We start from the raw sequence: 288,358 nt of genomic DNA, 5'->3' as shown, positions 1-288,358 counted from the left end.
TATTAAATCTTCCTCTCTACTCCCATATACATATTTGAGAAAACTTCATGCATAGTTATGATGTTATGATGCCCTTTTTCCCAAATTAAAAAATTCATGTCTCCCAGGGTCAGGGGTTCAGGCTCCAGTGTGGGGCCAATATGACCATATAGTGAAAATGTATTAAATCTTTAAAAATCTTCCTCCCTGCTCCCATATAATTATATTTGAGAAAAATAAATATATGATTATAATGTCAATGAAGCCCTCTTCTTAAATTGTGAAATTTATGGCTCATTTGTTAAGGGTTCAGGCCCCTGAAAAGGCCAATATGGCCATATATATGTATATTGAAAATACTTAACATTTTATGATACCTTTACAGTAATGGGAGATAAACTAAATGCGTTGTTATAATGCCCATAATGCCCTCTTTTTAAGTTGTGAAACTCACTGCCCATGGGGTAGGGATTGAGGCTTTTTATTTGGGATGAGTAGGTGTGACAAATATAACCATTTAGTGAACATGTACTTGTATTGGTTTAGGTCACTTGAGTTTTTCGATAACCTATTGCTGTTAGTCGTGTGTCATCCGTTAACAGTTTTACTTTAAGTTCATCCTATAAACACCCTGTGCTTTGCATGTTCGTAGCTACAGACTGTATGCATGTTGTGGGGATTATAAATGAAACTGTGAGTATTATAGGAGATTGACCATTAAAGGCCTACAGGTCGCTTTTTACCAAAGGTTTACAATTTTTGCCCTCTGGAGCTAGGGTATGGATAATTCGAGATTCCTCTGAATCTTGTCCCTTTTTTTTATTGAATTGATGTTGGCAAACAGTCAGGGGTAACAGTCAGAGGAGTCTCGAATTAAGAATTAAGACTCCAAAATGAAACTTAAAATACAAACACGGGACTCGACAGGTCCGTCGAAGGGGTATGTTTTCAGGTGACCGTCAAGGCCCATGGGCCTCTTGGGAAACAATTCTGGAGTTGCACAATTACACATTTAAAAGAACAGCATTTGTATGCTTTGTTGCGTGAAATGATCCACAATAAGCTTCAAAGCAACGTCAAAATATTTCTTGACCTGATAATTTTACACAAATCATCTTAAGACCTTCACGGCACTGAACTCATCCATTATTTATTAAAGTGATATACTAGTATATATATATATATATATATATATATATATATATATATATATATATATATATATATATATATATATATATATATATATATATATGAACCTAAACTTTTAAAAGATATTTTCATTTAATATTCATGCTATTGAGACATATACTAGCCCTGAAATTAAACCGTTTCAAAATCTTACTCTAACTACCAGCTTACTTCATTTTTTTTAATCTCGAACAAAGTGTCATCATTAGGTAGATATAAAACGACTAAAATAATGTCAACTGTTCGGTGCATTAAGAATTCCTTTATTTCAGCCAGATTCAAATGAAACTTTGCCAAGATACACAATAACTAGTCTTAATTTATCTCGCCCATCTATGTAGTTGAATCGAGATTTTTTTTTGTAGAAGTATAGCCTTCAAATCTACAGGCGAAACATACTTCAAAACTACAAAGTTATAGGGTCCACTATTCATCCTCTTACTTAAAGCTCATTCCTTTTTGATTTTAACCTTTTTACTCTAATATGAAATTTGATCAAAATGGAATAATCACACTAAATTATTATATTGTTCTGAATAATGCACAGTGATCAAAGAGACGTCTCACTTTTTTGGTTACCTGATTTCACCTAAAAATAACTAACATTTTGAAATGAATAAAAGTTATAGAACATACAGAATACTTAAACGGTCGCTTGCACTAAAAAAAAACCTTACCTATAAAAATAAACCACCGCTAGAATTGATGACACATGGCTAAACTTAGCTATAAAGATATACCACCGCTAGTATTAATGACACATGGCCAGACATACATGTACCTATAAAGTTATACCACCGCTAGTATTGATGACACATTGCCAGACTTAGCTATATAGATATACCACCGCTAGTATTGATGACACATTGCCAGACTTAGCTATATAGATATACCACCGCTAGTATTGATGACACATAGCCAGACTTAGCTATATAGATATACCACTGCTACTATGGATGACATATATTAAGACTTACTTAAGAAGTTAGTACGCCGCTAGTATTGATGACACATAGCCAGATTTACCTTTTAAGATATACCACCGCTAGTATTGATGACACATGGCCAAACTTATCTATAAAGATATACCACCGCTAGTATTAATGACACATGGCCAGACATACATGTACCTATAAAGATATGCCACTGCTAGTATTGATGACACACGGCTTGACTTACCTATAAAGATATACCTCCGCTAGTATTGATGACACATAGCCAGACTTACTTATAAAGATATACCACCGCTAGTATTGATGACACATAGCCAGACATACATGTACCTATAAAGATATACCACCGCTAGTATTGATGACACATAGCCAGACTTACCAGTATAGATAATCCATTGCTAGTGTTGATGACACATAGCCAGACTTACCAGTATCGATAATCCGTTGCTAGTATTGATGACACATAGCCAGACTTACCAGTAAAGATATTCCGCCGCTAGTATTGATGACACATAGCCAGACTTACCAGTATCGATAATCCATTGCTAGTATTGATGACACATAGCCAGACTTACCAGTATAGATAATCAATTGCTAGTATTGATGACTCATAGCCAGACTTACCAGTATAGATAATCCATTGCTAGTATTGATGACACATAGCCAGACTTACCAGTAAAGATAATCCGTTGCTAGTATTGATGACACATAGCCAGACTTACCAGTATAGATAATCCGCTGCTAGTATTGATGACACATAGCCAGACTTACCAGTATAGATTATCCATTGCTAGTACTGATGATACATAGCCAGACTTACCAGTATAGATAATTCATTGCTAGTATTGATGACACATAGCCAGACCTACCGGTATAGATAATCCATTGCTAGTATTGATGACACATTGCCAGACTTACCATTAAAGATAATCCATTGCTAGTATTGATGACACATAGCCAGACTTACCAGTATAGATAATCCATTGCTAGTATTGATGACACATAGCCAGACTTATCAGTAAAGATAATCCGTTGCTAGTATTGATGACACATAGCCAGACTTACCAGTATAGATAATCCGCTGCTAGTATTGATGACACATAGCCAGACTTACCAGTATAGATTATCCATTGCTAGTACTGATGATACATAGCCAGACTTACCAGTATAGATAATTCATTGCTAGTATTGATGACACATAGCCAGACCTACCGGTATAGATAATCCATTGCTAGTATTGATGACACATTGCCAGACTTACCATTAAAGATAATCCATTGCTAGTATTGATGACACATAGCCAGACTTACCAGTAAAGATAATCCATTGCTGGTATTGATGACACATAGCCAGACTTACCAGTATAGATAATCCGCCGCTATTATTGATGACACATAGCCAGACTTACCAGTAAAGATAATCCGCCGCTATTATTGATGACACATAGCCAGACTTACCAGTATAGATAATCCATTGCTAGTATTGATGACACATAAGCCAGACTTACCAGTAAAGATAATCCGCCGCTAGTATTGATGACACATAGCCAGACTTACCAGTATAGATAATCCATTGCTGGTATTGATGACACATAGCCAGACTTACCAGTATAGATAATCCATTGCTGGTATTGATGACACATAGTCAGACTTACCAGTATAGATAATCCATTGCTAGTATTGATGACACATAGTCAGACTTACCAGTAAAGATAATCCATTGCTAGTATTGATGACACATAGCCAGACTTACCGGTATAGATAATCCGCCGCTATTATTGATGACACATAGCCAGACTTACCAGTATAGATAATCCATTGCTGGTATTGATGACACATAGTCAGACTTACCAGTATAGATAATCCATTGCTAGTATTGATGACACATAGCCAGACTTACCAGTAAAGATAATCCATTGCTAGTATTGATGACACATAGCCAGACTTACCAGTATAGATAATCCGCCGCTATTATTGATGACACATAGCCAGACTTACCAGTAAAGATAATCCATTGCTGGTATTGATGACACATAGTCAGACTTACCAGTATAGATAATCCATTGCTAGTATTGATGACACATAGCCAGACTTACCAGTAAAGATAATCCATTGCTAGTATTGATGACACATAGCCAGACTTACCAGTATAGATAATCCATTGCTGGTATTGATGACACATAGCCAGACTTACCAGTATAGATAATCCATTGCTGGTATTGATGACACATAGTCAGACTTACCAGTATAGATAATCCATTGCTAGTATTGATGACACATAGCCAGACTTACCAGTAAAGATAATCCATTGCTAGTATTGATGACACATAGCCAGACTTACCAGTATAGATAATCCATTGCTGGTATTGATGACACATAGCCAGACTTACCAGTATAGATAATCCATTGCTGGTATTGATGACACATAGTCAGACTTACCAGTATAGATAATCCATTGCTAGTATTGATGACACATAGCCAGACTTACCAGTATAGATAATCCATTGCTGGTATTGATGACACATAGTCAGACTTACCAGTATAGATAATCCATTGCTAGTATTGATGACACATAGTCAGACTTACCAGTAAAGATAATCCATTGCTAGTATTGATGACACATAGCCAGACTTACCGGTATAGATAATCCGCCGCTATTATTGATGACACATAGCCAGACTTACCAGTATAGATAATCCATTGCTGGTATTGATGACACATAGTCAGACTTACCAGTATAGATAATCCATTGCTAGTATTGATGACACATAGCCAGACTTACCAGTAAAGATAATCCATTGCTAGTATTGATGACACATAGCCAGACTTACCAGTATAGATAATCCGCCGCTATTATTGATGACACATAGCCAGACTTACCAGTAAAGATAATCCATTGCTGGTATTGATGACACATAGTCAGACTTACCAGTATAGATAATCCATTGCTAGTATTGATGACACATAGCCAGACTTACCAGTAAAGATAATCCATTGCTAGTATTGATGACACATAGCCAGACTTACCAGTATAGATAATCCATTGCTGGTATTGATGACACATAGCCAGACTTACCAGTATAGATAATCCATTGCTGGTATTGATGACACATAGTCAGACTTACCAGTATAGATAATCCATTGCTAGTATTGATGACACATAGCCAGACTTACCAGTAAAGATAATCCATTGCTAGTATTGATGACACATAGCCAGACTTACCAGTATAGATAATCCATTGCTGGTATTGATGACACATAGCCAGACTTACCAGTATAGATAATCCATTGCTGGTATTGATGACACATAGTCAGACTTACCAGTATAGATAATCCATTGCTAGTATTGATGACACATAGCCAGACTTACCAGTAAAGATAATCCATTGCTAGTATTGATGACACATAGCCAGACTTACCAGTAAAGATAATCCGCCGCTATTATTGATGACATATAGCCAGACTTACCAGTATAGATAATCCATTGCTAGTATTGATGACACATAGCCAGACTTACCAGTATAGATAATCGATTGCTAGTATTGATGACACATAGCCAGACTTACCATTAAAGATAATCCATTGCTAGTATTGATGACACATAGCCAGACTTACCAGTATAGATAATCCATTGCTAGTATTGATGACACATAGGCAGACTTACCAGTATAGATAATCCGCCGCTAGTATTGATGACACATTACTAGACTTACCTATAAAGATGTACCACCGCTAGTGCCAGTTTAACTATACAAAAGTAATTTCGGCACGTTTTATCCTTAAGTACAGTCAACAGTTGAGATGTTGGTCACTCTTCTTACTGGCAACCCAATGCGACAGTGTTTAGGGCCTCTGTCACACAATTATCACCCCTCTCTACAGCATCTCACAGCAATGGAGATATTGGACTCGGATGGTGTGTTTTTCGCAGGTGTTACCAATTAACGTGGATAAGGAACAGGTGAAAAATGTCGATATATTTTTATGTGCGTAAACAATGAAACACTTTCTCAGGTGGTTCATATACGGGACGTGAAGAGAGCAGACATTGTTAGAAACAGTGGTTTTATTCACAGCTTGTTTTGTAGACAGCCTGTTTTATATACAGTCCTTTCTTTGCAACAAACCTTTAATGCTAGAATATTGAGCAGAGTGTCAGGTTTGACAGCGTTTTGAATAACGCACTTAAAATATAGTCCTGTCTCACGGGCACCTGAAGGTAAAAACTATCCTTTTTGTAGTTAGATACTGTCATCTAGAGAAAATTATCTGATTATAAAGAGAAATACTTTAACATCAGGTGCTTGTGTCCTGTCTGTATAGTTTTTATGCACTTAAACACTCTGAAACACTGAAAACCATGCTGTCGGGGGGGGGGGGGGGGGGAGGAAGGGGGGGGGGAGTCATATCTCTGCGTCGATCTCTCTGTGACAGTCTGTTTGTAAATTGTCACGCTGACGGTTTGTAGCCGACCTTATATCTGATAATATGAAAGATATAGAATAAAAAATGACAATAACAAACCGTGAACCATTTCAAAAATCCAGAAAACGAAATACAAATTCAAAGCTGAGCAACGCGGACCTCCAATTAGATAGAAGTAGGATCAGGTGCCTAGGAGGAGTGAGCATCCTCTGCTGAAAGGTTCTTTCAGCAGAGGATGCTCACTCCTCTGCTGAAAGGTTCTTTGACAGATGACATAATTATGACTAAGATTACACCGCGGAGAGACAAAAAACAAACAAGCAAAGGAAATATACCGGTATAAAATTTATTTGTTTTAAATTACAATGATAAAAACTGTATCTTTCAGTTATACATAAATGCACAAATCATATATTGAAGTATTTCTTTACTAGCAACAAGCGACACGCAAGCCAACGACGTGATTTTTACTAAATCGCCTATGTATTTCAAGTGTGCAGTTGACCTAGTTTATTTTCTTGCATGCAGATTTTAAAGCTATACACGCTATAATTTGCGTCAATTTTGAATAAAGGGGAAAATGTTTGTGTTTGATTACTAATAAAAGTTACCTTTATTCTGTTAATTATAATGCTCAATTCGATCACGTAACAAATATATCAAATATTAAACAATAAAAAATATTTATTTTCCTGCCGGGAAAGTAATGCCTCCTCGTGAATATCAATCTATCACGTGATATCGACAGCTAAATTTAGCCTATCATACCAAAACTGCGGTGAAGGGTCAACATCTTCATAATTGTGATAGTTTCACAAAGGAAAGGATATTTTCAGTAAAGCATAAATTTGTCCGATATACGAGTACAAACAAAAGAAAAAAATACAAGCCTGTGAGTAGATATGAATACTTCCTTTAAAAAAATGACGTAGACCTAAGTTTTTCCCCTATGTGCTATTTATAGATCCTATAAGTGTTAATGCAGAAGTAAGGGTATCGTGAATGACAAGCGTATTTTACTCATTATACATATATGTATTTCAATTTAACAACTGTTAAGCATATTAAAAATCAAGTTGGATATTTAATTAGGCAAACAATAACGACCACCTAGTTCTCCGCGGACATGCGCAATCAGGTCGGTTTGCTCTTCCTTCATCAATATTCATGAAAAGGTATATTTTCCTGGCAGGAAAATAAACAATTAAAAATCTATATCTTTGTAACGAGATGGAATTCACCCTTGTAATTTACAGATTAAGGATAACTTTTATAAGTAGACAAACACATGCGTTTTCACTGTCATTCAAAATTGACGCAAATTATAGCGTGTATAGCTTTAAAAGAGACTTAGGCTAGTACAACCATATAACTTTGATCCTGATTTTTGCGTTAATTATTGGTTCTGGGTTGGTAGGGGAGGATCGAAGAGATAATTTCAAAGTTGTTTGGTGAGAGGAGGGGGTCCAAGGCCTATCTTTTGAAAACATTACCACGTGAATTTAATAAATTTGTTTCTTCCAATGGGGCCTAATTTACAAATATCGTAAAACGTGTTATGTTAATTTATGGACATGCCAGTATATGTCCCTGGTTAATCTACTAATTATATAAGCTGTCTGTTCTTCTGACGGTAAGTTTTGACACGAAGACGTACAGTGTAACATGTTAAATGTATTTATACAGTTGTAAATTTATAACACATGGATATCATATTTCGAAGAAAATTATCTCGCGTACTAGAATTGACAAGCTGTAAATAGAAAGTAAATCAGAAGTTCTACAACCGGTTTTAACACGTGTTGCAGCAGACAGCTGATTAGGTCATGTAAGAAAATATTTATGGTAAACTTTAACTGCAGATGCAAAACCTGATCATACACCTTTGTTTAATTGTTTAAAATAGCATTAATTAAAACATTAATCCTGTTTATTTTAGATGAAGCCATTGTACATTAAATTCGCGTGTAACAGCTTATGTACCCTAATGGATCATCAGTATGAAGAGTTCACATGGACGCGACGTAGAAAACGTTGAAAAAGTTTAATGGTTTCATTAGACATTGAAAAAAAAATGCAGTAAGTCTTAATATAATCATATAATGTATAATTATACAATTAATTCTACAGTTAACGCTTACCGTTACGATTTTCTCTCATCCTGACTTAATCAACGGTCTGCGGCAATACCGATTTATACCGGTATCTTGCTGTTGTTATTATTATGACCATTTAAATAACTAATTATTCATTTATTCCAAAGATGTAAAATAATTACAAACACCAAATAATTTATGTTTATGCTTAAAACTAAATATTAAAAAAAAAGCTCTCTTAAGGCACTATTAACAAATTGTTAATTATGAGAATACTTTTTCTTGCCATGCCTTTTCTGATTAATTTCGAGTTTTTGTTGCAGTTGCAATGACTAGTATAGAGAATAAACATTAGTGACGAAATGCAAAAAACTAGTAGTGTCCTTTTAGAAATATTTGAGATTATATAAATTATGCCGGAAAGAAATCTTGTCTATGGCTGCTCAGTTTATCAATGCACGATTAGTTATGAAAAACATTCCGCATGTCAGCGAGCATGTTATGAATACAGTCATTTGCTGTGACACTAAAGAGTCGCTAGATATTTAAAATATACAGATCTGACATCATTCAAATAACTTCTAGAGTCACGCGGTTTTTATTTCACAAAACTTTCAAGGTTTTGTAAAGTTGGATGTTTAGCTCAGCATTTTTTTTGAGAAAATATGCTGACTTTTCAAATATCTGTAGGAACGGATTACTGATGCGAAACAAAAAATGATGAAAAAATAATAAAGGCGCTTTTGTAGGAATATTTAGTCATGTACAAGAGACTTCTCATCGCAACATATTGTCTTGTACGCGTAAAGTTTAATTTGATGTTTAAGAATGATATTGTTTTTCACTTATTTTACATGCTTTATTAGTAAAATGTTGATATTTACGAATCGATTTATCAAGTATTTCTTTCACAAATTCACGTATGTTAATTATATCTTAAAATAATGGCCCCTAAAACAAGATGTTTAGTAACCCAATAAAAGAACTGGATGAATTCAATACTCTTGTTTTCTTAAATGATATGTATGTATACTGCAATAAATGAATTAAAATGAATAAATTCAATACCCATTATTCCTAGAACTCTCGCTTGTGTATTTGAATGAAGAGTTTTGAAGTGTTCTTTCCTCTAATAATTCATAGAATCTATTTAACTTCCTTAATCGATATCATTTGTCTTCATTAGATTTTACTACATTTTTGTAAACAGAAATATGTAAATATGTGTAAATTACAAAAATATACATATATCTAAATTGCTTTTTTCGTTGCCCATACTACGTTTATTTTTTCCCTGACGCTTTAAACGCACTCTCCGTTGGATCCACCTCTTACAAGGCTTGATCTTGGTTCGTAGAGAAAAATTTCCATCACGCACATTGGTTACTATTTTCCAATCAAATGTATGTGCGCTCATGGACACTGACGCAACCGAAGGAAAATTATTTTACTGATTCCTAATAATCAGCTGTATTTTATTTTTCCATTAGCGAGGTACAAATAACACACTAGGCCCCCAGTGTTAGCATTAGGTGGCATTTTCCGCTCTGTGGACTCGTCCTTGATAGAATCATAATCCCAAGACTAGCCTGATCCCCTCCGTGAACCCCTGAAGAGTATCCAGACAACGGTTAATATAAAGAACTCCTAACCTCCGTGCATTGCCTAAGTTAAAGTGACCCTCGTCGACAAAGTTCTGTCGGAGAATAATTGTACGCTCATCAGGTATTGCTGTATATATATACATGTATACTGTTGTAGCATTATTTGAAGTTTATCTGTGATTTTATCTATCGGAGAAGATGAATTTTTTTAATGCATGCATTTTAAAATTTAGGTTTTTTTTTGGTAAATTAAAATGTTTAATGATGTATATGTCATCGGGTATAAATATACCGGGATATGTCTCGCGACCTACTTTGTAATGACCTTACATGTAATGAACACTGTTTGCTCTCGCCTTGGCCATGCGGCGTATTTCAAAACATTTTCTGTGGAATGCCATATATAGTTATAAAATGAAATCTTTTCAAAATAATAATTAACTGATTTGATAATCCTTATAGACTTTAAAAAGCATTACGATAAATCGTACTTATTTTCATATTAGATAAAAATTTTATTCAAAAAGATAAAGTTACAAATTTAGAAAAAAAAAAGAAATTATGAATAAATGAATTGTGAAATTAAATTATTTCTTTTTAGATGGGTATTTGATAAGAATTTTTTTAAATTTTTATTTAAATTTTTAAAATCATGACTGGTTATATATATATATAAGAAAAGTGTTTGTATAAAGCAAAATTATTTCACCTGCTTAAAAAGGGGGAAGGGGAAGAAGGAAGAAAACAAAAATTTGTTAGCTAGGTGGAAGTAATTTACTATTGCGAAACAAAAAATATAGAACTAAATTAAACAGACTTGGCAAAATTTCCTAACAATATTATGGATGATTTTCTTTCTTTGAACTCAGAAGGGTCGTTAAAGGGCATTTCTATGCATGTGAACAAGATCTTTCAAAAGAACCGATTTATAAATCAATGAATAAGATTTTCTAGCAACTATATAGAAACACGTCGCTTGGAACTTATTTTTGTCAGACCTTCTCAAAATGCCATTTATCACGTGTTGTGTGCTTAGACCAATTAAAAGCTTGACCCTCGTACTCTCATTGAAATTACAACGACAATAAAAAATCAAGGTATAATGTTTTTGCTTGAGCAAATTCATATACCGCAAACCATGCCAAAATAACAGCTTATTTGTTGTAAACTAATGTGCTAAAATTAAATGATTGTCTGCATGCTCTGAGTACTTTATTTTAATATGACAATATTTGACCATTTGATATTCCCAATTTTTTAGATCACACTTTAGAGAAAACATGGCTTCAGAGAAGAAGAGAATAGCAGTGATCGGGGCGGGGCCAGCCGGCCTATGTACGCTCAAGCACCTGTCACAAAGCTCAGAGGACTATGAAATCGTTGCATTCGAGCGAAACTTTTGGCCTGGAGGATTATGGGTCTACACTGATATGACCGGAAGTGACGAATACGGAGTACCTATCCACTCCGCAATGTACAAGAAACTCAAGTTAGTTTGCAACCATGAATATTTTATATAATTATTAAGACTCGCGTTACACATCATCATGGTATATATTGAGCTGTAAATTTATTGTCAATGAAATATCATTGTAGTTGCTTGTAGCGCATGTGTGTATTTTAATTGGATAAGACCTTTTGATGCGTTTGATTAATGAATTAGCGACGTAAAATTCTTTGAAGAAGTATGATGACGCTAACGTTTTTTTATTGCTTACATAATTTTACCGTGATTTTTTCTCAACTCTTTGTCGTGTAATATCTTTTTATGAATGTTAGTAACGCCAGTATTCGTAATTAGATAAAAAGGGACAAGTTTTCAACTGTCTTTGAATCAACAACGTAATTAGATAATAAAGGACATGTTTTCAACTGTCTTTGAATCAACAATTCTTGGATACGCAGGATAAACCTATGCCAATTAGTCCACTTAATGTTTTGGTAATGTAAGCCATTCAGGCACCTTTCAGTTGACTGGATGGCAGAGCTTCACGGGATGTAATTGTCATGCAATAAGAAATTATTTAAATAGTTTCATTAGAAGATTTTTAAGAGTAATAATTGACTGTATGATTAATTATTTTGTCTAGTCTGATTGCAGTTTGGTCACTAATAATACTTTTTCTTCCTGTTTTGATACCAAAATTCTTTTTCTTTTTTTAAACAAGGACCAATTTGCCAAAAGAACTACAAGAATTTCCGGGGTTTCAGTACCCGAAGGAATGGAAATCTTATATTTCCAGAAAACAATGCCTCCAGTACCTGAACGAATTCACCGACCATTATGACCTTCGTAAATATATCAAGGTATGATCATTTTGTCAGATTAACTCAATTCTGTTAAGAGTTGGGGGATATAAGTTGGCACTATGTTGGGAATCCTAGAGAGATTTACACGGAACACCATTGGGAGTCTCTTTGTGTTTGCTGACTGGTGTGTTTGCTGACCGGTGTGGTATAGTTGCACGGTCCAATTAACGACAGGGTATGACGGAGGTGGTCAGTGCTTGGAGATCATGTGACGAAAGAGACAGAACTCATTAATCGCTTGCTCTACTATTTTTAAGCTGCATCATAATAGTTGTGTCTATAACGGCCAGCGGACGGTAATTGTAGTCAAGTGGGTTTTATTTGTTCCCTGACACTTTGGTGGTTTTTATCGGATGCACGTTTGTATACTGTAGTTGCCTTCACTAAACAGGGGTGTTTATTGTTTCTTTGCCTGTTGAATACAACAGAGGTAGACGGAGTTGTGTTGTGTTTGCCCAGGTTGTACATTTAAATAGTTGTACATACGGATTTTGGTGTCCAAACATGTGTAATTAAGCATGTAAAGGTGAAAAAATGATTGAGCAAAAAAAAACTAACACTTTTATATCTGTTGCTTGTTTATTGGAAAATTTTAAATTCAATTCCAATGTCTTGATGTTGTTAAACAGATAAATTATTTTTATTTATAAATGCTTTTCTCTTTATTTTTTTTCTGATGTGCAAATTACTTACAGATGTATATGTAGACCTTTTTCAATCTCCTTTCTGAAAATATTTGAAAAATATAAATATTTAAATGAAATATATCGTTTTGTAAATGTTCGATATTGATTAAAAGATTTTTGTTAAGGAATTAATAACCAAATATGCTTTTAAAATGCATGAGAATAATGGCGATTTTGTGCAATATAAACTTTTTGGATCTGATGCCAGGATTTGGTATTTTCCCATTTCGCCATGCTTTGTAAGCCCAAATCCCCAATTTCGCCAAAATTTCGCCAATATACTTGGTTGTCAGTCCCATTTCGCCACACTTACTTATTTTTTGAGCAAATAATGCCAAGGCTTAAACTTATGTATAGTCATGAAATCTCCCCGCAAAATGATGAGACTTTGGATAATCTCCGGCGTTTCTCAGTCAGATACACGCAAATACATTATTCGAGGGAATATTTTTGCACATATCTACTGTGAGGCGTTTCAATATGACTATACTCTAGGTTCGAGCTTTCAGCATTTGTTCAGATTTTGCAGTGTGAACACTGCCCACCGATCCCCTAGTCCCCTCCGACCCCGGAAAAGGTCTAGATGTCGCCCACCCAGTGGGCTGATAATGATGTATAGAGATTTGTTATTCAGACCAATATGCTTGTACGAGAGGTCAGTCCCGTCAACACGACTGACCAAGTCCGCTGGAACATCATATACTCTGATATACGTAAACTGGGGGAGACCACCCAGGAGGTGTTCGATGCTGTGTTTGTCTGTAATGGGTATGTATAACCGCCCATTCAACCCGATTGCAAACAGGAAAATTCCCGGCATGCATTGATATTTGTGTCTAATTTACATGAAAGTTATCAACCACCAAGAGAATTCGACGCGAATTCGAAAAGTATTCGCACATTTCGACATTGCCCTTAACATCATTTTGGGATTTCATGAGAAAACAAAGCCATTGTAATAGATCACTTGACATGACACTTGATTTTAAAAAGAAATGTAAATAACATTGCCTACATCCATACCATTGCACAACCAAGTAAACTACCAAATTCAAACATTTTTAATACCATTTTGGTTTCTTTTATTTCAAACAACTTTATTATTTAGATTTTAAGTCTTTAGCATTCAAGAAGATAGCTTACAACATTTAGTACATTTTGCAATCAGCACTTCGAGTGGGCGGTTTGTGAATACGTCACTTTTGTGTTTTTAGCAATTACTATAGAGGTGATTTGTTTGATTTTACTTTAGTATATGTACCCCCTAATTGTTTCCAATCAATAGTTTTTCAATCTTTGACTTGTTATATTGATGGTAATAAATAACATTGGTTAAAAGATAAAATACCTACACTTGAAAAAAAAGCAAAAAATATACAGACCACTTGATCATATTCATGGTTGTGAGTCATGTGACTTTGAAAATGGCGACTTGATTTTATGAAACTTGTTCCTACAAAAGTATGATTCAAGCTACTTTTAATATATTAACCAAGCCGTGACTCACTTCCATTATCACTTCATTACATCCTATCAGCAAAGTCTGTACTTTTGTAGGCACGATTCCAAACCGAACATTCCCGACATTGCTGATATGGACAAATTCTGCGGGAAAATTCTACACAGCAGAGACTATCGTCACGTGGAGTCTTTCGCCAATCAAAGAGTAGCCGTGCTCGGGATGCATTACTCGGGAGAAGACATCGCAATTCAAGTTTCGACCCAAGCAAAAAGAGTAAGACTTTTTAATCTAGTATTATTATTAAGTCCAATAATAAGCAGTTATAGAGAAGCAAGTTCTGTGGATTTTCTTGTATGCTGTTATCATCTACAATATTTTAGATTCTTGATAATAAATGTTATTTACAAATCAAAATTACCAAGAATTTAAAATTTTAAAAAGGATCATTTCATCTCCATTCTATTGTAAAGGTTTACGCATGTCACAGAAGGAAGACCATGTCACCCTCATTCCCAGATGACATCATACAGAAACCGTCAATTGTGCGCATGACCGAAACAACAGCCGTTTTTACCGATGGAACGGAAGCGGAAGTGGATTCTGTCATATTCTGCACCGGATACAAGTACAGCTTCCCGTTCCTTCAGGAAGGCCTGATCAGTACGGAGAACGAGAGGGTGACACCGCTCTACAAGCACATGGTCCACATAGATTACCCCAACCTAATCTTTGTCGGGATCCCGAAGCAGTGGAATCACTTTCCGCAAATACACAATCAGTCCAAAGTCGCGGTCGCTGCTCTAGAGGGAAGGGCGCCACTTCCGTCGAAGGAGGAAATGAAACGCGAGAGTGATCAAGAATATCAGGATCTGTTAGATGCAGGGAAGCCCAAAACTTACTACCACTTCTTTGGGGACGAGGATCGTCAGTGGTGCTTCAACAAGGAGCTGGCTGAGTGGGCGGGCATTGAGCCCCTGCCCCCAGTGATGGAGAAGCTAAATGACTATGTGATGCTGGAAAGATTCAACAATCTCCTGGGCTTCAACTCCATAGACTACCAAGTCACTGGGCCCGATTCATTCAAAGTTTTAAACAAGTGATGCCTAGCACCCATTTTAAAGAACATTCTCCCGTTTCATTGTTTTGTTGTTGATACCTTGTGGATATGAATCTCGTTCAATAAATATCAGTTGTAGTTGCTAACAAATTTTTGTCCAAGGTCTTTTCGAATCGTAAATCATAATTTTACAATTTGATGACCTCTAATTTCCTCAATTCACCTTTCATTTGCATCAACTTTAACTTTTATATTACATTCCACCATCAAAGACTAATAACTGCAAACGATACTTTAATATTGTATTAAATATAGATGAACTATATGGTGGGTCATTGATAGATATTGTTTCCAGAAATCAAAGAACAGATGCCACTTTATGAAAATAATCAATTTTATATTCGCAAAATTTTCGGATGAAGATAATGAACTGTATACATGTAAACATACAAACCACATCAGCTTCATCCAACGTCATATGTAGAATTACCCTTAAGTTTTACTAGAGATTTTTTAAAAATCGAGTAAACCTCACAATCACAGCTTTAAAAATTTTCAGATTGTACTTAATTTGATAATGAATTACAGTTATAAAATTCAATTATTCCCCAGCGGAATTCAACTCGGGACTTATAATAGTATAATTAGCTATTGCATTATCCTATCAATTGCACCATTTATTTTGTTTGTCACCAGATCTGAAAAAAAGTGTACAAAATTACTGTTCATTTATCGTTTACTTCGAAAGAAAGTTTGTCACAATTATGGAGGTGTCCCATTCCATTTTAATTCACATTCACAAGAACATAATGATGGACATTGTAAAATTTAAGCAGTGAATAGTAGAAGGACATCTGTCGGTTTTTTCAATTTGATTAAAACTATATCCCAAATGCTCCTCGCTGTTTAACGACGAATCGTTAATCAGGAGCATCAAGGATTCTTTGTTAATCAGATTGTCGGGGGTTTTTAAAAGTTGATTTCCCCAGGCAGAGTATTTCCGTACTAGTTAAATAAATTTTTTAACTCATGTGAAGTGGCTTAAAGTTGTAAAAATTATCCAAAAAAAATTGTTAAACCTCTGGCATCTAGATATTTTGTCAGAAAATAAATAGAAAATACACAAACATATATGCACCTGCACCATAAAGATTAATTGCAAAATACAAAAGGATAGTTTATTTTAAAGACTTATTAAAAGATAAACAACCGCACTCACTGTTTATGCAACAATAAGGTGCATTTTATAAACTCAAGGCACGGCTTCATGTATTTTATAAATAAAGCCCAAATTTCCCTATTTTCCTTAGGGATATGGAATTCTAGCATAATACACAAAGGACCCTGCTGTGTTTGAACTCGTGACCCGCATTATCACAAACTGTATCCATTGTGCTACTTTATTAATTCATCTTTTAATTTTCTCTGTATAGAGATTAATGTTACAGTAAATAAATTACATAATCAAATAAATATAAACGTATTTACAATGGACATGATATCAAGACCGTTACATTAAAGTATAGAATGTCATGAGAGAGAGAGAGAGAGAGAGAGAGAGAGAGAGAGAGAGAGAGAGAGAGAGAGAGAGAGAGAGAGAGAGAGAGAGAGAGAGAGAGAGAGAGAGATACACATACATAATGGACATGATATCAAGACCGTTACATTAAAGTCTAGAATGTCATATGAGAGAGAGAGAGAGAGAGAGAGAGAGAGAGAGAGAGAGAGAGAGAGAGAGAGAGAGAGAGAGAGAGAGAGAGAATAGAAATACACATAAATAAACAGTATAAATTAGTACATGTCACTTGTCACAGAGACACTTTTATTTGCCACAACATTACACAAGAAGACTGCTGTTGCGTTTCCTTTTCTTCGGAAACGGACAGAACAGTTTGAGTATGGCGGCCTAAGAGGACAATAAAGAGTTCGTTTTCTGTAAGGCTGCATAGTTCTGCCCCGAGGTTTATATCAAATCTGTTTGATATGCTATTCCACCAGTCATTGTGCAAGTCGGAGAGACTGTAGCAGGAACATGCTGCGTGTGAAAACAGATTTGTGAAATATGAACCGCAGAGCGAACACGTTTGAAGAACACAAGAATCGGCTATGGAAACAAGAAGTTTACATCTAAACTTAAGACGTAGAATTCCGTTGGTATTCACAGTACGTTGAAATCGCCATGCCGTGACGCACGGTCATAGAAAGTAAAAGTCACGGGGTGTCGAGAACCTTAAATTATTATACTCAGGGGTTTGATTTTCACTTATTTATATGTAAAAGTCAATTGGGGTAATTGTCCCTTTGTTAAGTTGAGACAAAGTTAAGTGGCATTGATAAAAAAAAAATTACTAGTCTATTAACAAACTTATTATAACAACAAAGTCAGTATTTTATTTTCCACCAAAGTAGGTGATACGAGTATAAAAGACACAATAAAACTATCTATTTCCGACTCAATATAAATGCCATTTTGTTTACAATTTTTTCCGGACAGGCTCTTCAGCAGTCTTCTGCCTCGATCTTCTATTCATAACTTTTGCAAATAAATAGTTAAAAATTCATCCGTTCATAACGTCCTTCTTTTATGCGTATATTGTTACATTGTAGATGATTTAATGGGACTTAAACACGATTTGAGCTCAAAATTTTCAAAATTCATTTTTTTAAATTTTTATGTCTGGAATTGTTAATATAGATGTTTTCAATGCTTTAACAAAATTTGAAAGTCAAATATCGAGTTACAAGCGAGTTACAGAGGTTAGATTTCTTTGTTTTGTAAACAAAGCTCGAGTCCTATTAATGTTTACATGTCTGTTGTATTGGTATGTTTCTATTTAATATTGCTGTTTGTTGTGAAGAAATTATCTATAAACCATTGAATCAGTCTATCTTGTTTCCACAAGTTATTTTGATAAAGAAATGACAATTTCTTTACTTTACAGTATTTGTAAACAAATATAAGACTCGAGCTTTATTTACATAACAATGACTTAATTCCTCTATATCTCGCTTGTAACATGACTTTTAACATATAGAGTTTGACAAATCATTCAAAATACAAAAGTAAACTATTTTATACATGGAAATCAAAAAATATAATTTTCGTCTAAAACCGTGTCCAGGTTCCTTTAATCATCCATTTTGAATTGATGATATTAAAACCATGCTTTGAATTAGTCTTCTTTTCAAATACTTTTTGAAAAAATATAATAGAAATCTGTGAACATATGTAAATAAGAGCAATTTCCTTTTTTCTATTTGATTTGATGATTACTAATATATTACCGTAAAAAGAGAAAATGACATTCTTGCGCAAGTTTTAGTACTGTAGAAAGCCGATTAGACTCTTAGTAGAAAACCATCCTAAGTGCTCCAAAAAATTTTATTTCTCTTCTATAATAGATTCAGTTATGACTCTGTATCAAATACAGATAGTAAAGAAAGTCTACCCGAAGTATGACGTGAATTTTAAATTATTTTTATCACTTAATTTTATACTGCAGATTTTGTGGCCTGAATATTGTGAGTACTTTACAAAATGCACAATGTGCAAGGTCTTGACTTTATTTAATATAAATATTTACTGAAAGCAATGTCTGGTTTCATACACCGTAATAGTACAATAATTGCTTGGTAAAAGCCCAGAATGAAATTAGACCCTCCGAACAAAGGAGCTGCACCGACATTCAACGATTTTTAAATACCCGTAACATAATTGGAACTGCTACTAGAGAATCGGGTATCTTTGTGAACTGGCGTTCGAGTATAAACAGGACTTTAGTTAATGCAATGTTGATGTACTATGTCATAGGGTGTGTGCTTTCGGTTTGTGTTCAACAAGGGTACCTTCTAAAGCTTCCCGGGGGCCTTAAGCAAGGTAAGTAGATATAAATAATTCATTTAGTCAATGTAACGCTTATTGATTTGTTTGCAATCGAAGAAGTGTTTGTTGATGATCATAAAACAGGTGCGTGTTCTAATCTCATATGATGTCCGAAGCCGAAATCCAAAAGGGAGGTATATATTAGTAATTATCAAGTAATTATCAAATATCTAAATCGAATATTGAATACAGATACATGTACCACTTACCAGAGGCCGCAGCTTTACTTGTGTTTTATTTTAAAAACAATGGATCTTTGTGCCTTTCTCGGGAGTCATTAAGTATATATACAGAAATTAATCATTCTTTATAAATTAAATGGGATTGTTTTCGATTTACAAGATTATATTTTCTAAGGATACATGATTCATATTCATGAATGAATGAACTAGATTTTTTTTATAACGTGCGTGGGTATTTTTAAAATGGCCAAGCCCTCAAGAATGAACTGACATTTCGAAATAAGTGAAACAAATGATATTAAGATGGTTTCAAAAGCATGGTACATTTTTACAAAACCCTACAATTTTCACTTGAGATTGGTGATCTGTGTTTGGGTGTATGAGATGGGGCGACTGTGTTTGGGTGTAATCCACGGGACATACAACGTCACGGTGATAGGACCAGTAAGGGGACTGGATGGTCATGGCCATTTTAAGGCTATATTTACCTCCTTTGGACGGAAAACCTTGAATAAAGATATAAGTAAATTAAAATTAAAATAAGTAAATTTTTTCTTTACTAAATAATTTTTATATGCATGGCCCAAAAGGTCATATTCACAAGTTAAAGGCAGATCTGATGGTGACTTTGTAGACCACCCAGCCTCCTCAAACACCACAGAGTCTCAGAAAAAATCAGTTTTGGCATCACGTTATTTTCAAACATGACGAACCACATGAGATCATCAGTACGAGACCATACATGGTCTGATCCTATATCATTACGCAATCGGTACCAGACAGAACAGCCGAGTTCTAGATAATGACATTTACATCCAAAGAACTGTAAAACATATAGGTTTCTAGTGAAAGAAAAGGGTATTTGGAAACCATTTAAACGGTTATCCTGTTATTAATGTCAGTTTAAATCGGAAATTGGATCCTTTGAGACTGTGGGACCAGACAAAATGTGTTGAAAATTATGTGATACGTTAACACCTATACTGGAATGCGTTTTGGCAGCAAAAAAAAATTCCACCAAATAAACAACAATACCGTAAAATGAGGAAATATCCCGGCAGGCTTAGCAATGTCAACGTTATGATTTTAATAATGTAAATGCTTTATACTAATATATGGACGATGTTTACCGTAAATGTACAAATTTTTGCAGATTTAGTTCAAGGCAAGGTGTACCAACATTTTTCACCATCTCCAAGATGGCGACGTGACACGAGCCGTTTGTCCTCCAAGTTTCGTCTATTTATAGTAATTGGTGGGCGTCCGATAACACTGTCCTTAACCTTTAACCCACGATTGTCTGGGTGTGTCAAGGTCTATTCCCAGCAAAAGGAAACTTGCCACAGTCAACAATGGGTCAGTGATTTATGAAGATTTACACTAGTTTTTGTACTATGTTGATTCTCCTTCACTCATCTAAACCACTGTTTACAGAATGGCGACAGGTTTTACCAGGACCCACGGCACAGTGCATCGATTCAAGTCAAAGGTTCCAAAGACGGACATCATGATATGGTATGTAATATGGTATGAAAAAATGGCAGGCTAATTCAATTATATAAACAGTTTGCTCTAATGTTTTTAACCACATATGATAATAACAACTTACATCGTGCATTTTTTCAGTCCGGTTTTTTCACCTACGGTCATCATAACCACTATATTCAGTCAGTATCCAGAATAAAGTCCTCAGCCAGGGAATCACGTGTGTCCTTCATTGTCTCAAAGAAAGGACAGATTGCAGATCTCAGATCAGATTATATTGAATCAGGTAAGTAAACGTTCTCTGTCTGAAACAATACTAGTATTGAAGCCTATTTACATAAGCATATATCAAGGTGTCTTCTTTTAGATACATCTACCTTGCAATATAAACCTTTAAGGAAGAATTACCCACTCCGCCATAAGAGATCGAGTTCGGTAAACAAAGTGGAACTGTTCCTTGCTGTAGACAACAGTATTTACCAATTGTAGGTATTCCTATTATGAAGAGAACAATTTGTTTTATATTAAAGTATATCTTAAAATGTTTGATATTTTTAAAATAATCTAGATATGTTTGCAATATACATGTGCTAGCTTTGTACATAGTGTTATATAGTAAACTAAACGCATTTGCAAAACAGGATTGATAATGTGGAACAAAGGAAAACATTCAAATGCCAATTAGTATACTAGTAGATAGATTAATATTTTTCAAAAGAGTCGCGGAATTTGAACGATTTATAATTGTTCTTGTCCGTTATAGTTGGAACCAACAGAATGCTAACATCTCAGAGGAGCAAGAGAGGCGGAACGCCACCATCGCTGATATCAAACAATACTACGCCCTCCTCATTAACTCAGTAAGTCAGCCATGTTGTTTTACGATATAATCCCTGTAAAGATATAATGGAAGCCAGAATAGTTGCAGTGTTCTTTTACTTTCAAGGTTGATGGGCGGTACAAAAACTTTCAAGGTGGGTCGTTTACGATGGACGTTATATTTGCTGGGATATACATAGCAGAGGTGAAAAGAAGTCCAATGAACTGCACTTTCCATGCTTAAATGACCATCCTTGCATACACATGCACATGCGCGCTCATTTGCATGTACGCATTTAAAATCTATGAAAGTATATGATAATTTGATGATTTTTAAGACAGAAAACTTATGGACAGGAAGTGCGAGTGAAGAAAATACAATAGACTCATTCGAAGCTCTTGATTCCTTTGAGGCATGGCGGACTTCAATGTTAGGCTCGGGATCTATTCCAGATCATGATCACGCTATGCTGTTTACACGGTCTGTATGCTTTTAAGAATAAAAATATAATGTTTTTTCTGCAATGAATTCTAAATAATTAAAACAAAACCTTACTTTTCAGGTATGACATTGCACTTAACAATCAGACGGACACTACAGGTATGTTGTTATATAATTGAAATCATTGTTGTCATCAATTAGAAAAAAAACCCAATTTATTTTAAAATAAGATAATTAAGTGTTAAAATCATTGGTATACTATTTTGCAGGACTAGCATACATAGGCTCTATCTGTTCATCCAAATCCTTTTCTCTTGTCGAAGAAAATTTTGACTTCATTAGTTCCGCTATTGCAGCTCACGAATTGGGCCATAGGTAAGAGAAACTCGTCTGTTATTTAAAATACGTTCTACGCTAAAACCTTTTCAATTTTTTTCTAATATATAATTCTATGTTTAAGAGGGCCGGATGGTCGTGGCCATTTCTAGACTGTTTTTTATCTCCTTTTGAAGAAGAGTTCTGTATAAAGATACTCAGAAACTCAAATAAAAAAGCTAATATTTATGGAATGTTTCTTTACTGAATAATAGTTTATAGCCTAACAAATCATATGTTTAAAAAATCAAGGTACATCTATTATAAATGGCTAATTTGTTGACCTCCTTAAAATATTATGTCTGTGTTGAAAATATCTAAAGGTCGTTATGTATTTACTAACAAGTATAATTATATTTTTATAATATGATGTCTTGTTTGAAAATATCTGGAGTTAAAAAAAACCCAGCTAGTTATGTATTTACAAACTAGTATTGTTATAATTTTTGTCTGTGTATCTGTATACATATACCTTTCTAACTCAACAGCTTAAATATGGTGATTAAATTTAATCATGTTTGATTAATAAAAGTACATACTATATTTCATTTTCTTTTAAAACGTTTGGTTGAAAAATACCATTTAATTAAACAATATATGATTAAGTTTAGGGGCCACGCACGAGGCTGTCGGGAATAACACATGCCCGGATGATGGTTACGTCATGTCCGCTGTCGTCATCCCGCGGGCCGGTTCTACCAATCCCTGGAGGTTCTCTTCCTGCTCCATGACCCAGATAACAAACCATATCAACTCTCTATCGTAAGTCAAATTCCTTCAAAGCTCTCTTTTATCAGTTAAATTCCTTCAAAGTCTCAATCGCAAGTCAAATCTCTTCTAAATTCTCTATCGTAAGTTAAATTTCTTCAAAATTTCTCTCTTAACTCAAATTTCTGCGAAGTTCTCTTTCTTAAGTCAAATATTTTCGAAGCTTTTATTGTTATTATCTTTTAAGATTTCTTTCGTAAGTCAATTTCTTCGAAGCACACTTTCGTTCGTCAAAATCTTCTGTAACCTTTCTTTTTTGCAAATCAAATTCCTTTGAAGCTCTTAATCGTTACCAAGGTCCTTCAAAGATGATGTTTCATCAATACCGGTAATTAGTTGATCACTCTTTAGATGCACAAAACTTTTGGTTATGGTTTTTCATTGGTACTGCTAGGTCGCTCTTAGATGTCACTGCTTTATAAGTTTGTTTGTTTTTTATTGCAATAAGATTTGTTTTCCGTTGCACGCAGATCTAACTGTCTATTACAAGAGACATCAACCGCTGAAGCACTACAGGGTTTTACATACAGCTCCATTGGTCAGATGTACACGGCAGACAAACAGTGCGAGCTCAGTATCGGCGACGGGTCCGTCATTTGTAGGGTAAGCTAGTGAAATACCAATGCTTCAATGTTTGGTGTAATGCTTGGCTTTCCTTATCCGTTGCAAGTCCAAGTTTAGATGCCATATAAAGTCCGGCAGCTAAAGAACGCTAAAAGTGGAAAAATTAAGATGTATTTGATGTGCATCATCATGTCTCTCAGTCCCCAGCACTATGGCCGCTATTTCATTCATGTTCCCTCTGTATCGTGTTTCAAAATCGAGCATGTTTCACCTCACGAGAATTCTTCCAACTTGCATTCATGTTATAGCTGAGTACGACCAAGAAAGGAAAATATACCTAATCAAAATACATTTTAATTTTTTACGCGACACTTTGAATTCATTCGCATCAACTGACGGTCTTTTATTTTGATTCTCCTATCAAACACAAAAATAGTTTTCAATATTCATATATATTTGCCGTTCAACTTTATAACACTAAAACACGATAGTCTTTCACTTTATTTTATAATAAATCGCATCCAAGCTAAATATTTGCGTAGTCATTTTTAATAGCCATCACTTCTTAAATTTATTTTCAGTAGATTATTTGTAGGATATGTATAGCTCATCCAATGTCCATGAAATATGCACGAGTCTGAAATGCAGATCCCCGGATGGTAGGAGTTGTAGCGCCATTCTGCCGGCCGACGGAACTACTTGTGGAAATCATAAGGCAAGTTAATCCTAATACATCATGATAGGACGTGTATGGTTTTTTTTAGGACCAACATAAAATGAGTATAAATCTATAATGTCATTTCTTTGTATTCTACAGTGGTGCCAAGATGGAACTTGTTCCTACAATAGCTCTAGTCCAAGTGCTGATGGTTGGTTTTGTGCTTGTATTATTAGTTTATCTTCAATTTTTTCTGGACGTAGAAATTACATGTTGCAGATCATCTTTAAATAAACAGTAAACTTTTTTTTTTTAGAAAACTGTTTATTTGGTGACGAACCAGGCACTTTTTGTTCAGATATGATATCGAAAAAACCTTGGGGTTGTTATGGTAACGACTACTGGAAGTGTTGTCATTCTTGTGAGTCGATCCGGTCCAATGACAAGAGTGAGTTCATTGTGTGTTAAAAAACACAGCAGTATATTAAACACGACTATACGGAATATGCTTACAATCTTATTGTTTATGAAGTCTGATAATATTTTTGACACAAAGAAAAAACATTATTATAATGTGTAATAGATCATATTAAATATTTAAGTTTATCGTTTGATAGAAGCAATTTTTAAACAATGTGTAAGTGGATTTATTTAATTAATAGAAGCCAAGTGATGTAAAATATACATTAATTTATCAAATAGAACTTCGATATAATTATATGTATTATTATGATGTTTATTTACCAACGGATGATGATTTGATTTCTATAAAGTAGTCCTTTTTACTGCTACCTATCGACGTTATTTTTAATTAAAAGGTAATCGTAAAGTTTTCGACAAATACTTGGTGCGCGGGTCGTCAAGCTCATAAGGAATCTCCATCATTTCAATGACTGAGTCCATCTGTTTTATTACCCCTAAGGTTTAAATATAACCAATTTTTAAAAAAAACGAATTTTTAGTTTTATTTTTTTAATGATTTGCAGGTTGTCCATTCGGAGATCGGAGTGACTGTTCCTTTATGACCCCCATCCGCCGTACATACTGCTATGACCAAAAAATAAATAACGAATGCTGTGGTTCGTGCAAAAAATTCTCCACAAATATATCAGGTAATTTTTAAATTCAATCATTTTCATTACAACGGAACGCCTTCGTGTGTATTTAATTATCAAATGATACGGTATGGTAATTCTTTAAAACGCATTTTACATACAAGCGTTCTGATATTTATCTATAGATTTTGATTCCTCTCTATTCATTGGTTTTGTATTTAATTAGTATATAATTCTGGACGTTTATTCCTATGATTTGAGACAAACTCACTTGAAAAAAAAACCCCAACATGTGCAATCAATCCCAATCTCACTCGTTTTGTTAAAGAGTATAAATCATATCAGTGACAACTATTCCATTAAAATAAAAAATACCCAATATTTAATGAATTCATTTAAAGGCTGTGAATATGGAGATAGAGTGGCCACGTGTCTTACTGTAGACTGTTCCGGACAACAAGCAGCAGTGAACTGTTGTTTAACATGTCGAAACGAAACAACAACACTCGCGTCAACTTCAACGACATCGACAACCAAACCAAGCACAACAACATATACATCACTGAGCAAGTCAGAAACATCAACAACAACTAGGATAATCACAACTATGACAACAAAACCAAGTACAGCAGCAGTGACAACAACCACTGGAATCCAAAGCTCAGTAACAACACCAAGCACAACAACAATTTCAACACCAAGTACTTCAAAAACATCAACAACAACCAGTAGAAGACCAAGCTTAACAACAAAACCAAGTACAGCAGCAGTGACAACAACCACTGGAAGCCAAGGCTCAGAAACAACACCAAGCACAACAACAATTTCAACTCCAAGCACTTCAAAAACATCAACAACTAGGATAATCACAACTTTAACAACAACACCAACTACAGCAGCAGTGACAACAACTACTGGAAGCCAAGGCTCAGAAACAACACCAAGCACAACAACAATTTCAACTCCAAGCAATTCAAAAACATCAACAACTAGGATAATTACAACTTTGACAACAACACCAAGTACAGCAGCAGTGACAACAACCACTGGAAGCCAAAGATCAGTAACAACACCAAGCACAACAACAATTTCAACTCCAAGCACTTCAAAAACATCAATAACAAGGATAATAACAACTTTGACAACAACACCAAGTACAGCAGCAGTGACAACAACCACTGGAAGCCAAAGCTCAGTAACAACACCAAGCACGACAACAATTTCAACTCCGAGCACTTCAAAAACATCAACAACAAGGATAATTACAACTTTGACAACAACACCAAGTACAGCAGCATTGACAACAACCACTGGAAGCCAAAGCTCAGTAACAACACCAAGCACGACAACAATTTCAACTCCGAGCACTTCAAAAACATCAACAAAAAGGATAATTACAACTTTGACAACAACACCAAGTACAGCAGCAATGACAACAACCACTGGAAGCCAAAGATCAGTAACAACACCAAGCACAACAACAATTTCAACACCAAGTACTTCAGAAACATCAACAACAACCAGAAGAAGAACAAGGCTAACAACAAAACCAAGTACAGCAGCACTTACATCACCAAGCACATCAACAACCAGCATAACAAGTTTAACAACAAATGCAACACAAAGTATTTCTACAACATTTAAAACCAATACTAATTCAAGCACAACAACAACACCAAGCAATACAACAACAAAAATGTTCACAACAACCCCAGTGCCAACTACTGCCACATCAAGCACATATGATATCTCAACACCAACAACTTTATTAACAGCATCAACCACTGCTCTATCAACACGTGCTCCAACGACATCAACTCCAAAAAATTCAACATTGCCAGCAATTCTCACAACAACTACAAATTTTGCTCCAATAACAACAAAAACACCGATTACATCCACTGTTTTGACAGCCACCAATGTTGAGTTCGCTTCATCAACGAGTGTTTCAATAACATCAACAAATCTTCCGTTCACATTCAAAACAACAACTCCTGAGCCGGAAACAACACAAACTTTATTCTCAAAGATGCCAACAACAAATTCTATAAATAACTCTACTCCAGTATCAACAGCATCGGTATCTGAAACATCAACAATAACAATGCCCTCCACAACAACAACAGAGACATCAGTTGAAACAGTTTTACCAGACACATCTACGTCGTCAACAAAAACAACCGCAATAGAGTTCATTTCAACAACTGCAGTGACAACAAAGGAAACAGTTAAAGAGACAACAACAGAAACAACTAGAGAGACAACAAAGGAAAGTACAACAAATGAAACAACTAAGGAGACAACACTGTCCCCGGTCAGTACGAGCGCTGGTTTTGAAGCACGGACCACACAACTGTCTCTACTGTCGGGTGACACAGAACGCCCGTCTGTAACTCAAGAATGTAAGTCAGGCGCATTTTAATCAAATCATTGTTTTAAATTATAGCTGTTGTTGTAAACTCTCGATTTTTTTATTTTAGCATGGTTTCCTTTAGTTATGGCTGCCATCGGCATAGCAGTTGTTCTGCTGATTTTATTCATAATTTTGAAAGTAAGGAATCAAAGGAAAGCTCAGTGTTACGATCTATAAAGCTGCCTCTTTAGGTAAATATACCTGTATACTTGTGTAGGTAACTATACCTGTATGTTTGTGTAGGTAAATATACCGGTATGTTTGATATAAATAGACTAACTCTACCTAACAAATTGTCATCAATTAATTCAGCATTTGAGGTTTTTTCCTATCGATTTTGATTACAAAATTCATATTTTAAAACAGTTAGAACAGAGCTATAACAATGCATCTTGTGATATTTACAGGAATACCAAGGAAACGGAGTATGTCGATTTAGAGATAACAGTTGACAACCATATTTATAATTAGCATTCCCACCGGTAACGGTCGGGTACCACCGTGGCGTACTCCATACAAACCCAACATCGTATAAACGATGGCCAACTTGTACGTGTGACAATACTAGTCAACTAGCCACCAACCTCTCTTGGTTCCGTCTCCTTTGGTGACTTTTCTTGTGGTCAACAAAATGTTGTCACTGTGAACCAAGACAGCTGGCTTCCATATCAACACAACAGCCTCCTCCCATGGAAATGTGTGGGAACTATGGAACGCAAACTAACTACAATGCTTCCGCTTATTGGTATTGTATCATAATTCTTGACAAGAGAAGCAGTAAAAAGAGTAACGGATTAATGCGCTAGAAATTGACAGATAACATAATTTTTACAGGATTCCAGCATATCTTAATGAATTGTGGAAAATTATGAACTTTTGGAAAATCAAGATGGTCCAAATTAGGTATTTGGACTTTAAAAAAATCCTAAATACATGTAATTGAATTTTGTCCAAGTCAGCAAAAATGTTTGGAAATTTTAAAATCAAGTAACACTTCTAAAAAAGCGCATGCAAAGAAGCAAGAGCAAGCGTGATGTCGAAAGAACCTGACTTCATCTTGAACCAAAATTTTCGGATACATTTTTTGCTCTGCGCGGGGGTGTTAAGGAAGCATATGGAATATGAGTTACATGTAATTCCGTGAAATCACAAATCTTAATTATTATGTAAATACTCAAATATCTAAGCAACTAAACGTAGATCGAAAACAAATAAAAAATACTGAAGACAATTTTTTTCCAGATATTAGTTTGTATTACGTAGATTTACACATTGATGACGTCATGACTAAAAGTTGAATGTCGTGTGATTTTGATCGGAAAGCATTGTAAACATATTTAAAATATAACTAATCTAAGAACTCTAATAAAGTATTGTGGTGTGATTTATTGAGAATTGAACATAAGAATACTGGGGGAGATGTTCGTTTTATCAATCATTCGCTAAAAGGTATGTAAATTTGCTTTTATTTCTCGGCCAGGCTTTCCTCTGTCGTTGTTTTCGATATAAAAATCCGACTAGAACAACACTACCCCGTGTATATTGAACTTGAAATTTTATACGTATCGTTAGTTTGATCAATGCTTAAATTGAAAAGTGCTGCTAGAATCCCATGTTGTGTGTTGTTTTAATGCAATATGCCGTTTTCCGTGCAATCTATATAAAAGTTGGGAAGGTTTTAGGAGAACCGGATAAATAACTTTTTAATAAGGAAAAACATAGGATTCTAGCAGCGGTTTTGATTAAACTGAGATTTTTTGCTTTCACTTGGTATGTTTATTTTATTTTTGAAACCGCGGGGTAGTGTTGTTCTATCTCATTTTATGTTAAGGAATATACGTAAGCTATTTATAGTTGTCACGTGATAATGCACCAATGTGACAGTTATGTACTACCCGATTTTATTGAACTGACATCTATTTTAAAGGATAATACTAAGTTTTTGATCTTATTCAAAATAATATTTTAATTTCACGATTTTGAATATAACAGTCAAAATAAGACGCTAAATAGCCCATATGCTTCCTTAACACCCCCGCGTGGTAAATTCCTGACAGAAACTATCATTACATCAACCAATTTATTTATATCAAGGCCGTATCTTTCTGAATATCAATCGCAATTACTTGATACAAATGTGTCCGACACAACCCAACTTGTTCTGATGGAACAGTTTACGACCGGAATCTGTGAAGTGATGTCAAATGTATCAAAATTCCCATAACCTTGATATTTTCCTTCTGTCTAACTGTTTTATTGTCGACTCATATGTTTAAGTCACGAAATGACATGGACACTCAACTGTAAATAATTATAAATGTACAACTAAAGTCAGACATTTTGTGATGGACGAATTGTTGCCGGAAAATGGAATTCTAATTTATTACATATCAAATGTTTATATGTACTATATAGAAAATAAAATAATAATTTATTTGAATGTAGCACGTGATTTAATGTTCATATAAGCAAATGCCATAAAGTATAGATAATCACATATCTTCGGATAACCAAATCAAGTATTCGTTTTGATTGAAAAGTTTCTTTGATTTCTAGGGTCAGTGAGTTAATGTGTAAAAGATACATCTTGTTTTTGTCTCGGTAACCACAGTGAAGTGTTCAACGAACGAAACAGACATAAAACGTTCCCTTATGAAGCAGGAAGATGCAGGTTTATCCTTTACTTTTCTCCGTCTGTTTTATTTACTGTACAATCATAAATTGCTATCATACACATGTCTTTTGGAAACAAACACGGCTCAGTTAATTTCAATATATACATGTACATGTAAAGTGACGATCAAAAATGGAAGAACATTAGAGTGCACCATTCTCTGTAAAGTTTATACAAATCAATAACAGTTAAACCAAATACTCAGTTTTAATTACAAGTCAAACATCATTGCATTTGTTAATAAACTTAAAATAAATTTCCTACAAATCCTTTACTTATGAATGTGCATGTAAATAAACAACCACTACGTTTTCTTTTGATTTCGCCGCCCTGACAGCTTTTTCAAAGAGAAATGATAAAAAAAACCTCACTGATCCCGATGTATTTGGCACTGAGAACATTATATGAATAAAGTATCAAATGGAGTGAGGGAAAAAGAACTTTCAATCTTGATAAAGATAATCTTTTCTCTGCCAGTATGAAATAGATCTATATGTACTAGAGGTCAACGTACATGTAATTTACCTATTCAGCATTAAAACCTGTTATCAAACACTGCTATTTCATGAACTTGATAAACTTATAAAAACTAGAATCTATTTTCTCGTTTTATCATACATATACACAAAACACAAGGTGACATTTGCATTATTATATCACAGGTAAAGGAAGTCAGTATTCTTACAAGTAACTGAAGTAAGATTAATTTCACGTGTTCAAGGTGAATGGAACATGCAGAAGCTCCCCTGCACATTTAACGAGTGTCAGAGTTTGATTATCACAAATCGATCAATGCCGGTTTATAATCCTTTGTTCACAATATCACGTGTTGCTGGTCTCCCCTTCAACAGGCACACCCCCCTTTCTCTGTCCTCTCCACGTTCGTGGGTCGGACGGTGGTAGAATTCGATTCGGGGGAAGACTGAGCAGCTATTTTGGCGGCTGTAATGGGAACAACATAACCTTCATATACATTCCTTTGAAAAAAAAATCTAGTTATTTAATAAACTGTAATTTTATAGTGTATCAGTTAACCCCCCCCCCCCCCGATCCCCCAGCCAATGTCAAATATGATAACTTCTAGCATGGTAACTGTGGACCAACGCGTGGATCTTTTCTTGGTGTCATTAAGTTTATATTTATTCGTTATTTTCATCATGCGCGGATCTAGAGGGACCCCCTCCCCATATTTTTTTCTTGAGAAGCATAAAGAGCGGCCACCCAGAACGTCTGTTCAGCAGAGGCCGCTCGCGAGCGCTCGCTAAAATTCGTTAGAGAGATGTGGCACTCAACTGCACTGCCTGAAGTGTATAAAAAGGTGTTCGAATACAGGTGATTTGTTTCGGTTTTTATAAGCTGACTGAAGAATCCAGTCGAAATAGGAAATGAATTATAAATGCGAATAAGGAAAATGGGCTACTTGGCCCACGGTCAGTAAGCGTGTGCGGTTTCTGATGATGTAAGGATCACTGCGACTGCTCCATAGAGAGTACCAAGACTAGAAGAAACACGCCATCTTATGACAATGCCATATAACGATACATAACCCTTTCTACTGTATTGTATTGATTTAATTATGGGTAGTATATCTGGGTCTGATAGCATCCTGTACATCACTCAATAAAGAAAACGAGAAAAGCTGTCAATGTGACAGAAAACCGGGTTTCCTCTAGTGTGAACAGTATCCATAATCCATTTGTCAACCCTGATTTGATAAACACTACCTACAGAGATAAAAAGGCGTAATATACATGTGTCAATGTCATGTTGTAAGTTTTGTATTTACACCATCCAGTAAATTCAAAATTTACAACATGACACATGTATTATTTTGCCAAAAAATTAAAAAAATAGTTCAACTGATAGTATTTTTTTTTTAATTTTTAATAAAATTATCAAAAAAAATAAAAATCCAAGTAATATGCACATCTCTGATATATGTACAATCGATCTGCAAAAAAACAACTTCCTATTATGATAACTGCAGGAAGATTTATCCGTACAATAGGGGTACCCTTTTTGTAGCCGCCCGCCCGCCCGCCATTTTCACCATATCAATAATATTATTATCTTAATTGAATTGTATTTACATATAGTGAGGTCAGTTGAAACAATTCAAATGAGAACTATTTAGTTTGGTATTATGTGTAAGTAAATAGGGAACTTTGGGACAGTTCGATCTGAAGCTAATTAATTCGTTATTTTTAACTTTTCGGTACAGGTTCATGTACCATTTGCATTAACTGGTTAAAGTGTGTATGTATGTATTTGTAAATAAGTATTGTTTGTGTGTATATTGAGCTGTACAGTACAGTGTATATACTGACCTAAATTAGTGAAGACATCGTCTACATTCATTCCTGTTTTAGCGGAAACCTCCGTAAACATTAGTCCATTATTACTGGCAAACTCCTTGCCGTCCTGAAAAATAAGGATAGTATATAGATAGACGATACCTGATAACGTTTGAATAAATTTATGAGCGAGTTTTCTTTTTCATTATCGAAACTTTTTAACAACCAATGCATTGCCTTATATGTAAAAATATTTCACGTTGAATCTAAGGCCAATTATGACGCTTCACCACTCGAACATGCTTGACTGTAAAGTGGCATCATGCATCATACCCGGGTCTCGGCAAAGGATCGCGACACTAGCTTCCGAGGGGAAGTATAGAGTCATACCTCGTAGGGCACCGCTCTCAAGTCATTAGATAGGTCTGACTTATTCCCCAGCAGAATAATGTAACTACACGAGCCTCCAAAGTCGATTATCTCCCTTGTCCACCGTTGTGCCTCCTTAAAGGACACCTGTAAGACGTAAACAATGGAGTCTTACCTCTGTAGGTATAACCCTGCCCTCGCTGGCCATGTCGGCCTTATTGCCGACTAAAGCAATGACGATCTGAGAGTTAGCTTGCTGAGTAAGTTCCTTAACCCAAGCTTGAGCACGCGAGAAGGAAGTCTAGAAAGAACAAGAGTGAAATGTGAGCAGCATGCTAGATGAGGTCAACCGCCTTAAGAGATTAAAGAAGCCAGTGGCTTTTTGAGAGAGCAAACAAAAGCATGTGTCGTTAAACAAAAAAGAAAAACGTCCAATCGCGTTATTCCAAAAGCAGTATCATAGATAACGATATAATGTAGAGCACAAAACAAGCATGCCTTATATACATGTTCCTTGATCAAACTAAAGATTTGATAAAAGATACGAAAAGAAAATACCATAGCTAATCAATCAAAAATGAACTAGGAGGAAGGAATGAAAAAAAAATTGTGCAATAATACTTTCAGGAAAGGTATTTGTGAACTGATTTAGAATATATATCATTCATTAAAATGTGACACACTTAGAGTTAAAAACTTAGTAAAAAAATGCATATCGAATGTTGAATTTGTTAAAATTTTCACTCCACTCTCTCTCTCTCTCTCTCTCTCTCTCTCTCTCTCTCTCTCTCTCTCTCTCTCTCTCTCTCTCTCTCACCTGACTGGTGATGTCATAGACGACCACGGCGGCCGGGGCCCCCCGGTAATACATCGGTGCCAGACTGTGGTACCTCTCCTGTCCCGCCGTGTCCCAGATATCAAATTTAATGGCGGTAGAGTTCTGTACGTTTATCGTTTTTGTCAAATATGCAGCTGAAATAAAAAAGAATAACTGTACACGATCATACGTATATTCTCCAAGCACTATATTGTCTTATAGATAGATGTGAATAACTCTGTTAAACATCGATCTTAATGTCTTACAACAAAAGGTATATGTTATCGAGAATTCTCTTTACAGCGTCCCCCTTTCACTAAATGTGCTCCAGACTTATCAAAATACCTCCAATTGTAGCTTCTCCATTCTCGTTGAACTCCCCTCGCACAAATCTTAAGGCTATACTACTTTTTCCTACTCCGGATTCCCCCAGAAGAACTAGTTTGATCTGCTTGGACTTTCCTTCCGGACCATTCCGCGCGCCACCTACTGGAGGACCGGAAGCGCGACCGTTTGGTCGTTTGGCTGAGCTCATAGCAAATAAACTCGAGTTGAATCTGTAAGAAAACAAATGGTGGTATCCTTAGTACGAGAGAATGGTAATCATATTTCCTACCAAGTAACTATTGTAAGTTCAATGTGTGTGAAGTTTAAGGGGTTAACGTTTGTAAATTAACAGGAGAATTTCTATTCCTATGTACAAAGAAAACAGCCAAAAAATGGGAAAATAAAACAAACAAGAAGGAAGGTAAAAAATGTAAATGCAGGAAATTTTTCGCGACTTTTATGAGGTGTGAGAACCAATACTGAATGAATTATATCAGTTGTGAGTATCTTCAGATATCAAGGGGGAACTAAATCGGAGGAAATAGTTTGTGCTACTATGCCATGATATAAGCTGAAAAGGATGGCAAAGTCACATTACTGTTTTGCATAAACATATTGTTCCAAGGGCCACATAAACATCAGAATAAGAGGCTACTTCCTGCATAAGTGCGCCGAAAAATTAATAAAGATTAAACAGGCACGTAGCATCAGGGGGGGCCAGGGGGGGCCTGGCCCCCCCACTTTTTCTCGCAGCAACAAATTTTTTAAAATTTACATATTAAAAAATGAATTATAATGGAGTTGGCCCCCCCACTTTTTTGGAAGTTACTAAAAAATTGATATGAAAATTAGGAAATGAGTAGTCAAATGGAAGGTACCCCCCCCCCCCCCCCCCCCCCACGGATTAGGATTTTGAAGATTTTTGGAAACTTTAAATTAATTTTTTTCTTTTTCTTTTTTTTTTTGCTTGTCAAGATTTTTTGGATGGGTCTGGCCCCCCCACTTTCAAAAACGATGCTACGTGCCTGTTAAAATTAGACATGTTTCTGACAGTGCAGGCATTTTGTGATGCACCTTATCAGCCGACCAATAAATCCATATTTATAATAATGTCCTTCACCTGACAGAACAGGAAGAAACTCTTTGGCGACCCTCTTTTCTGAGATCCCTGGGGGTATGGTGACGAACAGAGAGTGACCATATAAATAACATAGACTCACGCCTTGTACATAGTGGTTTATCAATATTAAAACGTGTACATACACATTTGTCCAAGTCGTATAACAGCTGATCATTAACTCAAACAAAAGTACAGTTAAGATAATTGTTATTTTAATTACCTGATATACTAGTTTATCCTTGATTAAGACAGGTAAACAATTAGATGATTATTGAGACGGTGAAGAACCGAGCTGTTTTCCTCCCCATAACAGTGATCTGATGAACCAGTCTGGGGAACGCCCCCTTCTCACAAAACGGTTCCTCCAAAGATCGGATTCTGTCTTTGTAACAAGTTCCGGTATCCTTGATTCCCTGTCGGTGGAAGTGTCCGATGCTGTACAAGTTGTGGTAGATCACGCTAAATGTTCAAAGTATCCCACAGCAATAAGACACGAGACACTGATATAAGCACACAGAAATAGGGATGATATCCAAAGTGGATATTTAAATGTGCGTGTTTACATATCAATGACTCAGTCTGTTATTGTACATATAGTCAGTGCTATCCCGACCAAACCAATTTCCCGTAATATCTTAATTTAGAATTCCATGTCATCGGATCAATATATTAACTTTTTATGCATATTTGTATATATTTCTTATATTATTAATACACGTAAATACTGTGGCGACACGCCCCCTCATACATGTCATCGCACTAGTTGTCACCGCGAATGTCAACTCGAGCAGGAGGAAGTCCAGGTCTGATTAATCGTTCCATGTGTAATTTTTCTTTAACCTTTACTGTGGTGGATCAAAATATCAATTTGAGCACTGCATAGGAAAAACTATACAGAGAGTCAAAGTGTGGACTGTGTGCGAGGTTTTTTTTTTTTGGGGGGGGGGGGGGGGTGAAAGTTTCACATACACAAAATACAGACAAAAATATGTATATTCGAGATTTTAATTTTATGTAAAAATCACTACACATCTTTAAAAACAACTTTGTGTAATCAGGGTGCCTATATAAAATATATGAACTACACGAAAACGTCCGGAGACGCGCGCTATAGGCTCAGTCAAAACAAAGCCAATGTTCTAAATCTAAAATGAACAAATCATTCATGTAATGCACATCTATTTTTAAATGGGGGATGAACAGAGAAGGAACATGGTGACGATTTAGTGTTAACTACTTTTTGGTCTATTCAAATCTGAATTTTGGTGAACAGGGAAGCGATTAACTCGTATCCAAATACATAAGTAGAAACTTGAGGGTTTTTTCTTTATAAGTATTTCTCCATTAACTGTTTGAACTATTTGTTGAACTTAACAATATAATTAATTTAAAAATCAAAGTCTACGAATTCCTTTTTGGCATTCTGATTTGATACAATTATGAAAAAGTTTTATAAAGTTTTAAAGGTCACGTGAGATGATAATTAATATTTTCAAATTAGAGAAATATTCTGTTTACAAAGGAAAATTAATATTACATGCATCATACTCACCAAAACAACAACTTTCTTCAGTAGGATGTGTTGAAGTGTTTTGTATAGTCTGTGTTAAAAATATCGTCGTGCGCGTAATTATCATTTTTCTTCTTCTTACTCCGAAAATCTATATGAATCTATCTGAGCACTCTTGCAAGTCAAAGTGTTCGGGAAATATTTTGCCTTCTCTCTACAATCTACTTCAATATTTAGTTTCTTTTTGTCCTGTTTTTTCTTATCTGCCTTCTTTTTTTTATTCGGTCAAAAAGAACATATTTGGTTTTTTTTTTAGTTTTAGAAGAGGGTTACTAGAATCTTTGATTTTATTTTGATGAATGGTAAAACTGTCGATTCTCTTGTCCTTAGGTGGATTTTTTTTTTCATAATCATTATTTTAATATAAAAAATCTTGTTCATGGCCGATTCGCACGCACCACGATCAATTCGTGTACGCATGGCGTAAGTGTGACGTACGTTTCCTGTGCGTTCAATTTATATGTTGTTAGTGTGCACAAGCGACTTGCAGTCAACGTACGTGTAACGCATGGGACAAGTGAGATCGCCGTATGTCATCCGAGCAATTCAAATCGAACGGTCATCTTACGGGTTCCCTGAGTGAAGCCAAGTACAGCGTACGTTTTCAGATCTTGCAAGGAAACCGTGGTGATTATTGTACTGTACATACCTGCGTGCTTACGTAAAGCGTACGTCCTTCCAATATCGTAAGATGCACTTGCGCGTCTCTCAAGATTTTCATTAAAATCTGCCCGTAGACTACCCGTAAAAGCACGTACGACGTATTGTGTCTAAGGCTTAACTTTGGGTACTACATGTACCAATGAATGGATGGCTCTATCCTTTAAAAAATTTAGATTATTGAGAATCAAAATTAGTTCTCATGTACAAATTTTGATTATCAATAATCTAAATTTTGTAAAGGACGTCTCTCCAACCTTCGAGGTATTTTTTTTTTGCCCACAATTAACGGGTTTTACAACTCTACTTCAAACCCTAAGGGAATCAAGTTCAATGGAAAAACATTTTAAAATTACTTAACCAGTGTTGAATGTCGTATTTACGGGGGAAAATACTGGTACTGAGAAAAAAACTTAAAATTTTTAAAATATATATCATAAATCATAAATCAAAAATGATTTAAACACCAAGGAACGTTACGTGTTTAGATTTAATGGTTAAATGTGAAATCGACTTCCGCAAGCCCCATACACGGCTCCTCTCTATAGAAGAGTTACAGTACAGGCAATACGGAGCATTAAACCCGGCCATTCCTGGGGTTGGTTAATCCTTCCCGCGATTGGTACATCGCGGTATTCACTTCAGTCCGGTATACGCCACAGGGTTGTGATGAAATACTCTTATTCACCACATAAAAACATCTTCAACAGTACAATTTCATGTTGGTAAATCTAATTAAAAATTGTAATATTATTGTCGACTGATTTAGCACTTGAATGTTTTGTATAAAATAAAATAATTAAAAAACACTAGAATGTTTTGTATAAAATAAAATAATTAAAACAATCTAATCTATTGATAGATGACAATTTTCCGGAATAAATTAGTTTTTAACACATTTCACTGGAGTGGTGAACAAATGATATTACATCCTGGAATATTCAAAACAAAACTAGATTAAAACTTCAACTATACATGTATTCATTCATACAAAACTCTAATCATCAAACAACATTTAATAAGTGACAAAATTTCACACAACAATTAAACATCGGAGCAAACAATTCTCAATTAAGCATTTTGGTACAAATTTAACACAGAGTTAATATTGATATGAATCAAAACAATCACTGATCATCATTATATCACAGATCTGATTTTGGCACTAGAATATTGAACATGTTGCCCTATCTACTGCTTCTGTCCTCTCTTCTTCTTGCCTCTGGCCTTGACCTTTGACCTTCTCCTCTCCCTGAAACTAACACTCTTAGTCCTGATTTCCTCCCTGCTGTCCTTATACAGGGTCCTGAGTTGCGTGCTAGGTGTCACCGGGGGTAATTTTCCTCGCCTCCTCATCCATCGGATGATGTAGCCGGTCCCGCCTAACGTCACGGCGTAGCGGATCGGGGAGATCAATTTGTAGAGGAGGAAGGCGATGACAAAGTCCCCGAGGCTGGAGGAACGGAATGGTTGGATTATTTTTTCACTGAGTTCCATCTTCTCTAGCAGAGCTATAACATCAACACCACTGAAATCAGATTGAAAATATCTAATCAGTCATCTTTTTAAAATTTTGAATTACATGTATATACTTTTAAAGTCTATTTTAAAAATCATTTTTAACAAATTTGAAGAAACCAAAAAAATAAGGATTTTTTTTCACGAGTTTTTTTTTTTGAAACCCTGGCATAATTAAGTTCTCGTGGAAAACTGGTACCCATGTAGTGGAGTGAAAACTGGTACCCATGTAGTGGAGTACATATTCTCCAGAATAGTTCTCCTTTGTATGACTTTTACAATTATGAGATTCAGATAACCAATTATAGATGACATTCTCATTAAGAACTGAAGCAAAGTTTTTTTCTTGACGATAAAACTTACCAGGTGACGATGAAGTAGAAGAGTCCATACCAGAATATGGAAGTCACAACCTCGACGATGATCAGCACTTTACCATGTTCTTTGTAGGTTTGTTTGAACCGCTGAAATACTGATAACTTTTTCTCAGGATCACCACCAGAGCCAGATGTGTTTCCATTTGCTTCCTGGGTCACCTTTGGATCTATCTGCTGATTTATATTCATCTCCTTGCCATTTTTACCATTCTGGGGGTCCTTAGATCCATCAGAAGAAGATGAGGTGAATGATCTTTGGACTCCATGACAGTGAAAAGATGCATTGGAAAACAGGCTAAGGTGTCGATGGGGTGTAAAGCAATTTATATTATGACCTGAAAAAAAAATGGTTTCAAAATTTATTAAATTCTCCTTTTCTGTGCGTCATATTTACTTCCCAGAGCTTTAATTTCAAGGAAGTGATAATTCTAATGTCATTCACAACACAATGTTTTTGGATTGCCACTTTTGGTTCGAATTCTCTTTTTGGATTTAGAGGAAATTATTTCAACCATAGACTAAAGAATGAAGATCAAATATTAAAACATCTCATTGACAAATTTGTTGTTGAAAGGAAATCCCAAAATCTATTAAAATAGAGCCACCACACTGACAAATATTTAATATTCTACAATATGTATAATGTATTTCTTTTGCCACTAAAACCAGACATATACTATCACAAGATTTTGTCTGTCTTCTTAATGTTGAAACATAAGCAATGCTGTCAGAGCAGTTTAGTGGTTCAATAACTATCTGCAACTCTTTGGTTGTCTTGCAGATGAAGCAATAAGTATATCTCTGTGAGGTGACAGCATATGTTTATTGTCTGACCACACTGACATTGTACAGTGATGTAATTTTGATACTTCTTTAATTTTTGAAGCACTTTAAAAAATGGGAATTTCAAACATTAATTCTGTCGGGGAATTATGAATTCTTTGGTCTTTTTCATCTTTTGTTATAATTCAAGCAACCAAACAGATTATCATTATTATGTTTTAACTCTTTTTGCTCTGGGTTGCTTTAATAAAACTAAACAATGCAAATACAGGTTGACAGTTCTTTGCGACTTTTTGTCTGTTTTACATAAAATGCAAAATTGCATAAAGGTAGCTAAATAAACCTACTTCAGTTTGAGTTAGGTAAATAAAGCTATGCATGTATATCGAGCTACGTAGCTAAATCTAGTGATTGTACTGAACCTGTTTAAAATTGATACATAATTAAAATAACTTTTAGCCCAAAATATGATAGCCCCTGTTATTTGATGAGCGAAAACATATATAATAAAATAAAAATGAACACAAAATTCTATATAAAGGGTAAGAAATCTCCGGGGTATGAGGAGTGCGTCCATTTACCCAAATGGAGCATAAAATGACCCAAATGAACCCAAATGGAAACAAATAGAAATTGAATGGCATAATTGAAGATTTTATTCAATAATTTCAATTATACGATAAAGAATCAATAAATATGAATTCTAAAACGACAATTTTCTTGTGTTGTTAATGAATTTTTATTCATATATGAATTTAAATATAACTGTTAATATAACTGTTGATATATAATCATTTCAAGATACCTTTTTAATTATAACAATATAATTCAAATATTTTGTTTTCGATATTGGAAAATGAAGTACCATACAGTTGTCTTCTAATTATAGATGTATATATAAGTTAGTAAGATTGCAAATACCGGTACTTGTAATGCATGTTGAATAATTTAGGTGCTGTAAATACAGTGCTGTACGGTTGTTTCTTCTTAAAGTGCATTTACTGAAATAGTAGCTCAAACCAATCATGTAGTGCATGTTTTGATATGATGGTTTTTGTTTGCTTATACATGTACAATATGTGGTTCATTTTCCATGCATCAAATTTTGATTTACTTTTTGATTTCTAAATCAATTTTTGGGCTGAAATTTTCTTTAAGGTGATATGAAATTCTAAGTAACCATTAATCATTTGAAAATACATATTTTATTTCTAAACATAAAAATCTTTTTTTTGCTTATTCTGCTCGGAAATTATAATTTTTACGTTTATTTTTTTCAATTTGTTCTTTTGGCTTTAAATATTTTTATTTCAAAATTATGGCGCTTATTGGGATGGCCTCAATGTGGCAAGAGCTGGGCAACGTTACACTACTTATAACGGCTAACAATCCCATAAATAGATTCGAAAAAAAAATTTAAATCATGAAACTAATTGATAAGGCTACATTATCACATTCTTTTTCCATTTGGTCAGAAATTGTTTTTTTATGTTTTCTTTGAAATTTTTCAATTAAAAAAACTCATTATATTTAAAATAATGATTGAAATTAATAATCAAAATCTTCAATTATGCCATTCAATTTCTATTTGTTTCCATTTGGGTCCATTAGTTTCCATTTGGGTTCATTTGAGTCATTTTCCATTTGGGTAAATCGACGCACCGGGGTACGAGTTCTGCAGCCTGCTTCAAACACACGTGGGCCCATCAATGTCTGTCTGATATCATCATCATCATGCAAAAACAAAGAGCAAACGAAAACATGCCAAATAACTCAAAAAGTCTTTAGTATGAAACTAATAAAGGACACAGGGCATTGCTACCTTTGTGCTTACTATTACCAAGAGGTCCTTATTCAACCCCTGACAAGGGCAACATTCGTGAATCTGATAAAGTTTAGCAAAGACACGTGTAAACTCGAATTTAAAAATTTGCAAATAAAAGTCAAATATTGTCAAGATATTTACCATAAGCACTACGGATATTAGAATGAGAAAATCCCTTCACTGCCTTTATTGAAAACCTTAACAAACATCGAGATCGGTGCAAGAAGCGACAACCTTCCATTTCTGTGACGTCATTACTTTCACTTTGTAAAGAAGGATTGGGTAAATTGAGTGCAAATGAGCCGATTTCAAAACCATCATTGAAAGCTAAAAGTATTTTATTTGACATTATCTCTTTTCAAATTTTTACATAGATGTTTAAAACTAATATAAAACTCTGATGGTTTTAGTATTGGTTTAATGTCCTCTGTTAAATTCGATTCTTGCTTTTCTTCAGTCAATTGAGACAAACACAGGTCATGACAGTAACAATCCGATGAATTTTTGTCAATTGTTGCTTTTCTTTTCACATTATCTAGTCTACTTATGCTGTCCGATTTCTTAAACATTACAGTTTTGTCGGAATCTTCATAAGATTCACTGGGCAAGAGTAATGGTTGAGTTAGTCTACACTCAATATCATCACAACCAGTTTGAAACTTTTCACTAATCTGAATATCCACATTTCCACAAGGATTTGATGTATCCATGTCCAGCCTCCTCTGACTCTCCCCTAAGTTCTGTATAGTTTGAGTGTCTGCAGCTCTTTTTGAATTCATCAAAGGTTTGACAGTTTTTGTTAAGGAATACCCCTGACCCGTTCTGGACCCTAATACCTCGGACTGGTCTCCAGACCAATGCTTGTCTTCCATCTCCCGCTGACCGATGAAAGAATCCCTTTCCTGGTTATGAATGCCAGGAGAATGATTTTCAAGTCTTGCTTTCTTAGCTTTAGGTTCCTTTGTAGGACTGCATGTGCACATACTCTGTGATATCAGAAATGAACATTTAATATTAAAACACAAAATAATATTAGAACCACAGTGTAAAAATGAGGAACCCTTTCAATAAACATGCTAATTTCTTTTGCACACATTCATGTTCATTCAATAAGTTAAAGTAAAATCTTTAAATAATGTTTACAGAAAAAATCTTGGTAGCTACAAATTTACCTGACTTTTCAATGGTTTTATAGCTTTTCTCTTTAAATATAAAGAGCAAGCACAAGAGAACTGGTTCTCAGCCCTTAGTGCCAGGATGTCTGTTGTGTCCATGATATCCTCACTCTGTAGGAGCTGTCCCAGTGCTGCGTCATCAAAATGCTTGAAAGGACAGCCTCCGTTGCTTCCACATGGTGGAATAAACTCCTGCAGCGTGACAAAAGACAGCAATAAACACAACTTCTTTACAATAAACAGCACTTTATTAACATGTATATTAACCCTTATCAATAATATAGTTCTCTATCATTTTGGACAAGTATTACTTAAAGTCCAACTTTCCAAACAAATTGCTCCATTTGAAACCGATCTAGACAAACCTGAAGTGAAGCACAGCAATGAGCCCTGTAGTTGACCTGGGAGCCCTCTAGGCCATACAGGTGGCGAATGCTGTAGGTGTACCGCCTCTCCTTCCCCACCCACTTGGGACCACACCCACTCCGAGGGTCACCATGGGGTGCCATGCTGTATTGGTGCTTCCAGAACTGAAGGGCTTCTTGTACAGGCATCCCGATCTCTTTTAAAAACAATGTCAGCTGAACCTTAAAATATTAAATAGCAATTTATGTATTGGTTACAAAGATGTATCATTTGATTAAGGAACTACTGGTAAACATCACTCTGTGGTTGTGATAGTCTCAAAATTCAAAGGACCTCATATCTGGAAAAATTTGTTTGGATGAAATCATGAGAGTGACTTGTAAGTAAATGACAGTGCTTCATTGTAATCTTTGACTTGAAAACTAATTCAAGGTCACTGCATACACTTTTTCAATACACTTTGCTTAAAAGTATGAACCAAATAGGACATTACGAGAGAAAGCATGCGAGAATTTTACACACAGATAGGCTTTGACCTTGACATTTGCCATAAACCTTCACCAACAGAAACTCTTTGGTAATTGGTATAAGCCAGATGGAGACAGGGGGCGGAAACTGCCCAGGATTCAATCTAATTTAAATTCGACTTGTAAAATCACTTCTCTCTTATGTTATACAAGATCTAACAACTTTTTCAGTCCAAGGTCACCTCAGAGTGACCTTGTCACAGTGATTTAACAAGTCTAATTTTAATTAGATTGCCACGGATTATACAGACTTGACTTCCGAGCTACAAAATATGCTCTAAAGAATCAAAGTTTTTACACAGAGATTAAAGTTTTCACCTTGACACTTAAACTAGAAACTTCATTCAAGGTCACTGTACATCCTTTACCCTCCTTTAAGTTTATCGGTGAATTTTGAGCTGGATTGGGCCAAGGAGAAAGAAAATATATTCAAAACAAGTTACTGTAATATTCAATGGACAGATAGACTGATCACTACAGGGCTTCCACAGAGCAAGGTCAGAATGAATTGTAGAGATATTGTGATGATTACAGACAGACAGACAGACAGACAGTTAAAGAGGAGATATTCTTAACATACCCTGGAGTGGTGGTGGAGCTGGTGGTTGGTTTGTAAACTGTGAAGTAACACAGACATACAAGGAGGGAAGGAGCCACTTTCCAACAAAATGTCTTGCTGGCTCAATGGGGAGACTGCTGTAGTGGAGGGAAAATCAGGCAGCCTGAATTTGCTCTGCAGCATGATCTAAAAGTAACATTATATAGTATACAGTTATTATTATCACACTTAATTACAAATGTTTTCCAAAATAAAATTTATAATTGTTTTATGAAGAATCTTTTTGCTACAAAGAATTGCAGTGAGTCGTTTTAGCACCATATGTAACAGATAGCAGTAGCTTTATTTTAGAGACTGACAATGAAAAGTCTGGTGCATAATTAGTAGTCCTGGTTTGATTTGAATATCTTGAAAAATGAAAGCTGCAGAAAAGTAGCTCTCTGAGAAATATAGGTTGAAAGACTGGAGATTGGTCAATCCACCCAAATGTTCCCCACACAGATTCAATTCTATCACACAGATGTTTTATTCATTGACACTAATTAAATTAAAAATCCACTATAAGCATTAGTATGCATGATTTTTTTTATAATTCTATAAAATATATGAGCTTTGCAGCTTGAGTAAAAATTTTAAAATATATCCAAATAAAAACAACCTGACATAAAGAAATCAATTTTTACCATTAGTCTATGCTTGAGCACTCTGCAGCGTTTATCCAGGTTTCCTTGCAATGATTTACAATACTGTACACCATGAATCAGGTTCAGCTCAAAGCAGTGTCTCAGCACATCATGTAGATACTGATAGGGCACAGATGCCAGGCCATTGTGGAGAGTTACAATTCTCTTGGCCACTAAATGAGGAACCACAGTGAAAGGGACAGTGAAGAAGGAATGGTTGTGGTTCTCTCGACATTGTGCTACCACTGTCTTCCAGCTTAAGTCGGAGGATTTCACTCGGTATAAAATGTCCTGTGTGTAACTCACTAAGCTGTGTTCTGCATATAATGTTTTACCTGACTTCTTTATTTTATTGAGTCTTTTTTCAGTGAAGGAGAGGAATCTACCAAATGAAAAATAACAATACGAGACATTATCTTACGATACATGTGTATAAAAATGTGAAAATTCACATCCAGAAATGTCTGGTAAGTAAATGTAAATACCAAAGGTATCATAAAAGTAATCAACAATGTTTATAAGATAATATAGATAATGACCAATCACTAACAAATAGAAATAAATGTCTACAAAAGTGTTGCTCTCTTAAGAATTTCTTGGTTATGTGGTTAGCTGTGACAACTTTATCATAAATAAGAAGTGAGAGAAACTGAGAGAGGAAACAACATGTTGATTTTGTATTTCAAACAGCCCAGAAAACCATAGTTGGAAGCTTGAATCCACTTTTTCAAAAGTTATCTCCCCCTTGGGTACATGTAGCATGGCCAATATTGATATTAATAATCAATTTCATCTTGTTTTTTTATTACACCACGATGGTGTTAACCATAAATTGAAGAAAATTTCAAACCAATGACTGAGAGAATTCATCACAGGATGTCAAAATATTTGGAAGCATAGCATAAAGATGAGGATCAAATGTTGTCTTTTTACCTTTGGGTTGATCCCACGAGGGAAACAATTCAATTCACTTTTTGCAAAGTGTGGACAGGCATATTGCTCACAGCACAACTACGTAATATGTATTGTACGTGATTCAATACTGTATGTGCATCAGATTTGCAGTTTTTGTAAGTTATTCGTTTACTATAGATGTCAAAGTAGAGTATGGCTTTAAGGATTTTAAAAAAAAATTTGGTTAAACTTGTTCAATTTTGGTTTAAATAGTCATAAAATTAATGATAACTAATTAAATAAAAATATGTACACAACTACATAATTCAAATGAACCATATAACTGACAGAGGAAATCATCTTGACCTGAAAGAAATTGTTCTCATTCTTAATAACTCTTCACCTGGATAGCTCTGTGTCACTCAAGCACTGAAGTCTAAACTGGAACAGTGTGGTTTCAGCTTGGACAAGAAAACTGCAGGCACCTGATTCACTGGCAAGCAGAAGTCTAGAACATTAAATTCGACACAATATTAAAATTAACACCCTTTTACTTTTAACTGTTTACACAATAACGTTATCAGGTTATCATATTTTCGTAAAAGGCTTCAATATTATGCTCATGATTAAAGATACAAAGAGGAAAAAGGAGTGAAAGGACTATACAAGACTTGCGATATTTACCTTAATGTAAAATGTGAAATAAGGTCCTTGCACGATCCCTCTAAAAATATATCTGATGCAGCAACAATTTCTGGGTCAGTGGTAATGGCCAAGAACTCATTTATGTCGTTCCTACATTTTAGAACTCTTGATAAAAAATTTAGTCTCAGAGTCGCATAAGTCTCAAAGTTCTTCAAGGATAAAATCCCTCTTGGAGCTTCAAAGTAATACATTTCAATGTTGCACTTGCAGTCGCTTTCTTTAGTTTCATTTTCCCTTACGAATCGAATCTTCACGCTTTGAAGAGTTACTGAACTGGGTAAAACTAGTTAAAAGAAATCTCTCTCTCTCTCTCTCTCTCTCTCTCTCTCTCTCTCTCTCTCTCTCTCTCTCTCTCTCTCTCTCTCTCTCTCTCGTTTAATACACTTTTTTAAATTTTCGATTTAATCAAATTTTCTAAATACCCAAGTGTTTTCAAGGCGAAAACTTTAGTGGCGGGGGGTTAAAAGCCGCGTAGAGACCCCCAGCACACTATTTTCAGGGCGAAGACTTTAGAAGCTCCTTTTAGATTTTATAAGGAGTAAAACAACATCGTGATAGTATATGCTATGACGCCTCAATATCCATGATATCGATCCGTTAATTTATATTCTATAAATTTGCAATATTTTAAAGATAATTTTGAAAAATTTGCAACCTAAATTACATGTAAGGATTTTTCGCCAAAAACTTGTTTTCTATCGATGTTTCAAAACTTGTTACTTTGTTAACTTCATCTATTTTTTTACTGTTTTTATTCTTAATTCGAAATACTAAAAAAATGTACAATAATGACATCGCGACAATAATATGATGTTTCCTAATCAACAATGAAATCGAGAAGTGCCCGATACCTCCTAAACTAAAGTCGATTCTTTTATATTCGATCGCGGTTTTTTTTTTAATTATGCAAACCATGCATGCACGTTATTCTAGACTGCACATAATTTTAAAGGAATTCAAAATCCATTTTAAGGGTTTTTTTAACTGAGGAATTCGAGTCCGAGATGATTCTTTATCATTCAGGTTTTTGAAGAATAAAGCTGAAGTTTTTTTAAAAGTCGAAAGATAAGATACTAGTTTAAACATTGAATCACCAAGTTTTTAAACCACAAATGACACAGTCTGACTAAAGCAAGCCCATACTTTTCACAATGAAGTAAAAACAAAAACAAAAATAGGTGCTGACTTTAGTCATGACTGCAAATGACATTTCTTCTATAAAATACCCGGCTTCTTGAATACTGACATTACACGACTGACGCAAAGAAAATATCCACACCAAACACCTATTTAAAACTAAACTAAAGTGCAGCGATTGTGCATGCTTTCAGTCTTCTGGATTGTTAATGATAAATAAAGAATGAATGAATTAATGCCGTGAAAATCAGTTTTAATGATACATAATATATCCATGGCGAATGATCATATGAAACAGAGACATAAATAACATGTTATTTATATTTTTGATTGTTATACTTTCATGTTAAATACTGAAATCTGATTGGTTAAGACGCAGTTAATAATATTTACTATTACCCTCGGCGTTAGCAACGCACTTGGCAACGGGTAACATTAAAAAATGTTACATGCGCGAAAATTATGCGCGTACGGTTCGCTGTAGAATTCACGTTATTCCTATATAAAAGCAGTAAAATTTTCTTAAAAATTTAAAAAAAGACATTCAGTATAACAAAATAAATAGTGCCTGTTTGGGAGGATAACAGTTGAAATTGACACCCCTCGAAAACCATTGTCAACCTCCGCTTCGCGTCGGTTGACAATGGTTTTCTCGGGGTGTCAATTTCAACTGTTACCCTCCCAAACAGGCACTATTTATGGGTCATTCTACGAATAGAGGCCCAAATGGTGTCCCGCCATTTTAGTATGTGTTGAGCAATAACTGGTTAATGAAATTGAAAAAATAAATACGGAATATTTTAGAAGGAGATAATAAATATGCATACACACCATAAGGACACCCCTGAAAGCATTATTACTTGTAAACTATTTTCTTAACATCATGGACTTGCTTTGAAACGCCATGTCTTAAACTACAAAATCGAATTAGTAATTTTGAATATGCATGTGTGAAAACTTAATTTTCTGTCAAAATTTAACCTGTCGTGATTACTAAGGTGTAATAAAATATTTATTGCTGATTTTAAAAAGATACGGGTTACTAAATTCTTTTTTCTAATAAATCATTGTTTGTAAAACGGTGTCCCTGATATTCTTGTCATTACCGAAACGGGGAGATAAAACTGCAAAATATAGGAGACAAGAAAGATAATCCAAAAGAAGAAGACACGTGATTAAAAGTTTCAGAAACCGCTATCTTCGATGCAAGGCGTAACGCTCTCCTGTGGGCAAGTGAGCAGATATTCCATTGTAAATGGCCTTACTTTCAAGCGTATGTTTATTCAGTGTCATTACCGAATGCTTGTTACAATAAATGTACGATCACCTAGGAAAAATGCAATTGTTTAGAAATTTTGAATTGTGTTGTACATTATTTAACCCCTTTTAGCAAGTAGCGCCCTATATATTCTGTTTAATATTTCAAAATGTCATTACCGAAAAGGTCATTACCGAAACAAATCCCTTGAATCGAATCGTTTCGGTAATGAAATCAGTGTTACTGTAATGACAAAAATCATCTTTAGGGTGTCTTGTGCATGGATTTTGCAACACTATTACAGTGCTTTATGCGTAAGTGGTTGTTACAAATAGCTCCTATCTTTGGGTCCTGTCCTGGGGGTAGGCGAGAGTAACCTACATGTAATACACAGTTTTTTTAACAGTTGTTTTCAAATGTTGATGATTTACCTGTTTAAAAATTAATTTTGTTCAAGCCATGACTGTTTCCAAATGTTTTTTGGAAAACATAAGGCATGAAAAGTTATGAAAATATTCGATCGAAACAACTCGAAACTATTTACCGGAACACACTGTCACTCCCGCAACGCATTGTCATTACCATAACAAGGACAAAATAGGTCAATTAATTATCAATTAATCTAATTATAAATGTAATAAAGAGTTTAATCAACATGCATGCGTCTTTGAAATCGCACACCTTAGAAAAATGGAAGTAAAATAATCATATGCACTCCTAAAATGGTTTATTGACCAATGGTTTTTTGCATTTTCTAAAAACGTAAATTTAACACCACTGTACAAAAAAAATTGTGCGAATATTTCACTCAAATAATCATGAAGCTAAGATATTATTAGGATTTATAAGTTCAAAACTATGAAAAAAATGGTTTTGTACTGTAACAATATTTTATGACGATTTGTCGTCTGTTGCGGTAATGACAATTTTTTTTTCATGTATGTACGTAAGTCTAAAAATAAGCAATAAAATATTTTAAACATTGCTGCTGAATGTTGAAATGGTTTCCTCTAAGTTAGATTTAGTATATAACGCTGAAAAAATGAATAAAATAGGGCATATGAAATCTGACTTTTGGAAAGTTCCTTTGGGCCTCAATTTGTAGAATGACCCTTATATAATATACAGTTTGTTTGTAAAATATTACACTTCAATGAACATTAAAATTTTGTGGATCAACTTAACAACAAAATCCACGAAAATCGGTACATGTATTTAGCATTTCAAATAATTTTACTCCTAAAAACAAAAATTGCCGAAACATTCTCAGACTCTATAAAAAAACCCATAAAGATTTTGATCGATGGCATAAATGTGGATGTAGTTAATTTGTAGTTGACAGGGTGCTTTTTGCCATGATACTACTTGTATCTAAAAAAACAAAACAACACAACATATACCACCCCCTCTCTCTCTCTCTCTCTCTCTCTCTCTCTCTCTCTCTCTCTCTCTCTCAACAGTTAAAGTATATATTAGAACATGAATAGGTCAATTCCGTTGAATACACGCACGTCCCCCCCCCCTACTGTTTTTGTCACCCGACCTTTTTTCCCTTATGGCTATCGATGGAAAATAAAATTTTATAGAGATTGACCACAACACTTTTTTAATCGATGTAAATAATAATATAGAAGGTGGAAACATGGATGAAACAACTGTTTTCAAAATAAAATAGACCGCTGCCCCCACCCTCCGCTATTAGAATTTTGAAGTTTAGTTGACTTGAGAAAAGTGTTTTAGTGCTTGTCATGTCAATTTGATGGGGCCCGGCCGGGGATTGGTCTGCTTCAGTCCCCTCCCAAACATAGGGACCAAGCCAGTTTTGTCACAAATTTCAAAACTTACCCTCCATTAAATATTGCCTATATAGTGACTAAAAAATATTGACGCCATTATATATACTTTAAAGACAGATTTTAAAAAATTTACATATTTTGCCAAGAAATTAGGGGCCGGATGTTTAATACATTAAATTAATGTCACAAATTTCTATTGCCAAAATATATATTTAAACTTTTGTGATATGGTGAGTGAAGAGATTACTTACAATTGTTTCTTGTCTGAATTGTTGATGATTAATTATAAAATGCATTGTATATTAAATATGATTTTACAATTGATGTTTCATTAAAATGTTCATTTCCCTGCTGATTAAATAAAGGGGGATATAATGACAACTAAATAAAATGGTATTGTCCAATAGTGGTAATTTCATTAACGTGTAATTGAGGCAATTTTAATTGAGTAGTTATTGCTTCTTGACAACATAAACAAGATTTAATCTCTCAATGATTGCTGTGGCATGTCCTGAATTATCGCGCTTTGACTTGCAAGTATACAGAAGAGGGTGTGAAAAGTAACAGCATTTTTAGCCAATGAGATCGCTTGTAACTTCAGCTATCCATAAGTTTCTAGATCCCAATTCACACAGTTTTGAGTGTAGTATTCCAGGTCAACGATCTAGAAACTTTCAAAATGTAATTCAATTCAGCGCACAAAGACAGAAGATGTTCGGCGAGGTCTATTTCTAATGTAAGTTGAATTCATAAATGTTAATCGTTTGATCTGTTGAATAACTTTATTATAAATGCACAGTTGGTTAATATTTGTCTTGTTTATTGTAGGATCATGACATATTGTGTTCTATACCTGGACATTGCCTTCACGAAGTGAATATTTACAAATATTTTAGACATGGCAGCTTTAAAAACAGCCCTGGTATTCGTTTTGTGCCAGGTGTTGGTGATTGTTATTGGAAATGGACAAAGAATGTCACCATCTCACGAAAAATGTGAACTGATTTCGATTCCATTATGCAAAGACTTGCCTTATAACTGGACTATTATGCCAAATCTTTTAAACCATCAAAAACAAGAAGACGCCGGACTAGAGGTTCATCAGTTTTTCCCCCTTGTGAAAGTCCAGTGTAGCCCTAAACTGAAGTTTTTCCTGTGTACTATGTATGCTCCCGTGTGCACCGTTTTGGAGGAGGCAATTCCTCCGTGTCGGTCTATGTGTAATGAAGCTAGAAATGGATGTGAATCGTTAATGAATAAATTTGGATTTGAGTGGCCAGATAGTTTGAAATGCGAGAAGTTTCCTGAGTCTGGAATGTGTGTGGGAGAAAACAGGACTGACCCTGTGGACTCTACCCCCCACCCCAATGATGATAATAAGTTTCCTGGCTACATTCCTGAAACAGAGGATAATAAATACAGACCTGGATATAATGCTGAGAACCATCATGATGATAACAAGCCACAGGTCACAAACTCGTACAAAACATGTCCAAAAAAGTACTCAATTCTTCCGGGATTTGACTACAGATTAAAAGTTGGATCAGCAGTGTACTCGGATTGTGGGGCACCTTGTGAGAACATGTATTTCAATGAGCAAGAGCGACATTTTGCAAAGCTTTGGATTGGTGTGTGGTCTAGTATTTGTTTAGCTTCCACGCTTTTCACCGTTTTGACTTTTTTCGTCGACATGACCAGATTTCGCTACCCGGAGCGTCCAATCATATTCTTGTCTGGATGTTACTTCATGGTTGCTCTTGCTTATGTCATTGGATTTTCTCTGGACAAAGAGGCTGCAGCGTGCAACAGATTCGTAAACACACCAGAAGTGGTGCCAATAACTACGCAAGGAACTAAGAAAGAATGGTGTACAATTCTCTTCATGATGATGTACTTCTTCAGCATGGCCTCCTCCATTTGGTGGGTCATTTTGACCTTGACCTGGTTCCTGGCAGCCGGAATGAAGTGGGGCCATGAGGCCATCGAGGCAAACTCTCAGTACTTCCATCTTGCAGCATGGGCTGTACCGGCCATCAAAACCATTGCCATTCTAGCCATGGGACAAGTGGACGGAGATACACTAAGTGGAATATGTTTCACTGGAATATTTGATGTGGATGCTCTGAGAGGATTTGTGTTGGCTCCGTTAGTTGTGTATTTATTATTAGGAACCTCCTTTTTACTAGCTGGGTTTGTTTCACTCTTTAAAATCCGTACCATCATGAAAAGTGATGGAACAAAAACTGACAAGCTGGAGAAATTAATGGTCCGTATTGGAATTTTCTCAGTATTATACACTGTGCCAGCTACCATTGTAATTGCATGTTACTTTTATGAACAAGCATCTAGAGACACTTGGATGTTACACTGGTTTACCAAAGAGTGTTTAGCATCCTCTACAGCCCCTCCAGAGGAGGGAATTAAACTGCTGCAGTCGGGGGACAAACCTTGGCCCGACTTCAATGTGTTTATGATCAAGTACTTAATGACTGTCATAGTGGGCATTACCTCAGGGGTGTGGATTTGGACTGGCAAAACACTCAGTTCATGGAAAAGATTCTATGCCAAAATTTGTGGATCGAACAAACGGGAAAGTAATGTGTAAAAATTTTTATTAGGTGGCAAGCACGTCAAACTCAATTCAACCAACCGTTTCAAACAAAAGACATTAATTGAAATTACATGAAACTTTTGTGTAGTGTTGCGTACACCTTCCAAAGATGCCAGTATGTCAGCTCTTGTAAATTGTCAGGTGTAAAATTGAAGTATGTGAAGTTTTTTACATGAGTGATTGTGCTAAACCATTAACTGCCATAAGGGTACATACACATCCAATTTAGTATGAGAGGTTGTTCATGTGTAATTTGTCTCATGTGTATTTTATCAAACGAAAAAACTACATTTGAGAACTGCTTCACCTTTTCTATATTTTTTTTATGTGCCAAAGAGTGGAAATTTTGTGTAAAACCAACAGTTTGTTAGAAATGGAAAAAAAAGTTCTTGTGTATAAATTAAGCTAGAGATTCGGTCTTTGGTTGTGAATTGAACCATCAAAAGTTTTGGGTATAACTAATTTAAATTGATATTCTCTTCTTTTATTTTTAAACATATATTTATTATCAATATTTCTTTTTACTGATTTATATACCGTTTATGAATCTTTTTACTTGTGTATAAATGTCAGTGTGTCAATATATTTTACAACTTGTAAATAAACCATGTGTTAAGCTTTAAATCACTTTTTTTTTTACATGTGTGTGTATGTTTGAGGCTTGGTTGTATAGCAGTCGCCTCTTGGTCATACAAGTTGTACATGTGATGTCAGGAATGTCACGTTTCATGTGTGAAAGGCTCCCAGAAATTAATGAGTCTTGCATTACTGGCAGAACAAGTTGCCTGTCTGAATATTATAATTTACAGTAAATTTAGCAAACACATTTGATAAGTGTTTAAGTGAATGTATAGTAGCATATTTTATGGTTTTCCTATTTTAGAAAACTTCTTGTCATGATGTAAAAGTTCAAATCATGTGAATTTTTTTTAATTTTAAAATTGATTTGCCAAAATCAATCAAAAATCATCCCATTGATGTAATGTTTTGCATGTTTAGAAATTGCAGCCAGTTTGTTTTGATACAGATATATTTTTATTATTATTAAATAAAACAAAGAAATGTGCAAAATCCTTCCTATATATGTCTCCAGTAGTATTTATCAGAGGATCTGTCTTGATGTAGAGTAACTTTATAATTTAAATTTGTGAGTATAAATATGGTGTAAAAGTACTGCCGCCTGTATAGAAGTGAGTCCACTCAACCATTGGATAACTCCATGGATCCTCCGTTTTAGTTGGTTGCTTTTGATGTGACAAACAGATTTAGGCTACCGATATCTTAAATTCTGGACCACAAACTGAATGTTTGATTTTAAGTCTGTAGACCTCAGGAAAGTGTCCAGCTAACTACGTTTTATTTCTCGTGCAAAAATTAATGCGGTATTTGAAATGTTCAGGTTGTATTTTTTTTTTTTTTTAAATGAATCAAAATGTTCTGTCCTTTGTTCTTCATTCTGTGAAGGAACATTTTTTCAGTACATTTGTATTTTGCTTGTTAGATCAAAGTTACCTGTAAGAAACTTTAATTCAGAGCAAACTCTTGTGTTTCACTTTAGGGATTGATAAAGTTCATTGATAAATAGATGTATCATATTTTGAGGGTAAAGGAATTTTGGCCCAGCGCCAGACAACTTTTATTTTTGTGAATCTTTTTAAAACACCTGGAAATGTGTGTTTTAAAGCTTTTTGTTTGTGAGAGACTGCGATCTCGGCATGCCTAATTGTCATTTTTATCAGCCAGTGCTGTATGTGTAATAAAAACTAGTTAAAAGACTTTAGTGTACCGATTCTTTATCAAGGTGGTAAAAAAACAAAAATTCAAGAAAAAAAGAGGAGTATATATATATATATATATATATATAGGTTGCACGTGGAAGGGAAGTTCACACTTTTGTGCAACGGCACACACTAGGATGTCCTTAGGATTTGTACTATAGTAGAGTGAGCATTTTAAGTACAGTCCTCGAAATTGAAGTAGCCAATGGAATTTTGTTTTGTAAATACTATATGCATAATAATAATTTTACTATTATGGGTAATTTCAGCCAAAAATTTTGCTTCATTTATAATGCATTTCATTATTAACAATAAGAGCACCGGTATTACGTTTGACAATTCATTTTCCAAGATAAAGAGGATGGAACGAGGGTCTCTCCCATGGGTTTTTTTTTTTTTAATGATTTTTTTCTATACATATCAGTGATGCATTCAGAGCAAACCACCAACTGGTAACTATTAGTTCCAGACTGCCTTGAATTATGTTCCAGTATTGATAATTTTCAGTGCATGATGAAATTTCTACAATCAGACAAGGCTGTCGCAATTTAATAACATTGCTCTATTGTATTAATCTTCCAGACTATTTACTGGCACTATTGATTTCTTATAGAAATGTGTCTTAAGGTTGTTTATAAATCATGAACAATGTTTGAGTACATAGGATCGGTTAAAATACAGATAGTTGAATTGTTATAGTTTTTGCAACTCCTTGTTTGCTTGTAATGAATGTCCATCTTCCATGTGTATTGCAGAAATATCAAGAAATAAAGATTACAGAGGAGCATCAACCAATATATCTTTGGTACAAAGTATTTGGAATGCACACTAGACCATTTGGTAGAGCATTCACATGAGGTGGGTTGTGGGTTCAAATCCTAGTAACTGCATTCTTTATAATTAGAGTGATCTGTGTTGTTTGCTTAGTTTATGCACAAGCATATTGTGAATTTCTGATGATGCAATTTGAAAGACTGGTCTATGACTTTCATGATAATGACAATATAGAATCTTTATTCATCAAAGACCCTGATTTCTTTTGACTTGGTAGTTGGATATTAACATTATTTACTAATTAACATTTTATTGTTCTGTATTAATCACCTATTACTGGTGAGAGATATTAATCTAATACTGAATCCTTTTCCTATCACCGGGGTACATTGAATTCTGCAACTGTATTTTTTTTCAATGGTTTTATACTAGTACTCTTACAGTACTTAGCATCATCTGATTCAGCATCATATCTGCTAGTGTTCTGGTGGCCATTACTCTGAAGTCTGGAGTTTATGAACCCAGTAGAAATGCTTAGACTCCACTTGACTGGTTCACCGTTCCTTTCCTGACATTCCTCTCCGCCTCGTTAAAAGTCTGGGATATCTATAGCAGCTGTGAACCAATGTACACAGTTGTTGCAATCCTATGTTAGAGCGCAGACTGCATGCCAGGGTTGTGATGATTTATAGGAAATCAGGGGCTTCTGCAATAACAGACCTGCACACTTCAGGTGCCACAAGTCAAATGTTTATTTGTATCCTTAGTTGTAAAAATGGCAAGATGTAGGGAAAAACAAGATGTAGGAGCCTCGTAATGGCCACTAGGTGGAGCTATCTGTAATCAATAGGTATTGATTAATGCTTAAGTTGTTGATCCTCGGATTGATTTAAATACGTTCTCAAAGGAAGTAAAGTTGGTCATGATACCATGAAAATACACCATCAGGAATTTAAAACTCCAGGTTTTGTACTCTGACGCAGTTCCTGATTTGTATAGGTTTAGGATATACACTTGGAGTGTGTTGTTTTTGAGTTCTTTGGCCCTGGAATGTATAGGACGACCGTTCTTGTCTCCTAGGATGATAACAGTGTATTACCCCTGAGTAATTTCTATAGGTTGATCTTGTACAAATAGACCCGATGTTTCCAGCGAGGGCTAGGCGATCTGCTGTGACAATATTTACACGTCACATACACACTTTCACCTACGAGAGGGATATTATTGCTGATCAAAGAATCTGAAGGGGCAGCCGAGATTATAACCCATTTCTTTGATCATAAATATTGATCTATGAGGACTCCACTGTTTGTTTAAAAAGTTTATTGAAACATATACAGAACTTCAAAAAATGATTTACAGTTTTTAAATGAAGTAAGTCTATGAAGATACATTTAAAGTACAATTTATTAAATTACTAGAACAAGAAAAATCAAACTGAAAAAAACTGACACTTGCCTATTTTTATATTTAAGGTTGTTTTTTTTTTAATTTAGCACAATAAGGATGTTATTTTCTGCAAAAATAAAACATATACATATAATTAAACACCAGCTCTGCCCTTAAGTTTCAATTACTGGTATCTCAAAATTTCAAAATGAAAATAAATACATTCAATTGTTTTAAAATTCAAATGAATAATCTCTTTAGAAAAAAAGGAATACAGAACAAGACAAAAGATTCAGTTCATAGCATGTTGACAGGTTCTGTTAAATGCTTCCTAATCCCTGCTGTAATTAGCAGGTGAGCTGAATCATTAAGACAATAAATATTATGCACTTTTCTGCAAATAGAAATTAATCTCAGGTGTCAGAAAGATTTATTGTTCTCAAATGACATCATGTCAGACTATAATGGTCTTGCCTCCTGTCCCAGCATTAATACACTTTAATGACACTGTTGACAAGCTTATGTAGCTACTGGGAAGAAAAAAAAACTGTTTGCCAAATTAACATGTTTCAGTTAGATGCATGTTTTTGTTAATTGTCCAAAAACAAATTAACACTTTTCTTGTCAATGAAATTTTTAATGATTGGACAGATATTTTTGAGGACATTGTCCTCTTTAAGGCTCAATACCTCTAACAGTGCAGCTTATGCATGTACAGCTGTATTAAGTTTAGCAAAGTTAAGAATGAACTGCCTGTTTCTATAAAAGTAATATTTTGAAAAGAGGACGAGTTCTCATGTGGTATTTAGCTGTCGCTTTAAGTATCTTCTACAAGCATGCTTTGCTTACTATCTTCACTCTTAGTAATGCGAAGTGCGTTCCATTTCCTCTCACAGTCTGTAAAATACAGTCAGACCTATACCCAACACTACCCTAAAGCTCTAGTCCTGTTCTCCCCTAATCACAAATATCATCTACTTTACCTTTGATTCACAAGGAGGCCTAAAATAGACTGTATATTTACCTTATGCATGTAGATGTTATCTTTAAGAAACAGACATTGACACTTTGCATTTTTAAATATTTAAACAGTAAAACAGAGCCATAATAAAGTGTGAAGTTTGTTTGAAGTTTTAATTAAGCAGGTGCCCTATGTGTGAATGTGGAGACTTTTAGGTACTATATGTATGTTAATGGCTTTAGTATTTTGATTGTCAGTGTTTTGTAAAGTACATCAGAGCAGAAGCCAAATGATAAACACCCAAGGGCTTAACCTGTAAAGGTAGCAAAACAACTCATAAACTAGGCAATGTCGTCTCGTTATTATTAAAACACATTTCTGTCAATTTTGTCCCAGCAGAAAACTACCAGAAGCCATTATGAGAAAATTGACTTTGCGTGGAGTTGATTTTGTGCGAGGGAAATCACATTTAAACACAACCTCACTGAATGAGTTCAGTTAATTATTCCCATACAGCTTTGTTTGTCATCCCTTGCTATATTTATCTATATTTATCGTGGGGATTTGAGTTACCTGCTATAAAGGTACAATTTAAGCTGGCGATTTCTCCCCGTTTATTACAGCACAGCACTTGCCAAGACACAAGACGTCTCTTAGTTGCACAGGGCAATATAAAGGCCATTTACTGCCTTTGTCTCTTTTATAAAAGATCATGGGCCATTATTGCACTGAAAAATATTCATTTTCATATACCTGTACCCAATAGGTATGCTTTATGTGTGTACTTCTCTTACCATGGAGAAGGGGAGGGTCTGTTGTTTTAAAAGATCTAGGATTCAAAGAACATAGAAAAGGCTAATATTAAGAGATTGGAATCTCTGCAATCAAGCACCCCTACACACCCCTTCAGCTGGGTAATAGAATGGATTATGGATCAATGCTTTTCCCTTCTTCTTCGTTTATATTATTATTCACTATCAGATATGTGTTCTTATGAAAACATGGCACATCATCTGACCCATTGCTTTGAGAAATATACAATCTCCAATATCTGTAACCGCAGCCAAAAATGTGGCTTCTAATCAAATTCTTTTTCTTATCTTCAATGCTCAATTTTCAAATCCTCCTCCAGAAAATTAGAGGAAACTGCTCTGTGAAGATTATTTTGAGACCAGGTTCTTTTTTAATACAAAATCTTACATCAATATTCTGTGGTTAGGGGGCTCCTGCAGTGAATTGCAGGAAAACATCTTTAAATAAACCGACTGGAAACAAAGCAATCCAGGCGTTTGTACACTTCCCCATTTCTGGCTATCTTCTATATGTCTCTCTCCCACTGAGATGTAATGCTGCAGAAATTGACAAGGCATGCAAGCCTCATTTACATCACCATTGCTTGTTTCACTTTAATTCTGTCAAAATGAATTATGAAATGTTCAGGGAATCTTTCCTTATGCCCAAGGGAGTTTTTCATAAATGTTTGATATCTTTTATCCATTCAGATAAAAAAACTCAATTCAGAAAACAATAGAAATACATGTCGAAGGGTTTTATCTCCCTTTCGTTGACTAATACCTCCTATTCTGACTGTCCTAGCTATGTGTCACCTACAGAAAAGATCAGATCACATTATAAAGCAATTCCATATTGATTACCATTTTACTATCTGTCAGGAAAAATGTTCCAACGACTCAACCAAACAGAGACGAAAATCAAACAAACACCCGTAAAATCTAACATCTCGCTGCCAATGTAACCAAATTACAAAAATTATGCGAAAAATGGATTTGCTGCAGATGATTGCATCTTCATCTGATTCTTACTGAGCATGACTCACTGTGGCTGCTGATGAATCGGTGATGTAACTGCAGGGTAAGACAAAATTACACTGGTATTAAATGTTGATGGAGTTCTCTCCTGGATCAGACCCCCCAATATCCAAGTGAAGTGGAAACTTTGATGAATTTCAAGGATGCTCTGCTACAGGGAATGAACTACTGCTGGTATGAGATGGAACAGCCGAACACCATTAGGAATTTTCTTCTCTGCAATTACATCAAAAATTTTATCTGAAAATATTAATGATTTCTTAATTTATTATATTCCTAGGCATGCAATTTAATGAATCAAATTTGAGACATAGATTGAAGGTGTGAACCTTTTATAACCAAAATTTTGTCAAAATAAAATGGCCTTAAAAATGGGAGGCTTATCAATTCTTTTAATACTGAAGCTGATTTTCCACTCAAGGGTTTAAAAAATGAATATTTATTCAGCATGAAAATACATTTAGACATTTTAGAAACCACATAAAGGAGAGAGATTGGAGTAGCCATCATTTGTAACTACTCGTTCACTAGTTTTATAATGCAGCAATATGTCAGAGCAGGGTACATAAATATGTATTTATTCATCGTCACATTACAACACCCTTTGATGTTCCCTGTTTAAAAGATGTAATAGGAATTTTAATCAAAAACTGAAAACAAATATTAGACAGCTCTACGCTTTTATTAGGTTTAATGATATTCATGGAGTCAACAGTTCTGACATATATTTTGATATCAGTGACTATCATAAATTTTCTCATTTTTAAAACTTCTCAAGAATAAATAGGCATTATTAATCTAGACCCTGTTCAACGGTAGCCTAGAACGTATTTCACAGTAACAGACCTACAGCCAAGCACGGGGACTTTACCTATCATAAAGGCTTTAGGCACTCTGATTAATGACCAAGTTTTTTTAGACATCAAAGCAGAGTAAGGGGTTACCCTGCCGATTTTCGGTGGCGTCGATACAAGCCATTATTTTTTGCCGTCTCCAACAATGCTGTGCAGCTCTTCTTACCTGGAACTGCAGCAGCGGGAGACTTCTCATCCGAAGTAGAGGTTGGAAGGTCCCATCAAATCCGTCTAATGATCCGGACGGATCTGTTCATGATCACTGGCACAGCACAATCAGATGATGGGAGTAATTATGGGAGATAAATGTAGGCCAATTGTTGATGGAACACAATTTAATCAAATCACTGTCTAAAATTGAATTCAGGGTGTTGGTGATTGTTGGGTTCATTGCCCTTGGAGCAGCATAGTTCTCATTTCACATGCCTTTGAAGCAGTTACTAGTAACATGTACATTGTATAAAAACCAATTCATGGATATTCCAAAATACAGTTAAACACAGTTATAGTGAAGACTTAGGCACTAGTGGATTTACTTCACTGTACCTGTAATTATATCTGTATAAGGAATTTGTAATGATAAATGATAATAAATTAACAATACACATGTTTTTTTCCCTCATGACTACCATATGTGCTCATAAGGCATAAACTAAAAACATTCAAATTATTGGTTTCCATATTGAAAGATTTATTTGAAAATCAATTGGTATTGTGATCTTCCAATGCATGTAAATTTCGTTATTTTTCATCTCTGTAAAGGAATCACTATATTCATTAATTGGTTCATTTTGTTGTATCTGAGTTCTTAATAACCATAACATTTACAAGGAACTCCACAGAACTTCACTTTTCCCAAGTTTTTACAAATTAAGTTAAACTGTTTCACTTTGAAATTCTTATGCCCCTCCAGGGTTGTTCCAGTAGAATGATTTGATAGTAAATTGACATTTACTTTCAATGTATATAATATTAAATGTAGGTACATGTATCATTTGCATTGCCCTTGTAAATGGAATATACAACAAAAAAATGTTAAAAGCATGAATTTGCAGCCATCAAGTTTCCCTTTCTTTGTGAGTCAAACCCATTTTTTGTGGGGCTCCTTGTTTGAACTGGAGTCTATGACACAGTTAATGTGTTAAAGAGTGTTTGTCTGCCTCCAAGAGAGCTGTGTTTACACAGATATGAAGAAAGTCAAGGGTTCAAAACTCTGCAATGTGACATGAGATGTTCGAGCCATGGTTAAAAGCAACAAACTGATGCAAGCATGTGTTTTCATGGTTTTGGCATCTCTGAGGTATTGGCAATTTTTTGGTACATTTGGGATGTCTGCTCATATATACAAACAAATGCATTTCTAAAGCATCTTGTCAAAACAAGGAAATTAAGATATATTTTGATATCCCACAGTTCCTTTGAAGTTACATTTTTCATTAGTTTCCAAAGCTTTGATGTTCAATCTGATGTTGTCGACTCTATTGAAGTGAAAGAGATACAAGATTCTCTATCTCTATAAATGTATGGTGTAATCCAAATCAAAATTGGCTCTTCAGTCAAAGTTAAATTTCCCTTCCATCCAATCTCTAAGCAAGTGATGGCAGAACGGAGGAGCTGAAAAGGCTATCTGTAACGGCATTGAAATCGTAATTATATTTAAACAAAATAGAACTGGAGTTCAGAATAATAAAGTTGAAGTGTTTCGTGTAATCTGTGCGATTTTGAAATCTTTATCACGTGAGAATATTTGTGTTGTTGGATTGGAGAGGCCAGAAGAAATCTTTTCCCTAGTTCAATGTTAAAATTAAAAGAATCTGATTTTTCATTTCCCTGCAGAGATTGATTTTTTTTCAGAGAGGGGTACTCTTTGAGATCCCATGTACTATTAACTCAGATGAGGTTTAAATCGATGCAAAGAGCCCCACTCTGAATATTTTACGTAAGAATTTACACAACAATGTTTGCCTTGCCTTGAAAAGAGATTACTAAAAGCCAGGAGTTATCACCCCTTGCTGAGGCTGTCAAAGAAATTATATAGAGTTGATTTTGTTCATCAGTGGGATTATTTTAGATTATCAAAGATTAGTACTATCTACTTAGTTCACTGGAATGTTTTCTCTATTGTTACATGGCTTGGCTTTGATAGCTGTGATTGTTGATGTTCCCTACTGTTCACTTTTCTATTGTCCATGTTTTTATCTTTTTGTCAATCACCAGGGAAAAATGTGTCCAGTAGATTTGACACACAGTGCCCTAAACTGACATTTCAACATTCAATTTTACTTATACATTGACTACTTTTTGTTTGATAACCAGCCGTTGTTTGTATGTAATTCTTTTACCCAGTTCTTTGATTGTTTTTATCACTTTTCAATCTAACTGAAAAGTTTGACCTTCAAGGTAATAACATGTGGGTCGGGGTGTCAGGGTGTCATGGTGAACTGTCCCAGCTGTAGAGTCCGGCAGGTGACATGTGCTAATTATTAATTACCATGTCTGACAGAACTGTGCACATGTACACTGTAAAACTGAATATTCAATAATTATGGAATTAATTGATTTCTTCCACATTCTGTGTGTCCATCTATGAGTCAGGGTCAGGATTTAGATTTTTCTTTGATACACCATGAAGATAAATTACTGGTGACATGTTGTACATAGTGAGGGAGGGAAGGGTGACGGCGGGAGGAGTCGGAGACAATGAGGATTATGTCCCCATCCACTCGGTCTGGGAATGAAGAAATGAGTGTGAAGTCTGAGAGCTTAAAATCTCTTAATAGGGAGACCAACATTAGCACTAATGAATGCAAGAGCTTTTCAAGAGTCTTCACCAGATGTTTTACACAAACAAGCAAAATTCATGCATAGCTCACAATTTGATGTGTGTGTTGAGGTTTTCAATGCACAAATGAACAGTTTTGATGGAATGGTGCCTTGACTTGTGCTGATATTGCAGGTAATGTTTATGTAGAAAGAATTAGTGGGGGCTGTTTGGGATTGTCGATTACAAACATAAGGTGCAAGTTTATGAATACAAGAAAACAGAAACAGTAGGCAAACACTACAAATATGAATTACGACGAGAGAGAGAGAGAGAGAGAGAGAGAGAGAGAGAGAGAGAGAGAGCTCTAAGGGGTGACGAAGTATTTTCTTAATAGCCATAGTACTTATATTAAATCATATTTACTCATCTCACAAACAACAAAACTCAATAATTAATTTCCAGAACACTTCCAGTACACGTTTGCAATAAGTTTAATTCTGCTGAGCAGGATTGACAGAAAACCCCAATTACGTATCATTTTCAACATTTAATTGGATCATTGAGATTTGATATAAATTTTCAGTCACTTTATATCAGGTATGGGGCGTTATAAGGACAAACCATTCAAGGAGATGAGTATTCTCTTATTACATTGCATACGGACCTCCTAGGGGACACTGCATCAATATTCTTATTCATTGCCGAGGGCTCAATTTCTCTTGAGTGAAGTATAGAATGGAAATGTCAGCCTTTGTTAATGCCACACCAGAAGGACTACTTCAATCTGTCTATCCTAAAGCACCTTACACTCCTCCCCGCTGTGAATCGATCATCTTTTCCCATTGTAAGATGTAAAATAATACAGGGGTCTTTAGGCCACATTGTCTAAAATTAATGATATTTGAAATTTAATCACGTGCTTTTTTAACCCAGGTATCCCACCGCTATACAAGTGTTTTGTTATCTGTATATTCTGCCCAGTATATAGCGAGGCTAGCTTTGTTGTTTCTCGACTAGAGATGTGAAATCCAGAGGTAGATTTGAAAAAAAAATCAGATTTCCAAATAATAGGCACCAAAGACTGCCTGTGACCCATCTAAGATTGTATCTCAGACGTCGATTTAGCAAGCATTACTTTCAGGTGTAATTTGGTAATTCTATCCGTCTGTGTTACATGGAGGGGTCCCCTGACGAAATTCTCGGTCAACGCTATCTACTACAGAGGGTGTCTCGGTCTCTCTGTAGCACGAAAACTCTGCACCCAATCACCCTCTAAAAAATTCAAGATCGATTTGAAAAGATTTAAATCCCACCACAATATGATCTTGTCCCTCTGTGTGTATTATAATAACTGACTGGGACATCCACCATATCGGTTACGCAAGCGTGCTGAATTGTCCATTTGTAAAGAATTTAATGCTTTGTGTATGTGGTGGCAGAACACATTTAGATACTCAATTAAACCCGGCCCATTTTAATTAATTTAAATAATCTATTTTTGTTAGTACTTAACGTAATACGAGTGTAAATTCTTCTAATTTCCTGCTTATACTTGTAGATTGAATGTTTGAGGCATCTTGCTTATTTTACAGAGCAAATACAAGAAGGGAACGATCCCAAGTTTTTTGGGGTGAGATGAATTTAGGCTGACAGGTATATTTGATCCAGTCAAAGTTTATTTATATTCATAATAACTTCAAACGGTACGAAGTAAACCATGGTATTTCCCGGGGAATAGCAATATTCTCATGTACACAGAGCGCATAAGTTGTTAAAGGTTTGCAGTACCACCACCCCCCCCCCCAAAAAAAGGAGGGGGGGGGGGGTCACATGTCGACTGTAAGTAACGTAACTTGCATTTATACCAAATTGAGGATTTAATTTCTGTAAAATCTTTAAAATTCTTTTGTGACATTAGCGATTATTTATTTTGTTTCAAGAAATACGATAGAATGCTATTTGATACTTTTCTACAGGGCTTGGGGTAAAATGCTGACGATGGACCCTCCACTTTGGAGGGTCCATAGTGGAGGGGGTGGAGCTTGGTGTGTCAGTCTTAATTCAGAGTCCGTTTGATCTGTCATTCCAATTATGTTATCAGAAACAGAATGTGGCACATTGTTTTATTTATATGACTTTTAAACACAAGCACATAAAACTTTTCTCCCCTAATTGACGATGACGAATGGTGGCACTTTCATTTATAGGTGCTGGGTTTTTTAAAAGTACATATTGTTCATTAGTTCTACACAAGATGTATATAGTAAAAATATTACATTATTGCTGAAATGGACAAAATTTTTAAAAATTTATAACAGCTTATGAATTTTATTCTACAAAAGTGTAAGTCTTGTAAAAATAATTAATTTATTTTATATTACATTTCATTTAAATGTCCCTACGTCCTGAAGATAATTGTGCTGAAATTTCTAAATGCACTATGACATGGCGAGACATTTCAAACAACAGACATTGTCTCCGCATTGTTAATACATATTTTGCAACGAAGCTGACACTCTTAGTGACTTGGAATTCGGACTCAGATATTTCCGATAATCATACTGTTTGAGAATTTAACAAGATCATTGGGTGGTTTTCTTAGTTTTCAGTAAATAGTTGTCCACATCCATAGCATTTTTTTTACTATTAATATATTAACATTTGTTACTCGGGTAAAAAAGATAAATCTCACCCAACGTTGAGGTGAGTTAACTGCCTGTTCACAGTCTCACTGGACTCTGAATAATTGTTACACAAACATAGAGTAATTTATGTATCCTGATAAAGTTCATTTGAAGTTGCTAAATTCATTAAATGTTAGGACCTCCCTCTCCTTTTTTTTTAAATTTCTAAATAAATAAACAACCCATATGTTTTAGCTATTAGGTGCATGATGAAATTGGAATGACAGATCAAACAGACTCTGAATTAAGATTGACACACCAAGCTCCACCCCCTCCACTATGGACCCTCCAAAGTGGAGGGTCCATCGTCAGCATTTTACCCCAAGCCTTTTCTACAGTAAAGTGCTGAATATGGTGCATCTACCAAATATTACCGGGGTCCATGTTTAATAACCTTATTTCTTTTTTAGCATCTGCATTTCTCTCAAGGAAGTTTTTGATTTTTCCATGGAGGGTGGATGAGGTCCTTGTATGTATAATCCAAGCATACTCCCTCTATATACCAGCACTTGACTAGGAGACGTAGGAAATATGACTATTGTAATACAACTCACACCCTCCTACTTAGAAGAAGGGCATAATAGGTACTTTGGATCCGGATTTTGACCCTTGGATATGTCCTTCCCAGCAATTCAGTCCCTCAAGATAATTAGACAAGTCTCATGTCATTGCGAAACAACATTTAGTTGAAGGTGAATGGCAACGTTTCACAGTCGAACGACTGTCCAACACGTGGAGGAAAAAAAAAGGAGGGGGGGGGTCACCCACCGACCACCCCCCCCCCCTCCAGCTGCGGGTCTGTAGCTCCCGGCCTGAAAAAATTCGGATGGGGGTCGTCCATCCGAATTTATTCAGACCAGGAGCTACAGACCTGCAGCTTGCCCCCCTCCGCCGAAAAATCATTCTCTGTACTCTGTAATTTTTTTCTTCATAGATTTCGATCAACCCCGCCTCTGACGTACATCCGACACCAAGAGCACCACAATCGGTGGAAATTATACTAACATGAAATCGGAATCCAGATATTGTTATGTTATATTATATTATTAGCTTGACGTTTATAGACTTGCGATTTATGAACAGTCGATGCTATCAGAGTTTACCTAATGCACACAAAAACCTCATTAAAAATCTTTGAGCGACTGCGTCACAGCGTAGATATGGCAGATCAGTTTCCCCCCGCTAATAAAAAATACATATCCTGTCTGGCAAATGTTATTTTTGGCATCATTCTTTTTCAGTGAAGCAAGAAAGTACCCCCATTTTGTGAACAGAGACGGAACAGAGCTATCAGATTCCCGCGAAAGACCGCGAGGTTCCGGTAGCGATCCAACCAGATCGGGTTGCTCAGCAAACTTAGGTCTTTTTTACTGAACCGATTTCAGCACCAACAAGACACATAGCAACAAGGAGAAGAACTGGGGGGGGGGGGGGGGGGGGGGCCTGACCCTTTCGTATTAAAAAATGTACCTTTTTCTTTTATTTGTATTAATACAAAAAAAATTAGTTTCTCCACTTTCTGTCGGGCTCTTTACTCTTAAAACGTATTCTCTTTTGAGCGATGTTATGTGCCTGCAAGAACAACATGTGTATAGAAAACACGTACATTTTGGGCGGCCGGGGGGGGGGGGGGGGTTCAAAGCAGATTTATCAGCCTCTAGTCGATGTTGTTTATTGTATTCCAATATTATGTAATGATGTTGGGGGAAATTGCTTTCACATTTGATTTTGATATTTTACGTCCCTGATTAAAATGATTGCTTGGAAAATGACTGAATTATTGATTTTTTATTTTGTTTATGTTTTATTTATGTCCTTCATTAAAATTATAGTTTCACCAAGTGCAGGTAGAAAGTTCTTTAAGAACAATTCTTCCCCTTTAAAGCAATGAATACAGTAGCACAACAAAACCCAAGGTGCTTGAGGACAGGACCGACTTTCCCCTCCACCCCCCCCTCCCGAAGTATCTAAACCCCCGAGACTTTACTCATTTTTTATGACACATTTATAATCTAAAGTATACAATCATTGCACAAAATTATATATATTTGAAAAAAAAATAACATTTTGGGAAAAAAAATCTTATCCCATTCCCAATATATATAGATTTTTAACAATGAAAGCGCTTATGTTTTGCAGTTAGTGTTGCTTTTTTTCTTTTATTATATTTTTACCGGACACTGAGAAAATACTTTTGTGATTTGGATATATATATATATATATATATATATATATATATATATATATATATATATATATATATATATATATATATATATATATATATATATATATATATATATATATATATATATATATTAAAAGGTTGTATACATTTTAAATTATTTTAAATAATTTAAAGAAAATGATGAGTAAAGTCCCGGGGTCTAGATACTTCGGGAGGGGGGGGGGGTGGAGGAGAAAGTCGGTCCTGTACTCAAGCACATGTGAACAAAACGTCATCAGAAATGCATGTTTATTGTGTTCAAATTTCAAAAACACTCTCTGACATTCAAGATTTCAATCCCCGCCACTCGATATCACCAAGATACTTCCAAAGTATCGATGCTTTACTGCTTCATCTACTTCACGTCTATTGGTCATATTACATAATATGATACTAATAATGCATGAGTCAAAGTTATCTCAGAAATCATTCCCGAAATGATTTGAGAGATGAGCTATGGTAACTACTCCTAGAGGCAAAGTATAAAAAGTATATTGTGTGGTGTTTCTGATATCAAAACGACGTATAAATAGATCTATTGATTAGATTGTCAATAAAGAGATCATATTGACTCCATAATTGCACGGTTGGGCCAGAGGCATCAATCGGCAGAAAACCAGTAGCGTTTTCAATCCTCAAAGACAACAAATCACCAAGAGACAGTGAACATGCCAGAATTATTTGTACTAGGATTTAAATTCAGATCCTTTGACGCATTGTGACAGGGCAGAAGGTATAACTTGCCACCTGTGTTTACAGACTCTCAAAGCAAACACCAATATCCCCGGATAACGCCTGTCCTGGATTCACCTGGCGACACAGCCCCTCAGGTGTTCCAGAGGGAGCTGAATGGTCCACCCCCACCCTCTCCAAATAATTCAGAAAAATTGTCCCCGAGAAGTAGAACCGATGCACGCTGTTAATTGAATACATGGGAGGTGCAGGTTCAAATGTAAACATTGTGAAGAGTTCCTAGGTTCGTCGTACTCTACAGAGAAAGAAAAAATTCGAACGCGGTATTCAGCCAACACCCCCCCCCCCAACAACAAAACAATCTACCGCGAAAATTAAAGGGTAGAGAGATGCCGCCCGATCGAGGTGTAGTTGGATCCAATGATTATCGATTATGAACTTCTTTTGAAGAGAATATATTTATTTAGTTTGCAGTGCGTTTATTGTGTGGCAGTGAGTCATGAGTTTTATGGGAACAGATAAGATGGTCGTGTATCGATCCCCGCGTGGCCACCCTGATTCTGAGTTTGTTGAGGGTCCTGATAATTAGACACTTTATCGTATTGAAACTGACACATCTCGTTCATTACAGCCAGAGAGATTCCAGCAACAAACGAGCACTCCAGATGCAGCCCTATTCCAGAAGTTCCAGACCTATTGCAAGTGTTCCAGATCTATACTAATTCCAGCTTTTCCAGGCCTATTTCAAGTTTTCCAGACTTATATTCCATTTTATTCAGACATATTCCAGGTGTTCCAAACTTACTCCAGATTTTCAGATTTTCGAGACATTGTTATGTGTTCTAGACTCCCTGGATGTTACAAACTAATTACAGATATTACAAACCTAACCCAGTCACAAATCACTGTATTCTTGAACACAAACGCATTTTTACGCATTATCATTGAAATGACGCCAGAATATGCATGTGCTAAAATTACAGAGATTTATAGATACAAAAGGGGTTCAACCATGTGATGAAAAGAATCCCTGAAATAACGATATTGTAATCATGGTAGTGTATCGTTTATTTCAACAATTAAGGCTCTTTGTAGAAAACTCACATCTTGTTGGATAAAAATCATACCATCACAACTTATGAGATACTATATTACATAGTATTTTCTTTTCAAAAATTGTTTGACAACATGGGAGGGTAAGATGGCGCCTTTATATCATTTTACAATGTAAAACGTGTAACTGCTTCGTAGTCAAAGACAATGCTCCGTTGCTAGACTGAACAGTTAATTAGCTTTTAAAGACGGTCATACCCATATTTTCATTCTTCAGACTTAATGAACAGGATGCGCTGAACTAAAAAATTTAAACGATTGAAGGTAAAGCAGTTGAACAAAAATTGTATCATGAGAAAATTATGGGATCGCCTCACGTGCGTGGTTAACGAGTATTCAGTGAAGAACAGCATTATCTGAATTTACTCTTCACTAAATCGAAGTATCCCTTTGATGAAGAGGCAGTCTGACTGCCAGATGCCAGGAGCCTGTGTTTTATGAGATTTTATGTATATCTCCCGTGTATTCCCCCTCTTCAAAAATATGAACATTCTGAAGCATCAACGAGAATACACTATATCTTGCAAGTGCGCGATCTCAATTGTGTTATGACGCAAGCCGCTATCACTGAATGGTGGGAACTCGTATACAAGTCACAGAATTAGTACATATTTAACACGACCTTTAAATTTACACAGATAATTAACCGCTACATGAATAAGACTCCGACATTTCATCTCTTCCGAATTAATAAAGACTGATCCAAATCAAGCACTATCAAAAGATAAGCGCTGCGCTTCTTGGGCGGATGTGCCGTGGCCAAAAAACGGTTAAAGTTGACATGTACTTCTTGCAGAACCTTGGTCTGGGCCTGGACGCCCAACAACAAATCATTGTTATAATTGGCATCACTCTTCTGGAAATAAACGATTGTAATTTAAGCCTTCATTGACTTGCCGTTTGAAGTTCAGCTTTCTTCTGTTTCCCGGGGATAATTAGTCATTATTGAGTTAGTTTAGGTATAGTTTCCCCCCTCTGCAACTATATATCAATGATTCACCATTTCATGTCGATCAGCATCAAAGGGTTTAGAACCAGGCTAAAATATTTAAGACATTTATTCAAGTATTAGAAAAAAGGAAACTCGACTCCAAATTGGTCTGTTGCAATGGTGTGCCTCTTGACATGGTTTTCCAGTACTGCAGCAGAGAGTTTGATAATTATTAAAGCATGTCTATCCAATCTGGGCTAATGAAGTAAGCAGTTTTCTTCATAACAAACTGAATGCTAAAAAGAATCATACTCATGCTGACAATTCATAACCAGATTTCTGAGAGTTATGCATAATAGATTAATGAATGCTATTCTGGACGAGCTATGAACAAATAAATGTCAAAGCCTTCAAAGCAATCCCAAAACTTCAAATGTCAACAAAGGAATAAAGGAATGTAAAGCCATGCCAACATGAAAATAATTTATTTCACAGAAAAACCTGACATAAATAAATATAAAAGGCTATCACAGTACGTCACATGCTGTCACAACTGGCAACAATTGGCAGGACTCATTAAGGTGGCTGCAAAATCAGGTGGTGGTCAAAGTGGTCCCAAATCCGGTGGTGGTCAACAATGGTAAAACAATCATTATGGTAAAAGTGGTGGTGCTCCAACAATGCAATACTGGTTATTGAGATACTGATAATACATGTCATACATAGTCATAATACTGAGAAATGTAACAATGGGTTGTAGAGGGAATAAGTAGTACATGTATATAAAAATATTAAAACTTGTATCTAAATTTATTCTAGTCCACTAAATTAGGGAAATAACTGATTAGATTTTAAATATTTTGCTATCTGTTAAATAAGAGACATTTCTGGATTCATTATAAGACTGAGTTCAATCAGACAGATCTAATTCCAATTGACAAACTGGGATAACAAGGAACTGTGCAAAGTATTAAGAAAGATAAATGTCAAAATTCATGTAATTAAAACTGAAAAGTATTTGTATGCTAATGGTCTAAGCTAAAAAAAAATTGACAACAAATTTTAGAACAAATCTCATAAGAATATCACAGATTCACACACGTTTCATCCACTGAATCATCAAAATAAAAATGAATTATCCAAAAAAAAAAAAAAAAAAAATTCATTTGGTAACCTTTCACATAAAAAATTACAATCATAAATAACATTATACATGTAATAAAAAATATATAAAAATCTGTACATTCATAAAAAAAATAGGACGGAAATGGTTAAAAGATCCAAAGTATAAGAATAAAAGCTCCTTTACATAATTTTTGGACTAGCCAATGATTAAAATTGTATCAAAAATTCATAAAGAGTCCCATCAGTGACCATGTAATACTTCCATTACTACACTAATATTAATGCCACAATGGATGCCTTTGATAACTATCAATACTGGTTCAACTTCAACACCTCAAATTCAGGAATATCCAGGCCTAACCACTGCAGCAACTCAAAGTACGAGAAAACAAACGCTCGAGTGATGTCCTGAGAATGTTCCAGGCCTCGAGCCTCAACCTGAAGTGTACGATTAAATTTAAGTCGGGCCTCCATCTCGGCCTGTTTGCGAGCCATTTCCTCAGCGAGGCGGCGTGCCTCTTCCATGGCTTTCTTGGCTTCTTCTTCACGACGAATTCTGAAAAAGGAATTAAAATAAGTCGTGGGATACTGTTCAAAGAAGATATACAACTTTTAGAATAAAATAAAATCTTTGTCGTTGGCTCATTTTGTATCTGTATTACCTCTCCTCCTCCTCTCTCTTCAGCCTCTCCTCTTCCTCGAGTTTCTTCTGCAGCTCATACTGCCTCCTCTCTTCTTCTTCCATGGCAGCCATCTTTTCAGCCTCTTCACGCCGGGCCTCTTCTTCTTCTGCTTGCTTCTTTAACATTTCCTCTGGAAACATAATAAGATCAATGGTATTCTAGTTATCATAAGAATGAATTTCATAGAATCTGAATTAAATGTTGATTTGAATAATGTTAAATGCTAGCACTTGTAAAATTTCATTTCAATTACAACTGAAGACTAGTTGTTAAGTTTAGAGAACTGGTCAGTATGACAAACTTACCATGTCTTCGTTTCTCCTCCTCAGCTTGTCTCCTCTTCATTTCCTCCAATTTCCTCTGGTATTCCTCCTTTCTTCGTCTTTCTTTCTCCTCCTCTAATTTTTGTCTCCTCAGTCTCTCCTCTTCTCTTCGCTCTTCATCATCTCTTTCTGCATCTTGCTGTGCTCGACGAATTCTAAAATAATGGCAAACAAAGAGAGATAACTCTTTAGTATAAAGCGATTACTGACATAAAACTAGATGTGAGTTTTAAATCAACATTCGTGGAATGTCAATATTTCGATAATTTTGTGGGTACACCTTATCTATTAATTTACATCCCCGACAAATCATAAAGACAGTCCTTATTCAATACACATTTAAATAAATCCTGAAAATTACATCACCACAAATCTTTAAAAAATAGACAATCCCCCCAAATATTGGATCTTATAATTCTGAATAATTCTACAATACACATACAATATGAGAACTGAAAGATTCCAGGAATAAAGAGTTTATAAATAAGTATATAACCAATGGGGTAAGAAGTTTCTGAGCACAAAATTAGCACCAACCTTCTCTGTTCTTCCTGTCGCTTTCTCTCCTCCTCGAGCTCCGCCTTCAATTGTTGCTGTCGTTCAAACTCTTCTTTCTCTCGCTTCAGCTGATCCTCTCTCTCACGTCGTCGTTTCTCCACTTCCTGTCTCCGTTTTTCGGCCTGTGCGGCTCGTTTTGCTGCCCGGGCCTCTCTGTTGGAAATCATTCTAAGTCTGGCTGCCTCATCCTTCAGAAAATAGCAGAGTAATATATCAATACAAATTACACAACAAATTGATAAAAAATCTTTTTAAAATATGCAAAAAATTGGTTCTAAATGTTGATGTGGGTTTTGTTTTCAATTACAATTAAAACTGTTCTGCAACAAATAAACGATTAGTCTCATACTGGTAAATTGCACAAGATAAAAATCAAATGCATGCATGTACCGACGTAAGTTTTGTTTTGAATTGTGAGGGCTGATCACACTGTGTGTAGTAAACTAAAAAATCTGTGCTTTTTCCATTTTCATTTGTTTTAATTATCCTCTAATAGTCACAAATACATGTTGAAACTTATAACATATAGGTAAATTTAACTCAACTATTAAGACCCTAGCTTTTTATAGCTGAGTGAGTATATGACACATTTGATAAAAAACAGTATTGTGGAAGGGATTTCTGCAAAGAGAGGATGTATTAAATTATTGAATTAACCAGTGAAATTTGCTATGGAGAACAATTTGGTTGGGTCCCCCAAGTCAGGTAATTTCCTACCAAAAATGAAGTTTACCTTAATAAAAATCACTCTATAAAAGGCAAATACTTGGACGATGATCTTAAAACAGGATTTCATTCCCTTTTTTCTTTGTACAGAATACTACTGGTAAGTCCTATGGGGTCTGAATACTACTTTACAGTATATTTTCCTATTTTCAGAGAGCACATTATACAATTATAGGAATAATGCAATGTGACTGAATTGTGATACGGTTTTAGTTTTCAAAATCAGTTCTCATCACAACATATTACCTTAGGTCCGCCCTGATAGTAATGAAAATTGTAATATTTATAAGAAAAATATCAGTAACAACATTAACATTGAGTTGTACATAGTAAAAAGCAATATCTTTGTAACAGCTAGAATGTCTGTAGAGTTTATCAAGGGAAAGCACACAAATCTATAGAACAATATAATATCGCAAAAAGATAAAAATATTTGAATCACTCACTGCTCACAATGAAAAGAGAAGGAGTGAGAAAGCAGTCAGATACAAGTGCAGGTATTTAACAGAGAAAAGAGTCAACAGGACTCAGAAATAAACTGTGACTTCATTGCTTCATATAGGTAAATGACTAGACATCCGCTGTGACTTTGTGACACAAAGCTTACAGGAATTCATAAGTAAGAATGTCTATTGTGTTGCAATATTTACTTTATCAGAAATGTGCAAATATATATAAACTTTTAAAATTCAGTGACTTAATTAGATTCGATAGATTGAAGAGAAGAGTCTTTCACTACAATGTATTACATATGAGATTTGAAATATCTTCTTGCCAGTTTCACAACAATTATCATATTTTGCATGCATTTGGTCAGTCTTGGTAAAATGTAGTACATGCTTCAAATAGAGACACAATGCATAAGATGGGTTTGTTTATATATATATCTGTGGTAACATAGCATGCTCTCCATTAGGCTTCTTACATGATATGCTTTTAGTTTCTTTTCAACACATACATGTATACTGCATACTGGCATGCTTTATTAGACTAGTCACATGACATACATATTAGATGGTCAAATGACATACATTTACACTTATCACATGACTGATCACATGACATGCTCTTAATGTTTCCTAAAATAGACACTTTAGTCACACAGTGGTAAATGTTGGTGGTAGTTGGGCAGATTGGGAGAAAAAAAAAACATGCTAAATTTTTGTTTCATTTTTCCATTTCAGAGAGTATATATATAATTACAGAATAAACAAAAAAGATGATATTAAGTAGATGATACAAGCAAATTTTAGAGATAAAACTATACCTTTGTCTTCTTCACAATTTGCTTTAAGCACAACATACATACATCATTGAATATATGTGTATAGTTTTTATTTGGCAGTGATTTATACTTTATTTTACACATTAATATAACTTTATTCATTTTTATGAATAATATGCTTATTGACGGCAGATAATCAATATAATTGCATGAATTACAAATACTTTCTGATAGTTTACATTTTTTGACTGTGAGATAGATTTTGTCTGAGATAAATTTTGACTGTGAGATAAATTTTGACCAAGATAATTTTGTCTGAGATAGATTTTGACTGCGTGATAGATTTAGTACAAGATAAATTTTGGCTGAGATAGATTTTGACTGTGAAATAAATTTTGTACAAGATAAATTTTGTCTGAGATAGATTTTGACTGCGTGATAGATTTTGTACAGGATAAATTTTGTCTGACTCAGAGGTAGATTTTGACTGCAAGATAGATTTTGACTTAGATATATTTTGACTGCGAAATAGATTTTTCCCAAGATAAATTTTGTCTGAGATGGATTTTGATTGCGAGATATATTTTTACGTCTGCTCGGTCACTACCACCAATGTTAAGAGTTGTGAAGTAACAACACTATGGTTTACCTTCTTCACCGTTTTCTTTAAGGTGGGAATTAGAAAAGAAAGAGAATATTAAACAAGCAATGGATTCAGACAACCCAACATCAGATGGATATAACATATACACAACAAATCAATGTAAATATCAAGCAAACAACAGAAACAGAATAAAGAGTACCTGTCTCGACATAATATGTATACTAATCTACATACATGTAGTAAATAATAGTCTAACATATAGATCTATAAATTTATACTTCTGACCTAAAAACTATATATAAAAGGGTTTCAAATTTAAAGGTTTAAACATCTCTGAGGTTGTACATCTATAAAGCTTGATTTTTTCCAAACTGAACTGTTTGTTGATTATCTATTAATTGTACAATTAGTAAGAGTCTTTGTATAATTAAAATCCAGTGCAGAATCAGATATCTGCTCAAGCTATTGAAGCAAGAGGTATTCAGGTATGTATCTTCAACTCATACAGAATATTTGTCAAAAGCATAATCATTATTTAGCAATGCTTGTTAATTTATATCTTCATGTAATACAAGAAAGGCAAATTCAAATTAATCAAAGAGAAAAATGTGTTTAATTTAGAGTTTGAATCATATAATTCAGTTATTTTAATTAATAAAGAATGAAAATATTATCCTTATTATTGATATTGTTAAATTACAGGTTTGATAACTTTGTTGCAGTTTTAATTGCTTAAGTTGAAGAATGTTAGGGATATACAGAGGGTGCAATACCGACACTGCTGTGACAGAGTTATCAAACTTTCCTACCTGTTTAGCTGCCTTTAAACAAAGTTCAACAAAATTGTAAGGATAATTCTTAAACCTTGGATGTATAGCTGTAAAACTCTAACAGTTCAGCTTGACAACATTTCAGACTTGCAAAAAAAGAATAAGATACTCTCGTTCTGTATCAAGTTTTAATTTTCTTCAAATAAACTGATTTAAGAATGAAAATGCATGTACACCCATTCCCATTACCGTTCCCTACACCAACACATGCATAAAACTGACAGAAGGGACCACACAGAAGGGGGAAAAAACTTACATCCTCATCTTCTGGAGGTTCCTCTTCTTCAGTCTCTGGCTCTTCCTCCACAGAGGGGATGGATGGGGCCTTAGGCGGGGGTGGGCTGGGGGAGGGTGTGTCCCGTACAATGTGGAACTCAAAACTCTCCTCACTCTTCATGGTAGAGACCGACTCCTAAAATAAATTAGCCATAATGTTGTATATCAAGTGTAGGTTTAAAATCATAATTAAAATTTCCACTGAGTCAGATAATTTCAAATAACATATGGCCTTGCTTAACAGATCAACTGTATGGTTCTCTTAATCCATCGACCACTCTCTCACCTGCATTGTTAAAAAAATTCAAAATTTATGTTTTGCTATATATTTATATTATATAATCATGCCGGTACATTGACCTCACTTCTGGATCATGTTACTGTAGAACATAACTAATATATTAGTTATTATTGAAATAATTGTTTTCATGGGCACTGTAAGTGGCAAAAAGACTTATAGATTACTGTACATAAAAGTGTTGGCAGAGGCATAAATTTCCCAAGAATAGCAGCTTTATTTTCAACAAATACATGTACCAAGTTTGTATCATATCTGTGGCTGCCACACAGCCATTGTATTCAGTATCACAAACACGGTTTGTTATTGCAGTAAACTTTTCTTAAGAGTATTTTATTTATGGTCGCATTAGAGATACAGTCTTTAGATAAAATGGTATTCAACAATAGGCGTATGATTTTCTTATTACAATTTTCAGTGAAATCTTTGAATACATGCATTCATGGTTTTTGGTTTTCCCTGTTTTTGCCATACAACAAAAAGTATAAGTATCCCTTTGGATTTTGCAAACCAGTGCAAAAACTTTTACTATTTTTTCATTACAGAACCATTCAACACATTTACACATACATGTATTAGAAGGTGGACAATTGAACATTTTACATTTACTGTGAAGTTTATAACATGTATCATGATACTGATTGAGAAAATGACTTTAGTATATTAGACCATGGAAAACATGGACACTTTTTATTTTACAAAAGTACATAGATAAATCTACCCAGTGAAAACATTGTGAGAGACTGTCAATAAAGAGATCTGACGGCGAGACATTATGATGACCATCTGTAACATAAGACAAGTCATTGCAAGAGAAGATGATTAGAGAGCCAGTGCCCCGTGGGGTGAGAATTATGATCCACTCTGGTACCTTTGACATCACTTTCTTAAGGTTAACATTTATACTGGAGGCAATAGATTTTCTCTGAAAAACAATGGTAATGGATATATTTTCCTTACTTTTACACATGCTGAGAAGCAAGTATGATGCCTACAAAGGATTTCATACATTCTGTTTTTACACAATTTGTATTTTGACTAGATACTGGTATTCACTGTAGCTGTGATTTCAGTACCTTGGTTGTACTGTGCACAATTTATTTTTGACTCAGTACTGCCTTGTATCATACAAGTTTCTATTTTCATTGCAATCAACAACAGTAAAGCACCTGTTCTGTACATAATCAATCTTTTGACTACTTATTACTGCTTTATTAAAAGTCATGATGGGGTACCCACTATAATTGATTTACCAAAACTACATCGTTCCTCTTTTGACTTTTTAATACCTATTGCTTTCTAACATACCTGTACCATATTAATACTAACTTGGTTATCAGTAAACTGACTACTGGTATAGTTAACTGACTACCGGTATACTGTACTTTGTTCTCATTCTTATATATCAATTAACTGACTACACTGTGACGTGTTCTCACCCTGTCACTCTCCAAATCAGAGGCGGGTGGCTCTTCCTGTGGTGGGGGTGTGGGGGGTGGTGGGGTCGGCTCCTTTACTGGTTCCTGGGGTACTGGTTCCGGTTCAGCGGGTTTAGGTTCGGGCGACTCTTCCTTCTTCTTGCCCTTACCCTTAGCCTTACCTTTGGCCTTACCCTCCTTGGCAGGCTTCTTCGTTGGGGAGGGTATCTTTTTGGTTTTCCCTTTACCTGTTTTGTAAATTGATATTTTATTATCTGAATTACTGGTATCGTAATACATGTAATAAAAAAGTTGCATTTTTTACAAGCATAGTGCATTAACATAACATTTACTTACATTTACATGTATATTTAATAAAAATAACCAAATTAACATATTTTACTTATACATGAAAATCATGAAAATTCAACTGGCAATGAGTATTTACATTTGTTTTATGAATTATTTATATGTTTCAGTGAAAACAAAGGTACAGACATTGAAAAGAAAATTCTGAAAGACAAAAGAGAAAAATCAAGGATTGAAGCATTGAAAAAAAAAGGACAGAGGTATATAGTTTAAATATACTGTCAATCATGCACACAAAAAAAGTGAACTCAAAGTAATATTTACACACTTTGAAGTGATATAAACTCTTATAAGTTTACATTCTTTTTATCATAAAAGAGGAGCAAAGGAAAGAATTGTTATAGAAAAGGAGAGAATAAATTGGTTGTGCTGTAACTCAGGATAAAATTTTGCAGCTATATCTCTGTTTATACTGATGCAAATGTTTCAACAAATAATGTGATAAAGACTAATATTTAAGGAACTCTATATACTTGAACTCTGAATAATGCTGAGGCAAAACTTAATATGAAAAAAAACTCGTACATAAACAAACTTGTATAGTAAAAAAAAGCTAAAGTATCTAGGGCTACACTGATAAACTGATATTGACTGTCTGAATTTACTCTCACCCTTGGGTTTTTCAGGCTTTTTTGCCTGATTATTGTACAGATGTTTTAATTCATCTTTGTAATCAACTCTTCCTGTAATAAAACAGATCTGGCCAATCAGCAAACTGGTCTATAAATCTCTAGCATATTTTCAAACAAAACAGCTTAGCCAAATTTACACACGCACAAAAAAAAGGGATTTTGTTTTACTGTCATAACTGTCGGAAGAGTTTAGTCAGGAAATGGTGAGGAGTGAAACCTGGAATAAATCAGAAAGTGAAACCAGTATTAGCAAAAGAATGGGAAAGTTAATTGTTAAACAACAGGCTAATGGTGTTATTCCCTGGGCTAAAAAGGAATGGTCAGAAATATTCCCAGAGCAGCGATTATTACCCTTTACGTCCTGTTTTGTTGGCACTTTACCAAACAAATTTTTTATTTCATTCTGGAAATCCTGCTGAATTTGAGCTGAAATGTAACATCAAAGTTAAATAGACATAGTCTTATGTGTCATGAGTTTTGTCCAACCTGAAAAGAAAGCACAAAATAATGTGGAAATATGTAAACCGTGTTTGATGGGAAAATTCAACTGCAAACGTGAACTGTCTGACAAGTGATGGGTGATGCATACCAGTATATAAAAAAATCTCTTCACTAGATTTCTTTGACTTAAATGTAAAGTTTATTTTTTAGACTTAAATGTTAAGTTTATTTTGTAATAATTTGATGATAATCTTGAGTGAATTCCATATATATAGCAAGTGAAAACTGTCCCAGCCTGTGAAAATTGTTCACACAAAACTGTGTATCTGCCTCGTGATTCTGCTAAATTCCTCACCCATTTCCTCAGATTTAGCGGATGTCACAGTTTTAGACCCAGTACCCGAGGTACTAGTTTTGGCTGTACTGGCAGATTTTGAACTTTTGTCATCTGCCACCTCAAGTTTTTTAGGTTCGCCATCTTTTGATTTTTTCCCTTAAAAGTACCAGAAATATCAAACTGAAACTAATGTTTTCATTAGTCATGTGTATTAATCTGAGTCTGATGCTTCTGGATGCATTGAATAGCTTCAAGTAGCAAGGACGCGCTGCAAGCTAACTTGTACCGATTATACTTCTACCCACAAAACGCACTGCTGCAGAGAAATCCTTGTCAGGCTGTTCATTAAAATAATTACGGTACTGGTAAATGGGCAACTAAAACTAAATCCAGTGTCTATAAAAATACCCCAAGTTTATTAATGCTAGAAACTCAAAGACTTGTATTTTCCAGATATAGTTCCTTAGTTCTTGCTGGACATTGTTATTACTACAAGTATAATAAGGCCAGTGGTTTGGATAGATTGAGTGACTGGGAGTTAAAACTCAAATTAGCTAATAGTCTGACTTTAAAATGATCGCCATGAAATCTTGCTAGGAAATGATATTCTGATAAAAAAATTCAAATACAAAATTAGTGTACTAATTTGAAAGAATTTTAAATACATAATTTTTTCTGTTAGTGGTTAAGGTCAGCTTAAAATTTTTTTATCACAGTTAAAAAAGAAAAAAACTTTCTATTCAATGAATTGTATTTGATCTAAGTGCAGAATGAATGATGCCGTTGAATACGGTGCACTTCACACGCTCTCACCGGCACTCTTCGGGGGAGAAGGTACGGGCTCTGCAACTGGGCTGGGCTTCTTAACTGTCAGCAAAATACAGGTTGTGTTAACCAGCATCTAGCTTATACATTGCTTAATATTCATTGAAATGAACGAAGTAAAATAGGCTTGTTCATAGCACTCATCATCTGTAATCCTTTATTACCTCAAATATTTATGTTTCTATTAATTTTCAAAATTTGATGGGAACCATCTTTAAGCTTGATCATGCAATAATCTGTATCATAAAGAATACCTCTTGTGACAGAGGATAAAAAAAGTTAAAAAAGGTGAATTAATCAGTCCATCAAAACACAGTTTTTAAATGAAATTTGAGTTAATGGTGATTTTGAAAAAAAAGGGAAAAAGTGCTTAATTTATATCCATGCAACTTTCAACACAAACTGTAGGGACTGTTACAAATACAATATCATTACTCAAGATGTTAAAATACTGAAAAATGGTAAAGATTTGTCATGGCAAGGGATGTCTGTAACATCATCTCAAACTTAAATTAACTCCTCTAACAACAAATGACATCTTGGCTTATTATTGCATTCTGATTACTTATTGATCTAATTCTGCATCTTATTTAACTCTCCTTTGTCTAGAGGTAGAAAAATACCATAAAATGGCCTTTACCATCTTGCTCTATTAATAATCTGTATTGGTTAAAAGCTGTTAATATTGAATTACCAGGTAATTAATATGTCTTTACACACCAATGTATACATTAATAAATCAATTCTCCTTAATCCTAGAACATCCTTTAAATGATGTAAATTGTTATTAAAAGTTAAAAGAGGTACATATGCACACAAATTAAGTTGGTTTGCATGATAGGTTATTGCCTCATGCATGACTTTTTTTTTACAGTGTTAAGGTTAAATCAGCTAAAAAATAAAGATGATGGTGAGAAAATATAAAAAAATGAGCACACTTTATTTCAAGGCAGTGGGTTAGAATTCCTGAAACTGAAAAGTTAAAGTTAGCACACACGTGACAATGACAGGTAACCAATGAATGAAGCAGAAATGGCCTGGTCCTAGACAGGGTGTGTTAGGTGAGTTACGTGATGGGGAGGCATTACATTGGTGGGGGTGGGGGTTAGTCCTTGAGTCTCACCCATTGTGGGAGGTGATGGTTCCTTGGGTGGGGGGTCAGGCTGTCCATACAGGGCCTTTATGTCATCCTTTGTATCAACTTTGCCTAAGAAACATTATCAAGTTAACAATAAAGAAAATTAAAACTCTGGAATAGAAGTTAAACATTGGAATAAATCTACATCATCGAAATAAACTTTGTAAGAGTACAATGGTATTGATCAATCATTATTAATAGTGTCAGAATAATACATTTTTTACAAACCTTGTTAACAAGAGAAATACTGATCATCTTTTGAGAGATTAAAATCTAATTAACTCAGTCTAACAAGCTTGTACATTAAATTGTGTATAAATCCCCTCACAAATACAGAGCAGCAAACGAACCCATCTTATAATATATTCTTTATCATTTTCCCCTTGTATCCATTTCAAATAAGTTGGAGTTCTAAATAATTGATAAATTTTCACAATGTGGAAATAATTTCTTAGCATGGAGCAATTCATTTAAAAAAAAAATTTTTTTAGATAACAAATTTGTAATCTTGTTTGTATGTGTATTTATCCTCCAGCACTTACCGACAATAAACTCCTCCTTCTTTTTGACGGGTGAGGCGGCCTTCTCCTGGGACACCTTGCTCTTCTTGCCGTCCGAATCCGTCACTCCACTCTTTAGACTCTGCTTCTCTGATTTCTGATTCAATGAATACACACATTAGTTTCTATAACTCCTGCTAGTTTTTTTATTATAAAGATAATTTAAGTAATATGGAATGTGTTTTGTGGGAAAAGGGAAAACATAAAAAAAATATTTTAAAGGCAAGAGTGACAATTCATTATTCTCTTAAAAAGAGGAGTCCAGACTGCCTACCTAGATATGCAGAGTGCATACATATAGATCCTCTGAATTTTTGTTTAATAGTTGTTACTTTAGGTACAAATCCATCTTTAAGGGGTACAAATGCCAATCAATCTAATATGTCTGCTCAAACACAACTTGGATACTATTTATAACAAATTTTTTGGGATACTAGGCCAATATAAGTAACGTTGCATGCTACATTTTCATCTTTTGTGACATTTTGAAATTCACTTTAAAATGTCAGTACCTTCTGTGATTTTGACTTCCTAAGAATAAAGAAAGTCATTTCTTTTGAAACTAAAATAAAAATGTACTGCAAATATTTGTAGGCTTGAAAATAAAATGATAAGTGCTGCCGATATAATGCCCCCCATTCTACAAACCTGCTCCAGCCCCTCTACAGCTTTCTGGAACTCGTCCTCGATCTCGGCCTCGTCCTTGAAGGACACGTGAGATTTATGCTCCGAGGCATCATCAACCATTGTCTCCTCCTCTGCAATAGATTCCCCGAGAGTTGAGGGGGGCTGAGACTTGGTTTTACTACCCCTATCTGAGGGGGTCTTCTCAGACCCCTCCTTCACCAAGTCCTTGTCCCCAACATAGTGAATGACAGCAAGCTGCCCTATATCAGCGTTAGATTGTCGATCCACAGGAATGCTAGTAGCAGGACCCTTCTGCCCGTCTGGAAAGCAACAGGGTTAAGCAGTGTTACCAAGCAACAGCCACAACCAATAGCAGTACCTCCACCTATTATATGCTAACTACACATACAGCAAAGACACTGTAAATATTCACTAGCTGACAGATGATGTTCTGAGCATTACAACATATACCCATATACCAAATGAAATAAATGAAGCAGATTGCCATGTGAATCTCTGATTAAGTTAGGATAAGTATCAAATATCAGATTCATTTGTAGTGAATGTGTTGTTTTATAGTTATTTCTACCTAAAAGCAAAAAAATTATGTCTTTAGCCTTGATGAAGTATTAAAGGTTTGATAGTTATTGAGAGGAGAAGCCAGAATTTACTGCTGACAAACTATAATACATGTACCTAGAAAACTGAAAAGTTATCATATTAAATGGTAAACATATATTAATGTTGAAATTCATAACTCATCAATATTATTGTTAAATGTAAATGGTTTTTGTTTTGTCCTGTAAGATAATAGCTAAATACAATTTCCCCAAAATATATAGGCAAACCTGGCACTAGCTTACTTTTAGCCACTGGTACGTAAATATGACCTTCTTTGACTCCGCCCATTGCCATGGAGACCTGACTCTTGCTGCGGATGAGACTCTTTCCGTCGTCATCTTGCACAATCTCCAGATCTTCTGCAGCAACTTCTTCCTTTGCCAGGGCCTCTATGAGTTCTGGACTAACCTCTGTGTCAGCAGGAACATTCTCACCACTCGAGCTGGACACTGAAAAAGAACAATTTTCAATGTACTGCACAATGCAAAAAGCAAAATAACTACAACAACTCTCTGAGCAGTCATAAAATGTATGATTAGAATGACCAGACATTCATTATTTTAAATGTATTAATTATCCTTGCCTGCAATTCAAAGGAAAGTTACGGTAAAGCAATATGAGCTGCAATTTTCACATTGAATTTGTTTTTTACAAAAATGTGATTTTCTACTAAATTGACAAAAAATATCATGGTTTTTAAATTTCTATAAGCCATATTTTTGTGGAAAAAGCCGTCAAGAAGCATTAATTGGAGCAAAATTGAATTACTAGTATTGTCGTCCTGTACAAAAATTGATCTGCTATATATTCCTTAGAAGAGAAATCTTTAATGTGGCTGCTTATACCAGTTGTATACCCTAAGCTGTCTTGAGATTAGCCCAAATGAGGCTGAGATTAATGAAATACTCTCTTGCTTGTTTGAGATTTGCTTTAATGAAGCTGATAGTAATAAGATACTTATTTGAGATTTGCCTTGAAGAGGCTAATAGTAATGAGATACTAACTAGATTGCTTGAGATTTGCCTTCATGAGGCTAACAGTAATGAGATACTCACTAGCTGTTTTGAGGTTAGCCTTGATGAGTTCTCGATACTCTCCTGCGGTGGGTCCTGCACTTTTCCTCTTTTCTTGACCAGATACAATTTCTTGAACAATGGACTGCAATAAAAAATGTAAGCATATTATTTCCAAGAATACATAGTGCCATAACCCTGCATTTTTAAATCAAAGCATTAATCAACAGACTTTCAAGAATATTGCGCTTTGGTATTAAAATAAAATCACTGAAGCATTTTGCGTTAAAGAATTAAGAGGCTGATTCATGTTTTACTGTTTAATATACTTACATGAACTTTATAAAAGTTGATTAATGTAAGTGTTATTGAAGACATTTGAGTTTTTTCACACGGTTAATACTCAGCATCAATTTAAGAAACAAGAAAAAATATTTTCTGCCTCAGAAAACAGAAACTTCTCAAGGAAAATACCAAAAAACAGATATTAAAGTCAGGAACTCAACCTTTACTGGTCCTCACATTTGAAAAACTGTCGACTTGTAAACAAAAACCAATTAATAATACATAAAGGTAAAAAAAAAAAGGTTTTTTTATTTTAGATATCAAACATACAACAGACAGTCAGATGGTGATTATTTTCAATTCAAATACATGTACATGAATACCCTGGTAGGTAAAATGAAAGTGAAAATAGTGAAAAAAAAATTGACATTTCCTACACCCAATTCTGCCTTATCTATGGTCACACTAGTAAATACCTTGTCCTGAACCGACTGACTCCGTGAGATATCTCGAGGGGGGTGGGTCTCCATCCAGAGTTTAGCCGCTCGCTAGAAGATTCAACAGTTAGTTTGCATAGCATGCCAAATCAGAGAAAATTCTGGTAGTGTCAGAGGCATATAGCGAGCCACCATTCATTGCTCAACAAATGTTAAAAGCGAGAGCCATCACCCAGTCAATCAGCTAGTAGTTAAATATATATTGTATTTATCCTTATATTCTGCATTAATAGACTGAATATATAGAGCTTAAATCAATAATTTAAATCATAGACTAGTATTTTGATATCTCTGCTGACAATTGCAAATGTTAGAACTATTAAATCCCAATGAATAGATATCAGTATTTCTGTATTAACCCTGACAAGATGTCAGTATCCTGAGTTATCCCCCTTACCCTGACATCCTCCTCCAGATCCTTTCCCGAGGCGCTGCGACTGAGTACATTCTGTGCAATCTGCTGGGCGTGGTCAGCTAATGCATCCACGATCTCCTTCTCTGACACCTTAGACTTCGCAGAATCTATTGACACAGATATATTTTATTGAAAATTTCATACCAGAATACAGAACATTTTTACTAGTTGAGCTTTCATTTACTTTACATGTATTTTCTTCATCATATAATTAACCCACTGTTAAAATGTTATGTTTTCTAAAATCCTACACCAATAAACACAATTGATAACAAATAACAAATAAAATTCTAAAAATAAGTATCATTTGTGTAAAAATAAACTAATATTTCATAAAGCAAATATAAAATTAAGAAACCTTAAATGTGCATAATCACATTAACAAAACAGCAAACACATGCAGTGACAAACAACTTCATTATCATTACCTGTTTTAAATACATGAAGTAAAATTTTAATTAGTAAATATGATTGCTGAAATATCTATCAGAATTATGAACTTATGGTATAAATTTAAATATAAATAAAAAAAGGAAAAAATTACTCATCTCTATTATTAAGTATTGGTGTAAACTCTGAAAAAAACCTGTTTTTCATTAATGTTAAGATTCTTGAAGTGAACAAAGATAAAAACTGTAAATGAAATAGAGAGTAATGGTTGAGTGATAGATGTGAGAAAATAACTCATTAAACAAAGTGAAGAAGGAAAAAAAAAACTTGTGAGATGGAGTTCAACAAAACTAGGAAGTAAAAAAACAAATCCTGTTGTGTCCGTTACTCTAACATGTGATGGTAGTCATGGATTTAGTGGAAGTAAAATGTTAGGGGATCTCAGTGACCTCTAGAATACCTGAGCGAGCAACGTCTTCAGAGGGTTTGGGAGATTCAGTTTTGGAGGAAGGATGTTCAAGAGAGGGACCAGGGACCTCTTGTCCCTCCACAGCTAAAACAGAGGATTCATCACCTGACACTGTTGACTTCCTGTCCGAGGCAACCTCGAGAATCTCGCTCTCGGCCGGCCCCTCAAACAGCACCTCGTCCTGGTTAATAGACTGCTTGGACAGACTTCTGAAGATGGACTCTCTGGAGGCGCGGCGAGACCCTACAGACAAACGCTTCTCCCCACTGGGGCTGGCTTCTGTAGACTTGCCTTCCTTCTTTCTGAGGTCATCCAATGATATTTCTACATTCTTGTTAAGGTCTTCACTTTTTGCTCGGACCTTGTTGTTTGAATCAATCTTCACTTTTCCCCCCAGATCCAAACTATAGCGCCTGCGGTTTCTGCTGTGAACCAGTGTTCGGTTGTACAAGTCTGCCATACTACCGCTTCGAGACATAGCTTGACCTCCACTCCCGGAGGCAGACTTTGACATCTCAGGATCAACAACAGAGATTTTTGACAATACAGATCCTTTTCTTCCAGGCGACTTTTGGGACAGGTGACTGGCTGTTCCATTTTCTTCTTCATCCTTCTCTGAGATTTGCTCTGGACCATCTTTTTCTGATTCCTCCAATAGAGTATCCTCCAGGGGACCCATTGGGGTGTCCAGGATACTGGTGATCCTGCCCCCTGGGGTAACGGACTGAGTAAAGGGGGTCTGGAGGGAGCTGATAGTGTCTGCATTAGGCGCATTGGAGCTGGGGTCAGCCGCCTTGTTGGAATCATCAGTAGTGTCCACATCCTCAGAGATCTGTCTGTCTGCTGGTTCTGTTTTCTCAGTAGCTCTGCTTAAAATGCTTAAATCCTTCAAAAATTCAACTGAAATAAAGCACAGTATGAGAGAGCTGATTATATAGCAAAGGGAGCATGAGACATGAAGAATATATAATATAACTCTTCCTATTTCATTCATGCATAAGAGATTATCATACAAAATATACACAGTAAAGAGAGAGCCATTAAAGTTTATAAAAAAAAAAAAGGACAGCTTTTCATCTTATATACATGCATATTGAGTGTTTTTAAGCGGGAAACCACCCATCAATTCCAAAAAGTATTGAATGTGATAAAACAGTCAAAGACCAGAAAGAAAAAAAAGTAGAGATGTGCAAAAAAAGTTTGGTACAGATCAAGTTGACCATAAAGATGTTTAGCTGAAGAGAAATCGGTTAGTTGTAGAAAATCAAAACTTCCAGAGTTGCGAGACATGCTGGAATCAAAGAGCAAAAGAGTGTGATAGAGAGAAAGAGCGGTGCATGGCGTTATACTGACAAATTACCCTCTATGTTTGGTAGACTCTGTAAACTACTGGTTTTTTTAAGCACGTCTATTTCTGGATCTTGGTCCCGCGGTGCGTAGCTCCAGGAGCTGATAGACAGCGTGGCGTCTATGTCACCACTGGTGTAGTCAATCTCTACAGTGTCACAAGGTCAACAAGGTCAAACAAACCGCAAACAAAACCACAAATAAAATTAACATCATAAACAAAATAATGAACTGAAAAAACATAATGCACACTTGACTTGTTGTCATGATTTGTTGTCATTTTTACTTTGCGCTTTGTCATCAAAGCTGAATTAAACACTTTAAAACAAATGGACATAAAATCAATCTGTAAAACTTATTTGACTACTGGTATATGTGGCTATATTGTATGTAAAGAAAGCAAAGAAAAAAAAGAAGAAATGATTATGAGCTAAAAAGGAAAAAAGGAAATTATGATACAAAAAGGAAATTCAAACTACATAGTACCTGTATACAGATTATCAGTATCTACCGGTATTCATTAGAATAGATCTGACACATGCGTCCATCAGGAGAAAATATATATACGATATATGATGGAATTTAAACTTTATATATCATAAAAAAATTAATACCACTAAGAGTACAATATACATGTATGTATGAAATCATTTTCTGCATTCTTTCTACATCTGTAATGGAATTGCACACTTCTAAGCACAAAAAATACAAGTGTAAGTTTATTCAATCACTAATATATAACTTCTAAAGCTACTTGCTGATTATTAAACAGTCACTTCTTCCTAGAGTAAAGTTGTCAGAAAAAATAATATCCGACTAAAACTTTTATAACATTCAAGCAAAAGCTTTCAATGACGGCCAAATTGAAATATCTAAGCAAATGACTGCATTCTAACTTTCAGAAAATTAGAACTAACAAATTGTACGTTTACTTAAAAAAATTTATGCATAAATCTACTATTTCAACAATTTTCTAAGCATTAAAACCTAAAGTTAATTCACAACAATCAAATCTGGCTGTCAATTTAATTAAAATTAGAACTTCCATTATCTCCCCTGGTTTTTGATACACAACATATTGAAAAATAGAAAGCAGATAGAAGTTCTTATTTTCATTAAATTGATCTGACCTTTTTTCTTAACAGTTAATTCATCTTTAAATTGGATAGTACATTACACTATTTTCATTAACTTTATTCACTACTCTAAAATACTTAGTTAAATTAAACTTTACAACTAGACTCTTTCTACTTCTGAATCAATTTCTTTCTCTGTACCTGATACCCTGTTTCCAGATTTTTGTTTTCAGCCTAAAAGACAATCTACAAGACAAGAACTCGCAGAAGATGCTCAGTATACACTATAGACCAAACAGAGCTTAATGGAAGCAAAGTCAATATCACATCACAGACATTACAGAAATATTCATGCAGCTTTCATGCAAGAGAGAGGATTATACAAAAAATCAAAGAGGATTATATATAACTGTAGATGTACTAAGAGAACTGCAAAGCTTGAGCCATGCATGCTACAAGTCTATCACTCACTCGGGTCGCCGTGGCGAGGCAGGCGGAGGGGGTCCAGCACTGACAAATTTGTGGGGGTAACTATTTACAAGGATAAATCAAAGCCTTTATGTCACACTGATTTTAAGAAATGAAGCTAAGAAAAATTGGCACATTCCATTGTAATAAAAATGATAAACATATCCACTAAAATACTATACTTTGTATATACATGTATATATGTTGTTGCATGCTTGATAATGCAAATTTAATTACATTTTCCTGAAAACAAAACTTTACATACTCATTTACAAGACTTTTCAAATATTACATGAATTTGATATTTGTACCTCTTTTGTTGGCATAGTTTCTCATCTGATCCCGCGCCCCTGGTGGAAGAGTGCGGTTTTTCTTCCACTCGTCTGGCTGATCCTCCGTATCAGATTCATCACTCACCAGGTCTAATTTAAAAAAAAAACTCCCATTGTTACAATCACAGGACTGGAGAGCAGTAAATCAGTGCGTAAGTTCTCAAATATTGCTAATATTTTCTGTTTATAAACAAACTTTATCAAGACCTTTGACACAGCATCAACATGAATTAGAGATGACAATAATAAAGACTAACAGTTCGAAATATCACAAATTGAATTCAAAATTTCCTAATTGGTAAAAAGTCAACCTTGCAGGGACGTGACGTTCTTGATAAAAACTTTTTTTTCTCACCTTTTCCAAACACTTTATTGGCATCATGCACCAAGTCGATGTCTCTGAGATGTGGTTTGATGGTTCCCCCTACATTGATTAGCTCCCCTTCTGGCCCCATAATTACACTGCCCTTGACTGACCCATCATCCACACTGCCGGCTACAGCACACACAATGTTTATATCAAACTAATTGTATATAAAAAATCTAATAAAAACTCAAAATTTATATACATCATCAACAGCATATAAATGACATCATTTTAATTAAAATGTAACAGCTAATGTATATAGAGTACCGGTTTGTACACAGTTAAATTTTCTAAAATTCTTGTACTCTTAAAGCAAGAGAAAAATATCTTCTCAACTTAAATTTCTTTTAAATTATAATTTACTGTATAAATTACATGCATGTTTGTAGTGATACCAGTAATTTAAAATTGGAGATACTCAGCAAAAGTATTTCAGAATGCATCATTAACATTGAGCTTTAATAAAGATGAAGCAAGGAACCCTATGGACTGCATGTGCACTCCACAACCATAAATCATATTCATGCAGTACCAGAGGATAAAAATAGCAATTAAACATAAATATTTTATTAATATCACTGCAAATCAAACAAAAAGTCTCACACAATATCAAAAAACTTTCTCAATGGAGCAAAAAAATAATGAATACCCCACTCCTACAACAATCCCGTGAACTTGTGATTATATGTTTCCCTCCCCTTTGTATTAATTGAGCTTGATTATACCAGACACACATACTATTGTACTCGGTGTTAAATATCAGGTGTTGGTACCTGGAGACTCACAGCTGCTACTTTCAAGATCGCCAGTTTGAAATGCTATATCATTTCAATAATAAAGTTGTTTTAAAAGTGTACCCACTTTAAAAATATTTGTTTCTTTTTAGACTGCATAAAGGCATACATATTTAATTTACTGCATATTAATTTCATATCTAATTCATTTTCAACTTAGTACTTATAGCTGTCCAGTAACTTTACTTTCAATAATGCAAAATAGTCTTATTTTGGTTTTACACAATTACATGTATATAATCATCAATGTTTAGAATAATATTAGAATCCATTACAGATTTATCATCCATGTTTATTCTGATTTACACAAACCATGGAGTTGGAACTCTGAAGTGAGTAGAGAAAATACTATCATCACAAAAACAAAAACAATAAACAAAGGAAAAGAAAATATTTTCACACACTAAAAAATGTTTTAAATGCAGTCCTACTTAAAAATTTAATTGTAGACATGATGCTTAAAAAAAAGAATAAATTTTCTTTTGTGATCTACTATCTAGATAAACTCCTTGGTGATTTCTACAGAGATTTTTACATTCTGTTTCCCACAAGTCGTTCTGAATGCTACTCCTCCTAGACACTTGTAAACCACCATAGTGAGACTGAGAACCCGAGGGGCCCTCATCGTAATTCTGGAGCATGCTTAACCTTTGTATTGTTTTACAAGCTATTTCCAGAGACTGAAAGCTTGTGTTTGACGGATTATTAGGTACATGCAGGTTTTGGGTTGAAATATCATTTACAACATGCAATACAATCACTTAAAACATTGTGCACTCCATCAAAAACATTATGCCAAACGTTCTGGAGACTAAGCCAAGATTTACCTCCTTTCTTTGAGCTCTTGACGCTGGTCTGACTGCCTTTCCATGGAGCTCGTCCGAGTTTGACGTCCTTCTGAGAGTGAACACTGGTGACCACACTCTCCGTGGAACCCAGGACATGAGAGGACACTTCAACTAGGGAACAGAGAAGCCATCTTTGTCAACAGATTATTCTGTACCAACATATTACATAGAACATATTACAAAGAAACTGATGACACTTAATTCCACTAAAGTCAACTGTGTGCATGGAAGAGCTTATAGTTATTGATTTTACATCATTGCACAAATAGTATCAAACTGATGCAAAAACAAATCATTTCATAACGAAGGCAACCTCATCACAAAAGAAATTCAGAAGATAAATCAAAATTAATGAAACTTTTTTTTTCAGATAAACCAAAAAAATTGAAAATATGGCTGAACTGTTGACAAAAAAGTTAATTCTAAACTACTATAGTTTGATTTTTCCAAGAAAGTAGATGAATGCACTAAAAAGAAATAGACATATTTATCAAAGATTAAAAACAAAACAGTATTTTAATTTCTATAATATATATTGGACAATTGCTACAAGCCAATAAATAGATGGTACCATGATGTTTTTTGCAACAATGCAGAAACAAAGTGGTCAGATAAACATGTAACACCAAACTTTAAAACACAGTGAACAAAATCATAATGAAGTGTCCAAAGACAAAAGAATATATACTGTAATAGACAATACACGTGTACATGAATGCAGTGGGCAGTGTAGTTTACAGTTGGTGTTTGGCCACTTTATAGCCAACTCGATAAGCACATAACATTTAAAAACATACAAAATGCCACATCTTTAAGTTAAAACACAAAAGAAGGAACAGTTGCCAGCAAAACTGCTTAAAGCTAGCAGGAATACAACAAAAAGGTGGAAAGAAGTAGACAATACAACACTCGGACAGAAACAAAGGTGTTAGTCAATAGACAAACACAATAAATAGACATAGCCAATAATAGACACATTTAATGTGTAATGTACATGTCTTTTCCTGCTAGAAAGTCAAAGACAGTTATAAAACAAGACATTTATATGGCTTCTATAGACAACATTAGGAACACAATGTTAGACATTATGACTAAGGAAAGTAGACAATCATGAGACTGTGTGGACAGATAAACAGACATGTCCATTGTTGCTAGACACTCACAGTAAATAGACATTGCTCAAACTAGTAGACAGACACAGTACATTAACAGACATGTCTGTGGCCTGTAGAGAACCATGGACACACCCCTTACCCTTTTCTTTCTTCGACTCGGTTTCCACGTCCCCTTTCGTGGACGCATTCTCCGCTTGCTGGGACTGGGGGACCTGAGCTCCCCACTCATCCTCTGTGTCCACTAAAACAATCAAACCATCCTCAATCCCCCGCAACTTATAACCCATGCCATCTCCTAACAGCTTCAGAAGGTACAGATTACAAACTAATTTATTTATCATGCGGATTATTAATCTGCTAATTAATTTTCATTCATTACAAGAAATATAAAACTACAGACTTGCATGGTTCCATAAATATCATAAAGATCTATGCATTCTGTATGAAAATTTTTATCTATCTTAGCTTCAAAGTTTTGGAACAACTCTTTATTCTATGAATATTAATCAAAATCACAGCAATTTTTAACTGATGAAGTGCTTCTAGTCATTCTACTACCGGTAATTTGCAACATCTAACTTACCATGCATAATAATATTTTAAGCCATATTGCAACTTTTAGCTCAATGTATTCAAATTATTTGTTGTAAACCATAATACTACACACACAGAGAAAGAAGAAAGTTTACAAAATAATAAGTAATATCACAAAAACAGGACAGCACAGAACAAAATTAAGGTTCTTTTATCACAAGGAATGTAAGAAAGCTAGCACAAAGACACTCAAAGACACTCAAAGACAATCATAAAACAAAAGCAAGCAGAAACTGAAAAACAGCCAAAGTGTGCAGTTAAATCCAAACGTGAACCAGATCACACTTTTATATCTGAGTACCGGGAATATATTTATATCAATATCTCGCTTATACATCCAATCCCCAATGTATATATCATTATAATGAATAACCCACGTATACTGAACAAATTTAATGCTCCAATATTAATGATATAAGAATTCACTCACATCATCTCATTACCAAATATTGTACCTTCAATTGTTTCATTAATAATTCCTTTGATATCTCAGTTACAAGTTAAAATATTAATTTTTTTTTCCAAATTTAGATTATGGTTTTTGTACCTACTTTACTTCTATAAGACTAGATTACAAATAAAAATAATTTCTAATAATACTTTCTACCTATATAAAAAAAGAAGAAAATAACCTGAAATCTAAATCTAGTACCCACAATGACGCTTGGCTGGTACCCAGCCTACATGAGATGATCTGAGCTAGCATTACCTTCGCTAACAGTCTTGAGATTTTCCTTGTTTTTCCCCGCACCATCATACGACTCAAGAGTTGTATGCTGTGGGGTGGGGGGATGAACATTCAATACTGGAATTCCTGGCGTATACACAGAGAGAATGTGGTCAACCAATAGATTATATAGTTTGATTTAGCTGACCCACTGAAGTGATACAAGACTCAGATATACCCTTTTAATACAAGCATCAAAGACATTCATTGCTCCATCTTTACATCATGAAATTAGTAAAAATCTTATTGAATACATCCAGAAAAAATTTCATGTATTATGTATATTCAAATCATAAAATAAAATAAAAATATGTTCTCTATATTGGCTAGTTGTAAAACTACATCAGATTTTAAGATTTGAACTCTTGGAAGCAACATTTTAGGGTATATATAAAAATAAAGCAAATTGTTGGGACAATATAAAGGCAAGCTTTGTTTGGACCACTGAGATATCTGAGCTTGTATCGCTCCCGAGTCTGTAGTTATGCCCCATTCACGGGAGCTGACCAACCCGTGATTCTCGGGTTACTGAACCTGTGATTAAACACCTTAATGAAATCATAGCACGCATATTTAATTAAACGTAACACACCTACATTGAATCAGAGGATTGTACTTGGGTAATTCAATAACTGTGTAATTTGACAACAGTTAGATTAACGTAGGGGGACTGTTAAATCTCACAGAGGGATTATAAGGGTTGTTACAGAACAGGGAGGGATCATACTTCCTAATGGGATGTGTATCTTATGGTCTGTTTCTTCTGAAAGTCACAACCAGTAAATTACTTCAACTGCTTTTAAATAACAATTGACCCCTTAAAAGTTCAATTTTAATTAATTATTTATAAAATCTTAAAACGTCACCGAAATAAATGTCCATTATCACAATTTTCATATTGCAGCAAATCAAAATTACTTTCCTACTGAAGCTTCTGTTTTACTTTTTAATAAAAAGATCAAAATTATAATGTGACAGAATTCCAATTCTTGTCAAATAATTAATCTAATAATTATCCAAAACTAATTTCTGTAAGAATTAATCAATGATATTGTATCAGTCCGCTGAGAAAAAAACTTGGGTAAAATATTAAGAGGATCTTAAAAGTCTTCTCACAAAACTCCACTACTTGAACTTCTATTACATGAAATATGGTATGCCCGGTGAACAAATCTAATTAAGATCTTTTGTCAATACTTTTAAAGTTTCTTTCCTGCTCAATGGTAGAGTGCTTTTATAATTAGATGTCTGGGCTCAGATTACCTGGCACAAAAATCAAATTATTCTCCAGAAAACGTCAAACACCTACGTCCAAAACAATCAAGTGTCCCTAAGTAAACACACTTAAATTATTCTAATTTTCCCGTCAGTCACATACTAGTATATATCACTTCAAGTCAAACCTGGACTTTAAAAGATCAAGAATTTTCTCAGTACAGTTGAACTAACAAAAGGGAGATGGTTAAATTTAGAAAAAAATCAATGTAAATATATTAAATTGGAAAAAATAACAGTAACCTCCACCAAATTAGTAATTTCCCATCACCTAGGTCAATAGTCGAGGCATGCATGTACATTATAAGATATTTGAAGAGATAGTATTCAAAATACAGTACTAGTAATATAGAGCATCTGTATAGTGCTAAAAGCAGTATATGTATACATTTTCTGAAAAATTTAGAGAGGTCCTATTATAAGACTTCATGCATGCCAGGAGAGTAATACAAGGGGAGAGCACTGAAATTATGAACACAGAAATGTCACCTTTTCCTCCGATGGGTGGGAGAGGAACCACAGTGGTCTGTTCCCGGCTGACCTCTCCTATTGTGGTCAGAGGAATTGCCCCAGGGATGTGGGGGAGCTGAGGAACAGAGCTTGGTGACCCTGACCCATCTCTGAAGGACACAACAGGAACTCCCCCTATATATTCTTTGTCCTCAAGGGCGGGCGAACTTGAACTTGACCGAACTGGTAAAAAAGAAGTTTGATTGGTAATGTTTGATAACAAAAAAATAACAAATAATCTTGAAAAGAAATGCAATATCAATTGGTGTAATTAATTATATTTACCTCCTCCTTTGCCATGCTTTTTGATTGAATGTTTGGGCTTTATTGACCCTGACCTTACTGAAGACCTATCCTCGGGAAGGTCGGCCTCTATCACAGCACCTTTAGATTTTTGTGTGTCCAGCAAAGACTAAAAAAAGAAAATCAAATGCAAAATTAAGAAGATAATCCACAAGATTGGTCTCCAGTTGTCTGAGGGGTTTTCAAAAAGATACCCTAAGCTTGGCAGGACGATGAATAGCCACAAAAATTTTCAACTTGTCATGTAACTCCGAAGGCTCCACAAATTCCAGTTTCAAGCGATGACTTTTCCTCAAAATGAGTTCAAATGATGACTTTTTTCTTAAAATGAGGTCAAAATAAGACCTTCTACCAACAGAAAAGTCAATCTTTGCAAAGTTATCCATTTTACTCCAGTACAATGTGCAGTTTAATGTCAGGAAAATTACTCAGAATATTAAGAACATATTCCTAGTTTTTCCATGAAAAACTTGTATAATTGTACAAGACACAGGAACAGAGCAGCTGTATTCTTTAAGAGGTTTAATTATTTTAACTTCTGTCTGGACAGGTGGAAGGATGGGAGAAGTCTTATCGATAATTTATTTATTTATTTACATTCCCTTTTAAATCTCTCTCATCAAAGGTTTCCCACGGGATCTGCATGGATTGTTACATATAGATCCATTTAATTTAATGGCCAGCCAATTAATGTGGTTTTACCACAGATACATCCTGTGTTCTCCTTGTTCAGTTCACCCACACTCATGCAATCGACAATTATTGCCATCAGATTGCAAAATCTGATTTATCAAAGGAGATTTTCTTATTTGTCTGACTATACAAAAAAGATAAAAATTAGTGCTTAAGCATTTTAGTTTATGTACACCAATAAGCATTTTAATTTTATATTCTTCTTTTTTTTAATTTGAAAACTTTGATCAATTGCGAAAAAATTGCAGCCATCTCATCAGTCTTTGGAATTCCCAAAACTGAAGTCAAAGAAAACTTCACATTCATTTTCATACATAACATTTTCAGATTAATAATTTTCTCCAATTTAAAAAAAAAGAAAAGAATGTCTCTTTGTCATAAAGATTTTGTTTTTCAAAGATTAACAATATCAAACATAATATGCATATTAAATTTTGATATGGGTCAGTTAAATTTCTGAACAAGTAAACTTAATTTATTCTGTTATAATTTTGTTCTGTTATACATTGTAATCCATGGAACTATTCTCAGGGTGCATTCGATTCCAATTCTGGTTTTATAGCCTCTCTGAGTGTATTGATTATAGGATGAGGCAGTGAAAAAATAATGACCAACAGAATCTGAAGTTTATGTGTACACATTAATCATTTTAATGAACTTAATCATTGGATCGAGAGCGGGAGATGCACTCCCCTGTATCGATTTAGCCCTCAATGCCACTGTATTTTCTTTATTTGATTTTTCAGCTCTTTCCGACTGTCAGATCCAATTGAAAATGAATCTATTGCTCACAGATACAATATGAAAATGGTATAAAAATATCAGTCCATAAAAAAATTGCAGTGAAACTTAATTAAAGTTGCTCTCTTATTCATATCAATATTTCAATTGTTGCATGACACCAGTGATCAATTACTTTGCAACATAAAAGAACCTCATAATCATCAACATTTAATAACATTGTTTCACTAAAAACTTGTCATTTATTTTATTATATGTTCTAAATGTGTGTGTAACACATTAACTAAGGTTCTCTATAATTAACATTTCGAACAATTTGACAAGATAATAATTCAAAAATCAAATTATGGCTACAGATACAATAAAAATATCCATGAGACTTTATTCAACTCAAAGAATTAAAAAAAAAAAAAGGACTACATAAGTTACATCTCTACACACTAAGACCGATTTTTGCAGTTGGAAATATATTTGTGCAATGAATGATTCATAGATCCCTACCATCATATCTGTTAAGATCTGGCTATCCACAATATTAGGGGCAAGAAGCCCTGAACCTAGGCGGTGGTATTTGGGCCTAGCAGGTGCCCCCACACCTAGGCGGCGTAATCGTGAGTGGCGGGGTCGCTTTGTCAAACGTTTGGGAACAGAAACTGGTGGTAATGAACACATGACAATCTTTTGCGGCACATCGCTAAGCGCGATTGGCTTTGCGAACATTTTCGTGAGACTTGTATTTCCATCACTTTTCTTCCCTGATGGAAAGATGCGACTGTTTTTAAGTTTTATGGGTGGAAATAGACTATCGACTAGAGCCATTTTCTGTTCGTTCGAATTTTACTTCAGCGGTTAATCCGACTCAAGGTCTTAAGTTTACAGTCCTCCACACGACTGACAGAAACAGGAATCTTTTTGTGATGAATAAAAAAATCTATTCCTTTATCCATATCTTAATGAACTATTCTTTCCCTTTCTACCAACAACGTTCACATTACGGAACTGTCAATCCACACAACTGTATTGTTTAAACTTATGCTAACTTTTGAGTTTCAAACTGTCTTCTAAATGTACTGGCAATTGAACTTTAAATCCAAAGTCTGAAATCCATCGAAAATTTCAAATTTCTCCTGCATATAAAGTTCCTTCCATAATATTTTGATTCAAACTAGTAACACGAAAATATAGAGGTAAATTAAAGTGAAAATCTTGCCTGACTTAATATTGATAAATTAGACAAAGCAGCATATGGTGATTGAGATGCAGAGCACAATAGTATATGATTTGTAAATATGAAATTTAAATCTCCAAGCTTTTGATTTCAAAGTAAATTGGACACAAGAATGGGGAAATTGTTTGATTTAATAACAAAAGAGCTGTAGCGTATTTTTTCAAGTTATCTGAGCCTATTTTATCATTAGACACTTGTGTCAGAAAGTTCCGTGGTCATAATTTACTTGCGCATTTAAAGTATCAGTTGAAGTTTGTTACTAATGTAAAAGAGTTAATCCAAATGCTATTCATTACTCACAAGTTAATTTTCGAATGTTTAGAATTGTTCGATAATTGCATTTGGATCACATGATCAATCACCAACTGTTTAAGAGCTTTCAAGATAATTTCACATTTGTGTCCATTATTTCCCAATTAAGAACTACATTTATCCATCACAGTCTTCACGAAGTCCACTTGAAATAGATAAATATATAAATAAATAATCTGTTGTGTTCCCATTAACAACATTGCCTCAAAAATCCTTCAAATAATGACAAAATATTTTTTCAAACATTCTATTGTTGCTTCAAGGATGTGTATTACAGAGTGTCACAGAAAAGGTTGGTCTTATTTAATCAATTTAAAGTGTACGTCGTCATTTGAGGCCCTGTGACAGAGATAACGATTGGCCTACTGGAGTTGTCAATGGTCGTGGTGAGCTCACAAATTAACAATACACATTTAATCAATTGACTTCATAATCTACTGATATTGAAGACAATTTATCAAATTCTTGTACGGGTCCTTTCAAATACAGGCTTATGTCCTGATGGCAGACATCAGATACTCCGAATCAAGATGGCCAGGAAAGTGTCAAACACTCATCAAATTATTACAAAACTATGCCACAAAAACAGTCAAAAATTCCAACTTGAGCGCTCATGCATTTATCTGAAGATATTAGACTTTTGACTCTTCTTTAACACAAGTGCTTATTTTCCCAATATTAGACATTGATTTCCAAATCCCCTGTCATTTATCACCCAGTAGATCCGAGCTTGTCTACAGATTAGGAACATCACTGCTGGCCACAATGATCAATGACATTGGGACTCCGCCTGAACTTCGCAACCTTGATTCAATTTATGAAACTTTCATTTTAATGTTTATTCATTAAACTTGTCATTTGTTAGGTTTCTTAATACTTCATCGATTGTTTATTTATAAAGAAATGAACAGATATGATAAAAAGCTTGTTTTAATAGTACACTTGTAGATTCTTTTCCTTTTCCTTTTTTCATTACGGGCCGCCAGAAGGCGGTCCGTTATTTGATATACATTTAGATATTGTAACTGCGTTTCTGCGTGATAGTTTTTTTAAAAATAGAATTTATATAATGCATATTTTTATGACTTAAAAGTAAATTAACATGTAGAAATGTGTTTTATGCCTTTAAAAAATATTACATATTTTTGTTTTACTTGTAAATGTTAAGTAGGTCATAGACTGTCGTGTTAGACGCGTTTTTATCGAAACTATAATCTATTCGGAAAATTTCAGAGTTTTTCTTTCTTTTCAAAAAATGTATCGGGATCGGTATACAGGACATACTGAAGACCTGAAACAGTAGAGACCTGAATGACATGAACTATTATATAAATGATTTATTTGAATTTCTATGTTCTGCGTCAAGTAAAATGACTTTTGTGTGTATTTATTATATTTCCATGTGAAATGTGGTAGAAAGATATCATGAAATGACATCCATATCAATTATTTACTCAAAAATATGAAAGATCTGAAAATTAGTAAATGACCTGAAATTTATGCTGATCCGATTTATTTTTAATTCTTTTGAGAACCTCATGCAATTAAATAACCATGATTACCTTCATAAACTGAAATGTAGAGAAGATTTGTAATTCCATCTGGGAAAAAAATTACCGGCTTATTTTGTACTTTAAATTCTGCAGTTTCTAACGGATGAGCACGATCGTACATGTACCTTTAAAATAATCCATTTCTATTTTATTATGTGGTCCCTTGAAATCATATTAACTGATACATTAAGTTTTAATTCAATACAGTGCAACAAAAAATAAAAATGGTTTGAAAAACATAATCTCCATGAAAATAATGATGAGTTGAACTTTGTATTTGAATAATGTACAAATCTATTAAAATTTACCATCAAAATTAGTACTGTATAACAACCTACTCGTTATTTTCTTCTTTGTGGTGTGTTTAAATGTAAACAACCAATGATGATTCATACAACAATCATATTTTTTGCAGCCCATTTGACGCTTGCGTCAATTATGTGTTCTTGTTATTTGTCTTTAATACATGCAAACAGAGGGTTTTGATTTAATTTTAAGTTTAGATGCCCAATAAAACTTCATAAAAAATAAAAGGTTTTATTTAGTCTGGAAGTGGTTATTTCATATTTCTAACAGATTACTTCATTCATACTCAAAGAAAACCCAAATTTTAGTTGGTAAATGTTTCATTAAAATTTAGTTTCCAATAGATATAATGAATTGACATTTGCAGATGACTGACTAAAAATTTATTAAGATCAAACAGATTCATTGGAATTTACACCTGTCCAATCTCTAAGCCAACAGCAAAGTCACATTAGACATAATCCCTCCAAGTCTCCGCAGAGGAGAGCCTTGCTCAGCAGATTAAGATAAAATAATGTCAATACTGACATCAAAACCCTCAGTCACAAGATATAACTTCCAGCCCTCAACAAATCCATAATTTTTCATTAAAAATTTGAAGAGGACATGCAGACTTTTTAGCAAGATGGTATTGGCCTTAACTTGAAATCAATTCAGGGGGAACAACATGTACACGGCCATGCTTTTTCTTACATATATCATTACTTTTAGCATCTCTTTTGAAAAAATTCCTTTGCAGATATTATTTATATGGGCTATGCTACCAAAATAAATTTTCCTTTTTCCCAATATTAAAAAAAGATGGATAATTAGTGGGGTTATACTTATTTTCATGTACGAAAATAATCAGCAAGCAACATATTTTTCAGAAACTTATTCCCATGAAGGTCGATTACTACACCTTGAGTATCCTCCCATGGTGCAATTCTTTAAATTGATTTTTGACAGCTTTGATATGCAATTGACCCACCTTGTCTATGAATTAACATCTTTTTATGAATCCTAATGCAGTTTTACAATGTGGTCGGTAACAAATCTGATAAGGAATGCGGAATGACAATCAATTGTTCCTCAGTAATTAAATTCCATGTAAACCTGCACCGATGTTTACTTATTACTGAACCGAATTTAAAACTACAATACAAAACATTGCTTTGGAACAAACTAGAGGTCAAACAGTCCACAATATCTCTGAACTCGTCTAGTGTTCAAGGATACAGGTGTGTCTTAATCAGATCTGAGACAACAGATAATTAACAAGATAAGTCTGATACGCATCTCCACTTAAGGATAATAATCACAATTGTACAAGTTATGAATGTTTTCCATCAACTCTACAGTGATTTAAATGTCAGACTTGGAATTGTGGGAGTCGAATCCCTCAAACTCAAGGTTGATGTTAAAAATGTCAATAAAAGACAACCAGCACACCAAAGTAACCTGCCTTTACTCTAGTAATCAAAGACGGCAATAAAATATACTTTGGATTTAATAGCTTGCATCTTTTTTAAATAATTTAACAATGCATCCTTGATGTTATACACCAAGTTAACTCTTATACAGGTATAATGACTTATGTTTACGACATTAGATTCTTGTTTACCTCTACTTAAAAGCCTCAAACATTGTTATAAACTCTGCATTATAAGACAAATTTACAGCAAAATATGTAAACATCTATTGAATTAGTATTTTTTCTCAGGTATTTTTTTAGACTTCTTAAAACTTATTATTTATTTTGTAATTAGGCATGCAACATGCAGAAAGATGATAAACATGGGCAACATCTGATTACTTAATTACAAGTTTTTCAACATGGTACAATGCAAAAACTGTTTCAAATCATTGATTTATGTTGTTTCCTGACAATTACATTAACTTCTCTGGTGATCTAAATGCAATGATATTATTCATTTTAACAAAATTAAGCTCAGTTTGTAACTATTAAATGATAGTGTGGCTTCATTAGAATTTGTTGGCATCAATTCTATAAGATTTATCAAACTTCACATTTTTGAGGAAATGTAAATTTGTAGAGAATGGTACTATCAAAAAAAATTTCATGTAACATATCTTTTGTGGACGAATGTATGATTTCAATGATCTACTCAACAACAAAATATATGAAAAATTGGATTCCAAAAATATTGATGAAAATACAGCATAATTTTGAAATGAGATCAAAAGCAGCATGATGCTCATGCTGTCTTAAAATGAGACCATTGATTATCATTCTGATAGATATGAATTTGATTGATAATGTCAGTTCTGTGGAATAAACTCACCTCTACAGCTTCCTTCATGTCAAACTGTGGCATGGATGCCGGCGTCTCATGACCCTCGGACACCTCCCGAATCTTATTGGACTCCATAGCTCTCATTAGGTTGTCCTCAAAGTATTCCTGTGAAACAAAATAAATTTCAAGGGTCTGTTTGTAAATTCAGAGAGAGAGAGAGAGAGAGAGAGAGAGAGAGAGAGAGAGAGAGAGAGAGAGAGAGAGAGAGAAATGTGTCTAAGACTAAAATACCTGAATGTCTCCAATATTTAATTATGAATATTGATAATACTTGTATTCTGTATAGTTAATTTCCCTTAAATAAAATATATAAATGAATTTTTGTTTTGGGTGTAACACATCAGATAACTGTGAATTTTCATAAACTTCTGCATAAAACAAGAGGTATACTGACTTGCTGTTTCTTCATGGCGTAGTGAACCGCACTCTTCACCAGTAGGTCCGTCAACACTTCCTCCTGGGCTTTCTTGTCCAGGCTGCCGTATGTGACCTCCCTCTGAACACCATCTTTTGTACTAATGACCTTTATGGAGGCCCCCTGGCTGGGTGGAACTCCATGGAGGTCAACATCTTGTGTCACTGTCAAAGGTCAAGGTCATTGGAATTACGGTTAATGAACAACAATATACCCTTGTACATGAATCTACATAACTAAACAAATGACATTTTCTATGATTATATAAACACATGTATATAAATATCTTTTTGTAAAATACACCACATAATGAAATTACAGAATTCTTGCATCTTGCTTTCCAGTATCCTAATACATGTACTAGTTCTAATTCCTATTATGGTTTTATATTCACTTACTAATGGTTTCAGCTGACTCTGGTCTGATTCTGTAGAAGGTGTAGCCAGACAGGCTCCCAGGGGACATTAACATGCTCCTCATCAGTTTGTAGGGGGTGGGGTAGTGTGACATGTCGTCATTGAGGCGCCGCTGGAGGTGGGGCATCAGAGGGTTGTAGTAGAACAGAGACTTCTCCGTCAAGTATCCTGCAAACAATACATGTATTGTAACTAAGTCTTAAGGGACTCTTTTAAAATCATTGAAAATGTCAGATAGTAATAAACACATCATTTTTTTTTCAATGGCACTCAAAAAAACATTTATACCCCTTTTTTAAATCATTCTCTCTATTTTACATTTTGAATGTCAAATTTTTTTTTTAACAGTTTGAAATTACTTAATGCAAATTTATATGTATTACTGGTTAATACAACACTGTCAACACAAATATTGCAAATTTTACAGCTGTAAGATACAGTAACTTGTTTCCTCCCTTAGTAAAACCCCTTGATATTTCTTAGAATAAAATATTATTTTTCCAGTAACATATCACAGGAAACACCTTTATTACTTAATACAAGTCTGTGAGTTTTCATATTAATGGTTTGAAATCTGTCGTACCTTTGCTGATGACTTTCTCCAGAACATTGTCATCCCAACATTTGGTCCACGATGACAGATACCTTTTGGCTGAAAAACCAGGACGGATTTGTCTGTCAAAATAATCTCTTTTCCTTCGCCCATGAACAAATTTAAGGTACATTCCATCTTCTCTCTCAGGACCCTGTTCAAAGAATATAATTGTTAGTCCAAGAAATTTATCAAATAGCATTTGCTCTTAAAAAGGAAAGGAGAAGAAACCTGCATCTGCATCTACAAATTATGCAATTTCCATACATAGTGTACGATGAAAATCAGACAATGGATATAAGAGGGAGTTGAAGAAAGAGCATTTTACCTGAGCTCCAAAGGAGAGAATAGATTTAGCTAAATCATCTACAGTTCTCAGATCTATTTCATCTGCACTTTTCGACAGCTGTGACTCCCTATCATCAAAATCCATGTGACTTTTGTGAATGTGGTGGTGATGGGAGTGTCGTTTGCGATGGGCCATATCCTCCGAGAACAGGAGCAGGGCCCCCTTCCTGGTGGTGAATGTCTTGGGCATATTGATCTCCTGTACAGACTTTTTGGATGTCCGTGATATTGAGAATTCTGGTTCATCGTATGTATAGGAGTGTTGTATTGGGGGCAGGTAGATTCTTCTGGAGTCAGTGACAAAGTTGTAGTAGTCCTACAAAGAAACAAGAACTTGAAACATGCATATTTTTTTTTCATTACAACAAAGATATAATGAACAAAAGGGAAATTGACAAATGATTTTTTTTCTATTAAATCAATTATATCTTTAAACCAACACAGCATGATTCAGTAAATGAACGTGGAAAACTCACTCCCTTCAAAGCATTTGATAACAATTATGAAACATGTAATATATTAATTTGTTTTTATCCTAAAATATGTACATGTACTAAGCTGAAATTGTGTTTACTGGGTGTTTTAAACGTTTTTCTAAATGGTGTACAGTAACACATGGTTTTGAAATGAGCAAGGTTATATCAGGTTGCATGGTTATATCAGGATAAAATAACTACAACCAATACAACTACGGTACATATACATATCACAAATATCTTAGGAATATGTATCATAGATCATTTCTATTTGTTTTTAAATTATAATTTCACTTAAATATCATTTCAAAATCAAAAGAATTTATTTAGATATTCCTGCAAACAATCAATCTAAAGAAAATAAAACTATTTTATTCACATAAAAAAGTCTTGCTCAGATGCAATTTCCTGAAGAGAAAGGAACACAGTTTACACAAACACTTTGATGCAAGAAGGTAAACAAGCATTACCTAGGTCTCAAAGATCTCTATACACTTTAGTCTAGCTCTTAGATCATGCAATGCATGAGTGTCTCAAATGAAGGCTTACTGAACACATACACAGCTATAGTACTTTCTTTTTCTCTTGCTCAAAATCCATGCCTTGCGCTATCAATCACTTCAAGTTTTAAAAAGATTCTGTATCATCAGGGAAAAGTTTTCAGGTTTCATGCTCAGTCACCATTAATGAGCCGGCATACATAATTGAAAGGTTCTTCATTGAAGCTTTGCACAACACGGCATTTAAATTGAGTTCTCTCTCCAGGGTTTAATTTTCATATATCTTATTCATGACCCAACATTTCTTACTAAACCTACAGAACTAATCATATGTTCGGTAGTTAATCTTGTTTTTAATCATATTTAGATTGATTACTTTAAATTCGCTTTCACCTAGCTCTAAGTACTATAGTTTAAAACACAGTGTAACAAATAGAAATACATCAAGGTTTCTAAGAATAGGTCTAAGTCTATAAGAAATTGAGAATTTGACACTTAAAAAAAGTTTCATATGACAAAAACTATGCTTATGAACCATTAACACAATTAAAAATTATACGTACCCCTCATGAATACTTTAATTTCATTCATTTATTTTTGTTATGGGCATAAATAGATATACTGACTCGTTGAAACAACACACATCTTAGGGGTGTGAAAGTTACAACATTCAGTTCATGAATGCAATCATTGCTCCACCTATACATATTCAATTACAAATTAACCTGTTGGAATTAAATTTTCAATGATACACAAGAGAACTTGAGATTAATATAAAATCATTCTTTATACCTGAGGTTCAAACACCACATCAATCTTCTCGTGTCCATTTTTTGATATTTCACCGACTCCTCGGCTTAGCAGCGAGAGATTTAGAGCACTGCTACCTCCAACCATCGTTGATTATCTTTACGGCAAACAAACAGGTGCCCGTTTTTGACTCGAAGTCGGCTAATTATCCGCCTAATTATCACTTACACTTTACATTAGGTATTCTCTTCTAGATCACAAAATCGTACTTTATAACTTCAAATGATGTTATTTAACTTCTTTTGTAAATTCATAGCGATAAGAAAAGTTTCACAACTAAACATTTCATCCATTTCCCACTAATCCGACGTCCATATTGTTTATCGTTGCTGTGTGCCTCTGATGTCATATCCTGTCGTGTGCCGCGGGATTTAATATTTTAAGGTGACCGATTCGGGGTTTTTAGGCATAAAAACTACAATCACAAAACTAATATTTTTTAACCGTATTTAATATACACTAACGAAGTTTCTTTGCGAGGTTTATCGACTGTTAACTATAGATTACGAACCGCAAACTGAAGTTACATGTATAACGATTAATTCGTTAACTATAGTTTTTATCTGTAAAACTATGTTTAACGGTTGTAAACTGTTAACAATAGATTTTGCTGATAGATATAGATTCTCACCTGTAAAGTATAATTAACATTCGTTAACTATAGTTAATAGTTTTTAATCTTGGTTTCACAATCGTGAAACTATATATTTATCAGATAAATTGTGTTTTGCAATTGCAAATGGTTATTTTCAGTGTAAATTATAGTTTTACACTTCCTGAAACATAGATGATCGCGTTAACTATGGTTTACGGATGTGAAATATAGATTAACGGCGTTAAATAAAGTTTCACAGATGATAACTAGGTTTACCAACTGTTAACTACAGTTTATGGAACTTCATTAAACTATAGTTACATTGTAATGTTCAATTATAGTTTATTGTTAACTATAGTTTACGAACCGTAAACTATAGATAACGATTCGTAAACTATAATTAGTGATCCTTTATTAACTATAATTTTCATCTGTTAAACCATATTTAACGGTTGTAAATTATAGTTTACGAATGATAATCTAAGTTTATCTGTCTGCAAATAACGTTAACTAAATATAGATTCACATCTGTGAACTATAATTTGCATTCGTTAACTATATGGTTAAGAGTTGTTAATCAGTTTCACGCTCGTGAAACTATATTTATCAGTTAAACTACTAACTTTGCTTTGCAATTGCAAATGGTTGTTTTCAGTGTTAATTATAGTTTTACACTTCTGAAACTTAGATGATCGCGTTAAATATGGTTTACAGGTGTAAAACATAGATTATCGTCGTTGCCTATAGTTTTCTGTCCGTAAACTATAGTTTACAACCGTTAAACTTAGTTTATCGACTGTGAAACTATGGTTACCACATTTTTAGTGAATTTGGCGCGTGCCATACAGTATAGTTTACAGTTTATAAACTATAGTAAGGCTATGTGAAACTCTAAAGATTAGCTTTATTTGTGATTTTGGCGTGCCATAATACTGAATTAACGATTCGTTATCTGTTGTTTTCATCAGTTAAACTTATAAACTATTGTTTACGAATGTTACTCTAGGTTTTTCTGTCAACAATAGATTTTGCTGATGAATATAGATTCAAATCTGTAAACTCGTTAGGTATAATTAAGAGATGTTAATAATAGTTTCACAAATCGTGAAACTATATATTTATACTGATAAACTATTTTTGCAATCACAAATGATTGTATCCAGTGTTAGTTATAGTTTTCCATATAACCTCTCTACCTCTCCCACTTTTTTCGCAGCAGACACTTTTCTTAACTTGACTGACTTATTAAAAAATGGAAGTGTAGTGGGTGCCCCCTACCCTCCACTTTTGTCGGAGCATGTAATGTATGACACCGAAAATAAGGGATTTTAATTGAATTGAATTGAAGTTACAACTTTCCTTCATGATTTTGAGACCCCCCCCCGTTCCTTAATTGCTTGTCAAGATTTTTTTTAATGAAGATAATACGTGCTTGAAACCCTATCCTTTCCTATAGTTCCTTGATATTTTTTAATGTAACAAAAAAACAATGTAAAATTTGATTGTTTTATCTTCCTCCTTCAAGCTTACATGCAATTACTTAAATGATACACGCATGTGCACGAATATGCATTCCTAAAATAAAATGAAATTATTAAATTTCAAGTGATGAACATGCACTAAATCAAAGAAAAGAAAACGACTGAAATTTCTTCTTAAATAATAAACGTTCCGTTTATGAATTTATGATCAGCAGTGAACATTAATTTTTTAAAACATAGCCTCATCGATTCATGCATGCTTTCATTTAATAATTTTGTTATGTTTAGTCAGGCAAGCTTCTTGGAAAACTATAGTCTTACGCTTCCTGAAACATAGATGATCGCCTTTAATATGGTTGACAGATGTGAAATATAAGATGAACGTCGTTAATTTCTGACCACAAACTATAGTTTACAACTGTTAGACCTTTTTCATATACTCATTACTGTGAACCTGTATGTTTATTACAGCTCATTTTGGAGATTTGGCGTGCCACATATACTGGGTTCTTTCAGAGTATTTCCAGTGGTACCAATACAAGTTTGCCAATGGTAACAATTTGTGCCATTTGTGCCATATGACCCATATATACTCTGAACGAGTTTTGGGGTACAAATAGTGGAAGATTTACCAATGTTAACATGGTACCTTTGGTGTACCGTTGGTAACACTGGCTGATTATTTAGCGGAAAATGTCAAACCAAGATGCAATATTTTTACTTCGTTGATCATTTTGCACCAAAAGGATACATTCAAAATTATGATTTGTTTACAATAAAGAATTTTTTTCTTACAGTTTTTCTTCTCCCGCAAAACGTGTGTATATCTTTGGAAAAACATGGCTAGAGCGAGTCTTAACTATGCGATTACTTTAATACCATAATATAGACACCCGATGATTTTGATACCGTTTGTCCAGGGACACATTTGAAAGTCAATGCTATGGTTAATACCGACAACAATCTAAATGGCCCCACCCCTAATGTTGAAAAGGAACTATTGGTGTTTTGTGGAAACTACGTTTGAGAACTTTCGATGTATGGCTGAACGGTTTTAGAACATCTTCAAAAGGAAGTTTTTTATAGAGTATTTTATCCTCCTTAAAAAATATTAAGGCCAAATAGATAGCCTTCATCACAATTAAGCAAATAATTGGAGAAAACTTTCAATTTCAACATGTTTTATTGCTTTAGATGGCAATCATATTCCAACCAATGTCCCCCAAACACCTGCAACATGCCTACATATGCGGAAAGATTTTTTTTCAGTTGTATTTTTGGAATGTTACAATGGTTAAAGGAATTGTTCAGCTACAACAAGGTTTAAGGTGGAAAAGCTGTGAAATTACTCTGTTGCCTTCAGTGCTACAAAATATCCGCCATTTTTGTGACGTCATAAAAAAGTTACCATCGCTGACAGAGCTCTAGATCGTCTGCAGAAATGTCTACCTATGGTAAATTTTATCGGCAAACATTGGTACCGTTGGTATACCAATGGTAAAAAAAATTGCCAGTGGTAACTTTTGTCTGCCAACGGCAGTACTCTGAACGCACCCACTATAGCTGTATAGATCCGCGCGGCGTACACACAACTCTCTCGATAACAAATCTGAGATAGAAATGAGATCCGCACCTCCAGCAATGAAATTTCCAGAACTTTCTAGATAAATTTCGAAGTGTGCCATTTATATTATATATTTTACGTCTGGCGAATTTGTGATTAATTCTTTGCATTAATACGGGAACTGTTCTTTTTCCGACTTTCAACCTATAATAAATTTTATCGGAAGTTTACGTGTAGCAACACGTGCGCAGAACCGGAACCGTATGTCTTCCAATCAAGAATTGCCACATTTTGCCGGTTTACCGAAATAACTCGCACATTGCACCAGCTAAATCAGATAACTTCAACTGAACAACTTTAAGATTATAGTTAGGAGGCATTTCCTGTAAGGTTAGTTGCGTTAAAACACTGAATATGCTTAAATGTATTCATTAATTCAATGAAAAATATGTAAATACAATAGAGTGTAAGAAATCCACGTGTTGTTTACATTTAGCGCAGTTGTCAATTGGCGATTTTTTATTTCGCTAAAAGTTGAATGGTATGTAACACATAAATTAATTTTATCGCATACTGTCTTTAGATGTGATCAAATGGATGTGCATTTATGTTGAATCAGTACAGTAGTAAAAATATTACAGCAGCTGTGAATACTGAAACGTCATTCATTCATTTGGTCATTAGCGAATGTAGCCATGTGTGGAACTATGATAGAAAAGCATGATATTTGTAAAAGGATGTTTTGTTTTTATCAGTGTAACAATATGTAACGCGTGTGACCTGTGGGTATACTTTTGATGTGCGAAGACATGTAATGGGGACTTCCTGAAAATAAGTAAGACTTAAATTATCGTCATATGTTTAATAATTTCTTTGGTTTTGATTTTTCAGTAATGCGCTCCACACACATAAAAGAGCTGGCTCTGCTGGCATGTATAAGCCTGCTATTCCCCACGGCCTGTGAGTATATATTCAGATCAAGTATATGCACATTAAAAAAATAAACAGCAAGTCAAAAAGTTCACCAGGATATGAACTTGGTGGGTCGACAGGTGACCAAATCCTGTGAAACCCTGCGGGCTACTCAGAGGGGCTTATTAGAAGATTTGATCATGTACCCATCTAGTCTTACCTAGTTCATTTCCTGGTGAACTTTTTAACTTGCTGTTTATTACTTATATTTACATTTGAGAAAGGCAAATCGTTTTGAACTCTTAAAATAACCATGTTTTTATGTTTACAATAATGCAAGCCTCAAATGATAAGTGCATGCAGATATCATTGTGATGTCATAAAATGTTCACACAAAATTGAACAAGCTATTCACTAGGTTCATATAACATGCAAATGTAAATATAATGTATTATCCTATATCAGGATATATGAAAAAATTGTTTATCATTTATAATTGCACCAAAAATTCATTTCACTGCATGTATAAATAATGTATCAGTAAAACAAAAGATCTAGATACCTCATATAACATGTATAACAGCATTATTAAACCACTCAATATGTTGTAGATGGGGCAAGTCTGGCCGTAATGTCCATTGATCTCGGGAGTGAATTCATAAAAATAGGACTTGTCAAGGTATTTCAAAGAATTACTGATGTTCTATAAATTCTAAAACTGCTATTCTTACTGTATTTTAAATGGTATTATCTTGTTTTAACTGACTATTTGTTACTTTTTTGTGTTCAAGCCTGGTGTACCAATGGAAATTGTCTTAAATGAGTAAGTTTAACTTTTCCTTTACAAATTTTCTTAATATTTTTTTGGTTGATCTTCTTTAAAGCAAAGAATTGCATTTGGATGCTTGAATACATGTACTTACCTAGTCGTAAAACGAATACTAGAATTTAGTACGTAAATTATCCACAGAAATAATTTAGCTGATGTATAGGCTATTTATCGTAGCAGTTTTTCAAGAAGTGAATTTGATAGCTTGACCTTAATTAATTTAGAATTCAAGATTTAGAATGAAGAGTTGCTGTTTTTCAGTGAATCCTCCAGAAAATCATCAACTATTGTTGCTCTTAGAGATGGGGATCGACTGTTTGGTACAGCAGCTGAAGCCACTGTATGTAGATTCCTATTTTACTTACTGTATCAGTATCAAAGTCTACAGAAATGTTGGAAAGATGCAATAAAACTTAAGGTAGAAAAACAATGAGTTGGACTGCAGTTATATTTCTTCTCTCACAAACCTATTTTAGGCTGTGAAAGTGCCAAAGAAGGCCTACTGGTACTTGACTCAAATCATTGGTAAAAGGTTTGAAGACCCACAAGTTGATTTGTACAGGAAAAGATTCCCTTATTATGACATAGTTAAAGATGAAGAAAGGGGAACACCTCTTTTTAAAGTAGATGAGTAAGTACAGTTACACGTGTATGTTTGTTAAAGTAGAGTCTTTCTGGAATATCAGTTCAATAATTGATGCAGATTCTGTAATCTCCATTGATGAACGTTTAACGGTCTTTGTTAGTGAGACTACCTACAGTCCTGAAGAGTTATTGGCCATGGTCCTCGAAAAAGCAAAGTCCTCGGCGGAAGCATTTGCTGGTAATTATTTCTTCTCTATAATGAACTGTAACTAAGTGCCACATTTATGGTTGCTTCAAGGTTGAAAAATAGTTAATTGTTATTAAAAGTAGTGTAAATACACTTCCATTAAAGAGTCTGGACGGTCAACAAATTATCCATTAGATCTACCTAACATTCCAAGATATATGTATCATTTGTTTAGCTATAAACTATTATTTAGTAATATAAAGAAAAAACATTTTGCCTTTTGAATTTGGGTATTTTTCTATATGATTGTATAGAGCTCTTCTTTTAAAGGAAATCAATGCAGTCTTAAAATGGCCACGACCATCAAGCCCTATTATTCTTTGATGTAGTGCTGTTTTCAGTTGCCCATTTATTTGACATCCCTGTTGATCAGTGATGCTTTATGATTTTTAGACACCCCTTTCTTTGGTGCCCTTTTATATCTTAATTGTTTTCAGATACCCCAATCTCTGATGCTGTTATCACTGTCCCTTCCTACTTCACCCAGTCTGAGAGACGAGCGGTCAAAGAGGCCGCAGAATTGGTTGGAATTAACGTCTTGCAGCTCATCAGTGATAACGTTGCAGGTAACAGAAATAACGATAAAGTTACCTAATACACATTAGAATCGAATCCATAATCTGTGGTTTAAGAAATTTTTACAACAATCATATGTACACACATATACAAGCATTATGTAAAAAATTTGCTTTGTTATTTAAAGAACAAGCTTTGAAATCCTTGATCTTGAAAATCTTGTGTTTGCATGATTTGACAGTGGCCTTGAACTACGGTGTATTCAGAAGGAAGATGTTCAACAGCACCACCCAGTATTACATGTTTTATGATGCTGGAGCCACCAGTACATCAGCCACACTAGTAGGTCAGTACCTGATGAAACAAAGATATATAGTTAAATATAGTAGAGAGATTGTACTGTGCATTTCTTACACAAGGCAGAATCCACATGTAAAAAATGTGCCCTAGTAGAATGTGAAATATGTTTTTGTATTGTTTTCATAACTTAATAACTGACAGTTGAAATATGGATTGTATGGTGAATATTGTGTGCCTGATTTTGTAATTACCTGGATTATGCTATTTATTTTGTAAATTGATGGCTTTCTCTCTCAGGTTACCAGATGGTGAAGTCGAAGGAAGGAGACAGAGTTGAGACCAACCCTCAACTGGTCGTCAAGGGAGTAGGGTAAGTCATATCGGAACAGCTGAAGGCATTATTTAATGTTAGAGAGTAAATATTCTATGAATCCAGGTTTTTTGTTAGGTTGAAAAAAATGATTTTTTGTGTGTAGTTTTGACAAGTCACTCGGAGGACTGGAGATGACCCTTCGACTCAGGAACCACCTGGCCAAATTATTCAATGCCCAAAAGAAAACAAAGACTGACGTCTTCACCAATGACCGATCAATGGGAAAACTATTCAAGGAGGCCAACAGATTAAAGAAGGTCCTCAGTGCTAATGTAGAACATATGGCACAGGTAATATTTCATCTCCTCAAACAGTTCTCCTCAACTTGGTGAATAGCATGTTTTCTGAATCCCAGATTTTAACACTGTTGAATTTAATTAATTATATGACTTTCAGTTCATGAATGTGTTTTTTCCCCAAATGACAATGTTCTTTGGATGACTTTGTTAGGTTGAGGGTCTGCTTGAGGACATTGACTTCAAAGCCAAGGTCACTCGCGAGGACTTTGAGGAGATGAACAAGGATCTGTTTGACCGAGTCACTAAACCAATCGAAGACGCACTCCAAACATCACAAGTGACACTGGTATAGAATTGCATGTAGTTCAAAGAAAAATATTTTGGTTCATTTTTTCGATTTTAAAGCTTAAACATCTTGATTGAACTACGGTATTTTTTTTTCTTCTTTACAGCCTGAAATCACTGACGTTATTTTGATGGGTGGAGGAACCAGAGTGCCCAAAGTTCAAGAGAAGTTGCTCGAGTTCCTCAAGAGGTGTGTGTACCTCCCTTTATCCACATACTTGTACACTAGTATGTTAGAAATTGTTTTTAAGCTTGGAAACAAAGTTTCCACATGCAGAGAGAAGGTTTAGAATGTATTGGTTTGACCTTGTTTTTGTTTAGAGATGTTCTGGGTAAGAGTATAAACACTGATGAGGCTGCTGCCCTTGGAGCTGTATACCACGCAGCAGACCTTGGGAAAGGTTTCAAGGTCAAGAAGTTCTTGATCAAGGATGCCTGCCACTATCCTATTGTTGTAAGCATGGATTCTATTACAATGTTTAAATATTTGTATTGATTAAAAATTGAAACCGAACTGTTAAAAAAATTAATGGGCATAATTTTCGTTCACAATATTCCAATGTTGATTCATAAATCATAGGTGGAGTTTGAAAAGCAGACTGCTGAAAGTGCTGAAGACAAGCCAAAAATAGTAAAAAGGACATTATTTGGGAGAATGAACCCCTACCCTCAAAAGAAGGTGATGACGTTCAACAAACATGTTAAAGACTTCTCCTTCAATGTATCATATGGGGACCTGAGTTTTCTTAGTGAAGACGATTTGAGGTAAGTAAAACAAGAGAGATTATGACTATTTAGCTTCAGACTTTGAGAACTTGGGAGGAATGAATCCATAGTGCAAAAGTATTCATAGTGCATAGTGCGAATTAAAAGCAAGGTTTTAAAAAAGATTTCACCGTAGATGCATAGTGCGAATAAAAAGCAAGGTTTGAAAAAAGATTTCACCGTAGAGTTTTCTCATCAATTTAAATGAAAAAAAATCTGTATGACTTTGGAATTTTGATCATGTAAATTCATTGTCCACAATGATCTATGTATTATTGTAGTCTACAATGCCCAGTGTTTGTCCATTTTCACTATTGTATACAAGGCAATACTGTATATAGATTTATTTTTCGTCCCGTGTAATTTTTGCCCTTTTAGACTTGCAAACAGTTTCACCCGTCTTGAATTCACCCAGAAGCAGTTGTGTGAACAAAGACAAGGAGGGCGAAAGGGGTGAAAATAAAATGGGGCAAGTGTTTCCCTGTATACAGTATTTGCTCTGTTTTTTTTTCCACCCCTTTAACCATCATTGTCAATGGGTGAATTTAAGACCGGGAGAATTAGTCTCAAATCACATCCCTTTAAATACAAATTTGAGCGAATTCAAGACGAGGCGAAACCTTCTACAAGTGAAAAATAGCCCTTATATACAGAATGTCCAATGTTTATTCACGTCTACATCATCTACTGTATGGTCATTGTCCACAGTGTATTATGTACTATCTTCTTTCTTATTTTTCAGGTCTTTCCCTGATCACCTGATTCACACCTATCACCTGAAAGGTGTAGAAACTGCATTCAAGAAGCATGTTGAGAAAGCCGACAGTAAAGGGGTGAAGGCTCACTTCAGGATGGACGAGGATGGAATCTTACACCTAGATAGAGTGAGACAACAATATGAAATCTGTTTTTAAAACAATCAATATAATTTAGATCTTAATAGAGAATGTAGAATTCTTTATCACCAAGTTAAAGAAATAGTAAAAAATATGGAAGTACAGAACTATTTGTTTACATTTTGTTGGTATCTGTCATTTCATACAGAGTTTCTTATTTCTTGTTTTGCCTTATTTGCACAGGTTGAATTTGTATTTGAGAAGGAAGGTCCACCAGAGGAATCAACTTGGTCAAGTGAGTGAATGATACAAACAGGAACATGAGGCCAGCAAAAATTAATTCCTTGGTTCTCAGGCCAGCGTGTATCTGATTTAACATTGCATATTGCCCATTTTTATCACTTAATGAATAAAATAAAATTTCTCAAGTGTGCTGGTGAAATTCAGGATTAGAATATTATTCCGAACATTGCAATGATCCAGATTAAATTATAACAAAATGCAAATCTAGTTACGAGACACTGTGTTCAAGTTAGGATCGCGACAGCAATGATTTTAGTTTTGATATGAAGAAGGACATTGTTTAAGTGCAAATGCATGAGGTTCATTTTTGTTTCATTAAATTGTGGCAAAAAGAGAACAATATTATAGAAGAGAAGAGCAATTATAAAAATGATGTGCATAGATATTTTTATATTCTTCTTAGAATTAGGGGATACTATAAGTGGATTTTTTGGAGGCAAAGAAGATAAGGAGGATAAGAAACCAACAACAGATGAAACGGCACAAGAGGTAATCACAAGCTGCCTGCAATGTGCTTCCTCATTTGGCTTCCTACTAACTCTTTTCCCATACTTAACAATTTTCAATGTGGGTTTCATTTTCATTTAGTTTTAAGTTCATTTTATTTTGTTTAAATTCATCATATAGTTTGCTTAGAAAGTCAATGCAAAGTCCTCTTCAATATTTTTTTTCCATGGATAATTTAGTTTATATATTTTTTTGTTGATTTGCATGATTTTTTTGTATAAAGGGAGACAAACCTGACGATAAATCAGGTGAAGGAAAAACGGAATCCGAGGCTCAACAACCAAAGCCAGACAATGGGGACAAAAAGGTTCCTTTACAGAACTTTTCTGTTTTTCGCTTTATGTGCAAATGTGCTGTTTGTCTTTCGGGCTAGAAATAATACTTGTTCTTCCACTGGTCAAACAGGCTTTCAGCCAAAAAAAATTGACCCATTGGATCAATAATAATGGAAAAGTGTTAAATAGCTGGCCCAAATGGCAAGTGCTTTTCAGAGAGCACTATATCAACTGTAATGTATATTGGCTCCAGACAAGTGGCCATACAGTATATATTTCAAGCCCTGATCTTTATTTCACCTTTCTGACACTGTACGTGTGATGTGCTGCATGATGGGATTTGAGGATGAATACACTCACAAATTTAATCAGCTTTACCCTCTGGAGTTTCCTACCTTTCATTGAATATTACTTTTAAGCATACATACATGTTTTAAAAAGTAATATAAAAGATGTTTTTCAGTTTATTTGTTTGTTTTTACTAATTCTTCTCAAATATTCAGTTAAATCTTTCTTCTTTTTAATGTATGAGTATTGTCTAACAAATTTAACATACAGATACATATATAGTAGTAGTAGAATATAGGAGGATTACCGGTATATGATGGTAACAATATTTTTTCTAATTAATGTCAAATTCAATTTGATACTGTAATTTTCTTGTTTTACTCAAGTACTTTATTCTGTCATTCCACTGTTTTGTATTAAATCGGATAAATATAAAATCACCTTTCATATAAAAATTTTATATATGTTCAAAACTGTCTGAAAATAAAAGCGAGGTTTTAATATCTGCAAGATGTGCTTCTTGCGATTTTAATTCCACACGTTTAGTACTGAATCTACAATATGCTTTAATATTTTTGTACAATTACCGGTACATGTAACAGATATTTTAAAAAGATACCATTATAAAGTGAATTTGCATAAAGTTTTCAATTCTTGCTTGGTACAGATTCCAGCTGATGAAGAGAAGAAGAATGAAGAGACCACAGAAAAACCCACCAAGGAAAAGAGTGAAGATAAAAAAGAGGATAAGAAAGAGGGGAAAAAGCAAACTGTCAAAAAAGAAACAGAGAAAGCTGATAATACCACTAAAACTGAAAACAAGACAGAGGAAGTCAAGGTAGGCAACCCAGGTTGATACTTTACCCAACCACCATTGATAAAGTTTCTTTGATTAAAAGTAAAAATCTAATGTCTTCACTGTTTCTGGAGAATTCATTTTCAATTTTCAGGCCCCCAAAGTGACCTTCATTAAAGAGGATATTTTAGCAGAGAATGAATCATTTGATATCCTACCAATTACTACAGAAAAGTTCAAGGCTGCCAAGAAGAGGTTAGTGATATGTTATTGTGTGTTTTATGTGCATGATACCTAATATATTTTTGAAATGCCCATACCTGTAACGGTACTTTTGACCCAAGGGTAGAGAATATTTAATTGAAATTATGGTATAACATGTCTTAAATAATAGGAAGTTTAGCATTACCCATTTAGTTGAAACATCTTTTATATAAATGTACTGTATACAGGGTTATTTTTGCCCCATGTTTTTTCCACCCTTCTACAGACTTGTTTCATTCTGTCTTCAATTTGCCCACAAACAGAAATACATACATTTTCTAATTAACACAGTTATTTTGAAATAGTTTTTAATTAGTCCTGTCTTAAATTTTCCCACTGATAACCAGGATGATCAGAATGAAAGGGACAAAAATACAATAGTGGCAAATATGTAAACCGTAGAGCCATTCTTGAAGAATATGAATCATAAATTTGATGTTTATCCATACAAATGTATGTGTTTATGGATATTGCTAAATATGAGATCAAAGCTTCGGTAGCATATCATGCGTCCACTTTTATGGAATGGTAATGATATTTGGATTTCAGACTAGCTGAATTAACAGCAAAAGACAAAGAAAAGAAGTTGTTAGAGATGGCTAAGAACGATCTGGAGGCGTACATCTATGACATGAATGACAAACTGACGGACGAGGACCACGAGAAGTGTTCGACCTCCGCCCAGAGGGAGGAGTACAGCAAGCTGTTCGCGGAGGCCGGCGAGTGGATGTACGAACAGGAAGAGGATGCCAAGAAGGAGGTATTCTAAAGGCAGTGACTTGTTTTTGGATGGGGGGAGGGATTATTTTTGCAGTAGAGAAAATTAGATTTGATTCATGGGAATTTAATTTTCATTTGTTTATATAAGTGTATAATATATACATGTAGTTTTACCAAGTGGGCTACCACATGTACATATTTTTTACTTGGTAAGCTACTTAGGATTTTATCTTGAAGAAAATAAAGTTTTTGGAACAAACACACCTTAATTAATAGAAATTAGTGAAGAACCAATACAATTCCCTTCAACAGTTATTGAAAACCACAAATTGAGAAAGATGACTTAAAAATACAAATCAATAATTTTTAAAAATATGGATTCACAATAACATAGATGATGTACTGTTGATAGGTGTACTTGAACAAGTTGAAGGAACTGAAGAAGTTAGTGAAGGACTTGGTGTACAGGGTGAAGGAACTGAAGGAGCGTCCCAAGGCCCTGGATGCCCTCAACTCCATGCTTAACCACTCTGAGTTCTTCCTGGTCAGCGTCAGGAACCTATCCCTAGGGGAGGATCCCATGTTTACTGAGGTGGAGGCCACCACGCTGGAGAAACTCATCAATGAGACTTATGTAAGTTAGTAAAGAAACTCATCAATAAGACCTGTGTAAGTGAGTTAGTTGAGAAGCTCATTAATGAGACCTATATAAGTCAGTCAATTTAGAAACTCTTCAATGAATCCATTTTATGTCAAATGTTTGAGAAACTCAATAATGTTACCTACTAGTAGATAAGTCAGTTAGTAGAGAAACTCATCAGTGAGATCTATGGAAGTCAGTTAGCAAAGAAATTTATCAAATAGACCAATACAATTTTGTCAATGTCATTCTTCAATACCAAATGCATTAAAATAGGTTTGTGAGAATGTAATTTCTTGGATTTGCTTGTTTGTATAGTAAATAAAGAGTTTGTATCTTAATTTGCTGGGAAGGATAAATCATGGGTGATGTTAACCTCAAAATTCATGTAAAGATTGAGCAACCACAAATTTTAATGTTTCAAAACTAAGAATTTAATTCACTGCAGTAAGCAAATGAGATGAATTTAGAATGTGAAGAATGCTGCTGAAATTTCTGACATTACTGTTTTCAATTATTGGCATATAATATTGGTTATAGCAATGGTTGGAGACCATGACAAAGGACCAGAATATAACACCTCTGACAGAGAAACCCAAACTATTAGTGGATGACATTGCTATGAAATATCAAGCACTGGACAGGGAGGTCAAATACCTGATAAACAAGGCGAAGATGTATCGACCTAAAACCAAGCCAAAAGCCAGCAAAAACACCACAGCCACAAACGATACAAAGACAGATACCAACTCGTCCAATTCAACCTCAGGTAACTAGATCAATAATCAAGGGTTACTGATACAATAGAACATATTCAATGTATTCTAATAAGCAACAATAAATTTTTTGACCGATAAAACAATTCAGCTCTTTCCAGCGACAGTGATTGAATTTTTATGTTGATGTAATAAATGTTTATAGGTGAGAGTACAAAATCTGGTACTGATGAAGGTCCCCAGCTAGATGTACCAGAGACAGAGACCAAAGCACCTAAACGAAGACCCAAATCCAAACGAGGAGAGGAGAAATCTGAAGGAGAGGAAGAGATTTTACAATTAGGTAAGATTGCAGGATCTCCCCCGAACTCAATTTTCAAATATTTTGCAACATTTTCAATTTCGTGTTTTGGGAAGATGTTTTTTTTTTTTTCAGCAAGTCTTTTTGGATCAGATTTTTTTAATACATGTATTGTTGATTTGATTTATTGTAACACCTTCTTATTTTATTTATCGTAGATGAAGGTGAAGGCAGTGAGGGATCAGAGGGCACAACAACAAAGAAAACGGAAGATCCCGATGATGCGGTTACTCATGACGCCAGTGACTTATAACCCCAGTCGGGATTAGGATTAATATATTGAACAATTTACTCAGTGTTGGTGTTGAGACCATGTGCCTGACATGCAGAAAAACAGGCAGTTAAAATAATATATAAAAAATTTGACTTCGGAAAATCTGTGAATTTGGGCTTTACAAGAGCAAAATGTTAGCATAGAACATTAGGACATTTTTGGTATTAAAAAGCAAAGTATTAGATAAAAGCATTAGGACTTTTGCAGATGCAAGTTTTCTTTAAACAGTTTGATATCAAATCTGTAATAATTTTGAAAGAAATTTACAAGAATTGTACTTGACCAACAACTAATTATGATGACATATTTCTTGTCACTGAACATTCTACATATCCATCTAGGATAAAATTGAATGCCGGACATTTATTTCTTCATCATAGCCTAATTTATTATCATGAAATGTCCATAACTGTGGATTGGCATTATTAACACTCTACATCAAATTTATTTCAAAACTTTATGAAAGTTTGTGTATGTCAACATGTTCAAACTCAAGTTAGAGTTCAATCTCATTGATTCCCACAGAACCACCATAGAGATGCACATCTGTGTGGTCTGTCATTTTTATTGTGCAATTGTTATATTTTTGTAGTGCAAAGTCTGGATGGTCGGTGATGATTAGTGAGTGCTGTCTGAATGTGCTAAATGGTTGCTTAATTGTGTGAGTGAAAGATGAGGACTTATTTATGAATATTTTCAAGTTATTTCAAGAGACTGTCATTGAGCTTGTTCAATAGTGATGAATGTGTGGTAGATCAGTGTTTGATCAGAATTTGTTGGTTGGGTCTTAACAGCAACAGTTTGGTGCTGTCAGTATTGATGATTTATTCCTCTGGCATTGTGTGCAAAATTTTAGTGTATTGCGTCATTTGGTGCACCAGGTCCATATGTATATCATACAACATTCCTGTAAATTTCATTAATTATGTCAATGATCATTGATGCAAGAGGATAAGAGCATTGCCTCTGTGTGCATACATGTATTAATGTTTGAATAAGCAGTTTGATAGAAATATTTAAGAGATCTTCATGCTTCAATGAAAGATGGTGCACTGATTTTTCCTTAAATGTAAGAACATAAATTATTGTTGGTATAAAAAAAATGAATAAAATATTTTTTAAAACATTAATTCAGAATTATTTATTCCTTTTAATATAATCGTAATTAATCGGACTAAGTTTTACTAAGCTTCTTAAGTTATGGTCAGATGACAAGTTCCTCAAATTTATACAAATGTATAACTTTTTCCAGGAATTTGTTATTGATTTACAACATGAGCTACTTAGACCAGCTTTCTTTAAAAAAATTAGGGTACCTTACCAGGCATTTGTGCGAGATACTGGAGTATGCAATTTCCTATATTATCTTATTGGAATTACAAATTTATGATTTTTGAAACCAATTTCAGTTAAAATCAGGATTACCGTATTTTTATTGGAACTCTTTATTACGAGGAGACACAAAAAAGATGCTAGACGAATGCGTCGTCTGACCTTAAGTTTCTTATGAAAATAAGTACAGATATTGTTTGAACTAGTCAGGAGCTGCTTGTTGGCAAAGCCCCTTATAATTGAAAAAAACGTCTTGGTTTCATTGCCTTGTGTAGTCATCTATTCCATAGAAAACAAGAGCTGTTTATTTTGTATAAAAGATTTAATTTTGCATTTTATATAAACACAATAACATCTAGACCAGTTTCATCTCTATTACTAGTATATCTTTCCACAACATCAAGAGCTCTCATTTTGTAATCAAAGTTTCAGTACATTTTGTAATACATTTGGCTTTACCATATTAAGAAAAATAAAATTTTTACATGTATTCAGGTTTAGGTTTTTTTTTCTTCAAGATAAAATATTAAAATGCAAATTCATTTCTAAATTATTAACAAAAAGTTCTAATTAATAATTTTTCAACTACAATAACCACCCTTTTATATAGTATATCCATCAATATCTTAAAATCATGTCATATAATAATCAAGATAATGTGCTTTCAAATTTTTCTGACAAACAATTGTGTCAGGAGTGATTATCATTATTTCTCTGATCATTTGATAGCTTATCATTTTCAGTTTGAAAATACTGGGTTTTTGTGTAATTTACATACATGTACATACATACAGTCATGTGCATTTGTTTAAATGTAGAGATAGATATGAATTTGTCAATTGCTTGGTGGCACACTTCATTTTTGCAGGAGCAATGATTTTATATTCTTAACCTCATTTATTCATTTTATTATTCAAATCTTTTGCAGCTCAGAATACTAAGAAAATCTTTGATTGTCGTGGCTAATGTACATAAAATGCCAATAAAATTGGCATAAAAGTGTGATTTTTGTTTTAAAAGGTGGATAAATAATAAACCTTGTCCAGAAGAACAAGTTAACTTGCCATTGTCTCTTATTATGCCATTATTTCTTTCAAATATAAGTAGTTGTCATCTCCTATGCTTTCCATAGCCCTACAAGTTTGATTACGGTACATCACTTATTATGGTAACCAACTAAAGCTCAAGTTAAGGAATTTACAATTTACATATAGGTGTGAAATTTCATTCAAAATTTATTATTTGTCTTATATTTATTATCTTAAGGATGAAGGATTTCTTCATCTTCTGATATCATAAATGTGACTTTTGGTGTAAGCTATCTTTCAAAATAATCTTAACATAACTGGTATAGAATTTAAACTAAAAACATTACATCTATTATTATTTTTTATAAAATAAAGTTTGAGGAAATATGATTTAGAATTTTAAAAAGCATGTTTTGGCAAATATATACATACACAGGACTTTAATATATTAAAATAAACTTAACAATATGTTGTACCGGTAGACATTGATCTGTTAAATGTTGCCCATAATTTTAACTCGGAAATACATGTTTATAATAGCTTAAACAAAATTAGAAACCTTCAACTGATAATAAATTTCAATTATTCTGTATAACTTAATGGCTGAATTGAAAAATTTCACAGTTCATCTATGAGGGTGAGACAAATGACCTGGTACTTCCATCTTCATTATAAAATGGATAATCTTGAATGATGCAATAGTTTCAAAAAGTAGTGATTTCTTAGAAATCAAAACTTTAAAAAATGGTCCATCTTAAGACATAATACATGTGACAACAGCTTGTGATTTATGCGTAAAATTATTTGTAATATAAACATGCAAGACCATTCACAAAGACTGACTGTAATATACTTGAACAATATTGGGCTGAGAGGCAGAGATACCATGATTCTCCTTATGTGTAGTGACTTATACAAACAAAGACACAGTAGATCATATTCCATATAAAATAAAAGAGAAGCACTAGTTAGGAGTTGGAGCCTGGAATGTCGGGGATCAGACCGTGAGACTGTAACTGAGCTCGTAGAATTGAGTTCTCACTCTTGAGTTCTTCACACTGTTGTCGTAATAATTCCAAGTCCACAGACAATCTCTCTGTCTCTTTCAGAGATTCACTCATTCTCAAATTTGCAGTCTTTAATTCTGTTATGTAATCACAGGCTTTTGATAAAATTCCACCCTTGCTCTGAAAGAAAAGAAAATAAATTCTGATAAAGGCATTCACAATGTGTATATACATAGCAGTACTAGTATGCATGCACAAATGCATGTAAGTGAGTATGTGACAAGCTTAACTAAATAAAATGGAGAATTGTCCATATTGAATAAACCTGACAGTACAGTAATGAAAGAGTTACCTGTCCTTGTTTGGTATGTTCCTGGGAACAGTCAGGGATGACCTTAGACAGTTGAACTATCCAGTTATTTATCTTATCCCTTCTTCTTCTCTCCACTGTACAAAATATTAATACTCATTGAGTTAACAGGGAACAAAATTACCAAGTGTTCATTCAACAGAAATAATTTGACCCATACGATTTTTTTGCACCAATTAGAAATCACTTAGTATCAGTCTCTCAGGGCTCATAAAAGTCATTACCTTCATTATGTGTGGCCCTTCGCCTGTCGTCTCTCCCAGTCCTGACCCCCTCCACTTTGGGGGTAAATCCTGTTCGTGGAGCAATATTTCTCTGACCCTGAAGAACCTCTTGGGGGGACATCATGACATAAAACTGGCCTGCTTAATCAAACAAACATCTTGTTGTTAAAAATAATTAAAATGCTCATTTTTACATGTTGGACATCAACTGTCCACATGAATCAGATTATTCTACATGAAATGTGAGTGACATAACCTTTAACCTCACATGGATATTAATAGATTATCCATTCAACAAAATTCAACACAATAGGACACATCACTTATGAATATCATTTAAGTCTTTACAGAGTGCATTTCAAGGATTTCCTATCACATAAGTGAAGTTGTTCTTCAATAAATATTCCATGTTGTATGAAAAAAGTAAATAATAGAAATACTTCTAGTGTACATGATTTTATATTATATAAAACTGTATTATCATACATAATATATGGGTAAAACTCAGAAAAGCAACTACCTTGTTGTAATGCTGTGTCACCAGTTGCCCATGCACCTGCAAAAAGGTATTGAAATACATGTTTAGTATAAAATTAGAATGTTGAGTCCTTGTGTTCACTCAGAAATCTATATTATTTTTTTTGAACCAATGAAATACAGTTGTAGGAAATCAACAGTTATATTCTTCAACTTTCCTCTTATTCCCACCAGTAGCGCGGATCCAGAAAATTTTCCCGGGGGAGGGGGGTTGGGGGTCTGATGGTTATTTGAGTTTGCTGAGGCACATTTTTGGCAATTTTATAATGTAATTGAATTTTGCAGATCAAATGACCTCTCCCCTCTAGATCTGGGCATGCGTTTTAATATAGCTTGGATGATAGAACACACAATGCACACCATGGGAGGTAACTCTCACCTCCAGCAGCTGTGACCTGACCCAGCGCAGCACTGGTACCTGATACATCTCCTTGTGATGTCACTTGGTCCGCGTTTGTAACCACAGTGGTGGGGAAGTAGGTGAACCTCGTTTCTGTGGCCTGGTTGTCAGGGGTGGGGCTGCCACCATTGCTGAATGGACTCTGTATCACTGCCTGGAAAATGGAGATAAATTATCAATGAGACATTGCTTTCTTTTCATGGATTATTTTCACTAGGAATTCAATTTTGGCATTGTCAGTTCAGTATTTCCTGTTAAACATTATAAACATTTTCTTTCTACTTACCTGAGCTCCTGGCTGGAAGGCATTTGTGGCCACCACCTGAGCTGATTCTGTTCCATCACCTGTGACCTGGACAACTCTGTATGTCACTTGACCTGATGGTACATAAAAAACATAATATATAAAATATTAAAGGTAAAAAAAAATTTGTGATGTGTTATTTGATATACATAAAACAAATTAGTTTCACAAGGCAAATTTAGGGTTGTGCATGCCCAGGAGCACTCCCTCCAAATAATAAAAAAATAAAAACAACAACTAAAATCCTACAAAATAGATTTGGTCAATTTGTTATTTCATCTTTTAATGAATGATGACCTAGTAAGATCATAGCATCAACAAGTATAAAAGCACTTGTTTTATATGCATCATTTACAATAAAGGATTTTGTGAAACCACTTAAAATACTCACATGCTTATATTCTATATTTAACAATGACAAGATAATTATTCTTGTCTTGATTATTTCTAAAAATATTTCCATAATTTTCCCTAGGTTATAGATAGAAATTCTTGCCTTGACATAAGGCAACACACAAGAGAAAACACAACAGTTCAGTATATCTCTGACCTGTATCGGTTCTAAGCTGGTACTGTAGATTGGGATCTAAGGTAATCTGGGATGATCCTACATTCTGCACTGTTCCAATTCCTTCTTCTCCATCTCCTAATAGAAGAAAATAATAAATGACAGCTTTACCCTTTAATATGCAAGCTAATAGTCTTCTATTTAAATGCCATTTAATATTCTGTTTTATTTTAGTAGTTGCTATGGTAATGATAAAGTAAGAAAATCCTCTTTGTTCACACTTTGATTTTGTTTTTTACTCCATCTTTATAAAATATTATCATTTAGACCATTATTTGTAAATTTCTCTTTCTTCAATGTGTGTTCATTTGTTCCTTGTATCTCTGTATGCCCATCAGGCCTGAAATTTGGAATTAATTACCAGTAAATCCACATACCTGTTAACTGAACATCATCAGAACCAGTTGAATCTTTGGTGTCTTCATGGCTGTAGATATTAGAAGTCTTTTTTTAAATCCTAAATTAGCACAATTACAATAACGAAAATTGAAAGGGGGGCACTGAGTTGTAAAAATTAACATTACACTCAAAGACTTTTGTAGAGTTATGTATTTATAAATAGCTTTTCATCTACTATACATTAAATCTGTGAACAAGATGATTATGAAGTGCAAAAGAAGTCAGTTTTTAAAATAATTTTTTAATTAGTGTGTTATTTAAATACATCAATTACTATTTTTTAAAAAATTATTTCATCTTCTCCCTAGATTTTTTTTTATGTTTCTACAACAATCTGAAAACATTTTATTAATAAACTAATTTAAAATTTAGAATCCTCTAGTCTTAATATTTTAAATAACTTATGGGAAGTAAATAATTTTGTTATGTCATACTACAAAAATAAATACAAACATGACAAATAAGAAGAGATGGCAAGCATAAAAATCTAAGTACATGTAATTGTCATATCACAATAAATCCCCAGATTTATGTGGTATCAAAGTTGTTTGGGATGATTTGTCTGCATTTTAAATCTATCATTCATATTAGTTTTAGTCAATAAAACCGGGTAAGTCATAATTTTTTCTGATAAAATTCTAAAGTTACACACTTTCTTGAACTCTTGAAACAGAAATGAAAGTTGCTGCACCTGCATTATTAATATTTAAAGATCAATATTTGTTACCCCCCCCCCCACCCAAAAAAAATAATCTACATGATTATCCATTAAATATAAATTCATTTCAGATACTAATATCAGAGACATGCCATTATTTTGTTATGTTATGTTATTTATGTCTGCTAATATTCATAACCTTGAACCTTAAACGTGTAAAAAATATTTATTAAAGATGAAAAACCGCCTATTTTTAAAAACATGGTTATTGTAATTCCTACGAAAACGTCAAATTAAAAGATTTTACACGAAAAAGAAAAAATATTAAAAACACGTGTTCCATAACAACATTCAACTTTTCCCGCAATGACACACTTAATAGCATGCTAATCGTATAGTTGCAATCAGGAACTATCTGACGCCTTCTCTGAGAATGTCACTTCAACTAAACTTCATAATTTATCCAAAAGAAACTAATTTTATACCAACCTGGCCTCTAAGGCCTGATCTAGCATATCCATGTGGACGATTTGGCAAAGGTTTGAATTTGCCTGGAAATAAAGCAAGCTTGATCACGGGGCCAAACAACAGGTCACATGAGATGGAAAATTGAACATGTGACAAAGATGGCCGTTCTTGCACAGTACGTGGCGTAAGAACATATCAACGATCTATGTCCTTATTACATACCTTTAAATATAACGTTGTTTTGGGTGCGGAAGATAGAGAAAAAATATAAATAATTTTTAAACAAATTGACTTCTGTTGAACATTACTCTGAAATATTGATAATCTACAGGTAGTCCTTTGAACTACTTTTTAAAGGAATGAATATATTTATTTATACTCGTAAATCGGTCTTCTCTTAAGCAGCCAATCAACGCAGTTGTCTCATTTGGCATTCCGCTTGTGCAACTTCCGCTTTACGCTAACACGCAACTAACAGCAAGATGTTGGACTTTTTCTCAATTTTCAGCAAAGGTGGTATTGTTTTATGGTATTTTCAAGGAACATCTCAACTGTTTACACAACCAATTAACGCCTTGATCAAAAGCGTTATTCTACAGGTAAGACATTTGTGTGATGGGAAGGGAATTGCTAATCATGTCACATATGGTACATGACTGTCAAGATATCACGTTGTAGCATATCAGGTCCTGGTGTGATTAAACTACATGTAGCCAGGAAATCATGAGATTTGTTTAAGGGGTTCTTTTTTAAAAGCTTATGAAATATGTAAATTTTTTTTACATCACTGACCTTTCTATGATCTTTTGTTTTGTTTTGTGTTTTGCTACCCCCCCCCCCCCTTACTTTTCATACCAGCTGGTCAATTCTGATCTGGGGTTTAGTATGACATTAACTAAGTAATGTTTGAATTATGAAAAACTGGTAATATCATTTTGATAATACATTTTTTTGCTGTCAAAATGAATAATTTATATTTCAATTGTGAAACCTTTCACAAGTCTAATTCCTTGAGATATTGCAATAAAGTTTTCAATAATTCCCTTCTTTTTTTGTTGTAAATGTGTTTCAGATATTGTCAAATGTATGTATCAATAATTTTAAGAATAATGATTTTGAATTTTGGATGTCGGGGATTTATTAAGGCTGTTTTTACTACCGATAAATGGTAACCCTCTAAAAATAGGTGCAAAAATTCACCTTTTTTCAGAGAGAAAATTCCCAGATTGAACAGAGAATATAAAACTAATAGATGTGTTTTTTCTTGCCTTTTTAAAAACATAGAGAAATGAACTTTAGAAGCTCCCAGAATGCAGGATTTTGCTCCATTTGTTTAAAAAAAAATTATTTTGGTGGGGGGGGGGGGACTAGCATTTTTATGCCTTCTGCGCTCAGATCGTACCTACTACATGAATTTTCCCCTTTAAATATAAAAAGGGCAGTAAAACAAAATAGCTAGATAAATCCCAGGATGTGTTTATTAAGAGAGGCTGACCATTCAACAACTCATCACATATGTTTTTGATCAGATTTTTTGTCAACTTAACCTAAAATTTATCAGAAACTGGGTATTATCTACTTTAAGCAAGATATATAAGAAATTCAAGAGCTAAAAGTATTTTTTCAGAATTAAAGAATTGTTAAAACTCTATTGTGTTAATAGCAAAATCTGTATCAGATGCAGATACATATGATTCAGAAGTTACTGCAGTTCTTACAGTTACTAAAATAACAGTATTGGAATATTTAACATTGATACTATTGTAGGAAAGAAGTGGTAACAGCTCCTTTACTCATGATGCACTTACTCTCAAGTACAAGCTGGATAATGAATTTGAACTGGTCTTTGTGGTAAGAGAATTTTAGATTTTAGCAACTGGTCATAATTATTTTTGATTTTGATACATAATATTTGTAACATCCAAATGATAAAATTTAAGATAGAGTTTAGGGATGCATAGATATTTTTAATTATGTCATATGCAAAACAGAAAGTGTCAGATCTTTTCAATTTCCTTTTATAATGTAATTGGTATTGCAATTTAATTCATTAAGAAAATAACATTTATCATGTTTATCAAGAGTAATTAATTCAAGAATTCTAAATGAAAATAGTCCTTGATCTCTAACCTGGCATGATTATCTTTCGAGTTTTGAGATTACTTTTGCAGAACTAATGAAAAAAATACAATGAAATTTAAGTATAATACATAATTCATTGTTTTATCTCCAGGTTGGTTACCAGAAAATACTCCAGTTATCATACATTGATAAATTCTTGACTGACATTCAGATGGAATTTAGAAATAAGTACAAAGATGTTCTACAGAACAAAGCAAATGCTATGGTTTGTGGTTTTGATTTCGATGAGACCTTCAACAAAATGTTAAAGGCTCGGGAAGAGGAAAGTCGTAAAGAGGCCCAGGCGGGAAGGTAACTAAACATAGTGATATTTGATAGGAGGTCATGTCTTGTGTGTCAGGGAGCCTGCATAAATAACCAATGAAAGAAGCTTTCAGAGTCTGAGTGGAAACCAATTAATACTAGTCTTCCTCCATAGTAACCAACAAATTCAAATCATAGTGAGGAAACTCACAGTAAACAACCAGTCTGCTTCCAAAACTTATAAATAATAAAGATCTTGGAGACGAAAGCCACTTACAGTAAATCGCCAATCTTCTTCCACAGAATATCAAAAGCCGTCCTCGGCTTCGCTGCAACACTTGACATTGTTGGTGTAAACGGTCACTTGTCTGACTCCTTTATAAACCATCAATTGAGACAGATGTCTGCTGGGGTTGTCTTCCTTAGATCTGTGCTTGTTTCCTGTGATCCTTCCTGTCTTTGTTAAAAAAAGGAAGGCCTAATTCATGTCTAGTCATTTACAGTGGTAGTTGACTAATAAATACAACTGTCAGCATGTTTAAAAAGTGTAATTTATCCAAATGTATTTTTGAACTCTTAAGTTTATGAATATGTAATCAGGGTCAGACATATAATCTTTGTTATTAGTTGTTAAAAAAAATTGAAAAGGAGAGTGGACATAATTTGACAATGATAAATCATTATAAATTTAGCATATAAAGCATGAAGTTATTTCTCTGAATAGGAAGATGAGAACATTTGACCAGTCTGACAAATCCAAGAAAACTGTAGATTCCATGATTGTGAACAAAAAGGAAGAGAAAAAAGCCAAAGGGAAGGAAAACAAACCTGTCAAAAGTAAGTCAAACAGTCATCTTATGGTGGGTAAGCTTTATAGATATCAACGAAACAATTTAAAATTGTATTTTGGAAGGAAATTTTTACATATAGCTTTGAGCTTGTATGATACAATTATTTTTAAATGAATCAGATGTAGGACCCAAGGAGCCAGAAAAGCCAGTGGAATCTCCTGTCAAACCTGAATCAAATGTGACTGTTAATGGAGATGGGCTGGATGAGGAGACGATTCGTAAGAACAGGGAGAAGATGTTCTCTATGATGAATAGCAAAAAGAAACCCAGTAGGTCAGTGATCATCAGAAAATCATTCTATCAGGTCTAATTATTGTTTTTGATTTTTTGGTTTTTATTTGGACAAATATTTTAATCTTCACGGAAAGATCATTTTGATTTTGACTTATAATGAATAAGATTGTTGCACAAAGTCCATACTCGTATGATTTATGTCTGCTTTTTTTTTTGTAAAAAGCCCAGTTGCCAAAAAAGCAGAGCCGCCCAAAAAGAAAGGAAAACAGGCCACCAAGTGGGAATTAAACGGGACTAACAGGGACATGGTTAATCTGGACTTCTCCGATGCTAACGGGGCAGCAGAGGCGGCTGTAAATGCTCAGAATGAAATGCCTTCACAAGAGGAGGTTGGTTCTAAATATGTCAACCATGTTGCTTATACAAATATGAACATATTGACATCATTTGATTTTCAAGTGATTAAAAAATTCCATAAAAAAATCACTTAAAAAACATTCCCAGTTGCATTCATGTACTGTGGAGTCATCATTGTTCGTGGGGGACCAATGTTCGTGGCTTTCGTGGGTAACCATTGCCCACAAATTTACATCCCCGAGAAGAACCACACAATCATTTGTTTAATATTAATCAAAATTATCCCGATTACACTACCAACAAAATTACGTCCCCACGAACCAAAATAAATTTGGCTACCAACGAACATTGACCCCACAAATAAAAATGATTCCACAGTTTTGCAAACTATTGTTTGCGTAGACGTTAAGATTAATGGTGATGTGTTTTGTTTTAAGATGGCTTGTGTAGGGAAAATGTCTGGAGGGCTGATGGACATACAGCCGGAATCGGAAGAGGAAGAGGAAGAAGAATTTGAGGAGGAATCAGCTTCAACCAGTAACAGCAGTCCCTCAGGGTCAGTGCCTTGAAAGTAATAGTCTGCTGAACAAGATATGGGTTGTAATAATTGGGTATTGAATATTTAGTTGTGACACTTCTGAACTGTCTGTTGTAGAAAATCTGGTGGAGGAATGTTCAGCATGTTCAAGAACCTAGTCGGATCCAAAACTCTGACCAGAGAGGACCTGCAGCCAGCTCTGGAGAAAATGAGAGACCACCTCATCGGTAGGCATCCACTAACAAGTCCAAACATTTTCAAAAGATTTTATACAAATGAATGTACCTGAAAATTTGTATTAAAGTATTTTTAAAAGAATTTTAATAAAATGACACTAGAAAGATTAATACATCATAGTTTATAATGGTGAAGAAATATATGAGATTTCTTATAGACTGTAGTCATATTGTAGCTGACTTACTGCACACTATTAAAAGATATCAGTAAATAAATGTATGAAACTTGTGTTACAGCTAAGAATGTTGCTGGCGACATAGCTATGAAACTGTGTGATTCTGTTGGTGCCAAACTGGAGGGGAAAGTTCTTGGAACTTTTAGCAGTAAGTCGCACTATGCTGTGTCATAAGTGATAAAAATGTTAAATAACATAATTCTTGTCCCTTGAACAGATTTTTTCTGAAATGAAAAGCTCAAATACTGTATTAATGTAGTTACCAGAGTAGTTCTGGTCTGGCAATTAAAATTTTGGAAACCTTTTTTTACATTGATTTTATTTGCAAAGTCATAAAAAGTATCTTTATATTGTATTACATTATTACATGATTTGATGTTGCAGCTATATCTAATACGGTAAAGAAAACCCTAGAGGAGGCTTGTGTTCAGCTTTTGGTGCCGAAACGTAGAATTGATATCTTGAGAGACGCAATGGAGGCCAAGCAGAAGAACCGGCCTTTTGTTATCACGTTCTGTGGGGTCAATGGTGTGGGGAAGTCGACCAATCTGGCCAAGGTAACGCTAAACTCCATGTGAAGTCTACAGTGTTAGAATGTGCTTTATTCAATCCAAACTAAAAACAAACTTTTCATAGCAAAATTAGTCACTTGGAAGATACTTAACATAAGTACTGTTAGAGTTATGCTTCTTGTCAGAAGATGCCAAAATTACATGTCCAGTGAAGTCTGCTGAGTTAAAACATGTGCTTTACATGACCCATTTAGAAATTTTATAACCAAAAATGCTCTTTTTAAAGGGAGAATTAAGATTTTTCTAAATATGCCTTAATTAACAAAAGAATGTATATGTTTAGGTTGTGCAAAATTATTTTGTTATACCTTTCTCTAGATCTGTTTCTGGTTGGTGGAGAATAATTTCCGTGTTCTGATTGCGGCTTGCGACACCTTTAGAGCAGGAGCTGTGGAGCAGTTGAGGACCCACACTCGTAAACTTAACGCACTCCACCCCCCAGAGGCTCACAGTGGACAAACCATGGTGAAGCTGTATGAAAAGGGATATGGAAAAGACGCTGCTGGCATTGCCCTGGAAGCCATCAACTCAGGTAACCCTCTAATTACTTTTTATGTATGCTTGATACTTTTAATGATCAATTTAATAAAAATAATAAAAATCCACTTGTGTTTGGTTCTGATTTGGCTATAAATTTACTTTCTTGCAGCAAGGGACCTTCGCTTTGATGTAGTATTGGTGGATACAGCTGGCAGAATGCAGGACAATGAACCTCTGATGAAGGCTCTCTCTAAGGCATGTACATAAAAAACTCTTCTTGAAACTCAAAATACATTTCGTGCAATTTGTATACATTAATGTCCTAAACACATGTGCATTTAGTTACTTCTATCATCATTCATGTTCATTTCACTGCTATACAATATAAGTCTAAAAAAAAAGTAAGTAGACATATGGTACATGCTTCATGGTAAAAAAAAGAACCACGAGTGATAGATTGTGTTACTCGGGGAATATTTAAATTTCCTAACATGAAACATATGGGACAGAAGAAATACAACATTTATATCATTTTACAGCTGATAAAGGTGAACCAGCCAGACCTGGTTTTGTTTGTGGGGGAGGCGCTGGTTGGAAACGAGGCTGTTGATCAGCTGACTAAGTTCAACCAGGCCCTGGCTGACCACTCCAACATGACAAACCCCCGCCTCATCGATGGCATCATCCTGACCAAGTTTGACACGATTGATGACAAGGTACATGTATTTTAAAGCTCCTGTTAGCTATCTTTATTTAGAAATATATATATATATTAATTAAAAAAGTGGAGGATTCGTGTGTGTAAATCTGAAAGACCAACTAAGATAAGTTTTTAGGAAATAAATAATGAGAGGAAAAAATAAGAATGATTCAAACTTTAAGGTTGTTTTTAACCTAAATTTCCAAGAGAAAATTTTAAAGTGATAAATCATATGATGAGCACAAAAGTTAAATTTTGTTTTGAAATAAAACAGACCAAATTATCAATCTATAATGACCAATGAAGCAAAACCAAATACATGAAGTAATTATTTGATTGTATCTGTGGATGTGTTCTGTTTTTATTAATGGACGATGTTATTTGTATTTTTAGGTGGGAGCTGCCATCTCTATGACGTACATTACGGGTCAGCCCATTGTGTTTGTAGGCACGGGACAGACGTACACAGACCTGCGCAACCTTAATGCCAAAGCTGTGGTCAACGCTCTTCTGAAGGCCTAGAACTGTGTTTATTTCATCGCGATTTTACCAAGTGCATTATTTGAGTTTACCAGTTTTAATTGTCATCTTTATGTATACACCCACATTCCTTCCTTTGCTTTATTGTTTGGTGAGGAAGTGTCTCTCAATATTGTCAGAGATCTGTATTGTGTCTTCTACAATTATGTAACGTTTGGTGACATTCAGGAATATGTATACCCAACCGATCAGAAAATCAATATTCATTGCAACATTTCAATCATGTGATTTCCATTTGATATTTTTATCATCTATCATCTCTAGTCAACATTAGTTGCATGTTTCATACCTCTCTCTTGTTTTATCTCTAAACCATGCCATACACTCCTCCTGTGATGGAATTATTGATTGCATTATTCATTATTATCTCCCTTTTTTCACCTTGAGAATGCATTTTTTCCCATTGTTTACATTGTAATATAGTATTTATGAGATTGTTGTATGTTTTGTTCAAGAATACTGTGGTTGTGGAGAGCAAGATTTATAATAAAATAATTTATACATTTTGTGTTATTTATGTGCACCAGCTGTATATTTTACGTAGTTCCATGAATGAACTAAATATATTTATCAATTGTACGCTTTAGCAGTCTTAACAGTCATAACACTAAGTAGCAGACACACAGCAATCAGAAAGCTGGAACTCAATTTAGTAGAAATGAATCCATTGTAGATAAAATAACACAGAACATAAGCGTTTATCTTTATAAAAACTAGTGTAAATTTATTCAGCAGTGAGGAACAAAATACTTCCTCCATATGTGTGCAACTACCTCCGAACACCAAATGATTCAACAAAGTAATCAATAATTAAAGGTTCCTAATTTCAGACGGATCATATATTATGGGGAATTGTGATCCTTGAAATCACTATCAAGCTGGACAAACCGTGGTTGTTGCAGAATCGTGTATATGAAGTTATAAAAATAAATATATATTGCACTAAAGTCACCATTCCTCGATCACTATTGTTGGAATAGGTCTATCCAGAAGTGGTCTGCTTTCCTCATCTCTCCTGTTGAAAAGATGAGAAGAAAAATGATAAAAAAAAAATCAAACTCACTATAAGACTTCTTAAATCCCCCCAACCATTCCAAACGCAACATTTTTAGGATCTTATTCTTGCAAAAAAAGTTCAGATAGGGGGAATGATGGGGGGTAGCATAACTTTTTTAAGTGACCATGGCTCAGTATGGACATGGTTTAGTGTGGACATGGTTTAGTGTATGGGTTGGTTCAGTATGGACATGATTTAGTGTGGACATGATTTAGGGTGGACATGATTTAGTGTGGCCATGATTTAGGGTGGACATGATTTAGTGTATGGGTTGTCCCTTACCGAGTGTGCTCCTTCTCCTCTGATGTCTCCTCATCACCCTCACTGAACACACCCTCCTCTGGAACTTCCACTATAACATCTGGAGTCGGAGGCGTATCATCTTCCGGTAAAATCTGCGTGATGCTGGTAATAGTTCCACCCTCCTCAATAGCGGATAAGTTAGGTGCGCGGGAAATATTCTTTCCGCTCATCGATTCCTTGATTTTTTGGGCATTCCTATGATGGATCAGGGTTAACTCCTCGTCTAAGGGGATGTCGTCTGGAACTTGTTCAATCGTAAACCTGTTACAATGGATAGTGGATTTAGTACAGTTGATCGCAATTTATCAAATAATCTATTGTTAAAAGCATTATAAAAAAGTGTATCAAGACCTACAATCTGTCACCAACATTTATTGAAAAACCACCACCAAATGAACTGTCCTGAAGCAGATCCTCTGAAAAAGAAAATGATCATCCATTTCTACTCACAATTTGCTGTCCAAAGACATTCTCCTACGTAATCTGGTAAAAGCGTGTTAGTAAATGCAGTGTTAGGTTGTGAAAGCTAAGAAAATATAGTAATTACCCTTTAACAGGGCGCCAATGGTGGCTAAAGAAGAGTATATTATGAACAATGATTTTCCCCGATTGCCACATTTAAACAATTTTACAGTTACAAATTTATTTTTCGCTAATCACCCAATTGTAGCCATTAATAGATACATGGAATGACGGATGAATAATTCAAACATAAGACTTATTGTTGATGCGAGCAAAAACTAGAAAAAAGGTGTTTCACCCATTGTACCTCGTGGCTTTGTGTCTGGTAGCTGGACTGTCTAGTTTGGAAGGAAGTGAATCCGTGGAATTGTTTTCCACAATATCGTTGTCATATTGACTCCTAAATAACGACAATGGCGCACTCTTCTTTCTCCTCTTGTCCAGCCTGTCTCCAGCCGTCCTTATCATTGGACCTGTGGTTGTTGCCCTTCGTAGAGGGACATACTCAGGCGTCGCATCGTGTTCGCCTTCGTTACCGTCACGTGATTTAACCGTTTTTGCAGAACCAAGGGATCCAGAGGAATTTTTTCTGGAATCCGCTAACCTAAACAGGAAGCTCAGTGGGAAGCTTCTCTTCCGTTTCCTGGCGTTCTTCTCTACAGGAATGTCTGGCGGTTCGTTTCCGGTCGTGTTGGCACGTGATCTTGCCTCCCAATCCTGGTTAACAGTGTCAAGACGGGTGTCCGACGCCCACGCTGAACCCAGCCGCGCGTCAGCTGTCACCTCGAACGAAATCTTCCTCTTTGGTTTAACCGTTCCTATCACTGAATGGTTGCGTGTCTTGGTCTGACCGGCCGTCTGACCGGGGTAATGGAGGTGGTCCATGTGTTGGTTGAGCTGGGTAGTGTACCGCTCAGAGGGCACGCTCAGCTGATCACCGTGATTATATTGACTGAAACAGTACAGATGAGATGCTACGTTCTGGGTTTTATGTAAATCTAAGACTAGTAAAAGCAATGCTAAGAATTGAAAACACCTACGAGTAGGACGCTCTTCCTGTTATCAGACTGAGCATGGACCCCGCGAAGCTGTTGCCCGTATGATTGAATACAGACCGGTTTTCGTTGTAGTCCACCATTTCGTCGGGATGGACGATTCGCTGGTCCTGGAGAGTAGGGGACCTATACAATACACACAAACAAGGACTAAAGCTTAGGAAATCTTATGCAACCATTAAACACAGTGATAACGCTGGCCAATGAAGGACTTACGTTAAATTGTATGTTGAGCCCAAGAACATTGGCTTTTTGGATCCCAAAGAAGCATTTGTATAGGGCAAGTCTGTGACTCCTTCATCGAACGTAGGGTCTTTGATTAATGGCGGGAAATCGCCACACATCTCATCGATGAGCGTGACGGCCACCTTATATCAAAGGAAGAGTGGTTCATCAACGGTTAATGTGCATGTTATACTTTATGTAAGAAATAAAACACCAATCAATAAACAGGAGATGGCAACTTACTGCCCAATGCCTATCCAAGAGCCAGTTGATATCATAGTCATCGTCATCTTCCCCAAAAGGGTTGATTAACTGTTCTGCAACCTTCAGAAAAAAAGTAAAATTGTCAGGAATTGAACAAATATGGGCCAAGAATGTGATGGATTCATTCTGCTTACAAAACGAGTTTACCTTCAACCAACCCATGTAGAAAAAGAACTCCAGCAGTGTGAAGATTGGTACATACATATCGTACTCATAGTTGGCATAACCTTTGGCGGGATCCAGAAATTGGCGCGCTATCAAACAGGTCAGGAAGAAGCTATGGACTGCAAGAGTCACAACCTAAACATGTACAATACTTTGTAAAACAACGAACGATCGAGGACTCGCCATCAATACAAGAGAGCACGCGACTTTATTTACCTGGGTATAAACCAGTGGTATGGTTATCCAGTCGTATACAAAACACAGCGAGCATCGATCCCGGAAATCAGCTATCGCCTGCATATAATACATCAGACCAGGCATGAGTTTTACTAAGCTTCTTATCTTACGCAAAAATATTACTACTTAAGAACTTCGTAAGTTTTAACTTAAGATAAGAATGTTCTGTTTTACTAACGTGTTCGTAAGTTTTATTCGTAACCTTAACTTACGAAACGTTCGCAAGTTTCCGTAATGGAACTCTCTAATAACGGAGGTGTGAATATTCGTAGTTATGAACGCTGCGCAAGCGCAGAGGGCACTTTCGTTTTCGCGGCTATTTACATTTTATCGTCTGCGAAACTGTTTTGAACAATGGAGAAAGAATAGTTTTACAATATAAAGAATTAATAAATATGTTTAACCCGTATGAGTGTGGAGAGTGAATGTTTTTAATAAAGTATATGTGTGTAACTTTGTAATGAATTATCATGAAAAGCTACATGCATGTAAATGTTTTATTCATTAAATTGCCCAGACTGTTCATTCATTAATTCTAATTATCTTTATTTCCTCCCATAGGAGATTGCATGAAGAATAACATTTTAACACAAATAATAAATACAGCACATGAGTTACAAAGTTGATAGAAGTTATAGTGAAAAAAGGAATATAATTAAATGGAGTAAAGTAAATTTACGATATTCATTGTATACTGAATATGGTGATCGATTCATGATATGAAATCCAGTAAATAGGACCTGCACTCAGTTCCATAAATTGGTAACTATATGTTTCTGTCCTTGCTGTACTAGGTTTATTGATATTTATTACCGTAAATATTTCTGATCATTTGGAATTTATAGTTTAAATATAAATTATTAAATTATCGCTCTTTGCTGATAATATTAATAGGTTAAATATATGTTTTATGTCAATGTCTGTGCGATGTTTGTGTTTGTATTGTCTTTGTCGTGTGCTTATATGTTTTATGTATGTGTTGTTCTATTGTGATTTCCTGCAATTACCATATTCCTACAATTTATTGAAAAAGGAATCGAACCCTATAAAATTGACTTGGTGTTATTATGTCATCTGCATCAAGACCCGGTTACAATACATGTACTAATAATTAAATGAAATAAAGACTTTTCAAAGAAAGAAAAAAAAAAGATTATTTGATGCGGGGGAGGGTGGGGGGGGGGGCGAAAAGGTTCAGAATTTTTTAACCAGACATTAACACAAGTAGCGGATAAAAGTGTCATATACATTTATATCGGCTACCCCATTAGGCTTAACACAATTTTATAGGTCTATTCATTTAGTTTAAAAAAAGTCCATGACAAAAAAGCCTATCTTCTTTTATTTCTTTAATTCTTTAATAATGTATTCATTTATTTCCTTGATCACCATTTTACTATACTATGATTAATACTTGAACTATAATATTGCTTAGTATGGGTATGGAAATATATTCTAACTATTCTTGACTGTCAACAAGAAATGATATTAATTTTACACAATAAATCAAAAAAATATTTATATATCTTTTAGGCAATATTTATTTTAAATTTTATTTTAAATTGGTATGGTTCATCACACACAATCTTGTTAAAGGGGAACAACTCGATGAAGTAATAATACAGTTGTGGCCCTTTTGTTTACTCTTCATCCTTCTTTCAAAATAGTGGACAAATAGAAATGTTTGTAAGGATATCATTCGGAATCATTCTTTGAACATAACCAACATAGTAAGTGTATTTTTTTATCAATATCATGAGTGTGATGTTTTATGATATTAATATTTTGTAAGAATTTGATTGATAGGATGCTTTATAAGTCCAGCTTCATTTAGAATTTCCTCTGTTATTTTTTTTAAAGGTCATATCCATAGAATTATCTGGATGTGAGCTGTAATGGCATGCGACCTCAAAGGTTGTGGTTGTATGTGGTCTTTGACATCGTCTGTCAGCTGCAGAATAACTCGCCTTGGAAACCTATATCGCCCAATTAGCTCGCTGTCGGTCAACATATTTTAAAAGAACTTGACTCCTGTCTCTGAAAACGCGTTCACGACGCAAAGCCTTGTCTTCATTTTCTCTCAAAACTTCAATAAACAATATGCAGGCGGCCATTTTTATTCATTTATTTAGAAAAATACGAAAAATTCTTAACTTAGAGTAGCCCATAGGCTGTCGTAAGTTACGACGATATTTTTGACGTAACTTAAAGTTAAGAAGTTTGGTAAAACAGATATTCATCGTAACTTACGGTTACGATGAAATCTTAAACTTAAGAAGCTTAGTAAAACTCATGCCTGAAGATTATCAACATAAACTCTAAAACTGCTTTTAAAAGACTAATCGGGACAACTTGTTCGTTACCTCGATGACCATTCGTAGTCCCCAGTCAGTTTTGATGTGGCCTTCCTTCCTGGCATGGGCCAGCACTGCGTTTGCCCACATGAGCGGTACCCAGAACTTGTTATATTTACAGTCCACCTTTTCATACAACAGGGCCTCCTCACTTGTGATGAACCCTATATATGTAAAATGAGAAGTTCATTTTATAACAAAACAATTTAATAATGTAATAAATTTTAAGAAAGGAACATTACAAGGTCTAAATAACAGTGAAATGAAGAGCTGCGCATGCGTGAAGCATGTAATTTTCTTGAAAGGGATTACCTGCCTCGACTATGTGGTCCAGGGTGGGAAACCTCTTCACAACAGCCACGCTGATGGAACGACATATCAGAATGAGGCCAAACATCATGTAGCGGGCCACTGTCCTACGGATTATCCGGGGCTTCTCCTCCTTCCCTTGGAGGTAGCAGCACATCAGGTACAGGGTCCTGTTGACCAAAAAATCAAGAAAAGGAATACATAAATAGTTGTTAATTGGCAAACGGTATTTCATCGATGTATTAGGAGTTTTGCTCTGAAACAAACACCTAAATAACATTGATATGTCTGGTCATTTTGAGTACGGTTAAACATTTTTTGTTATCAATAACTGGAAAGCATACGAATTTTTTTTCTTTTCGTTGAAATTTTGGCAAGGTTTATGATGATTGCAATCCTGTTATTAGCGCTATGTTTTATATTTGCAATATTAGGATCATGAATAAATCAATAAGTCGTATGACCAGTCTTCTTTCTCTACAGAAATCTGAATACATATAGTTGATAAGAAGTTCATGGTCAGTATGAAAGTACATGTATACACAGGTAGTATAAGTACAGGTAAACTTCTACATGTATATCAGAGGGCTGAGTTGAATGACTTGAAATGTAGTTCATACCAAGATGAAATACATTTTAATACATTCTTTTGTAAAATCTTTCAAATTTTTTCTTCTTTTGTTAATGAGGTGAAACTGTCTTGGACTTCTCAAACCAATTTCTTGTTAAAAATACCAAGTGTCACCTCGGGGCAAATATTCTGGTATGTCGCCCTCGAAGTCATGTAATATATATAGGATCTCTCATGATTTGCGATGGTATATGATTTTTATCCAACGAGTTGTGTGTTTTCTATCCCCGAGCCTTGACGAGGGGATAGAAAACACACAGCGAGTTGGATAAAAATCATATACCATCGCAAATCATGAGAGATTCTTTTTATCACATGTTTTAGCAAGTATTTTGTTAATCCCAACTTTTTCTGTAAAAATTGTGATTGTGAGCCGCACAACACATTATTTACAACACGTCAACAACGTTACGCATGGAAAAAAAGTTCCTTGAAGTTTAACAATCAGACATTCATTTTCTAACATTTTTTTATGAATTCATGACAAATTACTGAAACAACATTAAATGTTTCAAATTTATATCTCAACACCCCTCAACTGAATTAATTATTTACTTTTTCATTCTACGTCAATCAACCGTCTAAACCTACGTAATGATTAACTATGACGTCACGTGGCGTAAGAACACACAGTGGAATATCAAAAATTTATCCCATGAGTGATATCCACCGTATATTGGGATAAACATGTGATAAATGTTATATATAACATTTTTTAATAAGTTTTCTCGTTATGTCACAAATGAGATAATTTTATTACTTTGCCCTGTAAATTGCTGAATCACACCGGAAATAGTTATATTGCCCTACCGGAAAAAGTTATATTTAACAGGAAATGGTTATATCGCCCTCCCGAAACTGTTATATCACCCTCGCGTGCAATAATTCTGCGTATTAATTACGTCGGGTTCAAAATTTAGCTAAGCAAACGTAAACAGTCCCCCAACGATAAAAAAGGCATGACAGTGTCTGCTATTCAGAAAAACTTCCTTTAATTGTTAAACTTGAAAAATAATCTTCTTTTTGAAAGCATCGATCGGTATTTTACTAGAAAATTGATTCGTAAGATATGAAGATAATATAACTATTTCCGGTGTGATTCAGCATTTTACAGGGCAAAGTAATAAAATTATCTCATTTGTGACTTAACGAAAAAACTTATTCAAAAATGTTATATAATGAAATGACTTGAAATGTACCTTAAAACAATGTAAATTATATTGACTTTCTTTTGTTAAATCTTTCCAATATTCCTTCTAGAATAGTTAATGGGTAGAAACTGTCTTGGATTTCTAAAAACCTTTTTTTTTTTTTAGAAATAGATAAGGTACCAAATGTATCAATAACATACTAGTATATCATCTATTAAAGTTGCACTGACCGCTAACTATCTAAGGAGGTCATTACTCTAAACGGAATCTGACAAAAACATGGTGTTGATAGCCTTGGTGCATGGTGGCAAACACAGATTCACAACTCAAAATCCAAATGTGACAAGAACATAGTGTAAACGAAGTATCACAGCATAGACTATAAGTTATCTTACAATAAATAGAGTATCATAGCACAGACTGTAAGTTATCTTACAATAAATAGAGTATCATAGTACAGATTGTAAGTTATCTTACAATAAATAGAGTATCATAGTACAGATTGTAAGTTATCTCACTATATGTAGAATATCACAGCACAGACTGTAAGTTACCTTACAATATATAGAGTATCATAGCACAGACTGTAAGTTATCTTACAATCTATAGCGTATCATAGCACAGATTGTAAGTTATCTTACTATATGTAGAATATCATAGCACATTACAGCAGGTTACCTTTACAAGGTCATGAATTACTGTTAAAAAATGTAACGACACAATATTTTATGTGTTATGTCTTCTCGAGAACCTTTCAATAGTCCCGACGTAAATTTTCAGTTTATGGAATTCATTTTTTTTTTTGCTTTAATATCGATTGCATAGCAACAAGCAAGAAGCAAATGATAACTGCAAACAGTTTTTATCCTTCTCTACATGAAGTAAACATAGCTACACATTTAACGATTCTAAAGCAAACGTCAAATCATTGTTGTTGTGGTGTGTACATTTCTTAGTAGTCCCATTTTTTATTTTTATACATTCGCTCCCCATATTTCATATAACGGCCATAAAACTGCATCCAGGGCCAATTAATCTCCTTTTGCTGGCTGCTGATTTGTTTACAAGATTGAGGTCACCTGGTTTCTGTTTATTGCGTGATTGTACGGGGGGGGGGGAGGGGGGGGAGGTACTGGGACTTACCTGTCGGGCCATGGTACGTTGATGAACTGTTGCCACCACCTGCCGACCACCATTGTGACGTAGAATCCCAGCACAAAGCTCACAGGTATCAAGCTGGTGAAGTTGTTGCAATGGAGGACTATGCTCTCAAATATTCTGCAAGCAACAAAAACCACCAACATTCACCTATTTGGACTAAAACTTTTCTTTAAAATACTTCGCATTAAATTACAATGTTATTTTCAAAAGTGGGGTTTTTTTTGTTTGCAAAAGTATTACTTAGAGACACGTATTTATCTTCAATTTTTACAAGTTTGCAATATGTTTGGTTCTTAATAAATGATTTTGGATGCAAGAAAAGCAAGGTCATACAATCGTTGTTGTTCGTTAAGCCCTAGCCGGTAGACCAGACTTATGGCAGCATACAGCAGAGCGAAGATAATCATCTCCTTGTATACCAGCTTGTACACACTCCCCTTCCACATCCCCAGCAGCTTTACAAAGCCACCCAGGGTAGTGTTCGCCACCCGGAATTGGTACGTGATCGTCATACTGCCTCCGTACCAGGTCACGTGGTTGAAGGTGAATGTACTCGTTTGCGACTTATTGCCCAGATCCTGAAACAAATGTAATGTGTTATACCATGTTTTGAAAAAGAGAGATTAATTTAACGAGTTGCGTGAATTTGTTGGGTAAGAGTGTGTTTTGTGAGACGTTCAAAATCTACGTGTTTACATGCAAAGTATAAAGAGATCCGTTGTACGTTGGTGTTTATGATTTAGAAACCTGAATTGTTTTAAGTTAATCATTTTATTCATACATATTCGTTTCGTTATACCATGATGATAATGCTTGCAATCTTATTTATATATTCGTTTTATCACAGATTCGAAATTTCTGTTAAAAGACACATCTAAAAGATATAATAAGCTTTTGTGAATTATGGAACCCTTTAATGTTAAGAAACGAGTTCTTAATATAGTGTTCATCAGTACACATGTTTGTGCAAACATTCTCTAGAAATGTAAAGTGTTTTTTAGGAAACAGTCTGATTATCTATAAAATTCTTTCACATCGAAACATTTTTACAATCACAGTTGCGTATGATGCAATGCCAAACGCTCAACGTAATATTTTTTCTTCTTTTAAAATTAGACATTGCAAGATGGTACTGACTTCATATATCAGTGGCAATATAAACAATATGCAAATAGCCTTATGCGATAACCTCTTAAACTAATCATTCATTTGATCGGTAATTAAAGATACATTACGGTCTTTCTAACAGTAGATTTATTGGAAATTAAGTCTATCATATGAGACAGTTTTCTGGAACTGACAGTCCCCGATGTATCCTTCGTCATATAGATGTAAGTCTTTATGTAAGTAAGTAAGCCAAGGGGCATCTAGTGTTTAGCTATAATAATTAATGAAAGTCTGAAGGAATGTGAATATGTTAAAATCCAGGTAAATGCGTATTTTTGTTGTTTCCCCCATGCTATTTATAGAATTCTCATCCTCTAACAGTTTTTAAGTTGAATATCCATTCTCTCAAGGCGTGAGAGCAGTTGTTATATTATAACCACCATGTTTGCAATTTGTCTGCACAAGTTTTTTAAGTATTCTAAACAAAACATGTGTAGAAAATTCTACACCCGCCTCCCCTATCATTCTTTGAGCTTTTTAATTTTTGAAAAGGTAAATTGTAAAATAAAAAGCTGAACATGTGCTCACAAACACAAATTTAGTCCACAGGTTACTGTTTTGCTGTATACCTTACCCACACCACCAATTTCAGAGACAGCATGCAAGAGCAAATTGATTCTTACCTTTGGTACTAGTATTGGATAAGAGGTTTGAAGCTCCACTATCAGCCTGTTCTACAAGTGTTAACTGGCGAGTTACAACGAAACGCGATATACATGAATAGTTAACAATTAAACAGATTCCTCTAAATAAACCCACCGTCGTCATATTTCCTTAGCAATTAAACTGTGACACTAGGAACTAATCGAGGTCAAGAATTTACTAATTTAAGAACTCCTCGTTTACAACTCCTGTTTACAACAAGAGAAAAAACATGGTGAAATTTTCGAACCAAATATTTTAATCCATAGGATGTATCACCTGTACGTTAAAAAAGCCCCTAATGCACAAAATAGTATAATTTACTTTTATCCTAAAGAGAGAAAGGACGAATTACAGTATATGTGTACTTACAAAGTCAGGACACCATCCCACGTGGTTTTGATAACACAAAGATGCAACGGCTTGACATAACACGATTTAGAATGTCATTATGAATAGAAAATTTCAATTAAAAAAACTATACATATATCTTACCTAGATACGTTGTTCATCCTCCGCTACAATACACGTGAGAGGATTATTGATGCACGGAAGCGACATTGTCAGCAATGAGAAGGACGAAACATTTACCTATATGCTAATTATTGAATTGTGAATTTTGCATAATTTCTCAGTACTCCTTCACCTTATGAACGTCATATGGCATTTGTTCATTTCTGTTGACCTCCTGTGTGTTAGAGATAGCGACAGGACTAGCGTACATTTGGTGATTTATTCCAAGTATGTTCTTAGAAACTTTATGTTAGCAAAGCATTTAATCACTTCATTTCTAGTTTTACCTGATTGCATGCGGACATGCAAAACAAGTTTTTTTTCTATTTATTTACTTGAATTATATATATCGCTGTACAATACAACGTCTGCCTGTTGCCTGAGGGCCTAGATGGCTGCATTGTTTCACACCTTTTTAATATGTGTAAATCCGGATGACGTCAATTGATGCTCCATTCGGTTGACCCCGTCAAGTTGTCAGGGTCCTCGCTACATCAGAACCTTTTTTTTACACCTGTTATTATTATTACGACATTAGGGATCATAAACCCTCTGCTACAAAATACGTAAACAATTTTCATAATCTTCTAATGTACATTCTCTTAAATTACTACGCCTTGTGATATAAAAATAATTTATTTAAATATATCGAGCGGTTCTCATATTCTCAAAAATTGATGACGGAATTAATCATGGCATGTAGGAGTGATCAGACACTGTTCGGAAAAAATACTTTATTTCATTATCAGAAGAATAAAATTAAAAATATATACCATATAAAACACCAGCTTTTGAAGCATCGTATCAAGGAAATATAAAAGAAGAAGTAAAATGTTAATAATCTAGCTTCTTTTGTCACAACTAATTTATCTAAAATACTTCCTAAGAAATTTATAATGTACATCCATTTTGCAAGAGTAACCTTTCCTGAAAAAAAGACCAAAACACAGATGCAACAAATAAGTTTTCCATTATATGACCATTTGGTTTCTCATAAATGACTAAAATATATACTTTGCCTTTTCTTCTAAATGCTATTTCTATAATTAATAAAAAGAAGACCTGACGACGAGGTTTTATATGCGGTATTTTCGAAAATGACATTGTTTGAAGCAAGGGTTATTATAGAATCCAAATTCAATTTCCGGTCACACTGAAGTCTAAGCATATTGAAAGAACTTTTTAGTAGTATTTGTTATAAAATGAATCTGAAATTTACGAACTGGCGGGTTTGTAAACTGCTAACACACTTCCACAGTCCATAAGCGAATTATATGCACTATTTGTGATGCTCAAAATGCTAAAAAACCGAACTTTCTATAGAGAACTTTTTAACTTCTGAAAATAATTGGGTTTTTAAAACTATCAAGTGACACACAATTCACAATAGATAAGGAAGTAATTTTCACTTATCAGAGTATCAATGAAACTTAAACAGAACATGGATGTTTCAAATTCTTCGTGTTGGTTGCAAAGGACATTTTAGTAAAATAATAAGGGAGAGGGGAGAAATCAGTCTAGAATTCACGCCACTAAATTCATGATTTCCAGCGAAGTCTAATGTCATATTAACTTATCAACAAGAACGTAAGTTTCATTTTCTTAAGTAATATTCATTTAAAATATATGTGAAATAAATTCGTACAACCTGTTGCTGTAACAAAATGTTGTTCTTTAACTTAGAGTTATGTTTGCCTATCTTTACATCAGACTTCCCGGTTCGGTAAAGACAACGTTAACAGTATTTGCCAAAAAGTTCCATTTTCTTATGGTGTATATCTGTCCTAATGAAAATGACATATGCACTCACACATGCTTGCTATTTGGGGGGTAAATAAAGCAATCCTACCCATCACCAGCGCCGACATCGTAATAGTTCACCCCTACAATATTGCCCTTTATTTCTAACGGTTATCAATCGTTACCAGAAAACAATGACGGTAGTCATTAAAAGGTAACTTTTTGTTCAATTTTAACAGTTATCCTCCCAAACAGGCACTATTTATTTTTTTATACTGAATGTCTTAATTTTAAAGAAAATTTTACTGCTTTTATACAGAAAAGAAGTGAATTCTACGGCGAACCGTACGTGCACAATTTATGCGCATGTAACAATTCGTTGTGTTACCCGTTACCAAGTGTGTTGCTAACGCTGAGGGTAATAGAACGGATTACCAACAGCGTCTAAACCAATCGGATTTCAGTATTTAACATGAAAGTATAATGATATAAAATAATAATCTCTGTTTTCTTCAAAAGGCTTCATTTCTGTGTAAAAATTGCTCCCCTTCTCAGTCCGACGAATTGCAATGACTACTAAGGATTCCCCTGAAACATCATCTTGCTATCATTTTACATTCATTTCACAAATCGTACGCTTATATTTGCTTCGTAAAAGTATTTCGTCTGATATTCAAATTTTTCAATGTAAAATGAAATTTAAAATAACCCGTCCACACCCCACTCCCACCCCCATCAATGAAAATTAATTATATTGCTTACATTTTACTTTAACAGATCTTTCAATATCCAAAATTTCTTTAAAAGGACTTTAGTTATTATTTGTTAGAAACATTGACCCCTTTCAAATCTGGTCATACTCTGATGCAATGTAGGATAGCATGAATACATTTGAAGCAACATCATCAATCACTTCTGTTTATAGAGGTAATATTAGGAACCTGCAATTTGGTTCAACTATTTTTTCTACATTTTGAATTTGACCCCGGCTCTACTCTAAATCATTTATGGAAGTAACGCCATCAATAAGTTTAGACATTTTGTATACTAGCTTGATTCCGTATCAATTTCACAATTTACAGCCTTAACGTTTATCAGAAAAATAGTTCAGATTGCTTTTTAATATCCACGAAAAATCCCATTATGATACAATCATTGTCCCTGGGAGCTTATATGCAAAGGGTTAAATATTACTGGAAATTTGGTTTTTGAAAAAAGAGATTTTTATTTTTTGTGATTATCCTGGATTAGACATATCAAGGATGACAGCCAGATGGAAATTCGTAGAAATTAGTCGATTTTGATTGCGTAAGTCTGAATCGTGTGTGTGTATAACAGGTCGAGTTGTCATCAGGAGACACAGTGAAACCAACACAGTCCAGTTTCTCCCGGCATGCCTTCTTGCATTGAGGTTTGTTTTTGTCCCCCTCATTGTACCCGTCATATCCCATCCGTTTCACATGTTGGGGAAGAGCTACAATCAACAGATCACGAAGAGCTACAATCAACAGATCACGAAGAGCTACAATCAACAGATCACGAAGAGCTACAATCAACAGATCACCAATTCTGATTTGATTTATAAAAGCATTATATTTAATTTTTCGGAAAATTAAATTTTAAAACATCTGATGATCTGCCAAAATTTATATCAAACGACGATACTTTTGAATTTCAAATAATTGAAATATACACCGTTATCTGAATACGAACTGTGGCACTCTGTTCTCTCATCGTTGACACATTGAGAGAGATTGGAGCATAATTTGCAGGATGCCTGGCCTTTTTGATCTTGATATGAATTTTGACAATTCAAACATTTCCTTTGACCTGAACCGGAATGGAAAAGGCAGATTATTTAATCAATTTTGTTTAAAATTTCAAAATACATGTATATTCAAACAATAACCAGTACTGTGGTGTCAAAGTTATGAAAATTCAGATGATTCTAAAGATATGTAAATAAAGGATAAAATGTTTAATTTATTTCCCCATGATCTAATGATTTAGAAAGTAGTGCTATCCATGCAAATGTCGCCCATAAAATAAAATGAATCAATGGTAACTTTAATTCTAGTCTTTGATGAACCAAAAATTTAATCAAATTATATCCAACAGAGTGTAAAGCCATTGATAACTGAATCTATATATTCACTTAATGCTTAGATAATAGTGACAAAAAATTGATTTCGCAAAATCACATTTACTTTCATGTAATATAACATGAATATATTGCAAAGGTTTCGTAATATTTTTATTAGCTTGGTCTTGAGAAGATTTCAACACACCTAAAACAGCTGTAAAACCTTTAAACATTTAAAACACCCAAATCTCCTCATAAAAATGATGACTCTTTTAATTCAGAAAATTTGAATATTCCATTACATAGAATGAAATGTATTATTTTTTGGTTGAAATTGGAGATGGTTCCAAATTAAGAAAAAATAGGCATATGTGGAGAAAAAGTAGGCGAACAAAGCCCATATAAAATTATTTTCAGTTCATAAACACGGATATAAAGCTATCTGGATAAAATCTAATGATAACAAGAATGTTATATCTTATGTAACGTGATTTGGTAAAGATTAATTCCATGGAGTGTAAATTTCATCGTTAGGTTAAAAACAGATGTGGTAACACTGAAACATAATTGAGTGGCCTGTAAGGATATTGCATCAATTATTATACCTAACCTGATTTAGACTGATAAGTTCCAGGTGAACACGGTACACAAGAATCTGAAAATAAAAGATAGATTATTATATACCATATAAATCACCATTAGTACTCTTGGCTCAACACAATAACGGTACTGGCATCAATAGCAGAGGAATTATAGCTGTATTCAAAAGTAATAGGGTAAACCAAGTGTACAGCGTTGCATTGAGTCAAACACTTTCATATCACCTGGAAAAATGAAATACCAAAATAACTCGAACAGGTTTTCAATTTGCCAGTTGGTTTGACACATTACCTGGTTTAAGTCTTACCTAAGGTAGTCTGGCCGTGTAACGTATTGTAAGTACCCTTTGGACACCGTCGGCAAGAACTTGACCCCGTTTTGTTATTGTATCTTCCAGGAGGGCAATAAGAACACCATTGCTTAGAGCCATCGTTGTACTGACCCACGGGACAAGGCAGGCACTGACCATCCTTACCATACGTTCCTTTGCTACAAGCTATACAGATGAATGCAAGACATATTTGTGATTTTGTAGAAGTGAAGTGAATTTTGTTACATGTATCATCACTTGACCCCTCCCAAAAAATCTACTTGATAAAAAGTAACATAGAGGATAAAAAATACCAAGCACCATGCAATGTATGATAATGTAATTCAATTTACAACCGTACTTCTTGGTTCCTGGCCCATATTCAGAGGACGCAAAGTGAGCATTACATTAAGGAAGTCTTTTCTGGTTTTCGACTTGTCAAACGTAAATTTGATTAATTGTTCATTAAATCAAGATGAAAGGAAATTAAAATAGTATATTTTTCTTTCTTTTTTACTATCATACAACTTGGCATAGAAAAATGTAATCAATGTTTAGAATGGAACAAGGACTATATTTTTGGCGTAACATTGGCGTAGGAAAATATCACATGTTGCGCAATTCAGAATTGCTGCAGATTATATATATATAATGAGTCTGTTTTAGCATTTTAAAAACAATAACAATAATGTTGAATTGAATGTTGAATAATGTTGAATTTTTTTTTACTAATGTGAATTAATAATATGATATTTGGGTTTCAGAATATGTTTTTAAAATATGATTTGCCTATCAAATTACATTTTTATAAGCTTTTCAAAGCGCCCATTCTATACATTGATTTTTGTGAAAAAATCACTAAAATCAGTTTTTCTCTCTTATGAAATGGTCAATATATTAGCTTTTCTGTCAATTTATATCTTTATATAAAGTCTTCATAATACATAAAAAATTAGAAATATTTTATTATTGGAAGCATAAAAAAATAATCAAAATTTCTTCAAAATTTAAGAAAATTAGAGGAAATGCGGGCTAAGCAATATCAATTTTAGTATAAATATTTATTCCAATTTAGTAGTATAAGCTGATAGACACTCTCATGGTCTATGATTTCACTGAAGATTTGAATCTTCAAATCTTAAACAAATGTCTACAGAACTATAAAGAGCTACACTTATTTTTATCATTCTTTACGTTGAGGAAAAAGGTAGTGACCTTGACCTGACCTTTATCCGAAAACAAAAAGGTCAAATTTAATTAAACTGATAGAATCATTAAGTAATATGATCCGTTTGACTGTGTCAAAATTTCATGCATTTCTTATTTTAAGAAGTATGTTTGATAATGAAAAGACTCCTTCCTTAATATATAATATCAATGAAAAATGTTTAATGCTTCTAAAACGATTGTCATGATAGCAACTGGTGCTTTTTGTGATGTTAAGACATTAAAAGTCAATCAACCGAGGAATCAATTTAACATACGATGAACTGTTATTTTGTAAACTAGTTACCACTTACCATTTGGATTACAAAAATGGTAAGACCACATCTATTCACATCTTACAAAAATGTGGGTACTAGAATAACAGTCTCTTAAATTAGCTAAGCTCTCTGGCTAAACATTATACCGAGCGCAGCGAGAGGCGGGCGAAGCGAGGCTTAATGGTAACAAGTCTCTATAAGAAAAAGTTGAATCAGGGATACTATGGGCTGGAAAAGTTTCTTCCAGTCCATTGGCGCCGCCATGTTGGCCGCTATTTTGTTCAACAAAATAACTAATTATTTACATTCAGTGTATACTTACCCTTATGTTTGCATTGGAAATCTCCGACATTCAAATTTCTATAAATACACTTTGTTAATTCGCCGTAACCATACAAAACCAATTTCATATGTACTTTTGAAAAACAATCATTAATATACATCTTCTCCTTAATAAAATAGATTTTTCTCCACAAAGATTCTGGACTATATTTTTTGTCATGAAAACTAACTAAATAACATGTTAGTATGGTTGTTCATGTCATATCACCGACTTGAAAGAGCGTAAATAATAGTTTTATAGCCGCGATAAAAAAATATATCATTCAAATAGACATCAGTACGAAAAATAAATACAAGCACTGAATGCTTGTTTTCGGATGTCGTCGGTCCTATGACACACCAAGTGGAGCAGACAAATTATCATACCGCGCAAACGCGCGGTATTCAATTCCTATAATGCACCTCTAGTTGTGTCATCCAAGCAGGCATACAACGTTGTACCAACGTTAAAAATACGTTGATTATGGTTGACAACGTTGAATAACCGAAAAACAACATTACTCGTACAAGACGTTGAACAAAAGACGTAGAAAACCTAATTAATTTTCAACGTCAGTATGACGTCTTGTACCCTGAGAAATATCGACCAGAACATAATACAAAATATTATCTGATTGTTTTGCTTTTGTAGCAAATATATTAATCATTTACACTGATTAAGACTGTTCAGTCAATGATCGATCTCTGTACACCCAAGTCTTCAAAACAATGCCATTTTATAACATACATTAATCAAAGTACTGAAATACTGAGGGGAGTTGATTTTATCGATTATCATTTATTTTAAAATCAACTTATCTTGCATGGCAATTAGTTTCTAATCTGTATTTGAATTACGCACTTTTTTATTATATGAATTTTTAGACTTTTCCGACAAAAATTTCGAGAAACCCCATATGAATCATGTTGTGTAATATTTAAAGATAGATTTCTAACTATGTATTCGAATCGAAACAATTCTAAAAATCGTATGGATCCAAGCACTATTGATATCGAATTCTAGTCTCGTTCAACCAGACGCTCGGCTGTCTCCGGTAATCTCCGACAAACAAGAGAGCCTCTCTGCTTGTCGGAGATTTACGAAGACAGCCGAACGTCTGGTTGAACGAGACTTTATTACACTCTGGCGTAGGAACACATGAGACTACAAAAATATCTAAATTGTTCGTATTATATAAAATCTTACTTTTTTCAAAGTGTTTATAGATAAGTTTCCTTGAAAAACAATGCTTTAGCATTCGTTACATCGAATTTTTCTATTATTTTTAAGAACTAAGTCTTGTCAGCGGCGATGATTTGTGCTTAGGTCCAAACACTGTTTCACTTTCGGTTTGCCAGAGTAACTGCATAGGAGAGTTGATTAAAATCGACTCCCAAAAATGTAAACTATGTAGGACACACGACATCCAAAATAAGCATTCAATGCTTAAACCGAGTGGCACTTTTCTATGTTTATTGACCATTTACTCTATTTTTTAAAACAATGTCCCGAGTTTTCAATGGAAAGTATTTTAAATAAAAATAATTGACTATGCAAACCAGATAATTAATCAGATATAAGACTAGTTTCACGTGTCGATCTTATCAAATCATTAGATGGAAAATAAATACACTAGCAGCAAGGAACCGATCTTTTAGATACTTGATAAAACGTAAATAAAAAAATTTATCAACTTGTTAAATGGATAAGCATTGGAACAAGAAATAACAAATTCATGCTATCACACACTTTCCTTCAGCTATTTACAAAGACAGACCATTTATAAATTGTTTACGTATTAAAGATGATGTTATAATGAACACTGATCATGCTATATGTACGTTTGGTTCAACTTTATGGTTTAAGTTAGCAGGGGGTCCTACTGTCTGCGTTTCAAACCATAAATATCTGCGCTCGGCCTAACCTAACGGTCATAGCGCTTACACATTAAAAGACGTAAAAAATACTCAAGCTTCGATGTAAGAATTTTGCAAACCTTACAACTATATATATGCCAGATTCAAAGTAAAAAAATAATTGTAATCGAAAGAAGAAAGAAAGCAAAATACATATTTTGACAATACCTGTTGAAATACAAACTTCAGTGAACTGGGTCGTGACACATTTATGAAGGGGTTGGCAGACTACTTCCTTGCACTTTCCAAGAGATTGCTGTCAAAGGAAGATTTAAACAAAGTACTGAAGTACTGAGGGGAGTTGATGTAATTCACAAACGGTCATTAACGAATACACTGTATAACGAATACACTGTAACCACATGAATATAATTGAAAACCACAAGTCTAAAGCTTTCAAAATAATGTGAAACAATGTATATAGAGCAGATAGTGACCATACCAGCGAATCTGTCACCACGTTAGCGAAGATACTGTTGTAGTCCGGGACTCCCTCCAACTCGATGTCTTCATCCTCTCTAGAGTTGAGTCCGCACAGGAAATGTTGTATGTTGTAATTGATGGATTGACAGTGAGGTTTACGAAGAAGACATTCTTTAATACAAGTGTGGACACCAATATTGGATATAATTTCTGTAGTGAAGTTGTCTAAACGATAGCCATGAGTCAAACGCTCTAAACAACTCGCAATCACAGAATTTGGTAAGAAAACTGAAAAAATAATACAGGAAACTCTCATTTTGCTGGAGAGAGTGTTTAGAAGCACAAAGAAGCAACCAATATTTAATATTGGAACCTGGATACACAGGTAAGATTGTATCGATTCAAGAATAATCTATCTTAGATGGTGTTTGAGAAATTGTCAACAAATAAAAACTCAACAAACGTTCAATGAATAATTGATCTTTATTGGACAATTCTATAACAGGCCAATTAATATAATTGCAATAATGCATGATATGCAATTATTTTCTAAACGAATAAATGGATTCAGAAAATTTGAAAGATTCTTTTATGTTTTCTGTATTTGATCCTTTGTTTATTAGAAAGTACATGTAGATGGATTTTTTGGTTCATTTTGGTGGTAGAAATATCTCCATCTCACATTAATTAATCGTTATTAAAAATCCTTAAAACATGTATCTCATTTACAACTTCTGTGTATTTTTGAGTCTAGGGTAAAATGAAGTTCAAGAAAGAACCAGTGCTGGCGATTGATGGTCGTTTGTCCGATATTTTTGTCGATATTTTAGATTGTTTCCATACAATGAATTATTACCGGTGTTGATTTGGTTTTATTTTTTTTATCTATTTACCTATTTTAAACAGGTAAAAGAGCGTCAGATTGAAAAGCCTTAATTCTTAGAGTATTTTTCCCCAGGAAATCATTATTGTAACAATAGCAGATATTGTAAATGGCAATGTGAGAAGCGTCAACATGAACAGAATTGTTTATCTAAAGGAAACAACATTAGAAAATGAATACATTTAACCATTAAATAAATTCTAATACTTACATTTGCTATTTTTAAAAATTATGTGTTTAAATCCACTCACTCATTCGACTTTAACAAAACCATTTTAAATTTTAAAAAATCTTCAAAGTGTATGAATTTGTTGAAATTGTTTTGAAAGTTTTATTGTTGATTGTAAATAAAATATATAAACATAATATTTTTGAAGTTCAATTACTTTTGACTATTTTGAGTTTGATCGATATTACTTATTGCTAATTTTTCTTAGTTTTAATGTTTTAATAACTCTGATTTCAGAAAGCCAAAAGGAGATTTTTTAAGAGAAATTTTTTAATTGGTTCGTTATATTGCATCAATATTATTTAGACAAGAATAAAAAGGAAAAAGTACAAACAGGCGTGGTGTCAACTTACCAGGTTTTGGAAATTCTAGTCATATTCTGAATTGTCCCCATTGGACTCTGTATATCTAACACTTCGATACATCTTTTAAGGTGGCAAAATGGTCAACATATTAACCATCAGATCTACCTAATTTTCTAGAAATGATTTGTTTAGCGATGAAATATAAACTAACAAAATCCTGATATTTTACCTTTTAAAACTCCTATATTTCCTTTATTTTCAAACACATGTAGTGATTTTTAGACGGGGTCACGGGACCCCGTCTATTAGTTTACTGTCAGCCGAAGTCTCAAACCGGAAGGCACGCACAGAACACATGAATTGAGTCTACGCGTAAGAAAATAGTGCAGGAGTTTTCATGCATTTCAGTAAATATATATTATAAAAACACGCATTAAATCTTTTTAAGTCCTCTATGTATAAATCAAATTCTATAAAGAAAATACACAAATAGTTTTATTGATCAAAATATTCTTGCTCGGATTCAATAGTTGTAGCGATTTGTGAAATGAGTAACGTAACTGAATGCACAACGCCGTTGACGTTTTAGTTGGTGGACGAGCTCATTAATAAATAGGAGAGGTTTATGGTTGAATCGAAAGTAAAGTTCCCAAACGCAATATGCCATTTTTTTTAAAGTTGTGAATATCATTTTAACAATATATCCCCTGAATACTACCAAACTTCATGCAAGAGCCGAAGTTAAAATCTGGACGGGTTATACACAGATGTCTTGCATATCAGGAATTACATATTGTCTTACAAATAGGTGTTTCATTGGCTTCCAGTCTACTTGCTGTATGACTGCTGATCGTCTATAAAGGAATTTTGTACATAGAAAAAAAAACAAGTCTAAATTTGCCTTCTCGTTCATTGACTCTTTACTGAATTAAACTGAATTTAAATTTTGAACAATGCATTGTATAAATCTCTATAGATTATACATTTTGGGTGACCAATACATCAAACAATACATAAAATCTTATCGTTTGAAGAACCAAGTTAAATGTTAATGTTCATGTTGTCCGGCTTAGTTGGAATATATATGTATTTTTTTTAAATGTTATAAGATATAAGTTTACACTTTTTTCCCTATACTTTATAACAGACAAATTCAGTTACATTCATGATTTTAAAAAATTCTTCATCGATAATTAATGTCTATCATAAAAAAACTCAGTTGATCTTTCTCCAATCGGTAAATATCTCACACCAATGTTAGACATATGGATTCAGAGATAATGCATGGTTGTTATGTTTTAGATTTTTAATTTACCATGTGGTAATATATGTAAATAAAAATAGTACTTATCTCAATTTTAAGAAGATGAAAACTCATTATGATAGTTTATATCGTAGTTTTAAAATCTGAATTACAAATCCTTTATTGTAGCTCTTCGAAAAAAATCAAATTAAATCGCTTTCGAAATTAAGTTCATTTTTTCCAAGCCACGCACGAAAATTTGCGCTTAATAGACGTGTATTGAAAACACGCAGATCCCTGAAATGACAATGTCCTACAACATTTGTTAATTTCTCTGTTAAAAGTGTCAACTTTGCATTAGAAATTTTAAAATCAAATAATTCTGAATTAATACCTAAAATAAACAATTTACAATAATCATACAATAAACATAATTGCTTTATCAATTGTCGATAAAACATATTACCGCCGTGTGAATATGTTTCTTAGGCATGACATCTTGAAGTTCTCTCCTTCGTTAGCACTAAGTGACTGATCATGACATTCTACTTATTTTTTTCTAACAAGTCCTTTAATTGACTAATCTCTTTACATTTATCAGTTAATGCCTTTATCATTCGACAAGATTCATTCACTTTCGGTCTCCATTTTCTTAATTCGTGTAGATGATGCACGATTTTACACAAAAAAGTAGTCAGTGGCAAACGGCTTAATTTTACATAAATCGCTGCAAGAAAAATCGTGTCAGAGAAGTCGGTCTGAAAATCAAAATGGCGACCGTGACGAACCTTGTTATTGTTATAGTACTTGGAATAATCTTATTGTAAAAAGAAAATATTAATACTTCTAACGTCAGGTGCCTGTATTTGTTATCGGTATACAAATGTTAACTTTGTTCGGTAATTCAGTAGTTTGAGAGTATTCGAGTTTTCATAAACGGATACCGTCCGACTTGTGGATTTTCCCTTCGATCACAAAATTAAATCAATCGCAACTTCTCGGGCCTTTCCGACAGGCTCGGAAAAACACCTCGAATGTATTAACATTACCGGATGTTAGAATTTTAAACAAAATGGAGTCGCTTCCCATTAAAATAAGTATCGGCTAGAAAGCCCTATAAGTCGCTTCAGTGTTATATTTTAGGGTAAATCATTTATTTTAATGAAGTCTAGCTTACATCTCAACAGATCGTAAAATGTGTTGTATTTATATCAAGTTTTATAAAAAGGGGGTTGTCATGGACGCCTAGGTAATACATTTGAGGTGTTTTTCCGAGCCTGCCGGAAAGGCCCGAGAAATTGCGACTGAAAATTAAATTAATCTTATGATTTAAATTATCTACCTTGATATAGTTGTTTTAATTTTCCAGGTTAGTTGTATTTTTTTTTTAAAATTTCGTTGGGGTCTTATTTCATTAATTTTTTTAAATCATGAAGGTCAGTACCGGCCGGGATTCAGTAAAACTTTGACAAGGTATCAGGCAATTGCAAAAAGCCAAATTTTAACATAGATTCATATTCGAGGAAAAAGTGGACATTTACAAACATTCAAACTTTTAAGACCCCGTCTTTCAGTACTTTCAGTACTTTGATCTTTTTAAGGAGATCAACACAGTGTTTTATTTGCAGAGACCAAAGAACCCTCGTAAACTTTAATTATATTTTCATTACATGTATATACATTGCAGTGCTACTTATTACACATTAGTATCCGTAGAATACACATTCCATCAGGGAAAAATGAATGCAATTTCATCTCCGTAAAAGCAATATTTAAAATGCAAAGAAAACCCTCCTACAAAAGACATTGTTAAAATTTATACAACGTACATTGTACATCTAGCACAACTAGGTCAATGGTATATAACGTACATTGTACATCTAGCAAGGATCACAAGTACATGTACATCATAGAAATTTTAATGTGAAAGTACAGTAAATTGTTTTAGAAAGGCATCTTTTTTCTTCTTTATTTGTTTAGAGAAGCTTTTGTCATCAAAGCACTTCAATGCAACTCCTAAAATTATTCATATTTCAAGTATCAAACAATGATGTTAAAATGCCATTACACCGAGCTCTCTTTGTGTATGTTATAATTATGCATGTATATACATTTAGTCTATTATACAGACCTCTTAAGTATATGAGTATGCGCATCCAAAAGTTTCTAGATCTCAGTTTATACGGTTTTGTTTGTACATGTACATGTAGTAATATATTTCAACGATCTAGAAACTTAAATAGAAGTTGAAGGAATATAAATATTAATAATCGTTTTATTGAAGACATTTATTAGATGCGGGAACGACTTATCAGTATTCTTTTAATTCTAGGATCATTACATTAAGTCTTCAATACCCATGCATTGCCTTCACGAGTAAATGCACTGCATTTAGAAAATTTTGATATGGCAAATTTAAAAGCGAATCTGTCTCTCTTTTTGCGCCTTGCATTTGTAATTGTAATTGGGAATGGACAAAGAGTGTTACCATCTCACGGTAAATGTGAACCGATTTCGATTCCATCATGCAAAAACATGCCTTATAAATGGACTATGATGCCAAATCTTTTAAACCATCAAAAACAAGAAGACGCCGGACTAGAGGTTCATCAGTTATTTCCCCTTGTGAAAGTCCAGTGTAGCCCTAAACTGCAGTTTTTCCTGTGTATTTTGTATGCTCCCGTGTGCACCGTTTCGGGGAAGCCAATTCCTCCGTGTCGCTCTCTGTGTAATAAAGCGAGAAATGGATGCGAAACGTTAATGAATAAATTTGGATTTGAGTGGCCAGAAAGTTTGAAATGCGAAAAATTTCCCGAATCTGGAATGTGTGTGGGAGAAAACTTTCCTAACTCTATGGAGTCTACTCCCTATCCCAAGGAACGAGAAAATGGACAGCAAAATACAAATAACATTCCTGAAACTGGGGACAGAGGACGACTAAAGATAGGAAGTAAGAATTGAGATATTGAATAATTTTTCTTCTTCAAATAACCATTCACTTGCTTTATTCATCTTTGTGAACCTGACATTTCCAGAACCTCTTAAAAATGTTCATATAATTCAATTTTCTTTGTGTATATCACTTTCTTCCCATCTCTCACCATTACGCTCTTTTCCGTTCATAGCTCGATGAATGCGAGTTTAGCGTTCTACTTTCTGCACAGACTCAATACTAACCCATTGGCAGTGCATCGAAACAATAACGATTTTTAGTTTTATATATACCATACAAAATAGAAATACATGTATGAATGGTGCAGAAGATTAACATTAGCTATAGTAGTATTTGTTAAGGAAATGAAATATACATAAACGTCTGCAAGAATAATAAATCATTTTCTCGATGGAATCGGATGAGCACGGAGATTTCAAAGTGAGACTAGAAATGGAAGAAAATGGTGAAGATTTAAATTTTCTGCAAGAAATTGATGAGGATTTTTTTATGTGTGATATATCCAAAAATGTTAAGTGTAAACAACGGTACACAGCACGCTGCCTCCGAGCAACTAGCATTCAGGCGCTTAGTGACGCAGGAATAGAATTTCGTCATATAATGTTATTGAGTGGACACAGAAACGAAGGTTCTATCCGCAACTATGCGAGAAAATGCTCGGGAAACCAGAAACTCGCAATAAGCAAGACTCTCTCCAGCTTGGCATCAGCGAGCGATGGCGGTGCGGGGTCCAACTATCCCGACGACCAGGGCAGTGAGGGTGCATACCTGTTTCAACAATCGCTGTTGAAAAAACAAACCTCAAATATATCTTTTATAAACAATTCTGTTTTTCAAAATTGTTCAATCAATGTAAATGTAAAGCCAGATCAAGAGTAATACACAATAAACAACCCCTCGAGTAAATCACTCCGCGTGTTAATTTCATGACCTTGTTTGTTTCTTGTTAACTCTTGCTTTTTACAATAAATTTCGCTTAAATATACAACATTTGTGTTTGAAATTGAAATATAAGCATTGACAGTATAATTTTTTTGCTCATCGACAAATGAATCTAAAAACTGCACCGCAAACTTTTGTATGAAAGCCTTCGGCTTTCATAAAGTTTGCGATGCGGTTTTTAGATTCATTTATCGATGAACAAAAAAATGTATACAGTCATTCCTATATTAACATTTAATTTTGCTAACTATACCATTATTGCTAAGTATAACCAGACCCATTTCTAAGATACAATTGTTTTGTTCAGCAGTTTTTTTTCTAACGCACTGAAATCTCATTGTAGAGTGTTATATATTTTGCAAAATTATTTCATTGAAGCAATTATCATTACAGACGAAAGAAACAAAGATGAAGGAGACAAGAGCACAGTCACTTACAACATTTCTAAGCAGACACAGGATAACAGGAATGTAGTCACCGTAGCGGTAGTAAACTCTACATCTAGTACCGTCACTAAAACGACGACTTACAATGAGCCAAGCGTGTAAACACAATTCATTCTTACTTTTTATTGTTCTTATTAAATGATTTTGACTTTCACAATAATTATCTAATAAATGTTGGGAAGGCGGCATTAAGTTTTTTCTGTAACTACACATATTTTTGTGTATTAATTAGTTCAAAGGTTCACCGCTGAATTAATGATAAATAAATATAAAGTTTTATGCGTTATAGGTCAAAAAATGTAACAAATATGGGTCAGCGTAAGAAGATTCGACCCAAGGATTTAAGACGAATGGAGTACGCCGTCTTGGTACAGCAAGAACGGAAATTACGAGAGGAAACGACTTTCTACATGTTCATGAACGAAATGCTACGTCGGCTGAAAATGCCTATCCGAGAACTAGCTAAAAACATAACAAGTATCATCGATCATTGAACAATTCTTATATACCTCTTTTCTACTTTTGTTATACATACTGTTGTGATGTTTAACAAATAAGTGCAGTAATTGTATAAAATTCTGAACATACGGACTCTCTCTCTCTCTCTCTCTCTCTCTCTCTCTCATTGTTATTAAAAACAAAACATCAAATTGTGTTTCTGATGTTTAATTTTATAAATGTAGCTAAGATACATCTGTTAAATGCTCTGCTTTATAAAATTTTACCGATGTAATGTGACTAGTTTTCGATATATAGATTAAATAACAATACAGAATAGCAACTAAACTTAACATTTCCATCTACAGCAAATGGAGGTTTTAAAAATAATGCAGTTTAACATATTTCTCAATGTTCTTTGGGTCCGTTGAACTACCATTGGATACACCAATCGAAGTCCACGTTCTGTTCGTCATCTACAACTGGCTCTCAGAATATGACTGCCAATTTTGCATGCTTCTGAAAGTACACTTAAGATACATACTGTGGTTTCATTAATATTCAAGGGTATCAATTTTCGTGGATAAAGTGAAAGTCACAGTTTCAAGGATACGTAAATTCGTGGCCAATGACCCTTTCAATACAAAATCTTAATAGAAATTGCATTTCAATGAACATTTAATTTCATGGATCAACTCAACAACGAAATCCACGAAAATTGGTATTCATCGAATATTGATGAAACCACAGTAGATTCAACTGATACATGAAATCAAAGTACTGAAGTACTGTCGGGAGTTGATTTTATTGTTTATTATCAATTTTAAAATCAACGATATGTTATGCAAATTTTTATAATATGAATTCTCGAACTTTTCCGACAAGAATTTCGAGAAAACCCCATATGAATCATGTTGTGTAATATTTAAAGATAAAATTAATTCCATCAAACTGTGTATCAGTAATCGGAATATTTCTTAAAATTGTACACGTCTGGATCCAAGCAATATTGAACTCTAGTCTCGTTCAACCAGACGCTCGGCTGTCTCCGTTAATCTCCGACTACCAAGAGAGACTCTCTGCTTGTCGGAGATTTACGGAGACAGCCGAGCGTCTGATTGAACGAGACTTTATTGAACTCTAGCGTAGGAATAAATGCAACTACAAAAAACAATTGAATTGTTCGTACTATATAAAACTGACTATTTTCAAGGTAATTATAGATACTTTTCTTTTGAAAAACAATGGTACAGCATACAGTACACTGAATTTATCTATTATTTTCAAGATCTACGTCTTGTCAGCGGTGATGATTTGTGCTTAGGTCAAAACACTGTTTCACTTTCGGTTTGCCAGAGTAACTGCATAGGAGAGTTGATTAAAATCAGCTCCCAAAAATCAGATCATTTTGGGGAATATAAAGAAACCTGTTCACAAGTTCATTACCTATATTCTTGTCAGCCTCGTTCCTCCTGCTTTTTCGGTGTAATCCGGATTTCAGCATTAAGTACGTAAAATCGTCTCTTCAACCAACCAAAGGCACATTCAAAAATCAACCTGGTCCTGAAATGGACCGAGTTAACCGAGTTAAACCATTCATAGGCAAACACCAAGAACAACCCCCTCGTTTTTTGAGAGGACTCTCTCCTCAATTGTTTGGAGAATGAAAATTATGAAGTGGTATTTCTTAGTGAACTTATATATAAGAAATAATGGATCACCCGGTAGTATATATAGCCGCAGATTAAAAAAATATTACATTAAAATCTGTTGTAATGGCCATTATTATCATATTTCAAAAGAAAGAGCTTACAATTTTTCAAGGACTTTTAATCATCTCATGTTTTACGAAAGGTGACAAACCAAGACAATTTTTAAAAATAGCTTCCAATCACTCATTAATATTAATCTTAGAAGATAACATATGGATGTCTTATTTTAAGAATGAAATAAAAAGGCTTAGAATAAAAAAAATATATAGATTTACATACTTTCAGATTTACACTATGGGTTTATTAAGGGCAAATATAATGAATATAATGGAGAAAATACTTACGTTATCTATGCTCTGAAGTTTTGTACAGAATTTATAAAATATCCATGGTCTGTGATAGTCCTCATATACTGTGGAATCATTAATTTTCGTGGGGGCCAATTTTCGTGGATTGCTAAAGTTTTACAGGTTCGTGGGGACGTAATTTCGTGCACTCTCTTAAACCTACAGAGGAAATATGACTTTATTACCCTAATTTATTAATTCGTGGAGGATGTTAATTCGTGGATGAAAGGTACCCACGAATTCCATGAAAATTGAGCCACCACAAATGTGATGATTCCATAGTAATTCGAAAGACGCTCCACGTCTTAGGCATTTATATATTATGTTTAGGGTATTTAGTTTTGGCTAACATTCTGTATAGTGGATTAAGATTTCAAAAGTAAATTTCAAAGCATGCACATTGCATGTGATTTCTATCAGCACCAAATGACATACAAAGGGGATGTAGACAGAGGCATCATGCCTTTCCTTATTTATAATTATGTGTGCAGAAACCCTTTCAATTTGTCAAATGCAAAACAGAAATATGAGAAGCATAATGATAAATAATACAGAACATAAGATATCATAATGTGATGATGATGCTGTATTAATACCTAATGAATGGAATAGTTTATTTAGATCTTTGTTTAAAGATTACAAACCATAAAGTTTCATTGTAGATTTATTGTAGATTTCATAAAGGTATGAATCATACCTTTATGACAAAATGAGTGGATTGGTTAAAAATTATTTTAGATCATGTTTTCAACCATACTAGTTAGAATTTGGATTAGGAGTTCACAAGAAAATTTGCTAGGAATTTTTTTTTAACTTGATGAAATTGTTGGGATGAACTTTGGCCTCCAAATCTGTTTCTGCACTTATTTAACAAGAAACTTTCCTTGATCGTGTTACTATTATTAAATCTTTGCTGAATTATGATTAATTTATTATGGAAATCGAGAACAGATAAAAGGAAAAGGTTTGGAACAAAGTTGTTATACAGGATTTTTTTTTTTAATTTTAAATCTAAGTTTTGATTTAACACAACAATTCTTTGGAAAAAAATAATTTACCATCGCAGATCATTAGAAATTTCTTATCATAAGTTTTACTACGTTTTTTTTTTTTGGTTTAACCTCAATCTTTTCTATAAAAATTATAATTGTGAGCAACAACACATTTACTTCTAGACGTCAACAACTTTACGGATGGAAAATTTTTTCTTGAAAATTTAAATAAAACATTTCATTTTCGAACGTGTTTTATCAATTAATGGAAAAAAAATAAAACTGCAGTACGTAAGTGCTTCACTGTCAGCAGAGGATGTCCAATCCTCCATATCACCTGGCCCTACCTCTATTTTATTTTAGAGATCTGTGTTTGTTCTGATCCTGTTTTGTATTTTTCCTTTGGACTCTTGATTTTGAACACTGTTCGCAATCACCACATATCATGTACATCTCCACGCTTTTAAATGAAATAATATTTTTTACTTATTAATTCTACGTTAATCAACTGCCTTAACCTTCGTAATGTTTAAAATGTTGACGTAATGTTAGTATAGAATATACAGTGTAATATTAAATCAAAGCACTGAAGTACTGACGGGAGTTGAATTTATCGATTATCATTTATTCAAAATCAACGATATGTGATTTTGCATGGCAAGTAGTATCAGTAATCGAAATATTTCTGAGAAATTGTATAGATCCATGCAAGATTGAACTCTTGTCTTGTTCAACCAAACGCTCGGCTGTCTCCGTTTATCACCGACAAGCAAGAGAGACTCTGTTTTGTCGGATATTAACGGAGACAGCCAAGCGTCTGGTTGAACGAGACTACATTGAACTCTAGTGTAGGAATGCATACGACTTTAAAAAATATCTAAACTGTTTGTACAATTTAAAATTTTACTATTTTCATGGTATTAATAAATAAGTTTTCTTGAAAAACAATGCTTCAGAATACATAGCATCGAATTTATCGATTATTTTCAATAACTAAGTGTTGTCGGCGGTATTGATTTGTGCTTAGGTCCAAACACTGTTTCGCTTTCGCTTTGCTCGAGCAAGTGCATAGGAGAGTTGATTAAAATCAACTCCCAAATGTCGAAAGGTTTACTAATTCAGTAATTCTTATTAAACATGGATGGACATTTTAGTTTTATAGAATATGTTCGATCATGGAGACAATTTTACATTAAAATGGTTGCTTATAGAAAACAATGCATCTTAAAAGATGTTAAATTTTCTTTAATTTATCATATGAAGTCAATTAACAATCTCCTCCCCTCCAAATATTGCAATATCATCTGCATAATAAACAATATTCATAATGCAAAAGAAAACCCATTACAAAAACATTTTTTGAAAATCTATACAAACACAGTCTGAGTAGATAAATAATCATCTACTTCTTTTTATTTCATTCACAACTAGGTATCTGGTATATGAGATCCACTGTTATAATTTAAAAACAAATAAAAAACAACAATTGGCAATGAGATCACAGGTTTACGTATAATACGAAACTTATGAAAGTACTCTATATTTTAAGTGTCTTATGAAGAGCAAGTATCCTTTTTCTCTTTTCAAATCTTGAAAATTGGATTATCACCCCCACTTCAATGCAGCTCCAAACGGAAAATGTTCATATTTTGATAAGTATCAAACAAAAGAACGACGTTAATATCTCCTTATACAGAGCTTCCTCTGTCAGGAATATTAATTAATTTATACTCTAAAATCAGCCCTCTAAAAAGTATGAGTAAACGCATCCAAACGTTTCTAGATCCCAATTCACGCGATTTTCTTCTTTGTGATTTAAGTCAACAATAAAAACTGTTGAAATAGAAACTGAATACAATATCATTAGTCGTTTCACATATTTAAAGCACTTATTAGCGACATAATTGACTTTTAAGTGTTCTTTCAATTTCAGTGTTATTACCTATGATATTCAATATCTGGACATTGCACTCACTATGTGAGGTCAATTTCCAGGTATTGAATATTAAATTAGTACATGTATTGATTAATTATATTGGTATTGAATATAAGAAGCAAATCTATGATTCTTTTTGGTCCATGTATATGTAGTTAAGAATGGAAAAAAATGTGAACCGATTTCAATTCCTTTGTGCTAAACTTTGCCTTATAACTTGACTATAATGCCAAATCTTTTAAACTATTAAAAACCTGTACTTTGTATGCAACCGTATGCACCGTTTCGATAAAGACAATTCCTCCATATCGATCTTTTTGTTGTGAAGCTAGAAATGAATGTGAATCGTTTTTTGGGAGTTGATTAATTTTAATTAACTCTTCTATGCAGTTACTATGGCAAGCCGGAATGAAACAGTGTTCGGACCTAAGCACAAATCATCACCGCTGACAAGTACTTGAAAATAGTCTATAAATTCGATGAAATCTATTCAGATTCATTGTATTTAAAAAAAAACTTAATAATAAATACCTTGAAAATAGTAAGACTTTAAAGGACATGAACAATTTAGATATTTATTGTAGTCGTATATATTTCTACGCCATAGTTCAATATTGCTTGGAGGGGTGACATATTTTGATTACTGACACATAATGCATCATGGGACGTTAATGTTAACTTTAAATAAGACACAACATGATTCTAATGATGGTTTCCGTCTATATTAAGACAATATGTGCGTACTCATTCAAATACAGCTAAGTATCTACTTAACATGTAAAATTTCATATCTTTGATGTTTTTTAAAATGTTGAACAATAATGAATAAATCAACTCCCGCTAGTACTTCAATACTTTGATTAATATATTTGGATTTCAGCGGCCAGATAGTTTGAAATGCGAGAAATTTCCAGAGTTGGGAATGTAAGGGCAGACCACATGGACCCTCAGGATCCATGAAATGGGTAGAAAAAATAAAAAGAACGTTTTTTTAAACGAAGAACAGTGGACACATGAATAAAACGTTTAAGAATTAAGAAATTGTATATTAAATATTTTTGATAACCCAAATACTTGCTTTCGACATCTTTGTGTATCTGGCATTTCATTTTTAAAGACATTAACCTCTGTTATCATTTTTTAAATCATAAAACGAAGGGTTTCAATTATCAAACATTTAATTATTGTAATTGAAGTGGCACGTAGAAATACACAACAACAACAGCAAGAACATTCAAAATGGGTGCGCTGTTGCAACCACTATTGAAATAAAACCACTATTGAAATAAATTATTTCAATAGTGGTTGGGAATGTATTTCATTAGAAAAATCACCTTGCAACCACTATTGAAATAAAACCACTATTGAAATAAATTATTTCAATAGTGGTTGGGGACTTATTTCATTAGAAAAATCACTTTGCAACCACTATTGAAATACAACCACTATTGAAGTAATGATTTTAATAGAGATTGAGGATGTATTTCATGATAAAAACTATTTTACAGACACCATTGAAGTTCAACTACTATTAAATTTTTTTTTTTATCGTTGATGGGAATACATTACTTTATAAAATAATATAATTATGTAATCACTATTGTAACACATTTGGAAGGAAAGAAGTTGTAAATCATATTTGCAAACTATTTTGAAATGCGAGAAATCTAACGAATAATATCAAATACACAATTATGTTACAAGTTTCACTACTGTGTAGAAGTAAATAACCAATTCTTGCAAATAAACATGCATATACATTTCTTTTTATCTAACAACTAATTCAAATGCACAATTAAGGTACTAAAGACTTGCATATTTCACGGTAACAGTAATCGATATATGATATAAATGTACTAATTTTAGGATGTCCACTGTTGTGCAGAAATAACCAATCCCCGCAGATAAACATATGAAATTGTGCTCATATTTTTTCTTTACCTTTCTCTTTCTATAGATATATCATGTTTTATGGAAATTGTAAATTATTTGTACTAGAAGACAACGTTGTAAATTGCCAGAACTTCTATTCAAAACCCCTGCATATTAAAAAAAAATTATAGCTTATATATCATTATAGATTTATGTAATAATGAACATCTCTATTAAGATAGATATTTTCAATAATGGTTGAGGATGTACTTCATTAAGACCAATATTGAATGAAATAAATTATTTCAATAGTGGTTGGGTATACGTTTGATTATAACCACTATTGAAATAAATTATTTCAATAGTGGTTAGGTTTGCATTTCATAACAACCACTATTGAAATAATTTATTTCAATTGTGGTTAAGGATGCGGTTCATTACAACCATTATCGAAATAAAATATTTCAATTTTGGAAGGATGTTATTTTAATGCCTATTATTCCGACTGTGCATAACACTTTCGGTTCCAGATGACAGATGGTATGGGAAACATGACCATATAGAGGTAAATCAAAGAACATTATAATCAAAATTGAATTCATCATCTCATAAGACATACTTCTTCTCTTAAGAAACTCCCCTAGCAGAAAGGAAAGTGTAACAAACAGACATAATAATAGACATAAAACTGAAATGCATCATCAACCACTATTGAAATACTTTATTTCAATAGTGGTTGAAATAAAAGGTATCCCCAACCACTATTGAAATAAATTATTTCAATAGTGGTTGAAATGAATTGCATCCTTAACCACTATTGAAATAATATATTTCAATAGTGGTCGTAGTGAAGTACACCCCCAACCGCTATTGAAATAATTTATATTAATAGTCAGATTAATTTTATAATAATAATCATCAATAAGAAATTATTCAAGACACAGGGAGTTTGAATAGAAGTTCTGGCAATTTACAAGATGTTCACAATTGTGCAAATAATATACAATATCATAGGACATGATATGTTTCTAGAAAGAGAAATGTAAAGAAAAAAATATAAATTGTCAAAGTAATATTAATAAAGAAATTCATTCTAAGCTACGATTGAAAAAATAATTTTAATAGTAGTTGTACTTCAACAGTGTCTGTAAATTGATTTTCAAAATGGAATACATCCCGGAACACTATTTGAATATTTTATTTCAATAGTGGTTGTATTTCAATAGTGGTTGTAAAGTGATTCTTTAAATGAAATACATTCCCAACCACTATTGAAATAATTTATTTCAATAGTGGTTTTATTTCAATAGTGGTTGCAAAGTGATTTTTCTAATGAAATGCATTCTCAACCACTATTGAAATAATTTATTTCAATAGTGGTTTTATTTCAATAGTGGTTGCAACACAAAATACAAAATTCATAACTTTTTAAACCAGACATTCAGTGGGAAATTCATAGAAATCAAAAATAGATGTAGTGTGATCAATCTGCGTGTGAGTAAAACATTCGTCCTTAGTGACACCGTTTAAAGAGAATCCTTTACATTTCCTGTCAAGTTGACAGATGGCCTTGCAATCATGTCGATTGTATTTCCCGTAACTCAGTCCGTCAATACCAATCTGTCCGACATGTTTTATTAAACCTACAATTAGAGTTAATGTCATAGTTATTAAATATTTTTGGAATATTTTCTCAAACCTCTTTGCTCATATATACCTATAAACAGAAAGGTTGGTACTTTTGGAATGAAAAACATTGTTTTATATAATTATAAAAATTCCTCTAAAAAGACGCTGTATATATAAGAAAAACATACTGAAGCAATTTGTTCTTCTCCTGTTGGCACAGTCATAGAAATCGTTGCAGTCCTTACAGTTGAATTGTCCTTCGAGATCTTGATATGTACCAAAAGAACAAAATATACAAGCCGCCTGTCCTGTAACAGATAAGAACCATCGTTAGACGATTTTATCAAAAAAGTTAATTTAGCAATAATTATTATTGGTTACCTGACAACCAATTCTAAGGTCAAACGATATCAATTCAAATCGAGCTAAATATTTAAACAGGAACAGCAATTGGTAAACCTGTTGTATATTGGTGATATCCCGATGGGCAAGGTTTGCATGAATCTATTGAAATAGAAACAAAAATATCCAATCACATGTATTTTGTATAAAAGCTAAGATATTTTTTTACAGATCCAAGTACTTTATTTAAAAGGCATTGAAATTTTGAATTTTTCTTTAAAGAAGATTTTAGCAGATTACCATCTTAAAAGTGCCAAAGTAATATTTTTCAAACAATATTGCGAAGAATATGGTCTTCTTTTGAAAATTCATTTTTGACCTTGAGGTGTTATTATCATTTTGAATATTGCCTTTCATAATTCATCAAATATCATATTAAAAGAAATAATTCATTTAATACTAATAATCTTCTTTAAAATTATCTATGATGGCTGTTCCGAAACGAAAAATTGCGTGCTAATAGAATCAACTGATCCATTTAATAAATACGATTCTTTGTACCATTGTGTCCAACTAAATAGTTTTACAAGTCAAGAAATATGACAATAAATAGGGTGTTAAAGGGTTATAGGTAACGTTTTATTAATTAAATACTGAAGAAATATAAGGCAGTTTGCAAACAGCGTTCATGTAATGTTATTTCGTATAAGAAGGCTGAATGGTCAACAAATTACTGTAAATTCCTTATATTACACGAGTACCTAATTCTGAGGTCTCGATATTTTGCATAATATCGCGAGAATATAAAATCGCGAACGAGGAACATTTATCCATATTTCCTGTAGTTCTCAACTCTCAGAAAATAATGGCAAGATTTTAAAATCTGCGAGGGGTTCTTCTGACGATTTTACGTGAAAAATCACCCGCGTTTATAATGAATTAACAGTAAACATCAGATCTTCCTAAAATTTTAAGATATGAATTATTAGGCAATAACAATTATTTAGTAAAGAAAAATTCCATATTATTCACCTTTTAAATTTGGATACTTTTTTATATATGTTTATAAGTAGCTTTTCTTTTAAAGGCGATCAATACAGTCTAAAAATGGTAACAATCGTCGAGTGCTCTCAATTGTGTGGTCTTACCTGGCACTGTTTGGCCATAGAATCTATTGAAAGTACCAGCAGGACAAGGATAACAAAAACTTGACCCCGTTTCGTTACTGTAACTTCCAGTGGGACAAAAAGAACACCATTGCTTGGATCCATCGTTGTACTGACCCACGGGACAGGGCAGGCACTGACCCTCTTTTCCATAAGTTCCTCTCCTACAAGCTTTTGAAAGGAAAGGAGAGTCCAAATCATGAAAGGGTATCATAGACAGATGATGAAGATGTACATTGTTTTCACTATCTGAGAGCTTTTGTTAGAATATTACGTTTTTGAAAATAATAACTATTCTAATTTTTTTTTATCTGGCAACGATAAAATGGATAAAGGTATTGCGTTTCTCGAAGATGAATATCAAAGTACTGAGAGTACTGAAAAACGGGGTCTTGAAATTGTCCTGGATTTCCTCGAATATGCTTTCAAAATTTATGAGTTTGAATGAGTTGTTATAATCTATGTTAATTCGGCTTTTTTGCAATTTTCTGATACTTTGTCTTAATTTTACTTAATCCCGGCCTTCATTATTGTAGAAAATTGACACAACGGTATATTATGTAAAATAAGACACCAAGGAATTTTTTGTAAAAATTACTACTAACCGGGAAAATCAAACAACTATATCAAAGTAAATAATTAGAATCATTAGATTTATTCAATTTTGTGATCCAAGGGAAAATCCACAAGTCGGACGGTATCCGTAATAAAAGTTTTATGAAAACCCCGAAAACTCTAAAACTGCTGAATTAACAAACAAAGTTAACATATAAAGTATAAAGTACAAAGTATACCAATAACAAACACAGGCACCTGACGTTTGAAATATTTTTTTTACAATAAGATTCCAAGAACTTTGACAATAAAAAGATTTGTCACTGTCGCCATTTTGATTTTTAAGACCGACTTATCTGACACGATTTTCTTCATTTGCGATTCATGCAAAATTAATAGGTAAAAATAAATCTGTTCGCCACTTACTACTTTTTGTGTTAACTCGTGCATCACCTACACGAATTACGACACAGCCGTTCCTTTCATTAAAAATCATACTCCGAAAATCAGAGACATAAATAACAGAGATTGTCAACTCCGCCATTAGCGTGTAAATGTTACGGTACCAACCTTACTTTGAGAACTATAAGTGCAACAGCAATCTTGTATAAGTCATTAAATTTGAACCTGATAGTGAACATGAACCTGTAAATATTTTAAGCATGTTTTATTTATGAAATATTTACAAAAACTCTTTATTTAGTTTTTAAATTACTTTTTTAAAACTTATTGACTTTTCACAAAGTTATGGTAATGCATTACTTTACTCATGTAGTGGTAATGTAATGCATTACTTCAAGAAAATTAAGAAATGGTAATGGTAATTTAATGCCCTAATTCATGAAGTAATGATAATGTAATGCATTATTTTTCAATGTAATTCACCCCAAGCCTGATTCCAACTAAGCCGGAAAACATGAACATTTTATTAACTTGGTTCTTCAATCGATAAGAGTGTATAGATTATATGCTGTATAAAATGTATAATCTATTATAGAGTTTGCTTACAATGCATTGTTTAAAATTTCAATTCAGTATAATCAACAAAGAGCCAACGAACGAGAAGGCAAATTCAGACTTGTTTTTATTTTCTTTGTACAAAATTCCTTCTGAGACGAACAGCAGTCATACCGCAAGTAGACTGCAAGCCAATGAAACACCTATTTAATTTGTAAAACATCTGTGTATAACCCGTCCCGATTTTAACTTCGGCTTGCGAATGAAGTTTGGTAGTATTAAGGTGGAAGATTGTCAAAATAAAATTTTTCAAACTTTTCAAAAATGGCACATTGCGTTTGGGAACTTTAATTTCGATTCCACCATCAACCTCTTCTATTGATTTATTAGCTCGTACACCAACTGAATCGTCAACAGCGCTGTGCATTCAGTTACGTAACTCATTTCACATTTGAACCCGAGCAAGAATATTTTGATCAATAAAACTATTTTTTTATTTTCTAAATAAAATTCTGTGTATACACAAAGGACTTAAAAAGATTTAATGCGTTTTTTATAATACATATTTACTGAAATGCATGAACACTTTCTGCACTATTTTTTTACGTGTAGACTCAATTCATGTGTTCTACGCGTGCCTTCCGGTGTGAAACTTTGACAGTAAACCAATAGACGGGGTCACGTGACCCCGTCTAACAAGAGAACAAAGTATCAACGACGGGCAATTTTACTTCGTTATAAGCGTAATTCGTTATATCCGTCAAGTTTGCAACATTAAATAAAAATCACTTCGCTGAAAGCGTCAATTCATAAAAAACATGTTCGCTATTACCGTGTTTTATCTTAAAAAAACTATTTTGCAGTAAATAGGATCAATTTGTGATTTTATTCTGGATATTTATTATATATATATATATATATATATATAAAGCACTTGATAGAATCAACAACACTAGGCATCTTTTAAGTGTCGGATCTAATATATAGATACTAAGCCAGTAAACTGAATATATAAAGTACTAAAAATGGCTAACGACACGAACAATAGAATAAATATTGTTCGTGTCGTTAGCCATTTTTAGTGCTTTATATATATATATATATATATATATATATATATATATATATATATATATATATATATATATATATATATATATATATATATATATATATATATATATATAATCGTTTTACTCTGTGTTGTCTTTCTTTTTTCAAATTTTCTATATATAAATATATATGTGTGTGTGTGTGTGTGTGTGTGTGTTTGTAAGCACCTGAATACCACTACACGAGTATGAATACACACGTTTTATCCCACTACATTTTTTCTTCCCACTACATGCACCCGTGTAGTGGGAAGTAAAATCGTTCGGAAACGTTATTTCTCATCGTACTTGATTCAAAAAATATAAAATTGTACTATGTTTGGGTTTCCGGTGTGTATGTGGATTTTTTGACACTCATCGTGGAGTCCATAATAGTACTTTACACACTTTCCTCCATTGGATATAAATAGCGCATGCGCAATCGGAACTTCCTACTCGAAGATGGAAATAATTGTTTACAGTAAGTATCATTTTTTCTTCGATATCTAGGGAATTATATCATTCTATTCTAATAGATAAATCTGGTAAACGACTATAACAAGGTCAGGCATTGTCTTTCCTGTTAAGTTTGTCACTGATAAGAGAACACGAGATCTAATTTTGACATCATGCGAATACCATATTCATAATCAAAGAAGGGATCGTAACTTATTTAGAATTAAAATGTGTCTATTTTATTTCAAGATTTATTTAATTATGGAACAGATTATTACTTATATTTTAAGGGATATATCAGTACCTTCTTAGTGGCCGAAATTCGGCCGCATTCCTAATCAGAAATAGGTGATATTTCCTCAATTTAGCGGTATTTTTCCCGACTGGTTAACACTGAGTCTATATTTAATTCTTTTAAATAAATAATATGTATTAAAAGCAAAATATGTGATCTTTTAACCTCAATCAGCATAGCTTTTATCATAATACCTGTTTAAAAACATTCTGTAAACATTGCCAACTTTTAATCCTAATTTCCTCTATCTTTCTAAAAATCATAATGCTGTGTTCTGTGGAATCGTTATGCTGTTTCCACATACATGTACTTGATTGATATACCTTTTCAATTGTACAATTTCATTAAAAATACGGATGAATTACGTTGCATAATTATATTAATAGAAACATATTAGGAAAAGTTACTTTAAAAAAGTGATTTAGTAGGAAATACTGATTTTTATCATTAAAATGAAAAGTTTGAGTTTTCTCATGGGGTTAAATTTCAAAATAAATGATATTTACTTAAGCTAATGGTGATTATTTCTTAATATTAGTACGATCTGAGATAAATTTGGGTACAGATAATGATCCAAAAAGATTTAGAGGGTTTCCTAAGTGATTAAGTGTACAGAGTGATTTTAGAACGTTAAAATGAAAAGTACAGGTTTCCTCATTGGGGTCTAAGTTCAATAGGAAAGGATTTTTACTTAAACTATTGATGATTATTTCTTAACATTAGTGTAGTTTAGGATAAATTAGGGTACAAATATTGACTGAAAAAGATTTAGATGGTTTCCTAAGTGAATAAGTATACTGAATTCGTAACGTTTAAATTAAAATTATGGGTTTCTTCATGGGAGTCTAAGTTCAATAAAAAGGATTTTTCTTCTACTAATGGTGATTATTTCTTAGTATTAGTGTAATTTAAGATAAATTAGGGTACAGATATTGATTTAAAAAATTTAGGGGGGGGGGGGGGGGGGTTCCTAAATAAATACTATTATAAATACTGATTTTAGAACGTTAAAATGAAAATTAAGGGTTTCCTTATGGAAGTCTAAGTTCAATAGGAAAGGATTTTTACTTAAACTAATGATGATTAATTCATAGTATTTGTGTAATTTAGGATAAATTAGGGTACAAATATTGATTGAAAAAGATTTAGGGGGTGTCCTAAGTGATCAAGTATACTGATTTTATAACGTTAAAATGAAATGTATGGGTTTCCTCATGGGAGTCTAAATTTAACAGAAAAGGATTTAACTTACACTAATGGTGATTATTTCTTAGTATTAGTGTAATTTAGGATAAATTAGGGTACAAATATTGATTGAAAAAGATTTAAGGGGTTTCCTTAGTGATTTAGTATACTGATTTAAGAGCGTTAAAATGAAAAATATAAGTTTCCTCATGGGGGTCTAAGTTCAATAGGAAAGGAATTTTACTTAAACTATTGATGATTATTTCTTAACATTAGTGTAGTTTAGGATAAATTAGGGTACAACTATTGATTGAAAAAGATTTAGAGGGTTTCCTAGATGAATAACAATACTGAATTCATAACGTTTAAATTAAAATTATGGGTTTCTTCATGGGAGTCTAAGTTCAGTAGGAAAGGATTTTTACTTAAACTAATGGCAATTATTTCTTAGTATTAGTGTAATTTAAGATAAATTAGGATACAAATATTGATTTAAAAAATTTAGGGGGGGTTTCCTAAATAAATACTATACTGATTTTAGAACGTTAAAATGAAAATTAAGGGTTTCCTTATGGAAGTCTAAGTTCAATAGGAAAGAACTTTTACTTAAACTAATGATGATTAATTCATAGTATTAGTGTAATTTAGGATATATTAGGGTACAAATATTGATTGAAAAAGATTTAGGGGGTGTCCTAAGTGATCAAGTATATTGATTTTATAACGTTAAAATGAAAATTATGGGTTTCTTCATGGGAGTCTAAATTTAACAGAAAAGGATTTAACTTACACTAATGGTGATTATTTCTTAGTATTAGTGTAATTTAGAATAAATTAAGGGACAAATATTGATTGAAAAAGATTTAAGGGGTTTCCTAAGTGATTTAGTATACTGATTTAAGAGCGTTAAAATGAAAAGTATGAGTTTCCTCATGGGGGTCTAAGTTCAATAGGATAGGATTTTTACTTAAACTAATGATGATTAATTCATAGTATTTGTGTAATTTAGGATAAATTAGGGTACAAATATTGATTTGAAAGATTTAGAGGGTGTCCTAAGTGATCAAGTATACTGATTTTATAACGTTAAAATGAAATGTATGGGTTTCCTCATGGGTGTCTAAATTTAACAGAAAGGGATTTAACTTACACTAATGGTGATTATTTCTTAGTATTAGTGTAATTTAGGATAAATTAGGGTACAGATATTGATTGAAAAAGATTTAAGGGGTTTCCTTAGTGATTTAGTATACTAATTTAAGAGCGTTAAAATGAAAAATATAAGTTTCCTCATGGGGGCCTAAGTTCAATAGGAGAGGATTTTTACTTAAACTAATGATGATTATTTCTTAACATTAGTGTAGTTTAGGATAAATTAGGGTACAAATATTGATTGAAAAAGATTTAGATGGTTTCCTAAGGGAATAAGTATACTGAATTCATAACGTTTAAATTAAAATTATGGGTTTCTTCATGGGAGTCTAAGTTCAATAAAAAAGTATTTTTACTTCAACTAATGGTGATTATTTCTTAGTATTAGTGTAATTTAAGATAAATTAGGATACAAATATTGATTTAAAAAATTTAGGGGGGGTTTCCTTAATAAATACTATACTGATTTTAGAACGTTAAAATGAAAATAAGGGTTTCCTTACGGAAGTCTAAGTTCAATAGGAAAGGATTTTTACTTAAACTAATGATGATTAATTCATAGTATTAGTGTAATTTAAGATAAATTAGGGCACAAACATTGATTGAAAAAGATTTAGATGGTTTCCTAAGTGATCAAGTATACTGATTTTATAACGTTAAAATGAAAATTATGGGTTTCCTCATGGGAGTCTAAATAAAACAGAAAAGGATTTAACTTACACTAATGGTGATTATTTCTTAGTATTAGTGTAATTTAGAATAAATTAAGGGACAAATATTGATTGAAAAAGATTTAAGGGGTTTCCTAAGTGATTTAGTATACTGATTTAAGAGCGTTAAAATGAAAAGTATGAGTTTCCTCATGGGGGTCTAAGTTCAATAGGATAGGATTTTTACTTAAACTAATGATGATTATTTCTTAACATTAGTGTAGTTTAGGATAAATTAGGATACAAATATTGATTGAAAAAGATTTAGATGGTTTCCTAGATGAATAACTATACTGAATTCATAACGTTTAAATTAAAATTATGGGTTTCCTCATGGGAGTCTAAGTTTAATAGGAAAGGATTTTTACTTATACTAATGATGAATATTTCTTACCATTAGTGTAATTTAGGATAAATTAGAGTACAAATATTGACTGAAAAAAATTTTAAGGGGTTTCCTAAGTGAAAACGTACTGATTTTAGAACGTTAAAATAAAGAGTATATGGTTTTCCTCAATGGGGTCTAAGTTCAATAGGAAAGAACTTTTACTTAAACTAATGGTGATTATTTCTAAGTGTTAATGTAGTTTTGGATAAATTAGGGTACAAATATTGATTGAAAAAGAATTAAGGGTTTCCTTAGTGATTAAGTATACTGATTTTATAACATTAAAATGAAAAGTTAATGAGTTTCCTCATGGGAGTCCAAGTTCAACAGGAATGGATTTTGACTTAAACCAATGGTTATTTTTTCTTAGTGTTTATGTAATAAAATATAAATTAGGGATAAAAAATATTGACTGAAAAATATTTAGGGTGTTTCCGAAGTGAATAAGTATACTGATTTTAGAACATTGAATGAAAATTATGGGTTTCCTCATGGGAGTCTAAATTTAACAGGAAAGGATTTTACCTAAACTAGTGATGATAATTTTTTAGTATTAGTGTAATTAAAGATAAATTAGGGTACAAATATTGATTGAAAAAGATTTTAGGGGTTTCCTATGTGATTAAGTATACTGAGTTTAGAATGTTAAAATGAAAAGTGTGGGTTTCTTCATGGGGGTCTAAGTTCAACAGGAAAGGATTTTTACTTACACTAATGGTTATTTTTTCTTAGTATTAGTGTAATTTAGGATTAATTAGGGTCCAAATATTGATTGAAAATGATTTAAGGGGTTTCATAAGTGATTTAGTTTACTGATTTTATAACGTTAAAATGAAAAGAATGATTTTCCTCATGGGTGTGTAAGTTCAATAGGAAAGGATTTTTACTTAAACTAATGGTAATTATTGCATAGCATTTGTGTAATTTAGGATAAATAAGGGTACAAATATTGATTTAAATAAATTTAGGGAGTTTCCTTAGTGATCAAGTATACTGAATTTGTAGCGTTAAAATTAAAAGTATAAATTTACTCATGGGGTTCTAAGTTCAACAGGAAAGGATTTTTATTTAAACTAATGGTGAATATTTCTTAGTGTTAATGTAATTTAAGACAAATCAGGGTAAAAGTAAAGATCCAAGAATATTTATGAGGTTTTTAGAGTGAATAAGTAAACTGAATTTTTAACGTTGAAATGAAAAGCATGGGTGTCCTCATGGAGGTCTATTCAGTTCAATAGAAAAGGATTTTTATTTAAACTATAATGGTGATATAGGTTGTTTTTTTTAAATAATCAATTACATGTACATAATGTATACTTATTTTTTCAAGTTAAAAGCAAAAGATATTGGTTTCCTCATGGGGGTCCAATACTTTACAAAAGGATTATTTTATATACTCACGGTGATTATTTCGTTGCATTAATGAACTCAACATGTAACCAATATTATTCTTCTTTTTTACATTTTCTTTTAGAGACTCAAAACCAAAAATTTTGTTTGCAAATAGTGGCTGATGTGCCTTATGATGTAGAAGTTGGATATTGTGCTTTTCCAGGTAATGAACAATTTTTTTCTTACTGTAAACAAACACATGCTTAAGGGAAAAAAAGAAAGAGGGATATAGAAGAGAAAGAAGCTTTATTTGTACTTAAGTGTCTATGAGAAATACTTATACGTTTGATCTGAGTGAGCTGAATTATATTCTTTATATAATTATATATTACTGTATACAATATATATGATTATTAAGAAATTAAGAATGAACAATTAATTGTGAATGATACTATGCATATCTGAAATTTTTCTACATTTTCTTTTAAGAGAAATGGCCCAAAATGGAAAGCATCTGCAGACAATGACTGATATGTTTTTTAATGCAGATGTTTAAAATGATGCTTTTGAAGGTATCAGTATAATTTTTGTTACTTATTGTAAACAACTAACTATTACAAATAATAACAGAAAAAGAGAAATGCTGTATGTGTGTGTGCGTGAGAGAGAGAGAAAGAGAGTGAGAGAGAGAGAGAGAATTAGATTAAAGGGGAGAAATAGTGAGATGACTTAATACAACTAATTTGTATAAATGAAGTAATTTTTCTATTTAGATATTTTACTTGAATGTCACTACATGCGTGTAAATAACTAAATGTGATGTCAATTTGAAAGAGAGAGAGAGAGAGAGAAGTCGATAGACACTAAGTTTGATTTAAAGGAATTAGATTGGAAGGGAGAGAGGAAGAGAGAGAGAGAGGAATAATTGAAAAAAAAATAGCATTTTTACTATTTGGATATAATACATGAATGTCACTATACATATGTGTAAATAACTTAATGTAATGTCTATTTGAAAAAAAGTCAGAAAACTTGATAGAAAATAAGAAACAAAGGAATTAGATTGGAAGGGAGAGAGGAAGTGAGAGGACTTATTAAAACTTTTTGTTTTAAGTGAAGCAATTTTTTTCTATGGAGATACTTTATCTGAATGTCACTACAAGTGTGTAAATAACTAAATGTTATGTCAATTTGAAAAAGAGAGACAGATAACTTAATAGAAAATATGAAAAAAGAAATCGGATTGGAAGGGAGAGAAGAAGATAGAGGACTTGTTTTTTTGTTCAAATGAAGCAATTTTTTCTTTAAAAATGTTTGCCTGAATGTAACCACATGAGTGTAAATAACTAAATGTGGTGTTAGAGAGAGAGAGAGAGAGAGAGAGAGAGAGAGAGAGAGAGAGAGAGAGAGAGAGAGAGAGAGAGAGAGAAGTTGATAGGAAATAAAAGTTGAAGAAATTAGAGTACAGGAATTAAGATAGGAAGTGAGATGACAAATTTCAACTTTTTGTATAAATAAAGGGATTTTTGTTCTATTGAGATTCTTTACCTGAATGTCACTACATGTGTGTAAATAACTAAATGTGATGGCAATTAGAGAGAGAGAGAGAGAGAGAGAGAGAGAGAGAGAGAGAGAGAGAGAGAGAGAGAGAGAGAGAGAGAAAAGTTGATAGAAACTAAGCTTGATTTAAAGGAATTAGATCGGAAGGGAAAGAGGAAGGGAGAAGAATTATCAACATTTTGTTAAAATAAAGAATTTTTTTTTCAATTTAGATATTTTACCTAAGTGTCACTACATGTGTGTAAATAAGTAAATGTGAAGTGTATTTAAAAAAGTCAGAGAAATAGATATAAATTTAGAGATAGAAGAATTAGATCAGAAGAGAGAGAGAAAATGAGGACTTATTACAACTTTTTGTTTAAGTGAAGCACTTTTTTTCTATGGAGACACTTTACCTGAATGTCACTACATGTGTGTTAATAACTAAATGGAATGGCAATTTGAGAGAGAGAGAGAGAGAGAGAGAGAGAGAGAGAGAGAGAGAGAGAGAGAGAGAGAAAATAAGAGAGCAAGAAATCAGTTCGGTAGAGAGAGAGAGAGAGATAGATAGAGGATGTATTAAAACTTTTTATTCAAATGAAGCAATTTTTTTCATTTGACATTTTTAGCCTGAATGTCACTACATGAGTGTAAATTACTAAATGTGATGTTAATATGAGAGAGAGAGAGAGAGAGAGAGAGAGAGAGAGAGAGAGAGAGAATGAGAGAAATGTCAATTGAAGAATTAGAAGATGAAAAAGTCAGAATCTAGGGGAGAAAGGAAGTGAGAGGACTTAATGCAACTGTTTTGTATAAATGAAGTAATTTTTCTATTTAGATACTTTACATGAATGTCACTACACGCGTGTAAATAACTTAATGTGATGTCAATTTGAAAGAGAGAGAGAGAGAGAGAGAGAGGTTGATAGACACTAAGTTAGATTTAAAGGAATTAGATCAAAAGGGAGAGAGGAAGGGAGAGGAATTATTAACATTTTGTTAAACTAAAGCATGTTTTTCAATTTAGATATTTGACATGAATGTCACTACACGCGTGTAAATAACTTAATGTGATGTCAATTTGAAAGAGAGAGAGAGAGAGAGAGGTTGATAGACACTAAGTTAGATTTAAAGGAATTAGATCAAAAGGGAGAGAGGAAGGGAGAGGAATTATTAACATTTTGTTAAACTAAAGCATGTTTTTCAATTTAGATATTTGACCTGAATGTCACTACATGTGTGTAAATAACTAAATGTGATGTCTTTTTGAAAAAAGTCAGAGAAATAGATTTAAATTTCGAGATAAAGGAATTAGATCGAAAGGGACAGAGGAAGTGAGAGGACTTATTACAACTTTTTCTTCAAAGGAGGTAATTTTTTGTTGTAAATTGAGATACTTTTACTGAATGTCAGTACATGTGTGTTTATAACTAAATGTAATGTCAATTGGAAAATAGAGAGAGAATTTAATAAAAAATAAGAGAGAAAGAAATCAGTTCGGTAGAGAAAGAGAAAGATAGAGGAAGTATTAAAACTTTTTGTTCAAATGAAGCAATTTTTTCTTTTGAATTTTTTTGCCGGAATATCACTACATGAGTGTAAATTACTAAATGTGATGTTAATATGAGAGAGAGAGAGAGAGAAAGAGAGAGAGAGAGAGAGAGAGAGAGAGAGAGAGAGAGAGAGGAAATATAAGATAAAGAAATCAGAGTGGAGGAAAGATAGTAAGTGAGACTTAATACAACTGTTTTGTATAAATGAAGTAATTTTTCTATTTAGATACTTTACCTGAATGTCACTACACGCGTGTAAATAACTAAATGTGATGTCAATTTGAGAGAGAGAGAGAGAGAGAGAGAGAGAGAGAGAGAGAGAGAGAGACTAAGTTAGATTTAAAGGAATTATATCAAAAGGGAGAGAGGAAAAAAGAGGAATTATTAACATTTTGTTTAAGTAAAACATGTTTTTCAATTTAGATATTTGACCTGAATGTCACTACATGGGTGTAAATAACGAAATGTGATGTCTGTTTGAAAAAGTCAGAGAAATTGATAGAAATTAAGAGATAAAATAATTAGATTGAAAGGGAGAGAGGAAGTGAGAGGCCTTTTTACAGCTTTTTCTTCAAAGGAGGTAATTTCTTTTTTATTTATTGAGATACTTTACCTGAATTTCACTATGTGTGTGTAAATAATGAAAAGTAATGTTCATTTAAAAGAGAGAAAGAAGTTGATAGAAAATAAGTGAAAGATAAAGAATTTAAAGCGGAAGAGAGAGAGGAAGTTAGAGGACTTATTAAAACATTTTGTTTAAATCAAGGGATTTTTGTTCTATTGAGATACTTTACCTGAATGTCACTACATGTGTGTAAATAACTAAATGTGATGGCAATTAGAGAGAGAGAGAGAGAGAGAGAGAGAGAGAGAGAGAGAGAGAGTCAGTGAAATTGAAACAAAGTTAGAGACAAAGACATTTTGCAGAAGGTAGAGAGGGAGTGAAAGGACTTATAAAAGAAATGTGTTCAAATGAGAGAGAGAGAGAGAGAGAGAGAGAAAGAGAGAGAGAGATCTCTCATGTAGAACATAACAACAGCAGCAATATTTGAACACTTTTATAAAGGTCAATTATACATTTCTAAAAACTTCCTTGTATAACAAAACATAACCTTTTTTTATAAAGAGTAAAACAAAGTAAACAAAATGATTTTTTTATGTTTATTGTTGTCTTATGCTTTCAGGAAAAATATCCAAGCTAAATGAGGTTTGCTGAGAAAAGTGTTTGTCTCACATGGAAAAGCCATTGTCTAAGATTATACATATTAAGGTAAATGTATAAATTAAATGTTATTTCTTAAAAAGAAATAAGCATGAGAGAGAGAGAGAGAGAGAGAGAGAGAGAGAGAGAGAGAGAAATAAAGAGAGATAAAGAGAGAGGGGAGAAATAAAAAAAAAAGAGAAAGAGAATACAGAGAAAACTGCTTTTAGTTTTCATCAATATGAAGTTGATTCATCATTGATACACTTTTCCTGAATGTCACTAGATGTGTGTAAAAAAGGGATAACAGCATGAAACTGAGATAAGACATTAAAAAAAAAATTGAGAGATAGGGAAAAGTTAAAATAGATAGAGAGGGAGATAGTGTGTGAATTTAAAGTGTAAAGTGAATTTTTAACTTAATGCCTCTACATGTGTTTTTCATTGATAGTTATGAGAGAGAGAGAGAGAGAGACAGAGAGAGAGAGAGAGGGAGACAGAGATACAGAGAGACAGAGAGACAGAGTGAGTAGTGATACCTTTTAGTATTGCATAAAATCTGAAAAAAGTACATTTAAAAGTCTTGCTTTACAGAGATGAAACACATTCTCAGAATTTATATTTTGACAAGTATTTTTGTGTTGCAGCACCAGTGTTCAGACATAGGTTAACTTCCTAGATAGACGATTGAGGACCAATAGTGTCAACGGAAAAAAATCTACGCCATGAATATTGCTTTAATCAATACTGGTTTAGAAATGATAATGAAACTCTGGTACTTTTTATATTGATCGTGTGGTTTTCATGTATTCTCCCAAAAATGAAGATATGAGAGAATTAATACACTTTTTACGTGTACATGTACGTGTAAATTCAGTAGCATTGAAAGTTGGGTTATGCAATGTACATATTTTGCTGTTTTAATGTTCCTAAACGATCATATTGCCTTGTTCATATTAATTTTTAAATGTTTTAGTAATACTCAATAAAAAGTCAGAGTCTAATGTAATGTCTTGATTACTTTCATAATCATTGATATTCATTTTTATTTAATGTATCAACATCACTACGTCAAAAAATACATGCGCGGATCCAAAAAGAATTCCAGGGGGGTCAGACGGTTATTTGAGTTTGTTGGGGGGGGGGGGGGGGAGAGGGTCCGAGGCATATTTTTGGTAATTTTATAATGCAATTTAAAGAAATTTTAATTTTGCAAGGGGGGGGGGGTTCAGACCCCCCCGACCTCCCTCTAGATCTTAGTATGAAATAAGCTTAGCTAATGCATGATCTTGTTTTTGTATATGCCTTGCAATATTATGTAGAAATAATCAATGTGATTGAGCATTTTGGTGTGAATAATTGCATGAATTTTTATATCATAATCTGTAATTTCACCATTAAAACTAGTGCTCTACTCAGAAGTTGTGCCGTTATTCTGTCTTTAAATAACCATACAGCTTTGGCTGAAAATGAAAGATGATGGATGCTTGTATATGCGTGTGATATACATGTACATGTAGGTAGAAGGGGCCTGTGATAGTTTTTCTCTTTCAATAACTAAACTGCCACGGTCCATTAGTTGTTCTAATAACAACATTCGGTTTTAGCTATTCAAAAATCAAAAAAATAATTGAAAAACAAATAATTGGGTTTATCCAAAGATTTATAGGTTTGTTACATGTTCTTTGAAATATCTCGCACTTTGAAAAAAATTCAAAGTGTGTTACTAGTAATTTTGGAACCAGTTAAACGCGCTTTTTTTTTTCAAAGTGCGTTGATATCGTCGATATTATAAAAAAAAACTGTTCAGGATTTGGTCCAAATAATTGATACTTTTATTGACATACAATAACTGATTGTTTTAACCTTGGTTTGATATTGTTTAGCTCAATGGGATATTTTAAAAAAAAAGAATCCAATGCATTCTCAGCTTACTTTATAAACAGTTTCTCGATTCGAATTTTTTTCTCATAAGCTTACGTAGTTTGACAATTTACACAAGAACAAATCAGGAGTTTTAAATTATCCAAATATGACATAAACTGCATCGCGTAGAGATTGCCTTTTTCCTTTTTTGTCTATGCAGCAAAATTAATGTACTTCTTATCTGATACATTGGGCTATGTCAGAAACGTTTACTTCAATGCAAGTTGCTGAATATCATACGTTTTGGATAGAAAGATAAGGGGTAGGCAACCTTCTTCCTGAAATCAATTACTAGTAAATGATGCACTGGTAATTGACCTGTATGATTGGTTAACCCACACCCACCCCGTTCTTAAAGACGGTTAATGAGATTTACTAGTGTTAACAATTCATCATACAATCAGCAAATTAGAAATTCAATTCCAGATTTTTCTATTTAAACATATTTTTTTAAAAGTGCGTTAAGTGTTTCGATAATAAAAAATGGTGAAGTTCCATCATAACGCACTTTGAATTTTTTTTTTCAAACTGCGTTAGCTTAGTCCTAAGTTTAACGCGTTTTATTTTTTTTAAGTGTGTACTTTTCTCAAAGTTTGTTGCCACATACGTTATTTAAAATCCACTATAAATCACAAAACTTGTGTGCTATAATTCTTTAGAAACTGTACAAAGAATGTATGGTGTATCAAATCATTTGATAATGAGAAGATGGGATAAATAAGTAAAATTAATGTAAGTAGTCAGTTTCATGTGTGTATTTCAAACCTGACAATGTAGTGAGAATCATGTGTGTCTAACTGGTGGGTCACGTGGTCTGATGTAGTGAAGTTCAGGGGAAAACCCAAATTTTTAATATAATGAATTTACGAATTATCAGCCCCCTAGGCTAATAAGAGTAGACAGTCTTTTATAAATTTGCTCAAATTTTTTCTTCACGACCCTTAGAAAATAGTGTAGTGACTTTCTGGTGAAAAGTCATGTGTAGTGAGTTTCATGTCTTTACGAGTATGTGTGTGTGTGTGTGTGTGTGTGTGTGTGTGTGTGTGTGTGTGTGTGTGTTTATGTAAACCATGTTACAAAGAAATAGAATAAACATACCTGTTGAAATACAAACATGGGTATTTTTCATGGCTACACATTTATGAAGAGGTTGACAGACTTTATCCTTGCAGTTTGTTGAAAAATCCTGTAGAAAGAAAAAAAGTGAAACAATATTTCTAGGCAAACTTTTATAGATAAATAATTCAAAAAAGAACAACATTTCCTACTTATAGATAGCATAGAGATAACAAGTACTCTTTACCTTGGAAACATTTGCTAAATAAGCAAATATGCTCTTAACATCCGGTGTTCCTTCCAACAAAATGTCAGCCCCTTTGGAATTGACCTCACATCGAAATTGTTGGGTGTTGTAATTGATGGACTGACAGTGAGGTTTCCTCAGAAGACATTCTTTTATGCAGGTTTGAACACCAATGTTTGATATTTCTTCAGTGATGAAGTTGTTTAAGCGGTATCCATACATCAAACTATCAAAACAGAATGAAATACTCGGAGAAATTATGAAACAGAAGAACAAGAGTGAAATTTGTCTCATTTTTCAGATGAAATGTATATGCTCGATTATAATGAAGGTGCGCACTAATGTCCTTATATATCTTACTCGCGATATGGCGACTTCCTCAAAATGAGAGTTTTCGATTGGTAAACCAATATTAACAAAAAAAAATATTGCAACAAAATTTAATATAACTATGAAAAATTAAAGTAAGTATTGGTATAAGCTAAAATTTTCAAATTCAAATAAAAATCATTGCAATATTATATACTCAGTGTTTAAAAATAAATAAATTCCAAGTATGTTAAAATGCTTCAGATATTTCATAATTTATTACTATTTTTAGAAATTAATCAGTAAAGAGGATCAATAAAATGCATTAACAATTACAGTTAACAAACACATTAGGTGCTCATCCTGAGAAATAGGGAATATTGAAAATACAAAATAAAATAATATGAAATTTTGAACACATTCTTACTAACATGTCTTCTAATCTATAGCACATATAAAAAGAAGACAATGCCAATGAAAATCAAATACCAAAGACGAAAATTCAAATTAATAAATAAATATTATTCTGGCAACTTTTTGCGATTGATATTAGTCTTGCGTATAAGTTTCAAAAGTGAAACATTTAATAGAATTGCCAACGAGTAAAAATAAGACCCAGAGCAGTCCTGATTGTTCCTACGACAGGTTGTACTTTAAATCTGCTGTTCATATCGTCCTCGATATTGTTTTAAATATAAAGCGACCCGAATAAAATGTTCTAAATTAAACAAACTGAATGTGTTTGTAATATCCAGCAGAGGTGAAGGTATCGAGTCGCAACCAGAGGTCATAATTGCTACATCGTTCTTTACCACTTGAAAGTAAGGTAGAAATCATTCAGCCTAACTTCAAGACAAACTAATGTGTTTATTTCATTCCGTAAACACATTTTTATAAGGTGAACACTTTGGACTTTGGTTAAGGATAAAGTTAATATAATCTAACTATTCAGTTAAGGATACAAAAAAGCCCCAACAAAAACAGTGACAAGGTTTAAGGTCCATTCTTTCAAGATAAGCAAAGTTACTCACTAAATAATCATATCACAAATATACATTTACATCTACCGAGTATGATTCCCTCTATTTTTTACGGAAACTAAAGTTAATTCATAGCTCTATAAAAACTAACAGAAGTGATATTTACACGCCCCGTTTATCGATTGGTAGGAACCTACAACAACCTAAGAAAAATCACGGACTGCACGAAATCATCATGATGATGTCAGACTCAAAATCTCACTGGAGACGATTTGGCTGTTACTTTTATCTGATGTACCTGACGTACATTAACAGATTAGTTAATTTAACTTACTTTTTACAAATTTATTAACGCGGGTCATGTTTTTTTTTTTGCAAATGAAATATAAATATAAACCTACATCAAACTTTGACCCCCTTGTGGGGCCCAAGAATTATCCAGGGGTCACAGTCAAAACCAGTTAGAAACATCAATACGTAAAGTTGCTTGCATATAAGTAGTATCAAAATATTTAAGTTTTCAAAACTGAATAACAAACTTAGTTTACACTATATTTGGTTGCTTTTAAAAATGTATAAGCTTTTAGGTAGATTTGTTTTGGAGAAAAAGACATTTAAAGCTTCTGGTCAACATATTCTGAATATGTGAAAAAAAGACACCTTCGTTGTCGTTTTACCCTGACCCATGGGATCATATTTTTAACTATGCTGAACCAAACCTTCCTGCGGAAACGTTTACGCATTAGTCGAATGGTTTTTAAGAACATTTTTCTTTATATATTCCTATTAAAAAGGTCCCTATTGTGGACCTACCCCATCCCCATGGATCATGATTTGAACAAACTGGAATTTACACAACCTAAGGATGCTTCCACACAAGCTACAATTGTTTTTGAGAATTAAGAAGATTTAAAAAAAAAATTCTCTTTATAATCCTATGTAAAAATTCGACCTCCCCCTTATTTAGCCCCACCGCGAACTTGTATCTACACTACCTAAGAATGATTCCACAGAAGTGACAGCTTTTCTTCTGGCGAAATTGTGATTTAAGAATTAAGAAGCTTTTTAATTTTTGGGAGTTGATTTTAATCAACTCTCCTATGCAGTTACTGTAGCACACCGGAAGTGAATCAGTGTTTGGACCTCAGCACAAATCACCGCCACTGACAAAACTTAGTAGTTAAAAAAATATATAAATTCAATGCATTGTATTCAGAAGCATTATTTTTCAAGAAACTAATTTATGAATACCCCAAAAAGGGTCATATTTAAAATGGTACGAACAATTTAGATATTATGTTGTCGTATGTGCTCCTACGTGCTCCTACGCCAGAGTTCAATATTGCTTGAATACAATTATTAAGAAATATTTCGACTACTGATACAAATGCATATCGTAGATATTGTTGGCGTTAATTCTATTTTTAAGTATTACACAACATGACGCATATGAGTTTTTTGTTTTTCTATCTATACATGTAGCTCGGAATTGTTCTTGGAAAAGCCTAAAAATTCATATTAGAAAAAATGTGCGCAATATTATTCATAAACAGATAAGGAACTACTTGCCAAGCAAAATAACATATCGTTGTTTTAAGCATTAAAAATAATCAATAAAATCAACTCCCGTGCGTACCTCAGTACTTTGATTTCTCTGTGTACTACCAAGTAAAAATTCAACACCCCCCCCCCCCCCCCCCCCCTTGTGGCCCAACTCTACCCCTGAAAATCATAAAAATCATAATTTGAACAAACTTGAATCTACACCACCTAAAAATGCTTCAACACAAGGGAAAGCTTTTCTCATAGTTGGCAAAACCTTTGGCGGGATCCAGAAATTGGCGCACTATGAAACAGGTCAGGAAGAAGCTATTGACTGCAAGAGTCACAAGAATACAAAACACAGCGAGCATCGGTCCCGAAAATCAGCTATTGCCTGCATATAATACATCAGACCAGAAGATTATCAACATAAACTCAAAAACTGCTTTTAAAAGACTAATCGGGACAAGTTGTTCGTTACCTATAACAGTCGGGCAATATTTCGTCCCTTGGGAGCTAATATAATCAGTGTTGCCCTCAACCCCAGTCAATATTTGTAAAATACAAAATATTATCTGATTGTTTTGTTTTTGTAGCAAATTTATTAATCATTTCCAGTGATTAAGACTGTTCAGTCAATGATCGATCTCTGTATTTCCAAGTGTTCAAAACAATGCCATTTTATAACATACATTAAAAATGTAAACTATGTAGGACACACGACATACAAAATAAGCATTCAATGCTTAAACTGAGTGGCGCTTTTCTATGTTTATTGACCATTTACTCTATTTTTTAAAACAATGTCCCGAGTTTTCAATGGAAAGTATTTTAAATAAAAACAATTGACTATGCAAACCAGATAATTAATCAGATATAAGACTAGTTTCACGTGTCGATCTTATCAAATCATTAGATGGAAAATAAATACACTAGCAGCAAGGAACCGATCTTTTAGATACTTGATAAAGCGTAAATAAAAAAAATTATCAACTTGTTAAATGGATAAGCATTGGAAGAAGAAATAAAAAAATTCTCGGAATCACGTACTTTTCTTCGGCTATTTACGAAAACAGACCATTTATAAAATGTTAACGTATTAAACATGATGTCATAATGTACACTGATCATGCTACGTTTAGTTCATCTTTATGGTTTGAGTTAGCAGGCGGATCCTACTGTCTGCGTTTCAAACCATAAATATCTGCGGTCGGCCTAACCTAACGGTCATAGCGCTTACACATTAAAAGACGTAAAAAATACTCAAGTTTCGATATAAGAATTTTGCAAAACTTATTATTATATGCCAAATTTAAAGTAAAAAAAAAATTGTAATCGAATGAATAAAAAAAGCAAAATACATATTTTGACAATACCTGTTGAAATACAAACTTCAGTGAACTGGATCGTGACACATTTATGAAGGGGTTGGCAAACTACTTCCTTGCTTTTTCCAAGAGATTGCTTTCAAAGGAAGATTTAAAAAATCAAAATTACTCGAAGAAAGGTAATTCACAAACAGTCATTAACGAATACACTGTAATCACATGAATATGATTGAAAACAACAAGTCTAAAGCTTTTAAAATAATGTAAAACAATGAGAGCCGATGAAGATCATACCAGCGAATCCGTCACCACTTTAGCGAAGACACTGTTGTAGTCCGGAACTCCCTCCAACTCGATGTCATCAGCCCCTCTAGAGTTGAGTCCACATTGGAAATGCTGGGTGTTGTAATTGATGGATTGACAGTGAGGTTTCCTTAGCAGACATTCGTTTATACATGAGTTGACGCCAATGTCAGATATAAGCTCTGTGATGGAGCTGTTCATGCGATAGCCATGTGTCAAACGCTCAAAACAACTCGCAATCACAGAATGAAGTAAGAAAACTGAAACAATAATACATGGAATTCTCATTTTGCTGGAGAGAGTGTTTAGGAGCCCAAAGAAGCAACCAATATTTAATATTGGAACCTGGATACACAGGTAAGATTGTATCGATTTAAGAATAATCTATCTTAGATGGTGTTTGAGAAATTTTCGACAAATAAAAACTCAACAAACGTTCAACGAAATAATTGATCTTTATTAGACAATTCTATAACAGGCCAATTAATATAATTGCAATAATGCATGATATGCAATTATTTTCTAAACGAATAAATGGATTCAGAAAATTTGAAAGATTCTTTTATGTTTTCTGTATTTGATCCTTTGTTTATTAGAAAGTACATGTAGATGGATTTTTTGGTTCATTTTGGTGGTAGAAATATCTCCATCTCACATTAATTAATCGTTATTAAAAATCCTTAAAACACGTATCTCATTTGTCTGATATTTTTGTCGATATTTAGATTATTTCCATACAATGAATTATTACCGGAATTGATTTGGTTTTTATTATTTATCTATTTACCTATTTTAAACAGGTTAAGGAGCGTCAGTTGAAAAAGCCCTAATTCTTAGAGTATTTTTTCCCAGGAAATCTTTGCATTATTGTAACAATAACAGATATTGTAAATGGCAAAGTGAGAAGCGACAACAAGAACCGAATTGTTTATGTAAAGGAAACAACATTAAAAAATGAATACATTTATCCATTAAATAAATTCTAATACTAACATTTACTGTTTTTCAAAATAATGGGTTAAAATCCAATGAGCACTCATTCGGCTTTAACAAAACCATTTTAAATTTTTGAAAATCTTTTAAGCGTAATTTGTCTCTTTATGACATTTGTTGAAATTGTTTTGAAAGTTTTATTGTTGATTTTAGATAAAATATATAAACTTAATATTTTTGAAGTTCAATTACCTTGGACTATTTCGAGTTTGATCGATATATCAAAATTCTAAACGAACGGAAAACAATGACAAATATCATAATTTACTAATTGCTAATTTTTCTTAGTTTTAATGTTTTTAAGATCAATTCTATGTAAGATTTATAAAAGGATCTGGCCACGCATAGTCACCAATTTTCCTTATATTTCATACATGGACACATCTAGGTGTAAAACGCAAAAAAACCACTTAAAGTTGGTTGCTATGGGTAACCGTTGCCATAGTAATCGAGGCTAAAGATGGAAAAAAGCAAAACTTACCTACTTTCAAGCCATATTAGAAGGTTTTGCCCACTAATGTAAACTACCAAAGACAACAGCCTTTGTTCTATTTTTAATTACTTAATTATATCAGAAAATTGATTGAGAAACCAATACTTTTAAAATGTTACAATGGAAACCGTTACAAATTTTTGAAATCAGTTTTTTGCGGTTTTTTAATAAGCTGAAATGGAAAATGTTAAATTTTTACATCCATCTCAATGCTCATGCTATATATATTTTTTCTATAAAAATTGAAATTCGTTGCCATGGCAACAAGGCCAAAAATAGGAAAAACTAAGAAATTGAAGATGATTTTGATATGCTTTAACTCCCGATTTTAGAATTTTTGTTGCAATTGTTTTAGTTGGAACTTGTAAAAATATATCTAAATTTTCATCATATACCACAAAAAGCTTTGTTATGCAACAGAGAAGTGTTGTTGCTATGGAAAATTAAGTTGCGTAAAAAATCACAGGTATTCTTACTTTTTGAAAAGTCCATAGCAACGGCAGTTATTTTTAGAAAATTTCAGATTTTTTCAAGTGTCATTAAAGTTAAGGACATACTTTATTTTTTCTCACCATTTGATTTTATATATATTCATTATAAGTGAATAATATCCATTCAAAGATGCCTAAAATATTATAATTTTCGCTATTTTTAAGCTTGTTACCATAGCAACGGTTATCAATTTCCATATTTAAATTCTTAATTGCACAAGCATAATAGTGTTTACCAAATAATCCAAGATTTGCACTTTTTATTCAAATTAAATGAAGAAAACAGATATCAAAATTTATGTTTGGTAACCATGGAAACGCTCTAAAGATATGCGTTTCTCCATGAATTTTTTTCTTTCTTTTGAAAAATGAGAACTATTTTTAATAATAAATTCTTCCCTGGAAACCCCAAGTTCTGCACATTACTCACAATATGTACTCAAAAAATCAATTAAAATGCCATTTTGACATCTTTACCCTCGGTTACCATGGCAACGGGACTACATAGCAACAATCAAATGCCGTTAGACTTTTTTCCTTACTAAAGTCTATCAAATTGTCAAGTATGAAGAAAATCTGTGAATATGCGTGGCCACCGAATTTTGATTCTTACATAGAATTGATTTAAATAAGTAGGTAAACTCTGATTTCAAAAAGCCAAAAGGAGTTCTTTGAAGAGAAAATTTTAAATTGGTTCGTTATAGTATTATTTAGACAAGAATAAAAAGGAAAAAGTACAAACAGGCATGATGTTTACTTACCAGATTTTGGAAATTCTTTTTGGAAAGTCATATTCTGAATTGTCGCCATTGGATTCTGTATTATTAACACTTCGATACATCTTTTTAGGTGGCTAAATGGTCAACATATTAACCATCAGATCTACCTAATTTTCTAGAAATGATTTGTTAAGCGATAAAGTATAAACTAACAAAACCAAAGTCTAGATATTTTACCTTTTAAAACTTAAGTATATTCCTATATTTTCATACACAGGTAGTGATTTCCTTTCAAAGGAGATCAACACAGTCTTTTAATTGCAGAGACCATCTAACCCTCTTAAGGTGGCTCTATACTCCCACAGTTTATTCCAATTTTCAATAGAAGACCACAAAACATATACTGATCAAATATTAAAATGATGATAGGGATACTATAGGTATTTTTAAAGAATTTTTTAATGTTTTTTCGTGATTTTGTAAAATATTTTTTAAAAAGACAGCTATTTACAAATTGAGAGAAATTTGTGTGTCATATGATGGATATTTCCTTCGGACACATAAAAAAAAATATAATACTTCTTAACATTCAAAAATATTATTATTGCAATTTTTTTTAGTATTTCCCCAAAACAGAATTTTTCATATTTTCTTACTCTGTTGACAAATCATCTGAGAAAGTTACTTGATGTTATAAGAAAATGTATTTTAATAAATGTGACATAAAAAATTGAAAGAAAATCATTGCAAATAAACACAAAAAATATTTTAAATTTTATTTGGTATGAAAGTTCCTCAGGTAAGGGTTATCGTTCCTAAATCCCAAGACCCAAACACCTTGGGGACTTTTCATTTCTGAGTTGAAGAAAATTTCCTAAATATAATGTTAAATGATAAATACATACATATTTCATTATAGACTTCGCCCTGTATAAGTGAATATATTCGCTTTAATGCAAAACAAAGTCAAATAAATAAAGGGGAACATTGACTAGGCTATATGATTTATGTATCCCAACCTGAGAGAAATTCAAAGCAACCCTCTCATCGCCGTTAGGTGTCGATATTAATGTCCATTAAAGTATATTATAATTAAAATGTTTTCACCGGTTTAGAATTTTCTTTCACGGTATTCAACCAAAAAATGCGTTTTAGAAATTTTTGTAAAGTTAAAAATTTTTTTGTTCTCAACGGGAATCGAACTCATGACCTACTGGTTTGTAGTGAACCCACTAACCCACTGCGCTACTGTGTAACATATCCATGACGGTAAAGAAACTATTTAAAAATTATACTTGATTTTATTGTTTATTTCGATAAATAATACCACACAACGTGAAGGTGTCACATACCACATTACTTGTAAGTAATGAATCTTCCAATTATCAAATTAAATCTATTCATTTAACAAATTATTTAAAAGAGCGGTTCCCATAGAATTCGCCTCAGTTTAAATCAGCCAGTACCGGAATTGCATGCTTCCAGATTTACTTTTTCGCGTACTGCGTCATCAAAAAGTGGTGTATAGAGCCACCTTAAAGTTTAATTAAATTTTCATTATACTAGTATACATTGAAGTGATACTTATTACACATTAGTATCCGTAGAATACACATTCCATTAGGGAAAAATAAATGCAATTTCATCTGCATAAAAACAATATTTAAAATGCAAAGAAAAACCTCCTACAAAAGACATTTTAAAATTAATAACGAGAACACAGTGGAAAGGGAGTTATTTTCTGAATTTTTTTTATTCACTCACAACTAGGTCAGTGGTATATAACGTACATTGTACATCTAGCACAACTAGGTCAGTGGTATATAACGTACATTGTACATCTAGCACAACTAGGTCAGTGGTATATAACGTACATTGTACATCTAGCACAACTAGGTCAGTGGTATATAACGTACATTGTACATCTAGCAAGGATCACAAGTATATGTACATCATAGAAATGTTAAAGTACAGTAAATCGTTTTAGAACGGCATCTTTTTTTCTTCTTTATTTGTTTAGAGAAGCTTTTGTCATCAAAGCACTTCAATGCAACTCCTAAAATTAGTCTTATTTCAAGTATCAAAAAATGATGTTGAAATGCCATTACATAGAGCTCTCGTTGTGTATGTTATAATTATGCATGTATATACATTTAGTCTATTATACAGACCTCTAAAGTATATGAGTATGCGCATCCCAAAGTTTCTAGATCTCAGTTCATACGGTTTTGTTTGTACATTGTTAACCTATTTCAGCGATCTAGAAACTTAAATATGAGAGTTTTGAACGGTCGATCTAGTGCTGATAAAACAGGAAAAGTGACCTTTATGTAAGTTAACGCAGTTGAGAATTTTGAATGTCTTCAATACCCATACATTGCCTTCACGAGTAAATGCACTGCATTTAGAAAATTTTGACATGGCAAATTTAAAAGCGAATCTCTCTTTCTTTTTGCGCCTTGGATTTGTAATTGTAATTGGCAATGGACAAAGAGTGTTACCATCTCGCGGTAAATGTGAACCGATTTCGATTCCATTATGCAAAGACTTGCCTTATAACTGGACTATTATGCCAAATCTTTTAAACCATCAAAAACAAGAAGACGCCGGACTAGAGGTTCATCAGTTTTTTCCCCTTGTGCAAGTCCAGTGTAGCCCTAAACTGAAGTTTTTCCTGTGTACTATGTATGCTCCCGTGTGCACCGTTTTGGAGGAGGCAATTCCTCCGTGTCGCTCTCTGTGTAATAAAGCGAGACATGGATGCGAATCGATAATGAATAAATTTGGATTTGAGTGGCCAGAAAGTTTGAAATGCGAAAAATTTCCCGAATCTGGAATATGTGTGGGAGAAAACTTTACTAACTCTATAGAGTCTACTCCCTATCCCAAGGAACGAGAAAATGGACAGCAAAATACAAATAACATTCCTGAAACTGGGGAAAGAGGACGGATAAAGATAGGAAGTAAGAATTGAGATATTGAATAATTTTTTTTTCTTAAAATAACCAGTCCCTTGCTTTATTCATCTTTGTAAACCTGACATTTCCAGAACCTCTAAATCATGTTCATTCAACATTTAATTTTGTTAACTATACCATTATTAAAAAGAAAAAAATATTTTGAATTTCTTACACATCAAAAGAAGTACACAAAAATGGAACATTTTTTCTCTCGAATGATATAATATATTTATAATATTGATTAACTTGGACAACGAATTCTTACATCGAGTATTATGTAGTCCTTCAACAAAATTTTATACATACATGTATACGTCTACACTGGTAAAAGAAAACTACCTGATTAATCGATTGAAACTAATTTTTAAAACCGTTTTGGAGACCGTTTTCACCATTTTCTACTTATTTACGTGTTCCTGCTTAAAACCAATTGTCAATTTAACTGTCAATTTCAAAACACGCTGTAAAGATATATGTCGATTTAATTTACCTAAAACGTGGATTGCATCCTGGCCCAGGTTGTATCAACGGTTCATTGAATATCTGCTAATAAGCATAATGATCACTAGAATTCAAATTAATAGTTAATGAACACATTTAAATGCTCCAAAATTACTCATAAGGCTATGCTCATCAATCTTCGGGCGTTTGCTTTGTTTACATTCTGCCAGGATGACGGAAGCCGACATTAAAAAAAATCAAGTTGAAACAGGGGAAAAAGTCAATGCTAGCAAAATACAGTTACTAACAGAAGTTTTGGTGAATATTACTGATATTATTAATACTAAATTTACGTATACCACTACAAACAAGAAAAAAAACCTTTAAGAATACATAACATCACAGGTTATTTTTTTTGGGGGGGGGGGGGGAGTAGCAAATCGTTCCATAAAAACACGAAGTTAACAAATTGGCATCTGACAGCATTAAAGAAGTTTATTTTCAACAAACTTTCCCCGAGAAACATTTGGGGAGGCCCTTGTTCCGTTGCACTATAAGGAGTGAGAAGATCATTGATCTCAACAAAGATTAACCTACGCTTGATGGGTCGTCTGGATTTTTGAGCGCTGTCCACTGCTAAGTATAACCATACCCATTTCTAAGATACAATTGTTTTGTTCAGCAGTTGTTTTTTCTAACGCACTGATATCTCATTATAGAGTGTTATATATTTTGCAAGATTATTTCATTGAAGCAATTATCATTACAGACGAAAGAAACAAAGATGAAGGAGACAAGGGCACAGTCACATAAACATTTCTAAGCAGACAAATGATAACGGGAATGTAGCCACCGTAGCGGTAGAAAACTCCACATCTAGTACCGTCACTAAAACGACGACTTACATGGAACCAAGCGTGTAAACAAAATTCATACTTACTTTTCATCGTTCTAATTAAATAATTTTGAACTTCACAATAATTATCTAATAAATGTTGGGAAGGCGGCGTTGTGTTTTTTTTTTTCTGTAACTACACATATTTTTGTGTATTAATTAATGATAAATAAATAAAGAAGTTTTATGCGTTATATATATAGGTCCAAAAATGTAGGAAATATGGGTCAGCGTAAGAAGATTCGACCCAAGGATTTAAGACGAATGGAGTACGCCGTCTTGGTACAGCAAGAACGAAAATTACGAGAGGAAACGACTTTCTACATTTTCATGAACAAAATGCTACGTCGGATGAAAATGCCTATCCGAGAACTAGTTAAAAACATAACAAGTATCATCGATCATTGAACAATTCTTATACACCTCTTTTCTACTTTTGTTATACATACTGTTGTGATGTTTAACAAATAAGTGCAGTAATTGTATAAAATTCTAAACATACGGACTCTCTCTCTCTCTCTCTCTCTCTCTCTCTCTCTCTCTCTCTCTCTCTTTCTCTCTCTCATTGTTATTAAAACAAAACATCAAATTGTGTTTCTGATGTTTAATTTTATAAATATAGCTAAGATACATCTGTTTAATGCTCTGCTTTATAAAATTTTACCGATGTAATGCGACTAGTTTTCGATATATAGATTAAATAAACATACAGAATAGCAACTTAACATTTCCATCTACAGCAAATGAAGGTTCTAAAAATTATGCAGTTTAATATATTTCCCAATGTTCTTTGGGTCCTTTGAACTACCCTTGGATACACCAATCGAAGTCCACGTTCTGTTCGTCATCTACAACTGGCTATGACTGCCAGTTTTGCATGCTTCTGAAAGTACACTAATGATACATAGATTCAACTGATACATGAAAAAATCAGATCATTTTGGGGAATATAAAGAAACCTGTTCACTAGTTCATTACCTATATTCTTGTTAGCCTCGTTCCTCCGGCTTTTTCGGTGTAATCCGGTTTTCAGCATTGAGTACGTAAAATCGTCTCTTCAACCAACCAAAGGCACGTTCAAAAATCAACCTGGTCCTGAAATGGACCGAGTTAACCGAGTTAAACCGTTCATAGGCTAACACCAAGAACAACCCCCTCGTTCTTTGAGAGGACTTTCTCCTCAATTGTTTGGAGAATGACAATTATGAAGTGGTATTTCGTAGTAAACTTAAATCATTTAAAAATAATGGATCACCCGGTAGTATATATAGCTGCAGATTAAAAAAAGTATTCTGAAATTACATTAAAATCTATTGTAAGGGCCATTAGTAGCATATTTCAAAGGAAAGAGCTTACAATTTTTCAAGGACTTTTAATCATCTCATGTTTTACGAAAGGTGACAAACCAAGACAATTTTTAAAAATACCTCCAATCACTCATTGATATTAATCTTAGAAGATAACATATGGATGTCTTAATTTTAGAATGAAAAAATAAAGTCTTAGAAAAAAAATATATAGATTTACATACTTTCAGATTTACACTATGGGTTTATTAAGGGCAAATATAATGAATATAATGGAGAAAATATTTACGTTATCTATACTCTGAATTTTTGTACAGAATTATATAATATCCATGGTCTGCGATAGTCCTCATATAATTCGAAAGAAAGCTTTTGGCTTCACGTCTTATGCATTCATATATTATGTTTAGGGTATTTAGTTTTGGCTAACATTCTGTATAGTGGATTAAGATTTCAAATGTAAATTTCAAAGCATGCACATTGCATGTGATTTCTATCGGCACAAAATGACATACAAAGGGGATGTAGACAGAGGCATCATGCCTTTCCTTATCTATTATTATGTGTGCAGAAATCCTTTCAATTCGTCAAAAGCAAAAGAGAAATATGAGAAGCATAATGATAAATAATACAGAACATAAGATATCATAATGTGATGATGATTCTGTATTAATACATAATGAATAGAATGGTTTATTTAGATCTTTGTTTGAAGATTACAAACCATAAATTTTTATTGTAGATTTTATATAGGTTTTATGATTCAAACCATTATGACAAAATGTGTGGATTGGTTAGAAAATATTTCTGATCATGTTTTCAACCATACTAGTTAGAATTTGGATTAGGAGTTCACATTAAAAATTTGCTAGGAATTTATTTTTTTTAACTTGATGAAATTGTTGGGATAAACTTTGGCCTCCATATCTGTTTCTGCACTTATTGAACAAGAAACTTTCCTTGATCGTGTTACTATTAATAAATCTTTGCTGAATTATGTCTGGAACAAAGTTGTTTTACAGGATTTGGTATATTTTAAGTGTCTTATGAAGAGCATGTATCCTTTTCTCTTTTCAAATACTGAAAATTGGATTATCACCCCCACTTCAATGCAGCTCCAAACGGAAAATGTTCATATTTTGATAAGTATCAAACAAAAGAATGACGTTAATATCTCCTTATACAGAGCCTCTTCTGTCAAGAATATTAATTAATTTATACTCTAAACTCAGCCGTCTAAAAAGTATGAGTAAACGCATCCAAACGTTTCTAGATCCCAATTCACGCGATTTTCTTCTTTGTGATTTAAGTCAACTATAAAAACTGTTGAAATAGAAACTGAATACAATATCATTGGTCGTTTCACATATTTAGAGCACTTATTAGCGACATAATTGACTTTTAAGTGTTCTTTCAATTTCAGTGTCATTACCCATGATATTCAATATATGGACATTGCACTTACTATGTGAGGTCAATGTCCAGGTATTGAATATTAAATTAGTACATGTATTGATTAATTATATTGGTATTGAATATAAGAAGCAAATCTATGATTCTCTTTGGTCCATGTATTTGTAGTTAAGAATGGAAAAAAATGTTGCATTTCTATAAAAATGTGAACCGATTTTGATTCCTTTGTTCTAAACTTTGCCTTATAAGTTGACTATTACGCTAAATCTTTTAAACTATTAAAAACTTGTACTATGTATGCAACCGTATACACTGTTTAGATAAATACAATTCCTCCATATTGATCTTTTTGTTGTGAAGCTAGAAATGAATGTGAATCGTTTTTTGGGAGTTGATTAATCATCTCTTCTATGCAGTTACTATGGCAAGCCGGAATGAAACAGTGTTTGGACCTAAGCACAAATCATCACCGCTGACAAGTACTTGAAAATAGTCTATAAATTCGATGAAATCTATTCAGATGCATTGTATTTAAAAGAAAAACTTGATAATAAATACCTTGAAAATAGTAAGACTTTAAAGGACATGGACAATTTAGATATTTATTGAAGTCGCCATAGTTCAATATTGCTTGGAGGGGTGAAATATTTTGATTACTGACACATAATGCATCATGGGACGTTAATGTTAACCTTAAATAAGACACAACATGATTCTAATGATGGTTTCCGTCTATATTAAGAAACTATGTGCGTACTCATTCAAATACAGCTAAGTATCTACTTACCATGTAAAATTTCATATCTCTGATTTTTTTTAAAATGTTGAACAATAATGAATAAATCAACTCCCTCTAGTACTTCAATACTTTGATTAATATATTTGGATTTCAGCGGCCAGATAGTTTGAAATGCGAGAAATTTCCAGAGTTGGGAATGTAAGGGCAGACCACATGGACCCTCAGGATCCATGAAATGGGTAGAAAAAATAAAAAGAACGTTTTTTAAACGAAGAACAGTGGACACATGAATAAAACGTTTAAGAATTAAGAAATTGTACATCAAATATTTTTGATAACCAAATACTTGCTTTCGACATCTTTGTGTATCTGGCCTTTCATTTTTAGAGACATTAACCTCTGTTATCATTTTTTAAATCATAAAACGAAGGATGTCAATTATTAAACATTTAATTATTGTAATTGAAGTGGCACGTAGAAATACACAACAATAACAGCAAGAACATTCAAAATGGATGCGCCTTTAGCTGATGCTGACTAATTGAACTGAATTAAACAGAAATGAAAGTTGTAACCTAAACCCATCTTCTCTAGCCAAGTGAACTGAATTAAACACTTGGCTAGCGAAGATGATTTTAGTATAGAAGATCTCCAACGGACAAAATACAAAATCCATAACTTTTTAAACCAGACATTCAGTGGGAAATTCATAGAAATCAGAAATAGATGTAGTGTGATCAATCTGCGTGTGAGTAAAACACTCGACCTTAGTGACACCGTCTACTAAGGAGAATCCTTTACATGTCCTGTCAAGTTGACAGATGGCCTTGCAATCATGGCGATTGTGTTTCCCGTAACTCAGTCCGTTAATACCAATCTGTCCGACATGTTTTATCAAACCTACAATTAGAGTTAATGTCATAGTTATTAAATATTTTTGGAATATTTTCTCAAACCTCTTTGCTCATATATAAATCAGAAAGGTTGGTACTTTTGGAATGAAAAACATTGTTTTATATAATTATAAAAATTCCTCTAAAAAGACGCAGTATATATATGAAAAACATACTGAAGCAATTTGTTCTTCTCCTGTTGGCACAGTCATGGAAATCGTTGCAGTCCTTACAGTTGAATTGTCCTTCGAGATCTTGATATGTACCATACGAACAAAATATACAAGCCGCCTGTCCTGTAACAGATAAGAACCATCGTTAGACGATTTTATCAAAAAAGTTAATTTAGCAATAATTGTTATTGGTAACCTGACAACCAATTCTAAGGTCAAACGATATCAATTCAAATCGAGCTAAATATTTAAACAGGAACAGCAATTGGTAAACCTGTTGTATATTGGTGATATCCCGAAGGGCAAGGTTTGCATGAATCTATTGAAATAGAAACAAAAATATCCAATCACATGTTTTGTATAAAAGCTAAGATATTTTTTTTACAGATCCAAGTACTTTATTTAAAAGTCATTGAAATTTTGAATTTTTCTTAAATGAAGATTATAGCACATTACCATCTTAAAAGCGCCAAAGTAATATTTTTCAAACAATATTGCGAAGAATATGGTGTTATTTTGAAAATTCATTTTTGACCTTGAGGTGTTATTATCATTTTGAATATTGCCTTTCATAATTCATCAAATATTATATTAAAAGAAAAAGTACATTTAATACAGTACTTCTTAAAGATCGAACAACAGTTCTATCACTGATTTCAGATGTCATATAATCTTCTTTAAAATTATCTATGATGGCTGTTCCGAAACGAAAAATTGCGTGCTAATAGAATCAACTGATCCATTTAATAAATACGATTCTTTGTACCATTGTGTCTAACTAAATAGTTTTACAAGTCAAGAAATATGACAATGAATAGGGTGTTAAAGGGTTATAGGTAACTTTTTATTAAATACTGAAGAAATATAAGGCAGTTTGCAAACAGCGTTCATGTAATGTTATTTGGTATAAGAAGGCTGAATGGTCAACAAATTACTGTAAATTCCTTATATTACACGAGTACTTAATTCTGAGGTCTCGATATTTTGCATAATATCGCGAGAATATAAAATCGCGAACGAGGAACATTTATCCATATTTCCTGTAGTTCTCAACTCTCAGAAAATAATGGCAAGGTTTTAAAATCTGCGAGGGGTTTTTCTGACGATTTTACGTGGAAAATTACCCGCGTTTGTAAGGAATTTACAGTAATCATCAGATCTTCCTAAAATTTTAAGATATGAATTATTAGGCAATAACAATTATTTAGTAAAGAATAATTCCATATTATTCACCTTTTAAATTTGGATACTTTTTTATATGTTTATAAGTAGCTTTTCTTTTAAAGGCGATCAATACAGTCTAAAAATGGTAACAATCGTCGAGTGCTCTCAATTGTGTGGTCTTACCTGGCACTGTTTGGCCATAGAATCTATTGAAAGTACCAGCAGGACAAGGATAACAAAAACTTGACCCCGTTTGGTCATTGTAACTTCCAGGAGGGCAATAAGAACACCATTGCTTGGAGCCATTGTTGTACTGACCCATGGGACACGGAAGACACTGACCATCTTTTCCATAAGTTCCTCTCCTACAAGCTTTCGAAAGGAAAGGAGAGTCCAAATCATGAAAGGGTATCATAGACAGATGATGAAGATGTACATTGTTTTCACTATCTGAGAGCTTTTGTTAGAATATTACGTTTTTGAAAATAATAACTATTCTAATTTTTTTTTAATCTGGCAACGATAAAATGGATACAGGTATTGCGTTTCTCGAAGATGAATATCAAAGTACTGAGAGTACTGAAAAACGGGGTCTTGAAATTGTCCTGGATTTCCTCGAATATGCTTTCAAAATTTATGAGTTTGAATGAGTTGTTATAATCTATGTTAATTCGGCTTTTTTGCAATTTTCTGATACTTTGTCTTAATTTTACTCAATCCCGGCCTTCATTATTGTAGAAAATTGACACAACGGTATATTATGTAAAATAAGACACCAAGGAATTTTTTGTAAAAATTACTACTAACCGGGAAAATCAAACAACTATATCAAAGTAAATAATTAGAATCATTAGATTTATTCAATTTTGTGATCCAAGGGAAAATCCACAAGTCGGACGGTATCCGTAACAAAAGTTTTATGAAAACCCCGAAAACTCTAAAACTGCTGAATTAACAAACAAAGTTAACATATAAAGTATAAAGTACAAAGTATACCAATAACAAACACAGGCACCTGACGTTAGAAATATTTTTTTTACAATAAGATTCCAAGAACTTTGACAATAAAAAGATTTGTCACTGTCGCCATTTTGATTTTTAAGACCGACTTATCTGACACGATTTTCTTCATTTGCGATTCATGCAAAATTAATAGGTAAAAATAAATCTGTTCGCCACTTACTACTTTTTGTGTTAACTCGTGCATCACCTACACGAATTACGATACAGCCGTTCCTTTCATCAAAAATCATACTCCAAAAATCAGAGACATAAATAACAGAGATTGTCAACTCCGCCATTAGCGTGTAAATGTTACGGTACCAACCTTACTTTGAGAACTATAAGTGCAACAGCAATCTTGTATAAGTCATTAAATTTGAACCTGATAGTGAACATGAACCTGTAAATATTTTAAGCATGTTTTATTTATGAAATATTTACAAAAACTCTTTATTTAGCTTTTAAATTACTTTTTTAAAACTTATTGACTTTTCACAAAGTTATGGTTATGCATTACTTTACTCATGTAGTGGTAATGTAATGTATTACTTCAAGAAAATTAAGAAATGGTAATGGTAATTTAATGCCCTAATTCATGAAGTAATGATAATGTAATGCATTATTTTTCAATGTAATTCACCCCAAGCCTGATTCCAACTAAGCCGGAAAACATGAACATTTTATTAACTTGGTTCTTCAATCGATAAGAGTGTATAGATTATATGCTGTATAAGTCTTCCAAAATGTATAATCTATTATAGATTTTGCTTACAATGCATTGTTTAAAATTTCAATTCAGTATAATCAACAAAGAGCCAACGAACGAGAAGGCAAATTCAGACTTGTTTTTATTTTCTTTGTACAAAATTCCTTTTGAGACGAACAGCAGTCATACCGCAAGTAGACTGCAAGCCAATGAAACACCTATTTAATTTGTAAAACATCTGTGTATAACCCGTCCCGATTTTAACTTCGGCTTGCGAATGAAGTTTGGTAGTATTAAGGTGGAAGATTGTCAAAATAAAATTTTTCAAACTTTTCAAAAATGGCACATTGCATTTGGGAACTTTAATTTCGATTCCACCATCAACCTCTTCTATTGATTTATGAGCTCGTACACCAACTGAATCGTCAACAGCGCTGTGCATTCAGTTACGTAACTCATTTCACATTTGAACCCAAGCAAGAATATTTTGATAAATAAAACTATTTTTTTATTTTCTAAATAAAATTTTGTGTATACACAAAGGACTTAAAAAGATTTCATGCGTTTTTTATAATACATATTTACTGAAATGCATGAAAACTTTCTGCACTATTTTTTTACGCGTAGACTCAATTCATGTGTTCTACGCGTGCCTTCCGGTGTGAGACTTTGACAGTAAACCAATAGACGGGGTCACGTGACCCCGTCTAACAAGAGAACAAAGTATCAACGACGGGCAATTTTACTTCGTTATAAGCGTAATTCGTTATATCCGTCAAGTTTGCAACATTAAATAAAAATCACTTCGCTGAAAGCGTCAATTCATAAAAAGCATGTTCGCTATTACCGTGTTTTATCTTAAAAAAAACTATTTTGCAGTAAATAGGATCAATTTGTGATTTTATTCTGGATATTTATTATTATTATTATATATATATATATATATATATATATATATATATATATATATATATATATATATATATATATATATATATATATATATAAAGAACTTGATAGAATCAACAACACTAGGCATCTTTTAAGTGTCGGATCTAATATATAGATACTAAGCCTGTAAACTGAATATATAAAGTACTAAAAATGGCTAACGACACGAACAATAGAATAAATATTGTTCGTGTCGTTAGCCATTTTTAGTGCTTTATATATATATATATATATATATATATATATATATATATATATATATATATATGTGTGTGTGTGTGTGTGTGTGTGTGTGTGTGTGTGTGTGTGTGTGTGTGTGTGTGTGTGTGTGTGTGTGTGTTTATGTAAACCATGTTACAAAGAAATAGAATAAACATACCTGTTGAAATACAAACATGGGTATTTTTCATGGCTACACATTTATGAAGAGGTTGACAGACTTTATCCTTGCAGTTTGTTGAAAAATCCTGTAGAAAGAAAAAAAGTGAAACAATATTTCTAGGCAAAATTTTATAGAGAAATAAATTAAAAAAGAACAACATTTCCTACTTATAGATAGCATAGAAATAACAAGTACTCTTTACCTTGGAAACATTTGCTAAATAAGCAAATATGCTGTTAACATCCGGCGTTCCTTTCAACAAAATGTCAGCCCCTTTGGAATTGACCTCACATCGAAACTGTTGGGTGTTGTAATTGATGGACTGACAGTGAGGTTTCCTCAGAAGACATTCTTTTATGCTGGTTTGAACACCAATGTTTGATATTTCTTCAGTGATGAAGTTGTTTAAGCGGTATCCATACATCAAACTATCAAAACAGAATGAAATACTCGGAGAAATTATGAAACAGAAGAACAAGAGTGAAATTTGTCTCATTTTTCAGATGAAATGTATATGCTCGATTATAATGAAGGTGCGCACTAATGTCCTTATAGATCTTACTTGCGATATGGCGACTTCCTCAAAATGAGAGTTTTCGATTGGTAAACCAATATTAAAAAAAAAAAATATTGCAACAAAATTTAATATAACTATGAAAAATTAAAGTAAGTATTGGTATAAGCTAACATTTTCAAATTCAAATAAAAATCATTGCAATATTATTTACTCAGTGTTTAAAAATAAATAAATTCCAAGTATGTTAAAATGCTTCAGATAATTTCATCATTTATTACTATTTTTAGAAATTAATCAGTAAAGAGGATCAATAAAATGCATTAACAATTACAGTTAACAAACACATTAGGTGCTCATCCTGAGAAATAGGGAATATTGAAAATACAAAATAAAATAATATGAAATTTTGAACACATTCTTACTAACATGTCTTCTAATCTATAGCACATATAAAAATAAGACAATGCCAATGAAAATCAAATACCAAAGACGAAAATTCAAATTAATAAATAAATATTATTCTGGCAACTTTTTGCGATTGATATTAGTCTTGCGTATAAGTTTCAAAAGTGAAACATTTAATAGAATTGCCAACGAGTAAAAATAAGACCCAGAGCAGTCCTGATTGTTCCTACGACAGGTTGTACTTTAAATCTGCTGTTCATATCGTCCTCGATATTGTTTTAAATATAAAGCGACCCGAATAAAATGTTCTAAATTAAACAAACTGAATGTGTTTGTAATATCCAGCAGAGGTGAAGGTATCGAGTCGCAACCAGAGGTCATAATTGCTACATCGTTCTTTACCACTTGAAAGTAAGGTAGAAATCAGTCAGCCTAACTTCAAGACAAACTAATGTGTTTATTTCATTCCGTAAACACATTTTTATAAGGTGAACACTTTGGACTTTGGTTTAGGGTAAAGTTAATATAATCTAACTATTCAGTTAAGGATAGAAAAAAGCCCCAACAAAAACAGTGACAAGGTTTAAGGTGCATTCTTTCAAGATAAGCAAAGTTACTCACTAATTAATCATATCACAAATATACATTTACATCTACCGAGTATGATTCCCTCTATTTTTTACGGAAACTTAAGTTAATTCATAGCTCTATAAAAAATAACAGAAGTGATATCTACACGCCCCGTATATCGATTGGTAGGAACCTACAACAACCTAAGAAAAATCACGGACTGCACGAAATCATCATGATGATCTCAGACTCAAAGTCTCACTGGAGACGATTTGGCTGTTACTTGTATCTTATGTACCTGACGTACATTAACAGATTAGTTAATTTAACTTACTTTTTACAATCAATTTAATAACGCGGGTCATGTTTTTTTTCTGCAAATAAAATATAAATATAAACCTACATCAAACTTTGACCCCCTTGTGGGGCCCAAGAATTATCCAGGGGTCACAGTCAAAACCAGTTAGAAACATCAATATGTAAAGTTGCTTGCATATAAGTAGTATCAAAATATCTAAGTTTTCAAAACTGAATAACAAACTTAGTTTACACTATACATGTATTTGGTTGCTTTTAAAAATGTATAAGCTTTTTTGGTAGATTTGTTTTGGAGAAAAAGACATTTAAAGCTTCTGGTCAATATATTCTGAATATGTGAAAAAAAGACACCTTCGTTGTCGTTTTACCCTGACCCATGGGATCATATTTTTAACTATGCTGAACCAAACCTTCCTGTGGAAACGTTTACGCATTAGTCGAATGGTTTTTAAGAACATTTTTCTTTATATATTCCTATTAAAAAGGTCCCTATTGTGGACCTACCCCATCCCCATGGATCATGATTTGAACAAACTGGAATTTACACAACCTAAGGATGCTTCCACACAAGCTACAATTGTTTTTTGAGAATTAAGAAGATTTTTAATTTTTGGGAGTTGATTTTAATCGAATCTCCTATGCAGTTACTGTAGCACACCGGAAGTGAATCAGTGTTTGGACCTCAGCACAAATCACCGCCACTGACAACACTAAGTAGTTAAAAAAATATATAAATTCGATGCATTGTATTCAGAAGCATTATTTTTCAAGAAACTAATTTATGAATACCCCAAAAAGGGTCATATTTAAAATGGTACGAACAATTTAGATATTGTGTTGTCGTATGTGCTCCTAAGTGCTCCTACGCCAGAGTTCAATATTGCTTGAATACAATTATTTAGAAATATTTCGACCACTGATACAAATGCATATCGTAGATATTGTTGGCGTTAATTCTATTTTTAAGTATTACACAACATGACGCATCTGAGTTTTTTGTTTTTCTATCTATACATGTAGCTCGGAATTCTTCTTGGAAAAGCCTAAAAATTCATATTAGAAAAAATGTGCGCAATATTATTCATATACAGATAAGGAACTACTTGCCAAGCAAAATAACATATCGTTGTTTTAAGCATTAAAAATAATCAATAAAATCAACTCCCGTTCGTACCTCAGTACTTTGATTTCTCTGTGTACTACCAAGTAAAAATTCAACACAACACCCCCCCCCCCCCTTGTGGCCCAACTCTACCCCTGAAAATCATAAAAATCATAATTTGAAAAAACTTGAATCTACACCACCTAAAAATGCTTCAACACAATGCAAAGCTTTTCTCATAGTTGGCAAAACCTTTGGCGGGATCCAGAAATTGGCGCGCTATGAAACAGGTCAGGAAGAAGCTATTGACTGCAAGAGTCACAAGAATACAAAACACAGCGAGCATCGGTCCCGAAAATCAGCTATCGCCTGCATATAATACATCAGACCAGAAGATTATCAGCATAAACTCAAAAACTGCTTTTAAAAGACTAATCGGGACAAGTTGTTCGTTACCTATAACAGTCGGGCAATATTTCGTCCCTTGTGAGCTAATATAATCAGTGTTGCCCTCAACCCCAGTCAATATTTGTATAATACAAAATATTATCTGATTGTTTTGTTTTTGTAGCAAATATATTAATCATTTCCACTGATTAAGACTGTTCAGTCAATGATCGATCTCTGTACTTCAAAGTCTTCAAAACAATGCCATTTTATAACATACATTAAAAATGTAAACTATGTAGGACACACGACATACAAAATAAGCATTCAATGCTTAAACTGAGTGGCGCTTTTCTATGTTTATTGACCATTTACTCTTTTTTTTAAAACAATGTCCCGAGTTTTCAATGGAAAGTATTTTAAATAAAAACAATTGACTATGCAAACCAGATAATTAATCAGATATAAGACTAGTTTCACGTGTCGATCTTATCAAATCATTAGATGGAAAATAAATACACTTGCAGCAAGGAACCGATCTTTTAGATACTTGACAAAGCGTAAATAACAAAAATTATCAACTTGTTAAATGGATAAGCATTGGAAGAAGAAATAAAAAATTCTCGGAATCACGTACTTTTCTTCGGCTATTTACGAAAACAGACCATTTATAAAATGTTTACGTATTAAACATGATGTCATAATGTACACTGATCATGCTACGTTAAGTTCAACTTTATGGTTTGAGTTACTGTCTGCGTTTCAAACCATAAATATCTGCGGTCGGCCTAACCTAACGGTCATAGCGCTTACACATTAAAAGACGTAAAAAATACTCAAGTTTCGATATAAGAATTTTGCAAAACTTATAATCATATGCCAAATTCAAAGTAAAAAAATAATTGTAATCGATTGAAGAAAGAAAGCAAAATACATATTTTGACAACACCTGTTGAAATACAAACTTCAGTGAACTGGGTCGTGACACATTTATAAAGGGGTTGGCAGACTACTTCCTTGCATTTTCCAAAAGATTGCTTTTAAAGAAAGATTTAAAAAATCAAAATTACTCGAAAAAAGGTAATTCACAAACGGTCATTAATGAATACACTGTAATCACATGAATATGATTGAAAACAACAAGTCTAAAGCTTTTAAAATAATATAAAACAATGAGGGCAGATGAAGATCATACCAGCGAATCCGTCACCACTTTAGCGAAGACACTGTTGTAGTCCGGAACTCCCTCCAATTCGATGTCATCAACCTCTCTAGAGTTGAGTCCATATTGGAAATGTTGGGTCTTGTAATTGATGGATTGACAGTGAGGTTTCCTTAGCAGACATTCTTTTATACATGAGTTGACGCCAATGTCAGATATAAGCTCTGTGATGGAGCTGTCCATGCGATAGCCATGTGTCAAACGTTCAAAACAACTTGCAATCACAGACTGGGGTAAGAAAACTGAAAGAATAATACAGGAAATTCTCATTTTGCTGGAGAGAGTGTTTAGGAGCACAAAGAAGCAACCAATATTTAATACTGGAACATGAATACACAGGTAAGATTGTATCGATTCAAGAATAATCTATCTTATATGGTGTTTGAGAAATTGTCGACAAATAAAAACTCAACTAACGTTCCATGAATAATTGATCTTTATTGGACAATTCTATAACAGGCCAATTAATATAATTGCAATAATGCATGATATGCAATTATTTTCTAAACGAATAAATGGATTCAGAAAATTTGAAAGATTCTTTTATAATTTCTGTATTTGATCCTTTGTTTATTAGGAAGTAGATGTAGATGGATTTTTTGGTTCATTTTGTAGGTAGAAATATCTCCATCTCACATTAATTAATCGTTATTAAAATCCTTAAAACACGTATCTCATTTACAACTTCTGTGTATCTTTGAGTCTAAGGTGAAATGAAGTTCAAGAAAAAACCAGTGCTGGCGATTGATGGGGGTTTGTCTGATATTTTTGTCGATATTTAGATTATTTCCATACAATGAATTATTACCTGTGTTGATTTGGTTTTTATTATTTATCTATTTACCTATTTTGAACAGGTTAAGGAGCGTCAGTTGGAAAAGCCCTAATTCTTAGAGTATTTTTTTCCCAGGTTATCTTTGCATTATTGTAACAATAACAGATATTGTAAATGGCAAAGTGAGAAGCGTCAACAAAAACCGAATTGTTTATGTAAAAGAAACAACATTTAAAAATAAATTTATTTATCCATTAAAAAAATTCTAGTACTAACATTTATCCATTAAATGAATTCTAATACTAATATTTATCCATTAAATGAATTTTAATACTAACATTTACTGTTTTTCAAAATTATGGGTTAAAATCTACTAACATTTATCCATTTAATAAATTCTAATACTAACATTTACTGTTTTTCAAAATTATGGGTTAAAATCTAATGAGCAGTCATTCGGTTTTAACAAAACCATTTAAAATTTTTAAAAATCTTTAAAGCGTAATTTGTCTCTTTAAGACATTTGTTGAAATTGTTTTGAAAGTTTTATTGTTGATTGTAGATAAAATATATAAACTTAATATTTTTGAAGTTCAATTACCGTGGACTATTTCGAGTTTGATCGATATAACAAAATTCTAAACAAACGGAAAACAATGATAAATATCATATAACTAATTACTAATTGCTAATGTTTCTTAGTTTTAATGTTTTAATAAGTAGTTTAACTCTGATTTCAGAAAGCCAAAAGGAGATTTTTAAGAGAAATTTTTAAATTGGTTCGTTATATGGTATCAATATTATTTAGACAAGAATAAAAAGGAAGCAGTACAAACAGGCATGATGTTAACTTTTAACCAGATTTTGGAAATTCTAGTCATATTCTGAATTGTCGCCATTGGACTCTGTATATCTAACACTTCGATACATCCTTTAAGGTGGCAAAATGGTCAACATATTAACCATCAGATCTACCTAATTTTCTAGAAATGATTTGTTTAGCTATAAAGTATAAACTAACAAAAACAACATCCAGATATTTTACCTTTTAAAACTCAAGTATTTTCCTATATTTTCATACACATGTAGTGATTTTCTTTTTAAGGAGATCAACACAGTGTTTTAATTGCAGAGACCGTCGAACCCTCTTAAAGTTTAAATCATTAAGGTCTTCCATTTCCAACGGAAGACCTTTCTATTATTGTGCGGGAATAAGATTATTAGGGTCTTCCGTTTCCAACGGAAGACCCTCTTGTTATTCTACGGTTTCTTTTTCTTTATTATTAAGGCTTCCGTTTTCCAACGGAAGACCTTATTGTTTTCGTTCGGTTTCTTTTTCTCTATTATTATTAATTTTCTTTGTTCTTCCAACCAATTTTGTGTACGCGATGTCTCTAAAACTACTCCACCGATATATATGAAACTTTCAGGTCTGATAGATAATGATCTGAACCTTATTGGAAATTTTTTTTATTATGACGTCACTTCCGGTTTTTGAGTTATTTACAATTTAACGATTTTCAGAGGGTCAGCTTGTCCAGGGGTAAACTCCTAAACGATTTAAGATATTGAGTTCAAAATTTCAGGGATTGTAGACAAAAAGGTGTAGATCTGACATGTGGTACATATATTTTCCTGTGACCAAAAGCGCCGAAGCTCGCCCGAGCTCGAAAATAACAGTTAAAAAAGCGTTGTGATTTTTCGTGATTTTCTTTCAATATCTCTTTCCTCGATTGTATTTTGTTATAACATATAGAACAAAAAATCTTTATAAAGTCAAGAGCTTTTATGCGACATCAAGAAAAAGGGGCTGGCCTTTCAAATAAGGGGCTGAGGGGGCTCTAAAGTCTTTTAATGATAACTTTTCACTGTGAAATATTTTGTGATACATTATAGAAGCAATTATGTTCGATCTAACGTTATCCACCTACACATGGCAATCATTTTCCTCTATGTTACGTAATTAGGGATTTTAAGGGGCCAGAAGTCCAAAAATTTGATGCTCAATATCTCAAAATGGAGAAAAAATTTGAAAAGCAATATTGAACAAAAGATGCTCAAAATATTAAGCTTAACAATCTGCAACCATAATTTCTTTGTTATGCAGTCCCTAAAAGGAGTTACAGGGTCGGCCCCGAAAACGACCCTCTCAAGATATCTCGAGAACGGTACAAAATTTGTAAACACTTAATGCACAAAATGTGTTTAAATTGATAAGAGCTTTCATTTGAAATCATGAAAAAGGGGCTGGCCCTTCAAATAAGGGGCTGAGGGATCTCTAAAGTCTTTTAATGATAACTTTTTACTGTGAAGTATTTTTTGATACGTTATAGAAGCGATTATGTTCATTCTAACGTTATTCACCTACACATGGCAATCATTTACTCCTATGTTACATAATTAGGGATTTAAGGGGCCAGAAGTCCAAAAATTTGATGCTCAATATCTCAAAATGGAGAAAAATTTTGAAAAGCAATATTGAACAAAAGATGCTCAAAATATTGAACTTAACAATCTGCAACCATAATTTCTTTGTTATGCAGTCCCTAAAAGGAATTACAGGGTCGGCCCAGAAAACGACCCTCTCAAGATATCTCGAGAACGGTACAAAATTTGTAAACACTTGTTGAAAAAAAAGTGTTTGAATTGATTAGAGCTTTCATTTGAAATCATGAAAAAGGGGCTGGCCCTTCAAATAAGGGGCTGAGGGATCTCTAAAGTCTTTTAATGATAACTTTTTACCGTGAAATATTTTGTGACACGCTATAGAAGCAATTATGTTCATTCTAAGGTTATTTACCTATACATGGTAATCATTTCCTCCTATGTTATGTAATTAGGGATTTTAAGGGGCCAGAAGTCCAACACTTTGATCTTCAATATCTCGAAATAGAGGAAAATTCTGGAAAGCAGTATTTAACAAAAGATGCTCAAAATAATGTGCTTAACAATGTACAACCATTTATTGTTTTTATCTGGACACCAACCGGAGATTTAGGACCGGATATCTAAACGATTTGTCCCAGATATCTCAAAAACGGTAACCAATTTCTAAACACTTATTAGCGGTACACAAAAATACCTTTTAACTAAAATGAATGAAAATGAGCTGATCTCTCAAATAAGGGTCACCAAAGGGATAGAAAGTCTTTCACCCATTACACTCATAGATTCCGCCTCCTTTTCCGGATAAGTTTCGTTGACGAAGATTAAGAGTAAGGTCATTCCTTATTCTAAAAATCGGACGGAAGACCTCCTCGTTGCTCGCAACGAGATCGTGTCTAGTTCTTTTTTTTCTTTTTCTGACTTTTTTGGAGCGCTATTTCTCAAAAACTATACAACCGATATGCACAAATTTTTCAGAACTGATAAAGCATGATCGGTGCTACATATTAATAAATTTTCAAATGATGACGTCACTTCCGGTTTCAGATATTGACGATTTTGTAAATTTTTAAGGGTCATTTTGTCCACGCATCTCCTCCTGAAAACCTGAAAAATAGCACCAATTTTTTTCACGAAATTTTCGCACATTTTCTGTAATATCTTTTGATGTATAAATATTTTGTAAACACATGTAATGCAAAAGTTGTTTAATTTTGCAAGACCTTTAATTTGATATCTAGAAAAAGGGGCTGGCCCTTCAAATTAGGGGCCAAGATGGCTCTAAAGTTTTCTTACAATAACTCTTTACTGAACAATATTTTGTTATTAATTATAGAAGCAAAAATGTTTACTGTACAGCTGTTTATCTATTCAGTACAATACCTTAGTCATATGTTACGTAATTAGGGGTTTCAAGGGGCCAGAATTTGAAAACTTTGATCATTAATATCAGAAAAAGGAGAAATATTTTGAATAGCACTGTAGAACAAAAGTTGTTTGAAATAATGTTCTCAACAATACGAAAACTAAAATTTTGTTGTTGGTGGCCCCGGTAAGGAGTTTAAGGGTCGGCCCCTAAAACACATTTATACAGATATCTTGAGAAAGGTTAAGAATTCCTAAGCACTTGTTGAACAAAAAATGTTTATATTTGCAAGACCTTTAATTTGATATCAAGAAAAAGGGGCTGGTTCCTCATATTAGGGACCAAGGGGGCTCTAAAGTCTTTTTATAATAACTCTTTACTGAAAAATATTTTGTTATTAATTATAGAAGCAAAAATGTTCATTGTACAGCTGTTTATCTATACAGTATCATACCTAAGTCATATGTTACGTAATTAAGGGTTTCAAGGGGCCAGAAGTTGAAAACTTTGATCATTAATATCTGAAAAAGGAGAAATATTTTGAAAAGCAATGTAGAACAAAAGTTGTTCAAAATATTGTTCTTAACAAAATGATACCAAAAATGTTGTTGTTAGTGGCCCCGATAAGGGGTTTAAAGGTCAGCCCCTAAAACACAGTTGTTTAGATATCTCGATTACGTTTTACAATTTGTGAACACTTGTAGAACAAAATATGTTTAAATTAGCGAGACCTTTTATTTGATATCAAGAAAAAGGGGCTGAGCCCTCAAATTAGGGGTCATAAGGGCTATTAAGTCTTTTTATAATAACTTTTTTCTCACCAATAATTTGATATTATTCATAAAGCAACAAAGAAGCTTTTTTTATGCTTAATTTTAAACTGAAATCCGTTTTAAAATCGGACGATGCATTACAATAATATTGTGATTTAAAAATTGAGTTTTCCGGTTATTTTTATTCCACGTTCTTGGTTAAGAAAATAGCGTTATGTTCAAAGTAAAATTAACTCGTACCAAAAATAATTGTTCAGTCGTACTTCAACACATTCGGATTTTTTTGTTAAGTCGTTCTTGAAATCAGAAAGGTTTTTGTTAATTCGTACTTAAAATCATTCGGATTTTGTTAAGTCGTACCAGGAATAATTCGATTTTTTTTCATCTTTTTATTATCGTTACTCTTGTTATTGGTTTAAGAGCTCTGCTTCTTACAGGAACTTCCAGCTTTACTTCCGACATTAACGGAAGACCCACTCGTTGCTTTGCTGGTTGATTTACCTCTGTAATAAGGCTCGAAATGAAAATCTGTCACTTCCGGTCGAAACCGGAAGTGAAACAAATTTTTCGAAAAAATGAATTTTCTGATCAAATCAAAAAAGAATATGAGTTTTGTAGAGTTGGTTATGCTGAATCGAACACTGAAAGCCGTATTAAAATCGGACGATGCATAACAGAGATATCGGGGTTTAAAAATTGAATTTTCCGGATATTTTTATTCCGCGTCCTTGGTTTAAAAAATAGCGTAATGTTAAAAGTCAAATTAACTCGTACCAAAAATAATAGTTAAGTCGTACTTGAACACATTCGGATTTTTTTTGTTAAGTCGTTCTTGAAATCGGTAAGGTTTTTGTTAAGTCGTACTTAAAATTATTAGGATTTTGTTAAGTCGTACCAGGAATTATTCGATTTTTGTTCTTTTCGTTTTAGGTGATCTTGTTATTGGTTTAAGAACTTTGCTTCTTACAGGAACATAAAGCTTTACTTTCGACATTAAAGGAAGACCCACTCGTTGCTTTGCAACGAGCTTTGCTCTAGTTATAATTTTTCTTCTTCTAGACGTTTTTAAATCCTCAATAACTTTTTTGTTTGTCATCTGATTTCATTCAAATTGTCACGGTATATTGTAAATTAAATTAGGTTTCTAGAGCACAATCGCAGCTTCCGGTTTTAAGTTATTCCCCTTTTTCTAAAATTTTAGGGGCGTTAGTTTCCAGACAAATGCTCCGAAATGGTCCGTAGCAAATAATTTATAGTTAAAAATCTTTATTATTGATACTTTGAATATTGTCCTCTGATTTTTGGATTTTAGTTTCTTCCAATTATTCCACTCGAATTAATCAATCGAAATCTATGTTTTAAAAATAGCGTGGAGGGCGCACGCCCCCCCCCCTAAAATTTTCAAAGTATGCATGACTGTAGATGATTTGATAAATTTTACATAGAAAAGTTAGCATTTTGTGTTTCACTTTATTTATATTTATGCCTGACTCAATATTACACCTCATTGATACATTAGCTGTGCTATGCTGACTGTAATTCTGCTGCTCTATAAACATCTATAAACATCTAATCCTAATGCATGTTGACAGGTTCTGATAACAAACCAATTAAACTGTGTTTAAAACAAGCAGTGATGGTCATTTCATTATGGTGGCTGCAACAAATTCCCCAGGGCCCTGAACTTGGGGCTTCGACCAAGAATCGACTGGAAATCTCAGCAGTTTTGTTTCAAGTGTAGACTGCGCTGTCATTTCCATATTGCGACGCAAGCAGAAATTTCTGAACAACTGTATATTTTTTGATTTTTTTTCTACGTAAATAGACTATTTCAATATAAGAATATTGAAGATTTGATGCATCAGATATTTCTAACAGCTAATAGGGGGTCGGATACCGTATCGTCATTACAATGTTGTAACTTTGATAACCTAGTTAATTTTGGGAGTTCATAAATGCCCAAGTGTTTTTTGTTTTTAATCCAATACATGTATTAGGTATAAGTAACAATATGTGTCAAATTGTTATATAAATGTAATAGGCTTTTGTGTAAAGTGTACATAACTGAAAAAATACCACTATTTTGAGCCTGGTTTTACCTTCAAAATACACGAAAACCCAGGAGCTTCCGGGGGCTTCGCCCCCTAGGCCCCCACCAGGGCTTTGCCCGGGACCCACGGGGGGGGGCCTCAAGGCGGCCCCAGACCCCCTGCTCAATAATTTTATCCACGCCCCCCCCCCTAACTACAAATCCTGTATCCGCCCCTGACAATGATTACCCAATCTATTTAAATACAAGATAAATAGAGAAGGCAAATATTGCTTGTGACATGTACGTAGTTTTTTTTATATATCTTTATGATAAAGCAGAGAAAAGCAAAAAAAAAAAATAAAATAAAAAAAAAACCCACAAAAAACAAACATGGAACTTGCATCAAATTTAATTCATGTACATGTTACCAAAAACCCGACCGAATATGCGCCTTTGTCACATTTAATTAAATTAACTGAAAATAAAAACCGTAACACTATTATTTTCCGCTTATTTTTTTTGAAGTTTCTCCCTTTTTTTTTAAAAAAAAAATACATACGTAAACTTTCTCCGAGAGAATAACTGTTGATCCGATAAAGGAGAAAAAACTGACTTAAAAATAGGGATTTTGAATATTATTGCATCGTAGGGAGAAGTAATATTCATTTCTGTAAATAATGTTATTAAATTTTACGTTACATAGCGGTGTCTGTATATCAGGAGTAAAATTTAGACGCTCACTTAGGCATAAATTCTCCCGATGATCTAAGATAGCTGATTATTATTTTAAATGTTCAAGTTTACTCGTATTATCAAATAATATCAGCCCTGAATAATTTTTCATAGATGCCATCAATTTTGGCTATTTACCAAATTTTGACAGCACGAAACAAATTCAAACTTCACATAGTCTTCAAAAAATTAGAAAGATTTATTTACAGAAGTTACGTGTTTTTTTAATGCACGTTTTAACTTACATTTCCTTACATGAATCATGAGTACATTTTAATTTATAACAATCCATGCTACCCTGAAAAATTTAACTCGCCATTAAACTTCTCATTGTTTAAACCCCTGTCACACTGGAGCTGCGTCCTCACAGCGATCCCGCTGCGTAATTGAATAATGTAAAACGCCATGGTAAACGAACTAGAGTCTTCTACAGCGCCGTAACAACTCAACGGCATCTTCGTTCGCCGCGGTGGGATATCCTAGCCTAGAATATTTTAGAACGCCGTGCGACGGCGCGTACTTTGAACATGCACAAAGTACGCGCCGTGGCTCTGCGTTCCGATAAACACGCCATAGAAGTGTGGTAAGGTCGCCATGGCAGCCCCGTAAAGTCTCCAACAGCGCATGTGCACGCAGTCAGCGCGCAGAGCACGCTGTGGATGCGCGGTAAAAACTCCTAGCACGTCATGAGCGCTCGGCGGAGGGCAGTCAATCGCCAAGTAGAACTCTGTGGAAACGTAGTTGGGAGCTCTGTAAGAACGCCTTTCTGAATTTTCCTTGCGATCCTACGGCGATTCAATTAATTTTACAATGCCGTGAACTCGCACTGGGAACGCAATTTTGTGTGACAGGGCCTTAAAGAGTTTTCAAAACAATTACACATAATTTTTGTATGGATTAAACGATTGGGTGTCAATTAAGAAACCGTTCAGTTAATTGATAAAAGCAATGTCATTCTCAATCTAAAGCAATAATAGACACAGATCAATTGTGGGTTTTAAGTTTAAAATAAATAGCTTCTATTTGATAGAGTATGGTCATTATACTGCAAACTTTTCAAATCTTCCTGGGTTCTGAGCTGTGCCTGTCTGTGCGTTGTACATGTACTTTTACGTAATATATCCTTCGCCCACGGCCGATGAGATCAGCCACGGCTGCACTACATGTACCTAGCGGTAATTAAGCGGTTATTTACATGTAATACACAAGATTCTCACACCGCGACGCACACTTACATGCATATGAACGTGTTTGAGTTAATATAGCCGTAAAAACAGGAACTGTTTTAATTTAATGCTATAAAAGTTTGTCCATCTTGTATTTATTCAATTGAACATTTGAGTGTAAATGAATATTAATGAGCGATATTACTCCAAATCGTAAACATCGTAAGACATAAATTAATGGTTAGTTTGTTTATGTAAAATATTTTAAAAACTGCACAAATAATGTTTTACACCATTCCCCCCCCCCCCCCACACACACACACACAAATAGTAAACCTTTAAATGATGATCGTCCCTCGCACATGGCTGAGGAGAACCGGCGCGAGTGGACAAGTAATCCGCGGTCGGTTCGTGTCCTTCTACATATACCTTATCACGCGTTCATGTTTCATATTTTGCACGGACACAACTATATTTTATTATGTTTTCAACTATTATATTCGTTTAAGATGAAAAGATAAATTCATTAAACGGGTACAGTTGATTATGCATTGATTTATAGATAGCGTACAAGGAAGTTTAAAAATCAAATTATAATCAAAGTTCCATGTAACATGTTTGCGGTAGGTGCTAGCACGATAAAAAAATGTCCTGAATTGAGGCACTGGATGATTTTTTTTTTAAATTTCACATGAATTTTAAACAACTTTAGATTAGATTCCATCGGTCACATATTTATCACTTCTTTAGTTTTTCTACATGGTCGTTCGTTTCTTTGTAGAAGCGAACTCATTGCTGCCCCCGCCCCGCTAACAGGAGCTCGCGCTGGAATTTTTTAATTGTCAAAACGATATCAAGATCTATCGAAAATCATTTTTGGTGGCTTCTTCTCCTGTGTAACATTTTGTTTCACTTTCCCACCCGTTTGTTTATTCGGTCAGTCTGTGTAAATTCAATCGCCACGTGCGACCGAGAATCTTGTGTCGCTTCAGCGCACACAGCTCGGAACATATATAGCCCCAGGTCATCAATTGTTCTATAATTGAGTAACAGTTGGAATGGTGCTTTTACATAAAATAATAAATAATAAAATCATCCAGAAAAAAGTTACCGTAACTCAATAGTCAATACCAAAAATAAAATACGTATGATTGCAAACTGAAATCGGTTTTACAGTATTCGGCGGGATTTGATTTTTTTGCAAACATTAGTATTTTTATTGGTTTCAGAGATTACGATGTAAAAACACAAACAGTAAATACACCTGATATTATTTACATTGATAATGTTCAAAAATATTTAAAATTAAATTCAATTAAATTCTACGAACAACCGATTATTTTTTTTCCTATGTCGTATCATTCGCGCGTAAATAAGTATGTTATGTACATATATATACATGTACCTCAGAAAAAATTCAAATGATTACACAAAAAAGAAAGTTGTAATTAGTATTTCGGAATTTTTTTCTGAAAGTAATTTCACATTGTATTGAAAAGAACAAGAAATAAAAATGATTTAAAATTTTGACTCAATATTCGTATATATTACCGGCGCTTCGTACATGTGTAACGGCGTACAGTGTATAGATTATTATAATCTGTTCGAATTAAGAACCATGCGTAAAGATTCCCATAATAATTACTAGTAATTGCATGACTGTGTACATTGTAGGCAAATCCATGTGTGTTAATTACTTCTAAGACTCTTGGTTTTCCGTTAACAGTGGTTTAAATAATTTTCAGATAATTAATAAATTTTTTGTCATTCAAATTGTATGCTTCATCAAATACTGATTCCGATTACATTGAAGTCATTAATTTTCCATTGGCTATTGACAAAAAAAGAGAAGCTTGACCATCCAATGAAAACAAATACACAGAGTTTGATTGACAGGTTCAGCCAGGTGCAGGAGACACCCGATGTCCGAGGTTATGTGTGCTGCTTGTACAAAGTCGAATGGTCTCAGTAAGAGTTATCGATGTAAATAAATTAAAAAATATATATATGCTTATCAAAACATGATCGTTTAAGTTACAGCAAAGTACATTGAAGCGTTTAATAGGGGTTTACTCCAGAAAAGTTTCTACCTAATGTTTTGACCGACCTTTGTCCAATCAGATCGTAGCTGGGCGGAGTTAAGACATTGCCGCTCATGACTTGAATGAGAGAAAGAAATGAGAGAGAGAGGGAGTGAATTGAGTAAATTATAAGTGGTGCCGATAAAGAAATAATCATTAGTTACAAACTTGCAAACAAATTAATTAAGGTCTGTATATAAAAATTACATGTATATCCTATATTGTATAACTTTAAAGCGTTTTCAAAACGATTGTGAAAATTTCTTTAGCCGCACGCCGTCGACAACATGCACATGGATAAGAATGACGTAGCTTATATCCAACTAAATTTCCTAGCATGGAGTCCGAGAATACGGACATTAAGTATTTTGAAATGCGAACGAATGATCACTTATGAACATGATGAATTTAGATGTAGTGTTAAGGAAAGGCAACGAAGGCGGATGCTTAGTGGAAAAGTAAAACGTCTAAGGTAAAGAATGTTTCACACTGAGTAACCATGAAGAAAGTTTTTATACAAAGTAAATTTACAACCTATGTTTAATTACAGGAAGATTCCGCAAACTTTGATTTGATTATTAACGGTAACACTTGTAATAAAAACAGTTTCTTAAATATTCGTACAGTCTTCGATGTTTGACATTACCTTATCCTATTACTGATCTAGATATAGACATTGTTGTTCCCTGGTTAAAGAAATTCAAAACACTTCAAAGTTTCATAAATTTATAAGATATACTATACTATGTCCCGAGTTTTTTCTTCCACCACTTTTTGCTTGATATTTCAATAATAGTAAATACCTTTGTGCTCAAACTAAGTTCATCCACTTATATGAAAAATGTCCAGATTATATGTGTTGAAACGCCCCCTCTACCGCTTCAGGTTTCAATACACATCCCAATATTGAAAGTCTACGGGGATTTTGCATTGCATCAGCCATTAATAAGCCCGGATGATAACGTTAAAAAATTGCGCGAGGTATCCCGAGTACTTCCGAATAGAGAAAGTAGTTTATAATCTGCATTTGAATTATGCACATTTTTATAATATGAATTCTCTGACTTTTTCGACAAGAATTTCGAGAAAACCTCTAATGAATCATTTTGTGCAATATTTTAAAATAGAATTGATTTCATCAAACTATGTTTTGGTATTCCAAATATTTCAAAAATTATATGGATCCAACCAATAATGAACTCCAGTCTCGTTCAACCAGATGCTCGACTGTCTCCGTTAATCTCCGACAAGTAAGAGATACCAGTTCACATGATAGCTTGATGACGCAACCTCTAAATATAGACTGACTGTCTACTTGCCGGAGATGTAAGGAGACAGCCGATGGTTAAACGAGACTATATATTGAACTCTGGCGTAGGAATACACACGACTACAAAAAACTTCTAATTGTTCGTACCATTTAAAATCTGACTATTTCCAAGGTATTTATAAGTTTCCTTTAAAAAAATGCTTCAGCGTACATAACATCGAATTTATCGATTATTTTCAAGAACTAAGTCTTGTCAGCGGCGATGATTTGTGCTTAGGTGCAAACACAGTTTCAGTTTCGGTTTGCTAGAGTAACTGCATAGGAGAGTTGATTAAAATCAACTCCCAAAAAACACAATTCCTGACATGAATCATGAGTACATGTAACAATGCTTGCTACCCTCTGAAAATTTACAAGCCATTAAACATCTCATTTTTTAAAGAATGTTTGAAACGATTGCATAAACTGTGTTCGACAGATAGTTTTCCTAAAACATTTTCTTTCTTTCCTTTTCAAAACATGTTTTATATACAGGTTTTCAATCACAACACATTTTTATAACAAAAGCAGAACTGAAAGTTTAGTCATTGCCTGACGCCATGACGTCACGCATATCTAAGGTTTAAAAGTTGCAATCTCCGAAACAGTGCAGACAATGGAACAAGCAATATCATGATATTTCACAAAAAAGATTAACCGATGCATGTTTAAGATGTCAGCATTTACGTTCATAATTGATGAAAATGTTTTATGGCATGTAATAACAACAGAGAGCAAGAGTTTTCAAGTAAAAGGGACGGTCACCATGAAGAGCGCGTGTGTAATCCTGATTTAAAAATAGATCAGCATTCCACCATATTTGAACGGTGAAAAAGGGGGAGGGGTCATCGCAACAAGTTGTAACATATTGTCTTATACGGTACAATGTAAGTAATAATTGGTGTTGGATTATCATTATTACAAGAGAGTCATCAGTTTGGATTAAAACACATATATATTTATACAGCTGGAATGTTTACTGGAGGAACTAAATCGCCAAAGCGGGGTGTGACCCGATTTTCGTTCAGTTGGGCGATTTCATTAATCTTGAAAAGGGAACATAACACGCGTGTCTTACTAAATGTACATTACTACATTAACAATTACTAATCAAGTGTGTTTCTTAATTCGATAGATATCTTCCAAAACATCCGATCAAAAGTATGATATACATGTATGTAGCTGTTACAAAACAAATGTCAAAAAATTCATCTACCCCCCCCCCCCATGGATGAGTTCATTCGTTGCATGAACGGTAAAGCAGGATTTCGCGCCTCAATGTCTCATTCATAGTTTTTGCGCGCCGATTAGTTGACGAGTCCGTTGGGATCATGCAAATACCCCAGAGCACACCATGTGTTTACATCACAGGCACGTAGCATCGGGGGTTGGGGTGAGGGAGGCTGTTTCCCCCTCCCCTCTTTTTTGACAGCTGGCACTTTTCTTAACTTTATAGGATAAATGGAAATATCATGGATTTGCCCCCCCCCCTCCTCTTTTGTAGAAGCATGCAATAATGAAACTGCAAATAAGGAGTTCTAATTGAATTAAAGCTACAGTTAGGGTTTTTTCTTGAATTTGAGAATTCACCCTTTTTTAATTGCTTGTCAAGATGATTTTGATGAAGCTGCCCACACACATTAAAAACAATACGTGTTTGTATACCCTCTCATATTTCATAAGGTTGGAAGTTTAAAAAAATGCCTTTCAGTTGATTTTGCAATTAATATAACAAATACAATTTGAAAAAACGACTATTTACTCTCCAGCTTTCAAGCTTACATGCACTTATATGATATGTGTGCATTCCTAAAAAATTGAATTAATAAAATAAATGAATTTCAAGCGATATATATGTACATGTTCTAGATCGAATAAAAGACTAACATTTCGTCTTAAATTTGCACGTTCCATTTATAAATTTATGATCAGCAGCGAAAATTAAAATTTATTTCTGATAAGTTGGCCTAATTGATATATGCATGCTTCCATTGAATAATTTTGTTTAGTCAGGCAAGCTTTTTGGAAAGCTATTACTTGTTATAATTTATTGACACCATATCACATACATTTTCAACTCGCAGCAACAACGGAAGACCTACTCGTGGCTTTGCCACGAGCTCTGCTCTAGTTTTCATTATATACATTGAAGTGCTACTTATTACACATTGTTATCCGTAGAATACATAATTATTCCATTAGGGAAAAATGAATGCAATTTCATCTGCGTAAAAACAATATTTGAAATGCAAAATAAAACCTCGTACAAAAGACATTGTTAAAATTTATAACGAGATCACAGTGAAATGGGAGTTATTTTCTGATTTATTTATTCACTCACAACTAGGTCAATGGTATATAACGTATATTGTACATTTAGCAAGGATCACAAGTACATGTACATCATAGAAATGTGAAGTAGTAAATTGTTTTAGAAAGGCATCTTTTATCTTCTTTATTTGTTAAGAGTATTTTTGTCATCAAAGCACTCCAATGCAACTCCTAAAATTATTCATATTTCAAGTATCAATTAATGATGTTGAAATGCCATCACACAGAGCTCTCTTTGTGTGTGCGTGTTATAATTATGCATGTATATACTGTTAGTCTAATATACAGACCTCTTAAGTATACGAGTATGCGCATCCAAAAGTTTCTAGATCTCAGTTTATACGGTTTTGTTTGTACATGTAGTAATCTATTTCAACGATCTAGAAACTTAAATAGAAGTTGAAGGAATATAAATATTAATCGTTTTATTTAAGGCATTTATTAGATGCAGGAACGACTAATCAGTATTCTTTTAATTCTAGGATCATTACATTAAGTTTTCGATACCCATGCATTGCCTTCACGAGTAAATGCACTGCATTTAGAAAATTTTGACATGGCAAATTTAAAAGCGAATCTGTCTTTCTTTTTGTGCATTGCATTTGTAATTGTAATTGGGAATGGACAAAGAGTGTTACCATCTCACGGTAAATGTGAACCGATTTCGATTCCATTATGCAAGGACATGCCTTATAACTGGACTATTATGCCAAATCTTTTAAACCATCAAAAACAAGAAGACGCCGGACTAGAGGTTCATCAGTTCTTTCCCCTTGTGAAAGTCCAGTGTAGCCCTAAACTGAAGTTTTTCCTATGTACTATGTATGCTCCGATGTGCACTGTTTTGGAGAAGGCAATTCCTCCGTGTCGCTCTCTGTGTAATGAAGCTAGAAATGGATGCGGAATGTTAATGAGTAAATTTGGATTTGAGTGGCCAGATAGTTTTAAATGCGAAAAATTTCCCGAATCTGGAATGTGTGTGGGAGAAAACTTTACTAACTCTATGGAGTCTACTCCCTATCCCAAGGAACGAGAAAATGGACAGCAAAATACAAATAGCATTCCTGAAACTGGGGAAAGAGGACGGATAAAGATAGGAAGTAAGAATTGAGATATTCAATTAATTTTTTCTTCAAATAACCAGGCACCTGCTTAAGACAACTTTGTGAACCTGGCATTTCGAGAACCTCTTATTCATGTACATTTAACATTTAATTTTGTTAACTATTCTAATATTAAAAAGAAAAAAAAATATTTAGAATTTCTTACACATCAATTAAAGTACACAATAATGGAAATTTTTTCTCTCGAATGATATAATATATTTATAATATTGATTAACTTGGATTTGGACGACGAATTCTCATATCGAATATTATGTAGTCCTTCAACAAAATTTTACACATATACGTCCAAACTGGTAAAAGAAAACTACCGGATTAATCGATTAAAACTATTTTTAAAAATCGTTTTGAAGACCGTTTTCACCACTTTCTTCTTATTTACGTGTTCCTGCTTAAAACCAATTGTCAAATGTCAATTTCAAAACACGCTCGAAAGATATATGTCGATTTAATTTCCCTAAAACGTGGATTGCCTCCTGGTCCAGGTTGTATCAACGGTTCATTGAATGTTTGCTTATAAGCCTAATGAACATTAGAATTCAAATAAATAGTTAATGAACACATTAAAATGCATTGTACAAAAACATTCAATATTACTCGTAAGACTATGCTCATCAATCTTCGGGCGTTTGCTTTGTTTACATTCTGCCAGGATGACGGAAGCTGACATTAAAAAATCAAGTTGACACAGGGGAAAAAGTTAATGCTAGCAAAATACAGTTACTAACAGAATTTTTGGTGAATATTACTGATATCATTAACACTAAATTTACGTATAACACCACAAACAAGAAAAAGAAGAAACTTTAAGGATACATAACATCACAGGTTTTTTTTTTTTTTTTTTGGGGGGGGGGGGGGGTAGCAAATCGTTCCCTAAAAAAAAACAAATTTGCATCTGACAGCAAAGGAGTTTATTTCCAACAAATTTCCCCCGAGGAGAGGCCCTTGTTTAGTGGCACTATAAGGAGTGAGAAGATCATTGATCTCAACAAAGATTAACCTAAGCTTGATGGGTCGTCTGGATTTTCGAGCGCTGTCCACTGCTAAGTAAAACCAGACCCATTTCTAAGATACACTTGTTTTGTTCAGCAGTTATTTTTCTAACGCACTGATATCTTATTATAGAGTGTTATATATTTTGCAAGAGTATTTCATTGAAGCAATTATCATTACAGACGAAAGAAACAAAGATGAAGGAGACCAGGGCGCAAACATTTCTAGGCAGACACAGGATAACAGGAATGTAGCCACCGTAGCGGTAGAAAACTCTACATCAAGTGCCGTCACTAAAACGACGACTTACATGGAGCCATGCGTGTAAACACAATTCATACTTACTTTTCATCGTTCTTATTAAATGATTTTGACTTCTAAATAATTATCTAATAAATGTTGGGAAAGCGGCATTAAGATTTTTTTGTAACTACACATATTTTTGTGCATTAATTAGTTCAAAGGTTCACCACTGAATTAATGATAAATGAATATAAAGTTTTATGCGTTATAGGTCCAAAAATGTAACAAATATGGGTCAGCGTAAGAAGATTCGATCCAAGGATTTAAGACGAATGGAGTACGCCGTCTTGGTACAGCAAGAACGGAAATTACGAGAGGAGACGACTTTCTTCATGTTCATGAACGAAATGCTACGTCGGAGGAAAATGCCTATCCGAGAACTAGCTAAAAACATAACAAGTATCATCGATCATTGAACAATTCTTATACACCTCTTTTCTACTGTTGTTATACATACTGTTGTGATGTTTAACAAATAAGTGCAGTAATGGTATAAAATTCTGAATATACGGACTCTCTCTCTCTCTCTCTCTCTCTCTCTCATTGTTAATAAAAATAAAACGTCAAATTGTGTTTCTGATGTTTAATTTTATATATAGAGCTAAGATACATCGGTTAAATGCTCTGCTTTATACAATTTTACCGATGTAATGTGACTAGTTTTCGATGTATAGATTGAATAAACATACAGAATAGCAACTTAACTTAACATGTCCATCTACAGCAAATGGAGGTTCTAATGTTCTTTGAACAACCCCCTCGTTTTTTTGAGAGGACTTTCTCCTCAATTGTTTGGAGAATGACAATTATGAAGTGGTATTTCTTAGTGAACTTGAATCAATAAAAAATAATGGATCACCCGGTAGTATATATAGCTGCAGATCAAAAAAAATATTCTGAAAATACATTAAAATCTATTGTAGGAGCCATTATTAGCAGAGCTTACAATTTTTCAAGGACTTTTAATCATCTCATGTTTTACGAAAGGTGACAAACCATGACAATTTTTAAAAATAGCTTCCAATCACTCAGTAATATTAATCTTAGAAGATAACATATGCATGTCTTAGTTTTAGAATGAAAAAATAAAGTCTTAGAATAAAAAAATATATAGATTTACATACTTTCAGATTTACACTATGGGTTTATGAAGGGCAAATATAATGAATATAATGGAGACTAGACTCTTGTTGCAAAAGCAACAAAAAGGTCTTCCGTTTTGATATACATGTATCAATATAACTGTAAGACATTGCTTCTCTCACATAGAAAAAATAGTGGATGTGATAATTATTGTGAATTATATATTCAGACGTTACTTCAATGTAAAACAACCGGAATAAAAAAGAAATCAATTTTTGAAGTACTTTCTGTGACGACCGGAAGTAGCGACGAACTAAACAAAACATGTTAACCATTTTTACTATCATAAGTCAATCTTTCCTCAAAGTTTGGTTGTTCGCATCGCTGCCAAATTTGAGATCTCTTTGAAACAATGTTTTCTGTCTCGGGACCGGAAACGGACGAACGGAAGTTGTTAAAAAAAGGCTCGTATTTCTCGTACATTTGCTTAACTGTTTCTCAGGCTAAATAAAACACACAAGAAGGTTAGTTAAACCTGTTAAAAACATGAATTGTTTGAACCCTTACGGTGGGAACCGGAAGTGACGATTGACAAAATAAAACCCGTAAAACACATTTTCAATTAAATGTCTATCAGTCATGAAAGCTTCGTGTCTCAATCACTTACAGTGACAAAAATCTCGCGGGCATCACATTTGGAAAACGAAAAATTACATAGAGATATTTGAGATATCTCAACGGAAGTAAAATTTATTTGCTAATTTAACATTATATATATGTAATAACTAAGATTGTATCCTGATATATTCATTCCACGTCTAACATATAAATTAAGAAAAAATTTTTTTTTTGATGTGCTTCCGAAGATGACTTGAAGTTACGCCGAACAAAACAAAATAGTGTAAACACATGTACATACATAGGTATATTATCCCACAAAGTTTGATTGTTCAAGTCAATACCGTTTTTGAGATCTCGTCGAAATAAGGTTTTTTGTCTCGGGACAGGAAACGGACAAACGGAAGTGCTCAATGTAAATTGTATTAAATATTATTTGTATACTTGCCCTTTGTACTTTGTTGTTCATCGAGCACACTACAAATATCAGAAGAATGATGTTAATTTGATTAACATCTCGATTTGTTTGAACTCTTCCTGTGTGGACCGTAAGCGATGGAAGACAAAATAAAACCAGTTAAATACATTTTCAATCAAATGTCTATCATCCATGAAAGTTTTGTGCTTTGATCACTTATAGTTTCTGAGATCTCGTTTGTACAAAATGTGTTTCAAAAAAGCTACCTGAGATATTTGAGATATCTCACCGGAAGTAGAATTTTTTTGTTGAGTTAACATCGCATAGATAACGTATGCATAGATTTATACTTATATATTTATTTTATGGAAAAGGAATTTTATGCGAAAAAGTAGTTATTTTTTAAGTGCTTCCGGTGACGACCGGAAGTTATGACGAACAAAATAAAATAGTTTAAACACATCTACAGCTATAGGTCTATCATCCCACAAAGTTTTGATTTTCAAGTCTATGCCGTTTTGGAGATCTCGTTGATACAAGCTTTTTCAACGCGGGACAGGAAACGGACGACCGGAAATGATTTTTGACAAAATCAAAAAATCATCTCGAGATATTGTCATTCTCTTTCATTTTAGAAATTTTCAGATAAATCTATCCAGTCATCTCTGAGAAATCTTCTGGACAAAAACTTGGAAAAAAATAATAATAATAACTAGAGCAAAGCTAAACGAGTGGGTCTTCCGTTAATGTCGGAAGTAAAGCTGGAAGTTCCTGTAAGAAGCAGAGCTCTTAAACCAATAACAAGAGTAAATAAAATAAAAAGATGAAAAAATCGAATTATTCCTGGTACGACTTAACAAAATCCGAATGATTTTAAGTACGACTTAACAAAAACCTTTCTGATTTCAAGAACGACTTAACAAAAAAAATCCGAATGTGGTCAAGTACGACTTAACAATTATTTTTGGTACGAGTTAATTTTACTTTAAACATTACGCTATTTTTTAAACCAAGGACGCGGAATCAAAATTTCCGGAAAAATCAATTTTTAAACCCCGATATCTCTGTAATGCATCGTCCGATTTTTAAAAGGCTTTCAGTGTTAGATTCAGTTTAATAAGCTGTACAAAACACATATTCATTTTTGATTTGATCAGAAAATTCATTTTTTCGAAAAATTTGTTTCACTTCCGGTTTCGACCGGAAGTGACAGATTTTCATTTCGAGCCTTATTACAGAGGTAAATCGACCAAATCATAACCATTGAAAATTTCAAGCCTCTATCTTAAAACGTTTTTGAGAAACGCCGCGGACAAAATGACTTTTTTAAAATTTTAAAAATGACGTTACGTCAAAACGGAAGTGACGTTGGTAAGTAAACTTTAATATCTTTGAGCTATAATAGTTTTACATTATCTCTGAAAGTTTCATCAAAATCGGTTGGAAACTTTTTGAGTTATGAAGCCGAGAAGGAGTCAGAAAAAAAAAGAAAAAGTATAATAATAAAAAGAAACCGAAGAATAACAAGAGGGTCTTCCGCTGAAGACGGAAGACCCTAATAAAAAACATTACAATCACTATAAGGTCTTCCGTTGGAAACGGAAGACCTTAACTAGACTCTTGTTGCTATAGCAACAAAAAGGTCTTCCGTTCCTCATGTATAAATCTGTACAAAAGATCCATTTCTCTCGTAAACAGAAAATGGATATAATTTATACTGTAAAGGAAATCCCAAGAAATAAACAAAACAAAAAACGTCATTTTTTGAGTACTTTCTGTGACGACCGGAAGTTACGCCGGATCATACAGAACATAGTACACATATCTTCATACATTGCCTTGTCTTTCCTCAAAGTTCAGATGTTCAAATTTTTGTTAGTTATAATATCTCATTGAGAAAAGGTTATTGTCTTGGGATTGGAAACGAACGAACGGAAGTGATTAAGAAATTGAAAATACATATTTTAGTACATTTACCTATGATACGTTATTGTTCATCACATTCAGTAAAATGTTAAAAAACAATTCTAAAGTTAAAAAAAACTTTTATGCTTGAACACTTCGAGTGAAAACCGGAAGTGACGTAAGACCAAATGGAACCCGTTAAACACATGTTCATTCAAATGTCCATTATACATACAAGTCTTGTGTCTTGATCTCTCACAGTTTCTGAGATCTTGGGGGTAGTTTGTTTTTTAAAAAGAAGGCTACCTGAGATATTTGAAATGTCTCACCGGAAGTAGAACTTTTTTGGTTTTGTTTTTTTCCGAAGTGTAGATGACCTCTTGTATTTTTGAAACTTAAATGTTACTTCCATGCTACATAACCAACGTATTTATAAAAAATCAGAATTTGGTGTATTTCCTGTTACGACCGGAAGTTACGCCAGATAAAACGAAATAGTGCTAACACATGTCCATACACAGGTCTATCATCCTACAAACTTTGGTTGTTCAAGTCGCTACTGTTTTTGAGATCTCGTCGATATATGTTTTTTGTCTCGGGACAGGAAACGGACAAACGGAAGTGCTTAATGAAACTTAAATTTTTTATATCTTGTTTACTTTTCTATTTTACATTATTTTTCATCGAAGTAGCTAAAACTATCAAATAAAAACAGTTCAACGGATAAACAGTTTGATTTGTTTGAACTCTTCCGCTGTGGACCGGAAGTGACGGAAGACAAAATGAAACTGTTTAAACACATCTTCAACCAAATGTCTATGATTAGTGAAAGTTTCGTGTCTTGATCACGTACAGTACCTGAGAACTTGCGGGTACAAAATATGTTTTAAAAAAGCTTCCTGAGATAATCGAGATATCTCACTAGAAGTAGATTTTTTTTGTTTATTTAACATTGCATAGATGACATATGTAAGGATCTATACTAGTATCTTTATTATATGGAAAGTAAATTAAATACGTAAAAACAAAAAAAAATTGAAGAGCTTCCGGTGACGACCGGAACTTACGCCGAACAAAACAAAAATGTTTAAACTCATCTAAAACTATAGGTCTATCATCCCTCAAAGTTTGAATGTTCAAATCTTTATCGTTTCTGAGATCTCGATGTGACAAGCTTTTTGTCGGGGGACAGGAAACGGACGACAGGAAATAAATTTTCAAAAAATGAAAAAAACGCCTAGAGTTATGATCATTTTCTATCAGTCCTAAAAACTTCAAGTAAATCTATCGAGCCATCTCTGAGAAATCTTGTGGACAAAAACTGGGAAAAAATTAATAATAAAAAACCTTACAATCTCTATAAGGTCTCCCGTTGGAAACGGAAGACCTTAACTAGACTCTTGTTGCTATAGCAACAAAAAGGTCTTCCGTTTCTCATGTATTCATCTGCACAAAAAGTTCAGTTATCTTTTAAACAGAAAATGGATATAATATATACATTTTGTCTTTCCTCAAAGTTTGGATGTTCAAGTTTTTGTTAGTTATAATATCTGGTTGAAAAAAGTTTTTTGTCTCGGGACCGGAAAGGAACAAACAAACAAACGGAAGTGATGTAAGAAATTGAAAGTAGATATTTTAGTACATTTACGTACGGTACGTTACTGTTCATCACATTGAGTAAAATGTTAAAAAAAAAGTTAAAAGTTTTAAAAAAAAAGTTCTATTGCTCGAGTAATAACCGGAAGTGACGTAAGACCAAATGAAACCCATTAACACATGTTCAATCAATGTCCATTATCTATATAAGTTTTGTGTCTTGATCTCGCACAGTTTCTGAGATCTTGTGGGTACTTGGTTTTTTTTTAAAGAAGGCTACCTGAGATATTTGAGATGTCTCACCGGAAGTAGAACTTTGTGTTGTTTATTTATAATGTGTGTATGACCTTTTGTATTTCTATAGCTTAAATTTTACTTCCATGCTAATTAACCAAATATTTAAAAAAAATCAAAATTTGGTGTACTTGGACGACCGGAAGTTACGCCGGATAAAACAAACTAATGTGAACCCATATACATACATAGATCTATCATCCCACAATGTTTGGTTGTTGAAATTTTTACCGTTTTTAAGATCTCGTCGAAATAAGGTTTTTTGTCTCGGGACAGGAAACGGACAAACGGAAGTGCCTAATGTAAATTGTATTAAATATTTCTTGTATACTTGCCTTTTGTACATGATTGTTAATTTAAAAAACTTAAAATATCAAAGGAAAACTGTTAAACTCATAAACAGCTTGATTTATTTGAACTCTTCCTGTGTGGACCGGAAGTGACGAAAGGCAAAATGAAACCAGGTAAACACATATTCAATCAAATGTCTATCATTCATGCAAGTTTCATGATTTGATCATTTATAGTTTCTGAGATCTCGGGGGTACAAAATGTGTTTTAAAAAAGCTACCTGAGATAATTGAGATATCTCACCGGAAGTAGAATTTTTTTGTTGATATAACATCGCATAGATAACTTATGCATAGAATCATAGTTTTATGTTTATTCTATGGAAAAGAAATTTAATGCGTAAAATTAATTATTTTTGAAGTGCTTCCGGTGACGACCGGAAGTTACGACGAACAAAACAAAATAATAATATGTTTTACGGTGCGACCGTTATGGCGAGCGCAGCAAGAATTACACATACCTTGCATCATTGTCAACTTATAGTTTTATTTAGGTATCAACGAACGTCAAAGAATTTTTGAGAGAGTATTGCTCTACAATAAGTATGCCAAATGTACTAATTTTATGGTTATGATGCATACAGCGCAACCCCCTTCCCAGAGAGAGAGAACGAGCGAGAGCCAGAAAGAGAGAGAGAGAAAGAGAGAGAGAGAGAGAGAGAGAGAGAGAGAGAGAGAGAGAGCGCCCAGTTCCTGTTTGTAGGTGTGTAATTTCCCACTTTTAAATTTAATGGTCTGACTATATGCAATATCTACATAATTTTTTAACTGTTTATGTTTTCATTTTATTCCTTTGTATTTATTTCAAAATATCCTATTGTTTATTTCCTCCCTACTCATGCATGCACAATTAGCTTAAAAATGGATCGTTATGACAGTAAAGTATGGCTCTTGCTAATATATGTATACATAAAATCTCTATATTAAAAAAATTTAAAAACAAATCATCCGTCAATGAGGCAGGTATCGCAGTCTATTCTGGAATAGCTAGTACACGCATTACAGATGTTTGATCCACCTCTAGTCTAAATTTATCGCGGGAAATATAGCGCGAGTGCACTGTGACGTCATCCATGACTTTGTTCGTCTTTGTTTACGTTTTTCGACTCAATACGGAGGTATGGAAGCATGTAACAAATCTTTTGAGTCTCGCCATAGCATATGCGGTACTCAAAACGTGTCTTAAAACATTAAATCACTGTAAATTACGAGATAAAGTCGGCCATTTTTGGCATAGCACCACGGGTGAAAACATTAGAGAGCATTATGGGACGTAGACAAAATATTTTGTTTGATGAACTGTAGGTTTAGCTCGTTCTTTTTCCCGCGCACACTGGTTCTTAGAGCTCGCTTCGCTCGCCGGCGCTGCTATCTACTGCTATAGGTCTTTCATCCCACAAAGTTTGGATGTTCAAGTCATTATCGTTTTTGAGATCTCGAGGTGACAAGCTATTCGTCGCGGGACAGGAAACGGACAAACGGAAGTGAATTTAGAAAAAAATTAATTAATAACTTCTAGATCTTATTAATTTCAATCATCACTGAAATGTTTAGGAAAATCTATCCAGGCATCTCTGAGATATTCACGATACAAAAAGGGGAAAAAATAATAATAAGAAGAAAGAAAGAAAAAACCTAACAATCACTATAAGGTCTTCCGTTGGAAACGGAAGACCTTAAAAAGAAACATTACAATCACTATAAGGACTTCCGTTGGAAACGGAAGACCTTAATAAGAAACATTACAATCACTATAAGGTCTTCCGTTGGAAACGGAAGACCTTAAAAATACTTACGTTTTCTATGCTCTGAATATCTGTACAGATCTATATAATATCCATGGTCTGCGATAGTCCTCATATAATTCGAAAAAAAGCTTTTGGCTCCACGTCTTATGCATTTATATATTATGTTTAGGGTATTTAGTTTTGACTAACATTCTGTATAGTGGATCAAGATTTCAAATGTAAATTTCAAAGCATGCACATTGAATATGATTTCTATCAGCACAAAATGACATACAAAGGGGATGTAGACAGAGGAATCATGCCTTTCCTTGCCTTTTTCATGTGTGCAGAAATTCTTTCAATTCGTAAAAAGCAAAACAGAAATATGAGAAGTATAATGATAAATAATACAGAACATAAAATATCATAATGTGATGATGATGCTGTTTTAATACCCTAATAAATGGAATGGTTTATTTAGATCTTTTTTTTTATTGTAGATTTTATATAGGTTATATGATTCATGCCTTTATGACAAAATGTGTGGATTGGTTAGAAAATATTTTAGATCATGTTTTCAACCATACTAGTTAGAATTTGGATTAGGAGTTCACAACAAAAATTTACTAGGAGTTCTTTTTTGAACTTGATGAAATTGTTGGGATAAACGTTGGCCTCCAAATCTATTTCTGCACTTATTGAACAAGAAACTTTCCTTGATCGTGTTACTATTATTAAATCTTTGCTGAAGTATGCTTAATTTATTATGGAAATCGAGAACAGATAAAAGGAAAAGGTCTGGAACAAAGTTGTTATACAGGATTTTTTTTTTAATTTTAAATCCAAGTTTTGATATAACACAACAATTCTTTGGATAAAAATAATTTCTTTTGCTAATTCTTATAAAACATGGATGGACATTTTGGTTTTATAGAATATGTTCGATTATGGAGACAATTTTATATTGAAATAGTTGCTTATAGAAAACAATGCATTTTGAAAAGATGTTAAATTTTCTTTAATTTATTATATGAAGTCAATTATCAATCCCCTCCCCTCCAAACATTGCAATATCATCTGCATAATAAACAATAGTCATAATGCAAAAGAAAACCCATTACAAAAACATGTTTGAAAATCTATACAGAAAACAGTCTGAGTAGATGATTAAATATCTATTTCTTTTTATTTCATTCACAATTAGGTATCTGGTATATGAGGTACATTGTTTTATTTAAAAAAAACACTTTAAAAAAGCCAACAATTGGCAATGAGATCACAAGTTTTATGTTGAAATCGAAACTTATGAAAGTACTCTATATTTTAAGTGTCTTATGAGGAGTATGCATCCTTTTCTCTTTTCAAATACTGAAAATTAGATCATCACCCCACTTCAATGCAGTTCCGAACGGAAAAAGTTCATATTTCGATAAGTATCCAACAAAAGAACGACTTTAGTATCTCCTTATACAGAGCCACTTCTGTCACGAATATTAAATAATTTATACTCTTAAATCAGCCCTCTTAAAAGTATGAGTAAACGCATCCAAACGTTTTTAGAACCTAACTCACGCGGTTTTCTTCGTAATCTAAGTCAACTATGAAAACTGTTGAAATAGAAACTGAACACAATATAATAAATCGTTTTACATATTTAAAGCATTTATTAGAAACATAATTGACTTTTAATTGTTCTTTCAATTTTAGGGTCATTACACATGATATTCAATATCTGGATTTTGTACTCACTATGTGAGGTCAATGTCCAGGTATTAAATATTAAATAAGTACATGAATTGATTAATTATATTAGTATTGAATATTAAAAGCAAATCTATGATTCTCTTTGGTCCATGTATTTGTAGTTTAGAATGGAAAAAATTGTTGCCATCCTATAAAAATGTAAACCGATTTCAATTCGTTTGTTCTAAACTTTGCCTTATAACTTGACTATTACGCTAAATCTTTTAAGTTATTAGAAACTTGAACTATGTATGTAACCGTATGCACTGTTTAGATAAAGACTATTCCTCCATATCGATCTTTTTGTTGTGAAGCTAGAAATGAACGTGAATCGTTTTGGGGAGTTGATTTTAATCAACTCTTCTATGCAGTTACTCTGGGTCTCTTGGACCTAAGCACAAATCTTCACCGCTGACAAGTACTTAAAAATAGTCGATAAATTCGATGAAATCTATTCAGATGCATTGTATTTAAAAAAAACTTATTTGAAAATAGTAAAACTTCAAATGACATGAACAATTTAGATATATTTTGTAGTCGTATATATTTCTATGCCAGAGTTCAATATTGCTTTAGGGGGGGGGGGGTGAAATATTTTAATTACTGACACATAATGCATCACGGGGCGTTAATGCTATCTTTAAATAAGACACAATATGATTCTAATGATGGTTTCCGTCTATATTAAGAAAATATGTGCGTACTCATTCAAATACAGCTAAGTAGCTTCTTGCCATGAAAATTGCATGTCTTTGATTTTTTATTTTAAACAATAATGAATAAATCAACTCTCGTTAGTACTTCAATACTTTGATTAATATATTTGGATTGGAGCGGCCAGATAGTTTGAAATGCGAGAAATTTCCAGATTTGGGAATGTGTGTGTGGGAAAAAGGGCAGACCACATGGATCCTCAGGATCCGGAAAATGGATAGAAAAAATAAAAAGAATGTTTTTGAAACAAAGAACAGTGGACCAATGAATAAAACGTTTAAGAATTAAGAAATTGTACATTAAAATATTTGATAACCAAATACTTGCTTTCGGCATCTTTGTGTATCTGGCATTTCATTTCTAGAGACATCAACCTCTGTTTTCATTTTTTAAGTCTTAAAACGAAGGGTGTCAATCATCAAATATTGAATTATTGTAATTGAAGTGGCACGTAGAAATACACAACAATAACAGCAAGAACATTAAAAATGGATGCGCCTTTAGCTGATGCTGAGTAATTGAACTGAATTTATTAGATTAAACAGAAATGAAAGTTGTAAACCGACTGATTTGAAAAAAGGAAATTACATGCAATGACCTGTATTATTTTACTGTGCAGAGAGATTCGTTACAAGAGAAAGCTGGATATACTGTCACTGTGATATTTTTCGACCAATCAGAAACGTCTATATCTTGTCAAACCAAGAAAATGATAATAATAGAAAAGAAAAATATATTTTGAATTCCCTATACATCAATAGAAATACACATTGATGCATCATTTTTGTTTATGATTATAATCATCATTTTTTTTGTCATTTGCTTTGACGATGAATGCTCGTATCAAGCAATTTCTAGTCTTTTTACAGCACTGTATACATATTTTTCAACCTATTAAAGAAAAAGTCCTTAATACTTAATTACAAAGTTTGTGAATTTTGATACTGTAAACGAATAAATTGTGAAAAAAGAATTTAATCAATGGTTTGTAAATTTGATGATCGTTTTGCAAATCTTTCAATTGTTTAAAAAGGCTTTCTTAATCTATAGTTGTCATGTTCCTGCATAAAACACAATGTCAATTTCCAAACAATTTGTATGGCCTCCTTATAATGCTTTAATTTATCAAGAAATATATAGAAATGTTTCCAAACTATTTTATGTTTAAGATTTTTCAAGTCATTTTTAGCAATCAAAATTACTGTGAAGAAAACTATGTTGCTATACATCATTAAAATTAATTTAAACAATAGAAAATCCTAAAATCTTCTGTCGTTTTATCAGAAATTTGTCGTGACAAAAATGAATATGGTTGATGATTAAATGCGCCTGCTGGGCAGTGTTGGGTAGGACGCGCCCACCGTAAGTAAATATATCTCCCGTAAATATTCTTCTTTTTGTTCAATTACTATGGGGTATATGTATGACCCAAAATGATATTTAAAACCACACATCATTGTCGCAGTTTATCGTATAACGTAAGATCGGAAGAAGCTAGGACACTGTAAAATAAGTCTGACTATGAAATTTCGTAACTTAAAACCTGAATATCATCAATTTCCTCATTAAGAATTGCTGCTTTTGTTTTGTTGGCTACATTTGTATACAAACTAGTATACAAATAATTGTATACAAACTAGTATAACAATTCTTGTATACAAACTAGTACCGTGTTTCTTCTATAGTTGTATTCTAGATACTTTAAATATTACATCTGACATGACATTAATCGTTGAGTATAAACTTCTACACGTTCATCGAAATTTAGAACATAAAAGTCTGGATAAGGCGAGCACCATATGCCGGAATGAAGACGGAAAAGACCAAACAAATCTCAAGTGAAGCGTATGCTAAACGAGATTACTATATTTTGCTAGACAATTTGTGAAACTATTATAAAGTGCGACAAATAAAACATGAAAATGTATAAATTAAGTAAAACATATAGGCAATTAAGTTGATTAAGCAAACGCAAAAGTCAAACTCCAATATTATAATTAAACTTAAAAGTTGAAATACTTCTACAAGAATTTTAATAGTATTTGCATTTTTTGTTTGATAGATTCAGCTATGTATAATTGTTATTGGATTTGAGTTTTGATTGCAACCAGCTACGCTTGTTTGCTATTGGATTCGTTTTAAAAAGATATCAATATTTTATCTAGTTTTATATTGCTTAAATCATGGTAAGTTAAAATCTTCTTAATGCGTTTTCTTCTTAATTAGTTTTCTTAATGCAATTCAATACATCTTTGATGAAAATGAGACAAGATGTGAGTCATGCAAGTTAAAGAATGAAAAAATAATGACCAGATAGATAACTAATTTACATTTGTACCATCATTGTCACACGATGATCAATTTATATTTTTGTCCGATATTTTCATCACAATTGAGATAATTTTCAGCTAAATATATTAAAGAAGTGTTTCGTTAGCTTTAATTTATGGACTATCTAATATATATATAGTGTCATATTATGACACTATTATGACATTTTCCCGACTTTGACATTTACCTCGACTATGACATGCCCAATTGTGACAAAGAGCACACGGCGGGTGTGACCGGTCAGCAGAGAATGCTCACTCCTCCTAGGCACCTGATCCTACCTCTATCTTTTTGGAGGTCCGTGTTGCTCTGCTTTGAATTTGTATTTCGTTTCTTGGATTTTTGAGATGGTTGACGATTTGTTATTGTCATTTTTTCATGTATCCTAAAACCCATCTTACATCATAATGAAAGTTTTTAAAAAATATTCACATTAATGCTACCATGGCAAATTGTTTTCGCAAAGCGAGATTACACTCCTTCCTTTTTATAGAAAGTGCCACTAGGCGCCATATAGAGGCAATAATTTTTAAATGTAGATAAATATCAAAATTTACATTTAGTGGACATTTTGTTCTAAAACTGATTTTTAAAACTCACTAAGCTATAACAAAACCAGATCAAAGATAAATTTAATTTCCATATGCAACAGTTATTAAATAAATATATTGCTATTTTAAATTTATCGTAAACTTTGTTAAATGCCAAGAAACAGAAAAAAATGAAGAATTAATGAAAATATACAGTTGTGGAAATGTAAAATCGGTAAATGTTTAGTCAGAGTCTATGAATACAAAAAGTAAACTTAATATGAAATTGCACATATTTGAGTAAAAGAAGAAATAAATGTATAACATATATAGATGTATTAACATATAAGTGCTGAATTGCTATATTGAAATTAAAAGACGCTTTAAAGAATGGTCATTATAATATTTGAAGACATATATTTTAAATATTTTATGTTAGCATTCGTTCATTTACAAAAATAGAGACGTGCAAACGGGAAGATGAAATCATCTAAAAGACTGCAAAATTTCCATTTAGGTATAGAAGATCTCCAACGGACAAAATACAAAATACATAACTTTTTAAACCAGACATTCAGTGGGAAATTCATAGAAATCAGAAATAGATGTAGTGTGATCAATCTGCGTGTGAGTAAAACACTCGACCTTAGTGACACCGTCTACTAAGGAGAATCCTTTACATTTCCTGTCAAGTTGACAGATGGCCTTACAATCATGTCGATTGTATTTCTAATTGTAATTTTAAATCCAAGTTTTGATATAACACAACAATTCTTTGGATAAAAATAATTTCTTTTGCTAATTCTTATAAAACATGGATGGACATTTTGGTTTTATAGAATATGTTCGATTATGGAGACAATTTTATATTGAAATAGTTGCTTATAGAAAACAATGCATTTTGAAAAGATGTTAAATTTTCTTTAATTTATTATATGAAGTCAATTATCAATCCCCTCCCCTCCAAACATTGCAATATCATCTGCATAATAAACAATAGTCATAATGCAAAAGAAAACCCATTACAAAAACATGTTTGAAAATCTATACAGAAAACAGTCTGAGTAGATGATTAAATATCTATTTCTTTTTATTTCATTCACAATTAGGTATCTGGTATATGAGGTACATTGTTTTATTTTAAAAAAAACACTTTAAAAAACCCAACAATTGGCAATGAGATCACAAGTTTATGTTGAAATCGAAACTTATGAAAGTACTCTATATTTTAAGTGTCTTATGAGGAGTATGCATCCTTTTCTCTTTTCAAATACTACAAATTAGATCATCACCCCAATTCAATGCAGTTCCGAACGGAAAAAGTTCATATTTCGATAAGTATCCAACAAAAGAACGACTTTAGTATCTCCTTATACAGAGCCACTTCTGTCACGAATATTAAATAATTTATACTCTTAAATCAGCCCTCTTAAAAGTATGAGTAAACGCATCCAAACGTTTTTAGAACCTAACTCACGCGGTTTTCTTCGTAATCTAAGTCAACTATGAAAACTGTTGAAATAGAAACTGAACACAATATAATAAATCGTTTTACATATTTAAAGCATTTATTAGAAACATAATTGACTTTTAATTGTTCTTTCAATTTTAGGGTCATTACACATGATATTCAATATCTGGATTTTGTACTCACTATGTGAGGTCAATGTCCAGGTATTAAATATTAAATAAGTACATGAATTGATAATTTATATTAGTATTGAATATTAAAAGCAAATCTATGATTCTCTTTGGTCCATGTATTTGTAGTTTAGAATGGAAAAAATTGTTGCCATCCTATAAAAATGTAAACCGATTTCAATTCGTTTGTTCTAAACTTTGCCTTATAACTTGACTATTACGCTAAATCTTTTAAGTTATTAGAAACTTGTACTATGTATGTAACCGTATGCACTGTTTAGATAAAGACTATTCCTCCATATCGATCTTTTTGTTGTGAAGCTAGAAATGAACGTGAATCGTTTTTGAGAGTTGATTTTAATCAACTCTTCTATGCAGTTACTCTGGGTCTCTTGGACCTAAGCACAAATCTTCACCGCTGACAAGTACTTAAAAATAGTCGATGAATTCGATGAAATCTATTCAGATGCATTGTATTTAAAAAAAACTTATTTGAAAATAGTAAAACTTCAAATGACATGAACAATTTAGATATATTTTGTAGTCGTATATATTTCTATGCCAGAGTTCAATATTGCTTTAGGGGGGGGGGGGGGTGAAATATTTTGATTACTGACACATAATGCATCACGGGGCGTTAATGCTATCTTTAAATAAGACACAATATGATACTAATGATGGTTTCCGTCTATATTAAGAAAATATGTGCGTACTCATTCAAATACAGCTAAGTAGCTTCTTGCCATGAAAATTGCATGTCTTTGATTTTTTATTTTAAAATATTGAACAATAATGAATAAATCAACTCTCGTTAGTACTTCAATACTTTGATTAATATATTTGGATTGGAGCGGCCAGATAGTTTGAAATGCGAGAAATTTCCAGATTTGGGAATGTGTGTGTGGGAAAAAGGGCAGACCACATGGATCCTCAGGATCCGGAAAATGGATAGAAAAAATAAAAAGAATGTTTTTGAAACAAAGAACAGTGGACCAATGAATAAAACGTTTAAGAATTAAGAAATTGTACATTAAAATATTTGATAACCAAATACTTGCTTTCGGCATCTTTGTGTATCTGGCATTTCATTTTTAGAGACATCAACCTCTGTTTTCATTTTTTAAGTCATAAAACGAAGGGTGTCAATCATCAAATATTGAATTATTGTAATTGAAGTGGCACGTAGAAATACACAACAATAACAGCAAGAACATTAAAAATGGATGCGCCTTTAGCTGATGCTGAGTAATTGAACTGAATTTATTAGATTAAACAGAAATGAAAGTTGTAAACCGACTGATTTGAAAAAAGGGAAATTACATGCAATGACCTGTATTATTTTACTGTGCAGAGAGATTCGTTACAAGAGAAAGCTGGATATACTGTCACTGTGATATTTTTCGACCAATCAGAAACGTCTATATCTTGTCAAACCAAGAAAATGATAATAATAGAAAAGAAAAATATATTTTGAATTCCCTATACATCAATAGAAATACACATTGATGCATCATTTTTGTTTATGATTATAATCATCATTTGTTTTGTCATTTGCTTTGACGATGAATGCTCGTATCAAGCAATTTCTAGTCTTTTTACAGCACTGTATACATATTTTTCAACCTATTAAAGAAAAAGTCCTTAATACTTAATTACAAAGTTTGTGAATTTTGATACTGTAAACGAATAAATTGTGAAAAAAGAATTTAATCAATGGTTTGTAAATTTGATGATCGTTTTGCAAATCTTTCAATTGTTTAAAAAGGCTTTCTTAATCTATAGTTGTCATGTTCCTGCATAAAACACAATGTCAATTTCCAAACAATTTGTATGGCCTCCTTATAATGCTTTAATTTATCAAGAAATATATAGAAATGTTTCCAAACTATTTTATGTTTAAGATTTTTCAAGTCATTTTTAGCAATCAAAATTACTGTGAAGAAAACTATGTTGCTATACATCATTAAAATTAATTTAAACAATAGAAAATCCTAAAATCTTCTGTCGTTTTATCAGAAATTTGTCGTGACAAAAATGAATATGGTTGATGATTAAATGCGCCTGCTGGGCAGTGTTGGGTAGGACGCGCCCACCGTAAGTAAATATATCTCCCGTAAATATTCTTCTTTTTGTTCAATTACTATGGGGTATATGTATGACCCAAAATGATATTTAAAACCACACATCATTGTCGCAGTTTATCGTATAACGTAAGATCGGAAGAAGCTAGGACACTGTAAAATAAGTCTGACTATGAAATTTCGTAACTTAAAACCTGAATATCATCAATTTCCTCATTAAGAATTGCTGCTTTTGTTTTGTTGGCTACATTTGTATACAAACTAGTATACAAATAATTGTATACAAACTAGTATAACAATTCTTGTATACAAACTAGTACCGTGTTTCTTCTATAGTTGTATTCTAGATACTTTAAATATTACATCTGACATGACATTAATCGTTGAATATAAACTTCTACACGTTCATCGAAATTTAGAACATAAAAGTCTGGATAAGGCGAGCACCATATGCCGGAATGAAGACGGAAAAGACCAAACAAATCTCAAGTGAAGCGTATGCTAAACGAGATTACTATATTTTGCTAGACAATTTGTGAAACTATTATAAAGTGCGACAAATAAAACATGAAAATGTATAAATTAAGTAAAACATATAGGCAATTAAGTTGATTAAGCAAACGCAAAAGTCAAACTCCAATATTATAATTAAACTTAAAAGTTGAAATACTTCTACAAGAATTTTAATAGTATTTGCATTTTTTGTTTGATAGATTCAGCTATGTATAATTGTTATTGGATTTGAGTTTTGATTGCAACCAGCTACGCTTGTTTGCTATTGGATTCGTTTTAAAAAGATATCAATATTTTATCTAGTTTTATATTGCTTAAATCATGGTAAGTTAAAATCTTCTTAATGCGTTTTCTTCTTAATTAGTTTTCTTAATGCAATTCAATACATCTTTGATGAAAATGAGACAAGATGTGAGTCATGCAAGTTAAAGAATGAAAAAATAATGACCAGATAGATAACTAATTTACATTTGTACCATCATTGTCACACGATGATCAATTTATATTTTTGTCCGATATTTTCATCACAATTGAGATAATTTTCAGCTAAATATATTAAAGAAGTGTTTCGTTAGCTTTAATTTATGGACTATCTAATATATATATAGTGTCATATTATGACACTATTATGACATTTTCCCGACTTTGACATTTACCTCGACTATGACATGCCCAATTGTGACAAAGAGCACACGGCGGGTGTGACCGGTCAGCAGAGAATGCTCACTCCTCCTAGGCACCTGATCCTACCTCTATCTTTTTGGAGGTCCGTGTTGCTCTGCTTTGAATTTGTATTTCGTTTCTTGGATTTTTGAGATGGTTGACGATTTGTTATTGTCATTTTTTCATGTATCCTAAAACCCATCTTACATCATAATGAAAGTTTTTAAAAATATTCACATTAATGCTACCATGGCAAATTGTTTTCGCAAAGCGAGATTACACTCCTTCCTTTTTATAGAAAGTGCCACTAGGCGCCATATAGAGGCAATAATTTTTAAATGTAGATAAATATCAAAATTTACATTTAGTGGACATTTTGTTCTAAAACTGATTTTTAAAACTCACTAAGCTATAACAAAGCCAGATCAAAGATAAATTTAATTTCCATATGCAACAGTTATTAAATAAATATATTGCTATTTTAAATTTATCGTAAACTTTGTTAAATGCCAAGAAACAGAAAAAAATGAAGAATTAATGAAAATATACAGTTGTGGAAATGTAAAATCGGTAAATGTTTAGTCAGAGTCTATGAATACAAAAAGTAAACTTGATATGAAATTGCACATATTTGAGTAAAAGAAGAAATAAATGTATAACATATATAGATGTATTAACATATAAGTGCTGAATTGCTATATTGAAATTAAAAGACGCTTTAAAGAATGGTCATTATAATATTTGAAGACATATATTTTAAATATTTTATGTTAGCATTCGTTCATTTACAAAAATAGAGACGTGCAAACGGGAAGATGAAATCATCTAAACGACTGCAAAATTTCCATTTAAGTATAGAAGATCTCCAACGGACAAAATACATAACTTTTTAAACCAGACATTCAGTGGGAAATTCATAGAAATCAGAAATAGATGTAGTGTGATCAATCTGCGTGTGAGTAAAACACTCGACCTTAGTGACACCGTCTACTAAGGAGAATCCTTTACATGTCCTGTCAAGTTGACAGATGGCCTTGCAATCATGTCGATTGTATTTCCCGTAACTCAGTCCGTTAATACCAATCTGTCCGACATGTTTTATCAAACCTACAATTAGAGGTAATGTCATAGTTATTAAATATTTTTGGAATATTTTCTCAAACCTCTTTGCTCTTATATATATCATACGTACTTTTGGAATGAAAAACATTGTTTTATATAATTATAAAAAAAACTCATAAAAAGACCCTATAGATATGATTAAATCTAAGAAAAACATACTGTAGCAATTTGTTCTTCTGCTGTTGGTACAGTCATTGAAATCGTTGCAGTCCTTGCAGTTGAATTGTCCTTCAAGATCTTGATATGTACCAAAAGAACAAAATATACAAGCCGCCTTTCCTGTAACAGATAAGAATCATCGTTAAATGATTTTATCAAGAAATTATATTTAGCAACAATAATATACAATTGTTATTGGTAACACGACAACCAATTCAAAGGTCAAACGATATCAATTCAAATCGAGCTACACATTTAAACAGGAACAGCAATTGGTAAACCTGTTGCATATTGGTGGTATCCCGATGGGCAAGGTTTGCATGAATCTATTAAAATAGAAACAGAAATATCCAATCACATGTGTTTTGTATAAAAAATTTTTTTTTACAGATCCAAGTACTTTATTGAAAAATCATTAAAATTTTGACCTTTTCTTTAATGAAGATTATTGCAGATTACCATTTTAAAAGCGCCAAAGTAATATTTTTCAAACAATATTACGAAGAATATGGTCTTCTTTTGAAATTTCATTTTTGACCTTAAGGTATTATTATCATTTTGAATATTATCTTTCATAATTCATCCAATATTATATTAAAAGAAATAATACATTTATTACAATATTTTTTAAAGATAGAACAACAGTTAAATCATTGATATCAGATTTTATATAATCTTCTTTAAAATCTGTGAGGGGTGCTTCTGACGATTTTATTATCGTTTTACTAACAGCGTGCCAGTTTGCTTTTCGGACCGTGCTAAAATTTTGTATGCCGATTATTAGGGTCTTCCGTTTTCAACGGAAGACCCTCTTGTTATTCTATTGTTTCTTTTTCATTATTATTAAGGTCTTCCGTTTCCAACGGAAGACCTTATTGTTTTTCTTCGGTTTTTTTTTCTCATTCTTCTCCTTTTTTTTTCTTACCGATTTTGTGTCAGCGATTACTCGGAAACTGTTTGTTTGATTTTGATAAAATTTTCAGATCTTATTGATATTAGTTTAAACTTGATCGGAAATTTTTTTGGTTGGTGACGTCATTTCCGTTTTTGAAACATCGACGTTTTCTTGATTTTCAGAGGGACGGCTTGTCCAAGAGAGTTATCAAAAACTACAAGAGATATTTAGTTCAAAATTTCAGGAATGTTAGACAAAAGATTGTAGATATGTAATAAGGCATTAATCACTTTCAGGCACAAAAGGCGCTAAAGCTCGGTAGGGCTCGAAAAATGATATTAAAAAAGCTTTGTGATTTTGCCTGGTTTTCTTTGATTATCTTTTTTCTCACAAATATTTTGTTAAGACATATAGAAGAAAAAAAATTCATATTTACAAGATCTTTTGTTTGACACCTAAAAAAGGGGGCTGGCCCCTCAAATTAAGGGCCTAGAACCCTTCAAAGTTTTCACTTTATAACTCAAAATTGGTTTAGATTTCGATATGGCTGTCGCTGCAAAAATTGTTCATTCTGATCTTATTAATGTCGTAACAATAATATTTTGTTCGAGTATTGCGTAATATGAGTGAAAAAAGCCAGACTTGTTACCATGTATTTGTGTTTTATTTGGCAAATAAACGGGGTGTTTGTGCGTATAACTGACATAAAGGGTACCCGTTTACATACGGAAACATTTTAGTTATTTTCTAGTGAAACACATTATGGATAAAAGAACTGTTTCTATGCAATTCATTTGAGTCGCATTTAAAATCTAGCTGTATTCCGAGCTGTGTATGTGAACAGTTACGTATCCACCATTGCCTGCAGCCGAGGAAATAGGTCACGACTGAACTAGCGAGCGGGTCTGCCGTTATCAAATACACAAGATTTGCGTCTTGCTGTAATGCACACATGGGTTTTTACATGTATATGTAGCTGCAAACACGAAACTTCCGATTTTAGTGATTTTAATAGTAAATAAAAAAAGATTATACCTTTACCTACTACCACAGACAGTGTACTTGCTTAAATTCGGAAAGTATTGAAACAGTTTAATTCTTTTCTAGGAAAACACATTATGGGTAAAAAAATTACTTCTATGCAATGTATTTGAGTCGCATTTAAAATCTAGCTAGCTGTATTCCGAGCTTCATGTATGTAAACAATTATACGTATCCGATCCTTGCCCGCGGCCGAGGAAATGGGTCGCGGCTGGACTAGCGAGCGGTCTACCGTTATCCGATACACAAGATATGTGCCTTGCTGTAATGCACACACGGGTTTATTTACTTTGCTGCAAAAACAAAGAATTCAGATTTAAACGATATTAAAGAGTAAATAGAAAAAGATTATACCATTACCTACGAAGTATTGCTGTTTTGCTCTCGTAATTAAAAAAAATAGATTGTATGACTGTCATTGAAAAAATGGCGTTCTTTGTGATCTTGTCTATGTCATGAAATAGTTTTATTATTGGAAAATAAAATTTATTTATCAAACCGCTAACATTTCAAACAAATATATTTACATTTTCATAACACGGGCCGACGAGAAGCCGCGCTAGAGAACAGCCGATTCGCAGTAGGACACATGCTTCTCGTGTTTATACGTTATCACACATTTCAATGCTCATTGATTCGTTGTTATTTTCCTTTCCAATGATATCGGTTAACGATGCATCAAACCATTGATTTAAATCATAGTTCGTAAAATAAAGGAAAAAACTGCCATCAATGAATATAATACGTCTTACAGTCGTACGATTTGAAATCCTGTGTCTATTTGTGACATTTTGCTACTGAGAATTAAATGCATTACACTACCAATTTCAACAAAATATAGGCGATATTCACATAAGTATATGTAATCTATGATAATGTGATTCTTCATTTGTCTAACAAAGTATTAGACTTTTTTTATGAGTTATGAGAGAGAGAGAGAGAGAGAGAGAGAGTTAAGCAGGGTATAGTAAGTAAAAGTTGAAATATATTTAAAAAGCGTTCGAGATAAGGCAGCTTAGAAGTACAATGTTACATGCTTGAGGTAGGTGCGGGCACGATAAAACTAACCATTTTTAAAGAAGCTGAATTATTATTTACATTCAGGCCGTAAAATAATCAGGGTCACAATATTGGTATAACCTCTTCTCAATGGTGGTCAGATTCATTAAAAAGCATACCCATTGCTGATTTTATTAATTTATTAATCAAAATTTTTTTTTTGATTCTGAAAGAATATGTGAGTTTTAAAAAGTTTATGTACATGTGCATTCATTGTAAATATTTTGATTGTATTCGGACAGTTGAAAATCGAGTAGAGAACACATGGTTAAAAATACTACTATAGAATTGGCTTTAAAATTTGCATATTCAAGTTTAAACTTAAATAGTTAATACATAGATTATATATATATATATATATATATATATATATATTAATAAAAACGTCTGTATGCTGTATTATGTATTTGCTGTTTGATTAGGACTACTTTTCCCAAAAGAGAAGCGCTCGGCAATCGCGTAATTTTTTAACGTTCTGTAAAGTACAACACCTGATTGGAGTACATGCTTATATATATATTTTTAAAAATGTTTACGTTTAACTGAGCGAAATTGTAGATGTCATGGAGTCAATAAGCAAATCAAATTCGCCAATCAGGCAATAGCAGTTATCTAATGCCTATGATTGATAATTTTACAAGGTAAATTAATACAAGTAAATATGAATTTAAAGCACTCCCTGCTCCCCTGTTAAAAAAATCCCGTTACCTGCTTTCTTTTATTAACGATTTTTGTGCAACATTTATTCGGAAATGACTCAAATTTTGTTTCACGGGCCCGATAAAAAGATGAAAGGATGACCCCTAAAATTTCTTTCCCAAATATTTCAAGAACGGTCTTAGATTTCAAACACCGGTTGAATAACATATAACTTATTTTGTACAAATTTTATGTGCATGAATGACAATGTTCCTGTAACTTAACAAAAAATGACACTTTTTGAAATCTATAAGTTTCTGATTTCATCATTAAAATTAGTAATGTTAGACGGCCCATGCAGCAAGTTTTTCTAGTCGAGTCTTTCGTTCAACAGCGATTTCAGCGGGGTTTACAGCAAGAGGGTGAAACGACCACGAATTTTGACAGGTTTGGCTAAAAAGAGTTAAAAAGAGATGGATACAAAACACAGGTGCGATTATATCTTGTAGGAAATAAAAAATGATTAATTTATGTTTGCCAAAAATACAAATTTTTATCATTAGAATACTTTAACATATATATCCGCCGAATATTTCCATTTCTCTTTATTGTTTGGTGCCTGATTTGAAATAACGTTTCGAGGTATAATAAGTTGAGAAATTTCTTTAAGCTGCATGTTCCGATTTGTCGGCCATTACATTATCAAATAATTTTCCTTGCAAACCAAATGAATGATCTTACAAAGTTATAGATGTATTTACACGGAATTGCTCTCCCTTCAACGTTAGAAATATTCAAAGTAAATAAAAATATATTTTGGACACCCAAAAACCCAAAATACATCATTGGAATCTTTAAAAAAGAAAACCGTTGGGTTTCATCCTTCGAATGATTGGGTTTATTCATCCTGCATGTTTTGCAATGATTATAAACAACGTAAACATAAAAAGTATCAATGAACAAATGTACACTGCTTTATTTTTGTTTAAATAGTCATGCTGAATATTTCATATGTTATAATAGCTTACAAAATGTATATAAAAAAAAGACAGATGTCAAAGTCGTAATACAATCATACTAGCTTCGACGTAAGGGGCCAGTTTACACACGAGGCGAAATAACGCAAAACCCTTTTATGTCGATTATTTTGTGGATATACACCAAAAATTGTCTAATCCGGCGGAGGGTAGTTCTGAAAAAAAAATGACCGGATTAGGCAACATCCCGTTTAGAAGACATTGTTGCAAATTAATTTAAGTATTTAATGAAGTAGGTCCTGATCGTGTATTCTTGTAAAAATTTAAATTGTTCTGAAATATTTTAGATTTCATCGATCTTATTTATACGGTACCAATTTCCATTGAAATTTTTTTTTTTTGAAACAATAAATCCATAACGGAATACATACGATTGAAATACTTTTTGAATCAAATCATTGTTATTGATAATTTTTCAAACATCCAATCTACCTGAAAAGTGCATGCTTAACCGTAAATTGTTAAACAAAACATTAACAAGTCAACAGGTGGCTGAAACACCTGATGGCGAGAACTGTTATGATGCGGGGAAACAATGGATAAATATTAATATAATGAGAATTTTATTTTAAAAAATTGAGCATTTTGACAGAATAATATGCAACTCTGTATGTGTAGCCATACAACGGGAATAACAAACAATATCGGCAGTCTTACTCTCACAGTATCCTGAATCACGGCCTGAAAAAATGGGGTGAACTTTAATCTAATTATCTAATTTTTGCAATTCATAACAAGACTTTACGGTATTAACTGAAATGAGTTGCTTGTTTTGATCTATATTTACAGTTATTTAAATCAATAGCAACGACAGAAAAATTGGTCGATAATTGAGCATTTGAAATATCTCGCAGAAGGCCGACCGATCGATAAGTAGACGGACTACGGGAGATAACTCTCACTAATTATAAGCAGTATGTTTTTTCATTTCGCCGGTTTACAGAATAGACAGGATCCGGATTGCACAATATTTTAAAACAAAAATGATTAGAAAATGTCAAGGGGCTGAACAATGTCGCCAGATTGGGCAGCATGCCGTAATACACAACATCCGGATTCAACGAGTTTTAACATGTACATAATTTTTTCATTGAAATATGGCTTAATTGGTCGGGAAAACTACTGCAACGTTTATTATTGCACACATACTTAGCATAACCATCGTTTAAAAGCGAACAATTATTTTATTGAAAATTGGACCAAGCAGCTTTAACATGAAGATTTACATGTGTAAGACACTTTATTTGTCATATGCATGATCATGTGCATTAATTATGTTCAATACCCGCTTATTCTCCAAAATGATCTGCAATTCCATTCACAACTATGGTCATTCAAAATCACATGAATTAATCAAAATATTTAATTTTGTGTCGATCTCAACTGTTATGTATCCAAGAAATCTATTGATTTTATCATGTGTTACGTAATTAGGTACTAACGTTTTTAGGGGGTCAAACTTCATTCAGACCTTCGTAAACATTCACAGGATCGAAAACAGATATCCTACGGAGATTAATAATGGGGAATGTTTACATCTTTTTTCAATTCGGAAGTCTCACGGAATATCCAGCACAATTTTTCAACGATGTCATCCGGGCTTTATAGTGGCTGATGCAATGCAAAATCCCCGTGGACATTCTTTTTTTAGCCGTGTATTGAAACCTGACAAGCTAGAAGGGGGCGTTACAAAAGGGAAATCTTGGGATTTTTTCCTACTATCGAATGAACCTCGTCTTAATCAAGAAATTTTACAAATATCGAATAATTTGAGAAAATGTGTGGCAAAAATATCTTGGGACAGACTTTATGTATAATACGTTTATATATCCCAACAATATAATGATTTTCTCATGCGATATTTAACTAGGGAAATTAGGGGCCAGAGGTAAAATAATTTAATCTTTTCTATTTCAATTGGAAGAAATGCTATTTAAAAAAGCAACGTAAGAGAACTTATAAAAAGCATTACACGAAAGCATTAGTACTTCACCACTATTTCCATGTTTTGTTGTCGAAAATTAAAGTCGATGACGTCATTTCACCTTCTAAAAATCGGACGGAAGACCTCCTCGTTGCTCGCAACGAGATCGTGTCTAGTTATTTTTCTTTTTCTTTATTTTTCTGACTTTTTCAAAGCTTAATATCTCAAAACGTTTTCAACAGATTTACATGAAACTTTCAGGGATTATGAAGCATTATTGTGCCTCAAAGTTTTAAAATTTTCACATACAACGTCACTTCCGTTTTTACGTTAAGTCAATTTTTAAGTTTTAAAAAAGTAATTTTGTCCAGGGCGTTTTTCAAAAACGGTTCAAGATAAAGACTTGGAATTTTCTGTGTTGAAGCAATGATCGTTTTTATTTGGACATAAGACTGGAAATTAGTTTCCGTCACTTCCGGTCTAAACCGGAAGTGTTTTAAAATTTTCGAATTTTCGAATTTTTCGTTTTAATTTAAAGTGTTTACGAGGTTTGTAGAGTTTGTTATGCTGAACACGAATCTGAAATCCGTTTGAAAATCGGACGATGCATTACAGAGATATCGGGGGTTAAAAATTGATTTTTCCGGAAATTTTGATTCCGCGTCCTTGGTTTAAAAAATAGCGTAATGTTCAAAGTAAAATTAACTCGTACCAAAAATAATCGCTAAGTCGTACTTGAACACATTCGGATTTTTTTGTTAAGTCGTTCTTGAACTCAGAAAGGTTTTTGTTAAGTCGTACGTAAAATCATTCGTATTTTGTTAAGTCGTACCAGGAATAATTCGATTTTTTTCATCTTTTTATTTTAGTTACTCTTGTTATTGGTTTAAGGGCTCTGCTTCATACAGGAACTTCCAGCTTTACTTCCGATATTAACGGAAGACCCACTCGTTGCTTTGCAACGAGCTTTGCTCTAGTTATATTTCTGTCCGATTGGTTGTTCGGTTTCATTGATGTGAATGCTAATTTGCATATCGAATACAGAACCCAGAAACGCACTGATCAATGACATTGTATGATGTTTTGGTAGTGAATATCAACACGTGGACAGTCCAAAGCCTGTGGTTTGTTAAATTTATTTCTTTACGTTTTTAACTTCATTAATATCCGATGGTTTCCGTAATATTTGGATTACTTTAAGACTGGTTTTTTCATGCAAGAGCGCTGCCCCTCCCAGTATATAAATAGATTTACCGGGGAGTATTCGATTAATGCCACGTTCGTTAAACGTTCGTAGAAACGGTGGAGGACGTTTATTTCATTTGAACACATTGTCCATCTTCCCCTTTCTAGCGTTTTGTTACTGATATGAAAGTTGTTGAAACTGTATGTAACTGTTAACGTTAGTACCATACGCAGGAGACCCCGTCAAGGAGGTCCGAGTAAAATGGTGTAGGTATACTACTACACTGATTTCAATGCATATATATTTATACATTTAACAAACAACAAGCTTTGGATTGTCCACGTGTTGATATTCGCTACCCAAAAAATCATGTAATGTCATTGGTCAGTGCGTTTCTGTGTTTTGTGCTTGATATGCAAATTAGTATTAACCTATAATGAAATCGAACAACCAATCAATGAGTTATATGATAATCAGCATACAAAATTTTAGCACGGCCTGACAAGCAAACTGGCACGCTGTTAGTAGAACGATAATACGTGGGTATAAATTCCCCGCGTTTAAAAGGAATTTACAGTAATCATCAGATCTTCCTAAAATTTTAAGATATGAATTATAAGGCAATAAAAATTATTTAGTAAAGAATAATTCCATTTTATTCATCTTTTAGATTTGGATACTTATATGTTTATAAGTAGCTTTTCTTTTAAAGGCGATCAATACAGTCTAAAAATGGCAACAATCGTCGAGCGCTCTTAATTGTGTGGTCTTACCTGGCACTGTTTGGCCATAGAATCTATTATAAGTACCAACAGGACAAGGATAACAAACACTTGACCCCGTTTCGTTACTGTAACTCCCAGGGGGACAATAAGAACACCATTGCTTGGAGCCATCGTTGTACTGACCCGCGGGACAAGGCAGGCACTGACCCTCGTTTCCATAAGTTCCTCCCCTACAAGCTTTTGAAAGGAAAGGAGAGTCCAAATCATGAAAGGGTATCACTGACAGATGATGACAATGTACATTGTTTTCACTATCTGAGAGCTTTTGTTGATATATTACTATTGAATTACTGAGACGTACGTTTGTGAAAATAATAAATATTCTAATTTTTTTAATCTGACAACGATAAAATGATTAAAGGTATTGCGTTTCTCGAAGATGAATACAAGAGAACGTTGTATCAAGGACGGGCAATTTTACTTCGTTATAAGCGTAATTCGGTCTATCCGTCAAGTTTGCAACATGAAATAAAAATCACGTCGCTGAAAGCGTCAATTCATAAACAGCATGTTCGCTATAACCGTGTTTTATCTTCAAAATTTGGAGAATTTTTTTTTTCAGAATTTGGTAACCTAGAAGCAGTTGGTTCTTATGACACCAATATAAATATCAAGGATTTAAAAATGTATGCTGAATTAATAACAATTTCTAGTAATATTATAATACTGATTTTTAATGTCCACTGAAAGACATTGGATAAAGATATTAATTTTTGTATGGGTTATAAATTTATGTTTTATTCTAAAAACCCCACCACATTGAACCTAAATATTTGTGCCAACATTAAATAAATATATGTTTTTAAGGCAATGTTGCAACTTAACATTTAATTTAATAAATTAAGTCATATATATATATATATATATATATATATATATATATATATATATATATATATATATATATATATATATATATATATATATTCCAGTATAAAATCACAAATTGATCCTATTTACAGCAAACGTTTTCGCCATTCCTGGCTCTTCAGGCAGTTATGTACATAACTGCCTGAAGAGCCAGGAATTGCAAAAATGTGATTTTATTCTGGATATTTATTATTTTTAAATTATTTAAAACTGTGCCGATTTATTTTTATGTTTATGTAAACCATGTTACAAAGAAATAGATTATACATACCTGTTGAAATACAAACATGGGTATTTTTCATGGCTACACATTTATGAAGAGGTTGACAGATTTTATCCTTGCAGTTTTTTGAAAAATCCTGTAGAAAGAAAAAAAATGTAAAAATAATTATTATTAAGAAATAAATTAAAAAAGAACATTTCCTACTTATAAATAACATAGAAATAACAAATACTCTTTACCTTGGAAACATTTGCTAAATTAGCAAATATGCTGTTCACATCCGGCGTTCCTTCCAACAAAATGGCAGCCCCTTTAGAATTGACCTCACATCGAAACTGTTGGGTGTTGTAATTGATGGACTGACAGTGAGGTTTCCTCAGAAGACATTCTTTTATGCAGGTTTGAACACCAATATTTGATATTTCTTCAGTGATGAAGTTGTTTAAGCGGTATCCATACATCAAACTATCAAAACAGAATGGAATAATCGGAGAAATTATGAAACAGAAGAACAAGAGTGAAATTTGTCTCATTTTTCAGATCAAATGTATATGCTCGCATATAATGAAGGTGCGCACTAATGTCCTTATATATCTTACTCACGATATGGTGGCTTCCTCAAAATGAGAGTTTTCGATTGGTTAACCAATATTAACCAAAAAAATATTGCAACAAAATTTAATATAACTATAAAAAATTTAGTAATGGTACTTTACAAGTATTTTCAAATTCAAATAAAAATCATTGCAATAATATTTACACAGTGTTCAGAAATAGATAAATTCCAAGTATGCTAAAATGCTTCAGATAATTTCATCATTTATTTCTATTCTTAGAAATTAATCAGTAAAGAGGATCAATAAAATGCATTAACAATTACAATTAACAAACACATTAGGTGTTCATCCCGAGAAATAGGAAATATTGAAAATACAAAATAAAATAATATGAATTTTTTAACACATTCTTACCAAAATGTCTTCTAATCTATAGCACATATAAAAATAAGACAATGCCAATGAAAATCAAATATCAATGACGAAAGTTCAAATTAAGAAATAGATATCATTCTGGCAACATTTTGCGATTGATATTAGTCTTGTGTATAAGTTTCAAAAGTGAAACATTTAATAGAATTGCCAACAAGTAAAAAAATGACCCAGAGTAGTTAGAATATTGGTGTCTTGATTGTTCCTACGACAAGTTGTACTTTAAATCTGCTGTTCATATCGTCCTCGATATTGTTTTAAATATAAAGCAATCCGAATAAAATGTTCCAAAATTAAACACACTGAATGTGTTTGTAATATCCAGTAGAGGTGAAGGTATCGAGTCGCAACCAGAGGTCATAATTGCTACATCGTTCTTTACCACTTTAAAGTAAGGTAGAAATCAGCCAGCCTAACTTCAAGACAAACTAATGTGTTTAATTTAATTCCGTAAACACATTTTTATAAGGTGAACACTTTGGACTTTGGTTTTGTTTAGGGTAAAGTTAATATAATCTAACTATTCAGTTAAGGATACAAAAAACCCAACAAAAACAGTGACAAGGTTAAAGGTCCATCCTTTCAAGATAAGCAAAGTTACTGACTAATTGATCATATCATAAATATACATTTACATCAAACGATTATGATTCCCTCTATTTCTTACGGAAACTTTTGTAAATTCATAGCTCTACTCGTATAAAAACAAACAGGATTGATATTGACAAGGGCCGTTTATCGTTTGGTCGAAACCTACAGCTGACAAGAAACTGACAGGAGTGATATCTACACGCCCCGTTTATCGATTGGTAGGAACCTACAACAACCTAAGAAAAATCACGGACTGCACGAAATCATAATGATGATGTCAGACTCAAAGTCTCACTGGAGACGATTTGGCTGTTACTTTTATCTGATGTACCTGACGTACATTAACAGATTAGTTAAGTTAATTAAACTTACTTTTCACGCGGGTCGTGTATTTTTTCTGCAAATAAAATATAAATATAAACCTACATCAAACTTTGACCCCCTTGTGGGGCCCAAGAATTATCCAGGGGTTACAGTCAAAACCAGTAAGAAACATCAACATATATTTACATTCTACTGTGTTTTCCCATTAAATTCCGTGATGTTTAAATGCCTCTAAATGCAACACCTATTCACTGCGTATGAATTAACGAGTAATTTACATAAGTAGTTCTCAAACAGAGATTTCTATGTTATCAGTTAAAAAATGTATTTCATAATGTTTTATAATTATTCAACAAAAAAGTTGACTTTATTGTTAAAAGCAACATTTCAAGAGTTATTTATCATGGATTATATTTTCATGCTCGTCGATCTCATCTCAACAGTCTATGTGAAAACCAGTTTAAACCAGTTTTACAAAACAGCTGTTCTTGCTGTTACTTATTCACTCCCTCCGTGATCTGCACTTCATATCGATTTATTTAAGTAAACAATTGATTTCTTCAGTAAGGGAATGTAAATATAAGCATTGAATGATTTATTTTTGACGTCGTCGTGTCAATAACTTCCGTCAGGTGAGCAGACAAATTATCATAACGCGATAGTAAAGTTGCCCTGCATATAAGTAGTATCAAAATATTTAAGTTTTCAAAACTGAATAACAAAATTAGTTTACATTATATTTGGTTGCTTTTAAAAATGTATAAGCTTTTTTAGTAGATATGTTTTGGAGAAGAAGATATTTAAAGCTTCTGGTCAATATATTCTGAATATGTAAAAAAGAAAAAAAGAAAAAAAAAAAGACATCTTCGTTGTCGTCTTACCCTGACCCATGGAATCATATTTTTAACTATGCTGAACCAAACCTTCTTGCGGAAACTTTTACGCATTAGTCAATTGGTTTTTAAGAAGATTTTTCTTTATCTATTCCTATTAAAAAGGTCCCTATTGTGGGCCTACCCCATCCCCATGGATAATGATTTGAATAAACTGGAATTTACACAGCCTAAAGATGCTTCCACACAAGCTACAATTGTTTTTGAGAATTAAGAAGATTTTTAAAAAAATTCTCTTTATATTCCTATGTAAAAATTCGACCTCCCCCCTATTTAACCCCACCGCGACTTCAGGAAAAATAATTGAATAAACTTGTATATACACTACCCAAGAATGCTTCCACAGAAGTGACAGCTTTCTGGCGAAATGGTGATTTAAAAATTAAGAAGCTTTTTAATTTTTGGGAGTTGATTTTAATCAACTCTCCTATGCAGTTACTCTAGCACGCCGGAAGTGAATCAGTGTTCGGACCTCAGCACAAATCACCGCCGCTGACAAAACTTAGTAGTTAAAAAAATATATAAATTCGATGCATTGTATTCAGAAGCATTATTTTTCAAGAAACCTATTTATGAATACCCCAAAAATGGTCAGATTTAAAATGGTACGAACAATTTAGATATTGTGTTGTCGTATGTATTCCTACGCCAGAGTTCAATATTGCTTGAATACAATTATTTAGAAATATTTCGACTACTGATACAAATGCATATCGTAGAGTTTGATGGCGTTAATTCTATTTTTAAGTATTACACAACATAACGCATATGAGTTTTTTGTTTTTCCCTCCATACATGTAGCTCGGAATTCTTCTTGGAAAAGCCTAAAAATTCATATTAGAAAAAATGTGCGCAATATTATTCATATACAGCTAAGGAACTGCTTGCCAAGCAAAATGACATATCGTTGTTTTTAGCATTAAAAATAATCAATAAAATCAACTCCCGTCAGTACCTCACTACTTTGATTTCTCTATGTACTCCCACGTAAAAAATCACCCCCCCCCCCCCAATGTGGCCCAACTCTACCCCTGAAAATCATAAAAGTCATAATTTGAACAAACTTGAATCTACACCACCTAAAAATGCTTCAACACAATGGATAGCTTTTCTAACCAAATGGTTTTCGAGGAGAAGTTTATAAAAATTGTATTCTGTATATTCCTACGTAAACATTTTACCCTATCCCCCCTTATCATTGAAAACCAAACCTACCCTCTGAGATCATGATTTGAACAAGCTTCAATCTACACCACCTGAGGGTGCCACCACACAAGTTTCAGATTTCTGGTCAAATAGCTTTTAAGAAGACTTTAAAAACTAAAACCTACAAAGCACTCTATGCGGTATTTGGCATTTTCGCTACCAAAATTAAAGTTTAATAAAGACTATTGAAGATCAGGTAGAAGATAGTTGAAATCAATTCAAATTAAATAAGTATGTAAATGTTATTACTAGAGTGACATCATAAATGACGTCATGAAGATTGTCTGGGTTTTTTTTTTATAAATATATTAGTGTTTTGGAGCATAATACCGTATATGCGGTAATTTTAGCGATGATCTAATTTTAATTTTCGCTTTTTTCGCGATCTCTTTTAAATAGAAAATAATTGACAGAAATTATATCCTGTAACATTTTCTATAAGAAACTTTTAAATCAGAAAATATGATTGACGCAAATTCAAAATGTTACAGATTTTACCCCATTTTCGCAAATATTGTGACACGCGAAAAAACCATGATATACTGTATATGGGTGTTTTCAGATGGTTTTTGTATTGGGCAACACCGAGCGCATGCTTGGTTAAGTACAATTTTAAAGTATCTTGTATATAATTATATGAACAAAAACATATGTAAAGTCGTCCTTGCGTAGACCTGCACTCTATACATCTAAATATAAAATATAAAGAAAAACATGACAACAGTTTTATTCGTTTACAAAATTGTTGGAATTGGCTTATTTAGGTGATGTCATAGACAAACAGCTAATAGACAATGGTGACTTAAATCAAGATTAAAGTAATAGGCATCTATTTTGATTTACGATAATTTGTTTTTTTTTAAATTGCTTAAATTTAGGGGGCGGGTATTTGACCTTATCATATATACAGTAAAAAACGTTTATAGAGAATTTCAAAGGACCATAGAAAGAATTTCGTTATGACTGTCATTCGATATAGCGAATTCATAAGATATCTGATTTGACCCAGTGGTTCTGGCATGGACAAGAAGTAAAAAATGTAAAAAGATTAAGGACGGACAGGCAGTTAAACAAAAAAAAAAACAAGAAGACGAAGAACCAAACATACTGATGCCGGATAAAAAGTGATAAGAAAAGCAGCCTGAGCTTTCAGGTCAGTGGAGCTAAAAATCAATTGTACATTTTGTCATTTGGACAATAAAACATTAAACACGCGTAATCCTAATCTGACTATGCTTTTTTTAAAATAAATATATGGACAAAAACCATTAAATAAATGAGATCATATAAAATGCATGTTTAGTCGATTTGAACTTATTGTTTCATCCAATTCTTTCACTCCACTTCTTCTTCATGATTTTCATGATACAGTTTGTGTGTATAATTGCATAAATCTATGAATAAAACATTCAAGTTTAAACGAAAATTTTTTTACAGCATTTATTAATATCAATATAGCTTCTTGATATATCTATACTTATAAATTCAGGCATTTTGCAAATAAATTACAAAATGCCTGCACCGGAGTACTTGCTTACATCTTTGGTATTTCAACACTTGTGTGATGATGTCCTTAAGGTATAACTGAATTTTAACTGATAAGTTATTATTGTGAAATTAATCAAAAACCTTTCGATTTTCGATAAACAAGTCCGAAATAGCAAAAATGAGAGTAAGGTGGTGAACATGCTTTGGCGGATCCAAGTCAGGGATAGTCTCGATCAAAATATATACTTGCAATGAAATCATATCGAATGTTTTCGTAAAGAGTGAATATATTTACTGTGAGGCTATTTAGAGAATACATAGAAGTAAGATTTGACAAATGTAAAATAAATAAAATGAGTCAGTTCGTTTCTTTATTTAGTTTTGATACTCATTCGCTTGCGAAGCACGACCTCTGGTGAGAGAATGGGATAGAAATTTCAGACGGGGTAACCAGGAACGCGAATTGACTAAATAACGAAAAGTGTAGGACGAGTTCATCATGCACCGCGGGCAGATACCTTGGATCGGACTTCAATTAATACAAAAAGTTAATAAATAAAATGGAACAATTATTGCGACTTTAGTATTAATGGAAAGAACTTTCTATAGCGGGATGCCCAGAAACGGGTTGACTTATTGATATCATGGCGGAAAGTGTAGGGCGAGTTCACCATCGGGCAGATACTTTGAATCTGACAACTTTGGTTTAAAATTTGCATCCAAATGAATAATAGTGCATTTCCTAGCGTGTTTTAATTTCATACATTTTCATACCACGACAGTTTGGTTGTAAACCTTAGACATTAATTTATGAACATTAATAAACAGATTATTGTATTCTACGTTATTCTATGTTTATATGGATAAATGGTGTATGCATAAATCGGGGAAGTTTAATGTTTAATGGGGATACCCCCTCCATATTGGAATAGAAATTATATTGAAAATTGACATAAAGAACCAAATTTAGAGAGAGATACACTACATACCTATTCACTGGTTTGAAATAAATACAATAAAAAAGCAGTTTCCTTTTTATTTCAATTTTAAAAAATAAGATAAGGAAAAAATCTGACAAAGTATATACAAACAAGAGGCCCACGGGCCGCATCGCTCACCTGAGGAACAATAGGTATGATAAAATCAGCTTACGGTTCTCCAATCCTCAGCCTCAAAGTATTTTTTTTTTCATCATAAGAATGATATTTTTCTTTCAACCTTTATAAATGAAATGATATAAAAAGAATTTTTTTTTAGAGAGTATCAATGCATTTTACAAAGTTTATGGATATAATGGAATAAAGAAACAAGTTGAGTTAAAAAAAAATTCCGATGCATCGATTGGCTCGAATGCATACCAAGATGTATATAAGTGGAAGTGCTCCGTGGATCCACTACGCCAAGCATGCAGTTGTGTAACTGATGGTTATGCTAGCAGTAGAATACTAAACTAAAATTGTCTGTATTAAAGTCAGATTTATGGTACAAATAAAAAACATCCGGATAATTTAGAGTTATCAAACTTTGCTGAGGATCGGAGACCGTTAATGGAGTTATGATACAAACTATCAGGACAATGAACAACAATACATGTAGATCCTGTATCGATGAAATCCATTTTCCCCCTGGATGTTCTTATGTTTATAATCATCTCTCTTTTCTAACACGGTGATTTTATAGTCATATCACATGTTGAGTACTGTAGTTCTCAAAACGATCCTTAACAATTGTTTTTGTATGGGATATAAACCTAAATCAAACTCTGAACCTCTTGGGAGGCCAAAGAATTGTCCTGGGGCCAAAGTCTTAACTATCATAAATAATCATCTGGCTGATTAGTTTCTTAGAAGAAGATTTTTAAAGATTTACTCAATATATTCCTATGTAAAACTTCGACCCCCTCCCCCCCATTGTGCCCGACCCTACCCTACCCCAGGGGATCATGATTTTTACAACTTTGAATATCAATACCTGAGGATGCATCCACACAAGTTTGAGCTTTCCTGGCTGATTAGTTTCTAAGAAGAAGATTTTTAAAGATTTACTCAATATATTCATATGTAAAGCTTTGATCCCATTGTGGTCCCACCCTACCCCTGGGGGTCATGATTTTAACAACTTTAATTCTACACTACCTGAGGATGCTTCCACACATTTTTCAGCTTTCCTGATTGATTAGTTTCTGAGAATTTTTTTTTTAAAATTTACTCTATATATTCCAATGTAAAACTTTGACCCTCCATTGTATCCCCACCCTCCCTAATAGGTCATGATTTTAAAACGTTGAATTTACACTACCCGAAGATGCTTCCACACAAGTTTCAGTTTTCCTGGCTGATTAATTTCTGAGAAGAAGGCTTTTAAAGATTTACTCTATATATTCATATGTAAAACTTTGACCCCTGATTGTGGCGCCACGCTTCCCCCAGGGGTCATGATTTTCACAACTTTGAATTTACAATACACGAGGTTGCTTCCACACAAGTTTCAGCTTTCCTTGCTGATTAGTTTCTGAGAAGAAGATTTACTCAATATATTCATATGTAAAATTTTGACCCCCCCCCCCCCATTGTGGTCCCACCCTACACCCGGAGGTCATGATTTTTACAACTTTGAATCTACACTACCTGAGGATGCTTCCACACAAGTTTTAGCTTTCCTGGGTGATTTGTTTCTGAAAAGAAGATTTTTAAAATTTACTCTATATATTCTTATGTAAAACTTTGACCCCCCATTGTGGCCCCACCCTAACCCCGGGGGTCATAATTTCCATAAATTTAAATCTACATTACCTGAGAATGCTTCCACACATGTTTCAGCTTTCCTGGCCAAATGGTTCTTGAGAAAAAGATTTTTGTAAAATTCTCATTTTTTAAAAATAATTTCTAATTATCTCCCCTTGAAAAAAAGCGTAACCCTTAATTTTCCCAACTTTGAATCCCCTTTGCCTAAGGGTGATTTGTTCCAAGTTTGGTTGAAATTGACTCAGTAGTTCTCGAGAAGATGTTGAAAATGTAAAAAGTTATGGACAAACAGACAGACCCACGGACGGACGGACGGACGGACGACTGACAAAATGTGATCAGAAAAGCTCACTTGAGCTTTCAGCTCAGGTGAGCTAAAAAGGAACCAAAAATATGGTTCAACATATTAAGCATTATATCCTAATAATGTGTAAAGTGTTAATTCCCGCGCTTATGCAGGTTAACGTTATCATCTAGTTTGAAAAAAAAAAGTAAAGAATTCCCAACTCAGTGATTGGCTAAATACATATTTTAAAAAGTTATAAATCCACATAAATAATAGTATAATGAAGTAAAGAGATAATTCACTAAAGAATTAATTTTAAATCAATCATTTGTATAATAGATGCGTATAGGAATAATGGGCACTTTTAAAATAAATTTTCTTCTTTTCGACACTGCAATAAAGACTACAAGAAAATACAAATTTAACTTAACTTAAACTTGATGTTCTTATAAGTTGTTTACCTTTCATATAATTAACACAATACAAAATTATTGTGCTTATTGTGATGGATATATTAATAAAGTTTGGTTTCAAGTTATTTGAGAGGTTTGATATGAACATTTACCAACACATTTTACATTCTCCCTGAAAGCGAGACGTTAAGGATGACAATCAGGTGGATATTCAAAGAAATCTCTGTACTCATATCCATAACGCTCTTTCCCTCTATGGGTGTGACATGAGTCATAGTCAGTACGAGATATAGTGAATCCCCTACAGTTCGGATTTTCCTGACATCTCCGCTTGCATTCAAAGCGATCAAATTCCCCTTCGTATCCGTTGTAACCGCGCTGTTTTTCGTGTCTTTTCAGGTCTGAAAATATTAGCATTATTGGTACATGTAAATGCTTTTTGCTAGTTCATGGGTAATAACTTTGTAATGGTTAAAATTTGTATCCCTAGTCGATTGTTCAGTGATCAAGGTAGGGATTTTGAATGTGAGGTCGTGAAGGAGCAATGTAAAATATATGGTATTAAGAAGTCGCATAGCACGCCATATCATCCTGAGGGAAATTTGCAGTGCGAAAAATTTAACAGGACACTGCACGACAGGTTGCGAACGCTCAATGCAGATCAAAAGAGAAAGTGGACAATGTATTTGCCAGAACTTGTTTATGTGTATAATGTTACCCCTCATTCTTTTACAGGTTTTCCCCTTATTATCTCCTTTCTGGAAGAGAACCGAAATTACCCGTAGATTTCCTACTAGGGGTCAACGATAACAACGAGTCTTTCCAAGTAGATGAATGGTTAGATAAACACAGAGAACGCCTTCGATACGCATGGGCTGCTGCTGAGAAAACACAGAAAAAAGTGCAGAAAAACGACGCGAGTTTCATGAAAGGAAATCTACTCCTTGTTCTATTGATGCTGGAACAAAAGTTCTCTTGAGAAATCATGTACAAGGTAGGAACAAAATACAAGATGTGTGGAAACCAGATCCTTATATCATAACTGAGAAATTGCAAGAAAATATGCACAAGATTAAGTCTGCTAATGGTTTGACGATGTAAAAGTTCTACATAGGAACGAGATTTAAGATACTAAAGAAAAAGCCAAAAATGATATTGACCTTTGTAAAGAGCCTGACTCAGACGAGGAGATAAAGACATTCGAGGATACAGAAATAGAAAATGAAAGGGATAACCCTGATCAAGAATCTCAGGTAAGTTCAGATGAAAACGATAATAAGAAAGAGTCGATGCCTCCGGAAGATAATATTGCAAAGAACAAGGAGTCTGATATTTCAAATTCTCCGTTGCAATTTACACCGGGTCAAAGTCCCACTGACAATGAAGTTTCTGTTGGGCATGAGCAAGAAATACCTCTTAGACGCTCTATTATAAGAAAATTCGTTTCTAAAGTAAATACAAATAGAAAAAAAGGTAATATAAAAAAGAAAAAGGAGATGAAACACAAAATGATGGTAGGTAATATTTTGATTTGAATTGAATATATTGATTTGAATACAACTTACTATGACATTTTGTTCTGATGGGGTTTGTGCATTTTCTGTAACCAGAACAATTCTTACAAGAAAATTGTCCTTCCAGATCTTGATATGTATCCACAGTACATTTCTTACAAGAAATTTGTCCTTCTTCATCTTGATATGTTCCCAAAGGACATTGCAGACACTCCGTTTGTCCTACAGCAAACAATGATCGATGCTTTCACACAAGTTACAGCTTGTCTGGACGAATTACTAGTAGATTTAAAATGATTGATCTGTGTACATTCCTAATTAAACAATTGACCTCTGGTCCCATCCTACCTTCGGAGATCATGATTTATGCAAAATTTAATCTACACTACCAGGGTATGCTTCTACACAAGATACAGCTTGTCTGGCCGATTGGTGTAATGAAAAGAGGATTTTAAAAGATTTTTCTCTATATGTTCTTAAGTTAAAACTTGACCCCCATTGTTGCCGCCACCTTCCCCTTGGGGATAATTATTTGAACAAATGTAAATCTACACTATCTCAGGATGCTTCCATACAAGTCATAGCTTGTCTGATCGATTGGTTTTTGAGAATGTATTTTAAAAACAACCAAAAATTTAAAGTGTACATGTAACGTTTTCCATAATATCTATTTTGATTCAAATGCTTTCAATTCCGGAAAATATCATCATAAAATCAACTTAAACAAATAGATATTCTTTAGAAACAATTGATCGACTCAAAACTAATAACTGACAAAAAACTTAGATTCCTTGTCGCTGCACAAAGAAAACAAAAGTGTACATATTAAACTGATGTTGATTTAATTTTAATTATAGCGTCACTTATTAAATTGAAAAAAATATATGAAAATGATATCTTATACTAACTATTTTACAAAATATCAAAGCAGTTTGATTTTGCTTAAATTCTCGTACATTTTAAAATGTCGAATTATTTGGGAGGGGGGGGGGGGGGGGGGCAAAAGTATCATAACTTATTTGAAAATTATCCCTTACAGGTAAATAAATTCGTTACCTATATTAGACTGAAATGATCCATGTGAGCAATTTTTACCTGTTAAAAAAAATAAAGACTTTTTCAACAATACATTTACATTTAAAAATGATCTTATACAAAAACATATAAAAGAAATTAAGTTTTTTTTTAAAGACTATTTTAAATACAAAAATCTTTGTTTTAATGTCTATTTGGCCAAATAGAAAAACCCATGTAAGGCAATCATCTTAAACAATATTCTTATATTTAAAAAGATTTGACAACAGGTACTCTGCCTATCTAAGACATGTAGAACCATGGTTATTGCTAAAATAATCGATAAAGATAGCTCCGCACACTAATATTTTATTTGTTTATATATATATATATATATATATATATATATATATATATATATATATATATATATATATATATATATATATATAAGAAACCCATATGAGCTCCTCATTATTTTACAATAAAATTTGGTTATTTGAAAAAATGATAAAAACAAATCATTTGCATGCAAAAACTATCTTAAAGCTTAGTACTAGGTCTTACTTTATGCATGATAAGATTATTTAATTTATATGACAAGATCGGTCATGCAGACCTTTTAAAATAAAAATCGATATTAAATCTGTAAATAAAATCTCATTCATAACCAAAAATCGCAAAATACAATATTGCAATAATTAATCAAAAATTTAAACAAATCTTAGAAAAATCTTTTTAACAAAATTAATTCAATCCCAAAGGAAATAAAACTGACACCAATTAAAATCGATTAAAAATTCTACATAAATGAAGATACTTCTTTTCCCATTTAGATAGCAACATGCATTATAAAATCAATTAAAAAAATAATTAATTTAAAACAGCCTAGAACTCTTAAAAAGTGTTACATGTAAATGTTTATATTCTAACTTCATATACCTTTGTTCGGAGTCAGTTTAGCTACAATCACAATTAGTTAAGAAATTTAAAGATATATTTTCCTAAAACGTCGCAATACCGCATAAATTTCTTTTTGAAATATGATTGCTTGATCATTGTCCAATGTGAATGACAATAAATTGATAAATTTCATCCATACCCTTAAGATGTGTCAACAATTACCTATTTCAAATTTTCGAATAATTTCATATTTTAAACTATAAATGTTATTCCATCGCTTTTAAATGCATTGTTAAAAATTTATATAATGTTTTAATAAATATAAATCTAACGCGTAAAGCAATCTAGTTTTAAGCAAAAGATTTTTTTCGGTTTACTGAAAAACTAATTTACATTTTTAACTTAAATAACAAAAAGATGGTATCGTATTTTTATCTGGGAAAACATATTTCAAAAACTTTATCGACCTATTAAATAATATATTAGTACTTGTAATTAGAATCACCTTTTTAAAAAGTTCAATAAAGGAATGCATTTACTGATATTACAAGGATTTAAATGAAATAGTAAAAAATAAGAATGAGATGTTTCCAGTCGTAAAATTAAGATTGCATTTACTTATAAATTTATCTATTTTTCAATGTTTTTTAGCATTTTGCATTTCCGATTGCATTTGCATTGATTTGATACTATTCCGTTTAGAAATTCAAAGTTAAATCACGTTTTGATACATTTTCTTAAAATGAAATATTTCAACAATCATATAGTTATAATCGCAATTGAATAGTGAACTGCGTTCTAGAACGCAGTTCGCAATTCAAAATTTAGAATTCATATTTAAGGCCCAAAATTTTCCGGAGCGTCTACTTGAGGTATTTCACTACCACTGTGAAAATATGGTGATGCTGTTATCTCTAGTTTTTGAGAATCGGGCTTAAATGCAATTAAATAGTGAATTCTAAATTTTGAATTGCAAACTGCGTTCTATAACGCAGTTCACTATTCAATTGCGAACTGCGAACTGCGTTCCAAAAACCGATTGCCTATTCACAGGGAAAGAGCTCGAGCTTCTTAGCATTACTAGCATATGGACGTAATGAAAATATGTGACAAACTCACCGATACACTCGTAAGAAAACTTACAAATATGTTGTCCTTTTAGATCTTGATATGAACCAATAGGACATTGTAAACATAACGTTTTTCCTGAAACGAAAACCTAAAATTCATGATTGAAATTTAAGATATCAAAATGTTAGTCGAATATCAAAACTGCAAATTCTACAGATTGCAAATACTCTCTCACGCAAGAACATAAAAACGTTTAATCCTAATATTTTCATCATTACATTTTCAGAAAATTCCTCTGTTTGATGTAGTGAAAGTTGTACATTCTGTTGAGATAAAGTAGATAAAATTAATAATTGCAAATTTACAACTTAGATGAAAAATCACACGACACCATTTAGATACACTGAAAATGTACATTACCTGGAAAATCTTGAAAGTATCCGACCGAGCAAGGTTTGCAAGAAGCTGTTGAAAATAAAAGAATTTTTAATCAGTACACTTTAAGCCCCTTTCACAGTTGGCGCACGGGGAGAAGCGTCAAAATATTAGTGCGATCGAAAAAATTTAATATTAGCTATGCTTCATAAACTGTTGCCAAAATAATCGCATATGAAAAAGTACTCGTACGAAACTCGCACGATTCAAAGGTACCGTTGTGCGATGTAAACGCATTAAAACTTTTGATATATATTTTGCGTCTATATGCGAATGTTGTACAATGAATGCGACTGTTGTAAGATAATTTGATAGGATCGCACGAAAGACCAGGGGCTCGTAACATAAAGGGTACTTAAGTCTAAGACAGTGCTTAAGTAGGACTTATATACATTCTTAGACTTAAGTCCGTAACTAGAAGAGTGCTTAAACATGTCTCACACAGAACACACGGCTTATACGGTTGGCCACCCGTGTAAACCGTATATATAACTGCACCAACCGTGGTCTTATCCGACTTACACTCGGGCCATTCGAGTGTATCCGTGAAAGCCGTGTATGATTTTTGAAACTTTTAAAAACCTGGCACGGGTGCCATGTCCGTGTATGATCATATTAGCGATCGTACAAGACCGTGTGAGACGGTACGAGACCGTATGAAGCTTTGTACAGACGTAGAGACCGAGTCTGGTCGTACTTGACCATGTATAATTCGTACTTGAACCGTATTGGTCGTATGGCGATCGTATGAACCGTATTGGTCGTATAAAACCGTGTGAGTACACTCGAATGAATCGTACGGTGATCGTGTGACATTCAAGTGTTAATCCGAGTGTTGGATGTAGGAGTTGGGAACGGTTTCACACGATTCCATACGATTTATATACGATATTGAGACGGTTGAGCTCACTCGTGGAATGAACTTCTCTGTTGAAAATTCGAAAATTTATGAAGCCAAGCCATCAAAACGAGTCAATTTATATCAAAACATACACAAATGTGTGATAATTCGAGCATAACTCGAACAAAAGTCGGTGGGACCGTATGTAAAACCTGTAAATGTCCAGTTAATCGAGTAAAAGTCGTGTTTAATTGTACTAGGCCGTAACAGACCGTTCTAGACCGTACTTGGAACCTTACAACAATCGTATGAAAATCGTTTGCAAATCGTGTTTAAACCGTGACAAACCTTGCTTGACCGAGTATATCTGTGCTTTGTTCGTACATACTCGTGCTACATTCGAGTCTAAATCTTGTTTTCGAGAACGACTAAAGTAGTGAATATTCGTCAAAACAAAGAAGTAACAACAATAGCCTGAAAAACATTGCCTAAGATCCATCGCTTTGAACTTTTGAGAGTTTTTAGGTACATATGCATGTATACTCATGCCACCTTGAATTATTTGTCTGTACATTTACATCTACCCCCATCTAATATCAAAGATATTATAAATAAACAAAATATTAATCTAAGACAATGATTTTATTACCAATGCATTCAAATTCAACAAAATATAATATGAAAAATTCGTTCTTAGTTTTTTACATAAGCATGACTTAGCTAAGACATTGCTAAGTTTGTTTTGTTTCTTACAAAAAAAAAGGAAAGAGAAAAACAAGAAAAATTATTATATGAAGAAATAGAACAGTTGGAATCGGAACAGCCTTTAAATACATCTATGCTTGAGGAGAAAAGGTTATCTTAAGAGAAAATAAGAAAAACAAAAATGCAAGGTCAAATAATAAGGTCACGTACAAGATGGGTGGAAGAAGGGGAGAAACCCACTAAATACTTTTGTAACCTAGAATCACGTAATTTTATTAATAAAACAATAAAAAGGGTTGATGTCGGGAACGATATGATTATATATGATCAATTTGAAATACTCAAGCAAATAAAATCCTTCTATGAGACTTTGTACACTGACTATGATACAGATCTGATTGATATTGACTTAAATGATATTATAGATAATACTTATGTAAAGAAATTAGTTGACCATACTTCTAAACTACTTGAAAAAAATAATATCAGAAAGTGAAATTCTTGATGTGTTAAAAAACATGAAAAATAATAAGTCTCCTGGAAAAGACGGCTTTACTGCTGAGTTTTTCAAATTTTTTTGGAATGACTTAAAGTGTTTTATTTTACAAGCAATCAACTGTATTTTCACAAAAAAAACAACTACCTATTACCCAAAGACTTGGTATAATATCTTGTTTACCCAAAGGGGATAAACCTCGGCAGTTTCTAAAAAATTGGAGGCCAATTACGTTATTAAATGTTTTTTATAAGCTTATATCTGGCTGTTTGAGTCGTAGATTAAAACCTATACTTGATTTAATTATCTCTGACACACAGTCGGGATTCATGAAAGATAGATATATTGGTGAAAATACAAGATTTGTTTATGACTTAATGGCATACACGGAATCAGAACATATACCTGGGTTATTAGTTTTAATCGACTTTGAGAAAGCTTTTGATTCAATTTCTTGGTCCTTTATATACAAGGTTTTAAATTACTTTGGTTTTGGGAAAAACTATATAGACTGGATTAAGATTTTAAATACAAATTTTAAAGCATCTGTTTTACAATGCGGACATTTATCTGAACAAATCAATATACAAAGAGGTTGCAGACAGGGTGATCCTATTGCCCCATATCTATTCCTACTCTGTGCAGAAATTCTATCTATTCTTATTAAACAAAACAATAATATTAAAGGCATTTTTGTTAATGACAAAGAACATAAAATTTCACAATATGCAGATGATACTTTGCTAACTCTTGATGGCTCACCAATTTCTTTATTTGCTGCTCTTGATAACCTAGATTTTTTCTCAAAATTTTCTGGTTTAAAGGTAAATTGCTCAAAAACTAAAATTATTTGGATTGGTTTGAAAAAATTCTCAAAAGAGGTCTTCCATCATACTAGATGGAAACTAGACTGGGGTTCAACAACTTTTGTTTTGCTTGGAATTCATTTTTCAGTAAATTTAGAAAACATCACTGAATTAAATTATAATATTACTTTACCAAAACTTAAATCACTGATACAACAATGGAAAAGACGAATACTCACGCCAATTGGCCGAGTGACAATTGTTAAAACTCTTATTTTGCCAAAACTTAATCATTTATTTATTTCTCTTCCCTCACCAAAATGTGAAAAAGTAACTTTACTTTGTGAAGATTTATTTGAATTTATATGGAAATCAAAATGTGATAAAGTAAAAAGAGTTGTTGTATCTCAAGATTACTTATCTGGGGGTTTAAAAATGGTTAATGTAGACTTTTTCATCAAGTCATTAAAATGTTCTTGGATTAAGAAATTAACCAAAAACAACAAGCCATGGTTAGATATATTCTTAACAATTAATGGTAGAGACATTGTAAATGAAATATTTGATTTTGGTGATGCATTTATCTCAGATATTTTGATACCTAAAAATAATGATTTTTGGAATGATGTTTTTACCTCATGGCTATATGTCATGAAGAATACTGAAAATGAAATGTATGCAAAAAACAATTTTTTAAATGTTCCAGTATGGTTTAATTTCAATATAAGGATTAATAACAACAGTGTTTTCTACAAAAAATGGTATCAAAATGGTGTTAAAAATGTTGGTGATTTTTTATCAAACGAAGGTAATTTTTTAACGAAAAACATGTTTCAGCAAAAGTTCAATATCTCAAGAATATGTATAATGCAATACAATAGTATTATTACTGCTATTTCCAGTTTTTTTAAATGTATGTCATTGAACAAAAATGTTGTTGAAAGTAGATGTGGTCCATATCTACCTTTTTATTTTGAAAATATTTTACTAAATGAGAAATGTACAAAAGTGATTTATAATTGTATAAACAAGAACAATATTGTTCCCACTTCAATATACAAATGGAATGAAGAGTTGTCTCCACATGGACTTGATAATATATGTATACAAGATGTGTTTAAAATTTGTTTTAAAATTACTATGGATTCCTCATTACAATGGTTACAATATAGAATCCTTCATAGGATTCTTCCTGTATGTTACTACCTTAAAAAAATCAAAATTAAAACCGATGACTGTTGTAGATTTTGTGGCAATGAAATAGAAACTATACTGCATATGTTTGTTTTGTGTGAAAAAATATTACCTCTGTGGAGAAATTTTAGCATGCATATATACACAACAACATCTAATAGAGTCGGTTTTAATGTTACTAATATTATTTTAGGCGAGACTCCATTAAATGTAAATAACAAGGTAATAAATTTTATTATATTATGTTGCAAACAGTATATTTTTTCATGCTTGTTGCAAAGTAGAATTCCAAATATGTGTGGCCTTCTTAGTCATTTAAGAATAAAAATATTACATTGAAAGGTGTGTAGCAATACACAATTCAAAATTGTTAATTTTTGATAACCAGTGGTTGCTCTGGAAAAATATTTTTGAACAAAACTAGTTGAGTTATATTTCATCTTTCTATTTTTTTTAGTATCAAGAGCAGAAATTGATTAAGTTATTCCATTTACCTGTGTAAATTTTAAAGCATGTTACTTACTAATGTGAATGTGTGTGCATGTATGAATGGGTGGTGAAAGAAAAACAAAATTCATTGTAAAACCTGTATATATCTTAAGGAAGGAGTCTTTTCATTATCAAACATACTTCTTATAATAAGAAATGCATGAAATTTTGACACAGTTAAACGGATCATGTTACTTAATGATTCTATCAGTTTAATTAAATTTGACCTCTTTGTTTTCGGATAAAGGTCAGGTCAAGGTCACTACCTTTTTCCTCAACGAAAAGAGTGATAAAAATAAGTGTAGCTCTTTATAGTTCTGTAGACATTTGTTTAAGATTTGAAGATTCAAATCTTCAATGAAATCATAGACCATGAGAGTGTCTATCAGCTTATACTTCTAAATTGGAATAAATATTTATACTAAAATTGATATTGCTTAGCTCGCATTTCCTCTAATTTTCTCTAATTTTCTTAAATTTTGATTATTTTTTTATGCTTCCAATAATAAAATATTTCTAATTTTTATGTATTATGAAGACTTTATATAAAGATATAAATTGACAGAAAAGCTAATATATTAACCGTTTCATAAGAGAGAAAAACTGATTTAAGTGATTTTTTCACAAAAATCAATGTATAGAATGGGCGCTTTAAAAAGTTATAAAAATGTTATTTGATAGGCAAATCATATTTTAAAAACATATTCTGAAACCCAAGTATCATATTATTAGTTCACATTAGTAAAAAAAATCCAACATTATTGTTATTGTTTTTAAAATGCTAAAACAGACTCATTATATATATATAATCTGCAGCAATTCTGAATTGCGCAACATGTGATATTTTCCTACGCCAATATTACGCCAAAAATATAGTCCTTGTTCCATTCTAAACATTGATTACATTTTTCTATGCCAAGTTGTATGATAGTAAAAAAGAATGAAAAATATACTATTTTAATTTCCTTTCATCTTGATTTAATGAACAATTAATCAAATTTACGTTTGACAAGTCGAAAACCAGAAAAGACTCCTTCCTTAAAAGTGTTTATGAAAATACAATGAATAAATGTTAATTTTAAAAAAAAGAAAAAAAAAAGGAAAAAAAGTTTGTTTTATGTTACGGTATAAGACATACTTAAGTAGGACTTATGTAGGTCGTAAGATTCCGCCTAAGTCCTATTTATGACCCTACTTAAGTCAAAATCTTATCATGCTTTATGTTACGAGCCCCAGATGATCGGGCGATTGAACGTGTAGCAATACGTTAGGATGAGCGGCGCTCGTCCGAACATGCATTTCATTGTATTAATGACCGTAGAGTCAGAGGGGGTATGCCGGTATAAACCGCCAGATTCCGACGCTCTTGAGTAGAAATATTTGAATGCAAGAGGAGATACCGCCCAGGAAGATGACAAAAGCAACAGCTAAAATCAAGGTCAATTGAGGCCTGAAACGGATATGTTTTTGCATTGAATACTTTATAAGGGGTATTTGCCCCCGATTTATTTTCGTTCATTTTGCTCTTTTTGCCAGTAAGCAGATTAATACTTGACGAATTCCAATGTCTCCTATAATCTCTCTTTTACCACGATATCATTTGGGCGAATTAAATACGAGATAAAACCGTAAGTAAAAGCAAAAATAACATTAGGCGAAAATAGCCCTATATCCAATATATTTTAGAGCAAAGCATGTAAACTGAATCTGATATATCTTGCAATGATAGTAAAAGGTTGCAAGATTACATGAGACACGTTGAGCAACAGTCTCATAGTCGCACAACACACGTAACAACAGCTGCTATTTTCTTACGATCTTTAAAAACCGTGCATCGCTCTTTCGAGCACACAAAACGTTGTGAAACATTCGTACTAATGTTTATGCTTCGCATTGGAATAATTTGGATCGCATTCGGTCGCGTCTGAAAAGTGCGCATGTCCACAATTATGATGAGACCTGATGCGACCACAAAAACGCATGCAACGAATGCGAGGGCTTGTGCAACATATGCGAAAGCTCGCACGAAGCCAAAAAATATCGACCGCATAGTGTTGTAAAGTGTTCGTGCGCCTATTGTGATAGGGGATTTAACGACCTATTTGTATTAATGTATTTAACAAAATTGATGGAAATGTAAACACGACAGTAAACAATTTTTTTTTAACAAAAAATATATAAAATGAAAAAAAGATCAAGTTTTTTTAAAGACATAAGAAAACATTCCCAGACATATATACAACATTGTGTATATCAGCCTAAAATATGTTTTTATACACATGTACATCTAATTTATTGAACGTGCATTAAATATCAAATATACCAATGTATTATATATGCATTAAATATTGACGTATTCCGAAGCTAAAATTTGGGTGATGTAACAGATTTAATGAAATTAAAAAATCATAATCATTATTAGAATTTATCAATTACAAATCACAGAAAATTTAATATTCTTGTTCTTTGTTTCAAGTTAAATAATTTCAAACGCAACATATATACATGACGCATAAAGATTACTCTTTTTAGTTCTTCACGATAACTGTTATATTGCTCTTTTGCAAAAGAAATTCAAAAATTGAATTTTCACAATATGTTGATTTCAATAAACATCCACTGCGAAAGTTAAAATATCTCTTAAATTCACAATTTGCAAATGTATCAATATTTTAATCGTTTAATTTGAAATAATAAATTTCTAAGACATCATATAAACAATGGAATTTCTATTTTTTAACCGCAGATAGGTTATTCTATTGTAGGCGGAGTGATTTTAAGTGTTAATAATTTTTCAAGACGGAAGTAAATGGTAATATATTATTAATGCTATCATTAAATAATTTGAACATTTTTGATTATGTTAAAAGGCTAAATACGATTGCATTTTTTAAATGTGGAACCAAGGCAACTTAGTGCAATGTTTACTAAACTTACTGACAAACCACAGCAAGTAAGTTTCAATCCTTCAGAAAATATAGCATAGGGTATATTAAAGGTTAAAAATCCATAGGAAACAAAACGCCAGAGGTAAAGCGATATATCTTAGCATTATTTAACGCCTGAGCCACCAATAGATCAGAATAATATCCCTAGGTGCAGTAAACAGCTTACCGTATTCTATTGTCGGAGGCCATTGGTTGACCGAGGGCAATAGGAGATGCATTAAATAATTGTTTCATTGCATAACTTTTTTTTAGTAAATGGTATTCACAAGTGTACTTTACAGAAGGTTTTCATACCAATATGCATTTAGATAATTGTAAATTAATACCAATATGACGTCTGCGCAATGTTGCATATAAACTTGAAACCTAGATCGGTTTTTCCGAAATACATTGCTGGTCAAATAAAACGCAGTCTATTGACCAACGGTTTCATAGATCGGTTTAGTGGTTAAGGAAAATGAATACAAAATTGACGAAAATCTTTATTTATATGTAATTAAACAACAAAATTTCTTTGATAAGGTAATACAATTTTTTTGCTCAGTTTACAAAGTAGTTTTACCTTGTGTGGTCTGTCCGTATAATGAATGGTCCATATAAGTTCCCGGAGCACAGAGTTTGCAAAAACTTGACCCCGTTTGGTCATTGTAACTTCCAGGGGGGCAATAAGAACACCATTGCTTGAAGCCATCGTTGTACTGACCCACGGGACACGGAAGACACTGATCTTCCTTACCGTAAGTTCCTGCTTTGCAAGCTATAAAGAAGAGAACAACAAGGGTATCTGTATCTGCGGTATATCCTAAAAGGACAAATATATGTTAAAAAAAGCCCCTTTAATTAAGTCAACAATAAGATATAGAAAGTCAGACAGATAATGTGGAATCATTGGAATTCTTGGTTATTTAAAAAAAAAACTATTTAAAGCTTAAAAATGTGAAAATGTTTCTTCATAATACGAACGTAGATAATAAAGAAAAACCGATAAGATAAAAAATTACGATCTGAAAATCATTAACCAATTATTGAGGTTATTTTAAGTCAACATCATTCTCAAAATACGTAATCACTATTTGCAATTTAAAAAACAAATAAATTAAAATGCGGCATCGGAAAGACAGTTTTAAAAGCAGTAAAAACTGCACATACCTGTTGAAGTACAAAAATGGGTGTTTTTCGCAGGCACGCATTTGTGACGAACTGGACAGAACGCATCTTCACATGTTCCTAAAATTTTCTGGGGGAAAACATTTTTCAGAATTAAAAATACAAAATATCAAATGCATGTTTACAAATTAAATACATCTTAAAGTAGAAATAAATACCCGTGACGAATTCAAAATGTTTGCGAAGATACTGTTGGAGTCCGGAACTCCCTCAAACTCGATGTCGTCAGCCTCTCTAGAGTTGATTCCACACTGGAAATGTTGGGTGTTGTAATTAATGGATTGACAATGAGGTTTACGAAGAAGACATTCGTTTATACATGCGTGGACTCCAATGTTTGATAAAATTTCTGTGGTAAAGCTGTCCAAACGATAGCCATGAGTTAAATTATTAGAGCAATTTGCAGCGAGCGAAGGAGCTAAGAAACAGAACCAGAGACAAATATTTCTCATTCTGTAGACGTAAGAAAACCGAATAATTTCTATGAACCATATACCTTACTTATATTAGCCTCTTAAACGAAGCGTAATCACTTTAAAATTATTCTCCATCACAAAGAAACATCTTTTTTCGTTAGAATAAACACAACAGTATTGTGTGATAAAAATGGGTTCCAGGAAGTAGACATACTTCAGAGGACAATCAGAAAAAGTAACATTAAATATTTAAACATTTTTGCCAGACTTGAAGAATAAGAAAGTACTTTAACCAGGATGATATTAGCTTTGAAGTACGCAACTGTTTAATTTAAAAAAAACTCTTTGGGTTATTTTAAAATTTTAATCCATTATATGCTCCCATACGTTCTGTTATTGGGTCAATATAACAAACAATGTTAGGGTTTCTTCCTTATTTTGTCTTAGTTATTTATCTTATGGATGAGAACATCAAATATTATCATAAAAAGCTGATACTTTAAATGATATTCCCATTCTTGTGGTTTTTGTTCAATTCTGCGATGAGAAAGCTTAGTTGTGACGGGGTCTTTGGCTTTTTAATGCATTAGCAAATGGCATGAGGGTTAACTTTTGAGGTACGAAAATATATAAATCAATGAAAACAAGAAAACTTAATTGACGCAAGCGTCAAATTGGCCGCAAAAAATATGTTTGTTGTATGAATCATCATTGGTTGTTTACATTAAAAACACACCACAAAGAAGCAAACGAGTTGGTTGTTATACAGTACTAATTTTAATAGTAAATTTTAATAGATTTGTACATTATTCTAATACAAAGTTCAGCTCATCAACTTATCATTATTTTCATGGAGATTATGTATTTCAAACCATTTTGATTTTTTGTTGCACTGTATTGAATAAAAACTTAATGCATCAGTTTATATGATTTCAAGAGACCACATAATAAAATAGAAATGGAATATTTTAAAGGTACATGTAAGATCGTGCTCATCCGTTAGAAATTGAACAATTAAAGTAAAAAATAAACGGGATAATTTTCTTCCCAGATTGAATTACAAATCTTATCTACACTTCCGTTTATGAAGGTAATCATGGTTATTAAATTGCATGAGGTTTTCAAAAGAATTAAAAATAAATCAGGTCAGCTCAAATTTCAGGTTATTTCAAATTTTTAGATCTTTCATATTTTTACATGTAAGTAAATAATTGATATGGATGTCATTTCATGATATTTTTCTATCACATTTCACATTGAAATAAAATAAATACACTCAAAAGTTAATTGACGATGAATATAGAAAAATTAAAATATATCATTTATATAATAGTTCTCGTCATTTAGGTCTTTAGTGTTTCGGGTCTTTAGTGTGTCCCGTATACCGATCCCGACACATTGTTTTGAAAAGAATGAAAAACTCTGAAGTTTTCCGAATAGATCATAGTTTCGATAAAATCGCGACTAACACAACAGTCTATGACCTGCATTACATTTACAAGAAAAACAAAAAATATGTAATATTTTTTAAAGTCTGAAAACACATTTCTACATGCAAATTTACTTTCAATTCATAAAAATAAGCATGATAATAATTTTATAAAAAAGAACTAGATCCCGCAGAAACGCAGTTACAATATCTAAATGTACATCAAATAACGGACCGCCTTCTGGCGGCCCGTAATAAACAATTCCGAAAAATCTGAAGAATTTTGAATTTTTAAAATATAAATTAAAAAAATAACTCCCAGTTCATGTGTATACACACCAATACAATTTTAGATGTTCTTACTTCAGTTATATGCTGCATGTGCATGTTTTTGCACATTCCTGTTAAATACAACTTATTTGCACATTCTAAGAAATATTTTTGATAT

At 33.2% G+C, this 288,358-nt stretch overlaps 15 protein-coding genes and 5 long non-coding RNA genes across 42 annotated transcripts; 8 read left to right on the top strand and 12 right to left on the bottom strand.

Annotated features, from left to right (window-relative positions):
* Positions 1-10,138: 10,138 nt before the first annotated feature.
* LOC105325018 (senecionine N-oxygenase) lies at positions 10,139-15,912 on the top strand. 2 transcript variants are annotated; one of them, XM_066077311.1, is made up of 6 exons: positions 10,139-10,355; positions 11,509-11,736; positions 12,416-12,554; positions 13,878-14,011; positions 14,801-14,978; positions 15,176-15,912. In XM_066077311.1, exons 2-6 carry the CDS (start codon positions 11,528-11,530, stop codon positions 15,803-15,805), a joined length of 1,290 nt encoding a protein of 429 aa, XP_065933383.1. In that variant the 5' UTR covers positions 10,139-10,355; positions 11,509-11,527; the 3' UTR covers positions 15,806-15,912. The 2 variants fall into 2 exon arrangements, with proteins under 2 accessions (XP_065933383.1, XP_034301538.2); XM_034445647.2 differs by having other exon boundaries at positions 10,147-10,368.
* A 3,549-nt stretch (positions 15,913-19,461) lies between these two features.
* On the top strand, positions 19,462-29,313 carry LOC105325017 (mucin-5AC). The gene is made up of 19 exons (XM_011424346.4): positions 19,462-19,639; positions 20,981-21,183; positions 21,262-21,342; positions 21,454-21,598; positions 21,680-21,797; positions 22,076-22,172; positions 22,259-22,336; positions 22,470-22,612; positions 22,695-22,732; positions 22,843-22,948; positions 23,555-23,710; positions 24,187-24,319; positions 24,876-24,995; positions 25,098-25,149; positions 25,255-25,386; positions 25,925-26,050; positions 26,395-28,395; positions 28,474-28,597; positions 28,814-29,313. Exons 1-18 carry the CDS (start codon positions 19,552-19,554, stop codon positions 28,581-28,583), a joined length of 3,927 nt encoding a protein of 1,308 aa, XP_011422648.3. The 5' UTR covers positions 19,462-19,551; the 3' UTR covers positions 28,584-28,597; positions 28,814-29,313.
* A 1,960-nt stretch (positions 29,314-31,273) lies between these two features.
* Positions 31,274-36,681, bottom strand: LOC105325016 (ras-related protein Rab5). 2 transcript variants are annotated; one of them, XM_011424345.4, is made up of 6 exons: positions 36,228-36,681; positions 34,906-35,117; positions 34,561-34,715; positions 33,919-34,044; positions 33,408-33,501; positions 31,274-32,022 (listed from the first exon to the last, which is right to left on the bottom strand). In XM_011424345.4, the coding sequence occupies exons 2-6, from the start codon at positions 35,093-35,095 to the stop codon at positions 31,925-31,927; spliced, it is 663 nt and encodes a 220-aa protein (XP_011422647.1). In that variant the 5' UTR covers positions 35,096-35,117; positions 36,228-36,681; the 3' UTR covers positions 31,274-31,924. The 2 variants fall into 2 exon arrangements, with proteins under 2 accessions (XP_011422647.1, XP_011422646.1); XM_011424344.4 differs by lacking the exon at positions 33,919-34,044 and adding an exon at positions 33,765-33,890.
* A 2,747-nt stretch (positions 36,682-39,428) lies between these two features.
* Positions 39,429-40,321, bottom strand: LOC105325015 (protein FAM210A). The gene is made up of 2 exons (XM_020065811.3): positions 40,119-40,321; positions 39,429-39,765 (listed from the first exon to the last, which is right to left on the bottom strand). The coding sequence occupies exons 1-2, from the start codon at positions 40,319-40,321 to the stop codon at positions 39,429-39,431; spliced, it is 540 nt and encodes a 179-aa protein (XP_019921370.3).
* LOC105325014 (uncharacterized) lies at positions 40,251-47,910 on the bottom strand. Its single transcript, XM_011424341.4, has 8 exons — positions 47,629-47,910; positions 47,348-47,452; positions 46,051-46,432; positions 45,389-45,553; positions 44,281-44,502; positions 43,913-44,107; positions 42,882-43,726; positions 40,251-40,467 (listed from the first exon to the last, which is right to left on the bottom strand). Exons 1-7 carry the CDS (start codon positions 47,838-47,840, stop codon positions 43,079-43,081), a joined length of 1,929 nt encoding a protein of 642 aa, XP_011422643.3. The 5' UTR covers positions 47,841-47,910; the 3' UTR covers positions 40,251-40,467; positions 42,882-43,078.
* A 4,519-nt stretch (positions 47,911-52,429) lies between these two features.
* On the top strand, positions 52,430-56,227 carry LOC105325013 (frizzled-7-A). The gene is made up of 2 exons (XM_011424340.4): positions 52,430-52,576; positions 52,669-56,227. Exon 2 carries the CDS (start codon positions 52,739-52,741, stop codon positions 54,443-54,445), a length of 1,707 nt encoding a protein of 568 aa, XP_011422642.2. The 5' UTR covers positions 52,430-52,576; positions 52,669-52,738; the 3' UTR covers positions 54,446-56,227.
* A 16,690-nt stretch (positions 56,228-72,917) lies between these two features.
* LOC105325012 (uncharacterized) lies at positions 72,918-109,924 on the bottom strand. 6 transcript variants are annotated; one of them, XM_066077294.1, is made up of 37 exons: positions 109,559-109,924; positions 107,771-108,106; positions 107,434-107,596; positions 106,833-107,018; positions 106,414-106,598; positions 106,008-106,124; positions 98,872-98,998; positions 98,566-98,769; positions 96,784-96,888; positions 95,620-95,721; positions 94,345-94,476; positions 93,497-93,541; positions 92,712-92,852; positions 92,336-92,446; positions 92,028-92,087; positions 90,494-90,628; positions 89,125-90,033; positions 88,257-88,381; positions 87,839-87,910; positions 87,120-87,222; positions 86,307-86,513; positions 85,465-85,763; positions 84,799-84,913; positions 84,242-84,325; positions 83,107-83,160; positions 82,312-82,449; positions 81,867-81,941; positions 80,536-80,762; positions 79,968-80,021; positions 78,779-78,934; positions 77,738-77,752; positions 77,131-77,151; positions 76,110-76,121; positions 75,117-75,325; positions 74,562-74,734; positions 74,236-74,386; positions 72,918-74,129 (listed from the first exon to the last, which is right to left on the bottom strand). In XM_066077294.1, the coding sequence occupies exons 1-37, from the start codon at positions 109,661-109,663 to the stop codon at positions 73,883-73,885; spliced, it is 5,700 nt and encodes a 1,899-aa protein (XP_065933366.1). In that variant the 5' UTR covers positions 109,664-109,924; the 3' UTR covers positions 72,918-73,882. The 6 variants fall into 6 exon arrangements, with proteins under 6 accessions (XP_065933366.1, XP_065933369.1, XP_065933367.1 ...); XM_066077297.1 differs by lacking the exons at positions 81,867-81,941; positions 82,312-82,449; XM_066077295.1 differs by lacking the exons at positions 82,312-82,449; positions 83,107-83,160.
* A 3,510-nt stretch (positions 109,925-113,434) lies between these two features.
* On the top strand, positions 113,435-125,437 carry LOC105325010 (hypoxia up-regulated protein 1). 3 transcript variants are annotated; one of them, XM_034445633.2, is made up of 26 exons: positions 113,435-113,601; positions 114,108-114,176; positions 114,740-114,807; positions 114,920-114,951; positions 115,219-115,297; positions 115,434-115,588; positions 115,704-115,780; positions 116,227-116,355; positions 116,547-116,651; positions 116,903-116,975; positions 117,082-117,268; positions 117,429-117,563; positions 117,670-117,752; positions 117,884-118,016; positions 118,143-118,327; positions 119,070-119,211; positions 119,407-119,458; positions 119,870-119,955; positions 120,197-120,280; positions 121,204-121,374; positions 121,487-121,587; positions 122,146-122,356; positions 122,729-122,950; positions 123,497-123,725; positions 123,878-124,015; positions 124,192-125,437. In XM_034445633.2, the coding sequence occupies exons 2-26, from the start codon at positions 114,110-114,112 to the stop codon at positions 124,284-124,286; spliced, it is 3,039 nt and encodes a 1,012-aa protein (XP_034301524.2). In that variant the 5' UTR covers positions 113,435-113,601; positions 114,108-114,109; the 3' UTR covers positions 124,287-125,437. The 3 variants fall into 3 exon arrangements, with proteins under 3 accessions (XP_034301524.2, XP_011422640.3, XP_011422639.3); XM_011424337.4 differs by having other exon boundaries at positions 113,436-113,606; XM_011424338.4 differs by lacking the exon at positions 120,197-120,280 and having other exon boundaries at positions 113,435-113,606.
* A 505-nt stretch (positions 125,438-125,942) lies between these two features.
* Positions 125,943-134,420, bottom strand: LOC105325006 (upstream stimulatory factor 2). Of its 6 annotated transcripts, none has more exons than XM_011424326.4 (9): positions 134,265-134,420; positions 130,455-130,504; positions 130,060-130,155; positions 129,492-129,583; positions 129,224-129,359; positions 128,789-128,824; positions 128,269-128,409; positions 128,027-128,121; positions 125,943-127,854 (listed from the first exon to the last, which is right to left on the bottom strand). In XM_011424326.4, the coding sequence occupies exons 1-9, from the start codon at positions 134,330-134,332 to the stop codon at positions 127,636-127,638; spliced, it is 933 nt and encodes a 310-aa protein (XP_011422628.1). In that variant the 5' UTR covers positions 134,333-134,420; the 3' UTR covers positions 125,943-127,635. The 6 variants fall into 6 exon arrangements, with proteins under 6 accessions (XP_011422628.1, XP_011422629.1, XP_011422626.1 ...); XM_011424327.4 differs by having other exon boundaries at positions 128,269-128,406; XM_011424324.4 differs by having other exon boundaries at positions 128,269-128,406; positions 129,185-129,359; positions 134,265-134,419.
* Positions 132,021-139,177, top strand: LOC105325007 (signal recognition particle receptor subunit alpha). Its single transcript, XM_011424328.4, has 14 exons — positions 132,021-132,201; positions 133,370-133,453; positions 133,836-134,035; positions 134,712-134,824; positions 134,958-135,111; positions 135,296-135,461; positions 135,867-135,985; positions 136,085-136,194; positions 136,441-136,527; positions 136,764-136,936; positions 137,270-137,483; positions 137,601-137,686; positions 137,971-138,147; positions 138,525-139,177. The coding sequence occupies exons 1-14, from the start codon at positions 132,085-132,087 to the stop codon at positions 138,651-138,653; spliced, it is 1,929 nt and encodes a 642-aa protein (XP_011422630.3). The 5' UTR covers positions 132,021-132,084; the 3' UTR covers positions 138,654-139,177.
* A 197-nt stretch (positions 139,178-139,374) lies between these two features.
* On the bottom strand, positions 139,375-150,694 carry LOC105325009 (bestrophin-4). Of its 7 annotated transcripts, none has more exons than XM_066077302.1 (15): positions 150,350-150,652; positions 149,836-149,881; positions 148,379-148,623; positions 148,028-148,162; positions 145,106-145,272; positions 144,803-144,957; positions 142,419-142,496; positions 142,185-142,337; positions 142,017-142,097; positions 141,765-141,916; positions 141,534-141,674; positions 140,801-141,445; positions 140,482-140,514; positions 140,011-140,292; positions 139,375-139,686 (listed from the first exon to the last, which is right to left on the bottom strand). In XM_066077302.1, exons 1-15 carry the CDS (start codon positions 150,364-150,366, stop codon positions 139,620-139,622), a joined length of 2,397 nt encoding a protein of 798 aa, XP_065933374.1. In that variant the 5' UTR covers positions 150,367-150,652; the 3' UTR covers positions 139,375-139,619. The 7 variants fall into 7 exon arrangements, with proteins under 7 accessions (XP_065933374.1, XP_011422632.3, XP_011422633.3 ...); XM_011424330.4 differs by having other exon boundaries at positions 149,836-149,886; positions 150,227-150,651; XM_011424331.4 differs by having other exon boundaries at positions 149,836-149,886; positions 150,350-150,651.
* A 2,575-nt stretch (positions 150,695-153,269) lies between these two features.
* LOC117681388 (signal peptide, CUB and EGF-like domain-containing protein 1) lies at positions 153,270-159,616 on the bottom strand. The gene is made up of 6 exons (XM_034445632.2): positions 159,265-159,616; positions 158,991-159,078; positions 155,098-155,286; positions 154,801-154,845; positions 153,821-153,937; positions 153,270-153,581 (listed from the first exon to the last, which is right to left on the bottom strand). The coding sequence occupies exons 1-6, from the start codon at positions 159,559-159,561 to the stop codon at positions 153,364-153,366; spliced, it is 954 nt and encodes a 317-aa protein (XP_034301523.2). The 5' UTR covers positions 159,562-159,616; the 3' UTR covers positions 153,270-153,363.
* A 4,542-nt stretch (positions 159,617-164,158) lies between these two features.
* On the top strand, positions 164,159-234,969 carry LOC105324307 (frizzled-7-A). 2 transcript variants are annotated; one of them, XM_066077307.1, is made up of 3 exons: positions 164,159-164,855; positions 166,194-166,344; positions 234,613-234,969. In XM_066077307.1, the coding sequence occupies exons 1-3, from the start codon at positions 164,312-164,314 to the stop codon at positions 234,815-234,817; spliced, it is 900 nt and encodes a 299-aa protein (XP_065933379.1). In that variant the 5' UTR covers positions 164,159-164,311; the 3' UTR covers positions 234,818-234,969. The 2 variants fall into 2 exon arrangements, with proteins under 2 accessions (XP_065933379.1, XP_011421677.3); XM_011423375.4 differs by lacking the exons at positions 164,159-164,855; positions 166,194-166,344 and adding exons at positions 232,371-233,078; positions 234,281-234,422.
* On the bottom strand, positions 174,972-197,268 carry LOC136272586 (uncharacterized). Its single transcript, XM_066074332.1, has 7 exons — positions 196,777-197,268; positions 192,324-192,549; positions 192,119-192,206; positions 176,663-176,851; positions 175,632-175,676; positions 175,361-175,480; positions 174,972-175,186 (listed from the first exon to the last, which is right to left on the bottom strand). Exons 2-7 carry the CDS (start codon positions 192,543-192,545, stop codon positions 174,972-174,974), a joined length of 879 nt encoding a protein of 292 aa, XP_065930404.1. The 5' UTR covers positions 192,546-192,549; positions 196,777-197,268.
* On the top strand, positions 179,445-190,515 carry LOC117685379 (uncharacterized). Its single transcript, XR_010711358.1, has 5 exons — positions 179,445-179,764; positions 184,944-185,024; positions 185,291-185,373; positions 189,078-189,163; positions 189,742-190,515. It is a non-coding gene; the product is annotated as an uncharacterized lncRNA (long non-coding RNA).
* LOC136273150 (uncharacterized) lies at positions 202,451-204,333 on the top strand. The gene is made up of 2 exons (XR_010711360.1): positions 202,451-203,742; positions 203,981-204,333. It is a non-coding gene; the product is annotated as an uncharacterized lncRNA (long non-coding RNA).
* LOC105332592 (uncharacterized) lies at positions 207,704-217,250 on the bottom strand. 2 transcript variants are annotated; one of them, XM_066077308.1, is made up of 7 exons: positions 217,002-217,250; positions 212,710-212,935; positions 212,505-212,592; positions 209,650-209,838; positions 208,577-208,621; positions 208,306-208,425; positions 207,704-208,136 (listed from the first exon to the last, which is right to left on the bottom strand). In XM_066077308.1, the coding sequence occupies exons 2-7, from the start codon at positions 212,929-212,931 to the stop codon at positions 207,919-207,921; spliced, it is 882 nt and encodes a 293-aa protein (XP_065933380.1). In that variant the 5' UTR covers positions 212,932-212,935; positions 217,002-217,250; the 3' UTR covers positions 207,704-207,918. The 2 variants fall into 2 exon arrangements, with proteins under 2 accessions (XP_065933380.1, XP_065933381.1); XM_066077309.1 differs by lacking the exon at positions 209,650-209,838.
* A 19,200-nt stretch (positions 234,970-254,169) lies between the features above and the next one.
* Positions 254,170-264,064, bottom strand: LOC136273152 (uncharacterized). Its single transcript, XR_010711362.1, has 4 exons — positions 263,788-264,064; positions 263,597-263,684; positions 262,444-262,632; positions 254,170-254,215 (listed from the first exon to the last, which is right to left on the bottom strand). It is a non-coding gene; the product is annotated as an uncharacterized lncRNA (long non-coding RNA).
* An 8,314-nt stretch (positions 264,065-272,378) lies between these two features.
* Positions 272,379-275,091, bottom strand: LOC136273153 (uncharacterized). Its single transcript, XR_010711363.1, has 3 exons — positions 275,053-275,091; positions 274,048-274,218; positions 272,379-272,883 (listed from the first exon to the last, which is right to left on the bottom strand). It is a non-coding gene; the product is annotated as an uncharacterized lncRNA (long non-coding RNA).
* Positions 275,092-285,444: 10,353 nt separating this feature from the next.
* Positions 285,445-286,539, bottom strand: LOC136273151 (uncharacterized). Its single transcript, XR_010711361.1, has 3 exons — positions 286,224-286,539; positions 286,048-286,135; positions 285,445-285,655 (listed from the first exon to the last, which is right to left on the bottom strand). It is a non-coding gene; the product is annotated as an uncharacterized lncRNA (long non-coding RNA).
* Positions 286,540-288,358: the final 1,819 nt, after the last annotated feature.

This window comes from Magallana gigas, chromosome 2, assembly GCF_963853765.1.
Source record: "Magallana gigas chromosome 2, xbMagGiga1.1, whole genome shotgun sequence".
In the NCBI taxonomy this organism is placed as follows: domain Eukaryota; kingdom Metazoa; phylum Mollusca; class Bivalvia; order Ostreida; family Ostreidae; genus Magallana; species Magallana gigas.
The sequence above is the reverse complement of the archived record's forward strand: the minus strand, read 5'-3'. Positions and strand labels throughout refer to the sequence as shown.

Bases quoted from the DNA above. Each gene is read 5' to 3' on its own strand.
- LOC105325007 (XM_011424328.4), top strand. From the start codon at position 132,085: ATGTTGGACTTTTTCTCAATTTTCAGCAAAGGTGGTATTGTTTTATGG. The intron at 134,036-134,711 runs GTAACTAAACAT...TTCTCTGAATAG, and splicing joins AAAGAGGCCCAGGCGGGAAG to GAAGATGAGAACATTTGACC. The intron at 137,484-137,600 runs GTAACCCTCTAA...ACTTTCTTGCAG, and splicing joins CCTGGAAGCCATCAACTCAG to CAAGGGACCTTCGCTTTGAT.
- LOC105325013 (XM_011424340.4), top strand. From the start codon at position 52,739: ATGGCAGCTTTAAAAACAGCCCTGGTATTCGTTTTGTGCCAGGTGTTG.
- LOC105325015 (XM_020065811.3), bottom strand. From the start codon at position 40,321: ATGAATATAAATCAGCAGATAGATCCAAAGGTGACCCAGGAAGCAAAT. The intron at 39,766-40,118 runs GTAAGTTTTATC...ATCTGATTTCAG, and splicing joins TTCTACTTCATCGTCACCTG to TGGTGTTGATGTTATAGCTC.
- LOC136272586 (XM_066074332.1), bottom strand. From the start codon at position 192,545: ATGTATGGATACCGCTTAAACAACTTCATCACTGAAGAAATATCAAAC. The intron at 192,207-192,323 runs GTAAAGAGTACT...TTCTTTCTACAG, and splicing joins ATTTAGCAAATGTTTCCAAG to GATTTTTCAACAAACTGCAA. The intron at 175,677-176,662 runs GTAAGACCACAC...CTATTTCAATAG, and splicing joins CTATGGCCAAACAGTGCCAG to ATTCATGCAAACCTTGCCCA.
- LOC117681388 (XM_034445632.2), bottom strand. From the start codon at position 159,561: ATGAGAGTTTCCTGTATTATTTTTTCAGTTTTCTTACCAAATTCTGTG. The intron at 153,938-154,800 runs GTTAGGTATAAT...ATTCCGGTTCAG, and splicing joins AACTTATCAGTCTAAATCAG to GTCAAAGGAAATGTTTGAAT. The intron at 153,582-153,820 runs GTTCGTATTCAG...TGTTGATTGTAG, and splicing joins TGAGAGAACAGAGTGCCACA to CTCTTCCCCAACATGTGAAA.
- LOC105325017 (XM_011424346.4), top strand. From the start codon at position 19,552: ATGTTGATGTACTATGTCATAGGGTGTGTGCTTTCGGTTTGTGTTCAA. The intron at 21,184-21,261 runs GTCAGTGATTTA...CACTGTTTACAG, and splicing joins CTTGCCACAGTCAACAATGG to AATGGCGACAGGTTTTACCA. The intron at 25,387-25,924 runs GTGAGTTCATTG...AATGATTTGCAG, and splicing joins GATCCGGTCCAATGACAAGA to GTTGTCCATTCGGAGATCGG.
- LOC105325010 (XM_034445633.2), top strand. From the start codon at position 114,110: ATGCGCTCCACACACATAAAAGAGCTGGCTCTGCTGGCATGTATAAGC. The intron at 119,956-120,196 runs GTAATCACAAGC...TTTTGTATAAAG, and splicing joins CAGATGAAACGGCACAAGAG to GGAGACAAACCTGACGATAA. The intron at 121,588-122,145 runs GTTAGTGATATG...TTTGGATTTCAG, and splicing joins TTCAAGGCTGCCAAGAAGAG to ACTAGCTGAATTAACAGCAA.
- LOC105324307 (XM_066077307.1), top strand. From the start codon at position 164,312: ATGGCAAATTTAAAAGCGAATCTGTCTCTCTTTTTGCGCCTTGCATTT. The intron at 164,856-166,193 runs GTAAGAATTGAG...TTATCATTACAG, and splicing joins AGGACGACTAAAGATAGGAA to ACGAAAGAAACAAAGATGAA. The intron at 166,345-234,612 runs GTAAACACAATT...TATGCGTTATAG, and splicing joins ACTTACAATGAGCCAAGCGT to GTCCAAAAATGTAACAAATA.
- LOC105325009 (XM_066077301.1), bottom strand. From the start codon at position 150,578: ATGTACGCTAGTCCTGTCGCTATCTCTAACACACAGGAGGTCAACAGA. The intron at 142,338-142,418 runs GTAAATAAAGTC...GTACATGTTTAG, and splicing joins TACCACTGGTTTATACCCAG to GTTGTGACTCTTGCAGTCCA. The intron at 140,515-140,800 runs GTACAATGGGTG...CGCTTTTACCAG, and splicing joins ACCAGACACAAAGCCACGAG to ATTACGTAGGAGAATGTCTT.
- LOC105325014 (XM_011424341.4), bottom strand. From the start codon at position 47,840: ATGTATTACTTTGAAGCTCCAAGAGGGATTTTATCCTTGAAGAACTTT. The intron at 44,108-44,280 runs GTTTGTCTAGAT...GTCACGCTGCAG, and splicing joins ATTGCTGTGCTTCACTTCAG to GAGTTTATTCCACCATGTGG. The intron at 43,727-43,912 runs GTAAATTTGTAG...CTGATATCACAG, and splicing joins TAAAACCATTGAAAAGTCAG to AGTATGTGCACATGCAGTCC.
- LOC105325018 (XM_066077311.1), top strand. From the start codon at position 11,528: ATGGCTTCAGAGAAGAAGAGAATAGCAGTGATCGGGGCGGGGCCAGCC. The intron at 11,737-12,415 runs GTTAGTTTGCAA...TTTTTAAACAAG, and splicing joins GCAATGTACAAGAAACTCAA to GACCAATTTGCCAAAAGAAC. The intron at 14,012-14,800 runs GTATGTATAACC...GTACTTTTGTAG, and splicing joins GCTGTGTTTGTCTGTAATGG to GCACGATTCCAAACCGAACA.
- LOC105325006 (XM_011424323.4), bottom strand. From the start codon at position 134,332: ATGTCAAGTGTTGCAGCGAAGCCGAGGACGGCTTTTGATATTCTGTGG. The intron at 129,584-130,059 runs GTCAGAGATATA...ATGTACCATCAG, and splicing joins CCAGCTTAGAACCGATACAG to GTCAAGTGACATACAGAGTT. The intron at 128,825-129,184 runs GTGAGAGTTACC...ACCTTTTTGCAG, and splicing joins TCAGGTCACAGCTGCTGGAG to GTGCATGGGCAACTGGTGAC.
- LOC105325016 (XM_011424345.4), bottom strand. From the start codon at position 35,095: ATGAGCTCAGCCAAACGACCAAACGGTCGCGCTTCCGGTCCTCCAGTA. The intron at 33,502-33,918 runs GTAAGACTCCAT...CTTATTTTTCAG, and splicing joins GCAGGGTTATACCTACAGAG to GACGGCAAGGAGTTTGCCAG. The intron at 32,023-33,407 runs GTCAGTATATAC...TTCCCATTACAG, and splicing joins CGATGTCTTCACTAATTTAG to CCGCCAAAATAGCTGCTCAG.
- LOC105325012 (XM_066077294.1), bottom strand. From the start codon at position 109,663: ATGGTTGGAGGTAGCAGTGCTCTAAATCTCTCGCTGCTAAGCCGAGGA. The intron at 98,999-106,007 runs GTGAGTTTATTC...TTCTTTTTTTAG, and splicing joins ACATGAAGGAAGCTGTAGAG to TCTTTGCTGGACACACAAAA. The intron at 94,477-95,619 runs GTAAGGGGTGTG...TCTGTTCCCTAG, and splicing joins CGAGTCGAAGAAAGAAAAGG to TTGAAGTGTCCTCTCATGTC.
- LOC105332592 (XM_066077308.1), bottom strand. From the start codon at position 212,931: ATGTATGGATACCGCTTAAACAACTTCATCACTGAAGAAATATCAAAC. The intron at 212,593-212,709 runs GTAAAGAGTACT...TTCTTTCTACAG, and splicing joins ATTTAGCAAATGTTTCCAAG to GATTTTTCAACAAACTGCAA. The intron at 209,839-212,504 runs GTATGTTTATTC...TCCTTTCGAAAG, and splicing joins CCATGTTTGTATTTCAACAG to CTTGTAGGAGAGGAACTTAT.